The sequence below is a fragment of the Stenella coeruleoalba genome (assembly GCF_951394435.1).
Source record: "Stenella coeruleoalba genome assembly, chromosome: 6".
In the NCBI taxonomy this organism is placed as follows: Eukaryota; Metazoa; Chordata; class Mammalia; order Artiodactyla; family Delphinidae; genus Stenella; species Stenella coeruleoalba.
In genome coordinates this window covers 94,962,652-95,206,444 of record NC_137151.1, presented here as the reverse complement: position 1 = coordinate 95,206,444, position 243,793 = coordinate 94,962,652, and the positions used below count along the sequence as shown (strand labels likewise).

The window sequence follows — 243,793 nt, the reverse complement described above, 5'->3', positions numbered from 1 at the left end:
CATTTTTTAATTAATTTTTATTGGTGTAGAGTTGATTTACACCCCCCAAATTCTTCTGTTGATATAAATTCTGTAACAATTGTTGCTATTGTTGAGTTTCACTAATGAAAGCTTCAAATTAGCATATTTGTATCACTTATGCTTCAATAAACATTTTATTTTACATAAAAGTTAATTTGGGCACTAAAGGAACTGCATTTTCAGAGAGACACATCAAGAGGGTTTGAAAATGGGCACTCCAAGGGAATTCATGACAGTACACATGTGGGAATCCACCAAATATTTGCTCAAATATTTGAGAGGTGATTGGTTCAAGATGGTGGAGCAGAAGGATATACTCTCACTGTCTCTTGCGAGAACACCAGAATCACAACTAACTGCTGAACAATCATCTACAGGAAGACACTGGAACTCACAAAAAAGATACCCCACATAGTGAGATGGTAGGAGGGGTGCAATCACAATAAAATCAAATCCCATAACTGCTGGGTGGATGACTCACAAACTGGAGAACACTTATACCGCAGAAGTCCACCCACTGGACTGAAGGTTCTGAGCCCCACGTCAGGCTTCCCAATCTGGGGGTCCAGCAACAGGAGGAGGAATTCCTAGAGAATCAGACTTTGAAGGTTAACAGGATTTGATGGCAGGACTTTGACAAGACTGGGGGAAACAGAGACTCCACTTCTGGAGGGCACACACAAACTGGTGTGCACATCAGGACCCAGGGGAAGCAACAGTGACCACATAGGAGACTGAAACAGACCTACCTGCTAGTTTGGGAGGGTCTCCTGCAGAGGCAGGGTGTGGCTGTGTCTCACCCTGAGGACAAGGACACTGGCAGCAGAAGTTCTGGGAAGTACTCCTTGGCATGAGCCCTCCCAGAGTCTGCCATTAGCCCCACCAAGGAGCCCGGGTAGGCTCCAGTGTTGGGTTGCCTCAGGCCAAACAACCAACAGGGAAGGAACCCAGCCCCACCCATCAGCAGACAAGCAGATTAAAGTTATACTGAGCTCTGCCCACCAAAGAAACAGCCAGCTCTACCCACCACCAGTCCCTCCCATCATGAAAGTTGCACAAGCCTCTTAGATAGCCTCATCCACCAGAGATGAGACAGCAGAAGCAAGAAGAACTACAATCCTGCAGCCTGTGGAACAAAAACCACATTCACAGAAATGAAAACGCAGAGGGCTATGTACCAGATGAAGGAGCAAGATAAAACCTCAGAAAAACAACAAATTGAAGTAGAGATAGGCAATCTTCCAGAAAAAGAATTCAGAATAATGATAGTGAAGATGATCCAGGACCTTGGAAAAAGAATGGAGGCAAAGATCAAGAAGATGCAAGAAATGTTTAACAAAGATCTAGAAGAATTAAAGAACAAACAAACACAGATGAACAATATAATAACTGAAATAAAAAATACAGTAGAAGGCTGCCCTGGTGGCACAGTGGTTGGGAGTCTGCCTGCCGATGCAGGGGACACGGGTTCATGTCCCGGTCTGGGAAGATCCCACATGTCGTGGAGCGGCTGGGCCCGTGAGCCATGGCCGCTGAGCCTGTGCGTCCAGAGCCTGTGCTCCACAGTGGGAGAGGCCACAACAGTGATGTGACCACATACCGCAAAAAAAAAAAAAAAAAAAAAAAATACAGTAGAAGGAATCAAGAGAATAACTGAGGCAGAAGAATGGATAAGTGACCTGAAAGACAGAATGGTGGAATAAACTGCTGAGGAACAGAATAAAGAAAAAGAATGAAAAGAAATGAAGACAACCTAAGAGACCTCTGGGATAACATTAAACACGAAAACAGTCGCATTACAGGGGTCCCAGAAGGAGAAGAGAGAGAGAAATCACCCAAGAAAGTATCTGAAGAGATTATAGTCAAAAACTTCCCTAACATGGGAAAGGAAATAGTCACCCAAGTCCAGGAAGTGCAGAGAGTCCCATACCGGATAAACCCAAGGAGAAACATGCTGAGACACATAGTAATCAAATTGGCAAAAATTAAAGACAAAGAAAAATTATTGAAAGCAGCAATGGAAAAATGACAAATAATATACAAGGGAGCTCCCATAAGGTTAACAGCTGATTTCTCATCAGAAACTCTACAAGCCAGAAGGGAGTGGCATGATATACTTAAAGTGATGAAAGGGAAGACCCTACAACCAGGATTACTCTACCCGCAAGGATCTCACTCAGATTCGATGTAGAAATCAAAAGCTTTACGGACAAGCAAAAGCTAAGAGAATTCAGCACCACCACACCAGCTCTATGACAAGTGCTAAAGGAACTTCTCTAAGTGGGGAACACAAGAGAAGAAAAGGACCTACAAAAACAAACCCAAAACAATTAAGAAAGTGGTCACAGGAACAAATATATTGATAATTACCTTAAACGTGAATGGATTAAATGTTCCAACCAAAAGACACAGGCTTGCTGAATGGATACAAAAACAAGACCCATATATATGCTGTCTACAAGAGACCTACTTCAGACCTAGGGACACATACAGACTGAAAGCAAGGGGATGGAAAAAGATATTCCATTCAAATGGAAATCAAAAGAAAGCTGGAGTAGCAATTCTCACATCAGATAAAGTAGACTGTAAAAGAAAGAATGTAACAAGAAACAAGGAAGGACACTACATAATGATCAAGGGATTAATCCAAGAAAAAGATATAACAAATATAAATATATATGCACCCAACATAGGAGCACCTCAATACATAAGGCAACTGCTACCAGTTATAAAAGAGGAAATTGACAGTAACACAATAATAGTGGGGGACTTTAACACCTCACTTAAACCAATGGACAGATCATCCAGACAGAAAATTAATGAGGAAACACAAGCTTTAAATGACACAATAGGCCAGATAGATTTAATTGATATTTATAGGACATTCCATCCCAAAACAGCAGATTACACTTTCTTCTCAAGTGCGCACAGAATATTCTCCAGGATAGACCACATCATGGGTCACAAATCAAGCCTCAGTAAACTTAATAAAATTGAAATCATATCAAGCATCTTTTCTGACCACAATGCTATGAGATTAGAAATGAATTACAGGGGAAAAAACGTAAAAACCACAAACACATGGAGGCTAAACAATACGTTACTAAATAACCAAGAGATCACTGAAGAAATCAAAGGAGAAATAAAAAAATACCTAGAGACAAATGACAATGAAGACACGATCATCCAAAACCTATGGGATGCAGCAAAAATAGTTCAAAGAGGGAAGTTTATAGCTATACAAGCCTACCTCAAGAAACAAGAAAAATCACAAATAAACAATCTAACATTACAGGTAAAGGAACTAGAGGAAGAAGAACAAACAAAACCCAAAATTAACAGAAGGAAAGAAATCGTAAAGATCAGCACAGAAATAAATGATATAGAAACAAAGAAAAACGATAGCAAAGATCAATAAATCTAAAAGCTAGTTCTTTGAGAAGGTAAACAAAATTGATGTATCATTAGCCTCATCAAGAAAAAGAGGGAGAGGACTCAAATCAATAAAATTAGAAATGAAAAAGAAGTTACAACAGACACCACAGAAATACAAAGCATCCTAAGAGACTACTACAAGCAACTCTATGCCAATAAAATGGACAACCTGGAAGAATTGGACAAATTCTTAGAAAGGTATAACCTTCCAAGACCGAACCAGGAAGAAATAGAAAATATGAATCACAAGTAATGAAATTGAAACTGTCATTAAAAATCTTTCAACAGACAAAAGTCCAGGACCAGATGGCTTCACAGGTGAATTCTATCAAACATTTAGAGAAGAGCTAACACCCATCCTTCTCAAACTCTTCCAAAAAATTGCAGAGGAAGGAACACACCCAAACTCATTCTATGAGGCCACTATCACCCTGATACCAAAACCAGACAAAGATACTACAAGAAAAAAGAAAATTACAGACCAATATCACGGATGAACACAGATGCAGAAATCCTCAACAAAATACTAGCAAACAGAAACCAACAACGCATTAAAAGGATCATACAACATGATCAAGTGGGATTTATCCCAGGGATGCAAGGATTCTTCAATATACGCAAATCAATCAATGTGATACACCATATTAACAAATTGAAGAGTAAAAACCATATGATCATCTCAACAGATGCAGAAAAAGCTTCTGACAACATACAACACCGGTTTATGAAAAAAACTCTCTAGAAAGTAGGCATAGAGGGAACCTACCTCAACATAATAAAGGCCATCTACGACAAATCCACAGCAAACATCATTCTCAATGATGAAAAACTGAAAACATTTCCTCTAAGATCAGGAACAAAACAAGGATGTCCACTCTCACCACTGTTATTCAGCATACTTTTGGAAGTCCTAGCCATGGCAATTAGAGAAGAAAAAGAAATAAAAGGAATACAAACTGGAAAAGAAGAAATAAAACTGTCACTGTTTGTAGATGACATACTATACATAGAGAATCCTAAGATGCCACTAGAAAACTACTAGAGCTAATCAATGAATTTGGTAAAGTTGCAGAATACAAAATTAATGCACAGAAGTCTCTTGCATTCCTATACACTAATGATGAAAAATCTGAAAGAGAAATTAAGGAAACACTCCCATTTACCATTGCAACAAAAAGAATAAAATACCTAGGAATAAAACTACCTAGGGAGACAAGAGACCTGTATGCAGAAAACTGTAAGACACTGTTGAAAGAAACTAAAGATGATACCAACAGACGGAGAGATATACCATGTTCTTGGATTGGAAGAATCAATATTGTGCAAATGACTCTACTACACAAAGCAATCTACAGATTCAATGCAATCCCTATCAAATTACCAACGGCATTTTTTACGGAACTAGAAAAAAAATCTTAAAATTTGTATGGAGACGCAAAAGACCGCGAATACCCAAAGCAGTCTTGAGGGAAAAAAACGGAGCTGGAGGAATCAGACTCCCTAACTTCAGACTACACTACGAAGCTACAATAATCAAGACAATATGGTACTGGCACAAAAACAGAAATATAGATCAATGAAACAGGATAGAAAGCCCAGAGATAAACCCATGCACCTATGGTCAACTAATGTATGACAAAGGAGGCCAGGATACACAAAGGAGAAAAGAAAGTCTCTTCAATAAGTGGTGCTGGGAAAACTGGACAGCTACATGTAAAGGAATGAAATTAGAACACTCCCTGACACCATACACAAAAATAAACTCAAAATGGATTAGAGACCTAAATTAAGACTGGAAACTATGAAACTCTTAGAGGAAAACATAGGAAGAACACTCTTTGACATAAACCACAGTAAGATCTTTTTTGATCCACCTCTTAGAGTAATGGAAATAAAAACAAAAATAAACAAATGGGACCTAATGAAACTTAAAAGCTTTTGAGGGGCTTCCCTGGTGGCGCAATGGTTGCGAGTCCGCCTGCCAATGCAGGGGACACAGGTTTGTGCCCTGGTCCAGGAGGATCCCACATGCCGTGGAGTGGCTTGGCCTGTGAGCCATGGCTGCTGGGCTTGCGCGTCTGGAGCCTGTGCTCCGCAATGGGAGAGGCCGCAACAGTGAGAGGCCCGCGTACCACAAAAAAAAAAAAAAGAAAAAGAAATAAATAAATAAAAAAGCTTTTGAAAGCAAAGGAAACTACAAACAAGACAAAAAGACAACCCTCAGAATGGGAGAAAATATTTGCAAACGAATCAGCAGAGAAAGGATTAATCTCCCAAATATATAAACAGCTCATGCAGCTCAATATTAAAACAACAAACAACCCAATCAAAAAATGAGCAGAAGACCTAAGTAGACATTTCTCCAAAGAGGACATACAGATGGCCAAAAAGCACATGAAAAGCTACTCAACATCACTAATTATTAGAGAAATGCAAATCAAAACTACGAGGTATCACCTCACACTGGTTAGAATGGGCATCATCAGAAAATCTACAAACAACAAATGCTGGAGAGGTCGTGGCGAAAAGGGAACCCTCTTGCACTGTTGGTGGGAAAGTAAATTGATATAGTCACTATGGAGAACAGTATGGAGGTTCCTTAAAAAACTAAAGATAGAACTACCATACGACCCAGCAATCCCACTCCTGGGCATATACCCAGAGAAAACCATAATTCAAAAAGACACATGTACCCCAATGTTCATTGCAGCGCTATTTACAATAGTCAGGACATGGAACAACCTAAATGCCCATCGACAGACGAATGAATAAAGAAGATGTGGTACATATATACAATGGAATATTACTCAGCCATAAAAAGGAACAAAAGTGTGTCATTTGTAGAGATGTGGATGGATCTAGAGACTGTCATACAGAGTGAAGTAAGTCAGAAAAACAAATATCATATATTAATGCATATATGTGGAACCTAGAAAAATGGTACAGATGAACCGGTTTGCAGGGTAGAAATTGAGACACAGATGTAGAGAACAAACGTATGGACCCCAAGCGGGGAAAGCAGTGGCGGGTGGGGGTGGTGGTAGGACGTATTGGGAGATTGGGATTGACATATATACACTGATGTGTATAAAACTGATGACTAATAAGAACCTGCTGCATAAGAAAATAAATAAAATTAAATTTAAAAAAAAGTTAATTTGAAGAAATCCCAGTTAGACATGCTGACTCAGCTACACACAGGAATTTCAAGAGTAAGTTTACAATGGTTTAGAATTATTCTACTCATTTTGGGAGCAGTTCATATCTCAGACCCCTGTAGTACTACATATTCTTGAATTTAAACAGTAGATTCAAAATAAATGATAGCACGTGATTGTAGAGGTTAAGATACAGAATGATTTCTATTCTCTCACTCTACGTGATCATTTAAAGTTTTGTTTCTGTTTATAATTTAAAATGGTGAAACAGAGTGCACACTGCGAGATGTAACACTTTTATCTGGTTACTGCATAGTTTAGTTCATACATGAAATAACCTACTGAATTTGAATAATACCTTTGAAATTGAAATTCTTTAAAATTGTTATTTTTGTTATTTAATAAGCTAAAATATCATTATTCATCAATCGACTAATATATAGGCATAAGCTTTTTTCAACTTTTCAACAAACACATTAATGTAAATAAAAAGTATCAATTACTTCTTTCCTTTTTTGTACTGTATTTCATCACTTATTTATTCCTGTCATGAGTGTATAGATAGATAGGTAGATAGAAAGTTCAATGAAACAAAATTTTTGCCCTCAGATTTCTTTTCTGGCCACTGTTGTTGTTCATTTCATTTCATGATTCTTATTTAAAATAAATTAGTTGTATAGAGGAGGGGAGCTAAAAAATGATCTGCTCCACATTTCAAATATATTGGATATGATGATGGTAGGTATCAAACAATATTTGTAGAATGTGTGAATTAGTCAATTTGAAAAGTCACTAATATGTAAAAAGATTTAATCTCTTTCCAAAATAACCAGCCTAACTTTACTAAAGACACTGACAATTTTATTTCCACCTGGTAAAAACTATTTACTTACAGAAGATACAAGATCAGACAAGTCAAAACATACCTACCCAGATATGACAATGAAGTCGAGGTTTGACCTAGACCATAGTCACAAAGCAACAATTTTTAAATGACCCATAAATTCTGTGAAGTAAGACACCCATTTTGGAAATGCAGACTCCTGAGTTCACCTGACAAAGGTGTATAATTGGTGAGTATAGAGAGGAGCACTGAATCTCCTGCAGTTAAGTTCCCTGGGAAAAGGTGGGAAGAGGGTCCCCTCCACTTCCCCCAGGAGAAAAGAGTTGGCAGCCTACTCAAACCACCACTTCCTTTACCTTTTGTACCCTGCTGTGTTTCTAGGACAGTAAGTTCCCTATGTTTTGCCACTTCTAACTTCTGGGTAACAACGTAAGGGAAATGGTTTTTCAATTGCTCTAGGGATCAAAGGGGTTCTGGGCTTTGAGCTTCATGAATTCCAGTCACTGATCCTGTTTTCTCAGTTTTAATTTGTCTGTCTCTCTGTGTCTCTGAAACACACACAGACACACACACACACACACATGCGTGTGTGTTATTAGGAAATAACGTTCTCTAATCCCAGCTACAAAGGAGCTTTGGGTGTTGGCTCTCACCTTTGAGATGTCAGTGCTGCCAAGGGTAGAGCTTATCTGAAAACTTCAAGGAACTGTTTGAATTAAAGGGAAGTTCTTGCTTTGTTTTAGTTAAAATATAATCTTAAAAAAATAAAGAGTAAGAGTTGAAACCAATTTAATTATTTTGAAACTTATAAAGGTAGAGAGATTAAAAAGTATATTTACTTCTTCCGTTTTTTAATTGAGGAATTAATTTCCTTTCTATTTGCCCACTATTTGGGGAGGAGCTTATTTACTTAGGCTAGAGGATAGCAGAAATGAAGCCCTTTAAATTTCGCTTTTGGGGGACTTTCCTGATGGTCCAGTGGGTAAGACTCCGTGCTCCCAATGCAGGAGGCCCGGATTTGATCGCTGATTGGGGAACTAGATCATGCATTCTGCAACTAAGAGTCCGCGTGTGACAACCAAGATCCCACGTGCTGCAACTAAGACCCAGCACAGCCTAAATAAATATTAAAAAAAAAAAAGTTTTGCTTTGGGTAGAGACTTATTAAGAAAGATGTAGGAAAGAGCAGCATAGAATAACATGACACAAAGACATACTGTTACTTTCTATAAAATTAACAGCTCTTATATTGCTTCAGTTTGCAGATAGTTTTCTTCTCACCCTCTCAAATTATACAAGTGCATGTTAATTCACACGATAAATGTGTTACTGAAAAGACTATTTGTACCAGAGGAGAGCCTATTAAAAAAAAAATGTATTGGTGAATCCTTGAATCTTTTTAATTGAAGAATCACTTTCTATTCTACAAAGGCAGGTTTTCAGGTAGCAGATTTGCTTTTTAAAGAGAGGCACACCTGTATGCTGTATAATAAAACATACTCCTTTTGAATTCTAGCCTAAACTTCACTCAACTTTTGGTCTAGAAAAGCCAGTTCAGCAGGATTAGTAGCATCAATAACCTTCCCCAAGATGAAATTTTAAGTTATCCATTGAATGTTAAAGTTGAAGGTACTAAAGGTCTGATTTGGGCCACACAATTTAGGTGAAAACAAATCAGAGAAAGGTTATCAATAAATGAGGAGAGCCTTTCAAAATAAGACACATGAGAGAGAGACTTACAGGAAAGTGGAAGGGGATTTTAGAAGAAAAAACTATGGAAGAGATTTTATGTTAACTTTGAAATCTGTTTAAAAGCACATCACCAATTGTTTTCTTTGACATGAGCAACTGAAAGAATAAATATCCCAGAGTTAAAACCAGAAGAACTTTAGGTGAGAATCAGTACCAATAGGTCTTGACTTATGAAGGTGAAGGATACGGAGGCAAGTTTCTGAGGTCAGTAACACCACTCTGTACTTCTCTGGTTCAGTTTGCCGTGAAGCAGGGGATGACTTGGAGAAAATGATTTCTAAACACCTCTTCCCTCTGGTCCTCTCATTCTAAAAGGATGAAGTGAAACTTGTCTTACCTTTTCTTTCTCAAGAGTGGCATTTCTTGTCTACTTTTCCTGACCATCTCTCCTACCAAGTCAAAAAAATAAAGAAAAGCATTAAGAAAGAGAAGCCATTATAAAAACAACCAAGCAGGGTTCAAGTGATTTCTGATTATCCCATTTTGCTCAGAGATGAATGTTTGTTTTGGATTTAAAGGAAGATAATTTGGGTTAGGATAACACAGCTTTAAAAAATATTTTTTAAAAGTAGTCCTCTATGCCATGAGTGAGGATTGGACACTTGTTCAGGTTTCAATGGGAGATGAAGGAAGAATGGAGACATAAGATTAACAGTGGACCTCCTATGGAAGAAGAGTGCTCACCAGTGGAGACAGCACACAAGCTGCCTTGCTTCACAGTTTTAGCTGGGGCTGCTTCTCCTCTCAAGTTTATCCCAGTATGCCAAGCATTTCCTCTAGGTCCTTATTTCCATGTTATGCCTGGGATGGAAATTCCTGGAACAGGGAGCAGGAATCAAGGTTACAAAGATTAGGAAGGGGACATAAATGGGTAATATTAGGTAGAAGACAATTAGGAATTACTGGTTTGGGGAAGAGTCCAGGTCCCACCTAAAAGGCATTTAAATGAAAACACATTTTGAATATTATGCAGGCCAAAGAAACAGAGCTGGCTGGCTGGCTGAGTTCAGCTCTTCACTCATCCTGCTTTTACTCCTTTCTTAGAGAATAAGGGTTAAGGTAATTTCCTCTTGTATGTCAGATATGGAAATGATACAGAAAATCAAAACTAATTAAGAGGAAGGTCTAGATAGAGTGTAATTTATTGAACTTCTGCATACCCTAGGAGAGGTTATTTCTAGAATTTTAGTCACACTGAATTTAAAGCAATCCTAGTTCTGGTTTCTTACTTTAATTCTTCAAATCAGCTTTGGGCTGGGCAATATAAAATATTTTTGTGCAAATCTCTTTGTGTCACAACAGAAACAGCCCTCAAATCTCTTTGAAAGGATGGAACTTCCCCTCCTCTACCCAAATTGCTCAAAAGTCAATTACTGCCCTTTTTGGTTCTTGCCTACACAGTCTACGTGAGGATATCATTCTTTTACTTTTTAAAATTTATTTATTTATTATTATTTTTTTGCGGTACACGGGCCTCTCACTGTTGTGGCCTCTCCCGTTGTGGAGCACAGGTTCCGGACGCGCAGGCTCAGCGGCCATGGCTCACGGGCCCAGCTGCTCCACGGCATGTGGGATCCTCCTGGACTGGGGCACGAACCTGTGTCCCCTGCATCGGCAGGTGGACTCTCAACCACTGCGCCACCAGGGAAGCCCTTAAATTTATTTTTTAATTGAAGTATAGTTGATTTACAATGTTGTTAGTTTCTGGTGTATAGCAAAGTGATTCAGTTATACATATGTATACATCCTATTTTATATTCTTGTCCATTATGGTTTATTGCAGGATATGGAACATAGTTCCCTGTGCTATACAGTTGGACCTTGTTGTTTATCCATTCTATATACAGTAGTTTGCATCTGCTAACCCCGAACTCCCAATCCATCCCTACACAACCCCTTCTCTCCTTTGGTAACCACAAGTCTGTTCTCTATGTTTGTGAGTCTCTGTTTTGTAGATAGGTTCATTTGTATCAAATTTAGAATCCACCTATAAGTGATATCATATGGTATTTGTCTTTCTATTTCTGACTTACTTCACTTAGTATGATAATCTCTAAGTCCATCCATGTTGCTGCAAATGGCATTATTTCATTCTTTTTTTACTGCTGCGTAGTACTGCATTGTATATATATACCACATCTTCTTTGTCTATTCATTTGTCAATGGACATTTAGGTTGTTTCCATGTCTTGGCTACTGTGAATAGTGCTGCTAGGAACATAGGGTTGCATGTATCTTTTTGAATTATAGTCTCATCCAGATATATGCTCAGGATTGGCATTGCTATTTTTAGTTTTCTGAGGAACCTCTATACTGTTTTCCATAGTGGCTGCACAAACTTACATTGTGAGTCTATCAGTCTTGATGTTGCTAAAAATGTTCGTGTTGAAAGATGTCTTGTTTGAAAACACATGAAGTATTGAACTGTGTCACAACAGAAACAGCCCTCAAATCCAAAAAGATTTGGAAGACTGGGAAAATAATTTCTCTTTTGAGAACATGAGAAAATAGTACCTCAGATTTAGATAAAAGACAAAATAATATTAAAATTTATCCAACATTTCTGAAATAGGTAACCTGAACTCACATTTGAGTCAGGTATGATCTATTCTAGCTCAACACCCCCTGATCATTTGGGGTATTTCCATTTATCAGGATAGAGGTAGTAATGTCTCATTCTTCCCTATTTCATTTTCACATTTAGTAAAGGAGATACCAGTAGCTTCATTTACCACCTAAAATTTCGAAATAAGTTAGTTTTTAAAAAATTTGTTTATTTTATTTATATTTATTTTTGGCTGCATTGGGTCTTCGTTGCTGCACGCGGGCTTTCTCTAGTTGCGGCGAGTGGGGGCTACTCTTCGTTGCGGCAGACAGGCTTCTCATTGCAGTGGCTTCTCTTGGTGCAGAGCACGGGTTCTAGGTGCATGGGCTTCAGTAGCTGTGGTTCGTGGGCTCTAGAGCGCAAGCTCAGTAGTTGTGGTGCATGGGCTTTGTTGCTCCACAGCATGTGGGATCTTCCCAGACCAGGGCTCAAACCCGCGTCCCCTGCATGGGCAGGTGGATTCTTAATCACTGCACCACCAGGGAAGCCCCCAAATAAGTTCTTATAATTGGGGAACTTCCTGTCAGTTTACACATCTGAAGGCATCTTAAGTAAAAAAAAAAACTGGACCTGTTTTCCCTTCTTATGATACCATACAGAGTAATACCGAAGGCTGCTCAACAATTCTGAATATTGATATGACTGAAATTTTAAGGTAGATAATAATCAGAGAAGAGAAAATATAAGGAGGAAAAATAATCAGAAATTGTGTCCTTGAAAAAAATATCAAGAAAGCCAAAGTAAAAATGGTTTTAAAAAAACTAAAACCTAACTTTGCTTATAAAATGCCTTTATAGAACTCTGCTAAACTTTGATCGAATTCTGGCAAATGCCATTGTTCCATGAAAACGTTCGAACAACTAAGGATTAGTCACCTCTTCCAATGTTTCAGGAACTGTACACTATGTTTCACTGCAGGACTACAGTGAAGTCATAAGAAGGTCATGTTTGTCAAGTCCTGGCTCTGGTATTTGTTTCTTCTGGAGAGAAGGGAACCTGTAGATTTTCTGCCTAATAGCCCAAACATTCTTAGTCAACGAAATGCACTGGACTCTTCTAATGTAAATAGTGTTCACAGAGCCTGTCCTGCTTATTATTCATAATCAATAAGAAAACATTATGAACCAAATTTGAGACATCTAGTCTTTGAAAAGAATGGAGAGGCCTCCAGTTCTTAGAACATGAAATAAGAGAGCCTCCTGGTGGTCAAAGTGGTGCACAGACTTGCTGTTGGGTACCTGAGGAACAGTGATTTTACTGTTTTTTTTAACATGACCAAAAAAGTAAAGAGAAAAAGACACTATAGTAAAAAACAAAAAAGATAAAAGCATTTAACTGAAGGACCTATTTCCCAAACCCACTTACTCTAGCTCACTTTTTCTAAAACCATGCCTCCTGAATGTAGTTTATAGGTAATAATGGTATTCATTTATTTAAAGCTCTCTGCATTTATATATATAAAGCACACCCACACATTCCTTCAGTGCTTATCATTTTGGTCAATTTTAACCCTAAAGATGTGCCACGAATATCACAAAATAACTTACTGAATGACCTTAAGATAAATTACTTTCAAGCACCCAGAGAACTCAGATGGACTAAGAAGCCTGATTAAGAGAAGTCAGGTGAGAATCTAAAATATTTTAAAAACTATTTTGGTATCAGCATATCAATCAAGTTTGGTATTTCAGAGACAGAAAACACTGATAAGACTCCCTCCCTGAAGCAAAAAGCTGACAATCCAGTAAGGAGATAAACAGCAAGTAGCTGTAAACTAGAGTCGAGTGGCAGAAGGTAATGCTAGAAAGGGAGTGGCTGATGCACAGTAGACAACTTAGAATTTCAGGTCGAGGAGCATGAACCATTGGCAACTTGATAAGGGTATTGACAAGATGATTGGCAGCAGAGTATAAAATTGCCTGGAGTAGGGAGAAAACAACAAAAAAAGGAAGACTAAAAGCCTATCGAAACAGTTATCTAATTTGAACCTTCCCTGCTTGAATTCTTCCAGTGGCTTCCAGACAGGTCCAAACTCCTAGCATAGTATGCTAGCCCTTCTGTGTTACAGTCTTGTCTGTGTCATCTGGGTTCCTCTGGATCATCTCTCTCCATACCATCACTTAGAACCCCAAACTCTACTCCCATCTAACATCCTCCCACCCCCCCAGTAAAAGCTCCACCCTCTCCGGCCTCCAGGGCTTTGTGGGTGCTGCAGCTTCTGCTTAGAGGGCCATTGCTCATTTCTAAACTAATTCTTACTTATATTTTAAGACAGTCAGGAAAGTTATCTCAAAAGGAGAAATTGCCTCTGACTCAGTAAGACTGGATTAGGTATCCTTGCCATGTACATCCATAATACCCCTAGTTTTCACTCGATCACAATACTTATAATCTGTACTGTAATTTTCTCCAATTAAAATTTTCTCCAAATCTACTGTGAGCACCTTGAGGGTGGGCTGTGTCTTTTATCTCCCACTACAGTGCTTGCTACACAATAGGTGTTCAAAAAAGTTTTTTGATGCTCCTTCAAAAGAGGAACTTACTGGTCACAACTGAAATTGCATTTTGTTTGCAGTTCCTCTCCTGCCCCCAGTAGAGTCACTTTCCTTTTTAATCTATCCTGCCCATCTGTCAGTCCAAACTTCTTCAAATTACTTCTATCAAGGTCTTTCCTTCCTAAGAAACTTTGGCCTCCCTATTGTCTATGACAGCAAGTCCAAAACCTGGTTTTCAAAAGTCTTAATGTCTGTTTGGTTCTACATGTTCTGCTTTATTTCCAGTCTCTATTCTCCTTTATTTCTGGTCACTTCAGATATTCTGCCTTCACTTTTCCTACTGAAATCCCAGCTGTCCTTTCAAGACCCAGCTCAATAATCATTTCCTCATTGAAGTCTTCCCTGGCTCTTCAAACACATATTGAACATATAGTTTACCACTTATTTGGGCACTTACACGTCATCTTGATTGGATGTAACCTCTTCCTGGGTGGGCCTTCTCTCCTCCACAAGATGGCTTAAGTTCCTGGGGGCAGGAATCGTATCATAATCAGTACAGCAGTAATGATTCAATTTCAAGGAAGTGAATAATAACACATTATACCAATAAAATGAAAGCTGCCCAAATATGGAATTTGGACTTTAATTTGAAAAACACCAAGAATAAAGAGGTAGATTAGTTACTATCTAAGTTTGTCCTTTGCTGAGAGGTATATAAACTGGGAAGACGGATCACATAGGTGTAGGTGTAAATGAGAATTTTACTTGTGGTAAGTCATTATTAAAAGGTTCAGCAGGTCATTACTATACATTTCCTCCAGGTCATCATATTTTCTCTAAGGACATTTAGTTATCATCTTGAACATTACACAGTGGGTTCTGTAGAGGACTGCAATGTTACTCTGTAACATCATACATATAGTAAGGTTGGGAATGTGAGTCAAAAGGAAAAAGGTAATCCAAACCTATTATCCCTACAATATTATGTAAGGTGACAACAGAGCCTATGGGAGTAGACCATGCTTTTCCTCAAGCAAAAGTTCCCTTGGCATACATGGTTGTCCTGTGGATCCTGCTCCAGGGCACTTAATACACTGAATTAATCTAGAGTCAAAAACAATATGTTGCCTTCACAAGCTCGTATTTCATTTTAACAAGGCCTTCTAAAAATACAAAAGTCTTGATGAATTGGGCAATTGGGATTGACATGTATACATTGATGTGTACAAAACTGATGACTAATAAGAACCTGCTGTATAAAAAAATAAAATAAAATTCAAAAATTAAAAAAAAAATACAAAGGTCTAACTGAAAAGATTATTTGATCATGTGAAGCACAAATGCAGTGTCAGGCCAACAGAGGTAGTTGTTTTGGTACCTGGTAACTTTTCAGTAATCTCAAATTGTTTCATGTATGTTCCTGGCTACTCTATTTAGCCACTGGGTCATTTCCATTTTTATTTTTGAGTTTCTCTTCCTACAATTAGAAACTGAAAACTGTAGTTCAAAGCAAAATGGAAAATACATTAGAATCTCATCTTTACCAGTTCTGTGGTTTTGGGCAAGGTGTCTGACTTCTCTGAGCCCAGTTTTTTAATTTATAAAATGGGAATAATAATATACATTTTGTAGAACTGCTGTCAGAATTATCAACATATGTAAAATAACTAACACCATACCTGGCATATAGTGAGTGTGCAACTATTATTCTAATGTTAGTTGATTTTTTTTTTTGAGGTATCATACTGAGTAATGAAAGTCATATTAGATGGAACATTTACTCTTCTGGTGCAAAATACCTAAAATAACACACTAACAATCAATTTCTGATGACCTCATAAAATCAAAAGATACAATCACTGTTGTCATTAATATGATCTTTAATAAATGGAATAATGCACCATTTTACAGCAAGCCATTTTTAAACCTAAAGAACTTTCTTAAAATCTTCTTCTCCAATGTCTCTGTATCAATACAATCTTTTTATTTAGGTTTATATATATCAAAGCATTTACTTACAGTTATTCATAGAAAACTCTTTAGTGGCTTAATGTCAGCTTTCATAGTGGCATCAATAGATAATACAAAAGAAAAGTGATTTGCTTTATTTCATACTCACACCGATCCATCAAACACAACTTATACAGCATAGCAAGGTCTCAGACGGCTTATACAAAAGCAAAATAACTGAAAGCAATTATTCATAAAATTCATATATGATATTCTATTGGTAATGTAAGAGCAAAACACACCAACAAAAGATACCCGTTAACAAGAAAGAGGGTTCTGAGGAATTGCCAATATTTTTCAGCCTTTCTTATACCAGAAAAGCATCCTCAGAAATGAATACTCTGTAGCTTATGTTTCTCCTGTCCATTCAGAAAAAGCATGACAGCTACACATTTCCATATTTCAGCTACTACAACACCCTAAGAGTTAGTGTATTTTACAATTATCCACTTATCTTCATTTGAAAAATTATCAACAGAAAATTAAGGATGATTCCAGCTTATACAAACACTTATACAATATAATCTCCATGGAAACATGACAAGGCATACAAAAACTGTTTAAATAAATAAATGTGACCAGAAAAAGAAAAGCCACAGAAGCCAAGCAATTCAATATTAAACCAGGACCTATCTTTGAAGCTCATCTTTTATTAATTCAGTGTTCTTACTGTTAAGCTTCTTTAAAAATATGTTTTCCCTATCACACTTAAGAGGATTGGTAATAAGGTGGAGAGCCTGAGACAAGAGACCGGTTACAAATAACTTCACTGCAAGAATTTTAAGTATACATATACAGCTTACCAATTTGGAGCTTAAACTTGTCTGAAAGAAACATTCTATTTGGATCTGACAATGTGATAAATAGGTTACCATAGATTACCTTCTCGAAACCATCCAAGCTACTACGAAAGCTATAAACTCACTAGTTCACTTTTAGAAGACAGTTTAATAATGTTAAATTACCTCTGAAAAATTTTATCTCAGAGGAACTTTATCAAGTTCTCCAATTAAAAACACAAAAACAAAATGAAACAATTTGTCCCATCATGTATAACCATTTAACCAAAGAACAGAAATGGTTTGAAGACTGTGCTTCAACTCTAAGGCCTAAATATGCTGCAACATCTAGACAGTTAGTTGAGTCATTTCCCTCTATCCAGTAATTATAAAACTGGGCAAGTTTTTATGATTAATGAAAGCTGATATTATATTTATGTAAATGAAGTCAAATCATAAGATGAAACATTAAATGAACTGTGTGTGCAACAAATTCAACTGTATCTAACTACTTGTTTGCTATCAATTGAAGTTTTTCAGTGTGCAAAGGGATGAAAAGGGCCCTGAGTTTTTAAGTAATATTATGTCTATAGAGCGAGTCTAAAACAGGAAGATGGTTCTGAAATCTAAAGGTACAAATAAAATGTAAAAAACCCACATGTTGTCTTTTAAAACATTAAAAACAAAAACAAGTTGCAGTTTAAAATACAGTAATTTGCTTAAAAGTTCAATCATAAACTGGACGCCCTAATGATGTGATAAGATTCCTTGTCTCTTACCCAGATTTTAAAATCTGGGTCTCAAATCAAGTTTAAAAAATGAATGTTACAACATTTAATAGTAACACTATGAATATCACAGTAATAAAGGAATTAGAATTTTCAAGATATAATATTTATTTTAGGCATGATTTTAGTAAACAGCATAAATTCTTCTGAAGTATTTACTTTTCAAATGTTATCAGCCATGAGATAAAATCCTAAATTTTTCCTTATATGCACAAATACTCAATTTTAACCAGCCACTTAAAAGTTAAATGAAACTTGTTAGAGTCCAGTCTATGTTGCAAAACTATGATGAGTATTTCAAAAGTGGTCTGCAAAAATGTTCGTAGATAATACCTGATTATTGTAGGGTTTGCTTTTGAAAGTTAATATTGTATTTTGTGTTTAATATTTGATACAAAGAAATATGTAAAATGTTGTGGCTCAATCATAATGAATGCTAAGCGTGCTGCAATAAAGGTTAAAAAAGAATAGCAAAATGATATACAATTTTGTATGCACGGCTTTTTACTTATAAACTAATGAGAGTATAAAATCATAAAACTCCACAATAGAAAATGTTAGATAATATAAACTTAAGTGCTGATTTGCTGACAATCTGATGGTTGGATCCACTGTCAAATGGTAACATCTTAATTCTCAATTCTATCCTATTTAACTATTACTTAACTGGAGTAATGAATTTGAATATAACAAAATATAATTTTAGGTGTTCTTAAATATAAGTAGGTATTAAAATAAAACTGAGGAGAAAATACTAAAGGAACCAAAGCAATTCTGTCTGAAGAACTGAGACTTAGGTGTTGAGAAGCCTGAAGTACACTGAAGAGTAACGGATATAAAATGAATCAGGAGGGAAGCAGAATAGATATGAAGAAAACTTTCCTGACACAGAAGATTGCAAGTCAGATAACCAAGGGACAGAGTAAGTGAAGACAGAAACTAAGCGGTGAATGAAGGAAAGTAACAGGGAGGTGCATCAGAGTGCCCTGGGATTTTTTCTTTTCTTGTATGTTAGTTTAATCTGGGAACCTGTAGAAAATCCTTCTTTTGATAATATTTGTGTAAACTAGTTTAAACAGTGATTTGCCAGATTTACTTAATCAAGGATTATATTTAGGAATGGATCACTCAAGGTAGTTTTGGCTAAAGTTTACATAGTTCAGAATCTAAAAGTTAAAATGCACTCTTATTTGCTGAAGAGCAAACTGACAGTAAAAGGTATGAATATTTAGAAACTTCCTAGTCTGAAAAAGACTCCTGGGGTGTCTGTGGAACTGTTATACAATTTCTAGGATAACTGGTCTAGATAATCAACTAACATGTATGTCCAGATTTTAAGTTTAAGAAGTTAGCTTGGAAGATAGAGTAATATATAAAGCAATCTGTGAATAGTTATGTAATAACCTGCATATAACTGGTAGTAAGTTTAACATAAATATATAAAATGTTGTATAGAAATAGAATGTAATCTCACATTCTAAGAACTAATTACCTCCAATGAAATATTCATTTTTATAAGTAAGAAAAAAAAACCCAAAAAGTTTGTTGAAAGTTTTTTCCATTTTAAATGACTTTGAAGAGAGAGGTTTATAGAATGAAAAATTCAGTAAATAGCTGCAGCCTATCAGGTGTTTCATTTGGCTTTAGAAGCAAAATTAGAAAATATTTTAAATAAAAATACTTGCCGAATTTTACGATAACTCCCACTGAAACACATACTTACTTGAGTGTTCCTACCTTTCTTTAATTATTTTCACATTCAGAACCAACACACATTTTCCGGAACAAGTGGATACCTGAAAGGAAGCTATACAAGTTGCTATATAAAAAGGACATTATCCTTCTATCCTTCCTACATCCTCTTCAATTAGTTCTCTGGATTAGTAAAATTTTCTAAAGTCACTTTTAAAAGCAGAAATTTTCAAAATGAAGTGAAAGGATTGATGAGACAAAGTGAACATTAAATTAATTCCGTGAAATCAAATATGGAATCAATTTAGGAAAAGGTCTTTGTTCCCATAAGCCTTCGCTTTTCCCTTAAAATTTACTTTACCTTTAGTTCTGCAATATAAGAATGTCAGGAGTGAAGAGAAATGAAATGATTTTAAGATTCATGATGGCAGATGTGGGATTGAATCTTGTCTTGAATTAGTAATTTTTTCTCAAGCAACAATCACTACAGACATGTCTGTACATCTCCTTTTGTTTGCCTAATTTCTAAAGTCATTAAGGTATCTGGTTTGGTTTATATACAAGCCACAATTGTGTTGGGGTATAATGACTAAATTTCTTACAAAATGTCAGTCCATTATGCATACTGTCATACAGTGTATAGGCAGTGTGGTGTCAATGAAAGAGATATGAAGAGAGCAAGCCTAGGTTAAAAATCACAGATTTGTCAAATACTAGATGTGGACCTCGGGCAAATTACTTAGCTTCTCTTAGCTTCAGTTTCCCCATCTGTAAAATGGGAATATTAACTATAATCCTCATACGGTTGCTATGAGGAGTAAAAGAGATTATGTGTATATATATATATATATATATATATATATATATATATATATATATCCCAGCATTCAGTATATAATAAATGGCCAATTAGTATTAGTATCTACTCCTTTGCCTTCCAATAACTTTTTACACCAATATTTTTTTCCAATTATGCATTTAAAAAGAGGGAACGGAAAAAAAAAAAAAAGAGGGAACGTTTTAGGAATTATAATTAAATCATTTTGTCTAAACTGAATTCAAATCAAGTTCTTTCAATGACTTAGTTCTGGTATACAATTAGGATAGTTAAGGGAATTAATATTAGACTTTGATTACCTATTATGATGCTTTTAGGGTTATAATACTTTTAAGGTTGAATTTTAGTATTTTTTCATTAAATGAATAGCCTTTAATTCAAAGGGACCCAAATGCTTTTCTACATGCAAAATTCTGTGATGGAAGTTAAATATTAGATTTAATATACATTATTATTACATGAATAAAGGTTGCAAATGAGTATTTTAAATAATCTTGCTTGCTTGTAACAGCAAACAGATTCTAAAAAAAAATGAGTCTGATGTACAATTTAATTTAAAATTTATTAAAATGATCTACACTATTTCTCCTACTTTTCCAAGAGCCTACTAATAAAAACATGGGGAAAGGAAATTATTTGTTTTAAACATGCTCGCATAAAAATGGGAAACTATAAGGAGTTCTTTAATTTGGTATACCAATTTTTGAAAGCATTTTACTATTAAACATCAAAAAATGCTGAAAACCTTACAATTAACTGGCCAAAACACAGTGTAGTAGAATGTAAGACAACTCTTCTGTCAGGAAAAATCAGTTAGACCTCAAATGGTCATTTACCTTCGATGCTTCCAATTGGAGAAGGAATATAATTTATTTGGACTCAGAGATGTTCTAGAAATACTTAAAAGTAATATCCTGGAATGCAGTTGAAAGCCGTTGAAAATCAAGAGAACCAAGTGAAAATTCATTGGAAAAAATATAAATAATTCATTACATAGATAAAAAAATAAGAAAATGAAAAATTTTTATGCTAGATGACTGAAAAATATGTTAAGGATCTGAATCAAGAGAAAGGCCAATAAAATACAAAGGGTGGAAATCCTGGGTACTAGCAAAATAATGTTAATTCTAAATTCAAAACCACATTCAGCAATCTAGCTAAACATCTCACTTCATAAGATCACAGTAGATGGCAAACAAAAGAAGGCTTATATGCACAAGTCATAAATATTTTGGATAGCAAATTTGGAAATTTAGGCTGTCTTTAGCTAAATGATGTGGATAGAGGAATATGAGTGAGAAAATTTTGTTCACGAGATAAAAACCTCAATCAGGAATTTGGGATTTGTGTTTTCCTCTCAGCTTTTTTATCTCCCAGAGAAATCTTAGAACTTAATTAATGTCTATTAAGTACTTGAGAATCTGGAAAAAAAAAAAGTGAGATCTTCACTGTTTGCAAATTGATAGAAAACGATTTGTGCTCATAAAAAAAGTCCCTTATTTGACATAAAGTGCTTTATTTAAAAAAACATGCAGAGATTGTTTTAGAGATGATTATCAGTAATGAAAGAAGCAAAGGAAGCTTTAAAAAAACAACATGATTTGAATATACATAATGTTATCACTAAAAGGTACATTCTAATATAATGTAAATAATAAATGCTCACATATCAAAGATGATATGAAAAACTGGCAAATGGAAAAATTATGAAAATAGGATTAGTGAAGAAACAGTTTTGAAAAGAGAGAGGTTAAGTCTCAGGCTGCTCAAAAATGATAGGTTTGGCAGCAATCCTTCCTTCCACAGGGATTTGGCATGCCAGTTGAATGATTTTTCCACACAGTGTTTTAGGTCATGGGAAGAGGAATAATTTTCAGATAAAGTTACCAGGCTTTGCTTGGGAAAAGAAAAAAAAAGATACTACAGGTTCAAAACTATGAATTACTTTTGAAGTTATTTTAAACAGGATGTAATTTTATTTGAGTCAAACATGGCCTATTCAGAGAATGAAGGCTATAATACTATATTGTGTTAACCATCTATCTACTTTAAAATTCCATATAGGTATAGCTCTATAAGTTTTCTGATAAAAATGTGCTACTTAAATGAATATGGAACATGAACATACATATAAAAAATAAAATAAAATGGAAAACAGCTAATATTTGACTTGCTCATTGTTCTACGCTCTTACGAACTTCCAAAACCAGAACCAAATATGTTTATTAAAATGCCTGGAAGGAAATGTTTAGGATTTGGAAGGATAAAAGAAATGGCATTTCAAATTAGGTTTTGGTAGTTCCTTCTTTAGAGCCCTTTGAGACAATGTTTTTGCATTCTCCATAAGGAGAGAGAAAGCAAGAAATCAGGTAGCTGCTTTCTCTTGTGCAAAAATTCACTGTCAAAGAACTGACCTGCTGAAAGTATGGAGGATGGGGGAGGAAAATGTTCATATCTTGGAAGAATGCGTATTCTGTTAGGAAGAGAACTTATGAGAAAGCTACTTGTGGCCTATAGACTATTGCACATTCAAACAAAACACAAGAGAAAAGAAAGTCCAACAGATAATGTGTTCAGGAACATATCAACATATAAACTAGCTTGTGCCCAGAAATAAAACATGGATACTAGACACCACTGCAGTCAAACCTGTATTAATTTGTTTCTGATTTAATGACCTTTAGAAACTGGTCCAAACTGATTATCAGCAATACATTGTTTTTGCTTTTTTTTCTTAAAAAAATATTTTGAGACCACTTTTGATACACACACATATAATTCTGTGGTCATAACAGACAAATATAACTTTAGCGAGACTAAACAAAAGTGCAAAACTTAAAAAAAACAAAATTAAAAAATATGGAAGCATAAGCTAAATTTTTCTGCATAGCTGAAATCTATTTAAAGCAAGTCCTTGTTGCAGGGGTGGGAGGGGGTACTGACAGGAGAATAAAGCAGTTTTTTTTTAAATGTCTTCTGCATGTTTAAATGATGCAAAAAATAATTTCACTCCATAGGCTTGGAAACATTTCACAGACAGTTCATTCCTATATCTTTTGACACCATGGTTGTGGCAGTGCCTCCTTCTGCAAGGTAAACAGCGGTGCTGGATTTGGAATGAAATGCCCTGTCTTTGCCATTGTTGTTGACCTCACAGTCCAGTGGTTCAGTGGAGATGACCCAGGTGGATGGGCGCCACCGTTTAAGAGAATAGGGAGTTTTCACACGTTTCTTGATTTTTTCACCAGATCCTGATTTGCCATCTTGTGTTGACTCACCTACTGAAAATAAAAGTGCAGAAAAATGAACTATATATAAAGAAACTATTAAAAAGTAATGTTAGGGTTGTAACTGGAAAAGAGATCAAACTAATGTCTACAGGAGGAGCTAATGGACATTTCTTGAAATTTATGATGCTAAACAATATTTTTCTAGGCAAACCTTAACCAACTTATTTTTGATACTCTGTAAGCCCAACGTTTTTATAACTGGTTGAATTATTCCACAGGGCAAGGAAGAAAATATAGAAAAACCACAAAAAGCAAAAACAGGAGAAAATTCCAAGTTCTCAATTGTATTCTCAAATCCTTTGGTTATTGGTAGCAAGCCTAACTTGGCAAAATGCATTTAATCATTCTACTTCATGATCAAAGTAGGCACCTGGAATATAATACTTTTCAGAAGAGTGACATAAACACTACAGTACAAATTTTCTAGTAATTTCCCATCTCAAACCTGACAAGACATTTTACTGATATGGAACCTTGCCATAAGGTATGTCAACTTTTCTATAATACAAGCCACTCAAGCAAGGGGCTAGATTCTACTGATTTTGGACAGCTGAATCCCTTTAGCCCATTTCTTAGTTCTTGACAACAACCATAAAACATGACTTAGTTGTTTTTTTTTTTAATAAGTGCTATCGGTCTAAAAGAGAAATCATTTTGTACAATGATGACTGTTAAAGATTTTGGTGAGCTCTCCTGTCTTGTGTTACAGTCCCTCTAGGACCATAAACCAAGTATCAAGTTATTTGTTTAAGTTGCTAGAGGTCCCATAGTACAATGCTACAGGCATGTGGGAGACTCAACACACAACTCCTGAAAAAACTGACATTAAAAACCAAGAACAATTTTATAGTTTCTTTATAGTGACTTTTCTGAATTTTCTCTGGACTTTTAAGATTTATTAAGATTAGTCAGATAAAATCTAAATGTGTATATAATAGGTATAATATGCTCAACAAACTGTTTCAAAAGTTATACTGGTATCATTTTACTTGGATCTTTTAAACTGGTGAATACTTTATCTCAACTATTCACAGAAAGTATGTGAGTTGCATTATAAACCAGCAGCTACATAAGGCACATACTAAATTGGTAATTATTCTGATTATTGTGACACTGACTTTTTAATTATCAACAAAAAATTACTTTTTTCTTTACAATAGTCTAATTACTTTTGAAGTCCAATCAAATGCGGAAAAGTAAATACTGCTGTTGAAACACAATCTGTTTCTATCTAAGTAGTTACTTAAATGGTCCCAAAAGACAAGGAGAGATTATACAATCCCTCCACTTACACTGCAAACTGCTGTCATCAAGGACATTTGTGGCTGAAAGATCCAGAGAATTAGGCCTCTGTGCTCTTCTAGGCTTTGATGGTCCAGGGTCTGCTATTGTGCTTGGAACACCCTGTGTAAGAACATCTTGCTCTGAACATGGATTGCTGTTGTTGTTATTGGAATTAGTTCGGCCGCCTTCCAGTGGCCGTTCCCTTCTGTCCACAAGACGATCCAGAATACCTTCATCGTGGCCAGCCTGTTGCTCTCGTCTCAGTAAAGGTTCATGCTCATCAGGACTGGAATTAATATTCAGCCGGGTGTCCTCACCAATGAACTGATTCTGCAGCATTTCTTGGGCTCTATGTGCCACTGTGTTGGCTGTCTGGCCAGATGGTACTACCCCATTGGCATACTGGGTAGTGGCAGCATGGGAGTTAACGTTGTGGTTTCTACCTGCCACACCATTCATGGTGACTGTCACCACATGAGGTTCTGCAGCATTGATTGTATTCATCTTGGCAACTCCAGTTTCTACTTGTTTCAAGTTTGATTTGTGCTTGCTGCCAAATTTCAGCCGGGGCTCCTTTGTTGAATTTTTGGTGTTTAAAGGCAAACTAGTAGGTCTCTTAGGAAGGTTCTGTTGCTTGGGGAGAGGATAGATCTGAGCAGGTGGGACATCAGGAATTAAACATGCTTGGCCATTTGCAGCCTGTGTGAAGTCCTGCTGCCCAGTCACTTCCACCGCAAGCTTTATGAGGGGGTAAAGCAAGCTAGAACTGGTACTGCTCAGGGGGTCTGGCGCACTGAACTGTTTAAGAGAATGCTCCATGAGATTCTCATCAGAACTTTCCTTGAGGTTTTTATCAACTTCTTTTGGGTCCAGCTTGTTGGTCTCCAAGTCTTCTTCTGTCAGTTGTAAGCAGACAGGGGTTGGCCCGATTGTCTGTGAAACATTTGTAGCATGCAGATTTGTTTCATCTGGGTATGGCATCTCAGATATAGTGGTCATGCCGGTGCTTGGAGTGAGGCCAGTGGTGTTTGTGGTTGTAGTGTTGGTAGACAGGCTGGTGACGCTTGTTTCAGGGCTGGGGATTCGAGCTTGTGCTTGCTGCCGTTCATAGTTAATCGAGTTTCGGTTCTTTTCCCCTATAGTCAAAGGAGTGCTGGACATCGAATGCTCAGAGGAAATATTCTTCACAATGCTGTCAGTGTGATGGATAGAGTCTTCAATGTATGAGGAAGAAGAATAATCTGGATAAGGGCCAATCTTTGGCACACGCCTATTGTGTGACAGGTTGCTTAAAGAAAGAAAAAAAGTGCCATGTTGAGAATACATTTATGACAAACTGACTCTCCAAGTTTAACACCTCTGATTTTAAAGTATGAACTGCTTTTTATTTTATTTCTAACCCACAGTATTCTAGAGATTATTTAAGAAAAAAACTATAATCAAATATTAATCAAGTATCAACTAATAACTTGCTAAAGGCTAGTTTTATACTACTTAACCCTACCAAAAAACCTATGTCAATCTAGATATGATTTTTATAGATGTTCATTATTTTGGTTTATAAGAGTTATTATTTTTAAAGATCTCCCCTATAGTTTTGTAATATTAGCAAATATATCTTTATAAATTGTATATTTGCACGAGACATGAAGTTCTGTGAGAGGAGGAACCAAGGCATGTGTCTTTTGCGTTTCCACCATTCTAGATACACAGTGGCTACTCAACAAATATATTACCAAATAAGTTCCAAATAGTAAAAAGAACACAAGCTTTTAGGTTATTCCAAAGTGTTCCATTAAATGGCATAGTCTAGCAAAGAAACATATCTTCCTAGGTAGACTGAGCCATATCAATGAAGGTCTTAGATATGGGTCTTAGAGCCTAGAGTACAAGACAGAATGTGACACATATTAAAAAAAAAAAAAAAATCAAAGATTCAGGACTTCCCTGGTGGCGCAGTGGTTAAGAATCTGCCTGCCAATGCAGGGGACACGGATTTGAGCCCTGGTCCAGGAAGATCCCACATGCCGTGGAGCAATTAAGCCCACGCGTCGCAACTACTGAGCCTGCGCTCTAGAGCCCACGAGCCACAACTGAGCCCGTATGCCACAACGACTGAAGCCTGCGCACCTAGAGCCCATGCTCCGCAACAAGAGAAGCCACTGCAATGAGAAGCCCACGTACCACAAAGAGTAGCCCCTGCTGGCCGCAACTAGAGAAAGCCAGCACGCAGCAACGAAGACCCAAATATAAATAAATAAATAAATAAATAAATAATCAAAGATTCAGAACGGCTCTCCAGTTACCAAGGGCTTTTCACTGTCACTATCACACCTTGGGAGTGATGGTTCTTGAGCATCACACTATAATATATTTATGTTTTAAAAATAAAAGCCAGGCCAAGATATGGAAGCAACCCAAGTGCCTATTGATAGGTGAACAGATATACTATATGATTTCACTTTTACACTGAATCTAAAAAACAAAACAAATGAACAAACAAAACTAAACAGAAACAGAGGTACCGATACAGAGAAGAAACAGGTAGTTGCCAGAGAAGAGGGGGTTGGAGGGAGGAAAGAAATAGGTGAGGGAGATGAAGAGGTATAAAATTCTAGTTGCATTATAAATGAGTCATGGGTATGAAATGCACACTGTGGGGGAATATAGTAAATAACTATGTAATAACTTTGTATGGTGATATACTGTAACTGGACGTATCTTGGTGATCATTTTGAAATATACAGAAATACCAAATCACTATGTTGTGTAACAGGAACTAACATAGTGTTGTAGGTTGATTATATTTCAAAAACAAACTCATAGAAAAAGAGATCAGACTTGTGGCTACTAGAGGCAAAGGGTGGGGGTAGGCGGAACTGGATGAAGGCAGTCAAAAGGTCCAAACTTCCAGTTATAAGATAAATAAGTACTAGGGATGTAATGTACATGATAAATATAATTAGCACTGCTGTATGTTATGTATGAAAGTTGTTAAGAGAGTAAATCCGAAGAGATCTCATCACAAAGGGAAAAAATTGTTTTTTTCCCTATTTCCTTAATTTTTTATTTATATGAGATGATGAATATTCACTAAATTTATTGTGATAATCATTTAATGATGTATGTGAGTCAAATCATTATGCTATTTATGTTAAACTTATATGGTGCTATATATCAATTATACCTCAATAAAACTGGAAGGAAAAATGAAATGAAACGAAATGAAATGAAATAAAATAAAATAAAAGTGAGGTAGAGTTTTAACTAAAACAATCAAGTATAAACATTGGGAACATTAATAGATACAAGTGTTATAGCAGAAAAGCAGCAACTAAAGGAGAAGTGCTATGAAGAAAGACTGATGAAGTTATTATGAGGGGAATGACAGGAAGGGGAGGAAGAAAAAAGCTTTTGTACTGCACAAGACAAGGAAGTTACGGAGGGATGTAGGGTAAGATTCAATACAATGAAACCTAGAGTGGAATGAGTGTGGGATGAACCATGATTTGGAGGAAACTATTTAGAAGACATGAAAAGAAGCATGTAAAGGGTAGAGCTGAATAACATAGGAGGCAAAAATGGCCAAAGAAAGGAGGAGCATCAAAGTTTCTTCTTACCAGTCAAGAAAAGTTAAAAAACACTTAAAGTAAAAGTAGCTGACTCTTAAGAGAGATGCAAATAGCATACTAAAGCACGTAGAAAATACAGAGATAAAGGGAGATGGAAGAGTAAGACTATCTTCAGGTGTGTGTAAAATGAGGAAATTTATATTTAGAATTGCTAGTCTCTACCTTCCTTGACTTCCTGATATAATGGGAATAAAGGTTTATATGCTGAAGGTAATTCAGTCTAAATGTAAGTAGTGTAAACCCAATTTTGGGCCTATAGTTCATAACACAAACCGTTCTCAGAAATTAGAACAACAGAAAATAGCAAAGAAAATGATTCAAGAATTGAGTTGTTTTTATCTCAATTTTCTCTGGTTACTCTTTCCTGGATGCCCTTCTGAAAACTTTTAACATAACATTTTAGATAAAATGACAAATTTTGGGGAAGACTTTATCCCCTAAACATGGAACAAAGAAACACAGATTACACAGTCTGAAAGTTCCAAGTTTTAGGAATTTTTTAAGCCCTTTTATTTAGAACCAAAAATCATAGTTCTAATAGTTCTAAGAAATATCTCATGAAATAATGCTCATAATGGGATGAAAAGACCTTACAAATTGCTTTCTTGTAAATGTAGTAGCATTCTATAAAGAAAGAACATTGGATAGGAAGGCTGGAAACTTTAGTTTCCAGTGAAGCAGTGGTTAGATACATAGGCAAATTCATAGAGGTAAACAAACAAACAAACAAAATGCAGGGGAAAGAGAAATAATACCAACAAAGTATAATCAAGACAATATAGTATGTAGAAGTGCTTATAAACTTTTGGAACTATGAAAATGTTTTTCCTTCATTACTGTAGGGAACTTGCAGCGTTAACAGAGAAAGACTGATCTTTTACTATATCGTCAGATATACAAAAACACAGATTTCACCTTGCACTTATACCAAACAAAAACTTCAGTAAAATACTGAAAGAAAAATTATGACATTAGATTGTACAAGTTAATCACTGCACTTTTAGTCTGGTTTAATAGTATTTATTTCCTGTTCTCTGTTTGGTATCAGTTTTAAATACTGACAGAGGGATTCCAAACCTTCAGGGTCTTACCGCTCATTCTGCATAGCAGTAGACATTGGATTGACTGTTGGGCTCACAGATTTGTTTCTTTCCCATATCATCATAAGTTCAGCCATCCTCTCCTCAGCACACTGTGCGGTAAGCCGAGCCTCTGCATCCTGGTCCCAACAGTCTTCGATTGTCTCCTTGAGTGACCTCACTGCCTGTAATAAAGTACGTGGTCAAACAGTGTACCTTATCAAAAAATACTGAGATTTTTAGTGACATGAAGTGAAAGAAATCAGTTTTATTTAACCAATATTTTATATAACTATAATAAAATATCTTAGACTTCAGAGATTTGTAAAGGGGCATATTTCTCAAAAGGTGAGGAGCAAGTATGTAAGCAAACTTTAACTGGATTCATTGAAGAATTATCCACAATAGTAAGCAGTTGTAGTAAGTTACATGTTTCTTCAAGGCCACACATTTATGTCATTGTTGATCCACAGCACTGTTATTTCAATCGATAGCCACTAATTCCACTTCAAAAATGAGTTCTGAGTTTTATGAAATTTTGGCACTAGTCTGTCTTCAATCTCTAGGTGAACTTTTTCTCCTTTTCTCCTAGTAAGAGTGCTTCATTCAAACCGTAAATATTAAAGGCCTGGCATTTTCTTTGTATTTAAAAACTAGTTTCATTAGTAGTATCAAAAGCAGTCCATTCTGTAGCATTCATATATATAAGCAATGAACAATAGTGTCCCATTTGGGGAAAGTTGGTATAAACTCCCTTTTAAAAAACAGATTTTAGGGACTTCCCTGGTGCTCCAGTGGTAAAGAATCCACCTTCCAATGCAGGGCACTCGGGTTCGATCCCTGGTCAGGGAACTAAGATCCCATATGGCGCGGGGCAACTAAGCCCACCTGCCGCAGCTACTGAGCTCGCACCCCTCAATGAGAAAGCCCAAGTGCCACAAACTACAGAACCCACGTGGCGTGGAGCCTGTGTGGCACAACTAGAGAGAAAAAACCCACACGCCACAACTAGAGAGAAGCCTGCACACCACAACTAAGACCCTGTATACTGCAACTAAGACCCGACGCAGCCAAAAAAACCAGATTTTATGTACTTAAAGATACCTTTTAAAATATATATTATCACTTTATTAACATTGCACTCATGGTCAACAGCACTATACCTCATGCCCTAATGAAGCTCATCTACCACATGTTTTTCCTTCTTCATAAGGAATATCACAGCCTTCTTGTGCATAGGAACACTAGACAGTAGTTCAGCATTACACTTAAGGGCCATTTTAAACTGTGAAATCACCAACAAAATGCACAAAAATGTGAAAAATAAGGCACTAAATACATAGCAAAAAGGACACATGTTTACAGTACAAGAGATGAAGCAAGAAGGCCTTGTTAGACCTTCAGCTGGGAACATTACATCTGAACTCAAGTTTTTCACTGCTCTACACATATCTACAAATGACTGGGACAGTGTTCTGAGTGTTGATTTCAGGACTACAAATACACTTTAGCAAGTAGTTGAATTCCAAATATGAAATTCATGAATAATGAGGAAAGACTGTATAATGGATTTAAAATGGACTTGGATTTGAAGATAATAAAAGAAACTCAAGAATCAATTATAACTAACTTTTTGTGACAAATATACCTCTATAAACTAGTTATACATTTACCTTAGTGGATTTTAATATTGGTTTGAAAAAACGAACTGGTCCCAAGTTATGAAAAGAGGAATTTTTCTTTTTATTTTGAAATAATTTCAAACTTACTTTTCTTGTCCTTCATGATCTTGGCATTTTTGAAGATTATAGGCCAGTTACTTTTTAAAATGTTCCTCAACTTATCTGATGTTTCCTCATGATCAAAGTTTGCATCTTTGGCAGAAAATCACAGAAGAGATGCTGTGTTCTTCTCATTGAATCCTATCACGTGGTACACATTTTTGATTTGTCCCATTACTAGAGAAGTTAAGCTTGATCACATGACTGAGTTGGTGTCTGCCAGGTTTCTTCACTGTAAAGTTCCATTTTCCCTTTAATAATCAATCACCGTTTGGGGGGGAAGTACTCAAAGCCCTGTAAATATCCTGCCCTGCATTAAACTTTTCACCCACTAGTTTTATCATCTTTTGATGTTTCCTGGCTGAATCAATTATTTCTATGATGCTTGCCAGTAAGAAGACACTTAAAAAAATGATAGTAAATCCATAATAGGAATATAGACAAAGTGCACATAAACAAGAAGTGCAAATACCTTAAAAATATGCTAGGGCTTCCCTGGTGGTGCAGTGGTTGGGAGTCCACCTGCCAATGCAGGGGACGCAGGTTCGAGCCCTGGTCCGAGAGGATCCTGCGTGCCGCAGAGCAGCTGGGCCCGTGCGCCACAGCTACTGGGCCTGCACTCTGGAGCCCGTGACACAACTCCTGAAGCCCTCGTACCTGGACCCCGTGCTCTACGGCGGGAGAGGCCGCCGCAGTGGGGGGCCCCGCACACCGCACCGAAGAGTGGCCCCCGCTCGCCGCAACTAAAGGGGGCCCGCGTGCAGCAGCGAAGACCCAACATGGTCAAAAATAAAATTAATTAATTAATTTAAAAAATATATATGCTAGGGCTTCCCTGGTGGCGCAGTGGTTGAGAGTCTGCCTGCCGATGCAGGGGACACGGGTTCGCGCCCCGGTCCCGGAAGATCCCACAGGTTGCGGAGCGGCTGGGCCCGTGAGCCATGGCCGCTGAGCCTGCGCGTCCGGAGCCTGTGCTCCGCAACAGGAGAGGCCACAACAGTGAGAGGCCCACGTACCTCAAAAATATATATATATATATATATATATATATATATACACTAAAATGCTCAACATGCTCAATTATTCACCATGTTGAGGTAGTACATACAATGTAGTGGTTAAGAATATTAGTTCCAGCTTTGTAGTATCAGTACCAGCTCAATTAAGATGCTGGCTTCAAATTGTGGCTCTACTATTTACTAGTTACAAATCAAAACAAGATCCATTTTTACCTACCACATTAACAACGATAAATAAAATTTTGTAACACAAAGTGTTAGTGATGGGAAAACAGGCTCCCAATATATATTATTATTGGGAGTGCCATCAGTTTGGAGGGTAATCTGGCAATAACAAACTTCAAATGTATTTATCCTTTGATCCAGCAATACTACTTCCAGGAATTTATTCCTCAACTACACTTTTACATTTGCAGAAAAATCCATGTATAAGATGTTCACTGCAGTTGTCATTTATAACTGCAAAAGCTGGAAACTACTTACATGTCCTCTAACAGCAATCTGCTAAAAATTTATGGTATAATGGATACTATGCAGCATTAAAAGAATTAGGAAGATGTATATGTTCCCAATTGCTAAGGAAAATAGGTTAAGTGGGTATAGTAATTCCCATTAGTATGTTAGAAAAGGATATAAAAACATATAGTCTTGTAATAAACAGACATTTCTGGAAGTCTACAGAAGGAATTTAACAGTGGTTGCTTCTCCGGAGGGGTTTTTGGATGTCTGAGGTGAGTGTAAGAGTTTTCACTGCATATTTTTTGTATTGCTAAAAATAACTTTTTAAAAAATATATATTTATTTATTTGACCGTGGCTGGTCTTAGTTGCAGCACACGGGATGGCATCTTTGTTGCCTCGTTCGGGATCTTCGTTGTGGCATGCGGGATCTTTAGTTGCAGCATGTGGGATCTTTTTCAGTTGTGGCATGAGGCATCTTTAGTTCTGGCATGTGGGCTCTTAGTTGCAGCATGTGGGATCTAGTTTCCTGACCAGGGATTGAACCTGGGCCCCCTGCACTGGGAGCGTGGAGTCTTAACTGCTGGGCCACAAGGGAAGTCCCTACGTGGGCCTCTCACTGTTGTGGCCTCTCCTGTTGCGGAGCACAGGCTCCGGATGTGCAGGCCCAGTGGTCATGGCTCACGGGCCTAGCCGCTCCGCGGCATGTGGGATCTTCCCAGGCCGGGGCACGAACCCGTGTCCCCTGCATCGGAAGGCAAACTCTCAACCACTGCGCCACCAGGGAAGCCCCTAAATGACTTTTTTTAAATGGGTAATGTATGTATTGATAATATGTCACTAAATTCAAAAGGTCAAAAAGGGAATACAATCTCCCTCCCATCCCTATCCACCAACCACACATTTTCCCTCTTTACAGGCAACAAATATCACCCATTTCTTGAGTATTCTTCCAGAGAAACTCTTGTTTTTATTCAAGCACATATACACCACATACCCCCACATACAAATTTATAGCTTCATCCATGTTCTTAATTACTAAACATAAAGTGCAACACTGAAGCATACACAATGAAATCTTTCTAAAGCAAAGATCTGGACACCTTTACACACAAAACTAAAAGTGACCCTTTCCTTTTCAAAAATAAAGCACTATCTATTTCACAGAGCCCCATTCACCAACTGCTTGCTGGCCCAGAAAAGCTCAGAAACACCGATATCCAAGTAGTTAGAAATTATACACTGAGTTTTCTATACCTTGAGGAAACAGAGACATTGAAGATGGATAAAATTTGTTATTTTTCATTATACAGTTGGGAAATAATTTGATAAAATTCTTTTTAAAAAAATGAGACCAAAAAAGGACAGTCATCAAGGCATTGTGTTGGATGATGAATAAGATCAGGTAAACAGAAGCACTGCTCCCTACCTCTAAGAAGTTTCCTTTTTTTTTTTTTGCGGTACGCGGGCCTCTCACTGTTGTGGCCTCTCCCGTTGCGGAGCACAGGCTCCGGACGCACAGGCTCAGTGGCCGTGGCTCACGGGCCCAGCCGCTCCGCGGCATGTGGGATCCTCCCAGACCGGGGCACGAACCCGTGTCCCCTGCATCAGCAGGTGGACTCTCAACCACTGCGCCACCAGGAAGCCCAGAAGTTTCCATTTTTAACACAGAGTCATTGTTGATAAATAATAGTAGTAAATAATTGATGAGTTCTAACTTTGTACTAGATTGTTTTAACTCATATAATTTTTATATGAAGTAAATACTATTATCACCTCCATTTTTCAGGTGCAAGAAAAGAGGCCCAGAGGAGAAATTAGGACACATGGCAAAGTTAAGATCAAAGGCCAGGCAGCATAGCTCCACAATTTATACATTATCCTATGCTGACTGACTCTAACCTATGCTGGTACAGGAAAGTTCCCAGTGGATAAATGGGTTCGGCTACAAAATTTGCAAGTTGATTTTTTTGAAGAAAATCTATTACAAGTTCCAAACAACGTTAAAATCATAGTTGGTAAGTCATTAACACAAGTAAAGACTTAGAAGTTACTAATAAGAAATTGGGAAAAGGAAAAATTAGAAAAATAACTGAGAATTCAAAGAGGGTGACTATAAGGAGGACTTTGAGGGTCTAAAAAACAATAATTTGGTTGGATAAAACTTCCAGAAATAGAGTAAAGCAATATTGAATATGCCAGAATAAGGGGAAAAGTCATTGAGAGAAGACTAATGAAATAAACAGTATTAAGTCACCAATGGGAAGTTAGGTCTTCAAACAAATACTGAGAACAGACTTGACAATTTAGATGAAATTTAGATGAAACAGAGAGATTCCTTCCAAGACACAAACTGCCATCAACTATACTCCAATAAAAAATTAAAAGAAGAAAAAATAAGACTGCCAAAGCTCACTCAAGAAGGGATAGATTACCTGAATATTTCCTATATCTATTAAGGAAGGTAAATTTGTATTTTAAAACTTTCCCACCAAGAAACACCAGGCCTGGATGGCTTTCTGAATGAATTCTACTAAACATGTAAGAAAAAATTAATGCCAAGTCTACACAAGTCTTCCAGAAAATCAAATAGGGGAGGATATTACCTAGTTCATTCTATGAGGACCTCAGTCAAAATGGCAGACGAAGGAACTTTGGGGGGTTTTCCTCCCAAGAAGCACCAATAACTTGGCAAATATTATCAAACTCAACTTTACTGAAACTCTGGAAGTTAGTCAAATATTACAGCAACCAACTAAAAATATAACTGGAAAAAGAAAGGCCACTGAAACGGTAGGAGAACTCTGTGGTGAGGAGAACTCTCCCCTGCCCTGGATTGCTGGCAGATATGAACACGGCTGTGCATGTTCCCAAGGTGGGTACCTGGTCCCAGAGGGAGAAGAATGATCTTGTTTCAAAGGAATTATGCTGTTTTGACATGTCTATGAGTTCCCTGAAGGACTGATTCAAGAGGTCTATCTTTGTTCTGCCTAACTCAGAATTCTCTCAGGACAGGGAAGTAGCTATGACTAAGTGGAGAACATTCCCTGAAAACACTGAAAGCCAAATGAACAAGTACTATAGCCTGGGGCAAAATATAATAGTTGAGGCACACAACAAAAATGCTGAAGGTCAGGGAGTAAAAGCTGGGTGGAGAAACTTTGGGGAATAAGGGCATTGAAAAGCTTCCAAATATACTGGGGAATCTAGAAAACCACACACAGGTCCAGGGCAGGATGCATGCTCAGAGAAGACTATAAGGTTTCATAACTGGCTGGCTCAGCCAGTAGGAAGTATTTAGGCTCAGCACTAGCAGGAAGTGAAGGCTAAGGCAGAATTGTAAAAGGCCTGGATAAGTGTTAACAGAGGGCCCTAACACAGAGCTAATCTCCAAAGACTTGGAGAATATTTTTCTTTTGTTTCCTTTTTGACCATAATGATATCCAAAACATACAATTTTAAACAAAAAATTACAAAGCATGGGAAGAAACAAGAAAGTATGCCCCATTCACAGGACAGAAGAAATGAACAGAAACTGTCCTCAGGAAATACAGACATTGGAGTTACTAGCAAAGACTTTAAATATGCTCAAAGAACTAAGGAAACCGTGGACAAAGAATTATAGGAAACCAGGAAAACAATGTCTCAACAAATGGAGAAGAGCAATAAAGAGATAGAAATTATAAAAAGGAATTAAAAAGACACTTGTGAGCTCAAAAGTACAAAAACGGAAATGAAAAATTCACCAGAGTGGTTTACAGCAGATCTGAGCAGAGAGAAAAAAGAATTACTAAACTTCAAGATAGGATACAAAAATTATGCAATCTGAGAAGCAGAAACAGAAAAAGAATGAAGAAAATGAACACAGCCTATAAAACTTGTGAGGCACCGTTAATCGCACCAAAATACACATTATGAGAGCCCCAGAAGAAGAGAAATTGGAGAAAGAATATTTGAAGAAATAATCATCAATAACTTCCCAAATTTAATAAAAGAAATGAGTCTACACATCCAAGAAACTCAAGGAACTCAAAGCGGAGTTCCATACTGAGACACATTATAATCAAATTATAAAAAGCCAAAGATAAAGAGAGACTCATGAAGCAGCAAGAGAAGCAACTTGAAATGTATAAGGGATCCTCAAAAAAGGTAACAGTTAATCTCTCGTTAGAAACCATGGAAGTCAGAAGGCAATGGTATGACATTGTTTAAAGTGCTGAAAGAAAACAAGTGTTTTCTGTAGAATTCCCAAGAATTCTATATCAGGGAAAACTATCCTTCAATAGTGAAAGAGAAATTAGAATCCGCCTGCCAATGCAGGGGACAAGGGTTTGAGCCCTGGTATGGGAAGATCCCACATGCCATGTAGCAACTAAGCCCGAGTGCCACAACTACTGAGCCTGCATGCTACAACTACTGAAGCCAACTCACCTACAGCCTGTGCTCCGCAACAAGAGAAGCCACTGTGATGAGAAGCCTGTGCAAGGAAGAGTAGCCCCTGCTCGCTGAAACTAGAGAAAGCCTGCACACAGCAATGAACACACAATGCAGCCAAAAATAAATAAATTTTTAAAAAAAGAAAGAAAGAAATGCTAAAGGGAGTCATTCAGGCTCAAGTGAAAGGACACTAGACAATAACTTGAAGCCATATAAAGAACTAAAGAACACTGGTAAAGTAACTATATAGGGGACTTCCCTGGTGGCACAGTGGTTAAGAATCCACCTGCCAATGGAGGGGACACGGGCTCAATCCCTGGTCAGGGAAGATCCCACATGCCATGGAGCAACGAAGTCCAGGCACCACAACTACTGAGCCTGCGCTCTAGAGCCCATGAGCCAAAACTACTTAAGCCCACGTGCCAGAACTACTGAAGCCCACGCATCTAGAGCCCACACTCAACAACAAGAGAAGTCACCACAATGAGAAGCACGAGCACCACAATGAAGAGTAGCCCCTGCTCGCCGCAACTAGAGAAAAGCCCATGCACAGCAATGAAGACGCAGCGCAGCCAAAATAAATAAAACAAATCAATTAATAAAAAAAAATTTTTTTTAAGTAACTACAGGTCTTCCCTGGTGGCGCAGTGGTTGAGAGTCTGCCTGCTGATGCAGGGGACACAGGTTTGTGCCCCGGCCTGTGAAGATCCCACATACCGCACAGTGGCTAGGCCCGTGAGCCAAGGCCGCTGAGCCTGCACGACCGGAGCCTGTGCTCCGCAACGGGAGAGGCCACAACAGTGAGAGGCCCGTGTACCGCAAAAAAAAAAAAAAGGGGGGGGGGGGTATATTTCTCATTTTATAAAACTATGTATTTGCTATCTAACTCTAGTACTGGATTCTCATTGCATAGAAGCAACAGTTCTATTGACTGTAGCACATTAGATTTTAAATGGATTAATTGGAAGTGAACCAAATACTACTTATTTCTTACTCAGCAACCTCATCTAAATTGAAAGTAAAAAGTTTTCAGAAAAATATGCATATCCCGCAACGGTAGGATTACTAAGAGATACTTCAGAAAAAGGAGTCCAATTTCACTGATGAAATAAAACAATTTAAGGCAGATGAAGTTGTATTTTACTAGATAAAATTTCACAATGAGACTTTTCTTTGAAGTGTACTGTACTATGAGGCTGGCACATCTAATGAATCCTGATAAAGGATTCAGCCTCTCACCTATCGTCAGGGACCTCTTAAAAATCTGTCCCAGTTCCCACAGCAGGGACTACAGATTGGTGGCAATCTTGAGCATATGAGCTTGGGAATAGGTCTTCAACTGTCTCATACCTGAAGATTTCAATCTCATTTGAAGCAGAAGCCTACCTTGTAGGTAATCTACTAACAAAGATGACCAATGGAAAAAATACTCAATCTAAATCTACCTGGAAACATATAAAATCTCTCTAGCTTTTGTCCAACATGCCACGACCCCTGGATCCAGAATGAAAATATACTAATCCTATCAAGACAACCTACAATTAAAATGTGAAAATATGTAGTAAAATGATGTATATTGCTTAATGAAAACTCCTCATTTTTGTTCTTTAACTATAATCAAGAAATTACTTATACAGATTGTAACCAAGATGGTGGAGTAGAAGGACGTGCTCTCACTCCCTCTTGCGAGAACACCAGAATCACAACTAGCTGCTGGACAATCATTGACAGGAAGACACTGGAACTCACCACAAAAGATACCCCACAGCCAAAGACAAAGGAGAAGCCACAATGAGACAGTATGAGGGGTGCAATCACAGTAAAATCAAATCCCATAGCTGATGGGTGGCTGACTCACAGACGGGAGAACACTTATACCACAGAAGTCCACCCACTGGAGTGAAAGTCCTGAGCCCCCTGTCAGGCTTTCCAACCTGGGGTTCCGGCAACAGAAGGAGGAATTCCTAGAGAATCAGACTTTGAAGGCTACAGGGATTTGATTGCAGGACTTCGACAGAACTGCAGGAAACAGAGACTCCACTCTTGGAGAGCACACACAAAGTAGTGTGCGCATCGGGACTCAGGGGAAGGAGCAGTGACCCCAGGGGAGACTGAACCACACCTACCTGCTAGTGTTGGAGGGTCTCCTGCAGAGGTGGGGGGTGGCTGTGGTTCACTGTGCAGACAAGGAAACTGGCAGCAGAAGTTGTGTGAAGTACTGCTTGGTGTAAGCCCTCCCAGAGTCCGCCATTAGCCCCACCAAAGAGCCCGGGTAGGCTCCAGTGTTGTGTTGCCTCAGGCCAAACAACCAACAGAGAGGGAACCCAGCCCCACCCATCAGCAGTCAAGCAGATTAAAGTTATACTGAGCTCTGCCCACCAGAGCTACAGCCATCTCTACCCACCACCAGTCCCTCCCATCAGGAAACTTGCATAAGCCTCTTAAGTAGCCTCATCCACCAGAGGGCAGACAGCACAATCCAGAAGAACTACAATCCTGCAGCCTGTGGAACAAAAACCACATTCACAGAAAGACAGACAAGATGAAAAGGCAGAGGGCTATGTACCAGATGAAGGAACAACATAAAACCCCAGAAAAAAACCTAAATGAAGTGCAGATAGGCAACGTTCCAGAAAAAGAATTCAGAATAATGATAGTAAAGTTGATCCAGGACCTCGGAAAAACAATGGAGGCAAAAACAGAGAAGATGCAAGAAAGGTTTAATAAAGCCATAGAAAAATTAAAGAACAAACAAACAGAGATGAACAATACAATAACTAAAATGAAAAATACACTAGAAGGAATCAAGAGCAGAATAACTGAGGCAGAAGAACGGATAAGTGACCTGAAAGACAGAATGGTGGAATAAACTGCTGCGGAACAGAATAAAGAAAAAGAATGAAAAGAAATGAAGACAGCCTAAGAGACCTCTGGGACAACATTAAATGCACCAACATTCGCATTATATGGGTCCCAGAAGGAGAAGAGAGAGAGAAAGCACCCGAGAGAGTATCTGAAGAGATTAGAGTTGAAAACTTCCCCAACATGGGAAAGGAAATAGCCACCCAAGTCCAGGAGAGTCCCATACAGGATAAACCCAAGGAAAAACATGCTGAGACACATAGTAATAAAATTGGCAAAAATTAAATACAAAGAAAAATTATTGAAAGCAGCAAGGGAAAAATGACAAATAATATACAAGGGAGCTCCCATAAGGTTAACAGCTAATTTCTCAGCAGAAACTCTACAAGCCAGAAGGGAGTGGCATGATATACTTAAAGTGATGAAAGGGAAGACCCTACAAACAAGATTACTCTACCCGGCAAGGATCTCATTCAGATACGATGGAGAAATCAAAAGCTTTACACACAAGCAAAAGCTAAGAGAAAGCAGCACCACCAAACCAGCTCCAGAACAAATGCTAAAAGACCTTCTCTAAGTGGGACGCACAAGAGAAGAAAAGGACCTCCAAAAACAAACCCAAAACAATTAAGAAAATGGTCATAGGAACATACATATCGATAATTACCTTAAACGTGAATGGATTAAATGCTCCAACCAAAAGACACAGGCTTGTTGAATGGATACAAAAACAAGACCCATATATATGCTGTCTACAAGAGACCCACTTCACACTTAGGGACACATTCAGACTGAAAGTGAGGGGATCAAAAAAGATAATCCATGCAAATGGAAATCAAAAGAAAGCTGGAGTAGCAATACTAATATCAGATAAAATAGACTTTAGAATAAAGAATGTTACAAGAGACAAGGAAAGACACTACATAATGATCAAGGGATCAATCCAGGAAGAAGATATAACAAATATAAATATATATGCACCCAACATATGAGCACCTTAACACATAAGGCAAATGTCAACAGCTATAAAAGAGGAAATCGACGGTAACACAATAATAATGGGGGACTTTAATACCTCACTTATACCAATGGACAGATCATCCAAAACGAAAATAAATAAGGGAACAGAAGCTTTAAATGACACAATAGACCAGGTCGATTTAATTGATAATTATAGGACATTCCATCCAAAAGCAGTAGATTACACTCTCTTCTCAAGTGCGCATGGAACATTCTCCAGGATAGATCACATCTTGGGTCACAAATCAAGCCTCAGTAAGTTTAAGAAAATTGAAATCATATCAAGCATCTTTTCTGACCACAATGCTATGAGATTAGAAATGAATTCAACAGAAAAAAAATGTAAAAACACAAACACATGGAGGCTAAACAATATGATACTAAATAACCACGAGATCACTGAAGAAATCAAAGAGGAATTAAAAAATACCTGGAGACAAATTACAATGAAAACATGAAGATCCAAAACCTATGGGATGCAGCGAAAGCAGTTCTAAGAGGGAAGTTTATAGCTATACAAGCCTACCTCAAGAAACAAGAAAAATCTCAAATAAACAATCTAACCTTACATCTAAAGGAACTAGAGAAAGAACAAACAAAACCCAAAGTTAGCAGAAGGAAAGAAATCATAACGATCTGAGCAGAAATAAATGAAATAGAAACAAAGAAAACAGTAGCAAAGATCAATAAAACTAAAGGCTAGTTCTTTGAGAAGATAAACAAAATTGATAAACCATTAGCCAGACTCATCAAGAAAAAGAGGGAGAGGACTTAAAACTAGAAATGAAAAAGGAGAAGTTACAACAGACACCGCAGAAATACAAAGCATCCAAGGAGACTACTATAAGCAACTCTATGCCAATAAAATGGACAACCTGGAAGAAATGGACAAATCCTTAGAAAGGTATAACCTTCCAACACTGAATGAGGAAGAAATAGAAAATATAAACAGACCAATCACAAGTAATGAAATTGAAACTGTGATTTAAAATCTTCCAACAAACAAAAGCCCAGGACAAGATGGCTTCACAGGTGAATTCTATCAAACATTTAGAGAAGAGCTAACACCCATCCTTCATAAACTCTTCCAAAAAACTGCACAGGAAGGAACACTCCCAAACTCAATCTATGAGGCCACCATCACCCTGATACCAAAACCAGACAAAATACTACAAAAAAGAAAATTATAGAGCAATATCACTGATGAATATAAATGCAAAAATCCTCAACAAAATACTAGCAAACAGAATCTAACACCACATTAAAAGGATCATACACCATGATCAAGTGGGATTTATCCCAGGGATGCGAGGATTGTTCAATATATGCAAATCAGTCAATGTGATACACTGTGATACACCATATTAACAAATTGATACATCAGTCAATGTGATACACCATATTAACAAATTGAAGAATAAAACAATATGATCATCTCAATAGATGCAGAAAAATCTTTTGACAAAATTCAACATCATTTATGATAAAAACTCTCCAGAAAGTGGGCATAGAGGGAAACTACCTCAACATAATAAAAGCCATATATGACAAACCCACAGCAAACATCATTCTCAATGGTGAAAAACTGAAAGTATTTCCTCTAACATCAGGAAGAAGACAAGGATGTCCCCTCTCACCACTATTATTCAACATAGTTATGGAAGTCCTAGCCACGGGAATCAGAGAAGAAAAAGAAATGAAAGGAAAACAAACTGGAAAAGAAGAAGTAAAACTGTCAGTGTTTGCAGATGACATGATACTGTACATAGAGAATCCTAAAGATGCCACCAGAAAACTACTAGAGCTAATCAATGAATTTGGTAAAGTTGTAGGATACAAAATTAATGAACAGAAATCTCTTGCATTCTTATACACTAATGATGAAAAATGTGAAAGAGAAATTAAGGAAACACTCCCATTTACCACTGCAACAAAAAGAATAAAATACCTAGGAATAAACCTACCCAGGGAGACAAAAGACCTGTATGCAGAAAACTATAAGACATTGTTGAGGGCTTCCCTGGTGGCGCAGTGGTTGAGAGTCTGCCTGCCGATGCAGGGGACACGGGTTCGTGCCCTGGTCTGGGATGATCCCACATGCCGCGGAGCGGCTGGGCCCGTGAGCCATGGCCGCTGAGGCTGCGAGTCCGGAGCCTGTGCTCCACAACAGGAGAGGCCACAACAGTGAGAGGCCCACGTACAGCAAAAAAAAAAAAAAAAAAAAAAAAAGACACTGTTGAAGGAAATTAAAGATGATACCAACAAATGGCGAGATATACCATCCTCTTGGATTGGAAGAATCTCTATTGTGAAAATGACTATACTACCCAAAGCAATCTACAGATTCAATGAAAGAGCCATCAAATTACCAATGGCATTTTTAACAGAACTAGAACAAAAAATCTTAAAATTTGTATGGAGACACAAAAGACCCCAAACAGCCAAAACAGTCTTGAGGAGAAAAAAATGGAGCTGGAGGAATTAGACTCCCTAACTTCAGAATATACTACAAAGCTACAGTAATCAAGACAATATGGTACTGGCAGAAAAACAGAAATATAGAGCAATGAAACAGGATAGAAAGCCCAGAGATAAACCCACGCACCTATGGTCAATTAATCTATGACAAAGGAGGCAAGGATATACAATGGAGAAAGGACAGTCTCTTCATTAAGTGGTGCTGGAAAAACTGGACAGCCACGTGTAAAAGAATGAAATTAGAACACTCCCTAACACCATACACAAAAAAAAACCTCAAAATGGATTAGAGACCTAAAAGTAAGACTGGACACTATAAAACTCTTAGAGGAAAACATAGGAAGAACACTCTTTGACATAAATCACAGGAAGATCTTTTTTGATCCACCTCCTAGAATAATGGAAATAAAAACAAAACTAAACAAATGGGACCTGATGAAACTTAAAAGCTTTTGCACAGCAAGGGAAACCATAAACAAGACAAAAAGGCAACCCTTAGAATGGGAGAAAATATTTGCAAACGAATCAACAGACAAAGGATTAATCTCCCAAATATATAAACAGCTCATGCAGCTCAATATTAAAACAACAAACAACCCAATCCAAAAATGGGCAGAAGACCTATATAGACATTTCTCCAAAGAAGACATACAGATGGCCAAGAAGCACATGAAAAGCTGCTAAACATCACTAATTATTAGAGAAGTGCAAATCAAAACTACAGTGATGTATCACCTCATACCAGTTAGAATGGGCATCATCAGAAAATCTACAAACAAATGTTGGAGAGGGTGTGGAGAAAAGGGAACCCTCTTGCACTGTTGGTGGGAATGTAAATTGATAACAGCCAATATGGAGAACAGTATGGAGGTTCCTTAAAAAACTAAAAATAGAATTACCATATGACCCAGCAATCCCACTACTGGGCATATACCTAGAGAAAACCATAATTAAAAAAGACACATGCACCCCAATGTTTATTGCTGCACTATTTACAATAGCCAGGTCGTGGAAGCAACCTAAATGCCCATTGACAGACGAATGGATAAAGAAGATGTGGTACATATATACAATGAAATATTACTTAGCCATAAATAGGAACGCAACTGGGTCATTTGTAGAGACATGGATAGATCTAGACACTGTCATACAGAGTGAAGTAAGTCAGAAAGAGAAAAACAAATATCATATATTAACGCATGTATATGGAAACTAGAAAAATGGTACGGATGAACCGGTTTGCAGGGCAGAAATTGAGTGACGGATGTAGAGAACAAACGTATGGACATCAAGGGGGGAAAGTGGTGGTGGTGGTGGTAGTGGGGTGGTGTGATGAATTGGGAGATTGGGATTGACATGTATACACTAATATGTATAAAATGGATAACTAATAAGAAACTGTTGTATACAAAAATAAATAAAATTAAATTAAAAAAATAGTTGTTTAAAATAAGAAATACAAGGTACTGTCATTAATAAGAGGGCAATTCAATAATTATGACATATAATGGAATGCTGATCAAATGGACAGAAAGCGATACATCTATATATGTACTGGCATGAAAAACTAAGTGAAAAAATAAGTTTCAGAAATGATAGTGGATGATCCTACTCATGTTAAAAAAAATGAGAAAGTGTGAGAGTGTGTGGATGTATGTCTTGTATGCAAATGTCTGTAAGATGTTTCTAGTGTTGTAGCAACAATTTACTGAAATGGCAGGAGCCTCTGAAAATATTTCAGCGTTGTGAACTGCATTTTTAATAAGCAGAATTTATATGTGGTACCTTGCTTTCTTTTTGGTGCAGTTTAAATTTCTATTAGTCCTTGAATATGTAAGTCTGCACTAATGAACATTTTTGGTACCACTATCAAGAGGATAAATGGAATGGAATTTCAATAATATTTAAAATATTACCCTGTTAATTATTCTAGCTGTTACCCAATGTAGCAAACTTCAGACACAACAGTTAGTGCCTCTTTGAAAATATATAATAGCATACAAATCAAGTAAGTTGTATTTCTGGCAGTAGACAACTCTAAAAACCATTACCATTATTAGCAATCTATTTTTTCTTCAAGCAACATTTGAACATCTTCATCGTAAGTCCTCTTTTTCAATAATTTAGTTTTTCCTTACCAGGCTATTTTCTTTCCAAGCTTCTGGGAACTTGGGTCTCTGTTTTTCCCTAGACACCAGAACCTGCATATCTTCAAAAGTGGGATGGTTTCCAACCTCTGTCTGAAAAGCCATCTGGTATTCTGGTACAGATTCACCTGTGTATTTTTTTTTAAAAAAAGATAAGAGTAAAATTTATAATTATAAAGAGACCCTGTTGTGGGTTTTATGCACTATTAGTAAAAGCTCTATTTAGAATAGTCTTTGTTTGATAAATTAAATGTTTGTTATAAATTAGATGGTAGTTACAATAATGGGCAGCTATTTTTAAATGGTTTCTAGTATTAGTGAATTTGGGGGTGGGGGTAGACATTATTATATACATGAGGTTTAACACTTAAAACTGAATTCTTATCCCATACTGGGATTGAGGGTGGTGAATATGAGGAGAAAGTCCAAGATCTAGTACAACAAACATGTCTGCAGAACTAAATATAAATGAGTGGGTGGTACAGTCATGTCTCATTACATCATTGACTCTATTATAGTCTAGCCAGATTTTTCATATGTCAAAAAAATTTTTATGATAATGACCATTTGACAAAAAGTCAATAAACTGATTTTTCCCCTTAATAAGTAGTACCTAGATCAAGGATTTTAAAATATCATTAACTATTCTACCACTGTTTAATAACCCTATTCATCACCAATATGCACAATCAGCAGCTTGTGATAAAAGACATGATTTTTACAAAATGTTGTCAAATTAAACTTAATTAACATATTGAGCCACAAAGAAGACCTCTGGGACCAACATTTAGAAAACCAATCGTTTAGTCAAAATCTTGGCAAAGAACACAAGAGAAATAGACTCTTCCTGTCTCCTTGTCCCTCCCCCAATACCATTAAAATGACAAGATAAATTAGAAGAAAGAATACCAGGAAGGAGGTAAGGCATTTAGGTTCTAATCTTGGCTTCATCTCTACCTAGGAAAAGCCGTTTATCTATTCTGTGTTTCAGTTTTCCTGTCAGCAAAATGGAAATGTCTGCCTTCCTTATCTCACTCACGTGGAGACAATACAAAATTTGTAACGACCCAGATAGAAAGTACATTACAAAGCATGTAATTGAAGTTTTATGCTTCAATTTGAATATTTTAAAAAAAATCTATACACTTGCCCTCCACCAATATTAAAAAAGATTTACAAAGAGTAATTCTATAATTTATGTAGCATAGCCCAAAGTTTTTGGAATATTGAACTATCTATAAATACAAATGGTATTTTCACATATTCTACAAAGATTTAAGCAGATACTTATTTCTGATCAATAACTATCAACAATGAACTTGAAAGACAAAACTAAAGTATTTCATCCTGCCAGTTAGTGTATCACTTTCTTTCATGAAATCTCATATGATAAACCCTCAACCCATACCATCTGTGAACTGTAAGATACTTACTAATATATCTCTTTTGTCTTTCTGAGACATATACACAACACACATACACACCTTCCAAGTGTTATTTTTTCCTCAAATGCTCTTCAATAGAATAAATATTTAATACAATTTTACTTATCTGTTTTAATCGGGTGTAAATTATAATTAGAAAACTTGCTAAATAAAACTGATGCACAATCTTGTTTTGGAAATGGAATGACATTAAGAATTATAAATTTCTACTAAATCTTCATGGTTCTCATCTGTTTCTTGTTAATTATGTCTCTAAGCAGTTAGGAACATTTTAATCCCCTTCTTAAATTATGCTTGTTCTCTTCCTCCTTTTTCTTTCTCTTGCCTTCTGTTTTTCTTCCTTCTTTCCTGCTCTTCCTTTGTAATATAGATCCTAATTCATTTATATTGTTAATATTTTACAGAGAGAGGTAGCCTTTATAACAAACTGCTTCCATTCAATAAAATGTAATAATAATAAAAGCATGTCTTGCATTTGGAGTTCTATCATAGAAGTTTAAAAAATATTTTATAAGAATTTTTCCACTAATATATGCTATTCTTTAGGCTTATTCTTATGTTTGTGGAAAACTTTTTTTCAACTTACACCCCATTTCACTGTTAAAAATTTTAGAAGTACCCTGTATCCTCTGCCTGTGCTTTTTTAGCACTCTTTTCCTCCTACACCCTGTAATATTTCTGTCTTCCCTATTCCACAGAAACTCCTCTAAGAATACCAATGACCTCCTCCTATTCAAATTCCAAGATCATTCCTCAGTTCCACTTCCTTTTGACCTTTCAATTCCATGTTTCTACTAATATTGGTTCTTAATACTTTCTAACACTGACTCCCAAGATAGTAAGATTTCTCAGTTTCCTCACTATTTTTCTGTCCATTTGTCTTCTATGTCCATTTGTTTTCCTATGATGGGAGAGGGGGAGGTCACCTAATATTCAGTATTTACTCACCAATGTTTCTCTCTCTTCATTTATTCTTTTAGGGGACTGCATCCACTTATAAATTCTCAATTACCATCTCTATGTAGCTAATTCCCAAATATCATTTTAATCTTAAATTCTTCATTCTTTTAAGCTCTTCAATTAAATTTTTTTTAGTTGTCTATCAATACCCCAACCAAAAGTCCCCACAATTAACTCATCTTTCCAATGTAAACCAGTACTCTTTCCTAAGCTCCTGGCTGCCACCTTATTTCTCAGACCTCTCAGTATTTCTCAACTCCCTAGACTGTCTTCCAATGGCTAACCAGAACCACAGCTTCCTTTCCTACATTTTCTCTCACATATGCCTCTTCCTCCCCATTTCCATACCGAAGATTACAGGGTATCTTATTGCAACTCTCTTCTTTTTCCTTTATTTTTATTTCAAATTTTGGTTAAATGTACATAACATAAAATTTACCATTTTAACCATTTCTGAGTGTACAGTTCTGTGGCACTAGGTGCGTTCACAATGTTGTGCATCCATCTCCAGAACTTTTTCCATCTTCCTAAACTGAAATTCTGTATACATTTAAAAGTAACCCCCAATTTCTTTTTCCTTTTTAAATACTTTCTAGTACTATTTCAATTCATCCTATATTTCTATTATAATAATATTCTTCAAACAAGATTTAATTGTCTTATTTTTCAAACATCTGATATTGCATTTTATTATTTATCAGTCCAAAAGCAACAGATATTCTTTGAATCAGTAACTGTTCAAAAAATGTTGCTGATAGCAACGTACTAACTAAAGCTGATACAAAAATCATTTTAGTCAGACATGCTTCGAAAACCCAGAAATAATGGATTAGGATTTTTTAAAAATGTGGCCAAAGTTCCAATAATAGAAATTAAAAGTTCCATGGTTCCAATAATATGTGATACTACTGCAATCACTGCTATTTCCAGAAAAACACTTTGAGTACTCCGTACTTCCAATTAACTGGAAAATATACTTCTAAGTAATAACTAATTGATGTGTAGGTAATCTAAATAATTATTAATTTATTTCATTATATTTTAAAATTAAACTATTTTTAAATGCTTACTGTTTTTAAAGCAAAAAAATTCAACCCCACTACTAATCTGTTTTTATTAAATAGTTCCATTTCATAAATTTGTCCAATGCTGGTTTAACTGACTTTATATCCTTTTCTTATGCTTTTAATGTGGTTTTTCCTATAAGATAAAGACCATTTATGTCAAATGATTTTGCAGTGCCCATATTGGTAATTACTTTAAATTTTTATATCACAATGACAGTGATGTAATCTTAACAAAAGGAGAAAAAATATACAATTATTTGGCTATTTCAAGTAAGCCTCAAATAAGCATTCACATTAAATGAGTGTTCTTTCATGAAAGGAAGGAAGGTAGGCAGGAAGGCATGATGACAAGGGAGAAGTTTTTTAAAAAGGAAGAAAAGGAGGGGCTTCCCTGGTGGCGCAGTGGTTGAGAGTCCGCCTGCGGATGCAGGGGACAGGGGTTTGTACCCCTGTCTGGGAAGATCCCACGTGCCACGGAGCGGCTGGGCCTGTGAGCCATGGCTGCTGAGCCTGCGCTCCACAACGGGAGAGGCCACAACAGTGAGAGGCCCATGTACTGAAAAAAAAAAAAAAAAGAAAAAAAAAACGAAAAGAAAGAAAAGGAGAATGAAAAAAAGACAGGAAGAAAAAAGTGTTCCAATGGATAATTCATTACTTCTAATTCCTTACTGGGTCAATTCAGGAAACATTGTTAAGTGCAGATTCTCAAATGCTCAGAGGTTGTGTAAGGAAAACAATGACTGCTAAAGTAATGAGAAACCAACCTGAACACAGATAAGCTATTATGAGCAATTAATTAAATTATACTCAGATGCAAACCTGGAGTCCTTTCTAAAAAGTTTTCCCTGATTCACATCCTTCTGCTAGTAATGTTTCTGAACACTAGATGGCAATGAGCTAAAGGTTTAAATGAAAGTACAAACACATCAAAGTTGACTTATTTAATATAGGTAGAAAAAAATATAACTGCTTCACTTCAAAACATACACCAATTTTTGACAGCATTTCTCTTACCTGGGAAGAGGTCTGTACATCTCATAAATATCTCCCAATAAATTAGTCCAAGTGCATACATATCTACTTGTTTCAAAGCTGATTCACAGTCCCTCAAGTTCACGGCTCCTTCTAGAACTTCTGGTGCCATATATCTGATTGTGCCAACCTGATAAATTAGAGTGATGTATTTCAGAAAAAGAATGTAGCATATTCTGAAGGGCATACATTAGACCAGAAGTAATACATAAATTTCAGGTCAATAATATGTCAATGTTATTTGAACCTAAGCATGTCACTGAGCCTTTCTATACCAAATTTTTAATAAATAAAATACCCATTTTAGGACATCTTGGTTGCTCTCAGTTTTTGGCTATTATGGATAAAGCTGCTAAAACGTTTACGTACAGGTTTCTGTGTGACTATAAGTTGTCAGCTCAATTGGGTAAATTGCTGGAAGACTATGTCTTCCAAAGTGGCTATACCCTTTTGCATTCCCACCAACAATGAATGAGTTGCTGTTGCTCCACATCTTCACCAGCATTTGATATTATTGTTTTGTTTTTTTTTAACCATTTGAATGTAATGGAATCTTGTTTGGATTTGCAGTTCTCTAATGAGGAATGATGTTGAGTAACTTTTATATGCTTATTTGCCATCTGTATATCTTCTCCAGTAAGGTGTCTGTTCAGATCTTCTATTTTTTAATTGGCTTGTTTGTCTTCTTTACTGTTGAGTTTTAAGAGATCTTTCATATTCTGGATACAAGTCCTTTGTCAGATATGTGTTTTTCAAATATTTTCTCCCAGTCTATGGCTTGTTTTTTTCATTCTCTTAACACTGTCTTTGGCAGAGCAGAAGTTTTTAATTTTAATAAAATTCAACTTAGCAATTTTTTCTTTCAAAAAAAAATAACCTTTTAAAATAATTAAACTGTGATATATTCATCCTATTCAATAGCATTCCTACTAATATTGACAAAAATGAGTTGGAATGGCAGTGATTTCCACAATGAATTGATGAACTTCATGCAATGTCTTCTGTATATCTTAATTTTGTAATTCCTAATATGCTACACTTGGATAAGGATAACTGTCCTGAGTAGTTAGTGGATTTTTAAATGCAATTTATTATGTTTTGAAAATATGTCAATGTGATACCTTTTGTATACACTCACCTCACTTATGGCTGCATTATCTTCCTCCCCTGGGCGCACCAGTCTATTTCCAGTCAGCTTCATGGACAACCCAAAGTCACTAATAACACAGGTTCCATCATTTTTCACCAGAACATTTCTGCTATTTAAATCTCGATGGGAAATTGCAGGTTTATAGTGATCTGTTTGAATAATTTTCAAACATTTATTAATGCTTAAATAGCACTACTGGACATGAAATGAGCATGAAGGTAATAGGGGCTATATAAATATAGAAGATAGTGTTATTTTTCTGCCCATTAATTTTCCAATAGCAAAAAAGGACATAAGAAATCAAAATTTCAACTCACAATCCCCACCATTTTCGATATATTTCACAAGATAACTCCTGTTGGAACTATGAGTAATTAAGCTCTGAACATTCAGCTGCATAAACATTCAGCTGCAATTAATAGCCAAGAGGCTGTTGCTTCTAATTTTAACATGTACCTTTTTCTTTCCTTTTCATTTCTAGAGTAGCAAAAGGAGGCAAAAGAGAAAGGAATATCTTGCATAAAAAACGATAAAAAGTCAACTGATCTAAAACAATTATCACTGAAAAACTGACATGGCTCCAAAATTGGTATGTGTATTTTATAGTATTATCTTACAGATTAACAAATCAAACCTATGACAGAAAATTCCAGTTTTGTCCTGAGGCTTAGCCATGTATCTAAGCCCACCACAGTTCTTCAAATTAAACTAGAAACAGTTTTGCAATGGACTGGTAGCTGTTTTCTGATTTTACAAAGAAACAAAACACTATTATACTCATTCTATTACTTGTTAATCAGAAGACTATATATTCCATGTAGGCAGAGAGAGAACATGTTTTGCCTGAATTCAAAAGGCATGGCACATAGTAAATGCTTGCTGAGTGAAAGAATATATCCAACCTAAGCCCCTAAGTAAAATCATAATTATTTTCCTCTTTATAAGAAAACCTTGGGGGAAGGGGGGGAGGGGGAGGAACGGATTGAGAGTTTGGGATTAGCAGATGTAAACTATTATATATAGGATGGAAAAACAACACAGTCCTACTGTACAGCACAAGGAACTATATTCAATATCTGTGATAAACCATAATGGAAAAGAATATGAAAAAGAATATATATATGTATAGCTGAGTCACTTTGTTGTACAGGAAAAGTTAACACAACATTGTAAATCAACTATACTCCAATAAAATTTTTAAAAAAGAAAACCTTATACAAATCTTATATTGAAATAAAACCGTAGCTCTTGAAAAGAAAAAAATTCTAAAGTACCATTCCCAAAATTTAAAATAACTCCTCAGGTATAGAAAGAAATACAGCAAAATCAGAACAAAGTCAACCAGTGTTATATTCAGGCACAAAAAGACTCAGTATTTACATTTATTACTCTCATTAACATGTATTAGACTTCAATTTCACCAAAAATGAAACTAAAGACAGAAGATAATGATTGCTTTGATATTGGGGGAAGGGGGTGGGGGGAGGCAATAGCACAACTAGAAGAAAAATAGCAGTTACCAGGTTTCTTATTCTAAAAATTGACTTCTTTCTCATTTGCTCCTCTTCCCAGTCCAGCCTTCCAAAGTATGTACTAACATGGCTCATTCAACCCCTAACAGAGCTACATTTCTTACTCTGGATAAAACCACAACATAAGTATATGTGGTATAATGTCGAGCTGATATTTATATAATAAAATTTATAGAGACACTGGAAAATGTTTGTACACTAACACCAAAGCAATACTTAAACTAAAATATCTCACACATAAGGGAAACCAGGTTAATAATGTGAATGTGCAATGAGTCAGTCAGTCAGCCAGCCAGAGGGGAAAACAAGGTAATACTTTCTGCTACTATTAAAAAAGGAAACAAAAGAAATGAAAAGAAAAGAGGAGAGGGAGGAAGCAAAGGAGGAAGGAAGTGAGGGAGGAAATAAGGAAAAAGAAAAAAAGAAAAAGGAAGAAACAAGAGAGGATTCATGACCAATGCTGAGGGTGGAACTATAGACCACCTTTTTGAGACTTCTTTTCCCCTTAAAGTTCCCCTCAATATTCATTTTAACCTTTTTTTATTGGGGAAGGGGCTGTGGTTTGTAGAAAGGGGGAGCCGAGCATGTAATGGTTTTGCCCTGGGCAGTAGCACACTTGGCAAATTTCTTAAAGCAAAGTGGGACACAATATTATTTTAATTATGTTAAAAAATAAAACCTGAACACAAAATAGTCTCTCTGTGGATATTTACATAAACATAAACACACACACACACACACAGAGCAAAGGATCTGGAAAGATGTACATAAACTAGTTAATAGTAATTTTCTGGTTATAGATTTAAGTGATCTATATATGTTCCTTCTTTGCTAGACTTTTTTCCATGATAATGTTACACTGACATTACCATTAGGAAAAAAATTCATAGGGAGAACCAATTACAAATAAACAGGTTCAACTACTACTTCTCCTGAAGCAAAAAATAGCTGAATAAATAATAATAGTATTATTCCTTACTACAAAATTGTATGCCAAATAGCAAAGTTATATCTGAAGATACCGGGAAGAATAAAGTTCTCTGAAAAAAAGTGAAATGTCACTTTAAATGTTTTGAAATAGTACAGTATAGTTGGAATATTTATTTATTATTGAAATATAGTCATTTACAATGTCATGTTAGTTTCACGTGTACAGCAGTGGTTTAGTTATACATATACATGCATACACACACACATACACACACACACACACACACACACACATTCTTTTTCAGATAATTTTCCCTTATAGGTTATTATGAAATATTGAGTATAGCTCCCTGTGCTATACAGTACGTCCTTGTTGGTTATCTATTTTACATATAGTAGTGTGTATATGTTAATTCCATCCTCCAGATTTATCCCTCTCCCCCTTCCCCTTTGGTAACTATATGTTTGTTTTCTATGTCTGTGGGTCTATTTCTGTTTTGTAAATAAGTTCATTTGTATCTTTTTTTTTTTTTTTGCAAATTCTATATATAAGTGATATATGATATTTGTCTTTCTCTGGCTTACTTCACTTAGTATGATAATCTCTAACTCCATCCATGTTGCTGTAAATGGCATTATATTATGGTTGAGTAATATTCCCTTTATATATATACACCACATCTTTATCCATTGATCTGTCAATGGACATATGTTGCTTGGCTATTGTAAATAGTGCTGCAATGAACATTGGGGTGCATGTATCTTTTCAAATTATATTTTCTCCGGGTATGTGCCCAGGAGTGAGATTGCTGGATCATATGGTACCTCTATTTTTAGTCTTTTAAGGAACCTACATACTGTTCTCCATACTGGCTATACCAATTTACATTCCTACCAGCAGTGTAGGAGGGTTCCTTTTTCTTCACACCCTCTCCAGCATTTATTACTTGCAGACTTTTTGATGAGGGCCATTCTGACTGCTGTGAGGTATGGAATATTTTTTAAATAATTAGGTAAAACCAAAAATTCAAATAGCTATTATACTTATGTTTTTTCACAAATAGATACACATTTTTTAAAATGGTAACTATTTAGTGATAATATTAGGTAATGTTTTAGAATAAAATCTGTGTTTAAATAAAACTCATATTTGATGGCAATCACTCTTTTCAGCCAATGTTTGACTAGAAACCTTATTGAATCATGCAAGCCTTGAAAATGGGGATTAGGATGGTATTTTAAGTTCTGTGCTAAGTCAGCTCTTTAAAGGAGTTATGATATTTAAGAATAAGGAAACACAGTACAAATGGTTAATGAGCTAAAGCACTAAAGTAAGTGCATCAAGTTGCTGACACAGGCAATAACATTGGTCAATTCTGTATTCAGGAAAAGCAAGATGTCAAGATAAATGAACTGATAAATTATTCAGGAGAAATTATTTATATATGAAGCAGCAGATAGAAAAGATGATCCATGCTATCATACAATGGAACAAAGATCTAAGAAATTGTTACATTAAATATTCTCTTCATTATAGCAGTCAGAGAAACTGAAAAAACAATGCATGACAAGAAAATTGCTGTAAAGAATGAAAATGCAAAGACGGATTTTCACAGCAAAGCTAATTTAGAGGTGCCTGTGATGTGAGATGTATATTGAAACAAAGTGAAGAAGCAAATATATTAAAAAGATGCTTTGAAAAACTAGCAAAAATGTACATAAAGGCTGAATATAAACTGTAGTTATGGCAAGGAACATAACCACACGGTACTGACACACTGGTGAAGCCTTACTCCTCACCATGAGTTCTCCTCTTCCTATTTAGGAACAGAACCGAGTGTTATTTGAGGCAGCAATGCACCCAGCTAAACAAAAACAAAAACAAGCTATATTCAAAAGCATCCCTTGCAGCTAAGTGTGGTAGGAAAGCATGGACTAAGTTCTGGGAAACAAAACATAAGCACAAGAGTGGGACTTCTCGAGGCAAAAGGAGGCAATTCCTTCTACTTTCCTTTTCTCTGCTGATTAGCATATAGCATGATGGACAATGAGGTGACCTTGAAAACAAGCCACATATAAAGACTAATGGAGAAGAAACAGAGGAGCCTGGGGCCCTGATAATATTACGGTGCTGCCAAAAAACTTTAGACTGTCTCTCTTCAGATTCTTACATGAGAAAGAAAAAAAACTGTCATCTTCATTGAAACCTGTTACTTTTTTCTCCCTGATAAATGTGAACAAGCCTAATTCTAGCTAAGAGAAGCACTGATTTATCAAAAGATACATTTGGGTTTTACACTAAAGACCAACCAACCTATGGAATTCATGTGTAAAGAAGTGATAACGCATTTGTAGTTCATTTAAATAAGCAAAATAAATACAAGGAAAATACAACACCGTCTAGCTAAGAGGTTCTTAACCTAGGTCCATAGATGAACTTCAAAGGATCTGAGAACCCCTACAATCAAAACAGTACTTTTTAAAGTATGCCTATATGTCTATCCTTACAGGGGGAGTGTTCAGAGCTTTAATCAAAATCGCAATGGAATCCATGACCCCTCTAGAGAATTGAAATTCTTTTTCTTATTCTTCTTGTTAAATTTCAAATATATTTCCTCACGTTAGATCTTGTAAACAGCTGGCTCATAATACATCTGCTATAATATAAAATATACTTTTACTTTAAAGATATGAATAAAATTTCCCTTTGTGAATTCTGGCCCCACATGGTTGTGATGCATCTTCTATTCATTGTCTTACCTCCTCGTGGTAATTCTGTATGAAGATAAGCCAGTCCTCTAGTCACAGAATGAGCCAGACGGCAAGAGCTTACCCAGTCACTTGTATGGAGACTTAAATACTTGCATAGAGATCCCTGTATGGAGGGAAAAAGTAAAAAGGGGAAAAAAGTAGAATTACTTTACTTGAACATGAGGAGGTTAAGTTAGCAGCTGTAAAAAGCATTTGCATGTTCGGATTCAAAGGAGATCTAATGAATTATAACACTTCAGAATCTCGAAGTAAGAAAAGACATTTCTATAGGTAGAGGAGGAGAGGATGGAAAAGAGAATTTAGACATTATCAATTTTTATTTCTCAAATATTAAACATTATGAATGGTTATTTCATTTTAAATGCTTTTTTTTTTTTTTTTTGTGGTACGTGGGCCTCTCACTGTTGTGGCCTCTCCCGTTGCAGAGCACAGGCTCCGGACGCACAGGCTCAGCGGCCATGGCTTATGGGCCCAGCTGCCATGGCTTATGGGCCCAGCTGCTCCGCGGCATGTGGGATCTTCCCGGACCGGGGCATGAACCCATGTCCCCTGCATCATCAGGCGGACTCTCAACCACTGCGCCATCAGGGAAGCCCCAAATGCATCTTTTATTTATCAACTTAAGGCAGAAAAAAAAGTATTTTCAACTCTTTCACTGCTTCCTTCATCAAGAAAGTCTTGCTGAGAGAGAGAGAGACAGACAGAGACAGAGACAGTGTGATGTAAGTACGTAGGGACTAAACAGTTTCATTCACATTCTGGAGTAAAATTGTTATGTCATTGTAGACCATTAATAACCAGTTTGCAAACCAGCAACACTCTACATAACAGGGGTCCTCCTACAAATCTGACTGACATAAATGTCAGTGTATTTTTTATGAAGAACTTACATTGGGATAATACTCCATCACAAGCAAATACTCCATGCGTCCATCTGCAGTGACTCTCTCATCTCCAACTATAAAGCGAGCAATGTTGTCATGTTCCATCAAAGGCACTCTGTAAATGTTCTTCTCATTGATAAAATTCTGACGGTTTGCAAAGGAAAACACTTTTACAGCAACTGGACGTTCATCTAAGGAACCTTTATATACGGCTCCATATCGACCCCGGCCAATCAGCTGTAAATTTGTTTTGAAGAAAGCAAGATATTATTTCATCACAACTTAACAATCAAATTTACTAAATAATAAAGTATAAATCCATATGTATGCAACCAGATCTCTATTGCTTAGTTTGAGTAACTCCATTGTCAAGAAAATAATAAATTTGGCATCTTATATGGCTCAGAAACTCCTACCAGACCCAGCCCTCCCTCAGATGACAACTATAAACTCTGAACAATATTTTTTTTTTTTTTTTTGGCGGTACGCGGGCCTCTCACTGCTGTGGCCCCTCCCGTTGCGGAGCACAGGCTCCGGACGCACAGGCTCAGCGGCCATGGCTCACGGGCCCAGCCGCTCCGTGGCATGTGGGATATTCCCAGACCCGGGCACGATCCCGTGTCCCCTGCATCGGCAGGCGGATTCTCAACCACGCGCCACCAGGGAAGCCCCTGAACAATATTTTTAAAAAGAAATCTAAAAATGCTGGAGAATGAACAAAAGTAGATAGGTTCTGAGGGGAGTCAACACTTGGAAGAAAGGAATGGCATAGGGTGAGCTACTTATTTTTATAGCTTTAAGCCTGTGAGCAGGCTGAAATCTGCACTGCATAGTGGAGCAGAAACTGTGATAGAAAATCTTTCTGGCCTCAGGAAGCAGGGGACAGAATTTGGGGCAACCACAGCATGGAAAATTAAGGGAGAATCCCAAAAAGGAGAGTCAGAGAGTTGGAAACCCAATTAATGCATGGGACAGACTCCAGCTAAAGATAAAAAGTAACTAAACTTCAGCTCAGGAGATGAGTTTGCAATATGTCCAACCAAGTTAATCACCTACTAAAATAAACAACGAAATGAACACACTTTAGAAGAACCTAACAGAATACAGGGTCTCCACAATATGACATTCACAATATCTAGTACAATACAGTACAATAAAAAATAACACAAAAACCCCCCAGCAAGATGCAACTGTTCTCTTCATTTTTGGCTTCTGGGATTTCTCTGACTTTTTACTGAAAAAAAGGTTAGGGATTTACCATTTAAGGATATTTGTTATATTTCATTCACTATTTCTAATTTAAATTTTAACAAACAGACTGCCCTTTAGAAAGGCTGTATCAATATAAAGTTAAATCAGCAATGTTTGGGAGTGTTTCTTTTACTCAGTCCAGGATAAAATCCTAATGGTTTTAATTAGTATTTTTTCCAGTTTAGTAAATTGGACATCTTATTATACATTTACTAGGCATACTTACTTCTCCTGTGAATTGATAATTCATCTCTTTTGTCTATTTTTGATGGACTGTTTATTTAATGTTGATTTCTACCATCTCTTTATCAATTGTTTATGTGTTGAAATACCTTTTTCAAATTTTGCTTTTAACTTTTATTATATTTTTCTCCCAAATGGAAGGTTCTTAAAATGTTTTATATAACCAAATCTATCAGATCTATTATTTAGCAGTCTCTGGTTTAGTTAATTTATCCTAATAAAGATCATAAAAACATTCATCATGGTAAGACTTTTAACACAGGTTCTGAGATATTACCAAATGAAAATTTAATTCTATACAAAACATAATATTCATATATACCTATACAATATACAATATATACACAGACAAGGAATATTTATTCATCATCTACTGTGAATTGCTTGTCTAGCACATTTTTCTCAGAATCTGATGTCTTTATTCCCATACTCTTGTTCAAGTCTGTATTCAATGATCATCTCCTTTCTAAATATATTTTCTTTAATAACTCCTTTTCCATAACTTTCTTATCTCATTTGCTTTTTTTTTCTCCATAGCACTTACTACTACTTGAAATATACAGTTGACCTCTGAACAATGTGAGGGTTAGGGACACCAACCCCTCCACATAGTCCAAAATCCACATATAGCTTATAGTTGACCCTTCATATATACATGGTTCCTCTGTGTCCATGGTTCTACATCCATAGATTCAACCAACTGTGGATGGTGTAGTACTATAGTATCTACTATTGAAAAAAATCTGTGTATGAGTGGACCCATTCGGTTCAAAACCATGTTGTTCAAGGGTCAACTGTACTTTCATTTATTTAACCTCTTGTAGCCTCTCTCTCACTAGAATATAAGCCTCATGTATCTGTATTGTTCACCAACATTCTCAGTGCCTAGAATAGGCCTTGGCACAAAATTGATAATGCTTGTTGAATAAATGAATGAGTTAATGAAATCACTGTCTCAGATATACTATTATTTTTTATTTTTAATTTTTTTTGCAGTATGCGGGCCTCTCACTGTTGTGGCCTCTCCCGTTGTGGAGCACAGGCTCTGGATGCGCAGGCTCAGCGGCCATGGCTCACGGGCCCAGCCGCTCCGCGGCATGTGGGATCTTCCCGGACCAGGGCACGAGCCCGTGTACCCTGCAACAGCAGGCGGACTCTCAACCACTGCGCCACCAGGGAAGCCCCATCTCAGATATACTATGAGAGCAGAAAAAACCGTCCGTAATCTGAAAGCAATCTTACCTCCAACAGTTTCAGATTATCTAGGTCAAGAGAGGGCTCTGATGCTGCTGCCTCCATCATGTTCATACTGTGAAGACCTTGTTTACGGTCTCCTAGAGGAATAGGAAAAAGAACCTGCTAATGTGTGGTTCTCTTAAAAAGAAAATCTTTATTACACTTTTTAATATATGACAGTTAAAAAAAGACCTACAGAAGGACAGACAGCAAGACTTATGCCTAACGTCAATGGGAATAAAACTATTTACTAAACTAGGAATCATCCATAAATGAAGATGAAAAATGAATAACACAAAAGCTGAATTCTGGGAGATTGTTCTAGTAACACACCCAGTATAAAACCCTAAGAAATATGCAGAAACATTAAAGAAGGTTTTATTAAAGTTATTTGAATGAATGAATGGGTGCTGATTTCCTAAAAAGCTTGTCAAATCTAAAGTTTATGAGAACCAACTAGACAGTTGATGATATTTAGGAATTACTGTTATTTTTAGATATAAAAATGGTATTGTGGTTATATATATTTTAAGTCTTTATATTTCAGAGATAATACTAAAATATTTACAGATAAGTTATACCTTCAATTTATTTCAAAATAATCCAGTGGAATGGAAGCATGTGGTGAGTGGGGCTATAGGTGATATACAGATGTGATACTCATTGAAGCTGGGTAATAGGTATTTTGTATATGTTTGAAACCTTTCATAAAAACTAGGACAAAAAGTTTAAGAGAGAAGGATGACTCTGGGGTTACCACAGCACAGAGATGTTTTTTACCATGATGAATTTTTATAAAATAAAATCAATTCTGATTAAATGACATGTTTAATAAATAACAAAACAAAAAATTATAATTTTACCTGTCAGCATCCTGTATCCAAAGCATAAGGCAACTATCAAAACAGCTAATACAGAGACTGATGCCAAAGCAATGATTATTGTCTCATCTCGGTTAAATGAGTGAGGTGGACCTAAAAGAAAACAAAGTTTTAAATATAGTCACCCTTTCTTTTTGGTATTTTGCTAAATACTGACAGAAAGGCTATATCAATATATAGTCAAATCAGCAGTGTTTTTGCATCAAATGAAATGAAAGAAAAATTAATAATAAATTTGTAATAACTGTAAATTGTATATTTTTAATCATATGTATTATTTTATATAGACCTAGAACACTGAAACACCTGGTAGTTGTGCTCTTAATTACTGAAATATCAACTATATCATGGAACAGCATAGACAGAACAGTATAATATTTAAAAGAACAATCTTTGGAATCACATTTGGTTTTCAATCTTGACTACACTAGTCTCTCAGTGGCCTTTAGAAAATTATTAGAATTTTCTGATCTTCAATTCTCTCATTTGTAAAAATAGTAATCTCTACCTCACAAGTCTTCTGTGAGGCTTAAGTGGGAGTCTAAGTACTTAGTACAGTGTTGAGTATATTCTACCTGTGCAATAAATGTTATTATGTTTATCAATATTGGTATTATGATTATTAAGGAAAAGAGTATAGCTTTGCAGACAGTTAAACCTGAACTGGACTTCTTCCACATATTCTATGACCTTGGGAATATATCTTTACCTGTCTGCGCCTAAGCTTATTCACTTGCAGAAAGGGAACACACATATCTAAATCACAGGCCTATCATGAGCATGCAAACCATCTTATGTGTTAGTTCCATTCTTTGGATCAGATAATATCTAGAGAAATACCCTTTAGAATGGATGACTACAAACTAGAGCACATCCAGAAGAGAGCAAGTACAACAGTGAAGGTATAAGAACTCTGAAATGTGATGGGTAGAAAGAATTAGAAGTGTCAGATATAGAAAAGGAGAAAACTTGAGGGGATATGGTAGCTGTCTTCATGTGAAAAAATGGACCTGTAGCTAGAGAGAATAACAAGATCCAATTAGTATCTGTTCAAGGACAGCAGTTATTAACCTAGCATACAGAAGAACTTAAGTTTATAAACAGAGCTGTCTAAAATGGAATGAATGGGACTTCCCTGGTGGTGCAGTGGTTAAGAATCCATCTGCCAATGCAGGGGACACAGGTTCGAACCCTGGTCCAGGAAGATCCCACATGCCACGGAGCAACTAAGCCCGTGCGCCACAACTACTGAGCCTGCGCTATACAGCCCGCAAGCCACAACTACTGAGCCCGCGTACCACAACTACTGAAGCTGGCACGCCTACAGCCCGTGCTCCACAACAAACAGAAACCACTGTCACGAGAAGCCCGCGGACCAAAACAAAGAGTAGCCCCCATATCCGCAACCAAAGAAAGCCTGCGCAGCAACGAAGACCCAACGCAGCCAAAAATAAAATTAAAAAAGAAAAAGAAAGGAATGAATTATCTTATGAGATAGCTGTTCATATTCATTTAACTGGAGGTATTCACGCAGTATTTGATAATAATGACCAGATACTCGGCTTAACGACTGCTAATATCTTTATTTAATCATTCTTTGCACTCTGTCAAAATCAAGCATATTGTGTTTTAAATCTTTTTCACTTTGGACATTATGTATTCTATCAAACTAGAAGGCTCTATGGCAAACTCAAAAGCCAGCATGGCAAAGAGTTCCTCTGATGGGCATTCCTGTTCTAAATGAATGTATCTGTCTCAAATTAAGCACAATTAAATATTAAAATGTCAAAACAATATTTCTATAGAAGGATCTGTTGAAGCACTATAGTACTCTCTTAATCTGCAGGACATTTATTGTATTTTAATAGACTAACATATTAATAATTGCACATAAATTTAACATATAGAGTAAGTTATAGGAGGAAACCTCATTTTACCGTGAGACATCACTTCATACATACACTAGGATGGCTATAATTTAAAAAAAGACAAAAGTGTTGGCAAGAATGGGGAGAGAAATTAGAACTCTTGTACATTATTGTTGGAATGTAAATGGTGCAACTACAGTAGAAAATATTTTGGAAGTCCCTCAAAAAGTTAAACCTAGCATTACCATAAAATCCAGCAATCCGACTCCTAGTCATATACCAAAAAGAATTAAAATTAACTGTTCAGGGCTTCCCTGGTGGCGCAGTGGTTGAGAGTCTGCCTGCCGATTCAGGGGACACGGGTTCGTGCCCCGGTCCGGGGGGATTCCACGTGCCGCGGAGCGGCTGGGTCTGTGAGCCGTGGCCGCTCGGCCTGCGCGTCCGGAGCCTGTGCTCCGCAGCGGGAGAGGCCACAACAGTGAGAGGCCCGCGTACCGCAAAAAAAAAAAAAAATTAACTGTTCAAAAACTTCTACAGAAATGTTCATGGCATCACTAATCACAATAGCCAAAAGTAGAAACAACACAAATGTTCATAAACTAATGATTGAATAAACAAAATGTGGTCTATCCATATAATGGATACATACAAAAGGTCACATATTCTATGATTCCATTTATTTATTATTTATTTATTTTGCAGTACACGGGCCTCTCACTGTTGTGGCCTCTCCCGTTGCGGAGCACAGGTTCCGGACGCGCAGGCTCAGCGGCCATGGCTCACGGGTCCAGCTGCTCCGCGGTATGCGGGATCTTCCCGGACCGGGGCACGAACCCGTATCCCCTGCATCGGCAGGCGGACTCTCAACCACTGCGCCACCAGGGAAGCCCTAAGATTCCATTTAAATGAAATACCCAGAATAGACAAATCCACAGAAACAGAAAGCAGATTAGTAGTTTCCAGTGACTCAGGTGAGGGGGAAATCTGCAGTGACTCATCAGGTACAGAATTCCGTTTTGGATTGATGAAAATGTTTTGGAACTAGATAGAGGTCGCACAACACTGTAAATACACTAAATGGCACACTTTAACATGGTTATTTCTACGTTATATGAATTTTACCTTTAAAAAAAACCTGACTTTAGAATATGCCCAACCCAAAAGAAATACTATTTTCAACACACAAAAAACAGATACAGGCACACACAAACTAAATAATAATCTATAGATTTTTTACAATAAGATATACACAAATTATTTTATGTGCTTATTGATCTTCCCTTTATTGACTGTCAGATCATTACTGACTTTCAGATACTTTGTATTTTTTTAAGGTAACTGAAGCTTTAAACTATAGTATAAGACAATCAGATTACAGATTCATTATTATGGAAGCTCACATTTTATTTTTATGGTCCACTGAAGTCAAAGAGAGAGAAAAGGTAGGAGGTGAAAAGTGGAGGACCAAACAAGAAACAAGGATATGGTGGAAAATAGTGACATTTAAAGTAAGGTAGAGAGTTTCAAGGAAGGCAGAAAAAGGAAAAGAAAGACCAAAAGGTGGAACATGGTGAATGCTGACTTGACATGGCTTGTTCTTGTCATATTTAGCATTCTATTGGGCAGTGAATATCAAAGGAAATGTCATCTGTTTTTAAATCTCTCTGAAATTGAAATTCATAATCTTTAGCCTTGTTATTATTTTTAATAGACTTTATTATTTAGAGATGTTTAGGTTTACAGAAAAACTATGCAGAAAGTTCTGACACTTCTCATATACCACCCCCCAACACATGATTTCTCTTATTAATAGCTTCCATTAGTGTATGCTATGCACTGAACTGTGTTCCCTTAAAAGTCATATGATGAAGCATTAACTACCAATGTGATGACTTTTGGACATGGGTTCTTTTGAAGACAGGTTTAGATGAGGCCATGAGAATGGGCTCACAGTGGGTGGGATTAGTGTGCTTATAAGAAGAAACAAGAGAGTGTTTGCTTTCTCTTTCTCTGCCCTGTGAAAAACCAGTGAGAAGGAGGCCATCTGCAATCCCAGAAGAGTCCTCAGTAGAACCCAATCACGCTGGAACCCTAACCTCCAACTTCTAGCCTTCAGGACGGTAAGAAAATAAATTTGTGTTGTTCAAGCCACTTGTTATGTTATTTTATTATGGCTGGGAAGGGGAATAGAATATGGCACCCCAAAATATGCCCCTTTGGCATAAGGATTTTCTTGAGTTGGTTATTTTTAAGAAACAGCAGACACTGGAGAAGCTCTGAAAACCTAATAGAAGTTATCCTTTTATAAGGGATATTTACATTTCTAAGGGAAATATCCATTTGTAAAGGTATCTCTCTCTCTCTGTACCAGGAAGAGGAAGAATAAAACTTACTATAGAAAGCTTATACTTAAATCTGCATAACAACTATACCCTTGTTTATTTTGCTTTGCCTCGTAAATTCCCATAAGTGGTCTCCATCTCACCTCTACCCCAATCTTCTTTGCTCTTTAGCTGGGGATGGCATATAAAAGATGATAGCTTGGGCAATTTTGGAGAGTCACTCATTTTTCTCTTGGGTATCTCCCATGTATGTAGGAGGTATATACATGTTTGTTTTTCTCCTGTCATTCTGTCTTGGTCTCAGCCAAGAACCTAGAAGGGTGGAGGGAAAATGATTTTTTCTCCCCTACAGCTGCTGGAGCAGGCGAAGACAGTATGGAAACATTTATTACAAATTATGAACCAATATTGATACATTATTATTAAAGGCCATAGTTTCATTAAGTTTCAAGATTTGTGTTGTATAGTTCTACAGGTTTTAACAGATACATAATGTCATGTATCCATCATGACAGTATCATACAGAATAGCTTTGCTATCCTAAAAGTTCCCTGTGCTCCACCTACTCATATTTCACTCCAACTCCCACTCTGGCACTCATTGATTTTTACCTTTTCCATAATGTCATATAGTTGGAATACAGTATGTAGCCTTTTCAGACTGGCTTCTTTCACTTAGCAATATGCATACAAGATTCCTCCATGTCTTTTTGTGGCTACACAGTTTATTTTTAACAGTGAATAATATTCCATGGTACCCCAGTTTATCCATTCACCTATTGAAAGACATCTTGGATCCTTCTGGTTTTTGACAGCTTTGAATAAAGTTGCTATAAACATTTATGTACAGGTTTCTGTGTGGACAGAAGCTTTCAGCTCACCTGGATATTGAGTAGCATGACTGTTACATGGTACGGTAAGCCTTTGTTTAGCTTTGTAAAAAAACTGTCAAACTCTCTTCAAAGTGGCTGTCCTCTTTTGCATTCCTACCAGCAATGAATAGTTCCTGTTGTTCTACATCCTTGTCAGCATTAGGTGTAGTCAGTGTTTTGGATTTTAGCCATTCTAATAGATTTTTTCAAACTGGTATCTCATTGTTGTCTTGACTTGCAATTCCCTCATGACATAGGATGTTGAGCATATGCTTATTTGCCATCTGTCTATCTTCTATGGTGAGCTGTCCATTTAGATCTTCTCTCTACTTTTTAATTGGGCTGTTTGTTTTCTTATTGTTAGGTTTTAACAGTTCTTTGCATATTTCAGATACAAATCCTCTATCAGATATGTGTTTTGCAAATATTTTATCTTAGTGTGGATTGTCTTTTCACTGTCAAGGTATCACGGTAATGCTGGCCTCACAGAATGAAATAGGAAGTGTTCTCTAAGCTCCTATTTTCTGGAAGAAATTATAGAGAACTTGTATCCTTTCTTCTTTAAATGTTCTCTAGAATTCAACAATAAAACCATCTCAGCTTGATGCTTTTGGTATTAGAAAGTATTAATTATTGATTCAATTTCTTTAATAGATAAACACCTGTTCAGATTATATATTTCTCCCTGTGTGAGTTTTGGTAGATTGTGTCTTTCAAGGAATTGGTCCAATACATCTAAGTTATCAAATCTGTTAACATACAGTTGTTCATAATATTCCTTTACTATCCATGGGATCTGTAGTCATGACATTTCTTTCATTTATGCTTATTAGAAATTTATTTCTTTTTTCATTTTGTTCTTGGAAGCCTGGCTAGAGGTGTATCAATTTTATTGATCTTTTTAAAGAACCAGCTTTTGGTTTTGTTGCCTTTTCTCTATTAATTTCCTGTTTTCAATTCAACTGATCTCTGATCTAACTTTTACTCCTTCTTTCTTTCTGCTTATTTTGGATTTAATTTGCTCCTCTTTTTCTAGTTTCCTAAGGTAAAAACTTAGGAAATCACTAGAATTTATTATTGAAGGGAAAAAAAAGGGCATACAAAATTAAATCCAATTCATCTAGTTAACATTAAAATAAAATATCTGCCCCAATTTTAGCACCCATGTGAAACCAACCAGGCCCTGTGGGACTCCTGGGCACAAAACCCTTTCTGTGTCCCTCGTTTCTTGTTTGTAGGAAATAAGCTTCATTCAGCCTCCATGACCTTCCCTGAGTTCCAAAGGGCAGGTTCAAACAGTTCCTAATCGAGGAAGGGAGGGGATGCAGAGACAGGGAGGAGTAGTACAAAAACAACAGTGCAGCTTTGGAGCAGGGTACTGGTTCCTCCTCAAGGAATATACATATCAGTATTTTTGAGCTCCTCTGAAGTACGAAAACCCCCACCAAATGGAAGATGTTAACTGCTTGATGAAGCATTCTTCATTCCAGAGAGGTCACAGTTCGATAACCTCGAGAACCACAGAATCCTATCATGAGACCACCTGACACCAGATGATCTCTACACTGAAGGAATGCAGGTCCTGCAGGCACCCAGATCCTTATAAGCAACCCCTCCCCTTGAGTATAAGACTCCTCACAAACCGCCCCCCCCCACACTGAGACACAGTTTTTGTTTTTTTTTTTAATAGTTTACTGTATGTATGTATGTATGTATGTCTGTCTGTATGTATGTATGTATGTATGTATGTATTTATTTATTTATGGGTGCTTTGGGTCTTCGTTGCTGTGTGCGGGCTTTTCTCTAGTTGCGGCGAGCAGGGGCTACTCTTCGTTGTGGTGTGCAGGCTTCTTGCTGTGGTGGCTTCTCTTGTTGCAGAGCACAGGATCCAGGCACCCGGGCTTCAGTAGCTGCAGCACGCAGGCTCAGCTGTTGTGGCTTGTGGGCTCTAGAGCGCAGGCTCAGTAGTTGTGGCGCACGGGCTTAGTTGCTCCATGGCATGTGGGATCTTACCGGACCAGGGTTTGAACCCTTGTCCCCTGCATTGGCAGGCAGATTCTTAACCACTGTGCCACTAGGGAAGTCCCTGGGACACAGTTTTGAGGGCATTAGCCTGCTCTGGCCCCCTTTGCCTGGCAAAGCAATAAAGCTATTCTCTTCTACTTCATCCAAACTCTTTCTCTGAAATTCAAACTGGGGCTGGTGTACAGAGGCTGATTTTCAGTATCAAATGTGACAGACAAAATTTATTTTTCATAGAATGAAGTTGTTCTTTAACTGCATTAATACGAATTCACAAATCTAGTGTGAAACAAAGGTTTGCTATTTCCAAATTAGAAAGGCGAATTATTTAAATGGATATTTATTTCCTTATGTAATTCAAACACATATGAATTAATAAAGTAATGTCTTGAAAACATTACAAATGCCAACTATATGGTACTTACATTTTTTTTTATTTCAGAGGAAAAAATGAGATAAAAATTACACTGCTTAAAGCATAACTCAAGCTATGACTTGTCACCTAGATTTTTATTTTTTGAATTGGACATCTATGTTCTGTTTTTTCATACATCTCTTTTTAAAAAAATCTAGATATAACTGATGTACAACAATATTATTTTCAGGTGTAAAACATAATGATTCAACATACATTTCTCTCCTATGTGCCATTAAATCATCATTGAGAAAGTAACATAGCATTTCTTAAAAGAGTGCTATTCACTATCATCTTGAAAAGGGAACCCTCATACACTGTTGGTAGGAAAGTAAACTGGTACAGCCATTATGAAAACAGTACGGAGATTCCTTAAAAACTTCAAAATATAGTTACCATATGATCCAGCAATTCCATTCCAGGCCATATATACGGAAAAAACAAAAACTCTAATTTAAAAAGATACATGCTCCCCTATATTCATAGCAGCACTATGTTAAAACAACAAGACATGGAAGAAACCTAAATGCCCAGTGACAGATGAATGGATAAGGCAGATGTGGTATACAGATATAGATATATAGATAAAATATGATATTACTCAGCCATAAAAAAAAAAGAATGAAATAATGTCATTTGAAGAAACATGGATGGACCTAGAGATTATCATACTAAATAAAGTAAGTCAGACAGACAAAGACAAATATATCACTTATATGTGGAATCTAAAGAAAAAATTGGTACAAATGAACTTATTTACCGAAGAGAAACCGACTCACAAACATAGAAAACAAACTTACGATTACCAAAGAGGAAAGGAGGAGCAGGAGAAATAAATTAGGAATTTGGGATTAACAGGTACAAACTACCATAAAAAAATAAACAACAAGGACCTACTGTATAGCACAGGACACTGTAACTATATTCCATATCTTGTAATGACCTATAATGAAAAAGAATCTGAAAAACAATACACACACACACACACACACACATATACATATATATTTTGCTATACACCTAAAACACTGTAAATCAACTATACTTCAATCTAAACAAAAAACAAAAAAGCAACTTTATCACCCCGAAGATAAACTCTGTAACCATTAACCATTAACTCCTTATTCTCCCCTTCTCCAACAATCTGGTAAACTCCAGTCTACTTTCTTTCTCTATGAATATGCCTACGATTGATATTTCATGTAAATGGAATCATACAATATTTGCTCTTTTCTGTCTGGCTTATTTCACTTAGCATAATGTTTTCAAGGTTCCTCCATGTTGCAGTAGATAGGTTATCTTTTCCCCTTCTTAATATGTCCACTGAAGTACAAAAATTTTAAATTTTGATGAAGTCTAATTTATCTATTTTTTCCTTTGTTGCCTATGGTTTGGTGTCATATGTAAGAATTCACTGCTAAAGCCTAGGTCATGAAGATGTACTCCTATATTTTCCTCTAAAGTTCTATGGTTTTAGCTTTTATATTGAGGTTGTTGAACCATTTTGAGTTAATTTTTGTATATGGTGTGAAGTAGGGGGTCAACTTCATTCTTTTGCATATGGATGCTAGAGTGTTTTTAACTCAATCCAAACAATCTTTGTCTCTTAACTGGAATATTTAATCTATTTACATGTAAGATACTTAGTGACACATTTGTGTTTATATCTACTATTTTATTTTAGACTATTGGACCATGCCAACTAGTTTTCCAGGCAGTAGAAAGACCTTAGAATATGGTAACAGTTATTACACTCTCCATGATTAATTACTGATGTCATATTTTCGTCCCTTTTTTAAAACTCCATGAACAATTATTATGAGCAAAAGTGCTACAATAAGAACTTTCATATGCTTCTTGCTTGTAGTGCAAATAGGTACAGCTTTTTTAATTTTTGAATTTTATTTATTTTTTTATACAGCAGGTTCTCATTAGTCATCAATTTTATACACACCAGTGTATACATGTCAATCCCATTCACCCAATTCAGCACACGACCATCCCCACCCCACCACGGTTTTCCCCCCTTGGTGTCCATACTTTTGTTCTCTACATCTGTGTCTCAGTTTCTGCCCTGCAAACCGGTTCATCTGTACCATTTTTCTAGGTTCCACTTACATGTGTTAATATACGATATTTGTTTTTCTCTTTCCGACTTCCTTAACTCTGTATGACAGTCTCTAGATCCAGCCACGTCTCAACAAATGACTCAATTTAGTTCATTTTTACGGCTGAGTAATACTCCATTTTATATATGTACCACATCTTCTTTACCCATTCACCTGTCGATGGGCATTTAGGTTGCTTCCATGACCTGGCTATTGTAAATAGTGCTGCAATGAACATTGGGGTGCATGTGTCTTTTTCAATTATGGTTTTCTGTGGGTATATACCCAGTAGTGGGATTGCTGGATCATATGGTAATTCTATTTTTAATTTTTAAAGGAACCTCCATACTGTTCTCCATAGTGGCTGTATCAGTTTACAATCCCACCAACAGTGCAAGAGGGTTCCCTTTTCTCCACACCCTCTCCGATATTTGTTGTTTGTAGATTTTCTCATGATGCCCATTCTAACCGGTGTGAGGTGATACCTCGTAGTTTCCGTTTGCATTTCTCTAATAATTAGTGATGTTGAGCAGCTTTTCATGTGCTTCTTGGCCATCTGTATGTATTCTTTGGAGATATGTCTATTTAGGTCTTTTGCCCATTTTTGGATTTGGTTGTTGGTTTTTTGAATATTGAGATGCATGAGCTATTTATATATTTTGGAGATTAATCCTTTGTCCGCTGATTTGTTTGCAAATATTTTCTCCCCTTCTGAGGGTTGCCTTTTGGTTTTGGTTATGGTTTCCTTTGCTGTGAAAAAGGTTTTAAGTTTCATTAGGTCCCATTTGTTTATTTTTGTTTTTATTTCCATTACTCTAGGAGGTGGATCAAAAAAGATCTTGCTGTGATTTATGTCAAAGAGTGTTCTTCCTATGTTTTCCTGTAAGAGTTTTATAGTGTCCAGTCTTACATTTAGATCTTGAATCCGTTTTGAGTTTATTTTTGTGTATGGTGTTAGGGAGTGTTCTAATTTCATTCTTTTTACAAGTAGCTGTCCAGTTTACCCACCACCACTTATTGAAGAGACTGTCTTTTCTCCATTGTATATCCTTACCTCCTTTGTCATAGATTAGTTGACCATAGGTGCATGGGTTTTTCTCTGGGCTTTCTATCTTGTTCCATGGTCTATGTTTCTGTTTTTGTGCCAGTACCATATTGTCTTGATTACTGTAGCTTTCTACTATAGTCTGAAGTCAGGGAGCCTGATTCCTCCAGCTCTGTTTTTTTCCCTCAAGACTCCTTTGGCTATTCAGGGTCTTTTGTGTATCCATACAAATTTTAAGATTTTTTTGTTCTAGTTCCGCAAAAAATGCCATTGGTAATTTGATAGGGAGTACATTGCATCTGTACATTGCTTTAGGTAGTATAGTCATTTGCATAATATTGATTCTTCCAGTCCAAGAACATGGTATATCTCTCCATCTATTGGTATCATCTTTAATTTCTTTCATCAGTGTCTTGTATTTTTCTGCATACAGGTCTTCTGTCTCTCTAGGTAAGTTTAGTCCTAGGTATTTTATTCTTTTTGTTAAAATTGAAATGGGAGTATTTCCTTAATTTCTCTTTCAGATTTTTCATCATTAGTGGATAGGAATGCAAGAGATTTCTGTGCATTAATTTTGTATCCTGGAACGTTACCAAATTCATTGATTAGCTCTAGTAGTTCTCTGGTGGCATTCTTAGGATTCTCTATGTATAGTATCATGTCATCTGCAGTGACAGTTTTACTTCTTCTTTTCCAATTTGGATTCCTTTTATTTCTTTTTCTTCTCTGATTGCCATGGCTAGGACTTCCAAAACTGTGTTGAATAACAGTGGTGAGAGCGCACATCCTTGTCTTCTTCCTGATCTTAGAGGAAATGCTTTCAGTTTTTCACCATTGAGAATGATGTTTGCTGTGGGTTTGTCGTAGATGGCCTTTATTATGTTGAGGTAGGTTCCCTCTATGCCCACTTTCTGGAGAGTTTTTATCATAAATGGGTGTTGAATTTTGTCAAAAGCTTTTTCTGCATCTATTGAGATGATCATATGCTTTTTATTCTTCAATTTGTTAATATGGTGTATCACACTGACTGACTTGCATATATTGAAGAATCCTTGTATCCCTTGGATAAATCCCACTTGATCATGGTGTATGATCCTTTTAATGTACTGTTGGATTCTGTTTGCTAGTATTTTGTTGAGGATTTCTGCATTTATATTAATCAATGATACTGGTGTGTAATTTTCTTTTTCTGTAGTATCTTTGTCTGGTTTTGGTATCGGGGTGATGGTGGCCTCATAGAATGAGATGGGAGTGTTCCTTCCTTGTAATTTTTTGAAAGAGTTTGAGAAGGATGGGTGTTAGTTCTTCTCTAAATGTTTGATAGAATTCACCTGTGAAGCCATCTGGTCCTGGACTTTTGTTTTTGGAAGATTTTTAATGACAGTTTCAATTTCAGTGCTTGTGATTGGTCTGTTCCTATTTTCTATTTCTTCCAGGTTCAGTCTTGGAAGGTTATACCTTTCTAAGAATTTGTCCAATTCTTCCAGGTTGTCCATTTTATTGGCATAGAGTTGCTTGTAGTAGTCTCTTGGGATGCTTTGTATTTCTGCGGTAACTGTTGTAACTTCTCTGTTTTCATTTCTAATTTTATTGATTTGAGTCCTCTCCCTCTTTTTCTTGAGGAGTCTGGCTAATGACTTATCAATTTTGTTTATCTTATCAAAGAACCAGCTTTTAGTTTTATTGATCTTTCCTGTTGTTTTCTTTATTTCTATTTCATTTATTTCTGCTCTGATTTTTATGATTTCTTTCCTTCTGCTAACTTTGGGTTTTGTTTGTTCTTCTTTCTCTAGTTCCTTTAGGTGTAAGGTTACATTGTTTATTTGAGATTTTTCTTGTTTCTTGAGGTAGGCTTGTATAGCTATAAACTTCCCTCTTAGAAGTGCTTTTGCTGCATCCCATAGGTTTTGGATCGTCATGTTTTCATTGTCATTTCTCTCCACGTATTGTTGGATTTCCTCTTTGATTTCTTCAGTGATCTCGTGGTTATTTAGTAACGTATTGTTTAGCCTCCGTGTGTTAGTGTTTTTTATGTTTTTTCCCCTGTAATTCATTTCTAACCTCATAGCGTTATGGTCAGAAGATTCTTGATATGATTTCAATTTTCTTAAATTTACTGAGGCTTGATTTGTGACCCAAGATGTGATCTATCCAGGAGAATGTTCCGAGCGCACTTGAGAAGAAAGTGTAATCTGCTGTTTTTGGATGGAATGTCCTATAAACATCAATAAATCTATCTGGTATATTGTGTCATTTAAAGCTTCTGTTCCCTTACTTATTTTCATTTTGGATGATCTGTCCATTGGTGTAAGTGAGGTGTTCAAGTCCTCCACTATTATTGTGTTACTGTCGTTTTCCTCTTTTATAGCTGTTAGCAGTTCCCTTATGTATTGAGGTGCTCTATGTTGGGTGCATATATATTTATAATTTTTATATCTTCTTCTTGGATTGATCCCGTGATCATTATATAGTGTCCTTCCTTGTCTCTTGTAACGTTCTTTAACGTCTATTTTATCTGATATGAGTATTGCTACTCCAGCTTTCTTTTGATTTCCATTTGCATGGAATATCTTTTTTGATCCCCTCACTTTCAGTCTGAATGCGTCCCTAGGTCTGAAGTTGGTCTCCTGGAGACAGCATATATAGATGGGTCTTGTTTTTGTATCCATTCAGCAAGGCTGTGTCTTTTGGATGGAGCATTTAATGCATTCACGTTTAAGGTAATTATCGATATGTATGTTCCTATGACCATTTTCTTGATTGTTTTGGGTTTGTTTTAGTAGGTCGTTTTCTTCTCTTGTGTTTCCCACTTAGAGAAATTCCTTTAGCATTTGTTGTAGAGCTGCTTTGGTGGTGCTGAATTCTCTTAGCTTCTGCTTGTCTGTAATGCTTTTGATTTCTCCATCGAATCTGAATGAGATCCTTGCCGCGTAGAGTAATCTTGGTTGTAGGGTCTTCCCTTTCATCACTTTAAGAATATCATGCCACTCCCTTCTGGCTTGTAGAGTTTCTGCTGAGAAATCAGCTGTTAACCTTATGGGAGTTCCCCTGTATGTTATTTGTCCTTTTTCCCTTTCTGCTTTCAATGATTTTTCTTTGTCTTTAATTTTTGTCAATATGATTACTATGTTTCTTGGCGTGTTTCTCCTTGGGTTTATCCTGTATGGGACTCTGTGCACTTCCTGGACTTGGGTGGTTATTTCCTTTCCCATGTTAGGGAAGTTTTTGACTATAATCTCTTCAGATATTTTCTCTGGTCCTTTCTCTCTCTTTTCTCCTTCTGGCACCCCTATAATGCAAATGTTCGTGTGTTTAATGTTGTCCCAGAGGTTTCTTAGGCTGTCTTCATTTCTTTTCATTGTTTTTTCTTCATTCTGTTCCACAGCAGTGAATTCCACCATTCTGTCTTCCAGGTCCCTTATCCGTTCTTCTGCCTCAGTTTTTCTGCTGTTGATTCCTTCTAGTGTAGTTTTCATTTCAGTTATTGTATTGTTCATCTCTGTTTGTTTGTTCTTTAATTCGTCTAGGTGTTTTTTATACATTTCTTGCATCTTTTTGTTCTTTGCCTCCATTCTTTTTCCGAGGTCCTGGATCATCTTCACTGTCATTATTCTGAATTCTTTTTCTGGAAGGTTGCCTATCTCCACTTCATTTAGTTGTTTTTCTGGGGTTTTATCTTGTTCCTTCATCTGGCACATAGCCCTCTGCCTTTTCATCTTGTCTATCTTTCTGTGAATTTTTTTTCCCCCCCACAGGGTGCATGATTGTAGTTCTTCTTGCTTTTGCTGTCTGCCCTCTGGTACAACTTCTTTGGCAACAGTTTAGCTCTATCTCCTATGATTAAGCAATTCTACTCTTAGGTATAGACTTTGGAGAAACACATGCACATGTGTACCAGGACATACATTCATGAATGTTCACAGTTGAAGTATTCTCAATATACAAAAATTAGAAACAACCCAAATGTCTATCATCAAGAGAATGGACAAGTAATTGTTGTATATCTATACAATGGAATACTATGCAGCAGTGTGGAAATGACTTGCATTCATTATATTAAAAACAAACAAACAAATATGCCAGAAGAATTACAGCTTTGTCAGTAACACAAACAAATCTGAAAACATCTTGTTGGGTGAAGGAAGCAAGACACAAAAGAAAAGGCTCTGAGTTAATTAATATAAAGTTTAAAAACTGGAAGAATTTAACTATATTAAACTCTTGGGCATATATCAAAAGATAGACAAACTAAAGAAAGATTACAGAAAAAATTATGGAAATCAAGGAAATGATTATCATAAGAGTCATAATAACAGCTATCCTGAAAAGGGGGAAAAATGAGTTGTGATTAGGAAGAGACAAAACACAGGGGTCATCTGGGATGTTTTTCTGGATTTGGGTTTGATGATGCTTTATGTTGAACTGTATATATTTTATATCATATGTTCTACTATAAAATACTTAAGCCCAGAAAAAAAGACTAGAAGGAAATGCACTGAAATGTTAGCAAAGATTTTGAGCAATTTTTATATATGTATTTTCTAAATATTCTACAATAAATATGGATTATTTTCTATTTTAAGCAGGAGAAAACCCAACAACCATCATTTTAAAAGAACTCACTGCTTGTTCTCTAGGAGTTCACAATGTAGTACCAGTTTTCATGTATGAGCTTCCCTCTTTATTGGCTGTGTACAAAATGTTCCTGCTTTACTATCATAAGGAATTATCCTCTAACATCTGACTTTTGGTATCCCAGTTTCTCTGAATGTCTGAGTTTAGAAATGCTAGTATCTGATACTTAAGATTTACTGCACAAACAAAAATTCTCCTTAACCCCTACTATTAACCACCATTATTAACTGCCACGATTGTATAGTGCCAAACTATATAATAAAATGATAGTTTTCAACTTATTTTCCTTTGTCTACAAAATATAAACATACCACAGGCATCTTACCAATTTCACACTGTCACCGTTAAATCCTACTTTATATGAAATGGCCAGTAGGTTTACAAAAAAAAAACCAAAAACAGCTATTATCCTCTGCTCTCCTTATTCCCAAATATTAAAAGATAAGATTAATAAAATAGGCACATAATAAATCAAATACACGGGGCTATCTACATCTTAGAAGAATCATCAACATAGGATAGTCAAAGGATGTCTTTACAATGAACTATAGAATAAAGGGAGGGGAACAAAACCATTTAAAAGATGTTCTTAAGTACAGTTAAACTGTTCTGCGTAACTGTGAGCTGTTGAAGAATCATTGAGGCAGACAGATCAGCCTGATATGAAACCAAAAGTTCTGGGATGATGTTCACGAGGAGAAGCTTGGCATTCATTATGAAGCCAAGAATACTGCAAAAAACAGATTCGATAAGGAATAAATGCAGTTGTAAATCAAAGAATGTTCCTCACAACTGTATGTCTGTTCAAACAGCACCCTGTGCAGCATTATCTATAAGTAAATGACATTTCCAGATTACAAAGCAATAGCTAGCATCAAAAACATACAATCAGGTAGGTTTTCTTCTGCAAAAGATCCACATTTTATTTAGCAAAATTAATAAACATGGCAGTATCTTTATAATAAATAATGGAATCAAATGCTTTATGGATGGCACTGATAAAAACAGAGGAACCAACAAGCTAAATAAAAAGCCATCTTATTCTGCAGTGGAATTCAACAGATTTTGTAGTCATTATATGTTCTTTTACTACCAAAAGAAAACCTGAAATAGCTGAGAAGATGAGAAGAGCTATACCCAGTCTTAAAAATGGTAGTTGATGGGCTTCCTGGCAGCGCACTAGTTAAGTATCTGCCTGCCATGCAGGGGACACAAGTTCGAGCCCTGGACTGGGAGGATCCCACATGCCGTGGAGCAACTAAGCCCGTGTGCCACACTACTGAGCCTACGCTCTACAGCCCATAGGCCAAAACTACTGAGCCTACATGCCGCAACTGCTGAAGCCCGCACACCTAGAGACTGTGCTCTGCAACAAGAGAAGCCACTGCAATGAGAAGCCCACGTACCGCAATGAAGAGTAGTCCCTGCTCCCCGCAACTAGAGAAAGCCTGCAGGCAGCAATGAAGACCCAACACAACCAAAAATAAATTAAAAAAAAAAAAAACAAAAAAAAGGTAGTTGAGCCATTGACAGAAGTTGTAGGGGGTGTAATTTAAACATGCTTCAAAAGAACATAAGTGCTGGTTTTACCTGTAATAAAGGGCAACTGATATCTTCTGTGCATGCCAGATATAGAAATACCATGAGAAAAACTACAAGGATAGTAATATGAGGTACTACATTTCATATTTGGCCTAAATGAAGACATTCTTAAATAGGAAACTCGTGCCAGGCAGGGTCAAATTTGGATTCTCTAAACGTATGTTGAGGAGCTAGAACTTACAAGCTTTGAATAATCTTTAAGATGTAACATAAGGAAAGAGGTCTCTGCCCTTGACCTGTCGCAACTATTTAGCTGTGTAGGAATAATCATGTGTATGTGCCAGGAAAATCTCCTTGATTAGGAAATACAGCAGCTGGTTTCTGGAATATGTGGAATAACTGCATCAATCAACTAATGTGGGGGGGGGGGCCTTCAAGATGGCAGAGGAGTAAGACGTGGAGATCACCTTCCTCCCAACAAATACATCAAAACTATATCTACATGTGGAACAACAACTACAGAACACCTACTAAATGCTGGCAGAAGATCTCAGACTTCCTGAGAGGCAAGAAACTCCCCACGTACCTGGGTAGGGCAAAAGAAAAAACGAAAAACAGACACAAAAGAATAGGGAGAGGACCTCCACCTCGGGAGGGAGGTGTGAAGGAGGAAAGGTTTCCACACACTAGGAAGCTCCTTCACTGGTTGAGACAGGGGCTGTGTGGGGGTTGGTGGTGGGAAGCTTCAGGACCACAGAGGAGCGCCCAACGACAGGGGTGCAGAGGGCAAAGCGGGGAGATTTCCGCACAGAGAATCGCTGCCAATCACCTGCCGGGGCGGATGGGAGCTGGGAGCTGAGGCTTGGGCTTCGGAGGTCGGATCCCAGGGAGAGGACTGGGGTTGGCCGCGTGAACACTGCTTGAAGGGGGCTAGTGCGGCACAGCTAGCCGGGAGGGAGTCCGGGAAAAACTCTGGAACTGCCTAAGAGGCAAGAGACCATTGTTTCCGGGTGCGTGAGGAGAGGGGATTCAGAGCACTGCCTAAACGAACTCCAGAGATGGGCATGAGGCACGGCTATCAGCACGGACCCCAGGGACGGGCATGAAACGCTAAGGTTGCTACTGCAGCCACCAAGAAGCCTGTATGCAAGCACAGGTCACTATCCATACCTCCCCTCCCGGGAGTCTGTGCAGCCAACCACTGCCAGAGTGCCGTGATCCAGGGACAACTCCCCTGGGAGAACACATGGCGCGCCTCAGGCTGTTGCAATGTCATGTTGGTCTCTGCCGCCGCAGGCTCGCCCCACATTCCGTTCCCTCCCTCCCTCCCCACCCCGGACCTGAGTGAGCCAGAGCCCCCTAATCAGCTGCTACTTTAAGCCTGTCTTGTCTGAGTGAAGAAGAGATGCCCACAGGCAACCTACACGCAGAGGCGAGGCCAAACCCAAAGCTGAAACCCAGGAGCTGTGTGAACAAGGAAAAGAAAGGAAAATCTCTCCCAGAGCCTCAGGAGCAGTGGATTAAATCTCAACAATCAACTTGATGTAGAATGCATCTTCGGAATACCTGAATAGACAATGAATCATCCCAAAATTGAGGGGGTGGACTTTGGGAGCAACTGTAGACTTGGGGTTTGCTTTCTGCATCTAATTTGTTTCTGGTTTTATGTTTAACTTAGTTTAGTGTTCAAAGATTATTATCATTGGTAGATTTGTTTATTGATTTGGTTTCTCTCTTCCTTTTGTTTTAAATTATAGTTGTATATATTATTTTCCTTTTTCTCATTTTGTGAGTGTGTAAGTGTATGCTGCTTTGTGTGATTTTGCCTGTATAGCTTTGCTTTTGCCATTTCTCCTAGGGTTCTGACTGTCCTTTTTTTTTTTTAGTATAGTTTTTAGCACTTGTTATCATTGGTGGATTTAGTTTTTGGTTTGGTTGCTCCCTTCTTTCTTTCTCATTTTTTTTATTACTTTTTTTTTTTTTCTTTTCAGTACACGGGCCTCTCACTGTTGTGGTCCCTCCCGCTGCAGAGTAGAGGGTCCGGACGTGCTGGCTCAGCGGCCATGGCTCACAGGCCCAGCCGCTCTGTGGCACGTGGGATCTTCCCAGACAGGGGTACGAACCCGTGTCCCCTGCATCGGCAGGTGGAATCCTCACCCACTGTGCGACCAGGGAAGCCCTTAATACTTTTTAAGTTTTTCATTCTTTTTTTTTTGCGGTACATGGGCCTCTCACTGTTGTGGCCTCTCCCGTTGCAGAGCACAGGCTCCGGAAGCACAGGCTCAGCGGCCATGGCTCACGGGCCCAGCAGCCGCTCTGTGGCATGTGGGCTCTTCCCAGACCGGGGCACGAACCCGTGTCCCCTGCATCGGCAGGCAGACTCTCAACCACTGCGCCACCAGGGAAGCCCACATTTTTAATTCTTAACAATTGTTTTCTATTTCAACAACTTTATTTTATTTATTTATTTTTATTTCTTTCCTTCCTCCTTTTTCTGCCTTTTCTTCTGAGCTGTGTGGCTGACAGGGTCTTGGTGCTCTATCCGGGTGTCAAGCCTTAGCCTCTGAGGTGGGTGAGCCAAGTTCAGGACGTTGGTCCACCAGAGACCTCCCGGGCCCACATTATATCAAATGGCAAAACCTCTTCCAGAGATCTCCATCTCAACACTAAAACCCAGCTCCACTCAACGACCAGCAAGCTACAGTGCTGGACACCCTATGCCAAACAACTAACAAGACAGGAACAGAAGCCCCACCATTAGCAGAGAGGCTGCCTAAAATCATAATAAGTCCACAGACACCCCAAAACACACCAACGGACGAGGTCCTGCCCACAAGAAAGACAAGATCCAGCCTGATCCACCAAAACACAGGCACCAGTCCTCTCCACCAGGAAGCATACACAACCCACTGAAACAACCTTACCCACTGGAAGCAGACACCAAAAGCAACAGGAACTACGAACGTGCAGCCTGCGAAATGGAGACCTGAAACACAGTAACTTAAGCAAAATGAGAAAACAGAGAAATACACAGCAGATGAAGGAGGAAGGTAAAAACCCACCAGACCAAACAAATGGAGAGGAAATAGGCAGTCTACCTGAAAGAGAATTCAGAGTAATGATAGTAAAGATGACCCAAAATCTTGGAACTAAAATGGACAAAATACAAGAAATGTTTAACAAGGACACAGAAGACTAAAGAGCAAACAAACAATGATGAACAACACAATAAGTGAAATTAAAAATTCTCTAGAAGGAATCAATAGCAGAATAACTGAGGCAGAAGAACGGATAAGTGACCTGGAAGATAGAATAGTGGAAATAACTACCACAGAGCAGAATAAAGAAAAAAGAATGAAAAGAATTGAGTACAATCTCAGAGACTTCTGGGACAACATTAAACACACCAACATTCAAATTATAGGGGTCCCAGAAGAAGAAGAGGAAAAGAAACGGAGAGAGAAAATATTTGACGAGATTACAGTTGAAAACTTCCCTAATATGTATAAAGAAATAGTCAATCAAGTCCAGGAAGCACAAAGTCCCAGGTAGGATAAACCTAAGGAGAAACAAGCCAAGACACATATTAATCAAACTGTCAAAAATTAAATACAAGGAAAAAATATCAAAAGCAGCAAGGGAAAAACAACAAACAACATAGAAGGGAATCCCCATAAGGTTAACAGCTGATGTTTCAGCAGAAACTCTGCAAGCCAAAAGGGAGTGGCAGGACATATTTAAAGTGATGAAAGGGAAAAACATAAAACCAAGATTACTACACCAGGAAGGATCTCATTCCAATTTGACAGAGAAATTAAAACCTTTACAGACAAGCAAAACCTAACAGAATTCAGCACCACCAATCCAGCTCTACAACAAATGCTAAAGGAACTTTTCTAGGCAGAAAACACAGGAGAAGGAAAAGACCTACAGTAACAAACCCAAAACAAGTAAGAAAATGGTAATAGGAACATACATATCGATAACTGTCTTAAATGTAAATGGATTAAATGCTCCAAACAAAAGACACAGACTGGATGAATGGATACAAAAACAAGACCCATATATATGCTGTCTACAAGAGACCAACTTCAGACCTACGGACACACACAGACTGAAAGTGAGGGGATGGAAAAAGTTATTCCATGCAAATGGAAATCAAAATAAAGCTGGAGTAGCAATTCTCATATCAAACAAACAGACGTTAAATAAAGACTACTGCAAGAGACAAAGAAGGACACTACATAATGATCAAGGGATCAATCCAGGAAGAAGATATAACAATTGAAAATATTTATGCACCCAACACAGGAGCAGCTCAATACATAACGTGAATGCTAACAGCTATAAAAAGAGAAATTGACAATCATAGTAGGGGACTTTAACACCTCACTTTTACCAATGGACAGATCATCCAAAAGGAAAATAAATAAGGAAACAGAAGCTGTAAATGATGCATTGAACAACATGGACTTAATTGATTTTTATAGGACATTCCATACAAGAACAGCAGATTACACTTTCTTCTGAAGTGCTCATGAAACATTCTCCAGGATCGATCATATCTTGGGTCACAAATTAAGCCTTGGTAAATTTAAGAAAATTGAGATCGTATCAAGTATCTTTTCCGACCACAACGCTATTACTAGATATCAATTACGGGAAAATATCTGTAAAAACTACAACACATGGAGGCTAAACAATACACTACTCAATAACCAAGAGATCACTGAAGAAATCAAAGAGGAAATCAAAAAATATCTAGAAACAAATGACAATGAAACACGATGACCCAAAACCTATGGGATGCAGCAAAAGCAGTTCTAAGAGGGAAGTTTATAGTACTACAACACTACCTCAAAAAACAAGAAATATCTCAAATAAAGAACCTAACATCACACCTATAGCAATTAGAGAAAGAAGAACAAAAAATCCCCCAAAGGAAGCAGAAGGAAAGAAATCATAAAGACCAGATCAGAAATAAATGAAAAATAAATGAAGGAAATGACAGCAAAAATAAATAAAACTAAAAGCTGGATCTTTGAGAAGATAAACAAAACTGATAAACCATTAGCCAGACGCATCAAGAAAAAAAAGAAAAGACTCAAATCAATAGAATTAGAAATGAAAAAGGAGAAGTAACAACTGACACTGCAGAAATACAAAGGATCATGAGAGATTACTACAAACAACTATATGCCAATAAAATGGACAACCTGGAAGAAATGGACAAACTCTTAGAAAAGCACAACCTTCTGAGAGTGAACCAGGAAGAAATAGAAAATATAAGCAGACCAAGCACAAGCACTGAAATTGAGACTGTGATTAAAAATCTTACAACAAACAAAAGCCCAGGACCAGATAGCTTCATAGGCGAATTCTATCAAACATTTAGAGAAGAGCTAACACCTATCCTTCTCAAACTCTTCCAAAATATAGCAGAGGGAGGAATACTCCCCAACTCATTCTATGAGTACACCATCATGCTGACACCAAAACCAGACAAAAATGTCACAAAAAAAGAAAACTACAGGCCAATATCACTGATGAACATAGATGCAAAAATCCTCAACAAAATACTAGCAAGTAGAATCCAAAAGCACACTAAAAGGATCATACCCCATGATAAAGTTGGGTTTATCCAAGTAATGCAAGGATTCTTCAAGACACACAAATCAATCAATGTGATAAACCATATTAACAAATTGAAGGAGAAAAACCATATGATCATTTCAATAGATGCAGAAAAAGCTTTCAACAAAATTCAACACCCATTTTTGATAAAAACCCTCCAGAAAGTAGGCATAGGGGGAACTTACCTCAACATAATAAAGGGCATATATGACAAACCCACAGCCAATATCGCTCTCAATGGCGAAAAACTGAGACCATTTTCTCTAAGATCAGGAACAAGACAAGGTTGTCCACTCTCACTACTATTATTCAACAAAGTTTTGGAAGTTTCAGCCACAGCAATCAGAGAGGAAAAAGAAATAAAAGGAATCCAAAACAGAGAAGAAAAAGTAAAACTGTCACTGTTTGCAGATGACATGATACTATACATAGAGAATCCTAAAGATGCTACCAGAAAACTACTAGAGCTAATCACTGAATTTGATAGAGTAGCAGGATACAAAATTAATGCAAAGAAATCTCTTGCATTCCTATACACTAATGCTGAAAAATCTGAAAGACAAATTAAGGAAACACTCCCATATACCACTGCAATAACAACAAAAAAACACCTAGGAATAAACCAACCTAAGGGGACAAAAGACCTGTATGCAGACAACTATAAGACACTGAGGAGAGAAATTTAAAGATGATACAAACAGATGGAGAGATATACCATGTTCTTGGATTGGAAGAATCAACATTGTGAAAATGACTCTACTACCCAAAGCAATCTACAAATTCAGTGCAATCCCTATCAAACTACCACTGGCATTTTTCACAGAACTAGAACAAAAAATTTCACAATTTGTATGGAAGCACAAAAGACCGTGAATAGCCAAAGCAACCTTGAGAAAGAAAAATGGAGCTGAAGGAATCAGGCTTCCTGACTTCAGACTATATTACAAAGCTACAGTTATCAAGACAGCATGGTACTGGCACAAAAACAGAAATATAGATCAATGGAACAGGACAGAAAGCTCAGAGATAAACCCATGCACATATGGTCACCTTATGTTTGATAAGCAGGCAAGAATACACAATGGAGAAAAGACAGCCTCTTCAATAAGTGGTGCTGGGAAAACTGGACAGCTACATGTATAAGAATGAAATTAGAACAATCCCTAACACCATACACAAAAATAAACTCAAAATGGATTAAGGACCTAAATGTAAGGGGAGATACTATAAAACTCTTAGAGGAAAACATAGGCAGAACATTCCATGACATAAATCACAGCAAGATCCTTTTTGACCCACCTCCTAGAGAAATGGAAATAAAAACAAAAATAAACAAATGGGACCTAATGAAACTTAAAAGCTTTTGCACAGCAAAGGGAAACATAAAACCAAGACGAAAAGATAACCCTCAGGGGCTTCCCTGATGGTGCAGTGGTTGAGAGTCCACCTGCCGATGCAGGGGACATGGGTTCGTGCCCCGGTCCGGGAAGATCCCACATGCCGCAGAGCAGCTGGGCCCGTGAGCCATGGCCACTGAGCCTGCGCGTCTGGAGCCTGTGCTCCGTAACGGGAGAGGCCACAACAGTGAGAGGCCCGTATACCGCAAAAAAAAAAAGACAACCCTCAGAAGGGGAGAAAATATTTGCAAATGGAGCAACTAACAAAGGATTAATCTGCAAAATATACAAGCAGCTCATGCAGCTCAATATCAGAAAAACAAGCAACCCAATCCAAAAATGGGCAGAAGACCTAAACAGACATTTCTCCAAAGAAGACATACAGACTGCCAAGAAACACATGAAAGGATGCTCAACATCAGTAATCATTAGAGAAATGCAAATCAAAACTACAACAAGGTAGCACCTCACACTGGTCATAATGGCCAACATCAAAAAATCTACAAACAATAACTGTTGGAGAGGGTGTGAAGAGAAGGGAACCCTCTTGCACTGTTGGTGAGAACAATATGGAGGTTCCTCAAGAAACTAAAAATATGACTATCATACGACCCAGCAATTCCACTACTGGGCATATACTCTGAGAAAACCAGAATTCAAAAAGAGTCATGTACCAATATGTTCACTGCAGCTCTATTTACAATAGCCAGGACATGGAGGCAACCTAAGTGTCCATCGACAGATGAATGGATAAAGAAATGTGGCACATATATACAATGGAATATTACTCAGCCATAAAAAGAAACGAAATTCAGTTTTTGTAGTGAGGTGGATGGACCTAGAGTCTGTCATACCGAGTGAAGTAAGTCAGAAAGAGAAAAACCAATACCGTATGCTAACACACATATATGGAATGTGAAAAAGAAAAAAAAAAGGTTCTGAAGAACCTAGGGGCAGGACAGGAATAAAGATGTAGACATAGAGAATGGACTTGAGGACACGGGGAGGGGGAAGGGTAAGCTGGGACAAAGTGAGAGAATGGCATGGACATATACACACTACCAAATGTAAAATAGATAGCTAGTGGGAAGCAGCTGCATAGCACAGGGAGATCAGCTTGGTGCTTTGTGTCCACCTAGAGGGGTGGGATAGGGAGGGTGGGAGGGAGACACAAGAGGGAGGAGATATGGGGATGTATGTATATGTATAGCTGATTCACTTTGTTATACAGCAGAAACTAACACACCATTGTAAAGCAATTATAGTCCAACAAAGATATTTAAAATAAATATCATTGCAAAAACATTTATGTACCTATAGTTTCTTAAATATACTTTATATTCCTAATTGAATATTTTAGAGATATCTGAACAACATATTCAAAACTAAGCTCCTTATTACCACCTATTGCAAAAAAGGGGCTATTTCCCTTGCCTATTAGTGCAACTGAGAAATGATAGTAAAGAAGAGCAAAAGATGCTGGATAAAAGCTAATGAGTATCACAATTAAATACTTTTTTAACTTAAAGCATTTTATATAAAATGCTGTTTAAAGTACAATGTGTATTTTTTCTGCCTTCTTAACCTAAATATACTGGAGCAAATATCTACATGACTGTGGTCATAATTTTGGATATCAATTAGCCTATGGTGATATTCTCTGGGGCTATTAAGGTTTCTCAGACCATTGAGTTTTTCTACATTATTGCAACTGATTTCCAATCTTTCCATCTCATCCTTTGCAATCTCTTCTTTATGTTTTCAATGTGCTTGCCTTAACGTTTTTATAATCTAGTTTGGGTTTTAAAAACAGCCTAACTTGTTATAAATCAATGTAAATTTTAAGAAAACAAACTTTTAAAAGAAGACTAAGGGACTTCTATAAAAATAGAAAAATTTTAATAGGAAAATTTTGTAGCATCTATCTCAGCTGCTTATAGTGAAGACACTTCATCATTACAGAGCCGGTACTGCAGCAGTCCATAAAATTAGACGTTATTACGAGTTGACTAAAATTCTAATTCCCAAACTTCCCTGTCAGTATTTGGTGTGAGAAATTGCTCAGGAAGTCAAAACAAATCTGCACTTCCATAGTGCAGGAAGGGAATGAATCCTGTCTGGCTGGCCTTTTTCTTTTAATTTTAATTTTTTGTTTATTTACTTTTGGCTGAGTTCCGTCTTCGTTTCTGCACACGGGCTTTCTCTAGTTGCGGCGAGCGGGGGCTTCTCTTCATTGTGGTGCACAGGCTTCTCATTGCAGTGGCTTCTCTTGTTGCAGAGCACGGACTCTAGGCACACGGGCTTCAGTGGTTGTGGCTCGTGGGCTCTAGAGCGCAGGCTCAGTAGTTGTGGCACACGGGCTTAGCTGCTCCACGGCATATGGGTTCTTCCCAGACCCGGGATCGAACCCGCATCCCCTGTAATGACTGGTGGGTTATTAACCACTGTGCCACCAGGGGAGTCCTGGTTGGCCTTTATTGAAGACAGCAACCTGTGTGCTATCCATGCCAAATGTGTAACTGTTATGCCAAGAGACAGTCAACTAGCATGCTACATGTGTGGAGAATGTACTTAAGAATCCAGTATGACAGGAAACATTTCATTCTCAAAAAATAATTTTTTTCTTTCCTTCCTGTTAATAGTTCTGAATGTTAGACCTCCTCCCCCCAACCCACCACGGGGTCAAAAGGTATGATTTGGAGTGGAAAAATAGGGGACAGAAATTAGGTATTGGCAATTTTTCTATTTTCATTTGTATATCAATTTTTAATATAAACAAGGACACAGAAAGTATAAATGCAAGTCTAAGTGTTTCAGTGAACAAGTTTCAGCAGTTCAACTTCATAACAACTATAAATAAACCTGTTAAATGTTTCTGAACAATGCCAGCATTTGGACTTTTTCAAAAACAAGTAAATTTCTTACTGACAGCAACTAAATGGTGTTTGTAACATTTTTATTATACAGTAGATTCCACCCATTCACTATACTTTTCCGAGTTGTCACACATACAGTAACATGTTTTTAATGTTGTCTGTCTGCTGTGCTGTTCCTATATGTTTGCTATTAAAATTAAACTATTAGAAAAAAAGAGGTTATACTAGGTAACTTCTAAAGTCCTTCTAATTCCAAAATTCTATTGAACTCTTCTAGTGTTTCCTGAAGGCTCAGCATTCTCTTTGCTTTTATTCTCAAATTCACAAAAGAAAATTCAACATAAAGTTTACATAAAAGTATACATTAACCCAAAATCTGAAATAGAAATTATTAATTCATATAATAGGGAAGAAAAAAAGTGTTAAAATATTTTTAATCATTAAAAATCATGCTAATGGTTAAATATTTTAAGTGAAAAAGTTTTCAGTATATGTCACATTGTCTAAAAATATGAAATCTCTGAAAAACTGCCAAGAAAAATATTTCAGTATGCATATTCACATGTGTGCAATAAAAGAGGCCTTTAACCAAAAAACTCCAAACTTTTGTTTTTTGTATCTTTTTTTAAAAAACATATATGCTATATATAGGCTATCCCTGAAATTGTTGTATTCTGCTAGTTCTAATAAACCCTCCTCTTCCTCCCTATCAGCTTTCTCAGTTAAATACTCAGCCAAATGTAAACACTGCTATGTATGCCTGTGTGCAATGTCTGGGCTTGTACAAGCAAGCACTTCCTGAATGCAGAACTGACAGGGAAGCGCTGTCTGCCTCATTGGAGCCTGGGATGTTTCTGTTTACAAATCCTGGAGCCAGGCAGGGGCCACTACTGGAGGCGAGCTGTCTGCTTCCTTGCTACACTCGGCCTTTGTCTGGGTCTGTGTCAGAGAAAGAACAACATTGTTGCATGTGCTGCAAACAACAAAGGAAATCTTAAACATAACACACACTGGTTATATTGGCTCCTTAATCTTTTAAAACTCTGTGTGAAAAGGCAAATTAGGGATTAAGTTAAAAAAAATTTTTTTAAGAGTTTGCTTTTCATAAAAGCAGAGAAAAACACTTAAATCAAACAATTAATGTAGTCGGAGTTAAATGAATTCCATAGCAAAATAATTCAGATTGTTAAATACGATTTCAGTAATGATGATATATTATGCAGCATAATGTTTTGAACAAATATTTTTACAAAGAGTAAACAATGTTGACTTATTTTAATTATTATGTTTGGAATGGTAACTATACAGTAATCATAATCAGATTAATGTTTATGTTTAATGTCCCAAAAACAAATTGAGAGGAGGCAGTAGGAGGCAGTTTGTTTTTTTTCCTCCAAGATGGTATTTAATACTGAACATTTAAGACTATTTTAAATTTAACTTTCCTTGTTAATCACTGTAAACAGACCTAGTCTGTAAGAAACAAACACAACAAATAACAACAATAAACAAAAATATTTCATATTCTGCTGAGTCCAGCCCTTTTATGACTGAATTATAAAAGGAATAGCAGAAAACTAAAGGGAAAGAAAGAGAGAAAGAGAAACAAACTGCGTTAAACCCCCTTCCCCAAAATAAGTTTGAGAAGAAAACACAGGAAAGATAATCAGTGCCTATCAATCTTAACTTCTATGTATTTAAAATTTTAATGTCTTTAAAACAGCTGCTTTGTGATTAAGAAGACTGAAGTTCAGCATTTTGTTTCTCTTATCAAAGAATGAATTAAAAATAGTTATATTTCACTGGAATAAAGTCATTAAATAAGAAGCTTAAAAATAGAATGTAAGTAAATAGGTTAAGAATTTTTAGTAAATAGAAGAAAATACAAGATAAAGATTAATCTGCAGACTATGCTACCTTTAAAAAATAACATAAAAGTATAAAGAAAACATCATTAGATATGTTCTCAAAATATTTTTGGTATAATTCTACCAGGCCTTAATTGTCGCTATTTTGCTGAGATTTTATTTTTTACCTTTATATATAGATATGATAAAACAAAAGTGTTGTTACTGCATGCAACAGCTTTTGAAAATAATTATTTCGTACTCCTTACAAATCAACAATAACCTAACTAAGAAAAGTCAATTTTAGCCTAAGTTAACATTAGGAAAACAGAAATCTAATCACTGCAATATTCATTACGTAAAACAAAACAAATTAAAACTCTCACAATACAGAATCATACAAAAGAGTCAGATTGACTAAAATATACTTAGTCAATTCTTCTAACTGGTATATAAATGATACTTCTAAATCCAGAATTCATACTAAAGACCCCTCAGAAAATGACCGTGAAATAATTTAACTATAAAAGTGGAAGTTACATCTTCCAGTCTTTGCCGACTAGACAGCAAAATATAAATTGCATTGTACGGATAAATCCCGCCCGCTCTGATGTTCTCTTCATTATGATAGTAACTTGTGCCCACTCGAATAAGGAAAGCAAGATAAACAGGTAGAGAAAAATTATCTTTTTTCTATTAAATTTGTTTGCCTGTTTTCTAGTTTTTCCCATAATTGTCTTATTTTAAACCACTTTTTATTACAAAACATAACCCAATACACAAAAGTGTTTATAATACAAATGCAGTGTTCCGTAAATTATTATGAAGTAAACACTCATGTAGCTACCACCTAGGCCAAGAAACAGAACATCTAGGTTCCCCAAACCCCTACCTGCTCCTTCTGGGTAATAACCGCCTTTCTTTTCATCAAAAAAAGACAGTATCCTAACTTTTGTGGTAATCATTTCCTTGTTTTTCTTAATAGTATTACATTCTCTACCTGATTGGTTTTGCCCATTTCTGAATTTTATATAAATAGAATTTTTGTGCCTTGGATCTGTTATTCAATAATGTTTTCAAGATTTAACCATGCCATTATGAGCAGATAAAATTCATTCAGGGCTGCTGTTCTATACAACAAGTTATTTTTCTTTGTAATGAGTGCGGAACTTATTATAATAATAATTAAAAGACCACTGTAGGTAATCCCTATTAAGCATCATAGAAACATTACACATCCTGGGACTTCCCTGGTGGTCCAGTGGTTAAGAATCTGCCTCCCAATGCAGGGTGGCTGGGTTCGACCCCTTGTTGGGGAACTAAGATCTCACATGCTGAGGGAAAACTAAGGCTGCGTGCCACAACTACTGAGCACACACACTCTCTGGAGCCCGCATGCCACAACTACAGAGCCCATGCACCGCAATGAAGATCCGATGCAGCCAAAAAAACAAAGAAGAAAAACAAAGAAAAGAAACATTTCACATCTATATACATTTAGTCTTCCAGTTTTATTTAGTACTTTTTTTTTTAAAGAGCTGGGCTGTTTTTTGGAATTTCATTTATTTATTTATTTCATTTACTTATTTTTGGCTGCGTTGGGTCTTCGTTGCTGCGCGCAGGCTTTCTCTAGTTGCAACGAGCAGGGGCTACTCTTTGTTGAGGTGTGCAGGCTTCTCATTGTGGTGGCTTCTCTTGTTGCAGAGCACAGGCTCTAGGCACGTGGGCTTCAGTAGTTGTGGCATGTGGGTTCAGTAGTTGTGGCTCACGGGCTCTAGAGCGCAGGCTCAGTAGTTGTGGTGCACGGGCTTAGTTGCTCCGCAGCATGTGGGATCCTCCTGGGCCAGGGCTCGAACCCGTGTCCCCTGCATTGGCAGGTGGACTCAACCACTGCGCCACCAGGGAAGCCCTAGTACTTTTAAAGTATCCAATTTTGTTGGCAAGAGAAAAATATTAAACAAAGCAGACAAATGAAAGGGCTGCATATTCTCTCACCGTTTCTAATGTTTTGGCAGCAGAGGCAGTAGTAGCAACCACAAAGGCCAGAATTAATAAAAGATACACTAGGGAAGAACAGAGCAGAAAAAAAAGCTTGGAGATTAAGAGATAGGATAGAGGAAAACATGTCTTACTGGACAGGGCTTTATATAATTAGCACCATTCAGAAAACCATCCTTAATAAACCATTGAAATCCTTAACTTACCTATTCCATAGTTCTCAGACTATTTCCTCATCCCCTACCCTCAAAGCACCTACCTTATCGTACTTGACAATTCTTTTTTTTTTTTTTTGGTAGGTGTTAGGGACTTCAGTAAGCTACCCCTGCCTCTGAAAATGATCATCTGACCTACCTGCCCCCAGCTCGCAACAATACCCGGAAGTTGGCTAGCCTCACTGGTGTGGAGGGCGGCCACTCACTGGAGAGTAGCCTCTCCATCTTGCATACCTTCTATGCGCTGGGTGTGCGCTACGTGACACTCACCCACACCTGCAACACGCCCTGGTTAGCACAGTGCAGATGGTAAGGACCCAGTGAGGCAGGGATCTGCCCAAGATCACGCTGGGGCCCAAAGCAAGTTTACCCCTGTGATCCGACCCTGAACCTGGGGTGGGGAGGGGAATGGAGGTTTGCAGAACAAGACTGAATCCCCAGAAGGGCCCTTCTACTGCCAGGCACAGCCCAGTTTGGGTCCCTCCTCTTGCACCGGGGAGTTGCAGGTGTAGACGGTTCGACAGAACCTCTTTCTAGGCTCTTGTAGCCAAGCCATGGCCACCAGTCAGACTGCCTCCTGGCCATCCTGCAGGGCACAGAGCTCAGCAAAGGGTATCCACCCATTCTACAGCAATGTCAGTCGGCTGACCGGCTTTGGCGAGGTAAGCACCCAGGTTCCATACCCTGCCCCACATAAATGTACAGCCCCGCCTGTTCCCTACAGATAAATGCACACAAGATAAATGCAGCCCTGATGCCCTCTCCCCATCCTGTCCCTGCAGAAGGTGGTGGCAGAAATGAACTGCCTGGGCATGATGGTGGACTTGTCCCATGTCTCGGATGCTGTGGCACGGCGAGCCCTAGAAGTGTCACAGGCACCTGCCATCTTCTCCCACTCAGCTGCCCGGGGGGTGTGCAAGAACACTCGAAATGTTCCTGATGATATCCTGCAGATTCTGGTGAGAGACTGCCCTGGCCCTCATACCTAAAGCAAAAGGTTAAAACCAGGAACCCTTGAACCTGAGCTTCTTCTCCCTCAATTTCCTCAAACCCCAGGTTAAATATCTTCTGCCTCCAAAACCCACAGTCCACAGCCCCTGAACTCTTGAGCCCTAGGTGGTAAGATACTCCTCCAAACCTGGAAACCCAGGGCCAAGACACCACCCAGATCAGGGCTGCGGCTCCTCCATTCACACAAATCCAGAGAGGAGACGACTCTGACCTCAAAGCCAGGGCTGAACACCTTCCTCACAGGGGCCAAGAGAGTGAACAGGCAGGTGGCTGTGCTGGGGGCCAAGCTGACTGTCCACCGGTCCATCCCTCTGGCCAAGGGAATGGACAGCTCCTTAGGTCTCTGGGGTCTTCATCAGTTGTACTCTTGTTCCTCTCTCATCCTCCACACCCGGGGAAAGGAGCCCCCACAGGTTCTCAAGGAGACTGGGAGGCAGGGTGAATCTTGGGTGGGAAATGACCCAAACGGGGTGCTCTGGGGTCCACTCCAAATCTGAAGTCCAGTCTAGAGCCAGCTGGGATCACTTCAGATCAACCTCAGGGCTCTCTAGTTGGTACTCTCGGTGCCAGGCCATGAAGGAACTGGCCTGTTTGGCCTACAGGTTGCAAAAAAGGGAATCAACAGAGGCCAGTCATCACCCCCACCCCTACCCTGGAAGCCCCACACTGCTGACTTTCCATCCTTCAGATCACTTCGACCACATCAAGGCAGTCATTGGATGCAAGTTCATCGGGATTGGCAGAGATTATGACGGGGCTGGCCCGTGGGTGCTTCCCCGTGGCTTGTCTCGGGCTGGCTGGGCAGCAGTGGGGCTTTCAGAGCCACCGTGCCCACCACACTGTGGTCCTCATGGCCTTGACCATAGCCTCAGGTGTGCTGGCCCAAATGGTATCTCCCCTCTCCCAGGGTCTGCTTCCTGGCGTCTCCTGTCTGTTTGGCCCTACTCTAGGTCATCATATTTGTCTAAAACACCACACAGAGCTCATTTGCCCAGCATCTGCGCCCATCCAGTGCCAGCAGACCCAGGGCCTCTGAGCAGACTCTTAGCAAGGTCTGTGCTGGGTTGACCATCTTCTCTGCCTGCAGTTGGGTCTGTGCATGCAGGGGGGTCAACCCAGTTCTTAAAAAGCTTTTCTTCTCTTTATAAATGCAGGCAAAAATTACATTCAGTGAAAGGCATAGATCTTAACAATAGAATTCAATGACTTTTGATGAATAGTCGGGGCACTTTTGGGGACTTCCTCGGAAGGATGAAGAGCAGGAGTGAATCATTCACTCTCTCCAAATCTCCATTTTCCATATCTGACCAGGGCTGCGGTTCAGTGGACGCTGGATACATAGGGCTTTGGTTCTGACTCAGGACCAGGGAACAGGTCTGAGGCCCAATAGCTGGCTGGCTGGTGGCCACACAGGTTCCTACAGGGGCTGGAGGATGTGTTCATACACCTGGTACTGACAGAGGAGTTGCTGGGGCGTGGCTGGAGTGAGGAAGAGCTCTGGGGTGTGCTTTGAGGAAACGTGCGGCGGGTCTTCAGACAGGTGGAACAGGTATGCTGGGCTGGGCAGAAAAGTAGCTCTGAGCAGGTGGTCTGAGCAGGTGTACGCAGGGGTGCTGTGAGAGGTGCTGCCCGCTGACTGCCGCCTCCAGGTACGGGAGGAGAACGAGGGACAAAGTCCCTTGGAGGATGAGTTCCCAGATGAGCAGCTGGGCAGCTCTTGCCGCTCCGTCCTCCCACGTCTGCATCAGAGAGAGGATCTGGCTCCAGACCAGAAACTAACCAGAGCTGCGGTTCATGGGAATCCCATTTTGTCACCTAAGTGCTCATTCTCAAAATCTTGCCCCCACATGGGCCCAGGTCTCACAGTTATTGCTGCCTTCCCAGTCCTCATTGTTGGGTCTGGTGATCCAGTTAATCCTGCCAGATGTCACTTTGGCAGCCACAGATACCCCACAAAGTTTCCTTGCACACGAGCACAAACATTTCCTATGTATTATTCTTTTCTGATCATTCTTTCAGTGTATCCCTTCTGGCTTTGTGCAAAGCGGTTCTTTGTTTTGTACCTCGCCCCTGCTGAGCTCCACAGATCCCACTCCTTCCACACAGTTTGCCAATTGCCTTGACAATTCTTTAAAACAGACCTTCAAACATGCACATCTGGTCTTCCATGAAAAGATCATCAGATCATCCATCATTGATTATTCTCACTCAAAACTGTTCATAAATATTTCCTCAGTTCCTACAAACCCCACTCCTCAGACAGTGAGAGAACGGTGGTAAAGTGACACAATATCTAGCGCATTGATGAAGCCAAGGGGAGTTTAGAATAACTGTTGCTGCTACTGAATCATTCTCCAACACAGACACTTCTCTTTCTCACCTCCTCACCTCTTCTTTTTTCCAATTCTTCTTTTTACCTTTCCTTCTCTTTTATGTTCCTTTCTTTCTCCTTGTACATTTTTTTTTTTTTTTTTTTTTTTGCGGTACGCGGGCCTCTCACTCTTGTGGCCTCTCCTGTTGCGGTGCACAGGCTCCGGACACGCAGGCTCAGTGGCCATGGCTCACGGGCCCAGCCGCTCCACGGCATGTGGGATCTTCCTGGACTGGGGCACGAACCCACGTCCCCTGCATCGGCAGGCGGACTCTCAACCACTGCGGCACCAGGGAAGCCCCTCCTTGTACATATTTTTGTCTACAAACTTGTCTTAGAGGCACCTACATGTCCTGCTTAGAAGCACTAATGAAATGCTAGGCAGTGTAAGAAGTTACAGTTTTAGTACAACTCCATCTTGGTTTTCAAACAAAAACAAACAAACAAACAAATAGTTATCATATGATCTATGAGATAAAAGCAATTTATGTTTTTAAAAAATAGCATAGTATTACATCAAATTGCAAAACAAAACACATTAATCTTTCTAATTGAGTGATTGTTCAGTAGCTCCAATGATTTGATGGATCCAACACTTCAAAAATCATCAACTAAAAATACCAACTGGACTTCCCTGGTGGCACAGTCGTTAAGAATCTGCCTGCCAATGCAAGGGACACAGGTTCAAGCTCTGGTCTGGAAAGATCCCACATGCCGCAGAGCAACTAAGCCCATGTACCACAACTACTGAACCTGCACTCTAGAGCCCACGAGCCACAACTACTGAACCTGTGTGCCACAACTACTGAAGCCCGCACGTCTAGAGCCTGTGTTCTGCAATGAGAAGCCCCTGCAATGAGAAGCCCACACACCATAACGAAGAGTGGCCCCCACTTGCCGCAACTAGAGAAAGCCCACGCGCAGCAATGAAGACCCAACGCAGCCAAAAATAAATAAGTAAATTTATTTTAAAAATTAAAAATTAAGGGCTTCCCTGGTGGCGCAGTGGCTGAGAGTCCGCCTGCCGATGCAGGGGACACGGGTTCGTACCCCGGTCTGGGAGGATCCCACATGCCGCGGAGGGGCTGGGCCCGTGACCCATGGTCGCTGAGCCTGCACATCCGGAGCCTGTGCTCTGCAACGGGGGAGGCCGCGGCAGTGAGAGACCCGCATACCACAAAAATTAATTAATTAATTAATTAAATAAAAATAAAAAATAAGACATCGATGTTTAAAGTGATTATTGATATAGCTGGATTAATATCTACCATATAAAAAAATACCAACCTAATAAAAAAGAAAAAGTATTGATCTTTACAGTAACTGACAGGCTATTTAAAAGAATGGAGAAAATTACCTAACTAAAACATCTGTATTAAAAGCTAGCAGAGTAAAAATAATTTTGATTTATACCATTTGTGTGTACATTTTAGATGTCCAATCTTATATACAACAAATTTTATTTTAAAAGGAGTGAGGAATTTATAACATACAGAAAAGAGTTGGTACTAAATATATAGGTGCTAAAAGAAATCTGCCTTTTAAGTTTAGAAATCAATTCTGTTTACTTCCTAAAATTCTCACTTTTCTGTAACAGAAATAGATCCACATTCTTGCTATGGCCTCCTATGGAGGTAGATGGACTGTAGCTCCCCACCCCTTGCCAATAAATCTAGCCATGTGACTTACTCAGCCAACAGGAAGTTGGCAAATATAAAACTAACAGAGATCTAAAATATGCTTGGGTGGTTTTGTTCGAACTCTCTGTGATCAACTAATCCACTATGAGAAGAACTATTCTGAGTAGAATGCTGCCCCTTTATCCTGAGCCCCAGAGAAGACCTGAAATGACCCTGCAGCCTGGAGCTCAGTCCAGCCTGTATCAGGAAAACTCCAGCAGATCTGCAAGACCACTGATTATGAGAATAAATGGTTGTTGTTAAAGCCACTGAACTTAGAGGTGGCTTACTGATGAGTATTATTGGCAATAGCTAACAAATAAATGAGTATACCTCCTACTGCTCACGTAACATCTTACAGAGATGTGTGCAAATATATACAACTTTCAAGTTATCTAAAAATCAGACATTTAGGAATAGTTTAGAATAAAAATTTTTTCTAGTTTTACCCATGTTTTTCTCACAATTATAGACATATTAACGTCCAAACAAAAAAGTCTATATAAGAAATGCCTATAACCCCGCTACTAACTACAGAATGAACTTTTAACATTGGAAAAATAAATGATATTTGTTTATTTAAAACAAAGCGCTTTGGTTGTATTGTGGGGTAAGAAATGTAATACTCCCCAAAGATGAACATTATATTTAACTTTTGTGAGCTTCAGATTTGCAAGATGAGACTGGAGACTAGAGACTTGTTGCATAACAATGTGAATGTACTTAACACTACTGAACTGTACACTTAAAAATGGTTAAGATGGTAAATTTTATGTTATGCGTATTTTACCACAATTAAAAAAACTCTAAGAATGGTTCTCACCTTTTTCAAAGATAACTTTTTATTTTTAAGATATCAAGGATATATACATACACATAAAGACCAGAACTCAGTAACAATTTCCAGTATTTATAAAATGATTTACAGATACTATTAGCACTTATTTCAGTGTATTTTTAGTCTTTGATAAAGGAAATAACCTTTTCCTTCACTTCAAAACACCGACCTCTGGTCAGCAGCTTTGGCAACTAGAAATACCATGTTGACTTGCTAGGTGGCTTGGCACTGAGATGTGTCTGACTGAATTTTTTAAAGGGAAAAGAAGTGATCTTTTACTAAATAAAATACACTGTGGTAGACAAAATCATCCCCAAAATGGCACGGAGAGACTCAGGACAGGTAGAAAAAAAGCAGTCTCTGTAGTGAAATAATTGTAAACTACTGTTTTAAATATAAGCATAAATTTCTATTGGGAAAAGAATTCTGTAAAAACCTCTTTTAAAATCGCATATAAGGGACTTCCCTGGTGGCACAGTAGTTAAGAATCTGCCTGCCAATGCAGGGGACATGGGTTCGAGTCCTGGTCCGGGAAGATCCCACATGCCATGGAGCAAATAAGCCCGTGCGCCACAACTACTGAGCCTGTGCTCTAGAGCCTGCGAGTCACAACTACTGAGCTCGCGGGCCACAACTACGGAAGCCCATGCAACTAGAGCCCGTGCTCCGCAACAAGAGAAGCCGCTGCAATGAGAAGCCCGTGTATCGCAACGAAGAGTAGCCCCCGCTTGCCGCCACTAGAGAAAGCCCATGCGCAGCAATGAAGACCCAACGCAGCCAAAAGTAAAATAAAAAAATTTATAAAATATAAAAATAAAATCGCATATAAAAATGAGTAGGGAAAATTCTATTTCATGGCAACAACAACAAAAACCCAAAAAACAATAACAAAAAAACAAAGGCAGAAAAACATACTCCATAAATTCTAAAATAGAAAGCCTGAATTAAACATCAGGCTTTTAATCTCTGTGCCAATATTAATAGAAACTGAAATTAAAGAATGCCATTTCTAAAAAAAAAAAAAAAAAGAATGCCATTTGCAGCAACATGGAAGGAGCTAGCGATGATCATACTAAGTGAACTAAGTCACAAAGACAAATATTATATCACTTGTGTGTGGAATCTAAAAAATAATACAAATGAACTTATTTACAAAACAGAAACAGACTCAGACGTAGAAAACAAATTTATGGTTACCAAAGGGAAAGGGGGGTAATAAATTAGGAGTATGTGATTAACAGATACACACTGCTATATATAAAACAGATAAACAACAAGGATTTACTGTACGGCACAGGGAACTATATTCAATATCTTGTAATAACCTATAATGGAAAAGAATCTGATAGAGTATATAAATATGACCGAATATAAATATATAATTGAATAACTTTGCTATACACCTGAAACTAACACAGAATTGTAAATCAACTCTAGTTCAATTAAAAGAAAAAAAAGAATGCCATTTCTTTTTTTCATTTTAAAACAGAATTGAAGTCAATAGGAGTTTCTCTTCTTAATACATAACCCTTCAAACATTGCTTTCTCGTAACATTAAACCAATAGATCTTGTTGGGTAAGCCATTTTCACGAAGCTATGTCAGTCATTCTATCAATTAATCTTTAATTAATTTAACAAATTACTGAACATCTTGGAAATGCAGAGGAAATGAGTAGAAAATATAGGGATATGTAATGGAATAGGCTGAGGTCTTGTGGATGTATCCTAGGATTGAAAGGTAATCAAAGTAACTGGCAAGACTATGAAAAAAAATTTTTAGTTTTAAAAAAGTACTTAAGACATTATAGTACTTAGTAAATGATTGCGGGAATAAAGGGAAAGTGAAATCGACAGCCAAAAAATGGTCCAATGACAGACATACTAGGGTGGCTACATCTCCCTGCTACTTTAATAAATGCCATAGTAGACTTGAGGATAGGGAAATGAATTGGGAGTAGAACTGTAAAGCTAACAAGAATATCTGGAAAATAGTTCTCTCCTCCCCCTTTTGCCCCCACTTCCTACATTCATCTATTAACACCAAAGTCTCCGATTTTCTCCTTCCACCAACATTTAACACTACTGAACTGTACACTTATAAACAGTTAAGATGGCAAATTCTGTTATATGTATTTTACCAAAACTAAATTTTTAAAAATGTATTTCTTATAAATGGTATATACTCAATGTGTAGCTATTTTGGTTAAAGACAATAAGCTACAGTAAAGACAAAAATAATTAGGAACAAATTTAGCAAAAGGAAGTGTTAAGACTTGTACACTAAAACTACAAAACATCGTTGAAAGAAATTAAAGAAGTCCTAAATGGGAGGAGTTCCCTTGTGGTCTAGTGGTTAGGATTCAGTGCTTTCACTGCCATGGCCTGGGTTCAATCCCTGGTCGGGGAACTGAGATCCTGCAAGCCACGTGGTGTGGCCAAAACAAAAAAGTCCTACATGAACGGAAAGACATCTCATGCTTATGGGTTAAAGAACTTAATATTATTAAGATGGTAATATTCCTCAAATTTACCTACAGATTCAATACAGTACCTATCAAAATCCCTGTTGCCTTTTTCTGTAGACATGGACAACATTGTTGTTGGTGATGTAAAATGGTTCATCCACTTTGGAGAACAGTTTGGCAGTTCATCAAAAGTTAAGTATATAGATTTACCGATAAAACCCAATAATTCCACTCTTAGGTATATACAGAACTGAAAACATACGTCCACAAAAAAACTTGTACATTAATGTTCATAGCAGTATTACTGATAGCCAACACTGGAAACAACCCAACTGTCCATCAACTGATGAATGAATAAACAAAATGCGATATATTCATACAGTGGAATATAGTCGTCCCTCGGTATCTGAGGGGAATCGGTTCCAGGAACCTCATGGATAACCAAGTCCACAGATGCTTAAGACAATTATAAAAATGGCAGAGTACAGTTGGCCCTCCATATCCATGGAATGGGGGACCAACTATGTTATTTATTGCTAAAAAGGAATGAATTACTGATACATGCTACAACATGGATGAATCTTGAAAATATTATCCTAAGTGAAAAAAGTCAGACACAAAAGACCACATATTCTATGATTCCATTTATATGAAATGTCCAAAATAGGCAAATCCACTGAGACAGTAAGTAGATTAGGGTTGCCAAGACCTGGAGGGAGAGGGGTAATGGAGAGTGACTGCTAATGGGTTTAGGGTTTCTATGTTGAGGTAATGAAAATGATCTGCAATTAGTGGTGATGGTTGTACAGTACTGTGAATATACTAAAAAACACCAACTTTTACACATTAAATATATACATTAAAAGGATGAATGTGGGGCTTCCCTGGCAGCAGTGGTTGAGAGTCCGCCTGCCGATGCAGGGGACACAGGTTCGTGCCCTGGTCCGGGAAGATCCCACATGCCGCAGAGCGGCTCGGCCCGAGAGCCATGGCCGCTGAGCCTGCGCATCCGGAGCCTGTGCTCCACAACGGGAGAAGCCACAACAGTGAGAGGCCCGCGTACCGCCAAAAAAAAAAAAAAAAAAAAGGGGGTGAATATTATGATGTTAACTGTATCTCAATAAAGGTGTTACTTTTTTAAAAAGGACAGAGAACCAGCTTAAAAGCACTCTTCTAGCCAAATTCATGGTTATTTTAGCATTAAAAAAAACCCCACAAGTTCATAGTAATACTCAAAAACGAACTTTTTGTTCATTTCTTTTTTTTCTTTTTTTAACACAAGAATGCCAGCTATTATTAATAGAATAAATAATATAATAAGAAAATCACCATTTTATAACCCTAAAATAATAACAAGTTTGGGAAAGGATTACCAATGCATGAAGTGAAAAGGTTGTTGAATAACAAAAAGGTTGTTTGCACGGTGCCACAGTAACTACCTGCAGATTACTTACTAACTGCAAAGGAAAAAATGTATGTTTCCAATAGAGAGTCATCATTTTAAATGATACTGTGCTTGATATGATACAATAAGAAGTATACAATATCACCCATGAAGTATTCTTGCCAAAATGTTTAACTCCAATGAAATCAACCTTCTAGACTTAACTTCCAATTTAGAAATTTCAAGGGATTAAAAATACAATAACAGGGGCTTCCCTGGTGGCGCAGTGGTTGAGGGTCCGCCTGCCAATGTAGGGGACACGGGTTCGTGCCCTGGTCCGGGAGGATCCCACATGCCGCGGAGCGGCTGGGCCCGTGAGCCATGGCCGCTGAGCCTGCGCGTCCGGAGCCTGTGCTCCGCAACAGGAGAGGTCACAACAGTGAGAGGCCCGCGTACCGCAAAAAAAAAAAAAAAAAAAAAAAAAAAAAATACAATAACAATTTAACAAACCCAGAATGTAGGGACAACTAGCCTAAACTCTCTAGAAGTCTATTTCATGTATAGTAAAACTACAGGGGTAGGGGAAGACTGTATTAGATTAACAGAAACTAAAGAGACAAAACAATCAAATGCAATGTATCATCAACCTTAACTGGATTCTGTTTTGAGAAAAAGTTATAAAAGTCATTATGGGGAAGTCTGTGGTTGGACTAAGATACTGCATGATATTATGGAATTTATTGTTAATTTTCTTGGATTTGAGAATGATGTCTTGTATTTCTAAGAGATGTATGTGATATTTGTAGCTTACTTTCAAATAGTTCAACAACAGCAACAATAAGAAAACAGGTATCTATCTGTCCATCCATCTATAAAGAAAGGAGGTGGGCAAGAAAGCAAATTTTGAATATGTTAATAATTACTGAATCTACACAGAAATATAGGATATTAATTGTAATACTCAAACTTTTTCCTCTATATAAAGCAATCTTCATATGAAAAAGGAATAAAAAAGAAGGAATCATGGTCACTATTATCAAAAAATTAGAACTGAAAATAATAATTGAACATTGGGTAGAAAGAATAAAAGCCACCGAAAGTCAAAACACAGCACAGCTTTTTATTGCCTGCTCCATCTCAACTATTGTGTTTAGAGGTCTTAATATGTAACTATATGGATTTAACTATACACACATTGATTACTTATTGTTGCGTAACAAATTACCCTAAAATTTAATGACTTAAAACAATACACCTTTATTTTTTCATTTTCTGTTTGTCAGAATCCAGGTACTGCTTAACTGAGTGCTCTGCTTCAGGACCTTTCACAAGGCTGCAATTAAGGTTTAGGGCACTGCCATAGTTATCTCAAGGTTTAAGTGGTGAAGTAACTGCTTCTGAACTTACTAAGTGGTTGTTGGTAGGATTCAGTTCCTTATGGGCTGTTGGCAGTTCCTTGCTGGCTGTTGGCAGGAGGCTAACCTCAGTTCTTTGCCAGGCAGCCCTCTTCATCAGAACTGGCACAGAAGAAGAGCCAGAGAGAGTATACCAGCAAGACAGAAGTCACAGTCTTTGCAAAACCTAACTACAAAAGTCATATCCTATCACTTTTGCCATATTCTATTTGTTAGAATCAAGTCACCAGGTCCCACCCACATTCAGAGAGCCAGGATTACCCAGAGGTGAGAATACCAGGAGACAGGGATCACTGAGAGCCATGTCAGAGGTTGCCTACCACAGTATATATACAGATGGCCCCCGCTTTATGATGATTTGATTTAGGATTTTTAAAATTTATGATAGTATGAAAATGATATGTGTTCTGTAGAAACCATATTTCAAATTTTGAGTTTTGAGCTTTTCCTGGGCTAGCCATGAGGTACCATACTCTCTTGTGATGCTGGGCAACAGCAGTGAGCTCCAGCTCCCAGTAAGCCACAAGAAAACGAGAGTAAACAACCAATACACTTATAACCATTCTGTACCCACACCAGTTGTGTTTAACTTTCAGTATTAGACAGATTATCTGAGCTAGTCAACATTTTATTATAAAGTAGGCTTTGTGTTAGATGATTCTGCCCAACTATAGGCTAAGTGTTTTGAGAATGTGTAAGTAGATTAGGCTAAGTTATGATGTTTGTTAGATTGGGAGTATTAAATGAATTTTCTGCTTACAATATTACGATGGATTTATCAGGCTGTAACCCCATCGTAAGTTGAGGAGCATCTGTACATTTGATTCTCGTTAACTGTGGTAGTCATGTTCTATAAAATTATTGCAAACACTTTATTAGCAAATACTGAATCATTGTTCCTATGGGAAATACAGGGTCAGGTGAGCCTCTAGTCAAAACATTTTTGTCAATCCACCAATATATAACCTTCTTTTGTATGTGTTTCTGTTCAAAGTCATTTACTGTATAGCACAGGGAACTCTACTCAATGCTCTGTGGTGACCTAAATAAATGGGAAGGAAATACAAAAAAGAGGGGATATATGTATATGCATAGCTGATTCGCTTTGCTGCACAGCAGAAACTTTAATGCAACACTGTAAAATATACTCAAATAAAAATTAATTTTAAAAAAGAAAAAAGTCATTTAATATACTGTATATTATTGTGTCATTAGAATTGAACTCATGACCAACAGAACTATAACATGCCTGAAAGAAGTTTACCTAACACATGTATTTTCTCTGTAAGGCACATCAAGACTTCTTGCACTTAGGAACACTAAACAGCACTTCAGCACTACAACTGAGGGTCATTTTAAACCAAAACAATCACCAACAAAAATGCAAAACGCATGGCACAAAATAGACTACGAAGAGGACACCTGTTTACAGTATGAGAGCTCAAGGAAGAAGGCAGCGCATTGCCTTGATTGACCTTAGCTGCTAACACGCACATTAGATGACTCAAATTTTTTATTATTCTGCTCATGTCTGTGAATGACTGAGAAAGCACTGTGAGTATTGATTCTGGGGTTAAAAATACATTTTAGCAAGTAAGGAGTCACAAATATGGAATCCTGAAGATCAACTGTGTTTTATTCATTTTTCAAAACCTTGAGAAGTTTACACTTGGGAAAAATTAAGCAGAATATCCATTTTTTCAAAAATAATTTTTAAAATTTTATTGAAGTATAGTTGATTTACAATGTTGTGTTAATGTCTTCTGTACAGTAAAGTGACTCAGTTATATATATATATTCTTTTTCATATTCTTTTCCATTATGATTTGTCACAGAATATTGAATATAGTTCCCTATGCTATATAGTAGGACCCTGTTGTTTATCCATCCTGTATATGACAGTTTGCCTCTGCTAATCCCAAACTCGCACAGGAATAACTTCTTATAGTTTTTGTTGTGGGGGGATGAAAGATGCAGGAAATACTATCTTCTATTTCTCACCTAGAAGGACATAGGAACCTGAATACATTTAATGAGAAACCCAGTAACAATCTTTCCTGCAAATAAAAAAAGATCACAGAAAACCAACTATACACCAATAAAAATTAATTTTAAAAGAGATCACAGAATATAGGCCTCATATAATAAAGTAAAACTAGCAGAAAAGTATCCTTCATAGTAAAAAAAAAAAAAAAAGAATTAAATAAGGGAGGATGTTTGTAATAGGTGGCTTAGACAGTTCCCTCCTAATCATAGCCATTATTTATTGAATGCTTACTACATGCTAGGCACTTTACATGCATTATCTTGTTTAATCTATACAACCACCATATAAATTAGATACTATTATTTTGCATATGAGGTAACTGATACATAGAGAGGCTAAGTAACCTGCTCAAGGTTATGTTTAGCAAGTAAAACAGCAAGGTTTAACCCAGGCACTGAGATTGAGAGCCAATGCTCTTCATCATTATGCTATACAACCACCCAAAGAATCAAGTGATTATTTTGGAAATCTAGTATTTTCCTTCCCTCAGATGATCCTTTTTATTTTTTTAGCAGATGATTAGGCTAACTTCATATTTGGCTAGAATAAAATGTACTTTTTTAAAGAGACACTTTGAGAAGTACTTAAAACAGTGTTTTGAAGCCATCAGTGCATTCCCAGCCAACGATGTGTCTGTTCACCTACTATTAAACATTATTTATCAAAAAGACAAGAAATAACAAGTGCTGGTGAAGTGTGGAGAAAAGAAACCCCTTGCGCACTGTTTGTGGGAATGAAAATTGGTGCAGCCACTGCGGAAAACAGTATGGAGTTTCCTCAAAAAATTAAAATAGAACTAACATATGATACAACAATTCCACTTCTGGGTCCTTATCTGAAGAATGAAAACACCAACTCAAAAAGGTATATTCACCCCGTGTTAACTGCAGCATTATTTATAATAGCCATGATATGGAAACAACCTAAGTGTCTATTGATAAATGAATGGATAAAGAAAATATGGTATATGTATATAAGTACATATATATACATATACACATGCATTCACACAATGGAATATCATTCAGCCATAAAAGGAAGGAAATCTTTCTATTTGCAACAACATGGATGAACCCTGAAGGAACTGTGCTAAGTAAAATAAATCAGACAGAGAAAGACAAATACCATATGTGGAATATTTATACAAATACTTTCATGTGGAATATTAAAAAAAAAACTTAGGTTATAGATACAGAGTATGAGGAGATTATTATACAGATTATGTTGAACATCTGAAACTAAATATATTCATATGTCAATTACACCTCAATTTAAAAAACCAACATATTATTTTAAAGACAGCTGCTATTCAAACCACAGCTAGTTTTGAGACAGGCTAGAACCTGGGACCTGGGACCTTTTACTGCAATGCTTGCACCTGGACCTGGAGCAACAAAATACAAAGAAATGATAAGGGACTAAAAATAACTGCGTGCATTCACAGTTGGGGCAAATTATGAACAAGACACAAAAAGACAAAAACCCAACTGCCACTTCTCGAGGAGTCAGGAGGGAAAGCAGGGTACTACACATGCCCCTTGCACATAGCTCCACCAAGGGGGTGGGCAAACCACCCAAGTCACCCCTCTGGCTCAAAGCCAGGACCGGCCCCTACCCTACCCCATATAAGGGACCAGCTCTCACCATCCCCAACCCCAGGGAGCAGGCAAGGGAATCTGTTACTTATTTTCACTCCCTTCTGCTGCAGCAGGAGTCCCAACAAAGCCTTGCCTGAATTTCTTGCCTGGTCTCTTATCAATTTCTATTGATTAAGGAGTCCAAGAACCCTGGTTAGTAACAGTTTCATCTTGGTTTTGAATGTATTTGAAGTGTTTTCATGTATCTATGACTTTACTTCTTATGATATGTTGGCATCTGAAACCACTAAATATTTATGGATTTAAGAATAACCAGTTTTTCCATATGAAAAGATGCAGAAAATTCTCAGTAATCAGAGAGATACTACATGGAAATGAAGCACAGTTAAGGCAGGCAGACAGACAGAGAGGAACACAAATGGAACTGGAAATCATAAAAGACAAGAAAAATTATATATACTGAAATAAAGACATGGAAATTATTTCTTGATCAATATACACATTTGTATCTCAGGAGACATTTATTTTTAAATGCCAGTCAATTCTACCATATACACTTGGGACTTGGATTTTACAGACCCAAAACTTCCACTGAGTTTATCAGTAAAGCCAGATTAGCCAACAGGTTTTGCTTTGTTCTTCAAGACAATCAAGTAATATAAAGTTTAAAAACACCAAAAGGAAGAGTGATTTTTTTTTGAGAGAATAGGAGCAAAGTAGGTAGCTATGGAATGGGATAGACTTTCAATAGGACAGAGCTAACAAAACTTCAGAATGAAAACTGTCTGACCAACAACACATAACATGTGTAAATAGAATCTTATTACTACCACATTAAAGAATTAATATTTTCTAAAGGATACACTCCTCTATTTCTCTTGTGCCACTCTTTCTCCACTAATATTTTTAATAAGTATAAAAAGGAATGACATATTTTGTTTTGCTTCTTGCTAAAATGCTTCATGAAGTATTAAGCAAAGACTTTTAAAACATTCTTATTTCCCATTTTCTGTCTACTCAATCACTTTAATGCTGTCACAGAAGCAGTAAAAACTGAAAAAAATTAGTATAAATTCACAATAGCTAAAAACCTACCTGTGGCCCTATGCCAATGTCAGCTTCTCTGAATGTAGGCTTTCTTTTCTAGCTTAGTGTGAGATAAAGACATTTGCTGCCAGACTCTGAAATTAGAATTTCTAATCTTAACAGCACAGCATAAATTAGAATTTCTTATACCTAGCTTTAGATGCAGTTTGATCTTTATTTCTCATCAACTCGATCCAACCATCAACTTAATGAATAATGTACATAAAAGAAAAGAAAAGGATTCTACATTTTTATACTGACTTTCATCTAAGAACTTCCCACTAAATGAGTTAGGTTTATTTAATTTTTTTTAAATGACAAATTTTTGCTGGCTTTTCTACCAACTTGATTATCTTGTTTATAGTTAGGGAGGTTAATTATACCAATTCCAGAAGTCTTATCAAGAAAATTTTCTAAAATAACTGTGAACCTTGCAATAATTATATACTTCTTTCAAACTCTTGGAATTTACAAGCACATTAAGGATGAATTAAGGGTATAAGAAAGTAAAAGAATATACTGTAGGTATAAATTCACTTATTTAAAGAATGGCTTTCTTTTATTTTTTTAATTTAATTTTTTTATTATTTGGCTGCGTTGAGTCTTAGTTGTGGCATGTGGGATCTTCATTGAGGCATGTGGGATCTTTCCTTGCAGTGCACGGGCTCTTCGTTGCGGTGCGCGGGCTTCTCTAATTGCGGTGTGCGGGCTTCTCTCTAGTTGTGGTGCACAGGCTCCAGAGAGCGAAGGCTTAGTTGCCCTGCAGCACATAGGATCTTAATTCCCTGACCAGGGATCAAACCCGCATGCCCTGCATTGGAAGGTGGATTCTTAACCACTGGACCCCCCAGGGAAGTCCCAAGAATGGCTTTCTTTTTAAACAGTAATCTGTGCCACAAAGTCTCTCATGGTTGGAAGAGACTCAGAATAATATAGTTCACTTTCCTAAAGTGTCAGACTTCTGGTTTTAGGAGTACATTGACATGTTATTACTGAAAGTTAGTTTTCTTTCTTTTGTCTAATTACTAAAGAAGAAAATCTCAACTTGGTGACAATGTAATTCTATTTCCTAACAAACATTTGCTAGTCTCCTCTTTTAACACAGAGAAAGCAAGCTTCAAGTTTCAGACAATTTGATAAGCAACAATATCTAGCTAATTAATAATATGATTTTACTTTCACCTTATTTACAATTAAATAAATAATTTTTAAAGTTACCTTCTACTTACAATACTGGCTTTCCATTTATAATAGTGATGGGAAATTTCCCTTTAAAATACATATAAGTTGTGTTTTTTTTAAATGAGGTTATATGAAGAAAAATAGAAGTGGTCCTTGAATTTTAGGAAATGTGATAAACATTTTCAAAAAAATCTTTTCAATCTCTCTCCCAAATGAATGAACAAACAAATATTAACAGGTCCCCTGTTTGAGTGTAGAGTAATGGTTAATGACAATTGAATATATAGAGTAACGGTTAAAACTAATAGAAAGTAATGTTTGGTAACACATACTCTGGAGCCAAAACACCTAGGTTTGAATTTTGGCTCTACCATTCATTGGTTGTGTGACCTGGTACACTGCATATCTGTGTCTCAGTGTTCTCCATGGAAAATAAGAATATAACAGTAACCATTTCATATGTTTCTGTAAGGGTTAAATGTAAAGGTTTAGTGCGTATAGAGGCCTTAGTGAGTACTCAAAAATGTTATTTAGCTAGTTTCAATTTCTCTATATACTAAATGCCTGAATGCCCTTTATATGTTTACTGAAAAGAGACTGCTCTAACAACTCTATAATCCTGATAAAGTGAATTGAAATTTCTCTACAAGATTTATCCCATCTGGAAAAACATTCTCTAAGAATCTTAAGTTTACTGCCAAGTATTTTAAGAAGCAACACTCATTAAATAAATATCTAACACTAATGTCTTAAGGCCAGAGGAAAACAAGATTAAGAACAGCATATGCTGAAGGGGGATGGAGGGAAAGTGCCTAAAAATGTTAACATATCATACTGAGCACAACAGAGGGAGGGTTTCCTAACAGAAAGGAAAGGGCCTCAGAAAATAAGATCTCAAGGGAAGAAAAGTATCTAATCTTCCTTAATTCCATAACTGTGTCTAGAGCCAGGTCTACGTATAATTAAGTACTAAACAGGTACAGAACTACTGGCTAGTATTTATTAAGGTTCTCATATTTTCTCATTTTTAAAGTTCAAACAGTCAAATATGGTACCTATCCCCTTAAAAAGAGATAAACAACTGAAACAGACTCACTAGTAGAACAGAAAAATCTTTGAAAAAGTAATGATTGTAGTACAAAGACCTAGAATATGAGTTATTAATCCATAAATCTCCTCACCACTAGCCAGTTTTGTTTTGGAGAATTATCTCACAATGTGTTTCTGTTTGAACACATGCTATAAGCCTCTGTTGCCAACAACCTCAGATCAGGGATTACAGCAAAATAATTGACACACATTTCTAAATATCAGAACCTCTTTTTCCTTTCTTTTTCTTTCTTTTTTAATGGTAATAATTCTTCTTAATGGAGAAACACAACATGTAAACTATACTTCAGATGCTATGACTGGAGGAAAAAGGTTTTGAGAACAGAGAGTTAGTGTCCTAACTAGCCAGAAATCATTGGTGATCTACAGTCCAAATAGAACCTAATTTTTATGGCACATAACAATGTTCACATAACTTTTTCCAACATTAATAATTAACTGCTGGTGTTTAATTATTTTAAAGCAGACATTTCACTTATGTCTCAATAAAAGCATCAGTGGACTTCCCATTCTGCTACAATTTTCAGGAACCAGTCACACTTGAATTATAGCTTATCTTCCTTTAACTTTTTGCCTATAATTATACTGGTAGACAATAAATGCCTTATGTTAATATTTTGGGCCCCCAACAAAAAATTTTTTAACTTTTAAATTTGAGATTATTTCAAACTTATAAAAACTCCCATATGTATGTTACCCAGATTCACCTGAGTGAACAGGTTGCAGAGGTTTCATTTATTTGTGCCCTATCTTGTTGCCTCTAAAAAACTATGTAGGGCAGTTTTATAAGACTACACAAAATCTGTAATTAAAACAAATTTAAGAACTACAGGTAAGTAGAATACCTTCCTCCAATCCTATAACTATCAAAGTAATCCTTGAATTATTATAATGCGACACTCTGTGGCTCGGCAGAATTACAGATAGTTGCTTATGGTCCTGTGGTTAGTCCATCACCTTTTCCCCTAACAACTCCCCCCACATTATTCTTAAAGATCCACTACTATCATATGCTTTAGCTTCTATCACTCAGTACCTCATTGTCTTGAGCTTCAACGAAGATTGGGGAAAAAAACCAAGCTTCTTTTGAAAGAGAGCTACACCTTGTTATTCTCAATCATCCGTACATTCCTTTACTGCTGCTGGATCTAACCCTACTCAATGTACAAGGGATAGCAAGTAAGAAGGCAAGTAAATGTGGTTGTGGATGTTGTACAGAAGCATACTTGATGAGAAAGATATAATTACAGTAACAGCAACGAATGGTTTGATGTCAAGAAGCAAACTGTTCAGTTGAAAACAATCTAGAAAGAAATGAGTAGGATTCAGAGAACATTAAGTACCCTCTGTTGTTCCCTGGAGCTTAACCTCACCATGTGGTCTTTTAAACAGCCATAATCTATTGATACTTGTGCATTGTTTTCTTTCCCAGTATTAAAATACACTACAATTGTACTTTGAGAGTAATCTCTGAAAATGAGATCGTATAACAGAATCTTAGGAAAAGTTTTTTATATTCTTCTATTACCTTAAAAATTAAAGGCTGATGTTTCACTTTTTGGAAAGGGAAAGGAGAGGGGAATGATCGTGGCTTTTCTGTACTTATACCATGGTGAATCTCAAACAGGAGAGTTAATTTGTTTTGTCTGCGTTTGCTATCCCACTTAACTATTTCACTACATTTGTCCTTTTAACTGAAAGTAGCAACCAGCTTTCAATAAACACCAGTCCAGGGACTTCCCTGGTGGTGCAGTGGTTAAGAATCTGCCTGCCAATGCAGGGGACATGGGTTTGAGTCCTGGTCCAGAAAGATCCCACATGCCGCAGAGCAACTAAGCCCATGTGCCACAACTACTAAGCCTGCGCTCTAGAGCCCGCGAGCCACAACAACTGAGCCCACATGCCACAATGACTGAAGCCCGCATGCACCTAGAGCCCATGCTCCGGCAACAAGAGAAGCCACTGCAATGAGAAGCCCACTCACTGTAACGAAGAGCAGCCCCTGCTCACTGCAGCTAGAGAAAGAAGGCCCGCGCGCAGCAACAAAGACCTAATGCAGCCATAAATAAATACATTTAAAAATAAATTTTAAAAATAAACACCTGTCCATTAGTTAGTGAATCCATTAAATTCATTTTTTTGCCAGATTAAAAAAAGGCAAATCCTATTCCTTCCAAGGATTTAACAATATTTCAAAATTTACACATTAGCACATATTCGTTTATTAAATTATTCATTCAACAAACATTTACTGTACTCCCACTATGTACCTGATACTGCACCAGTCACTGTGGAGACAAAGGGGCATTAAAACAAAGTCCCTATCACCAAAGACTTTAGAATCTAGAAGAGACAGAGTGACAACTGCAAAATACATAAAAATTTAGGTATGATGCCTGCAACTTATTTGCAAAAGGTTAAAAAAAATAGTGATCTACATATATATAGAGAGAGAGAATGATAAGGCAAATACAGCAAAATGTTGACAATTAGTGAATCTGAGTAAGGCTACATGGCAGTTTTTATAAGTTTGAAATAATTTCAAAAGTTGAAAAGAATTTTTTTGGTTGGGGGCCCAAAATATTAACATTGACTTTTATTGTGTACCAATACAATAGACAAAAAGTTAAAGGAAGATAAGCTATAAGTCAAATCTGCTAGAGAAAGACTACCACTTCAATCCACTCCTCCTGAGTAGCATGGTTACTCATTAAAATACAGGGTTTATTTTTGACTGAACTACCTACACATTAAGGAGACATCTTTAAGGAGTTTATAGATGTGAGAGCACTTCGAAAGTATAAAATACTATGCAAATAGAAGGCTTTAATGCCATCACGAAAACATCATGTGAGGGATGGAGATACTGTTTCTGTGAACACTGTTCTCAGAAGAATGAGTAATAAGCATTTTAATACCTTTATTAAGGTCTAATTTACACACTATAAAATGAGCACTGAACTTTTATTGAAAGATATTAAGGGTATTTCCTTAGGAAGAGCCAAGGTTCAAAGATTTTTAACAATCATTTTTCTCAAAACTAGTCAGCTTCATTATTGAGAAATAATATTAAAAATGGACAATGAATATAAAAATATTCAAAAAACAAAAAACAAGTGAACCTCATTAGTAAAAACAATGTAAATCCATTTTCAAAATGACCTCATTAAAGTTTTATTTTAATACTAGTGCTCATTAACATATGATGAGATATGCACTTTAGCATATCACTGATGGGAATGTGAACTGTTTCAACCATTGAAAAAGCAATTTGACAATGTATGAGGAACTTTAATACTGTTACTAGTGGATACAGGAATTACAATTCTGGGAATTATAATTTAATATAATGGTATATATACAAACATGTGCATTGTAGCAAAAAACTAGAAACAGCCTAAATGTCCAAAACCAGAGGAATGGATAAGAAAAATATCTAGTTGGTAAAATATTATACAACCATTAAAACTGATGATTATGAAACATGTAATACCTGGAAAATATTATATTATGTTTAAAAAGCAGGATCTAAAATTTATATCACTAATACAACTATACAAAAATTAAAGAGAAAAGACTAGAAAGAAATATTCAAAATATTAACAATGGTTGTATATGGGTGTAGGGATTTTTAAAGATTATTATTCTCCTCTCCATTTATCTCATTTTTCTATTTTTCTGAATAAATAGGCATGTATTCCTTTAATACTTCCTTAAATAAGTAATATACAAATATATTCTTATGTTAAAGATTCAAACAATACAAAAGTATAATAATAATAGGCAACCTCCCATAAAGAGCCACCCTGAACTATCCCTCCTTCTCTACCTTTGATGAGTTTGCACCATATTTCTAGTAATTTTTAAATACATGTCTTTATTTGGCCAATGTCTATGTTAAATAGTCAATAAATGGCATTTTTATAATGAAAAATTACAGAAAAAAAATCACTACCACCAAACTTTCTACTGATGTAATATTCAATATACGTCAAGGAACAAAAAGTTCTGCTTCTTAATTTTATATTTTAATTAATTCCTTTAAACTTCAACACTTAAAACTATTTTTATTTTGGTCAAGCACCTAAGCATTTACAGACTAAATGTCTGACATTCTATATAGTAGTGGTTATTTTTCTTTCTTTCTTTTTTTTTTTTGGTACGCGGGCCTCTCACTGCTGTGGCCTCTCCCGTTGTGGAGCACAGGCTCCGGACACGCAGGCTCAGCAGCCGTGGCTCACAGGCCCAGCCGCTCCGCGGCATGTGGGATCTTCCCGGACCGGGGCACGAACCCGTGTCCCCTGCATCGGCAGTAGGACTCTCTACCACTGCGCCACCAGGGAAGCACTAGTTTTCTTGAAATTAATATAAAAGTAAATATTCATTTTGTTTACTAACAATGAATTTACTTGATTGTTTTGTTTGAAGAACAAAATACATTAATTGGGTTAACACTCTCAAATTAGAACACTTAAAACACTTTCCCTTTTTATCAGGATAACATTACTGATTTATAGTGGCAATCATTCCCTGCTTTTGATTCAAGAGATTACAGTAGACCAAGTTCTAGGTAACAATCTGAAATGTAGTTGTAAAGATCTTTGAGGTGAATTTATGGACAAATTCACTTTTCTTTCATCTAGCTAGATGTGAAAATTAGAGACCTTGCTTTGTTTGTTTTTTTGTGGAAAATAAATATAGCCAATTCAGTATAATTTCACAATAAAAGCTAATTGCCTTGAGTAGATAGAAACTACATGAAAAAACTCCTTATTGCTTTCAGTTTAGTGTTTCATCAATAAATCAAAGGAAATAGGGACCTCCCTTGTGGTTCAGTGGTTAAGAATCCACCTTCCAATGCAGGGGACGTGGGTTCCATCTCTGGTTGGGGAACTATGATCCCACATGCCGCAGGACAACTAAGCCCGCACACCCCAACTACTGTGCCCGCATACTCTGGAGCCTATGCGCCACAACTAGAGAGAAGCCCACGTGCTGCAACTAGAGAAGCCTGCACGCCACAGCGAAAGATCCCACATGCTGCAACAAAGATTCCGTGGGCCACAACTAAGACCTGATACAGGCAAATAAATTAATTAAAATAAAATAAAATAATAAATTTAAAAAACACTTTAAAAAATAAAATAAAAAAATAAATAAATAAATAATCAAAGGAAATAATCCAAAACTGAAGATCTTAGAGTATGGGCTGATAAAATTTCTTGACAGAGAAAAGAATTCTTGAAAAGTGCTACATTTCAATTTTTAAAAATTATTTAAAAAAATTAAAACTTTTTATTTGGAAATAATTATAACAGTTGCAAGAATAACAATAGTACAAAGAATACCCATATGCCTTTATCCAAATTCACTTTTCTTACCATTATACCCCATTTGCTTCATCATTCAAGGAAGGTTAGATACACGCATCATGGCCCTTTACTTCTAAACACTTCTCAGTATTTCCTAAGAATATGGATATTCTCTTATATAACCACACTATTCTTATCAGCTTCAGTAAATTTAACATTGAAAAAAATCTTTAATTATCTATTTTGCCAATTGGATTAACAACAACCTTTATCACATTTTGCACATCCAGTATAGGAGAGTTAGGTATCGCTTAGTTGTCAACTTTCTTAGCCTCCTTTAATATAGAATCTTTCTCACAGTCTCTTTTTCTTATATGATATTGACATTTTTGAGGAAAACAAACTCCCTTTTTGTAACAGAACATTCTTAATTTATGATTTGCCTGATGTTCCTTTGTGATTAGATTCATTCTTGATTGAAATACAGTACTAAATTAGTTACACTGTGTCCTCAGAGTATCACGGACGTCCATCTGCCCTTCATTAATGATATTACCTGGTTAAGCTATTGTCTGATTTCCTCACTTTATAATTACTAATTTTTCCCTCGCAATATGTTGGACAAACTCTAAAAGAATGCAAATATCCTCAGTCCTTATTGAACCTGCCCCCTAGATTTAGGATCTTAGGATGATTCTTGCCTGATCCAATCCTTGCCATGATGGCTGCATAATGATAATTTTCCAACACCTACAGTTACAACTTGGCACTTGGCATTCTACTATACACAAGTGCCCTCTCTTCTCCCTTCTCTGTTATCAGCATAGACTCAATTCATTTTCCCTCCAATGATTTATAACTTATTACTAAATGATCTTAAATGATCTTAAGATCACTAAAATGATCTTAAATGTAGCTCGTGGGAGGTTCCTTCAAACTGGCTACTGTGACAAGTCTCCATCCTTTTGGGGGGTACTTCTTTCCTTATCTTCTAGTGTTATAAGATGTTGCACGTTTATCTTGCACCTATCCTGCTCCAGTTCTAGAATAAGTCATTTTTCCAAGGACCCCAAGTTCCACTGACTGTGGAGTCGTAGTAGAAACTAAACCTGGGCATTATGTACACTCATAGCTATAGGGGTGCTTTTGCTTCTTATTTTTTTCAACAGAGATAAGAAATATATGTAGGCATGTATGTATACACACACACATATAAATACATACTCATACAAATACATATATACATGGCTGCATATACATGCATGTAACACATACATATGGATATTTTTTAAGTCATAAGTCCATAATAATACCTTGAACTACAATCTATTCACATAGGATTCTCTTTTCTTCCCCCATCTATAACTGTTTCCTTATTCCTTCAGTGAGAACACTGGTTCCCAAGAATATCAACACTAATACTCATTTTCTTAATCCTATAATACAAATATATCTACAATTGTTTCAGAATTGCTTTGTACACACTACTAAAAATGAAACCTTCTAAAAAGAGTTCAGTTATTTGTTTGCAATTCTCCCCCCAATCTCTTATATATTGCCTAAAAGAGTATATACAGTCAAATACTGTTTTTGTAAAATGCTTAGATTAGTTCTTTCTTTTTCCCTTAAGTGTGATTATGATGTTTATGTAAAATACAACTAGGCTCATTTGCTTTCAGTTTGGGATTTTGCCCCCTTCCCGTCCTTAATGATTTAATTATACTTTTTGCACACACAGATTAGTAACATAATTCCAAAAGTCAAAACTACATGCATAAAGCTATATTCAGAGGACTTTTCCTCCTTCTTGTATCCTTTCTGTTCCATTCCCTCCAACCCTTGTAAGTAACCAACTTCATTATTTTCTGGTTTATCCTTTCTTTGCTTCTTTTTGTAAAGATAAGCTTTCTATTTTACACAAAAGACAGCATACTATATAAGCTTTTTATTCACCTAATGTTACCTCTAGAAATCACTCCATATCAGTTCACAGAGATCTTACCCATTTTTTTCTTATAGCTGTATATTTGGTACTCCATTACACATGTATGTACCATAGTGGATTTGAATCAATCTCCTATTCTTAGGCATTTAGGTAGTTTCCAATACTATACAGTTACAGACAATACTACAATAGGTAACTTTATGCATATGTATTTTCATACTTTCGGAGGTATGTCTTCAAAGATAAACTCCTACAAATGGGAGTGCTGGGTGAAAGAGTAAGGACATATGTTGTGTTCTTAATATTACCAAACTCCTCTTCATGTGAGTTGGAAAGTACAATATTTTGATTCAAACTTATTTGATAATATACCAATACCTTGGAAATCCTGGTGTATCTCTTCTCGATTTTAGGTGTTAGCTAGATGTAGTCTCATGATGCTGGAACTCTCCCTCTCACTCTGGCCCAACCTGAATATTTTCATATATTTTTAAATTCTGAAAATCTTTGGAGAAAGGAATTACAAGGAAACGTACGTTACTTTAACTACTTACTGAGTGGTGTTGTGTCTGGAAGTGGAAAATTCTCAGTAAAGTTGACATTACACAAGTCTGTGCTACAACAGCAGAAACGGTATGTTCCATTCTGAATTGAGGGTGGAGTGGTAGTTACTACACATTCTTCGTAGTGACACTCCTGGGGATCTCCAATGTGAGACCAACATCCTACAAATTGATGTTAATGTAAACAAGTTAGGTTTACATATGTCATAATGTAAATAAGTTATAACTCTTGCAAACCAATAGGAAACCACATTTTTTTAATAACAGATAATGGCAAAGTATAAACAAGCATTTCATAGAAGGAAAAAGCCACTAATAAAATGTTTGACTTCACAGTTAATCTAAGAATTATTAAAACATCAATAAGATTACATTTTTGTCTATATCTATTGAATTCTTCTGGGTTTTAAAATAATTATATATAACAATAACAAGGATTTAGTAACACACAGTGCTGGAGGGAATGTAAATGTATATAACATTTCTAGAAAGTCACATGGCAATTTTTATGAAGAGCCTTTTCATGTTTTATAATCTAAAAATTTTACTTCCAGAAGTCTATTCCAGGAAAATTATGAGATACAATCAAAGAATTATGTTCAAAGATGTTCACTGAAGCATTAGGTATTACAATGAAAACCAGAAAACAATATAATGTCCAACAGCAGAGTAATGTGTAAGTAAACTGAGATACATGTATACAATGAAAAATTGTATAGATTTTGAAAGTGTTTTCAAAGTATATTTAAAGACATAGGAAAATATTCATGATATAATTTAAATGGGAAAAACTGTATATGAAATTATTTATATAGTATTACCATAATTTTGAAAAAAAACAGTACACACACATATAAACATAGAAGTACAAAGAAAACACGCCTGAAGGGAATAAACCAATATAGTTTTTAAAAAAACCTTTTTAAAGTATGGAATTGTAGACATTTGTTTCTCTTATAGTTTTCTTTATTTTCTAAACTTCATAAAATGGCATTATATTATTAAAATTGTAATAAGATATTATGAAAATAAGCTAAAAACAATTACCCTTTGCAAATGTGGAGCTTGTGTGTGAATACAGACATGAATACACACTTTTAAACTTACTGTTCTCCTGCAGAGGGTTTTACAATCTACTTCCATGCCCTTCTTAGATAAACTTCAATTGTATGAAAGAGTTATTTCAGGTAAAAAAAGTATTACTTGCCTTGTTTTACCAGATTTATGTCCCCTTTTGATTTCTCCCAAAGGCCGTAGCAGGTGCTACCTTTTGAGCATAATATTGTTCCGTTTTCATGAGAGATTCGACTCTCACCTATCCCAAGGTCTTGTTGATATGGATCTTTAAATGCACAAAGACGTTCTTGACTCTGAGAAGCTAAAATAAAGGAAAAAAAGACAAATTCACTTTATGATAATCTTTGCAAAACATTATTATATAAAATCTTAGAGCCTTTTTGAAAGGCACTGTAAATTTCCCTACTAAATCCCTAACAAGGCTTGAATAAATGTGCAATTTTGTATTTATTCAATAACTTCTTTCTTTTCATTAATTAATTTGTAACTTCCAAACAAGAAGCAAACTTAAAAACTCATTTCCCAAAAGGAATACCCTCTTACATAAATTATTCTCACCACTCTTTCTCCTATTAAATAATATTGGTGTCTGAATAAAGAAATATCATCACAAAAATGTCCATGCTCTAAATTATTAAAAATTCAAAACAAATTAACAAACCTAGAGGGCTGAATAATTTTTGGAAATTCTACAGTACTCACTTCTACCATATTTTATACTCAGTTGTAAAATGTTAAACATAACATTAGGCATGTTAAGCTAAGGATGAGGAGAGACTACAAGTGGATAGTACATGGTTTCTATCTGGGGAGATAGAAATGTTCCAAAATTAGATTGTGGCAATGTTTGCACAGCTTTGTAAATGTACAAAAAAATAATTGTTCACTAAAAATGCGTGAATTTCATGCTATGTAAATTATACCTTAATAAACCTGTTTTTAAAAATTAAGGCTATTAGTGCTCAAAAAGAAAATGATTTTCCATCATTAAAAATATCAATATAATAGAAGAAATGCTCAACAATCCCTCATACCGAAGGTCAACCCAATGTATTTTCAATGCCAGTCAGTCTTTCTCCATGTACATAATCTGATTTAACTAATCTCAGTAGAACATTTGCCACATAATTTATCAGCTAACAAACATTTACCAACACTGCTGAGAATACCAAAGAAGTAAATGGTTATCAAAAGCAACAGCTGATCTTTGGTTTCTTAAAGCAGACTTTCCTACTGTGTTTGACTTGCCAGAATAACAATCTAACACACTTTGCCACTATATTCCTCATGGGCTTCTGATTTATTTCTTGATTTTGCTGTGTATCTTATTTAGTATGGCTTAATTCATTAGCACCTTAGCACTGGAAATGATTTATTAAAATAATGTTTCTGAAACTACAAAACTAAGGACAAAACCCTGGAGAAGAAATGAAAGCACCAACAACTGCGTGCCCAAGTCTATTTAGAAACACAGACCTGCCATATTTATTACAACAGAAAGCACCTTCAAAGTATTGAGCTAAAGAAATAGGGGACTCACAAACAGATAATATAGAGTTCTACCCGTCAAGCATCTTATAGTCTGCTTGGAGAGAGAGTAATTACTCAAAAAAATAAACGTGACTTCCACATTTCCACAATTTAGAACTTCAGGCAGTCTTCTAGAAGGTATTTACTAATATCATATAAATGGCCAGAAAATGTAGTATAGCCTTTTTTAAAAAAAAGATTTTTTATTTACTTATTTATTTTGGCTGCGTCAGGTCTTAGTTGTGGCACGCAAGATCTTTCATTGCGGTGTGCAGGCTTCTCTCTAGTTGCAGTGCACAGGATCCAGAGCATACAGGCTCCGTAGTTGCAGCCTGCAGGCTTAGTAGCGCCCCAGCATGTGGGATCTTAGTTCCCTGACCAGGGATCAAACCCAAGTCCTCTGCATTGAAAGGCAGATTCTTAACCACTGGACCACCAGGGAAGTCCCTAGCTTTTTATAAAAACTACTTCCAGGGCATTAGCCAGATTATATCACATTTTTACCACATGTAGTCACATATTCAAAATCCTTTAATGACAAATATTTATATTATCTTGCACATTTAACAGTATTTCCTTAGATATACCCTAATTTGCAAACTTTACAAAATTATTATAAAGATTAAAATCAAATATATCTCTACATATAAAGTACACACAGCACAAAGATTGATACTTAAAAGACTCAAACTAAAAACAAAACTCTGTAATGTAGATCTAAAAAAGCATGCCTATTTATGAGACATAATTCCTTATCCCCATTTCTTCACTCAGGTTAAGTGCTACTACCACTTGCTGAAATCATGTAACCCACTCTGTTTCCCTTTTTGTTTTGATCGTTAGAAAGATCAGAATGAATTTATGAACTCATTATCTCTACTTTTCCACAACCAAGATATTCTATTTTTTCCCCTCCTCTTCTGTTGTTATCCATTTTGACTAGAATTTTGTATTGAGTACTGAGTTAATGAATAGGGATCTAACCGTACCTGGAGGTAGATGGATCATAAATAAATAAGTGCCTCATTTAATTTAAAAATAAAAATATATCCTTGTGAAAGAATAAATACAAAGTGAAAATTTTTCCTCTGCCTGGATTTCTTTTACAACTGTAAAGTAGCTAAAGGGGGCTATCTTGGTGGCGCAGTGGTTGAGAGTCTGCCTGCTGATGCAGGGGACACGGGTTCGTGCCCCGGTCTGGGAAGATCCCACATGCCGCGGAGCAGCTGAGCCCGTGAGCCATGGCTGCTAAGCCTGCGCGTCTGAAGCCTATGCTCCGCAACGGGAGAGGCCACAAACAGAGGACCGCGTACCGGGGGAAAAAAAAAAAAAAAGTAGCTAAAGGAATGAACATGCATAAAATTTTTAGTTCCATTATTAAATAATTTGCTGACTGAAACCTAAAATTCTCCTTATATAAAAAGACAACAAACAAACAAATCCAATCTCCTCTATGTCTCCCTGTTGCTTCATCCCAAGATCAAGGCAATAAAGGTACAACTGTAGGACACTGAATCATACCTTTAATATCCCTCAGTTTTCACTAAATAACTTTTTCTTAAAATTACTTCAGCCTACTTCATAGGAATTATTTTATGACAGTGTCATTAGTATAGGAAAATTATACTTGGCTATTTTGAGAGTAACTCTTTCAAATTATGATTCAGCAAATTTCTATATAAAATAAAGGTGTTTAAGCAAGAATTCTAACTAAACCGTCCTTTGGTCAAAAGAAAGAAAAACTCCATTTCGTAAAACAGTGCTTGCATGTTTTTAAATGCTATTTGTTATAATGTCTCAGCAATATCTCTGTATAAAGTTTTGGATTCTTCATAAATAATGCAGGAAAAGTAGGCATGAAATAAAGACTACTGTGAGAAACAGTATAGCCTAGTATTATATTCTCACAAAAAGAGACCTGATCATTTACATGTGGTTTTCTGAATTTGTCAACAGCTAATAAACAAATCTTGATCAATCAAGTATGGTCAATTAGTTCTTTCAAGGGACATCCATAATCAAATACAGTGATTAGATAGGAGTCTTTCAAAAACTGCTCTCCTCATTTTATTTATTTTTAAAAAATTCTTTTCCAGCTTTATTGGGATATAATTGGCATATATTACTGTGTAAGTTTAAGGTGTACAACATGATTTGATACATATATATATTGCAAACTGATTACCACAATAGGGTTAGTTAACAGCTCCAGCACCTCACATAATTACCATTTTGTGTATGTATGTGTATGGTGAAACTATTTAAATCTATTCTCTTAGGGACTTTCAAACATATAATGCAGTATTTGTTTTTTCTTGCCTCTTTCTAACAGAACACAATTTTTTTTATTTTTTATTTTTTTTGCGGTACGCGGGCCTCTCACTGTTGTGGCCTCTCCCGTTGCGGAGCACAGGCTCTGGACTCACGCACAGGCCATGGCTCACGCGCCCAGCCACTCTGCAGCACGTGGGATATTCCCGGACCAGGGCACGAACCCGTGTCCCCTGCATCGGCAGGCGGACTCTCAACCACTGCGCCACCAGGGAAGCCCCACATTTTTTTTATACAGCAGGTTCTTATTAGTCATCAATTTTATACACATCAGTGTACACATGTCAATCCCAATCTCCCAATTCATCACACCACCACCACCACCCCTCGCGGATTCCCCCCTTCGTATCCATACGTTTGTTCTCTACATCTGTTGTCTCAATTTCTGCCCTGAAAACCAGTTCATCTGTACCGTTTTTCTAGGTTCGACATATATGCGTTAATATAAAATATTTGTTTTTCTCTTTCTGACTTCACTCTGTATGACAGTTTTTAGATCCAGCCACGTCTCTACCAATGACCCAATTCTGTTCCATTTTATGGCAGAGTAACATTCCATTGTATATATGTACCACATCTTCTTTATCCATTCGTCTGTCGTTGGGCATTTAGGTTGCTTCCACAACCTGGCTATCGTAAATAGCGCTGCAATGAACATTGGGGTGCATGTGTCTTTTTGAATTGTGGTTTTCTCTGGGTATACACCCAGTAGTGGGATTGCTGGATCATATGGTAATTATATTTTTAGTTTTTTAAGGAACCTCCATACTGTTCCCCACAGTGCCTGTATCAGTTTACATTCCCACAAACAGTGCAAGAGGGTTCCCTTTACTCCACACCCCCTCCAGCATTTGTTGTTTGTAGATTTTCTGATGAAGCCCATTCTAACTGGTGTAAGGTGATACCTCATTGTACTTTTGATTTGCATTTCTCTAATAATTAGTGCTGTTGAGCAGCTTTTCATGTGCTTCATGGCCATCTGTATGCCTTCGTTAGAGAAATGTCTATTTAGGTCTTCTGCCCATGTTTGGATTGGGTTGTTTGTTTTTTTAATATCGAGCTGCATGAGCTGTTTATATATTTTGGAGATTAATCCTTTGTCCGCTGATTCATTTGCAAATATTTTCTCCCATTCTGAGGGTTGTCTTTTCGTCTTCTTTATGGTTTCCTTTGCTGTGCAAAAGCTTTTAAGTTTCATTAGGTCCCATTTGTTTATCTTTGTTTTTATTTCCATTACTCTAGGAGGTGGATCAAAAAAGATCTTGCTGTGATTTACGTCAAAGAGTGTTCTTCCTTTGTTTTCCTCTAAGAGTTTTATACTGTCCAGTCTTACATTTAGGTCTCCAATCCATTTTGAGTTTGTTTTTGGGTATGGTGTTAGGGAGTGTTCTAATTTCATTCGTTTACATGTAGCTGTTCAGTTTTCCCAGCACCACTTATTGAAGAGACTGCCTTTTTTCCATTGTATATCCTTGTCTCCTTTGTCATAGATTAGTTGACCATAGGTGCGTGGGTTTACCTCTGGGCTTTGTACCTTGTTCCACTGATCTCTGTTTCTGTTTTTGTGCCAGTACCGTATTGTCTTGATTACTGTAGCTTTGTAGTATAGTCTGAAGTCAGGGAGTCTGATTCCTCCAGCTCCATTTTTTTCCCTCAAGACGGCTTTGGCTATTCAGGGTCTTTTGTGTCTCCATACAAATTTTAAGATTTTTTGTTCTAGTTCTGTAAAAAATGCCATTGGTAATTTGATGGGGATTGCACTGAATCTGTAGATTGCTTTGGGTAGTAGTCATTTGCACAATATTGATTCTTCCAATCCAAGAACATGGTATATCCCTCCATCTGTTGATATCATCTTTAATTTCTTTCATCAGTGTCTTATAGTTTTCTGCATATACGTCTTTTGTCTCCTTAGGTAGGTTTATTTCTAGGTATTTTATTCTTTTGTTACAATGGTAAATGGGAGTGCTGCCTTAATTTCTCTTTCAGATATTTCATTGTTAGTGTATAGGAATGCAAGAGATTTCTGTGCATTAATTTTGTATCCTGCAACTTTATCAAATTCATTGATTAGCTCTAGTAGTTTTCTGGTGGCATCTTTAGGATTCTCTATGTATAGTATCATGTCATCTGCAAACAGTGAGTTTTAATTCTTCATTTCCAATTTGGATTCCTTTTATTTCTTTTTCTTCTCTGATTGCCGTGGCTAGGATTTCCAAAACTGTGTTGAATAATAGCAGTGAGAGTGTACATTCTTGTCTTGTTCCTGATCTTAGAGGAAATGCTTTCAGTTTTTCACCATTGAGTATGATGTTTGCTGTGGGTTTGTCCTATATGGCCTTTATTATGTTGAGGTAGGTTCACTCTATGCCCACTTTCTGGAGAGGTTTTATCATAAATGGGTGTTGAATTTTGTTGAAAGCTTTCTCTGCATCTGTTGAGATGATCATATGGTTTTTCTCCTTCTATTTGTTAATATGGTATGTCACATTGATTGATTTGGGTACACTGAAGCATCCTTGCATTTCTGGAATAAACCCCACTTGATCATGGTGTATGATACTTTTAATGTGCTGTTGGATTTTGTTTGCTAGTATTTTGTTGAGGACTTTTGCATCTATATCATCAGTGATTTTGGTTTGTAATTTTCTTTTTTTGTAGTAGCTTTGTCTGGTTTTGGTATCAGGGTGATGGTGGCCTCATAGAATGAGTTTGGGAGTGTTCTTTCCTCTGCAATTTTTTGGAAGAGTTTGAGAACCACAGGTGTTAGCTCTTCTCTAGATGTTTGATAGAATTCACCTGTGAAGCCATCTGGTCCTGGACCTTTGTTTGTTGGAAGATTTTTAATGACAGTTTCAATTTCAGTGATTGTGATTGGTCTGTTCATATTTTCTATTTCTTCCAGGTTCAGTCTTGGAAGGTTATACCTTTCTAAAAATTTGTCCATTTCTTCCAGGTTTCCATTTTATTCGCATAGAGTTGTTTGTAGTAGTCTCTTAGGATGCTTTGTATTTTTGCGGTGTCTGTTGTAACTTCTCCTTTTTCATTTCTAATTTCATTGATTTGAGTCCTCTAACTCTTTTTCTTGATGAGTCTGGCTAATTATATACAAATTTTGTTTTTCTTCTCAAAGAACCAGCTTTTAGTTTTATTGATCTTTGCTACTGTTTTGTTTCTATTTCATTTATTTCTGCTCTGATCTTTATGATTTCTTTCCTTCTGCTAACTTTGGGTTTTATTTGTTCTTCTTTCTCTAGTTCCTTTAGGTGTAAGGTTAGATTGTTTATTTGAGATTTTTCTTATTTCTTGAGGTAGGCTTGTATAGCTATAAACTTCCCTTTTAGAAGTGCTTTTGCTGCATCCCATAGGTTTTGGATGGTCGTGTTTTCATTGTCATTTGTCTCTAGGTATTTTTTGATTTCCTCTGTGATTTCTTCAGTGATCTCCTGGTTATTTAGTATCATATTGTTTAGCCTCCATGTGTTTGTGTTTTTTATGTTTTTTTCCCTGTAATTCAGTTTTGATCTCATAGCGTTGTGGTCAGAAAAGATGCTTGATATGATTTCAGTTTTCTTAAATTTACTGAGGCTTGATTTGTGACCCAAGATGTGATCTATCCTGGAGAACGTTCTGTGTGCACTTGAGAAGAAAGTGTAATCTGCTGTTTTTGGATGGAATGTCCTATAATTATCAATTAAATCGATCTGGTCTCTTGTGTTATTTAAAGCTTCTGTTTCCTTATTTATTTTCATTTTAGATGATCTGTCCATTGGTGTAAGTGAGGTGTTAAAGTCCCCCACTATTATTGTGTTACTGTCGATTTCTCTTTTATAGCTGTTAGCATATGCCTTATGTATTGAGGTGCTCCTATGCTGGGTGCATATACATTTATAATCGTTATATCTTCTTCTTGGATTAATCCCTTAATTATTATGTAGTGTCCTTCCTTGTCTCTTGTAACATTCTTTACTTTAAAGTCTATTTTATCTGATATGAGTATTGCTACTCCAGCTTTCTTTTGATTTCCATTTGCACGGAATATCTTTTTTCATCCCCTCACTTTCAGTCTGAATATGTCCCTAGGTCTGAGGTGGGTCTCTTGGAGACAGCATATGCATGGGTCTTGTTTTTGTATCCATTCAGCAACCCTGTGTCTTTTGGTTGGAGCATTTAATCCATTCACGTTTAAGGCAATTATCCATAGGTACATTCCTATGACCATTTTCTTAATTGTTTTGCGTTTGTTTATGTAGGTCCTTTTCTTCTCTTGTGTTTCCCACTTAGAGAAGTTCCTTTAGCATTTGTTGTAGAGCTGCTTTGGTGGTGCTGAATTCTCTTAGCTTTTGCTTGTCTGTAAAGCTGTTGATTTCTCCATCAAATCTGAATGAGATCCTTGCCGTGTAGAGTAATCTTGGTTGTAGGTTCTTCCCTTTCAACACTGTAAGCATATCATGCCACTCCCTTCTGGCCTGTAGAGTTTCTGCTGAGAAATCAGCTGCTAACCTTATGGGAGTTGCCTTGTATGTTATTTGTCATTTTCCCCTTGCTGCTTTCAATAATTTTTCTTTGCCTTTAATTTTTGCCAATTTGATTACTATGTGTCTTGGCATGTTTCTCCTTGGGTTTATCCTGTATGGGACTTGCTGTGCTTCCTGGACTTGGGTGGCTATTTCCTCTCCCATGTTAGCGAAGTTTTTGACTATAATCTCTTCAAATATTTTCTTGGGTCCTTTCTCTCTCTCTTCTCCTTCTGGGGCCCCTATGATGTGAATGTTGTTGCGGTTAATGTTGTCCCAGAGGTCTCTTAGGCTGTCTTCCTTTCTTTTCATTCTTTTTTCTTTATCCTTTTCTGCAGCAATAAATTCCACCATTCTGTCTTCCAGGTCACTTATCCGTTCTTCTGCCTCCATTATTCTGCTATTGATTCTTTCTAGTGTAGTTTTCATTTCAGTTATTGTGTTGTTCAACTCTGTTTGTTCTTAATTCTTCCAGGTGTTCGTTAAACATTTCTTGCATCTTCTCGATCTTTGCCTCCATTGTTTTTCTGAGGTCCTGGATCATCTTCACTATCATTATTCTGAATTCTTTTCCTGGAAGGTTGCCTATCTCCACTTCATTTAGTTGTTTTTCTGGGGTTTTATCTTGTTCCTTCATGTGGTACATAGCCCTCTGCCTTTTCATCTTGTCTATCTTTCTGTGAATGTGGTTTTTGTTCCACTGGCTGCAGGATTGTAGTTCTCCTTGCTTCTGCTGTGTGTCCTCTCTCTCCTCTTTTTAAACAGGTGATATTTGGTTGTAATAAGCACTAAAGCAATTTTGATTAACATAACTACATTAAACTGCAAATAGTCTCATCCAAACTGCTGACAGAGGTACCTTCATAAAAGAGTTGATCATGCTTAAAATCTGTTAGCTCCCTGAAGTTCCTAGAATTAAATTCAAGCTCTTCAGTTGGCATTTAATGTCCTTCATAAGCCAACCCAAAAGAACCATGATCACTTTGGTGGGCCCTAGGAACTTTTGATTTCATGGGCCCTTTCTTCCAATAAAAAATATTAAAAATTATACTTTGGAATTCCCTGGTGGCGCAGTGGTTAAGAATCCACCTACCAATGCAGGGGACATGGGTTCGAGCCCTGGTCCGGGAAGATCCCACATGCCATGGAGCAACTCAGCCCATGTTCCACAACTACTGAGCCTGCGCTCTAGAGCCTGCGTGCCACAACTACTGAAGCCCGTGCGCCTAGAGCCCGTGCTCCATAACAAGAGAAGCCACTGCAGTGAGAAGTCCATGCACTGCAACAAAGAGTAGCCCCCACTCACCACAACTAGAGAAAGCCCAGGTGCAGCAACAAAGACCCAACATGGCCAAAAATAAAATAAATAAAGAAATTTATTTTTTTTTAAAATTATACTTTACTATTGCATTGGGATAAAAACAATATGTTAACCCTAGGTATTAGAACATTTTCTTCAACATGAAAAGTTCCTTTTTTCCTTCTGCTTTTAAAACAAATTAAAACATTTTCTTGGACCTCCAGAAATACTGTGGGCCCTGTACCTCCTAATGGGTAAGTCAGCCCCAGGACTCAAGTTACCTCTTGCCATTCACCCCACTCCTCCATTCCTCAGTTTCCACCACACTAATATGCCAAGATCTTTCCTGACCTTTATACATAATGTACCCAGTATCTAGAATGCCATTTTTCGTGCTCTTCAGTTTGCTCTGCAGTTAAATGATATGTTCTACACTCTCAAATCTCTTAACTCTGTTTTAGCATTGCATGGCGTTATATTTTATCTGTTTACATGCATATCTCCGGCACCAAGTAGGAGGCTGATTTCACTTGTTCCTAGAGGAAAACTAGGTGTATATAACTCACTTTGTATACCACGAATACCCAACAGTGTTACAGGCAGACAGCTTTCATATCTACATATATTGTACTCAATATCATATTCCCATTCAAAGATTATAAAATCTAGGCAATAATCATCTAGTCCTTTGACCACTCTACTATACACGAAGTTGTGAAAATAGTATCCGTATACATGCAATATTATATTATTTTCATATATATACACACACACACACACACACACACACACACACACATACATATCTCCAAGTTACTGAGAATAAACTAATCATTTTCTGTTTACATATGCTTTCTGGATCAGCATTTGCTAATCATGTGCAGCATTTAATTCCCAGGAACATATGTGGCATGTCTGGAATACTCAGCTGTCTTACATTTCCAATTCTGCAATATAACACTATCAAGAATGTAGAGTATAAAGGTATGGCATAGTTTTATCATGTCTGCATCAGTTAACTGTCATTACAGACATAAATCAGCATCATTATGCATACACTGAAAAATACTATCTATTTGTTTTTATGGGGGAGGAAAGAAAGGAAAAAATGGCTATACTAAAAGTATTAACTATTTGCCCTTTTCCCTTTTTTACCAAATACTTTTATACTATTTGAATTTTCATGAAAATATATTCACGTATTACATATTTCAAAAATAAAAGGTTTTTGTACTTGAATTATTTTTACATTTTTTTTAAATTTTGTAATGATTATATATTCACAGGTAGCTGGAAAGAAATATAAGGAGAAGGTGATTTGTGAACTAGGTTCCTGCTTCTCCATTCTTTGGCCACTGAATAAAGCTTGTGCTGTCCCAGTCTCAAAGAGGGAGGGAGGGAGGGAGGGAGGAAGGAAGGAAGGGATATAGGGACAAGTGCAGTACCTCTCTCTCCAATGCAAACATCCCAGACAATCACTGTGCAGTATCAAAGACAAGAAATCTACATTAGCACAATCCATAGAGCTTAATCAGATATTACCAGTTATACATGCACTCAACTGTGTGAGTACGAATTTATGCAATTCAGTCACATACCATCACAATCAAAATATTTAACTGTACTATCACAAGATACCCTCATGTTAACCCTTTATAATTACGATCCCTTTGTCCCCATTCCTAACCAACAGCTACCAGTAATCTGTTCTCCAACTCAATGATTATATTTCACAATTACTATATAAATGGAATCATGTAGTACATATGCTTTAGAGATTGACTTTTTTCACTTAGCAAAAATTCCTTGAGGTTCACCCAATTTGTTGCATGTATCAATAGTTCATTACTTTTTATGGAGTAGTATTCCATGGTATGGATGAAATACACAATCTGTTTAACTTTTCACCTTTTGAAGCTCATTGGGGTAGTTTTCAGTTTTTGGGTGTTAGAAATAAAACTGCTATGAACATTTGTGTATATGTTCAATTTTATTAGGAATTTTATTTAAAGTAAAATAAGAATAATATCCTAGAAAAATAAAGTACGATGTCAGTAAAAAGAAACCTGACACTAAGACCATGTGCTCTACCAACAAAATACATTGTGCCGCATCATATACATCTGTCCATTAAAAGTTTATTGAGGGCTTCCCTGGTGGCGCAGTGGTTGAGAGTCCGCCTGCCAATGCAGGGGACACGGGTTCGTGCCCCGGTCCGGGAAGATCCCACATGCCGCGGAGCGTCTGGGCCCGTGAGCCTTGGCCGCTGAGCCTGTGCGTCCGGAGCCTGTGCTCCGCAACGGGAGAGGCCACAACGGTGAGAGGCCCGCGTACCGCAAAAAAAAAAAAAAAAAAAAAAGTTTATTGAAAAATATTTGAACTCTCTTAATTCCTCTAACCAAGTAGTTCTAGTATGGGGAGAAACTGGATTGTGCTATGGGATCATGGTTTAAAGAACCATTCATGTAGTATCCTTTACATATAAAAAAAGTAAAATGTTACAAAATACAAGCTAATTATGGCACTAAATATCTGAGATAAGAGATTCCAGTTTGGGGATGTCTGTTGTTTAAACAAAGACTAGTCCTTTGTAACAAGGTCCAACAGGCAAAGCGGCACTCTTTCCCTTCTGATGCCTGGATACCCAGAGCACTTTACCGTGGAAACCTCTGCTGGCTGGCTTTTCCTAGAAGCGTAACAAGAACAAGATTGATCCATCCATCTTTCTTTTCCCTACATTGAAAATAGACACATGGCAAATAAAATTTCACATTATAAATGTGAATTTCAGGGACTTCCCTGATGGTGCAGTGGTTGGGAGTCCGCCTGCCAATGCAGGGGACACGGGTTCGAGCCATGGTCTGGGAGGATCCCACATGCCGCGGAGCAACTAGGCCCGTGTGCCACAGCTGCTGAGCCTGCGCTCTAGAGCCCACAAGCCACAACTAGAGAAGGCCCATGTGCAGCAACGAAGACCCAACACAGACAAAAATAAATAATTTTTAAAATGTGAATTTCACATGAAAATACAAATTAAAAATACAATGAATGTGACAAAATTCAACATCCATTTATGATACAAATTCTCAACAAAGAGAATTTGATATAGAGGGAACATACCTCAACATAATAAAGTCCATGTATGACAAACCACATCTAACATCATACTCACTGGTGAAAAGCTGAAAACTTTTCCTCTAAGATCAGGAACTAAGACAAGGATGCCTACTTGACACTTTTATTCAACACAGTATTCACAGTCCTAATCACACCAATTAGGCAAGAAAATGAAATAGAAGGTATCGAAAATGTAAAGAAAGAAGTAAAATTGTCACTATTTGAGGATGACATATTATATATAGAAATCCCTAAAGATTCTACCCCCTCCAAAAAAAACTATTATAATAAATGAATTCAGTAAAGTTGCAGAATATGAAATTAATATGTAGACATCTGCAGCACTTTTATACACTGAGAACAAACAATCAAAAAGAAAAATGAAGAAAACAATCCCATTTACAATTGCATCAAAAAGAATAAAATACCTAGGAATAAATTTAACCAAGGAAGTGAAAGACTTGTACTCAGAAAACTGTAGGACACTGAAGAAAGAAATTGAAGATGATGCAAATAAATGGAAAAATATCCATTTATCAGTGCTCATGGATTAGAAGAATTAATATTATCAAAATGACCGTACTACCAAGCAACCTACAGATTCAATGCAATTCCTATCAAAACACCAATGGCATTTTTCACAGAACTAGAACAAATAATTCTAAAATCTCTATAAAAACACAAAATGCCCCAATAGCCAAAGCAATCTTGAGAAAGAACAAAGCTGGAGGTGACACATGCCCTGATTTCACACGATACTACAAAGCTATAATAATCTAAACAGTATGATACTGGCACAAAAACAGACACACTGATCAATGGAACAGAATATTCTGTGAGCCCAGAAATAAACCTACGCTTATATGATCAATTAATCTACAACATAGGAGGCAAGAATATTCAATGGATGAAAAGAGTCACTTCAATAAATGGTGCTGGGAAAACTGGACAATTAGATGCAAAAGAATGAAACTGGACCACTTTCTTACATCATATACAAAAATAAACTCAAAATGGATTATAGACTTAAATATAAGACTAAAACTATAAAACTTCCAGAAGAAATCGTAGGTAGTAACCTCTTTGACATCAATCTTAACAATATTTTTTGGCTATGTCTCCGCAGGCAAGGGAAACAAAAGCAGAAATAATCAAATGAGGTGATATCAAACTAAAAAGTTTTTGCATAGTGAAGGAAACCATCAACAAAATAAAAAGTCAACCTACTTAACGGGACAAGATATTTGCAATCCCTATAAGGAGTTGATGTTCAAAATATATAATGAACTCATACAACTCAATATCAAAAAATAAACCCAAACAACCCAAATAAAAAATGGGCATTAGACCTGAATAGATATTTTTTCAAAGACATACAGGTGGCAAACAGGCACATGAAAAGATGCTCAACATCAGTAATCATCAGAAAAATGCAAATCAAGACCACAATGAGATACCACCTCATACCTGTCAGAATGGCTATCCTCAAAAAAGCAACAAATAACAAGTGTTGGTGAAGATGTGGAGAAAAGGGAGGGAACCCTTGTATACTGATGGTGGGAATGTAAATTCGTGCAGCCATTACAGAAAACAGTATGGAGGTTTCTCAAAATTAAAAACAGAACTACCATACAACCCAGCAATTCCATTTCCATTTCTATTTACCTGAAGAAAATGAAAACACTAATTTGAAAAGATATATGTACCTTTATGTTCATTGTGGCATTATTTACAATAGCTAATATATGGAAGCAATCTAAGTACCCATCACTAGATGAACGGATAAATAAGATGTGGTGTGTGTGTGTGTATGTACATACACACACGCACACACACACACAATGGAATATTACTCAGACATAAAAAAGAATGAAATTTTGCCATTTGCTATAACATGCATGGATTTAGAGGGTATCACACTAAGTGGAGTAAGTCAGACAGAGAAAGACAAATACCATGTGACTCCACTTTTCACATGTGGAATCTAAAAAGCAAAAGAGATGAACAAACAGAACAAAGCAGAAACGGACTCATGGATAAAGAGAACAAACTGGTGGTTTCCAGAAAGAAGGAGGGTGAGGGGATGGGAAAAATAGGTAAAGGAGATTAAGAGGTGCAAACTTCCAGTTTTAAAATAAATAAGTCATGGAGCTGTAACATACAGTATAGGGATTATACCTAATAATATTGTAATAACTTTGTATGGTGACAGATGGTAACTAGATTTATCATGGTGATCATTTTACAATGTATAAAAATACTTGAATCACTATGTTGTACACCTGAAACTAATATTATATTGTATGTCAATTATAATTCAATATTTTTTAAAAAATGAAATGAATGAAAAAAATTTTTAACTACAATGAGATATTACTACACACCTATTAGAATGATTACAATTTAAAAACAAAACAAAAAATTCTTGACAACATCAAGTACTGATCAGGATGCTGACACAGGGGAATATAACTGCTGATGAAAATGCAAACTGGTACAACTACTGTGAGAAATAGTTTGGTAGTCTCTTATAAGTTAAATATATACACACCATTTAACTTAGTAATCCCATTCCCTAATACTTACGGGTATTGACCTAAATGTAATGAAAATTTATGTTCACAAAAAAACCTTACAGTCACTACATGCTTATAGTGGCTTTATTTACAGTCGCACAAAACTGTTTATAACCCAAATGTCCCTCAACTGAACAATGGATAAACACGTATTACTCAGCAATAAAAAGGAATGGACTGGACTTCCCTGGCTGCACAGTGGGTAAGAATGTGCTGCCAATGCAGGGGACACGGGTTCGAGCCCTGGTCTGGGAAGATCCCACATGCCGCGGAGCAACTAAGCCTGTGTGCCACAACCACTGAGCCTGTGCTCTAGAGCCCGTGAGCCACAACAACTGAGCCCATGTGCTGCAACTACTGAAGCCCGCATGCCTAGAGCCAGTGCTCCACAACAAGAGAAGCCTGCACACTGCAACGAAGAGTAGCCCCCGCTTGACACACCAAGAGAAAACCCACGTGTAGCAACGAAGACCTAATGCAGCCATAAATAAATAAATTTTTTTAAAAGAAAAGGACTATTGACATAAGAAACATGAATGAATTTCAAATATATTATGCCAAATGAAAGAACCCAGACTCAAAAAGCTATATACTATATGATTCATTATATGACATTCTAAAAGGTAAAACTACAGGAATGGAGAATAGATCACTGGTTGCCAGAGACCTGATTTGGGGCAGCGGGGGTGGGGGCGGGGGGTGTGGTAGGATGGAGTAGTTGATTATAAAGTGGTACCAAAAGAGAATTTCTGAGGGGTAGAAATGTTCTGTACCTTAATTGGGATGGCAGTTACATGACTATGTATTTCTCAAAACTCAAAGAACTGTATACCAAAAAGAGAAAATTTCACTTGTGTAAATTTAAAACTAACCTTAAAAATAATTTGGTAGAGATAATTTTTGAATATGTATTAGTAGATTAGTATATCAATTCCTTCTATATGTATTTGAATTTTAAAAAGGGACATCACCACCTTAGGAAACTACAAAAAGAAAGGTAAATTAAACCCAAACTCTTTTCAATTCTATGAAGGCCAAGAGAGGTGAGGAACCTGCAGAAGAAGAGTCTGAAGTGAGCAGAAGTTGGTTCACTGAGATTTAAGGAAAGAAACCATTGTCATAACACAGAAGTGCAAAGTGAAGCCACAAGTACTGATGTAGGAGCTGCAGCAAGTTATCCAGGAGATCTAGCTAAGATAAATGACGAAGGTGACTACACTAAATAACAGATAGTTTCAGTGTAGAAGAAACAGCCTTGTGTTGAAGGAAGATGCCATCTAGAACTTTAAGGGCTAGAGAGAAGTCAATGCCTGGCTTCAAAGCTTCGAAGGACAGGCTGACTCTCTTGTTAGGGGCTAATGCAGCTGGTGACTTGAACTTGCGGCTGATGCTCACTTACCATTCCAAAAATCCTGGGGCTCTTAAGAATTATGCCAAATCTACTCTGCCTGTGCTCTATAAATGGAACAACAAAGCCTGAATGACAGTACATCTGTTTACAGCATGGCTTACTGAATATCTTAAGCCCACTGTTTGGACCTACTGCTCAGAAAAAAGATTCCTTTCAAAATATTACTATTCAATGACAGTGCACCTGGTCACCCAAGAGCTCTTATGGGGATGTACAAAAAGATTAATGCTGTTTTCATGCCTGCCATTCTGCAGCCCAAAGATCAAAGCGTCATTTCGACTTTCAAGTCTTATTTAAGACTTGAAATAATAAGAAACAATAAGACTTTCAAGTCTTATTTAAGAAATACAGTTTGTAATGCTATAGCTGGCATAGACAGTGATTCCTCTGATGGATATGGGCAAAGTCAGTTGAAAACCTTCTGGAAACCATTCTGGATGCCATTAAGAACATTTGTGATTCATGGAAAGAGGTCAAAATGTCAACATTAACAGGAGTTTGGAAAAAAGGGTTCAGAATATTACATAAACTTAGTGGATAAACCAGCAGCAGGGTTTCAAGGGATTGGCTCCACTTTTGAAAGAAGTTCTATTGTGGGTAAAACGTTTCCCTGGTGGCGCAGTGGTTGAGGGTCCGCCTGCCGATGCAGGGGACGCGGGTTCGTACCCCGGTCTGGGAGGATCCCGCGTGCCGCGGAGCGGCTGGGTCCGTGAGGCATGGCCGCTGGGCCTAAGCGTCCGGAGCCTCTGCTCCGCGGCAGGAGAAGCCGCCGCAGTGAGAGGCCCACATACCGCAAAAAAAAAAAACAAAAAAACAAAGAGCACAACATGCACCTGGGAAGTTGTTTATGAAAGGAAGAGTCACTTGATGCAGCAAACTTCATTACTGCGTTTTTTTCTTTTTTAATTTATTTTTGGCTGCACTGGCAGGCCTTTTTTGCTGCGCGCGGGCTTTCTCTAGTTGCGGCGAGCAGGGCCTATTCTTCATTATGGTGCGCAGGCTTCTCGTTGTGGTGGCTTCTCTTGTTGCGGAGCACGAGCTCTAGGCTCGTGGGCTTCAGTAGTTGTTGCTCACAGGCTCTGGAGCACAGGCTCAGTAGTTGTGGCGCGTGGGCTTAGTTGTTCCGTGGCATGTGGGATGTTCCCGGACCAGGGCTCGAAACCCTGTCCCCTGCATTGGCAGGCGAATTCTTAACCACTGAGCCACCAGGGAAATCCCCATTACTGTCTTTCTTTAAAAATTACCCCAGCCACCTACTTCAGTAATCACTACCCTGATCAGTCAGCAGTCACCAACAGGGAGGAAAGACCCTACAACAGCAAAAAGACTGACTCCCTAGAAGCTCAGATGATGGGTACCATTTTGAGCAATAAGGTATTTTTAAATTAAGGTATGTACATTGTTTTTTTAGACATAACTTTTATATGCACTGGGAAACCAAAAAATTCACAAAAGTCACTTTTTTGGTGGTATTTGCTTTATTGTGGTGGTCTAGAACCAAGCTCACAATGTCTCCAAAGTTCGCCTGTATATAACGTTAAATAACCGAAGGTAATACTCTTGGTTGTTTATGGATGCATACATTACGTATAAAAACTATAGGTACATGGATTCATTGCAACCCAGGAAAGCATTAGTTTTGGAAAGTTGGAAAGGGAATGAAATTAGAGAGTGGAGTTTCAACTAATCTGATCCATGCACACATACATTTTTAAAACAAATATAGTGGAATAATGACAAAATGTAACACTTATTAAATCTTGGTCTTTGGTATTTGTCTCTGAGTGTTAGTGTGTTTGAAATATTTCACAACAAAATTTAGTTTTTAATTTTAAATGCTGGGCTTTTGGGCAATGACAGCTTAAACACTCTAGACATGATTCACAGAACTAGAGCACTAAGAAGAACTTCACTGTTAATAGTTCAATCTCTTCATTTTATAAATGAAGAAACTGTGGTAAGCTACAACAATGCATAAAAATAGAATACCTTGGGCTTCCCTCGTGGCACAGTGGTTGAGGGTCCGCCTGCCAATGCAGGGGACACGGGTTCGTGCCCTGGTCTGGGAGGATCCCACATGCCGCGGAGCGAATGGGCCCGTGAGCCATGGCCGCTGAACCTGCGCGTCCGGAGCCTGTGCTCCTCAACGGGAGAGGCCACAGCAGTGAGAGGCCCGCGTACCGCAAAAAAAAAAAAAAAAAAAAAAAAAAATAGAACACCTTGACAGAGTTTTGAACATAGAATGGCTAAGACTAAAAAATCACAAGGCCTATCTATAGTTGAACATCTGGGGAAAAAATTTTTATTGGGGGGATATATCCCAGGTATGCAAGGCTGGTTTAAAATTCAAAAACTGACTGGTATACTCTATCACATCAACAGAGGAAAGAAGAAAACTCACATGACCATATCAACAGATGAAGGAAAAGTGTTTAACAAAATCAACACCCAGGGGCTTCCCTGGTGGCACAGTGGTTAAGGATCCACCTACTAATTCAGGGGACACGAGTTCAAGCCCTGGTCCGGGAAGATCCCACATGCCGCAGAGCAACTAAACCTGTGCACCACAACAACGAAGCCTGTGCACAGCAATGAAGACCCAACACAGCCAAAAATAAATAAATTAAAAAAAAAAAATCAACACCCATTCATAATAAAAATACAGGGGAACTTCTTCATCTTGATTTTGACAGTGGAGGAGTCTGAGTAGGTGGGTATATGGGAACTCTATACTTACCAGGCAATTTTGCTGCAAACCTGAAAGCACTCTAAAAACTAGTCTCATTTCTTTTTCATTTATTCCTGATCTGATCTTTATGATTTCTTTCCTTCTGCTAACTTGGGGTTTGTTTTGTTCTTCCTTCTCTAATTGCTTTAGGTGCAAGATTAGGTTGTTTATTTGAGACGTTTCCTTTTCTTAAGGTAAGACTGTATCGCTATAAACTTCCCTCTTAGAACTGCTTTTGCTGCATCCCACAGCTTTTGGGTCATCGTGTCTCCATTGTCATTTGTTTCTAGGTATTTTTTGATTTCCTCTTTGATTTCTTCAGTGATCACTTCGTTATTAAGTAGCGTATTGTTTAGCCTCCATGTGTTTGTATTTTTTACAGATCTTTTCCTGTACTTGATATCTAGTCTCATAGCGTTGTGGCTGGAAAAGATACTTGATACGATTTCAATTTTACCAAGGCTTCATTTGTAACCCAAGATATGATCTATCCTGGAGAATGTTCCATAAGCACTTGAGAAAAATGTGTGTTCTGTTGTTTTTGGATGGAATGTCCTATAAATATCCATTAAGTCAACAGCAAAGATCAATAAAACTAAAAGCTGGTTCTTTGAGAAGACAAATAAAATTGATAAACCATAAGCCAGACTCATAAAGAAAAAAAGGGAGAAGACTCAAATCGATAGAATTAGAAATGAAAAAGGAGAAGTAACAACTGACACTGCAGAAATACAAAGAATCATGAGAGATTACTACAAGCAACTATATGCCAATAAAATGGACAACCTGGAAGAAATGGACAAATTCTTAGAAACGCACAATGTGCCGAGCTGAACCAGGAGGAAAAAAAATATGAACAGACCAATCACAAGCACTGAAATTGAAACTGTCATTAAAAATCTTCCAACAAACAAAAGCCCAGGACCAGATGGCTTCACAGGCGAATTCTATCAAACATTTAGAGAAGAGCTAACACCTATCCTTCTCAACCTCTTCCAAAATATAGCAGAGGGAGGAACACTCCCAAACTCATTTGATGAAGCCACCATCACCCTGATACCAAAACCAGACAAAGATGTTACAAAGAAAGAAAACTACAGGCCAATACGACTGGTAAACATAGATGCAAAAATCCTCAACAAAATACTAGCAAACAGAATCCAACAGCACATTAAAAGGATCATACACCATGATCAAGTGGGGTTTATTCCAGGAATGCAAGGCTTCAATATATGCAAATCAATCAACGTGATACACCATATTAACAAACTGAAGGAGAAAAACCATATGATCATCTCAATAGATGCAGAGAAAGCTTTCGACAAAATTCAACACCCATTTATAATAAAAACCCTGCAGAAAGTAGGCATACAGGGAACTTTCCTCAACATAATTAAGGCCATGTATGACAAACCCACAGCCAACATCGTCCTCAATGGTGAAAAACTGAAAACATTCCCACTAAGATCAGGAAGAAGACAAGGTTGCCCACTCACACCACTCTTATTCAACATAGTTTTGGAAGTTTTAGCCACAGTAATCAGAGAAGAAAAGGAAATAAAAGGAATCCAAATTGGAAAAGAAGAAGTAAAGCTGTCACTGTTTGCAGATGACATGATACTATACATAGAGAATCCTAAAGATGCTACCAGAAAACTACTAGAGCTAATCAATGAATTTGGTAAAGTAGCAGGATGCAAAATTAATGCACAGAAATCTCTGGCATTCCTACATACTAATGATGAAAAATCTGAAAGTGAAAACAAGAAAACACTCCCATTTACCATTGCAACAAAAAGAATACAATATCTAGGAATAAACCTACCTAAGGAGACAAAAGACCTGCATGCAGAAAATTATAAGACACTGATGAAAGAAATTAAAGATGATACAAATAGATGGAGAGATATACCATGTTCTTGGATTGGAAGAAACAACATTGTGAAAATGACTCTACTACCCAAAGCAATCTACAGATTCAATGCAATCCCTATCAAACTACCACTGGCATTTTTCACAGAACTAGAACAAAAAATTTCACAATTTGTATGGAAACACAAAAGACCCCGAATAACCAAAGCAATCTTGAGAAAGAAAAATGGAGCTGGAGGACAAGACAGTATGGTACTGGCACAAAAACAGAAAGATAGATCAATGGAACAGGATAGAAAGCCCAGAGATAAACCCATGCACATATGGTCACCTTATCTTTGATAAAGGAGGCAAGAATATACAGTGGAGAAAAGATAGCCTCTTCAATAAGTGGTGCTGGGAAAACTGGACAGGTACATGTTAAAGTATGAGATTAGATCACTCCGTAACACCATACACAAAAATAAGCCCAAACTGGATTAAAGACCTAAATGTAAGCCCAGAAACTATCAAACTCTTAGAGGAAAACATAGGCAGAACACTCTATGACATAAATCACAGCAAGATCCTTTTTGACCCATCTCCTAGAGAAGTGGAAATAAAATCAAAAATAAACAAATGGGACCTAATGAAACTTCAAAGCTTTTGCACAACAAAGGAAACCATAAACAAGACAAAAAGACAACCCTTAGAATGGGAAAAAATATTTGCAAATGAAGCAACTGACAAAGGATTAATCTCCAAAATTTACAAGCAGCTCATGAAGCTCAATAACAGAAAAACAAACAACCCAATCCAAAAATGGGCAGAAGATCTAAATAGACACTTCTCCAAAGAAGATATACAGACTGCCAACAAACACATGAAAGAATGCTCAACATCATTAATCATTAGAGAAATGCAAATCAAAACTACAATGAGATATCATTTCACACCAGTCAGAATGGCCATCATCAAAAAATCTAGAAACAATAAATGCTGGAGAGGGTGTGGAGAAAAGGGAACCCTCTTGCACTGTTGGTGTGAATGTAAATTGATGTGGCCACTATGGAGAACAGTATGGAGGTTCCTTAAAAAACTACAAATATAACTACCATACCACCCAGCAATTCCACTACTGGGCATATACCCTGAGCAAACCATAATTCAAAAAGAGTCATGTACCAATATGTTTATTGCAGCTCTATTTACAATAAGCCAGGACATGGAAGCAACCTAAGTGTTCTTCAGCAGATAAATGGATAAAGAAGATGTGGCACATATATACAATGGAATATTACTCAGCCATAAAAAGAAACGAAATTGAGTTATTTGTAGTGAGGTGGATGGACCTAGAGTCTGTCATACAGAGTGAAGTAAGTCAGAAAGAGAAAAACAAATACCGTATGCTAACACATATATATGGAATCTAAGAAAAGGAAAAAAAAATAAAAAGGTCATGAAGAACCTAGGGGTTAAGATGGGAATAAAGACACAGACCTACTAGAGAATGGACTTGAGGATATGGGGAGGGGAAGGGTAAGCTGTGACAAAGTGAGAGAGTGGCATGGACATATATACACTACCAAACATAAAATAGATAGCTAGTGAGAAGCAGCCTCATAGCACAGGGAGATCAGCTCGGTGCTTTGTGACCACCTAGAGGGGTGGGATAGGGAGGATGGGAGGGAGGGAGATGCAAGAGGGAAGAGATAGGGGAACATATGTATATGTATAACTGATTCACTTTGTTATAAAGCAGAAAATGGTCAAGCAATTATACTCCAATAAAGATGTTAAAAATAAATAAAATAAAATAAGAAAGTCTCTTCCCTGGTCTGGGAAGATCCCACATGCTGTGGAGCAACTAAGCCAGTGTGCCACAACTACTGAACCTGCGCTCTAGAGCCTGTGTGACGCAACTACTGAGCCCGCATGCTGCAACTACTGAAGCTTGCGTGCCTAGAGCCTGTGCGCAGCAACAAGAGAAGCCACCGCAATGAGAAGCCCGCGCACCGCAACGAAGAGTAGCCCCCGCTCACCAAAACTAGAGTAAGTCTGCGTGCAGCAACGAAGACCCAACGCAGCCAAATAAATAAATATTAATTAATTAATTAATTTTTAAAAAGTATGGGACGGGGGAATGGAGAGGCATGATGAAAAATTGGGTAAAAGATAGAATTACTGTAATAGCTACATTTTTTAAAAGATTTAGATAGCCACTAAATGCATTTTGATTGGTAGGTGTTGGTTAACACTCCGAGTACAAATCAATACATGAACAGCAGTTCCTAAATTGGGCAGGATGGCCTGTGGTGGGAGGGTAGTGACTTGGAGACGTGTGAAAGAGGTATTTTTTTGTTTGTTTTGTTTCGGGTGTCAAAATGGCTGAGGGGGTTTCACTGGCTTTAATGCCAGTGGCCAGGGGTACTAAATATTCTGCAATATGCAAAGCAGCTCCACAGGTAAAAAAGTCATCTCTTCCAAAATGCAACCCCACCGTCATAATAGGGAGGTTCAAAGGAAATTTATGGTATGATTCCTGACATTTAGGAAGATAAGAAAATATAATACACATAATTAATCCAAATTATGTGAATATGTTTGCCAAATAACAGAGAGTACGTAAAAGGAATCTGACTTCTTCTTTTCTTTACCATTAAGTAGTCAACTGCAGTCAATTCTTATTCTCAAATGAATGGTTGCTTCTGATTTAAAACTCTCATATTTTCTTGCTTCCCCTGAATCCTGGAATCATCATTTTTATGTCAAAACTGTAACACAGCTCATAGTGAACATTAGATTTTCAGAGGTGAAGCTTGATTTTAGTTCCTTTTCACCACACTAGGAAGTTGGTGGACTAATTATAAATGCTTCTTCTTTCTTTTTAATTCAAAGTATTGTTCTCTTTTTAATTATACATTTATTGATACTCAGATAAGCCTTTCAATATAAAAAATTGTCTTTTTGGGGCTTCCCTGGTGGCGCAGTGGTTGGGGGTTCGCCTGCCGATGCAGGGGACACGGTTTCGTGCCCCGGTCCGGGAAAATCCCACATGCCGCGAAGCGGCCGGACCCGTGAGCCATGGCCGCTGAGCCTGCACTTCCGGAGCCTGTGCTCCGCAACGGGAGAGGCCACAACAGTGAGAGGCCTGCGTACCACAAAAAAAAAAAAAAAATTGTCTTTTTTCAGGTCAGAAAAATAATACTAATTATGTTTTGATAACTGTTTTAATTTCTTTTCCTTGTTTTGAAAATGACAGCTATATTATGAATCCATGGTGTCCAAAATCAGTACATTCTATTTCAGCATTTCCATCTTTTGCTCTGCTTCTATGAGAGCTTCTCATGGTATCCTTCCAGGCCTCTTACTCAGTTTTGTGGTACCACATCTATTCTTTACTTCCTTTAATACTGATTTAATTTTTCCTATTAAATTGTTTTATTATAAAAATTTCAAATCACAGAAAAGTATAACATAAACCATAGTACTCACCATCCAGATTTAACAAATGTTAATACTTTCCTATATTAGCTTTGATCTATTTTAAATGATATATCTACTCTTGGAAACTTATTTGACTCTTCCCTGATCCTAGTTCCTGAGGAGTAACAACATTCATGAAATTTGTGTTTAACCCTTAAATGTATCTTTTTATATTTTTACTACATATATATGAATATATGGATCCACAACGGATCCACAATGTTTGGCAATCTTTGAGGGTGTTTATAAATTTGCATAAAAGGTAGTGCCTAGGATCATGAAACTTGCTTTTTTTAATTTAAAACATTATGCTTTTGAAATTCATCAAAATTTACTGAATTTTCAGTTACATCCCTTAAAATATAAGTACAAGGATGTTCTTCCTCCCTACTTTCAAATATTCTTATGATTTTCTTTTTCTTAATAACAGTTACTCTAATGCCAAATGCCAAACAATTTAAACATTTGGGGGTTTTAATTCCATCTAATTTTCAGAAGTAGAATCAACCTCTAAGAATTCTAAATAATCTTCTATTTTTCATAGTACGAGTTTTTTTCATTTTATTCAACAAAACTGAGTAGAGCTCTACTGATAAATCATGTTTACCAAATAACTAAAAGTGGGTAAAAGAAGGAGTATGAGGATTCTGAAGTGAGTAGCCAGGTGGTAGCCAACAAAAGTTTCATAAACAAGTATCAAAAAAACCAGACCTTTAGGAAAGCAAAGGAAAAGAGTTCGCTTAAAGGGGAAGGCTTAAAGAAAAAAAGAATTCTAGCAGAGACATGAAAACAACAGTATATTTGGCAGCAGGACATCTTACTTTCTCAGTCCAACATTTTGAGAACAGCCTACACTTTTTCTATCTTTACGATACAGCATGAAAGCTAGGTCTATAAATGTAAAACTCTAGAAATTGTACACCGATATAGAGAACAGATTTTTTCAAATTAACTCCACAATAGCGTTTTTGAACCTACTGATAACCAATTTATACCCTGAGGAGATTTGACAGACATGAAAATTATAGTTATAATAGCTTACATACAGGTAGATATATACTGGAGAACAAAATAAATAAGAAAATTAGTTTAAAGAATGTAAAAAATTCACATCTCAAATCAAAAGGAAGGCAACTTTTAAAAATAAAATGAAGGAAAATGTGACATGAAAGAAATCTTTACCATTTGGTTGGCATCTACTTTGAATATCTGTTAAACTCAGAGATACAGAAAGAATAAAAAGAAGAGTTTGAAAGAACAGAGCAGAGGCCAAATTCTAACAAAGGGTATTAACAAAGACAGAAAACAAGAGTATTAAGCATTCAGATTTTTTTAAAAATCAATTTTATAGATGTGGCAAATTAACGCTTTCAGCAGAAAGTATCATTACACAGAATTGGCCATGTGTTATCATACCATTTAAGTAGAAGGTGTCCAATTATTTACTTTAAAAAAGTGAAATTTTGTAACCTATGTTTTGTCCTTGAAGTAGAAATGTTCCCATTTTATTGTTTGACACTAGAAAGAAAAAGATAAAAAAAGGAACTTTGACAAAGAAGAATGAGCATATGCTTCCAAATACCTCAATGGCTTACCTAAACTTAAAAAATATATAAAACCAAAGCTTGCTAAAAATAAAATGATGTATCTTTTTATTTGTATTATTTTCTTGTCTTCTAAAACAATTATTAAAGATATACATTGCTGTTAAAAAAAAAAGATATACATTGCTGAAGAAATCACCAAAAACATGATTGTCATGAGAAACAGTTATCTCATAGGCATGTAAATGAGTTATACTAATAGAAATTCACTATAATAGAGCTAAGATCAAGTTCTATTAAGAGGGACTTTATTATAAAATTTTATTATGTTGATGGTTTTACATAAGAAATGGTTAAAATTTTTCACATATTATCTGTTACTATAAAGTCAGATCTCCACTTATGATATATATTGAAGTGCATGTCTCAGTATAGTACATATAGGGAATACACATTAATAAACAAGTACTGATTTGGAGGCAATATGTATTAATACACAGTAGGCTAGATGTCATATGAGATTTTAAAGTATTTATAAGACAATTGTCATGGTCTGAAAGTTTGTTCAACAAATAATTATAGAGCACCTTCATTGTGAACAAAAATTGTGTCAGATACTGGGGATGAAGCAATGAAAAAAAAAAAAACCATCATCTGAAGCAATAAATAACTGAAACAGGATGTGCCCATCATGATATACAAAACCCAAACGTATTAAGGCTATTATTCTAGCTCAGAATCTCACAACATGAAGCTTAATCTCATTCATTATTTTGGATCAGATGCTAATAATACTAGTGTCCATAGATAGACAGACAGATGATAAATCTGTTTTGATAATAGGAGCAATTTGGCAGACACTACAGTACAGACACACAGTACGGTGTACTGGAAAGGTATATTCTCCCTCTAAAAATTAAAATTGATATTTGACACTTTAAAAAAAGGAGGGAAGTGAGGGAGGGACAGAAGAATATAGGTCAATTTATATATTTATTGTTATTAGAAAGGAGCATTTACACTACTCTGAGCCTTTTAAGAGATACCCACATGTGAAACTATGTATATTGTATAGTTCATGCAATCTCCAAACTGAGGTTCACCATGGTTTGCAGAGATATATGAAAGGGCTTTGAAAAGTATTATACATATAGAAATGACCTTTCTGATGAGATCTGAAACAAGTAATTAGCAATACTACTTTAAAGTAAAAATTATACAAAATAACACACCATGATAATAATATAGCAAATAGCAGCTTAAAAAAATCAACTTTAAAATGAAACTAACCATTGCTTCCAAACAAAACTCTCTACTTTTTAAAAGGGTTCATTATAATGGATATTTATTGAAGAAAGCAAACCAAATTGGAAGCAATCACAGCCTTGCCTCTTACTCAAAATAGGACTAACCTCGTTTATATGATACATAGGCTATTGAAAGGCTTCCAAATGCTGCCTGTATCTGTACTATCCAATATAATTTTCCGCAATGATGGAAATATTCTATAATCTATACTGTCCAATACAGTAGCCACTATTAAGCACCTGAAATATGGCTAATGTGACAAAAAAATGAACTGATTTTTATTTTGTTTTAACTTTAATTAAACGTAAATTTAAATAGCCACTGCTATGGACTGAATTGTGTCCCCTCAAAATTCATATGTTAAAGCCCTAACCTCCAAAGTAGTTGTATTTAGAGAGGGGGCCTTTTAGAAGTAATTAGGTTTGGTTGAGGTCATGAGGGAGGGACCGTCATGGTGGGATTACTGCCTTTATTAAGAAGAGAAACCAGACAGCCTACTTCCTCTCTCTGCCACTCACCCCTGCCATGTGAGGAAGGTGGCTGTGTGCAAACCAAACAGCACCTTGAATTTGGACTTCCTAGCCTCCAGAATTCTGAGAAATAAATTCTTTTGATTTAAGTCACTCAATCTATGGTATTTTATATGGCAGTTCGAGTTGACTAATAAAGCTAACTATGTGGATAGTGACATAATTAGATAGTGCAGCTCTAGTAGTTTATATAAATATACCAGACGCTAGATATAAACAAAACTAGTTTGAGATTATGCTCACTTTTTGCTTTTATTCTTTAAAGCCCAATTGTAAACTGTTATGACAACCCTGCTCCTCCAAAATAAGACTTCCTCTTCCTAGCCTCAGAGCAAGTACTATAAAAGAGTGTTCAGTATCTTAACAAGGTACTAGGTTACAAAAGGTCATCAGACTGTCGCCAAGCATTATATATCAGGACTCTTGCCAAACTGTTTTCCTGCAAATAAACTTTTCTTATATATATACATGAAAGTTTTCAACATTAGTATTCCAATCATCTCTTGATAAATTCTACTTAATCAGAAATAAATAAGAAAATTAAATGAGTAGTCGTCTCAATCTTACTCCAATATTCTGCACAACTTCCTAATAGCATTCCTTACCAAAACATTTGATTAACAGTATTCTTTACTAAAACTTATGGTTAAAAGTAATCAACAGAGGGGCTTCCCTGGGGGCCCAGTGGTTGAGAGTCCACCTGCTGATGCAGGGGACACGGGTTTGTGCCCCGGTCCGGGAAGATCCCACATGCCGCAGAGCAGCTAGGTCCGTGAGCCACGGTCGCTGAGCCTGCACGTCCGGAGCCTGTGCTCCACAATGGGAGAGGCCACAACAGTGAGAGGCCCACGTACCGCAAAAACAAAAAAAAAAAAAAAAAGTAATCAACAGGGCTTCCCTGGTGGTGCAGTGGTTAAAAATCAGCCTGCCAATGCAGGGGACACGGGTTTGAGCCCTGGTCCAGGAAGATCCCACATGTGCTGGAGCAACTAAGCCTGTGTGCCACAACTACTGAGCCTGCGCTCTAGAGCCTGGGAGCCACAACTAATGAGCCTGCATGCTGCAACTACTGAAGCCCGTGCACCTAGAGCCCGTGCTCCACAACAAGAGAAGCCACTGCAATAAGAAGCCTGTGCACCGCAACAGAGTAGACCCCGCTGACCGCAACTAGAGAAAGCCTGTGCACAGCAACGAAGACCCACTGCAGCCAAAAATAAATAAATTTTTTTAAAAAGTAATTTAAAAAATAATAATAAATAAATAAATAAGAAAAAAAGGAATCAACAGAATGAAAGATGGCAGGCAGAATTTCTGGAAATAAGGAGATCATAAAGTACTTAACTCAAAAAACTTGACCATAGTATATACTGAGCTGATATACAAAATTTGACCTTATCACTTCCTTGTTTGATTTTCATTTCCAAAATCCTTAAGATGATGTATAAGGACCCGTATGATCTACTAATTGCAAATCTTTCCAGCTTCATCCAGACAGCAACCATAGAGTACCATTCTCCTTCTCACCTTAGAATATTCATGCATTCTATTCCCTTTACCTAGACAGAATACCGCATTTACTCAACCTCTATTCATCTTAACATTTCTTCTTCAAAGAATCTCTCCCTATTCACCCCAGACTGGTAAGGCAGGGAACTCCTATCATATGCTCCACAGCATGTTATACTTTACACAATCTCCACAACTTCCTATTACTTGTATGTACCCGACTTACTCATCAAATTAGAAGCTCTAAATAAGAGCAGGGGCTGAGTTCTTGTTCACCACTGTGTCTTCAGCACATGGCATTATATCGAGCATTCGATATATATGTTTATTGAATATGTGAATGATTAATGTGTTTCCTTCCCCTATTTTTTGCCAAGGACAAGAAGTATTACTACAACAAATTTTTAAAAACTGAATAAAAGTAGGGCACACCAGCAAAATGAAACCCTATGTCCATGCAAAAGCAAGTATAATAACAGCTTTATTTATAATAGCCCCCAAATGGAAACTATCCAAGTGTCCATAAATTGGTGGATGGGTCAACAAAATGTAGTATGTCCACATAAATATTAATGAGCAGTAAAAGGAATAAGCTACTGACACATGCAATAATGTGGATAAATCTCAATATCTTGTGTTGAGTGATAGACACTACACATGACAACATACCATATGATTCCAGTTATATGAAATACTAGAAAATAAAAGAAATCTAAAGTAGATTAGTGGTTGCCTGGTGCTAGGGGCAGAAGAAAAAAAAAAGACTACAAAAGAGAACAAGGAATCTCTGGGAGATGAAAATGTTCTGTGTGCTGCTGATTGTGGTGGAGGGCTTTCATAAGTATATACAATTATAAAAATTCATCAAATTATACAGTTTAAACACATACAGTTTATACCTCAACTAGGTCCATTTTCAAAAAGACAGGTACATAGTATAAAACTGAGCAGGAACAGGACAACATAGTTCAGAACAATTTTTTATGCATGTTGTGAAATGGTATATACAAATGATTTCCTGAGTCACAGGATCTTATGCCTAATCTCGGCATCGCAAGTCCAGCACCGTGGAGGTGAAAGATGTCCAGCTGCATCTAGAACGCCAGTGGAACATGTGGATCCCAGGGTTTGGCTCTGAAGAAATATGACCCTACAAAAAAGCTTGCACCGAGCTTCCCTGGTGGCGCAGTGGTTGAGAGTCTGCCTGCCGATGCAGGGGACACGGGTTCGTGCCCCGGTCCGGGAGGATCCCACATGCCGCGGAGCGGCTGGGCCCGTGAGCCATGGCCGCTGAGCCTGCGCGTCTGGAGCCTGTGCGCCGCTATGGAAGAGGCCACAACAGTGAGAGGCCCGCGTACCACAAAAAAAAAAAAAAAAAAAAGCTTGCACCACAGAAGCTCTTAAAAGCTGGTTCTATGAATGAATATAAATTTGCCCTTAGTTTTGTTGGCAAGAATTTTTTTAAGACCTTCACTGCCTATATCTAAACAATCCAAGAGTCACATAACATCCATTTTTCAGTAGCTGTAATATATTTATCTGTACTGGAAAAGTCTAAACGCCTTATCTTTACCCTGGAACAAAGTTCAGGGACTAGTTCTGGGTATGCTTGTGTGTTTGGCTTCTGTTTATCTAAGTGTCAAAATGAACTATCTAAAATAAACAACACAGGAACCTTGCAGTAATGGGGCAAATAACTGAATAACTGCAACAACAGTATCCTGTTCTTAGAACACAAATTTCTCGGGACAAACATAACTGGGATTTCAGAGTATCGCTACAAAGAGAGAATGTCTTAACCTAACAGAAATGTCCCTAAAAAATTTGGTGTAAACTCAGATTTCTAAATTCAATTATAAAAAATCAAGTAAGAAAGTTTCTTATTTTTCCAATTCTTTCAAAAATTAAATAATTATCTCTTAATTTATATATTTCTTTATCCAGATTACAACAGATTAAACTGTCATTCTGGGGAGCATTCCCATATGTCAAAGAGAGAGCAAAGTGGGAAGAAGATTACAGTCTTCATAAAGTGCCTCTTTAGGATGTTCCTGAATTTGATGCTATGTTGGGAGTCCCTGTAAATACCCTAGGACTCACAGGAGTCAGCACATCATCGTACTCATGGCTATAATTTACTACAGCAAAATAGTACAGAACCAAAATCAGCAAAGGGAAAAGCGATATGAGGTGATGTCCAGAGGAAACCAGGTACAAGCTTCCAAGGGTTTTCTCCCCATGTCAGAGGATGCTCTTAATTCCTCCAGCACTGAATTGTGAGAACACGTGTGAAATGCCTAACCAAGGAAGCTTGTTAGAGATTCAGTATCCAAAGTTTTTGTTGGGGTCACGTAGGCAGCCTCTTTCTAGCACACACAAAAATTCCAGACTTCTAGAAGAAAAGGAGGTGGTCGACATAAACCAAATTGTTTGTATAGTTTAAGCATAGTAAACCACTCTTATCAGTTATGAAATCGTGGGAACACTCCCAGAATCCAATTTTTCTCAGATGCCAGCCAAAGGCCAATCTTATAAGCAGATTTTTCTAAGGATAGCAACATTGTTTTGTTAACTCCTTTTCTGCATAGATGCCAAAGGAGAATGACAACCAAAGGCTGATTAAAATACACACAAACACTTTGAGCACTGGGTTGCAAGGCTGACCAGCTGTCTGAACAGACCAGGGCCTTGGACACCGTGTTGCCAGGTCGACCAGCTGTCCGACTGGACTTGGGCCTGGGTTGCCAGGTCACTAGCTCAAATGATGTCTTGCTTAAACATGGCTGAGGTGAACTATTATATAACTTTAAAGGTAAATCATAGAATATCTCAGATTCTCTCTCTCTCTCTCTCTCTCTCTCTGCCAATCAAAAAACATGCAAGAAATAATAGCTTTATCATTATTGCAATTATTACCACTTTAATTAGCATCATTTATTAATGTTTCAATGTTGTAGCAGTGGTGGTGGCCAAAGGAAAAAAAGAAAACACCCAAGTAAAGTTTCTCCATCCACAAAGGGTGTCCAATTGACTGAGGGGAAGAAAAAAAACCCCAAAAACCACCACATACAAATACACACATACTCAACAACAACAACTGTGGGCTGAACAAAATGTCTCAGGTAGTCCAAGTTCTCCCAAACAGCAGTGAGATACATTGTTCTCCCCGAATTCACAGCAACAGTAAACCACTGACTGACTAGTAATCAGTCATTAAAGAGTCAGTCAAATACTTATTAACCACCTGTTATATGCCAGGCACTGGAGATATGGTAGGAATAAGATACAGTATACTACAAAAGGAATAGACAGTGACTTTACCCTCAAGGTGTGTATATTCTACTGATGGAAATATAAAAGTCATAAAAGTGCAAAACAAATAAATATATAAGAATTTTATAGGATGGCTTTGAATCACTCAGTTTTTCCTCCTATGGTGCATATAGTGGTCATTCTCAGTAGCTACTCTTTTAAGAGTAAATTTTAGAGTATCCTAAAAATATTCTTCAACTACATACTTTGCCACAGCTGTCCACAAGAGCAGCTTGATGTTTTACATAAATATTTTTAATGTGGATGCTCTTAAGCCCCCAAAATCCCTTTCAATTTTTATGCTAAGGAAATAAAGAACCAATATGTAAATATGTATAAGTGAACTTCCTGGAGCATTGTTTATAATAGTAAAAATTGGAAACAATCAGTTCTCTACTGATAAACATTTAGGTTATCAAAATCAGAGTATATACAAAAATAACAAAATAAATTAAAAAATAAATAAATAAATGATAAAATACTACGCAGCCATAAAAAATCGTTTAGACTTCATCTGCTTACGTGGTGGGGGATGATAATATATTTTTTAATGGAAAAGACCATATTAAACATGGTGACTATAAAAAATAAAATAAAAATTCAAAATAAATAAACAAGGGGGCTTCCCTGGTGGCGCAGTGGTTGAGAGTCCGCCTGCCGATGCAGCGGACACGGGTTCGTGCCCCGGTCCGGGAGGATCCCACATGCCGCGGAGCAGCTGGGCCCGTGAGCCATGGCCGCCGAGCCTGCGCGTCCGGAGCCTGTGCTCCGCAATGGGAGAGGCCACAACAGTGAGAGGCCCGCGTACCACAAAAAATAAATAAATAAATAAATAAATAAACAAGGATTATGATTTTACCAATAAACTGTGTCCTTTAAAAAAAAACAGCGGGCTTCCCTGGTGGCGCAGTGGTTGAGAGTCCGTCTTGCGATGCAGGGGACACGGGTTCGTGCCCCGGCCCGGGAAGATCCCACATGCCGCAAAGCAGCTGGGCCCCTGAACCATGGCCGCTGAGCCTGCGCTTCCAGAGCCTGTGCTCCGCAACGGGAGAGGCCACAACAGTGAGAGGCCCCCGTACCGCAAAAAAAAACAAAAAAAACAAAAAAACAGTAAACATAATTCCATTTTTGTAAATTTGTGTGTGTGTGAGAGGAAGAGAGAGAGACTCTGTTTGTGTGTGTGTGTGTGTGCGTGCATGTGTACGTGTGCATGTATGTAAAAAACTTCTGGAAGGATATATTCCAAAATATGGTGGGATTATGACTTAGTATTGGTAACATACTCTTTATTACATTAAACTAACAGGATATCAAAACTGAAGACCTAAAAGGCCCATTATTACGGTTTATAGGGAGACTATCAATTAGCTAAAATACAAACAAATGTAAAAGTTTAAAAAAAATTTTAATGTAAAAATTATTGTGCATATTTAATTATGAATTTTCTCACCAGTATATTAATTTTCAAATTTAAAATTCTTTATAAAAATTATGTTTGTATATTTTAAAGAATACCTATAAAAAAAGGACAGAGAGGGGCTTCCCTGGTGGCTCAGTGGTTACGAATCTGCCTGCCAACACAGGGGACATGGTTTCCATCCCTGGTCCGGGAAGATCCCACATGCCATGGAGCAATTAAGCCTGTGCGCCACAACTACTGAGCCTGCACTTTAGAGCCCGCGAGCCACAACTACTGAGCCCACATGCCATAACTGCTGAAGCCCGCGCACCTAGAAACTGTGCTCCGCAACAAGAGAAGCCACTGCAATGAGAAGCCCACACACCGCAATGAAGAGTAGCCCCACTCGCCACAAGTAGAGAAAGACCTTGCGCAGCAAAGAGGACCCAATGCAGTCAAAAAATAAATTAAAGGAAAAAAAAAAAACAGAGATAGTACCTTAAAGTATATGGTGATGGAATGCACCAAGGATGTCACTTATCTACTACTCTTTTAAAAATATCTAATTCACTAAAAACATTATTTATTTTTGGTTTTTAAAAATTAAAAAGCCTAAGATATACTTCTAAATGGAGAGTTAATTATAGGGGTAAATATGGGTAAATAAAAGAGAACTGTTTGTTCCAAAGTTATATTGATCAAATTTCTACTGCTCTTTAAAACACACACACACACACACACACAAAACAAAACACTGGCAACCTCCATAAAACCATTTCTACGCAAAAGAGTTTCACATATGAACAAACCAAGGTCTTCAAAATCATGACATATATAAACATAAACACACAAAAAAATAACACAGGAAAGAATGCAGAGCAAGTGGAACTCTAATACATTACTGGTGAAATGCAAAACAGTACAGCCACTTTGGAAAAGTTGAGCAGTTTACAGTGCTACACAGCAATTTCCCTCCTAGGTACTCCATGAAAAGAAAACGTACCAGTATTCAAGATGTTCATTCATATCAGCATTATTCACAACAGCTTAAAGAATACTACTCAACAATAAAAAGGAATGAACTACATACACATGTAACAACATCAGTAAATATAAAAAACATATATATATGAAATACTACAGACAAATACAAAAATGTCTAATCACTATTAAAGTCATTCATTTTTAAAGATGAAAAAGCGTAAGACATACTTCTAAATGAACAGTTAATTCTACATTAATTTAGTACACTAATTAATAAATTCATTTCACATATATTAAATACTAAAGATAAAATCAAAGAGACAGAAAACACATCAACAGTAACCTGTAGCAAGAGCTGAGAGCAGGAAGCAATGGTAAACAGTTAAGAGGGAAAATTTTGAGGATGTTGACATGTTACTGATTGTGGTGATGGTCACACAACCATATTCACTTTCCAAAACTTATCAAGCTGGGTACTTAAAAGAGGGAATTTTATTTTATGTAAATTAAACTTCAACAATACTACACACACACACACACACAAACTGACAACTCAGACATAACTTATTATCCACTACTTGCCAAAACAAACCCCACTAAAAACATCTCCAAAGTCTTAAGTAAAATATACATGCTACTGGGGTCAAATGTCATTATAATAAGTATATCTACAATAGCCACATGGATATGTAAGTATATGTATATCCATGCTCCCAGGTATCTAAGGATATAAATTCTTAAAAGCAAGCCCTAAGCTTTTACTGTAACCAGCTCTTCGTTCATATATATTCAATAAATATGAAATATATTCAATATATTTTTCATAATATGATCTATTCCAGAAAGAATAGAACAAACTAAATAGGGCAGAGAGAGTTTATTAGTTCTATAAAACATGGTGTTATGAAGAAAGCACTGAACTGGGAACCAAAAGAACAGGTTTTCCTAATGATATAATGGAACACAGAAGTTTTATTTTGTCAAAAAGGCAAAGAGAGGGACTTCCCTGGTGGCGCAGTGGACAAGACTCTGCGCTCCCAATGCAGGGGGCACGGGTTCGATCCCTGATCAGGGAACTAGATCCCACATGCATGCCACAACTAACGAGCCCACCTGCTGCAACTAAGACCCGGTACAACTAACTAAATAAATAACTAAACAAACAAATAAATAAATATTTTTTTAAAAAGGCAAAGAGGGCTTCCCTCGTGGCACGGTGGTTGAGACTCCGCCTGTCGATGCAGGGGACGCGGGTTCGTGCCCCGGTCTGGGAGGATCCCACATGCCGCGGAGCGGCTGGGCCCCTGAGCCATGGCTGCTGGGCCTGCACATTCGGAGCCTGTGCTCCGCAGCGGGAGAGGCCACAGCAGTGAGAGTCCCGCATACCGCAAAAAAAAAAAAAAAAAAAAGGCAAAGAGGCACAACTTTTACATTGTCAATCTATCAAGATTTTCTTTTCACTTTAATTTTCCATCAACTAAATACAGAAAAAGCCTTTTCCTTCCAGAGATAAGTGTTCAACTTCTTTTTTTTTTAATTTGCTTAAGTTCGTTTTTTTTTTCTTTTAAAGACTTTATTTTTAGGGCAGCTTTAGAGGTTGACAGCAAATTTGAGAGGAAGGTATAGAGATTTCCCATATGTCCTCTGCCCCCACACATGCATAGCCCCCTCATTATCAACATCCTCAAGCAGACTGGTGCATTTGTTACAACTGATGAACCTACAATGACACATCATAATCACCCGTTACCTTAAGGTTCACTCTTGGTGCTATATATTCTATGAGTTTGGACAGATGCATAATGACATGAATCCATCATTATAGTATCATATAGAGTGTTTCTACTGCCCTAAAATGTTGACTTCTATTTTATTCTATTTTCTCATTGCCTCACTTTTCTTACAAAATTATTTTTGTACTGTTTATCACTACAATCCATCTGTCATTTATTTGTACGTATGATATGAAGTAAGACTATGAATTAATTTTTACCCAAAGGCAAACTAATCCTTCCAACCCCATATATTAAATACATTTATCTTCACCAATAAAAAACAAAACAAAACACAAACAGGCAAACCTTCACCCTCTAACCCCAAAGCAACATCACAGGTCTTTCTATCTTATTTCTGTCACCAGTCAGGTTACAATGTTACTTGAAACAAATTACATAATTTCTCTAGGCTGCATTCTAAAAATCAAAAAATATGTTAAATTAAGCCTTTCTTAAGGTCCCATCTAAGTCAACATCTCGGGTTATATAATTCTAAAAATTTCTTCACAAGCCTATGTGCCTAAAATCTTTATTTCAAAAATAAACTTTCCGGGCTTCCCTGGTGACGCAGTGGTTGGCAGTCCACCTGCCGATGCAGGGGACACAGGTTCGTGCCCCGGTCCGGGAAGATCCCATATGCCGCGGAGCGGCTGGGCCCGTGAGCCATGGCCACTGAGCCTGCGTGTCCAGAGCCTGTGCTCCGCAACGGAAGAGACCACAACAGTGAGAGGCCCACATACTGCAAATAAATAAATAAATAAATAAATAAACTTTCTAAGAAAAAAAAAAGACGACATTTTATCCCTATCCTTCAAATTCAAATTCACTGAGGAAAAACTCCCCTGAGAATTAATTAGCAAGATTTTAGGCAATAATCCATTTTTCTTATTTGAAAGATTAAAATTTTGCTGAGCAAAGTTAAATATTCTGAATGACAAAAACAGCAAAATCTAGATTGACAAAGGATATGAACAAAGAAGAATATTTTATTTCTTTTTTAAGGCAGTACAGTTCTCAATCAAGGGCAATTTTACTCCCCAGGGGACTTTTGGCAATGTTGGGAGGCAATTTTAGTTGTCACAACTGCAGGTGATGGTGCCACTGACATCTGCAGTAGAGGACAGGGGTCCCGCTAAAAATTTTACAATGCACATGTACTTCCCCACGCAAAAGAAATCATCCAGCACAAGATGTCAATAGTGCCAAGGCAGAAAAGCCCTGCTCTAAGGATATTACAATGCAATATATCTTCTGAGATAGTGGGCAGAGATATATCAATAATAGAATTATCCCCTATTTGGAAATACAAGTAAACACAAAGGCATATTCTTTCTTGCACCAATCTTAAAAAATCTTTTTATGTGACACATTCAGGGAATTACAATAGCATCCACTAGGATGGCTATAATGAAAACAACAAACAATAAGAAGTGTTGGCAAGGATGCATATAAATTGGAACCCTCATATATTGCTGATGGGACTATAAAATGCTGCAGCTGCTTTGAGAAACAATCTGGCAGAGCCTCAAAAGGTTAATCATAGAGTTGCCGTATGACCAAGGAATTACTCTCCTAGATATGTACCCAAGAGAACTGAAAATATATATCCAGGGGCTTCCCTGGTGGCACAGCGGTTAAGAATCCACCTGCCAATGCAGGGGACACAGGTTCGAGCCCTGGTCCAAGAAGATCGCACATGCTGCGGAGCAACTAAGCTCGTGTGCCACAACTACTGAGCCTGCGAGCCACAATTACTGAGCCCGCATGCCACAACTACTGAAGTCCGTGCGCCTAGAGCCCGTGTTCTGCAACAAGAGAAGCCAGTGCAGTGAGAAGCCCGCACACCGCAATGCAGAGTAGCCCCCGCTCACCTCAACTAGAGAAAGCCTGTGCGCAGCAACGAAGACCCAACACAGCCCCCCCAAAAAAAACATAAAATAAATTAATTTTCAAAAGATATTTTTAAAAAGAAAACATATATCCACATAAAAACTTGTACACAGGGCTTCCCTGGTGGCGCAGTGGTTGGGAGTCCGCCTGCCGATGCTGGGGACGCGGGTTCGTGCCCCGGTCTGGGAGGATCCCACATGCCGCGGAGCGGCTGGGCCCGTGAGCCATGGCCGCTGGGCCTGCGCGTCTGGAGCCTGTGCTCCGCAGCAGGAGAGGCCACAACAGTGAGAGGCCCGTGTACCGCAAAAAAAAAAAAAAAAACTTGTACACAAATATTCATAGCAGCATTAGCCATAGGAAGAAAACTTGGAAACAACCCATATCTTTATCAATTGATGAATGGATAAATAAAATGTGATATAGCCATACGATGGAGTTTTGGATACTTTTTAAAAAATGAAGCAATCATATGCAATCTCAAAGTATCCTGAATACCCAAAACAATCCTGAGAAAGAAAAACAACGCTTGGAAGCCTAATGCCTCCTGATTACAAAAAACTACAAAGCTACAGTAATCAAAACAGTAGGATACCGGCATAAAGACAGACACATAGACCAATAGTACAGAAGATGGCACCCAGAAATAAACCCTTCCAAGACTACACAAAGGGGAGAAGAACAGTCTCTTTAACAAATGGTGCTGGGAAAACTGAATTGCCAAATGCAAAAGAAAGAAGTTGGACCCTTCCTTATCTTACATCACGTACAAAAAGTAACTCAAAATGGATTAAAGACCTAATCCTAAAACCTGAAACTATCCAAGTCCTAGAAGAAAACATAGGAGGAAAAACTCCATGACATTTAATTTGTCAGTGATTTTATGGATATGACACAAAAAGAATAGGCAACAAAAGCAAATATAGACAAATGGGATTCTGTCAAACTTTAAAACTTCTGCCCAGTAAAGGAAACCATGAAGAGTGAAAAGGCAACCTATGGAATGGGAGAAAATATTTGCAAATCATATATCTGATAAGGGATTATTATCCAGAATATGTGAAGAACTCCAACAACTCAATAACAACAAATCAAATAACCCAATTTAAAAATGGGAAAAATCTGAATAGAAATTTCTCCAAAGAAGATATATAAATGGCTAAGAAGAACTTTAAAAGATGCTCAACATCACTAATCATCAGAGAAATGCAAATTAAACCAACAAGATATCACCTCATACCCATTAGAATGCCCACTTAAGAAAAAAGAAAGAAAATAATAAGTGTTGGTATTTCCCCGGTGGTCCAGAGGCTAAGACTCTGCACTCCCAATGCAGGGGGCCCAGGTTCCACCCCTGGTCAGGGAACTAGATCCCACAGGCCTCAACTAAGAGTTTGCATGCCACAACTAAAGGTCCCAAGTGCTGCAACCAAATGTCCCACATGCCGCAACGAAGATCCCACACCGGCAATGAAGGTCCCGCATGCCGTAGCTAGGACCCAGCACAGCCAAATAAATAAATATTTTTTGAAAGCAAAGAAAATAACAAGTGTTACCAAGTATTTGGAGAAATTGGAACTCTTGGGTACGGTTAATGGTAATGTAAAATGGTGCAGCCACTATGGAAAACGGTATGGAGATTCCTCAACAAATTAAAAATAGAACTACCACATATGATCCACCAACCCCACATCTGGATATATATCCAAAAGAATTGAAAACAGAATCTCAGAGATATCTGCACACCAATTATATTAATCAGCTACAGCTGCAGTAACAAAATATTACAGACTGGGTAGCTTAAACAACAGAAACCTCTTTCTCATAGTTTTGAAGGCTGGAAGTACAAGCTGAAAGTGCCAGGTGATTTGGTTCTCTAGTGAAGTGTCTCTTCCTGGCTTGAGACAGCAATCTTCTCAGTACTATGTCTGCACATGGCAGAGAGAGTGGGGTGGGTATAAGAAGGAGGAGGAGTGGGGGCGGGGGCAGTGATAGGGAGGGCAAGCTCTGGTGTCTCCTCCTCTTCATATAAGGGCACCACCCTGTTGGACTATAAGATTAGGACCTAACTTTTATCACCTCCTCACCAGCCCTATCTCCAAATACAGTCATACTGGGAGTTAGGGCTTCAACATATGAATGGGGGGAGGGGGGAGACGGACAATTCAGCCTATACCACGCATGTTCATAACAGCCTAATTCATAATTGTCAAGAGGTAGAAGCAACCTAAATGTTAATTGATAGATGAATGGATAAAGAAAATGTGGTATATACATACAATGGAATATTATTCATCCTTAAAAAAAAGAAGGAAATACTGTCATATACTATCACATGGATGAGCCTTGAGGACATTATGCTAAGAGGAATAGAGCAGACACAAAAAGACAAATGTATAATTACACTCAAATGAGTTATCTAAAGCAGTCAAACTCACAGAAATGGAAAGTAGAATAGTGGTTGTCAGGGGTTAGGAGGAGAGAAGGGGAGGTGTACTGTGGGTTTAGAGTTTCAGTTATGCAGGATAGAGCGGTTCTGGAGACCTGTTGCAAAACAATGTGCATTTGGTTGCACACTTGCAAAACTGGTGTGAGGGTGACTTTTATGTTATGATTTTTGCCACAATAAAAAGGAAAGGAAGGAAGGAGGGGAAAGGAAGGAGGGAGGGAGAAAGAAAAGGAAGAAAGAAAGGGAAAGGAAAGGAAGAAAGAAGTATTGATACATGCTATAAAATGAATGAACCATGAGGTCAGCCACAAAAAAACACAAATTATATAGTTCCATTTATATAAAATGTCCAGAACAGGTGAAGACAGACACAGAAAATAAATTGGTAGTTGCCTACAGCTGGGATAGGGAGGTGTGTGTAGAAGGTAAAAAGAGATTTAACTGCTAACAGGTACAGGGTTTCAGGTTGAGGGGAACCTATAATACATTTGAGCTGTAAAACCATGAATCGTTGAATTTTTAAAAAATTTTTATTTATTTATGGCTGCACTGGGTCTTCGTTGCCCAGCGCAGGCTTTCTCTAGTTGCGGCGAGCAGGGGCTACTCTTTGTTGTGGTGCACGGGCTTCTCACTGCAGTGGCTTCTCTTGTTGTGGAGCACGGGCTTTAGGCATGCAGGCTAAGTAGTTGTGGCTCACGGGCTTTAGGGCGCAGGCTCTGTAGTTGTGGCACATGTGCTTAGCTGCTCCACAGCATGTGGGATCTTCCCGGACCAGGGCTCGAACCCGTGTCCCCTGAATTGGCAGGTGGATTCTTAACCACTGAGCCACCAAGGAAGTCCCAGAATCATTGAAATTTGAAGAGGATAATAATGTTAAGGTTCACTTAGGGTAATTCCCTTTATTTATGAGAAGTTAACCCAGATAAATTATTTGACTTCCTCAAGAAAACATTTCCATTATCCTACTTTCAATATATTTTGTAATTTTTAAATGAACTAAATTAATGACTATTCTATAATCATCAAATAGCGTTTTTAAATTCAAAAAGATACTTATTGTAAATAACTCTCCTGCTGTCATCTCTGCTTTCCCTTCAACACAAAACAGAAAAAATGAAGAGAGAAAAGTTTTGAAAGACTAGTATTATGATTATTTTATCATGTGGAAAAATATATAAATATTACCCAATGCTTATTTAGCATCCTAAGAAATATACGACACCCTTTCATGATTAAAACACTCAACAAACCAGAAATAGAGGGGAACTTTCTTAACCTGATAAAGGGCATCTATGAAAAACCCACAGCTAATGTCATACTTCATGGTGAAAAACTGAAAATTAAGTTTTCCTCTAAGATCAGGAATAAGACAAAGAAGTTGGCTCCCCAACTTCAACACTGTACGGGAGATTCTAGGCAAAAAAGACAAATAAAAAAATAATAAAAGGCATTCAGATTAGAAAGGACAAAGTAAAGCTATCTCTATTTGCAGATGCCACAGTCATATATATGGAAAATCCTAAGTGATCACAAAATACTATTAGAACTAATAAATAAGTGCAGCAAGGTTGCAGAACACAAGACCAATATACAAAAAGCAATTGTATTTCTATATACTAGCAGTGAACAATCCAAAAGTGAAATTAAGAATACGATTCCATTTATGATAGCATCAAAGTCAATTAAAATATTAAGAATAAATTTAACAAAAGAATACATGATCTGTACACTGAAAACTATTACAAAAAGTCATCAAAAGTCACTGATATCCCACGCATGGACTGTAAGGCTTAATACTGTTAAAATGTCAATACTCCCCAAATTGATCTACATATTCAATGTAATCCCTATCAAATAACAGTTTCCTTTCTGCAGAATTGACAAGCTGCTTCTAAAATTCATACGGAAATGCAAAGGACTCAGAATAGCAAAAACAATCTTGAAAAAGAGCAAAGTTGGAGGACTCACATTTCCTGGTTTCAAAACTCACTACCAAAGTGACATTAATCAAGACAGTGTGTTACTGGCATAAAGAGAGACATATATATCGAGGAAATAGAATTGAGAGTTCAGAAATAAATCCTTACGTGTATTGTCAATTGATTTTTAACAGGGGTGCCAAGACAACTCAGTGGGGGTAAAGTTAGCTTTTCCAACAATGAACCGTATGTCCATGCACAACTGCATACCTACATTCAAAACAATGAAGTGGGATCCCCCCACACACCATATACAAAAATTAACTCAAACCACAGACTCCAAATGTAAAAGCTGAAACTATAAAACTCTCGGAAGAAAACATAAGCATATTTCTTTGTGACCTTGGATTAAGCAATAGTTTCTTAGCTATGACACCAAAAAAGCACACTAGCAAAAGGAAAAACAGGTAATTTGAACATCAAAATTTAAACCTTTAATGCTTCAAAGTACGTCATGCAGAAAGTGGAAAAACAATTACAGAATGAGAAAAAAAATTGCAAATTATGTATTTCATAAAAGTCTGGTATCCAGAACATAAAAGAAATGCTTACAACTCAACCAATATGACCCAGCAATTCCACTCCTAACCATATACCCAAAAGATATAAAAACATGTTCACACAGACTTGTACAAAAATATTCATAACCACATTATTCACAATAGTCAAAAAATGTAAACACCCTAAGTGTCAATAGATAAATGGATAAACAAAATATGGTATATCCATAATAGAATGTTAGGCAACAAAAACAAATGAATTACTAATACATGCTACAACATGGATGTACCTTGCAAACAGAATGCTAACTGAAAGAAACCAGACAGAAAAGGTCACATATTTTATCATACCATTTATATGAAATGTCCAGAATAGGCAAATTCTTAAGAGACAGAAAATAGATTAGAGGTTGCCAAGGGCTGGGAGAAGGAGTGAATGAAGAATTACTGTTAACGGGTACAGGACTTTTTTTGGGGGGGGGGGGTGGTAAAAATGCTCTAAAATTGATTAAGATGACAGTTGAACAACTGTGAATATGCTAAAAATCACTGAATTTTGTCCTTTAAATGAGTGAATTATAGATATGTAAATTACTTATCATAAAGCTGTTATAGAAAATATTACATGTGAATAAAAACCACATCTGTAAAACATTATACAACAAGTGAAAATTTATTTGTAACAACTGAAAACAGAAGAAGCAAAGATATAAACAATCAGTTGAAATTCCTGAGAGAGGTAAATTTAAGTATTTTGAGGGAAGCCCCCAGAGAGATGTTAATTTACTAAAAAGAATAATTTTCCATTTGGGTAATATGGGAAGGCATGAAAATAAGAAAAAGCAAGCTGAGTAAAGCACAATTCCTACAGCACGACAAAATATTTTGCAAAGACTTAGTAAAGAACTGTGTAGTCATGTTTCTTGCAAAACTGCCAAATTTGGCAAAACCAATTTGGGCTGAGGTTATTTTCAGTACAACTGGAAAAACTGCACAAAAAGAATATATCATTTTCTAGGAGTAGGACCATAAATAAGTTAGAATCACAAAACATTACTTGGAAAAAATCAAAGAAGTCAAATTTTCCATAAAAAGGCAGAATTTCATCCTATATGTAAGATCTCTGATAGATGATCTACTTGCATGTTTTCAGAGTTTACTAATTCAAAAGATAGGCCATGCACTGTTGCAAATTACAAAGCCAGGAACCAAATGAAATTTCTATATCAAGATAAAGTTTTCATGAAAATGGCCAATTTATTAACACTATTAAAAATGATGTGCCATTTTATAGTTAATTTACAAAAGTGTAAGCAATGTTTTTTTTTGAGTCATATGACCTAGTACACCCATACATACACATGTAAGTTAAACAAAAAATTCATGAAACAATATTTTTCTTACTATGGGCAATATATTAATATCTTTTAATGATAGTCACAGCCCACAGATCAACTCAAAAGCTCAGAAGACAAAACTCTCCAAACCACAATAGAGGTACAGCTCAGAATAAACTATATCCTTTTGAATGAAAACATGTTAATAAAACATGGATTCTTATTGCTACCAACCCACTGGCTGAGTTAAGTGCAACTGATTTTGCACTTATCCTCTTTTGCCAGGTGGCTGTTATTTTTTATCAAATTAAAGTTGACTTCCATCCCTATGCTCATTTTTAAATTAAAGAACTTGGTAGGGCAGGTGAGGGTGTGGTGAGTGATCTTCCATTCCCTATACACATACAATAATGACACATATGCCCATTCATAGAGGATAGATGAATGGATTTTTCCTAGAATTGATACTTCTTTCAATTAATTTGTATGTATCTGCTGTATATGATCATAGTTATAAACTCTCTGTAACCACATTTACAAATGTTCCTGAGAAAACTGAAACCAGTTATCAATTTGGGAAACATAAGTTCACTTGTAAATAATTTCCCTTAAGTTATATTTTTTTCTCTCTATTCGTAACATGTTATCTCTAGTAACATGCTACTCCTCCTCAGAAAATAACAAATTTCAGCCTTTGTTAAAAATTCAATATGCAGTTCTAACAGGAAAAAATATATATATTAATTAAACATCAACAACTGAAAATGTCAAGACATTAATTTAAGGTAGGCCCGGGCCCTAGAATAGAAAACCTTATGACCTAAGCCATGGTCCCAATCAGGAGAATGTTATCACAAAGAGCATCTCTGTTCCTCCCTTCAGGAGTTGCTTACCATCCTCTGCTCTACCACAGCCACTATAATTAGACACTGCCTCTTATGAACTGAGCTTTAGTCTCAACCTCTGTTCCAGGGGTCCTAAATCGAAAGGCTTGGGAATTTTGTAGAGGTGAAAGAATTTCCCATGTTTTTAATGGGAAATGCCCATAGCTTTCATCTTAAAGGAGAAAATCTGGAGGGATGGCAGTCACTATAAACAAAGAAACCTGAATATCTCTTGATCATCTAGCAGAGCTGTCTACTGTCCAGCAACTACATCATTTCTTCAAGGAAAAGAACTAGGGCTTTAATCCAGTTAAAACCACTGCAACTTCCCCAAAGAATATTTATTAGGTAGCGCATATAATACCAACAAAATTCACTATGAAACAAAGAAAACAGCATCAATTCAGGCTACAGAAAGTTAATCTAAATATGAAAATATTGTTTATGATCCAAACCACTACTTGATATATCAGCTGACAGGCAATTTGTCAATTTGTGACTTATGATGCCACAGTTATGAAGAGACCGGATTCTCCCTTGTTGGGAATTCAGGACAGCCAAGAGACACTACTGTATTTCAGCAAGACCTTCAGGCAACTCTATTTAAAAGACTAAATTTTTGAATAATTCAGAGTTACCTTCAATCCTACTGAATTTCTTCAACATCATTGAAGATAATAATGTGGATACTCTATTAGTTTTCTAGGGCTAGTGTAACAAAGTACTACAAACTGAGTGACATAAAACAACAAATATTTATTGTCTCACAGTTCTGGAGGCTAGAAGTCAGCAGGACTGTGCTCCTTCTGAAACCTGTATGGGAGGAGCCTGCCTTGGCTCTTATAACTTCTAACCAGCAATCTTTGGGTGTTCCTTGGCTTTTAGATGGCATTACTCTAATCACTGTCTCCATCATCACACTGCATTCCTCCGAGTGCCTCTGCCTTCACCTCTTCTTAAAAGGACACCAGTTATTACATCGGTTCACATTACCTACTTCTCATAACTTCACATCCACCAGGAATCACCTTCACCATCTAACTGCCAAATTCCAGAGAAAAATTACATTATTAATAGCCCTAAATACCTTGGAGGTCCCATGAAGATAAAATTTAGATGTAGGCCTTACCTGCCTCCAATAAGGCAAACCAACACTCTTGAACATCCTAGACTGCTACTATTTTACCAGCTGGCAGATGGCTATATAATTTTAGCCTCAGTGGGTTATGAAGTAGGGTCAGATCAAACTCAAAAGCAGCAAAGTACTGAACAGTTAAGAATCACTTTATCTTAAAAAAAAAAAAAAAGAATCACTTTATCATTTTAGTTTAAGAAACACGTATCTTCTGCTGCCTTTGGTACGTTTTTAATTAAGGTGAAAACTTTCAAAAACAAATGTCAACACCATATGATAAAATGACTTTAAGATCAGAATCTGAGAAATAGGACAGATGTACACATCTGCTGCAGATCAGATAACACCTAATCTAGGATCGCTTTAGATTTAAAAATTATAAAATCATGAAATGAAGAGACAACATAGACTATAATTACAGAAAGAACGAGAGGCCATGGCTTATACTCAATTCATTATGTTTTATGCTAATACAGGGTTTTTAAATTTCAGAACTACTAGCATTTTGGGCCAGATGATTCTTTGTTATGTGGGATGTCCTTTACACTTTAGACTGTTTGGCAGCATCCCTGGCTTCTATCTAGTAAATGCTAGTAGCATTCCCTAGTTTTTACAACCCAAAATGTCTCCAGACATTGCCAAATATCCCAGATGCAAAATCACCTCTGGTTGAGTACCACTGTGCTAATGGAATGAAACATCATGATATTGAATAACCTCAAATAACTGGTAAGATATAATTCATTATCTGATATTAGATATCACTTTTCTACTTTCTACTTACACATGAATATGGGGAACCTTCGTGATCTGATAATTAACAAAGAGTATTTTAAACTATAAAATGAAAACAAATCCTAAAGGAATTTTCTGACTGCATGAGCAGTAATAAATCTACTAGATTTATTACATCATACTCGTTATTTCATATAATTTATTATCTCTAATGACAAAAACCCTGCAGTGATAAATATATATAATACTTATATATAAATACTTCTGAAACTAGTAACAATGGTTGCCTTGAAATATGATGACAAAGAATAAGAGATCTAGAAGAAAGTCAAAATTAGTAGTTCAGAAGCCCTACTTAGGCATCTATCTGACTTAAATAACACATCAATCTCATTCTATAATGCAATTAAATTAGTTCATTCAACAACTCTTGAAAATCCATATATTCACAGTCCAAGAAATACAAAAAATAGGAAACCACCCCAAGTCTCAAGAAATGTATAATCTAATAGCAAAGACAATCATGTAAACAGTGAATCATAAAATAAAAATAATTCTTTCAACAAATACTGAATCCTGCTATAGACTTAAGTGTATCCCCCACAAAATTCATTGTATCCTCCAAATTCAGTGTAACCCCCAATGTGACTATATTTGGAGATAGGGCTTTTAGGCGGTAATTAATGTTAAATGAGGTCGGGCTTCCCGGGTGGCGCCGTGGTTAAGAATCCACCTGCCAATGCAGGGGACACAGGTTCAAGCCCTGGTCCAGGAAGATCCCACATGCCGAGGAGCAACTAAGCCCATAAGCCACAGCTACTGAGCCCACGTGCCACAGTTACTGAAGCCCATGTGCCTAGAGCCCGTGCTCCTCAACAAGAGAAGCTATCACAATGAGAAGCCCGCGCACCGCAACGGAGAATAGCTCCCGCTTGCCACAACTAGAGAAAGCCCACACAGCAACAAAGACCAAACACAGCCACAAAAAAAAAAGTTAAATCAGGTCATAAGTGTGGGGTCCCAATCCAATAGCCTTGGTGGCCTTATAAGAAGAGGAAGAAAAAGAGATTTCTCTCTCTCCCCCAACATACACATACAAGGAAAGGCCATGGGGGCACAGAGCAAGAAGGTGGCTGTCTGTAAGTCAGAGAGAGAGCCCTCACCAGAATCCAGCCATGCCAGCACACTCTCTTGGACTTATATCCTCCATAACTGCAAGGAAATAAATTTCTGTTGTTTAAGCCACCCAGTCTATGGTATTTTGTTATGGCAGCCCAAGCAGATTAATACAAATATCTACTGTGCCAGACTCATATATACTAGGGACTAGAGTTAAAAAGATAATCTCAAATTCAAGAAAACAATTCTATCCTCAAGGATGCCACTGTCTAATAGGTGAGAGAAGCAGAGTACGATGAGGTAAAATGCTCTACTGGAAGCAAAAAAAGAGGATGCAGACAATCCAAACACTGCCTCATCCCTCTGGGGAAAGTCAAGGAATATTTTTAAATGTCCACATCACAGAACTATAGCTTGAACTGAACTATGATAGAAAAGTAAGGATTCACAAGGCAGACCAGGAAAGAAGGAAATTCCATGCAAGGGGAAAATTCCAAAAGCAAAATCTTGAAGAGAACATGTTAAGTTCCAGTAACCATAAACAGTTCAGTGTTGCTGGAATGCAGACTGGGGAAGGGAGAGTAGTAGGAAATGATGCTGAAAATGTAAGCAGGAACCAGATGATGGATGTGCCATGATAAGGAGTTTGAACTTCATTCTGTGGGCCACAGGGAACAACTGAAGAATTTTAAGCAGGGGAATAAAATGAACAGATTTGTATTTTAAAGAAGCACTCTGGCAGAGTATGAAAAAGAGATTGGGGGAGGGAGAGCAGAGAGGCATTGTACCAGTTAGAAAGCTATTGCATATATTCAATATCCTATAATAAACCATAATGGAAAAGAATATTAAAAAAAAGCTATTGCAATAATCCAGAGAGAAACATGATAAAGGCAGGAACTGAGAGAAATAAAGAGAATGGATTATAGAAATATTTATACGACCAAACAAACCTAGCATAGGCCTTGAAATCACATAAAAATGTTAACATTTAATCCTAGCCTCTTTGAACCTACTTCTCTCACCTGTATAATGGAAATAAGAAAAAATCCCTCAAGGGTTATATTAAGAGGTAAGAAAATTATTTCTGTATGCTGTATATGCTATAGCCATTTCTAGATGATTTTAGTTAATTTTCTTAGAAATGACAGGATTACTTTGGTGTCTAGTAGGATGCTCTGGTGGAAATAGGCATGGAAATTGAGAGAATAATCAAGAACCAAAGATAAAACCTGTATTTGTGGCCTAGGCAATAGGGTAAATAGTGGTGTCAATAACTTAGCCAGGAAATAAAGGAAGAACAGTTTTGGAAGGAAAAATGTTGTGACAGAAGTAAACAGAAAGCTATGGGCACATGTGAAAACTTCTAGCTAGAGGCATGAGGAAAGATGAAGGATTCCTGATGGACCCAAAAAAAGTCAAGTAAGATATCAAGAGGTACAATGGCATTCAAGAACAATATGAGGGGTTTCCCTGGTGGCACAGTAGTTAAGAATCTGCATGCCAATGCAGGAGACACAGGTTCAAACCCTGGTCCGGGAAGATCCCACATACCACAGAGCAACTAAGACCGTCCGTGAGCCACAACTACTGAGTCTGCACTCTAGAGCCCATGAGCCGCAACTACTGAGCCTGCGTGCCACAACTACTGAGCCCGTGTGCCTAGAGCCCATGCTCTGCAACAAGAGAAGCCACCATAATGAGAAGCCCGTGCACTGCAACAAAGAGTAGCCCCCACTCACCACAACTAGAGAAAAGCCCACGCACAGCAACGAAGACCCAACACAACCATAAATAAATAAATAAAAGAACAATATGAACAGAACCAAAGAAACAGGAACTATAAATCGTTAAGTTCTGATGAACTGTGAACTACAGAGAGTGAGTGTATTCAAGAAAGAGAAAGGGGAGAGAGAGGGAGAGGGAGGGAGGTGGGTGGCTGTTAGTGAAGAAATCAAACTACCTCAGAGAAATGATAATATAGAAATGAAAAAGTTTTAAGGCTCAGAAGGTAATGAAATCTTTTTATAGGCCTACTTCTTTTTTACATAACAACTGCCAACTAAAGAATGTCACTTGTCGTCTGGTTCTACAGGAATTAAGTCACTAGCCACTGCAGTCACTGACCTTCAGTGAACACACCCTAAAAGGAGCTATGAAGGAGATCAGGAATGAGGCACTCTGTGCTCTGGGAAAACTAGCAGAACAGGCCTCCAGATTATTTTCAGGAGAAAATTTTATGAACCCAGTTGTTGCATCTTCCCATACTTAGAAAAGCACTAAAATCATTAACTGAGATATGTGTTCCTCGTGACTAGTAGCAACCTTCTACGAAGATGTATGCCTGACTGCATGTATCCTTTTCTCCAAAATCACATATATGCTGACCTCCCCCCTTCCTCTTTGGAACAGTCCCTCAGAGCTATCTGAGAGGCCGTCTTCCAGGCTATAGCCCTCAGTAAGTCCCCAAATAAAACTGAAACTCTCAGCTCTCATGTTGTGTGTTTTTATTTCAGTCAACATAACTTTATTTTGATAATGAAACCTTGTTAAAGGCCTACTTCTTTATTTTTTATTTAATCACTTTATTTTAGACCCACAAATGTATTAATCCTCACTATAAAAATTTCCACTGCAGAAATATATAACATCCAATTAATCACAAAGTGCAATGAACTTTACCTCAAAATATCTCTAGATTCCTTCTATCTGTATTAATCTGTATCCAATGCACCATTCTAGTTTTGACTGTCATCATCTCTTGCCTAACCAACTTTGATAGCCTCCTTACTGGTTCCTCCACATCCTCTCATAATCTGGTCTCTATGTGGTAACCAAAGTAATTTTACTTTTTAATATAATACCTGCACATAGTAATTTAAAGGTATACCAGGACATATACTTAAAAGTCTCCCCTTTATCTTAGTCCTGAAGCCATTTACTTCCTCTTTTATCAGTCAAAATAAACTAGATTATGTGCAGTAATAATCCCAAAATCTCCGTTGCCTTAAACAACAAAGGTTCATTTCTTGGTCTTGCTCCATGTCCTAACTCAGGGCCTAAGTGATATATTACTTCCAACCACAGCACTGAATTGCTAATGTCAGGCTCTCCAGAATTTTTTTTATCTTCTTTCTGGCGTTTCCTTGATTAATCATGCATCTTTTCAGAAGCTTATTAACCATCCAGGTTCCCTATTCTGTGAATTCAAATCCTTTCTCATTTTCCCTTTGAATTGTTTGTTTAAGGTGTTTTTCCTATTTAAGATAATAATCCTTATTTGATTACGTATGTTACAAATATCTTTCTCAACCTGGAGCTACTTTTTTCACTTTGTGATATCTCCTGTTGTACAGAATTTTTTAATTTAATGTAATTACATTTATTAATTTCCTTTTATTACTTGTTTTTTGTACCTTTTTAAAGAAACCCTTTTCTAGACCAAGGTCAAAAAGATATATATTTTCTTCAAGTTTTTCACATATAGATTTTTTTCCCACATATTAAGTGTCACCTTTGGATCATTTCTAATGACCTTCCTCAGTATTAGATTTTTTTCTGCATATGTTTTGAAACTTGAGTTTGCAGTCTCAGACTTTTTGTTTGTTCTCTGTCTCTCTCTCTCTCCCAACTCCCACTCACCATTTCCTCCCCAGGATACTTTCAGGTATTTTGCCCGGATATCTCTCCTGCTTGTAGTCCAAAACTTGGTTCCTATAATATCATCTTGAAACTCCAACCCTGCAAAGATACTGGGGATGCTGCAGATGCCATCACAGATCGGAGGGACCTTGGCTAAGTTCTGGTCATAAGGGTAAGCGTCTTCATTCTCATACTCATTAGGTCCATAGTTAATGAACAAATTTTTAATTTTTTTACCACCAAGAAGGAAGAAGCTGTTGTTGTTGTTTTTTGGGGGGATTTTTGGCCTCGTTTCAAGGAGAAAGAACACCTGGGTTCAAGGCAGGAAGCCTGGTTCCGATCTTGTCACATGGTCACTTTTGGACCCTATAGGAACCTAGATCGTACTCATCATTGCCAACTTCCAGTCCCAGAACTTGGCTAGGCACAAGACTTTGCTCTTCTACTCCAAGGAGATGTTAAAATTGTTTTTGAGCTTATTTAATATTATACCTCTCAATGCTGTTATTGGAATAGAAGTCACGTGTCAAACCATGAAGTTAGATACATTTTCACTAAAAGTCCTTGAGTCGTCATCTGGTCTTCATATCTTTGTTGCTACTTTCCTGCTAATATCTAGCTCCTTATATTTATTACTTTATAACAATATATAAACTTCATTGATGATCAGATACTAGAAATGGCAACTTGAAGAACTCTGTATAGGATACTTCAAATTAGCTACAGGATAAGATAAAAAGCAGCTGTCATTCACAAGTTTCTTTGAAAGCATTTTCTGCTTTTTTAAGTGAGCTTAAAAGAAACATTTAATGAACTTTAAAATGACAGTACATGTTATTTACTGTACACTCACTTTTCAATTCTTGAGTTCCCTTCCTCATCCCACTCCACATGCAAAAAATCAACAGTTTCTCCCATTGCTGCTTTCCCAATATCTATGAATCTTAGTGGAATCGTCTTTTTTCTTGGGGAGAGTGGCAAAAAGGGGAAGTTTCTTATCTGTGGCTGAACTCTAGTACTACTCACCTCCTTGCCTCTAAATTTCTAAAATTCCCCTCCTCTAAGCAACTCTCAGTATTAAAAACATTTAAAAACTTGTTTAAAGGGATAGCTTTACTACCAAATACGATCGAAAGCGCTAAGAGTAATAATTATACAGACTTAAGATTCTGGGAGAAAAATCCTTCAGTGATAGGTAACTACACCTGCAAATATATCACTGCCTGGTTTTAAAAGAAAAACACAGCTTTTCTTTCTTTCTTTTTTTTTTTTTAAATGAAACTTGGTAATATTTTTTTTCTTCTAAACTGGATCTCACATACAAAAAGACAATTGCTAAACATTGCCTTTAAAACTCTTCACCCTTTTACAAATGTTTTCATATTCCAGGCAGGATGTAGGGTTACAAATGCATATTCAGTAATGCCAGCAGGCCCCATCCTCCAACTTAAACCCAGAAGACTTAATTGGAAGCAGTATTTGAAAGGAGCCTGGATATGTAAGCCTAATCAATAAAATTCACTAAGTTTCTGTGTATAAATTAATTTCATTAATTGTGCTATACTATTTAGTAAAAACAAACCCTGTAAGCTTAATTTTGCAATTGCTCAATATTTCTTTGGATATGTGTACTTTATTTTATTTTATTTTTTATTTTTTTTTGGCGGTACGCGGGCCTCTCACTGTTGTGGCCTCTCCCGTTGTGGAGCATAGGCTCCGGACGCGCAGGCTCAGCGGCCATGGCTCACGGGCCCAGACGCTCCGCAGCATGTGGGATCTTCCCGGGCCGGGTCACAAACCCGTGTCCCCTGCATCGGCAGGCGGACTCTCAACCACCACGCCACCAGGGAAGCCCTGGATATGTGTATTTTAAATGGATGTTAGACCTTTCAATTATTGTCAAGGGTTAGTCTTTTATTTTTTCTTAGTGTCTTATTTTTATTTTTTGTTACATACATTCTAATTCCTCTGTTTATGGTAAGCAATAAGCAGCAGTAGGCAATTAATTAACCAATTCTACCTCTAGGAGAAAAACGGAAGGGATAAGTAAGCACTGTTAATAGAAATCTTCTGATTCCTTTTGGAGGAAATGTGCATCATTCCCTTCTTTTATTTATATAGTAAATTTTTTTTCTAATTTCTCACTGTGCTTTTTGGAAGACAAATAGTAGTGAAAAGCTTAAGAATCAACAAGATACTGTCTTCTTCTGGAGACATTAGATATACTAAACATATGAGACCTTACTTAGGGAAACTGAAACTCTGCAGTTTCACATTTCCCAGTCACGGCTGTACTTTAAACATAAAACACACACAAAAAAATCAATAAAAACTAACTAGAAAAAGTTATCCTACTTAGCACATGTCATTTTAAATAAACCAGTCACTGAAGAAAAAGGTATTTAAATTTTTAAAGCAAAAAAGTACATGATGCCGAATTTTACCCTAAAATCAAGGCAACTGAATTTTCAAATAGAAAGATGGATGTGAGGGGAAAACTTACTATTCCTGCAATCTAACTGAATGCCAAGATATACTTACATGTTTTATATGATATTTCTTAGGCAAAGCAGATAGTGTAATCTAAAAAGAATAGACTTTGAAAAAAAAAAAAAAAAAAAAAGAATAGACTTTGGAGCCTGACCATGAATTTTGGCTACTATATTAATTGTGTCTACCTTATTTTCGTCATTCATAAGAGTATGGATGCTTTTGTAGGATTAGATGAGAATGGGATATATATAACACATACATAATTAATAATATACAATATATGTAGTATCATTAATAATATGTTTAATATATAATACGGAACATAGATAGGTATCATATACATATTTACATACATACATACACACACAGCTGATTCTTGTATGTTCTATAAAGTTGCTGCAAACACTGAATTAACAAATAATGAACATCTAGGAGAAGTACAGGGTTAGATTCCTACAGCCTCTGGTCACAACATTTTCATCAACCAAACAATATATAACATTGTTTTATGTGTGTGTCTCTGCTTAAAGAAACCTAATTTAATATATATTGTTGATACGTTAACACTGAACTCATGGCCAACAGCACTACAACTGATGCCTGAATGAAGCTTATCTAATATAAGTATTTTCTCCACAAAAGCCTTCTTGTATTCAGGAACACCAGTCAAGTCAACACCTCAGTTCTACATTTGTGGGCTATTTTAAGCAGTGAAATCACCAAGAAAAGCATAAAAAATGTGGGTTTCTCTGGTGGCACAGTGGTTGAGAGTTCGCCTGCTGATGCAGGGAACACGGGTTCATGCCCTGGTCCGGGAAGATCCGACATGCTGCAGAGCGGCTGGGCCCGTGAGCCATGGCCGCTGAGCCTGCGTGTCCAGAACCTGTGCTCTGCAATGGGAGAGGCCACAACAGTGAGAGGCCCGCGTACCGCAAAAAAAAAAAAAAAAGAGAAAATGCGGCACTAAATAGACCATGGAAAGGACACTTGTTTATAGTATAAGAACTGAAACAGGAAGGCAGTGCACTGCCTTGTTTGACCTCACTGGGAACATTCATATCAGATGACTCAAATTTTTCACAGCTCTGCATATGTCCACAAGTGATCACAAAAGTGCCACAAGTATTGATTTTGGGGTTACAAATTTTAGTGAGTAGGTGAATTTGCAAATAAAGCATCTACAAATAATGAGGATCAACTGTATGTATACTTACACATGTAGGCAAATGGTATACAATACACATGTAAAAAATAGTTTTCCCAGCTTCTGTGGTGGCCCAGTGGTTAAGAACCCGCCTGCCAATGCAGGGGACATGGGTTCAAGCCTTGGTCTGGGAAGATCCCACATGCCACAGAGCAACCACGCCCATGTGCCACAACTACTGAGCCTGCACTCTACAGCCTACATGCCACAACTACTGAGCCCACGAGCCACAATTACTAAAGCCCGCGTGCCTAGAGCCCATATTCCGCAACAAGAGAAGCCACTGCAATGAGAAGCCCATGCAACGAAGAGTAGCCCCTGCTCACAGCAACTAGAGAAAGCCCACACACAGCAACAAAGACCCAACGCAGCCAAAAATAAATAAATAATTTAAAATAAAAATAATAAAATGAAACTGAAAAAAAAATAGTTTTCCTCTTCCTGCTTCAATTACATAATCTTAGAACCACCAATGAAATAGTAATTACTGAAGACACTGGACCCAGCACAGGTATAAACATAGAAAAATAAGTTTGAGGAAAAAAAATTTTTTTTAAATAGTGTGGTTAGTGATTATATAAACTCTAGTTTTCCTACAAGATTTATTATCTCCTGATTATAAAATTTACAAAACTAACACTTCTTGCCTGTATTTTTTATTGAGAATTATTGATGCCAAATATAAGTTATACCTTAAAATTATGACAAAACATACCTTAATAAGTGATGACAGATTGGACTACTATTCCCACCATAGAAAAAGTACTGATATTACCTCTAGCAAATGAGGAAATATACATGAGAACACTTTGAATACTATAAACTACTACTAAAATTCAAAGTGATAATCTTTGATCTTAGCAAAGTTCCCCAGGACGTAGTGGATATTTTCTTTATATGACTTCAAATAAAATAGTAAAAACTCAAGACATACTTTCCAGGCTAAAGGGCAGAAAACTCATTCCATCTGTCACAAAGCCAATAGGATAGTAGCACTGTTACAAATTAGCCATTTCAAAATGAGGTTAGTAAGTAATAGGTGAGCCTGAAGTATTCTGTAGTTCATTTCCACAGACACTTAAATAACATTTTAGCAAGTAAAATATGTTGGCCCACTATGGAGAATATTCAGAAAACTATCACTTGTATATCTGGGCAGGCTCCAACAAAATTCATCTCTTTAAAGCTGAAGCCAAAGATATTAGACAGAAAGGTACCAACATAGGACAATTTCAGTACATATAACATTAAATTAGTAATACATAAATTACAGAATAATAGCTATACTCTAATGACCTATCTTTGGACATGTACTCTAATGTGAAGAGTAGAGTTCTAAGTTCTTGACCATAAATAGTATTTGTAATATTGGTGGGGTTCAAAACACACCACTGTTAAAAAAAAGAAAGAATTACAAAAAAAAACCCCATTCTAAAATATAGCACCTTTGCATATTGACTATATTAAGCTGAAGGAATCTGAGACACAGCAGGTGCAAGAAGGACTTTCTGACCTCCTCCATCACCCATGAAGCAGATCATAAAACCTCTATGTGAGAGATGCCATCCCTATACCTGGAGAAAAAAAGCATCCTTATCTTCAAAGACAGAGGGACACCAAGAGGAATCCAAAGGAACAGGTCTTGCTATGTTTCCCCCAGTTTACTACCTTTAGCTCATATACTTTTGTTCTATCACATTTTCTCACAATTTTCCACTCTTCATCAAACCTAGTATAAAAATGTTCAGGCTTATCTGCTTCTTTGGGTCTTCATTTCCTTATGAAGGTTCCTATATCATTTAAAACTTATATCAAATAAATTTGTATGCTTTTGTTTGTAATCTGTTTTTTTGTTACAGAGCCCGTCGAGAACACAGAAGGGTAGAGGAAAAGACTTTTTCTTCCCTACAATATTATTCTGTTTGCAACATGTGACAGTCTGAGCCTCAATCTAAGACTTCAAGTCAAACTGAAAACAAGCCTATGTAAACAAGGATAAAAATGGAAAATGAAGTAAACTGAGAATTCAATATCTATAATGATTCTTACACCAAACAGTGTTAGAAACTGTTAAATCAATAACATATTGGAGGGATACCAAGATTTATGAGAATCAGCACCAAAAGGCATCTTTTAATATCTTTTTTTAACATCTTTATTGGGGTATAATTGCTTTACAATGGTGTGTTAGTTTCTGCTTTATAACAAAGTGAATCAGTTATACATATACATATGTTCCCATATCTCTTCCCTCTTGCATCTCCCTCCCTCCCACCCTCCCTATCCCACCCCTCCAGGCGGTCACAAAGCACCAAGCCGATATCCCTGTGCCATGCGGCTGCTTCCCACTAGCTATCTACCTTATGTTTGGTAGTGTATATATGTCCATGCCTCTCTCTCGTTTTGTCACAGCTCACCCTTCCCCCTCCCCATATCCGCAAGTCCGTTCTCTAGTAGGCCTGTGTCTTTATTCCTGTCTTACCCCTAGGTTCTTCATGACATTTTTTTTTCCTTAAATTCCATATATATGTGTTAGCATACGGTATTTGTCTTTCTCTTTCTGACTTTATATTGAGAAGATTACTCTCCTGCTGTGCAGATACAATACCAAAGCACAAAGTTTTTCTAAAGCTTTAATTTTAGCCATCCTAAAATGATACAGAAGTAGCACAGAACCACCTATAATCAGGATTCCTTGGTGGTACAGTGGTTAAGAATCCTCCTGCGAATGCAGGGGACAAGGGTTTGAGCCCTGATCCAGGATGATCCCACATGCCACGGAACAACTAAGCCTGTGCGCCACAACTACTGAGCCTGCGCTCTAGAGCTTGCGAGCCACAACAACTGAGCTCACGTGCCACAACTGCTGAAGCCTGCATGCCTAGAACCTGTGCTCCACAACAAGAGAAGCCACCACAATGAGAAGCCTGCACATCGCAACGAAGAGTAGCCCCCGCTCGCCACAAGTAGAGAAAGCCCTTGCACGAAGACCCGACGCAGCCAAAAATAAATAAATAAAATTTTAAAAAGAAAAACACCTATAATCATCTTCAAGTACAGATACAACAGAAGCCATCTATAAAGTATGACATGTTCACCCAGGTAGAGTTTTATTATGTCTAATTTACTGATTTAATTCTTTTTATGTTTTCCGATTAAACTTGAGGGCTGAAAAAGGATTTCAGGATTCACTAGAACAGAGTCTATTCAAGCTTAAAAGTCAAAACTTCCATTTCAAAAACTCTGACACCGACAATTCCCCTAGAAATTTCTTGACTAACCTCTGTGATATTCAGAAAATACAGAAATGTATATTCAGCTTCTCTAAGCTGAACCTTTCTATCTTGATAAACACATCCCCCAGAAGTTCCCTCTAGCTTGCTCTCTCCTCTTTCTCTTATTTTAAAACTTTCCTAACAGCTTAAACTGACTGTCTAACCATCTTGCAATCTACACCAATAAGTTAGACTCCCAATTTTTCCCCACAAAGTCATTCTATAGGATTAGCCAAAAAGTTCATTTGGGTTTTTCTGCACAATGTTACGGAAAACCCGAACGAACTTTTTGGCCAACCCAATACCTATAGAGCCCGCTCAGTAATCTCATCCCTTTCGCTTACAGGGCTCAAACATCCAGACATTCTTCTCAACCATTTGTGATCTGTACTCAAATACAGCACCACTCCTCTCCAACTTGAAAATACCCTCATCCTCAATGATTTTGGACAGAGGCTTTGGTTTTGGTTTTTGACTCGTGTAAGTGCTCAATCTAACGCTGGATTTAGCTTTGTTTTCTTATGTCTGAGACTTTTCTCAGGTCAGGGAGTTTCTTGTTTTACATTCAAAGATTTTATTTCCTAATTCTTATGGGGCAGACATTCTTAAGATCATGATTATATGAACAAAATACTTAGGCAGAGGAAAGGACACCTTTTGTGACTTTTTAAAACTATTTATTTAGTTAGTTAGTTAGTTAGTTAGTTAGTTGGCTGTGTCGGGTCTTAGTTCTGGCACACAGGATCTTTGCTGCAGCATGTGGGGTCTTTAGCTGCAGCATGCGAACTCTTAGTTGCAGCATGTGGGATCTAGTTCCCTGACCAGATATTGAACCCGGGCCCCCTGCATTGGGAGTGCAGAGTCTTAGCCACTGGACCACCAGGGAAGTCCTTCATGACAATTTTAAAGTAAAAATCGTCAAGGATGAATGAATCTGCCTAAAGAATTAACTGAAATTTAGTCACAAGTTTTGGTGACTTCATCATTTTATTACCTCAAGAACTCCTTTTATCACCTTAAATATTTTTAGAATTATAAGACACACACCTACCTTTTCAACAGTTAGAAAATACTTTAAATTTACAGAAAATCTGCAAAAAATAGTACAGTCTTTATATAACCTTACCCTAGCTTTCCTTAATATTACCATCTTACACAACCACAGTACAATTATGGAAACCAGGATATTAACACTGATAAAACACAATTAACTAAGCTACTGACCTTTTTCAGGTTTCATCAATTTTCCCACTAATATTCTTTTTCTGGTCCAGGATTTATCCAGAATCCCACAAACTGTCATGTTTCCTTAGTCTCCTCTAATATGTGATAGTTCCTCAGTTTTTTGTTTATCATGACCCTGAGACTTTTTTTAAGAAATGATAAGTCATTTTATAGAATGTTCCTCAATTTGGGTTTGTTGTTTTCTCATGATTACATTGAGATTAAGCTTCTCTGGCAAGAATACCACAGAGGTGATGCTGTGTCCTCAGTGCATCTTATCAAGGAAGCCTGAAATGTTAATGTGTCACTTGGTTAGGTGGTGTCTCCAGGATTCTTCCACTGTAAATAAGGTTCCCTTTGTAATTAAAAAATATCTTGTTGGAAAGATACTTTGAGACTATACAAACATCCTGTTTCTCACTATGCTTTCACTCATTAATGTTAGTATCCACTGACTGATTCTTGCCTGAAACAAGAACCTATGCAGTATCTGCCTAATGATTTTTTTATTTCCGTCATTCATTCTCCATTTATCAACTGGAATTCTGTAAAAAAGAGCTGTCCCTCAATGTTGCTGTGAACTAAAACTTCTCTAAAATATAAAGTTCATTAATTAAAGAAATAAAATATAAAAAAGAGCTGTCCCTTCTCCTTTGTTAATGTTAGTATAGACTCACAGATATTTATTTTACTCTAGGGATTGTGATCCAATACTATCATTGCTTATTTCGTCCCAGGTTTGGCCAGTGGAAGTACCTTCAAACTAGCTGTATCCTTCCAACATACCCTCATCATTTTTTGAGCATTTCCTTACTTTCTGGTACCATTAAATGTTCCAGTTCATCTTGATTTCCCTGTCCCAGCCCTGGAATCAATCATTTTTCTCCAGGGTTCCTTTTACTGGAGAATGTTATGTAGAAACCAAGATCTGGGCAGCAGTGTATTTCACTGCTACAGTGGTGTCATAACTTCTAGGTCTTCTCAGTGGAGAGAGTTAAGAACCTAACTCTCAATATCCATAATATTTTTACTTATTTGTTCAATACAAGTATATATTTAAAGTAGAATTGCTAATAGCAATTTAGAAATGCTAATCCATACCTCTATGAGAAAAACATCTAGAGTGTAATATTTGGGTATAACATTTTTTTTTGTCTTTAGCTTTATCATTTTTCAAAGTAACTTAGGCTAGTTCTTTTCCTCTCCACCTCCCTCAGTGTGATTATATATTACTCATTTATAATACAATTAGGTTATTATTTACATATCTTTTTGAGTTCTTTCCACATCCTGTTTGATCTGAATAATTTGGTTTTTGAGTCACATACCAGTTTTAATGAACATATAAGAAGAATACTTTGCTTCTTTGACTAATGAATGGGAAATGAAAGAAAACTTATCTCCTTGACAAAGAAACACAATGTTCCTGATATTAATGAATCAATTAAAGACATTCCAGGCATGTCCAGACACAGGACACTCCATCCCTAGTATCCTAAAATAAAAATATAATACAAAGTAGATAAAGAGATAGTTAAAAAGAAAAAACAAAAACCCATATATAACCATTGTTTGATGCTTTACCCTGTGTTTCCAAGATAGTTCAAGTGGAATGTGAAATAAAAACATGGGTAGACTTCCTGTTTCCTTGTAGGTCCTACGCCCTATTTCCTGCTTCATTCAAATCTCAAAGATAGAAGACTGATTAGAGTTCCTAATATAATTAATACTAATGCTTACAAGAATCTAAATTTTTATTTATTTTAAAAACACTTGTTGCTCACATCCTCTGTGCCAGGCACAGTGCTAAGTGCTTTACATACATTTATCTAACTAAATGAGAGCTCTGGGGAAGACCCATTAACTCTCCTATGATTCACACAGATTAGTTTCTTCCCTAGATTTCATATACTATTGTGCCAGTACAATTAACATCTAGTGCTAATGAAAAGCTAACAACAAGGCTTCCCTGGTGGCACAGTGGTTGAGAATCTGCCTGCTAATGCAGGGGACACGGGTTCGAGCCCTGGTCTGGGAGAATCCCACATGTCGCGGAGCGACTAAGCCTGTGCGCCACAACTACTGAGCCTGCATGTCTGGAGCCTGTGCTCCACAACAAGAGAGGCCGTGATAGTGAGAGGCCCGCGCACCGTGATGAAGAGTGGCCCCTGCTCGCCACAACTAGAGAAAGCCCTTGCACAGAAACGAAGCTGCAACACAGCAAAAATAAATAAATTAATAAACTCCTACCCCCAACATCTTCTTTAAAAAAAAAAAAAAAAGCTAACAACAAAAATTTGTTAAGACCAATCTTTTATGAGAAGCAATTTAACCTACCAGTGCAGATGGGTGGATATTGATATTTAGACCTAAGAAGCAACCACAGATATATATGGTTTCTATGAGAAAATGAACATATGGAATTATTTTGCCACCTAAATTTACAAAGCTTTTAAAAAACACTTTATAGGGCTTCCCTGGTGGCACAGCGGTTGAGAGTCCGCCTGCCGAGGCAGGGGACACGGGTTTGTGTCCCGGTCTGGGAGGATCCCACATGCCGCGGAGTGGCTGGGCCCGTGAGCCATGGCCGCTGAGCCTGCACGTCCAGAACCTGTGCTCTGCAATGGGAGAGGCCACAACAGTGAGAGGCCCGCATACAACAAAAAAACAAAAACACTTTATAGAAAGTATTTTATATAAGACAATACACAAACTTTTGGATACCAAGACCTGGCTATTACATCTTTTAGCACTTTACTCAACATTCCAGAAAATTATAGTCAAGAGTTACACTTTTTTTTTTTTGGCCACACAGCACAGTTTGCAGGATCTCAGTTCCCTTACCAGGGACTGAACCCGGGGCATGGCAGTGAAAGCCTGAATCCTAACCAGTAGGCCACCAGAGAACTCCCTTGAAGAGATTTTTTAAACATGGTATTTCGTAAAGAAAACAGAGGATTCACTGAGAAAAACTAAATCTATTTTATAAAAATAATGTATAACTCTTGGATTTACCTGGTGGTCCAGTGGTTAAGACTCCACGCTCCCAATGCAGGGGGCCCGGGTAAGATCCCACACGCCAAAAACAAAAACAAAAACAAACTCTCCAAAAAAAAAAACCATTAGTGGTGTAACTCCCGGGTATAATATTTATGCAGAATATAATGTGAATACAGTATTATTAAGAAGTACCTGAACTAGATGGATCACACCAATATTTACAATAACAAGGTGCCACAGATGGACAGAACAAATATAAGCATGGAGAAAGATGCCTGAACAGGACTGCTCAGCTATACTACCCCAGACCTAAGGCACTACTAATATCAGTTACAGCATCACCACAGCTTTAAGTTTATTAGAACATTCTTGCTGTCCCTGCGTAGCAGTCAGGGTACACTGGTGATAAAGTAAAACAGTTGAATTACCAAGTCACAACCTCTAACATGTGCCTAACTCCAAGCTTATATGACACCATGACCCAAAATGTCTCCCAATCTCTGGCACAGAGATTTATTTACTCATTAATGCTCAACTTCATATGGTTTCCCTTAAAACCAGGGTCAGGGCTTCCCTGGTGGCGCAGCAGTTGAGAGTCTGCCTGCCAATGCAGCGGACACTGGTTCGAGCCCTGGTCCGGGAAGATCCCACATGCCGCGGAGCAACTGGGCCCGTGAGCCACAACTACTGAGCCTGCGCGTCTGGAGCCTGTGCTCCGCAGCAAGAGAGGCCGTGACAGTGAGAGGCCCGCGCACCGCGATGAAGAGTGGCCCCCGCTTGCCACAACTAGAGAAAGCCCTTGCACAGAAACAAAGACCCAACACAGCCAAAAATAAATAAATGAATGAATTTATTTTAAAAAAAAATCATTAAAAAAAACCAAAAAGACCGAAAACCGGGGTCAAACCATAATGTACCTTAGAGAGCAATTAACTGTACCTTAGAGAGCAATTTTAATTTGCTAAAAATATTCCTCATTCATGAAACTATGTTCATGTCCCAGAAAACAGAACAGTAAGACTCCTGTTGTGGTTCTTGGATTCCTATTAAACAATTTAATTCTATGCAAATGGTTAATATCAATTTCCTTATCTCATTGGTTACATCCTCGGGTCCTTCTGACAATGATCTGCAAAAGGACTAGCAAGGATCCTCAGAAAAATAACAGTTTCTTCCGCAGCCACAGAGTACAAATAATATTATATCAACTCTAATCTGGAGAAGAGAGTGCTCACAGCTCCAAGAGGCCACAATTTGCTTAGAACACAAAAGGCAATGGTGTTCTATGAAACATGAACAACCAAGGAACCCTATCATATCCTTTCTTACTCCTATTACTTGCCAGTTTTAGGCAACCACTTATGCAGCATATGATGACATAGAAGGAAAGGTAAAGACAGGGCAAGCCATAATTCCTTTTTTCTCTCAGGCCTTCCTTATTCATCAGTAAGCCAAACGTACAATGTTGGTAGAATACTCATGTATTGAGAAGTAAAATAAAAACAGCTGAGTTAGTTTCCTAAGTGTTTCTACTGTTCTGATAAAAACTACACACGCAAGTACAAGTTATAAAATATAACTTTAATTTCAGTGATCCCACAAATCAGTTAAATATTCTTATATTTGCATTTTAAATGAGCATCACAATATAAAAATGAATGCTAAAATACATGATAATGATTTAAGTTTTTAATTCTTATTTACTTAAAATGACATTAAATGACAAATTTTAAAACCCTGTAAGTCAGTGAGACATGGAAGAAAAGAAAAAGGTATATATTTTACTATCTTTTCATGCTTTTTGAACAAAGGGGTCCACATTTTCATTTTGCCCTAGGTCCCACAAATTGTGTAGTACCCTGCAAACACTCAACTTTTCCATGTCTGGACTTCTAATGAATGAATAAAAACGTGATAGCAGAGGAAACGACAGAACAGTTAAACAGTACTAACTACTCTATCTGATTTTCTCTTCAGGCTTCAGGAACACAAGACTTCAGTAGTGTCCAATTTATGGTACAACAAGAAAAAGCTGGAACCAATGCTCTAAATGGATAGATATAGTCTGACATGATAAAAGGTAGAGAGGGAGGGCAGGTAACAGCCCTTGAATCATAATAGTCTCCTTCTATTCTATTAGTACTATTTAAAGTAAAAATTTTAACCAGAAGTCAAGTTCTACAAAATATATTCCTACAAGCAACTCTATGAAATATATGCCTAACTATACAATAACAGAAACATTAAAACACATCAGGTCAATTTAAAGTTAAAATACTATCCAGGACTTCCCTGGTGGCGCAGTGGTTAAGAATCCGCTTGCCAATGCAGGGGACATGGGTTGAAGCCCTTGTCCGAGGAGATCCCACATGCTGCAGAGCAACTAAGCCCGTGCACCACAACTACTGAGCCTGCGCTCTAGAGCCCGCAAGCCACAACTACTGAGCCCATGTGCCACAACTACTGAAGCCCACGCGCCTAGAGCCCTTGCTCTGAAACAAGAAGCCACCACAATGAGAAGCCCACACACCACATTGAGGAGTAGCCCCCGCTCACCGCAACTAGAGAAAGCCCACGCGCAGCAACAAAGACCCAACGCAGCCAAAAAAATAATAATAAATTTATTAAAAACAAAAATACTATCCAAATTCATCAAGTCAGATAGGAGTCAGTATCGTTTAGAGTTAGAAAGGGCTCAAGTTCAAGTTCAACTTCTCATTTTAAAAGAATAAAATTGAGGTCTAGAAAAGTTAAATGACTTACAAAGTTCATATAGTAAGAATTCAAATCTAGACCTTTTGGCTCCAGTGTCCTTCTCTGCCCAATACACCATAGTGAATTAACTGAAAACAGTTTGCTAAACTAAACTGAATCACTATTTTATATTCCACCTTTAATTTTCCATAAGCAGAAAGAAGTTTTAAATTTTCTGATATTGAAAATGTGTCGATTAAGTACAATATAAGATATCCTAAAGCTAGAGCATGGTTCCCTATGGAAACTACTCTGGCCAGTATTCAAAAGGTGCTATGAAACTACAACCCAGCCCAGGAAGTCTGTATTAATTTGCTAGGGCTACTGAAACAAAAGTACCACAAACTGGGTGGCTTAAACAACAGAAATGTATTATCTCTCAGTTCTGGAAGTTAGAATTCTGAAATCAAGATGTCAGCAGAGTTGGTTCCTTCTGAGGACTATTTGGGAAAATCTGCTCCACACCTCTCTTAGCTTCTGGTAATTTCCTGGCAATCTTTAGTATTCCTTGAGTTACAGATCTCTACCTTCATCTTCATGTGGTGCTCCCCCATGTGCATGTCTGTGTCCAAATTTCCCCTTTTTATAAGGACAGTAGTGATATCGGATTACAGCTTGGCCTTACCCTAATATGACCTCATCTTAACTAATTACACCTGCATTAGCCGTATTTCCAAAAAAGGTCACATTCTTAGATAAAGGGGGTTAGGACTTCAACGTATAAATTTGTGTGGGACAAAATTTAACCCATAACAGAGTTTTAACTAGAAATCCATGAATATGCTCCAGGAGACCAATCAAGAACTCTTAAATTGTTTACAACTTTGAGTGAGCGTGTGCTTATGTGACCCTGTGAGTGTGTGAGTACATATATGTGGGTCATGGTGTGTTCAGACAGAGTACACAGATTTCATCAGATTCTTACAGGAATACATGACTTTCAATGCAAAGGAAAGAATCATTGGCCTAAGCGAAAGATCATTGGATTGAGGGTTTATAATGTTCTAGGACTCCCATCATCTTTAACTGGTGAGATAAGAGCATTCATTACCTTTTAGAAGAACTGGATCCAAGTACATATCATCACACTTTGGTAAGCAGCAGAAATACTTGTGCTTCCCATTTTGCCACACAAAACATTAAAAAGACAATTAGAAAAACAATTTAAAATTCCTTTATTCAAAGGACTAGATTTAATAAAATTAATTTTTATTGCTTCAACTAAGAGATATTACGTGAAACTGAGTAGGTTTTTTTTGTTTGTTTTGGGATTTTTTAACTGCAAGTTCTCAGTGAAGATTACAATGATAACTAGTACAGTTTGGTGCCACCACCTTGAGTTGTGCTAAGGAGCCAGCACTTTTACCCAGAATTGCTTTTACACAATCAGTGCAAATATCAACATAGTGAAAAAAGCAAATAACATCCTAGAATTACGAAGAAAATATGTTTGACCTTGCAGATCCTCTGAAAGGGTCTTAAGGACTCTCCAGGGGTCCTTATTTGAGGTTTTAAAGACTTAAATTAATTCTAAAATTCTGCTAAACCCATCTGACACAATAAATACATAAATTACTGTGTAAAAGTCTCTTCTACCTCCCATTCCCACCTCATTCCCTTTCCCACTCGCTCCTCTTGAGTCTCAGAGAAGGCTGGGGTCTCAACCAACTAAATGTCTGGCTGTAATCCAACATTAGCTTAATGAAGTCCTGGCAACTTTTAGGCATTACAGACTTGCCCTAAAAGAGAGGAACCACAGGCAAAATTGTGCTAACAACAGAGCTCTTTATAAAAAAGCACTGTTGAATCCTTTCTGCTGTATGTTCATTTTAAGCAACCACTCTAATTTCTAACATTTTACTGCATCGTAATTACTAACAATCCTAAAAGAAAAATGTAGTCTTGAAATCATTCAGCAACAAAAACTAAATTATATTTATTCGTTAAGAAGCTGGGTTAATTAATATGTTGAGACTCGCTGGTTGCTGCTACATGATTCCTTAATCTGGCACTTCAACAAATTTTTGTACCACTATATGTGTTAAAGATTAACATTTGGCTTACCTTTTTGCTTTAAAAATAAAACTCTTAAAATACTGCTCATCAACTTAAAATGTTACATAATGAAGATTTATCATCTTATTGACTTACACCAAAGAAAACACTGACTAAATACATATATATTTTAAGGATTAGCAACCTATATAGAAGATGAAGCCATTTTCGCTGGCATGCAACACTTGAAGTAAAAACTTGAAGTGGTCTTACTGAAAGATATCTCTAAAATTCATTAACAAAACAAAATCACTTCTATCTACTCTCATTTCAGAATAACTTTCCCTTGAAATGCTTCTACAAAATTCTTAGTACACTGTAACTGAATCAGCTACCAGGAAAATTTGTACCCACTATAGTAAAAAAAAACATCTACAACTGATAAAAACAAAACTCTCTAATTCACTTTTAGAACCATGTTCCAATCATAAAGTTGAATGCCACCACATGCCATCCAACTTTATGATTACCTAACGGGGGAGATGAGATGTGAGGTACTGTTGGCAGTCTTCACTAGTTCCCCTTCACTCACTACTTCGAGTGGGTGGCAAGCGAACAAAAGACATCTGCATACTCGACAGGCTGAGTGACATGTAACTGAAAGAAAGCTACCAACCTTTGCCTGGCTTAGATAATAAGAATGTTATAAAATGTTCATTTCATTGTATGCCCTTTCATATAACTTCCAATTTTTTGGTTATGGCATGTATTATTTTCAACTAGTTTTACTTTTTTAAGTTACTAGTTTAAAACTATTTTATCTAAATCAAGCATAATTTAGGAGAGTTGAAAATTCAATATTAGAATTAGAGATTATAGAAGTCGAATTAATTTAAATTAAAAAGTTTGAATTGATTTACATGAATAATAGAACACAAAAAACTAATCAAAAATAAGTTTCACGAATAGTAGCTAAATTAATAATTAAGAGAATTTCTAGTGATAAAGCTAAAGACTTTTAAAACTATGCACTATTCAGCTAATTTGAGACCTGAACATAAGCACCGTTTGTTAGAAAAACAAACTTTAAAATTCTCGTTACATACAGTATAACCATTATGTTCATAAACCATGGAAAGACAGCGAAGTATGTTATTATTATTATATTCTACTAAAATGTAAGACCACTTCCTGTTAGTACTCTAAAAAGAACTCACTTTTCAGTCAAGGAACAGTTAAAATCTGTCTTTATATCATTTAATAGGAATCTAATTCTGCAGTCATAGAACACTACATTAAACATTAGCTAAAGTCACTGGGCAGTTGAGGAACGGCAGGATATTCTATATTCTATAGCTGCATGAAGTATCGTTTCAACCTGCCTAAGTAGGGAGAGAGTAGAAAGAACATTAGGAATACCTTAGGAAAAGCAGCCAGCTCAGCAGTTAAGAATGAAAAAAACTCACAAGGGAATCTGATCTCCCTAACTGTATATAAAATAGCACGAGAAAATACCTGATAGCAAAGAAAGTGCTGGGTTTTCTCCTCATTCTTTGCTCTTTATGCAAATGCTGATAGGACTATTCTAACCGTGTGATAGTCATGGTTACTAAACACTATTGTAACTATCAGCATCAATTTTTCCAACTAAATTAGTTGGTAATTTCAAAGTATACTCACAAATAAATAGAACCTCTATAGTATTATATATAGGTCCTCAAGCCTTTGTATGAAATATTTAAAGCCAAATGTGCTTTAAATTCTGAATTTTTCCAGGTTTTACAAAGTACCATGTGCATATGCCATGTTTTGGGGGGGGGGGGTTGTTGGGGGTTTTTTTGCGGTATGAGGGCCTCTCACTGTTGGAGCCTCTCCCGTTGTGGAGCACAGGCTCTGGACGCGCAGGTCCAACGGCCATGGCTCACAGGCCCAGCCGCTCCGCGGCACGTGGGATCTTCCCAGACTGGGGCACGAACCCGTGTCCCCTGCATCAGCAGGCGGACTCTCAACCACTGCGCCACCAGGGAAGCCCTGGGGTTTTTTTAAATAAATATATTTATTTAATTTTGCCTGCGTTGGGTCTTCGTTGCTGCGCCTGGGCTCTCTCTAGTTGCGGCGAGCACGAGCTACTCTTTGTTGTGGTGTGCAGGCTTCTCATTGCGGTGGCTTCTCTTCTTGTTAAGCATGGGCTCTAGGTGCGCGGGCTTCAGTAGTTGTGGCTCGCGGGCTCTAGAGTGCAGGCTCAGTAGTTGTGACTCACAGGCTCTAGAGTGCAGGCTGCGTAGCTGTGGCGCACAGGCTTAGTTGCTCCACGGAATGTGGGCTCTTCCCAGACCAGGGTTCGAACCCATGTCCCCTGCACTGGCAGGAGGATTCTCAACCACTGCACCACCAGGGAAGCCCTATGCCATGTTTTACACAACATTCCCTGCAGAGTCTGTGGAAGCTCCCAGTAATTAAATCTATCAGTATTTCTTCAGCAAAAAGTATGAAAATTTACACTTAGATAAAATTGTAAATATTTTTATAGCTAGTCAAATTTGTTTTGCCACCAAATGAGTATGCTGCAAGCTAACAAAAGTTTTGATACTCAGTTTTTATTTTCAAAATTTCATACGAGATTGTAAACCTATAATAACTAACATTCAACTAGCATTTTCACATCTTTAACTGAATTAAATTATAACACCTTAGGAACTGAGGCTTAACACAGTTAAGAGAACATCACACACATTTAATAAGAACCTAAAAAGCAGGTCTCCTTCATCACTCCAGAAATGCATAACTAAATCCACTGACTAAAATGAAAACCCACCAGTCCACATTGACATAAACAAATGAATAAAATAAATAAGGAGAAAGGAAAGTTCTTCCTTATGGTAGAATGACAATAAATGTAGAAGAAATACTAGGTTTAGAAAAAAATCACTTTCTCAAGAATCATCAATAAATGCTGAAACTAGTCTGTTGAGGAAAAAGGCTATTCACATAGTCTCAAATGTCTCTTCACAAGTTGCTTTTTAATTACGAAGGGGATTACAAAAGGGAAAATAGTAACTTTCTCTGGCAGATATCACCTTAACCAAGTGATAAAATTTAACATAACAGTAATGAGGCAGGGACTTCCCTGGTGGCGAAGTGGTTAAGAATTCGCCTGACAATGCAGGGGACACGGGTCGAGCTCTGGTCTGGGAAGATCCCACATGCCGCAGAGCAACTAAGCTGTGCGCCTAGAGCCCGTGCTCCACAAAAGAAGCCACTGCAATGAGAAGCCCACGCACCACAGGAAAGAGTAGCCCCCGCTCGTTGCAACTAGAGAAAGCCCGCGCCCAGCAACTAAGACCCAATGCAGCCATAAATAAATAAATAAATAAAATTTATTAAAAAAGGAAAAAAAACAGTAATGAGGCAAATTGACATCATGTGTCCCCAATAGGATGGGCTAGGATAGCACAACCCAAATTACTTCTGTAGCATTTCTGCTAAAAAATGATTACCCAACTCTAGTCATGAAGAAAACACCAGATAAATTCAAAATGAGGGATATTCTACAAAATAACTGACCTGTACTCTTCAAAAATGTCAAGGTCATAAAAGACAAAGACTGAGGAACTGTCAGAGATTAAAGGAGTATAAAATACACAAAACAACTAAATGTAATGCATGATCCTGGATTTGTCTCCTGGACCAGAAAAATTTTCTCTTTGGCAATAATGGACATTATTAAAACAATTAATGATATTTTAAGGCCTCTGGATTAGGAAGAGGTATTGTACCAATGTTAATTTCCTGATTTTGATAACTGTGTTGTGGTTATACAAGAAAATATCTTCATTTTTTAGGAAATACACTGACATATTTTGGGGATCATCATGTCTACAATTTACTCTCAAGTGTTTCAGAACAAGACAATACGAACATATAGAGAAAACAATAAAGCAAATGTAGTAAAATATTAACATTTGGGGAAGCTAGGAATTCTTCCCCATACATACAGGAATCCTTTGTATCATTCCTACAACTTTTTATAAGTCTTAAATAATTTCAAAATAAAAAGCTTAAAAAAATTGTTATTGGGCTTCCCTGGTGGCGCAGTGGTTGGGAGTTCGCCTGCCAATGCAGGGGGCGCGGGTTCGTACCCCGGTCCGGGAGGATCCCGCGTGCCGTGGAGCGGCTGGGCCCATGAGCCGTGGCCACTGGGCCTGTGCATCCGGAGCCTGTGCTCCACGGCGGGAGAGGCCACAGCAGTGAAAGGCTCGCGTACCGCAAAAAAAAAAAAAACTTATTGCCAACGTCACTAATAGCTAGACCTAAAAGAGCAGTCCCCTCCACTAGTGCAGTGAGGGTCATTAGTCCCGAAACGCTTCATGTCAGCAGAATATCCAAGGAATCAGTGCACGGTAGGCTAAAGAAAAAATGCATATCAGAGAGTATTACTATTACGAGACCAGGATACCTATGGATACTTTCAAGCCAACACTTCAAACTGCAGTAGTTAACTGATTCTGGGAACTATGAGCAAAATAAAAAGGACTGGCTTGATGGCAACTGAAAATGCAATAGCTTTCACTGAACACAGAAGTTTAGCTGGACAAACAGCAAGTTGCAAAAGACAGTTCAAAATAGCAGTGATATGGCAAATGATTATAGCTGAAATCCTTTTTGTTTAGAACTTCGAAGGAGTCTGCTATCTTCTATTGAACTCTGCCGCTCTCTTCATCTAGGTACTGAGCATACAGTGAGCATGGTGTATGATATTGTCTTCAAACTTGAAGTCAAGTCAAAAGTCAAACTTATCAGGCTTCCCTGACGGCGCAGTGGTTGAGAGTCCGCCTGCCGATGCAGGGGACATGGGTTCGTGCCCCGTTCCGGGAAGATCCCACATGCCGCGGAGCGGCTGGGCCCGTGAGCCATGGCCACTAAGCCTGTGCAGCAGCCTGTGCTCCTTAATGGGAGAGGCCACAACAGTGAGAGGCCTGCGTACCACAAAAAAAAAAAAGTCAAACTTATCAAACCGTGGGAACATCTCACCACTAGTAATTACTGAACCAAATAGGCATCAGGCCAAGTCCCTAAATGGAGCGTCTGTGCCCCCCTGAAGGAAGACACAAATAAACTACTACTCTTCTGGAATATGTGGAAGGCAGATGGCAAATAAGACTAAGAATTCTGAGGTTTATATATTACTTTCAGTATCAAAAAAATTACTAAACACCTTAAAAAGGAAGAAAATTCTAATATATGCTACAACATGGATGATCCTTGAGAATATTAGGCTAAGTGAAATAAACCAGTCACAAAAAGACACATACTGTATGATTCCACTTGTATACGGGACCTAGAGTAGTCAAAATCATAGAGAGAGAGTGAAATCGTGGTTGCCAGAGACTAGGGAGAGGGGAGTTACTGTTTAATGGGCATAGAGTACAGCTGGTTTCAGTTTTACTGGATGAAAGGAGTTATGGAGATGAATGGTGGTGATAGCTGCACAACATTCTGAATATATTTAATACACCTGAACTGTACACTTTGAAATGGTTAAGATGGTAACTTTTATGTTATGTGTATTTTACCACAATAAAAAGAATTGGTGGGCTTCCCTGGTGGTGCAGTGGTTAAGAATCCGCCTGCCAATGCAAGGAACATGGGTTCGATCCCTGATTGGGGAATTGGGATTCCCACAAGCTGCGCAGCATGGCCAAAAATATAAATAAATAAACAATTCATTTTGGTCCTCTTAAATTTGATTTTGACTTTAAAATGTGTGTTTAAAATAATAATAATAAAATGTGTGTGTTTGTGTGGCTTTTTTTTTTTTTTTTTTGAGAGACCATTTCAGATCTAAAGGATAGAAATTATCTCAGAGGGACTTCTCTGGTGATCCAGCGATAAAGAATCCATCTTCCAATGCAGGAGACGCGAGTCTGATACCTGGTCGGGGAACTAAGATCCCACATGTCGTGGGGCAACTAAGCCGGCGCACCCCAACTACTGACCTCGGGCGCCTCAACTAGAGAGCCCGCACGTGCAAACTACAGAGCCTACGCGCTCTGAAACCCACGCCACAACTACAGAAGAGAAAACCGGCACACCACAACTACAGAGAAGCCCGCGTGCCGCAACAAAAAGCCCACATGCCGCAACAAAGACCCGACACAGCCAAATAAATAAATATTTTTTTAAATATGCAAAACAATATTTAAAAAAAAGAAATTATCTCAGAGACCAATTAGCTTATGTCTAATCAAACTGTCCTAACAATACCTCATGTTAATTGTAGAAGCTGTCTATTCGTGTATCCATACCTGTCAGAAATAAACTAAGAAAGAGATTTTTCTTTTTCAAAGTACTTTTTTCTGAACATTTTCTTTTTAAATACTGTAATGCTAACAGCCTAACTCCAGAAAAGATTACTGTTTCATTTAGAAAGTATCAAAAGAAAAGAAGAAAGTTAATGCTAACTAAAGAGCTGACATAGGGACTTCCCTGGTGGCGCAGTGGTTAAGAATCCGCCTGCCAATGCAGGGGACACAGGTTCGAGCCCTGGTCTGGGAAGATCCCACATGCCGCGGAGCAGCTAAGCCTGTGCGCCACAACTACTGAGCCTGTGCTCTAGAGCCTGTGAGCCACAACTACTGAGCCTGTGTGCCTAGAGCCCGTGCTCCACAACAAGAGAAGCCATTGCAGTGAGAAGCCCACACACCGCAGGGAAGAGGAGGCCCCGCTCGCCGCAACTAGAGAAAGCCCACGCACAGCAATGAAGAACCAATGCAGCCATAAATAAATAAATTAATAATAATTTTAAAAAGAAAAAGATCTGACATAGTACTAATTTTGTAGGAAATTAACATAAAAACTAAAGAGAATAAACAAATCATTCTTTCTATTTATTTATTATCTCTGAAACAGTTAACTAACTCTTACATAAGACTCACTTTGTATCAAACAAATAAAATAATACTTGAACTAAAATACCTTTTAAGTTTCAGATGCACTACTGCGGAAACAAACAAATTAGATACCCAATTTATCTGACATGCCAAAGAAAATCATGAAATCTGCGAAACACATCTTTTGTATTATAATTGTGTGTGTAATTTTCCTTCAAATATCAACGTTTCTTAATATATCAATGCTTAATATCAACTAATCCTAAAAATGAGTATATCAAATCTAGTAATGACTTTTAATTTTTGCTATTATAGAAGACAATAATTAAGATAAACTCCTCAAATCTGAGTCTTACTACATATTCAGCAGCTAAAATATTGTGTACTAACAAAAATATGGCCTGTGGCCTAGAAAATCTAAAAATTTTACAAGCTGGGATAAATGTTTTTTACTCAACTATTCCATTTTTTCTATGATAAGCAATATCATTATAGACTTTCAAAGATATTGTAGGAAAACCTAGGCATTCTAAATCACTTATTTCCTTTTTAACCAAAGAACTGGGACAATCAACTAACAGAGAGAAAAACACTATGAGAAAAACATACGTAAATTAAGCATATCCCATAAATCATCCTCAGTAATTTTTAAATTGCTGAATTTTTTTTTTTTTTTTCTTTTTGCAGTACACGGGCCTCTCACTGTTGTGGCCTCTCCCGCTGCAGAGCACAGGCTCCAGACGCGCAGGCTCAGCGGCCATGGCTCACGGGCCCAGCTGCTCCGCGGCATGTGGGATATTCCCGGAGCCGGGCATGAACCCGTGTCCCCTGCATCAGCAGGCGGACTCTCAACCACTGCGCCACCAGAGAAGCCCCCTAAATTTTTAACTATATAATTTTGAAAACATACAGAAGTAGAGTCACTTTAGAGAAAGCGCCTTGAAGTATTTCTTATAAGTCCATATTTAGGCAATTTTAATATCTGAAAATGAAACAATCTTTACTCCCTTTTCAAAAAAGAAACTTTAAAAATTAAAACCACTACAATCCAAGCCTGAGTCTCATTTATGAAGTGAATGTTTCAGTAAAAAAATTAGTTACAGGCTTCCCTGGTGGCACAGTGGTTAAGAATCCGCCTGCAAATGCAGCGGACCAGGGTTTGAACCCTGGTCCGGGAAGATCCCACATGCCACGGAGCAACTAAGCCTGTGTGCCACAACTACTGAGCCTGTGCTCTAGAGCCTGCGAGCCACAACTACTGCAGCCCACACACCTAGAGCCTGTGCTCCACAACAGGAGAAGCCATCACAGTGAGAAGCCCGCACACCGCAACAACTAGAGAAAGCCCGCCCGCAGCAATGAAGACCCAATGCAGCCAAAAATAAAATAAATTAAAAAAAAATTAGTTACATTTCCTTTCAAAGAAGCAAGGATGTGTTTCTCTGAGTTATTTCATATACTTTATTAATTCTTGGCAGTTTGGATACCAACTTTTCATTTTTAAATTATCCTGGGCATTATAAATGCATTTTTAAAAAAATCTGTATGTGACCCTGCTATTCTCCAGAAAACAGACCCAATTCATTTATTTCCTTTCTTTGACAGGCATTTTCCTGCAAGAAAGGCAAAATTATTATTGCCAGGTCTTGAGCATAAGACAGTACTATTGAGCCATCAGAACCAAGTACTGGTTCCTTCAACTTAAGATTCTTAGACCTTTGATAAGAGCAACCAAAGAAACAAGAAGAGTTACATGCTGTCAATGACAGGATGAGCTCAGAAATTACAGACTACCTGAATTCAAATCCCAGTACTACCACTAGCTAAATTACCATGGAGATTTACTTAACTTTTCTAAGCCTGTGGTATGTATGTATGTATGTATAAATAAATAAATAAACAAACAGGGTCAACAAACTCTGTACTTCATAGGGGTTGAAAAGATTTAAAAACATAAAATTGGCACAATGCCTCACACACATTAAGTACTCAAAAAATGATAGCTAATATGTTATTTTCTAGAATCTAATATTTAATTCTAATTTATAACATATGTAGCAGAAAAAAGCTTTTTCCCTTTTGGATGGTTAATTTTAATTAAAGCGAGTAGAAAAATCTAAAGAAGAAAAGGAGAAAGTGAAAACTGATGGCATGGCGCAATACTGCAAACTTCTTACACTAATCCGGCAAAGATGGTTTATCAAATTCAGTTGGTTACTGAATTTAAAATCCACATCTATTACAAAAATAACTTCACTGCTGGTGGGAATGTGAACTGGTACAGCCACTATGGAGAACAGTATGGAAGTTCCTTAAAAAACTACAAATAGAACTACCATATGACCCAGCAATCCCACTACTGGGCATATACCCTGAGAAAACCATAATTCAAAGAGTCATGTACCAAAATGTTCATTGCAGCTCTATTTACAATAGCCTGGAGATGGAAACAACCTAAGTGCCCATCATCGGATGAATGGATAAAGAAGATGTGGCACATATATACAATGGAATATTACTCAGCCATAAAAAGAAACAAAATTGAGCTATTTGTAATGAGATGGATAGACCTAGAGAGTCTGTCATACAGAGTGAAGTAAGTCAGAAAGAGAAAGACAAATACCGTATGCTAACACATATATATGGAATTTAAGGAAAAAAAAATGTCATGAAGAACCTAGGGGTAAGACAGGAATAAAGACTCAGGCCTACTAGAGAACGGACTTGCGGATATGGGGAGGGGGAAGGGTGAGCTGTGACAAAACGAGAGAGAGGCATGGACATATATACACTACCAAACGTAAGGTAGATAGCTAGTGAGAAGCAGCTGCATAGCACAGGGAGATCAGCTCGGTGCTTTGTGACTGCCTGGAGGGGTGGGATAGGGAAGGTGGGAGAGAGGGAGACGCAAGAGGGAAGAGATATGGGAACATATGTATATGTATAACTGATTCACTTTGTTATAAAGCAGAAACTAACATACCATTGTAAAGCAATTATACCCCAATAAAGATGTTAAAAATAAATAAATAAATAACTTAAAATTCAAAGATACATAGGACTTCCCTAGTGGTCCAGTGGTTAAGACTCCGTGCTTCCAAAGCAGGGGGTGCAGGTTCGATCCCTGGTCAGGGAACTAAGATCCCACATGCCACATGGTGGAGCCAAAGAAAAAAAAAAATTCCAAAATACATAGGTTCGTGTTATTTTAAATGATACACACCTACTACTCATCAAAAATCTTCTTTTAATTTTAAGTGTTTTAAGTGATGGCTATTTCCTCTAATATTACTCTGGTAAAAATAAATTTTAAATATTCAAGATCAACCCTGATAAAGATTAACTTTATATCACTTTAACTGTCTTCCCCATCTTAGTTGTAAATATTATATATTAAGGTTATGTATAAGAATATACTTTTGCAGATAATTGAAATTAAATCCTATCTTTTAGGACTTCCCTGGTGGCTCAATGGTTAAGAATCTGCCTGCCCAGGGCTTCCCCAGTGGCGCAGTGGTTAAGAATCCACCTGCCAATGCAGGGGACATGGGTTCGATCCCCAGACTGGGAAAATCCCACATGACACAGAGCAGCTAAGCCCGTGCACCACAACTACTGAGCCTGCGCTCCAGAGCCCGTGAGCCACAACTACTGAGCCCGCACACCACAACTACTGAAGCCTGTGCGCCTAGAGCCTCTGCTCCACAATAAGAGAAGCCACCGCAATGAGACGACTGCACATCACAACGAAGAGTAGCCCCTACTCACCCCAACTAGAGAAATCCCGCACACACCAATAAAGATCTAACACAGCCAAAAAAAAAAAAAACTGCCGTGGAGCAACTGAGCCTGTGCACCACAACTACTGAGCCTGCACTCTAGAGCCAGCGAGCCACAAGTACTGAGCCTGCGCGCCACAACTACTGAAGCCTGCGTGCCTAGAGCCTGTGTTCCTCAACAAGAGAAGCCACCACAGAGAGAAACCCGCACACTGCAACGAAGAGTAGCCCCCACTCAACGCAACTAGAGAAAGCCCACATGCAGCAACAAAGACACAACACAGCCAAAAAAATAAATAAAAATCCCATCTTTAACATAAATACTATTATTGTAATACAAATAGGTTCAAAAGAGAAAAGTTCATAGAGACTGGACAAGCCAAAACAATCTTGAGAAAGAAGAACAGAGCTGAGGGAATCATGATCCCTGATTTCAGACTATACTACAAAGCTACAATAATCAAAACAGTATGATACTGACACAAACAGACACAGAGATCAATGGAACAGGATAGAGAGCCCAGAAATAAACCCATGCACTTATGGCCAATTAATCTACAACAAAGGAGGTAAAAATATACAAGGGGGGGCTTCCCTGGTGGCGCAGTGGTTGAGAGTCCGCCTGCCGATGCAAGGCACACAGGTTCGTGCCCCGGTCCGGGAAGATCCCACATGCCGCAGAGCGGCTGGGCCCGTGAGCCATGGCCGCTGAGCCTGCGCGTCCGGAGCATGTGCTCCACAATGGGAGAGGCCACAACAGTGAGAGGCCCGCGTACCACTAAAAAATATATATATATATACACAATGGGAAAAAGACAGTCTCTTCAATAAATGGTGCTGGGAAAAATGGACAGCTACATGTAAAAGAATGAAATTAGAACAGTCTTTAACACCATTTACAAAAATAAACTCAAAATGTATTAAAGACCTAAATGTAAGACAGGAAACCATAAAACTCTGAGAAAAAAAATTGGCAAAACACTGTTTGATGTAAATCATAACAATACTGTTTTAGATCTGTCTCCTAAAGCAAAGAAAATAAAAGCAAAATTCAACAAATGGTACCTAATTAAACTTAAAAGCTTTTTCACAGCAAAGGAAACCACTGACAAAACAAAAAGAACCTACTGAATGGGAGAAAATATTTGCAAATAATATGACTAATATGAGGTTAATATCCAAAATATATAAACAGCTCATACAACTCAGTACCAAAAAAAAAAAAGACCCTCTGTCATTAAAAAATGGGCAGAGGGCTTCCCTGGTGGTACAGTGGTTGAGAATCCTCCTGCCAATGCAGGGGACACGGGTTCGAGCCCTGGCCCAGGAAGATCCCACATGCCGCGGAGCAACTAAGCCCGTGCGCCACAACTACTGAGCTTGTGCTCTAGAGACCGCAAGCCACAACTACTGAAGCCCGCATGCCTAGAGCCCGTACTCCACAACAAGAGAAGCCACCACAATGAAAAGCCCACGCACCGCAACAAAGAGTAGCCCCCGTTCGCCGCAACTAGAGAAAGCCCACGCACAACAACAAAGACCCAACACAGCCAAAAAAAAAAGAAAAAGGGCAGAAAATGTGAACAGACATGTTTCCCAGAAGGAAATAGAGATGGCCAAAAGGTACATGAAAAGATGCTCAAAATCGCTAATCATCGGGGAAATGCAAATCAAGACTACAATGAGGTATCACCTCACACCTGTCAGAATGAACACAAACAACAAATGTTAGGGAGGATGTGGAGAAAAGGGAACCCTCGTACACTACTGTTGGGAATGTAAATTGGTACAGCCGCTGTGGAAAACAGTATGGAGGTTTCTCAAAACACTAAAAATAGAACTATCACATGATCCAGCAATTCCATTCCTCAGTATATATCTGAAAAAAACAAAAACACTAATTCAAAAAGACACATGAACCCCAATATCATAGCATTATTTACAATTGCCAAGACACAGAAGCAACCTAAGAGTCCATCAACAGATAAATGGATAAAGAAGATATAGTACATATATACAATGAAATACTTCCCAGATATTGTATTTTAATATCTACAAATTAAAATAGTTAACTGTAAAACTTCTGCTGCTGAAGTATCAGATTAGGAAAATAGACTCTGCCAGTTATATCAGGTCTTCTGGCAGTTAGCTGTAAAATCTTTACCCCATTTAAATTCTACCCTAATTCTGCCCCCCATTATTATGTTGCCTTATGGAGTTTTCACTCTACTACAAAAAAAAAAAATCATTGGTCAAACTCTGTTATTGCTCATAATTTAAGGTCAGTTTAGGAAAAAACTGATGAGACATTAGAGACTGCAGTCATGTCAACTTTATTCTGGAGTCCAAGTATGAAAACTAGCAGCCTCTAATATTATTTGAAAGTAACCAAGAATGAAAAACAGTTACCCTGGCCAAAAACGATTCGGGATATATGAATAAGCATTTCCTTGTGATAATGGGGGGGAAAGAAGAATATCAACAAAAAACAACAAAAATCTCAAAGTGAAATACTGAATATGTGCCTATGTGGGAAAAGAAAGATTACATGTACGTTAAATGAGAATACAAATGAGATATGACCCAAGTCTTCAAACATTGCAATAATCTTTTTAAGAACAGGACAAACAGGAAAGTCCTGATCTACAAGGGCTGTATGACCAGGAATTATTCTTATAGTCTGTATTCTCTGCATCATGAAGGGAGTCCAGGGAGATGGACTCTAGCCCTATTCTTTGAATTATTTTGAGGCAAAATACTTCCCATGTTTACATTTTTTTCCAATAAATGAAAAATACAGATAATACTAATACATATTTGTAGCGCTTACTGAAAATATTAAATAACAGATCTCTAAAATAAACATTTGAAGGAAACAGATTTTTAAAACTAATTCAACTGTACATTCTAAACCCAAGAAATAGTCCTTGCTATTTAAAAAACAGTATATCACAGAAGGAGGTGTGTAATGATACCAAAATGTTATTTGACAGTACCAGGGAGAAAAATCCAACCTGCCACCTCCCTTGTCCATCTTGACTACCACAACTGCCTAACCAGGCTTCCTATTTCTCCTTGGCTCCTCTCTAATCCTTCTCCACATACAAGCCAAAGTCACCACTGAAAAATGAAAATTAGATAATGAATTTACTCCGTTTAAAATCTTTCAACAGCATTCCCCATTTTCCTAAACTAAAATTTAAACTCTTCATCTTTCTACCATGGCCTAAAAGGCCCCACAAGATTTGACTCCTGCTTGCCTATCTAACCCCGTCATGCATCTCTCTCCCTAAGTTACTATAGGCCACACCAGTCTCCTTTTTGATCCTGTAAAATACCAAGCTCTTTCCCACCTTCCAGCCTTTGTGCTTTCTGTTCCTCTTCCTGCAATTATTCACAAATCTGCCTCATTTTAATTCTTCAGATGTCACCTTGTAAGGAAGGCTCCACTGACCACCTTAACCCTCTAACACCTTAACCCCGTGACATTTATCATAATCTCTATCTTGTGCATTTATGTATTTACTTCTTATTTATGATCTGTCTTCTCAACAAGTAAGTGCCATTAGAGGCAGAAATCCAGATGCCTTGTTCATGGTTACAAGATACTATATTCTCTTAACCTAACCTAATCTTCATAAATACAACATGTATAAGCTAGATTACAGAATGCAAGGTCTCCTGCATATTTTGCTCAACATCTCCTTTCAACACTACTAAACAGTGTTCAAATGCCAGAAGACATGAGAAAACCATAAGAATATTCAAAAATCAGCAGGTGAATATTTTATCTTGGCTCATTTCAGGAGTGTTACAAACTTGCCTTCTCCTTAAACTTATGTCTTTAAACTTATTTTAACAGTTGACCTATAGAAAAGCACTAGGCTGAGTTGCCTCCCTGGATGGCTAAATGGCCTCCCTGCCTCATTCATTAAGTGTACTTGGCAACATAAGAGGCATTACAGCATATAATTTGCTTCACATATAGCCCTTTTATTTTAGTAGCCAGGTTTTTTTCACACGTAATTAGAAAAGAGCTGAATGAATCATTTCCCCAAAAACAATGTAAAGAAAATCTCTGAAGATGCAATATGAATTCTGAATTTAAATTATCGATACTTTTCTCTCTAGAAATGTCATCATAAAACATTAAAACCAGAGAATCATTTTCTCTTTACTACTGTAATCTGCTTAAACAAAATTATAGATCAAATGTTCTTAGGTTTAGTGAAACAGTATTTTTTTAGGGCACATGTTACTCATTAACACTCCCACACTTAGTATACTAAAGATTTAAAGTATCAATAAAACTTTCTTGCTCAAGAAAACTATAAGGCACTCCTATCAAGGAAATATATTGAATCTATTAAAAAGCAAAACAAAATCAAGCATACAATACCTCTGATGAATCACTGAATATATATCATATAATACATTACCTAAGGGTTAAAATGGGGCTTCTTTTCCTATATCTCTTTTTTTTTTAAATAAATTTATTTATTTTATTTATTTTTAGCTGCATTGGGTCTTAGTTGCTGCGCAAGGGCTTTCTCTAGTTGCAGTGAGCGTAGGCTACTCTTCGTTGCAGTGCGCGGGCTTCTCATTGCGGTGGCTTCTCTTGTTGCGGAGCACAGGCTCTAGGCACACGGGCTTCAGTAGTTCTGGCTCGTGGGCTCTAGAGCGCAGGCTCAGTAATTGTGGCACACGAGTTTACTTACTCCGTGGCATGTGGGATCTTCCCAGACCAGGGCTCAAACCTGTGTCCCCTGCACTGGGAGGTGGACCCTCAAGCACTGTGCCACCAGGGAAGCCCCCTATATCTCTTTATGACAGCCTCTGCTTTCTTTTACTACTTGCTTTTCATTTTAAATGTTTCCTCTTACCTGATTTAAATTTCGTCGTCAAACAAAGCAAACGTAGCTAGACACCCCAAAAACTCCAACTGTCAAGAATGAAAGTAGGGCTTCCCTGGTGACACAGCGGTTAAGAATCTGCCTGCCAATGCTGGGGACATGGGTTCGAGCCCTGGCCCGGGAAGATCCCACATGCCACGGAGCAACTAAGCCTGTGCGCTGCAACTACTGAAGCCCGCACACCTAGAGCCTGTGCTCCGCAACAAGAGGAGCCACTGCAATGAGAAGCCCATGCACCACAATGAAGGTTAGCCCCCACTTGCCGCAACTAGAGGAAGCCCGCATGCAGCAACAAAGACCCAACACAGCCAAAAATTAATTAATTAATTTTTTAAAAGAATGAAAGTAGTAGGAGTAATGTGGCTGGGAAATGCAACCCTAAACAGTATCAGTGAGCTCTTACATGTGTCTCTCTCTTCTGGATTGCTACTTTGATCGCTACCTCCTTAATCATCTATACTCCCCTCACAACACTTTCCCCACAAAGGATTATAAACCATTATTAGCCAGATCTCAAGTCTTCAGAGCTCAGTACAGCACTTAAGCCAATCTTAAATAAGACAGAATATATATGCCCCAAATAACCTCAGCCTTCACCTCCACCCCACCACCATGGGCTCAGTAGGATGACCGTCAACCAAATATAAAATTCAGTGGCCACAGGAATGAGAGAGGACTACTCAGGCTGCTGAATCTTCCCCTCCTCTTTTTTGTACAGTGTAGCCCACTTGACTGGGCCTCTCAGCCTCTGTCCCTGCTCCTTACAGTTGGCTCACACCTATGTTTACCACACATTTGGTCACTGTGCCTTGGCCACCTGGCTGCTCTTCTAAAGAGTACCACCATTATAAGACGAATTCCCTTAGCCCAACCACAAAGGAATTGTGAGCTCTATGCCATGCCTTTCCAGCCACAATGACTTATCCACTGCCCAAATTATTACTATCCTTCTTGTTACTGCCTACATGCATTCTGTATACCTTACTTCAAATATGGATTTTTTTAACCCAGCCAGTAGTTGAGCATACACCATTGTATTTATGCTCTTCTCCTATAATAGGGTAAGTCTGTCAATACTGGGACAGTGATCCATACTTCTTCCATACCCTAACACAGTTGGCGTATTCATATTCAATGAATACCTTTTATTACACAACTAGTGTGAAGATAATCTATCCTAATTTTATTATTTTACGGAGAACAATCCACAGAATTTCAAAGTTGAAAGGCAGCTCAGTGTGATCAATTCTCTCTTAAAAATGAAAAAGTCTTGAGAGGAAATATGGTTAAGAGCAGAGACTTTCAGAAATCATGAAAACCTTGGCTTGAATTCCAGTTCTGCCATTTTCTAAGTGGAAGGCTTTGGGTGATATCTTTAACCTCTGTGCAACTGTTTCCTTATCTATGAAAAAAATATCTATTTCAGCAAAGCTGATACAAGGATTCTATGAAATAAAGGATAAGGATTCTGTGAAATAAAGTTAAAAACTTAGCATGCCTGTCATATAGAGGTATTCAGTAAATAACTCAATAAGTAATAAGTGGGCTTCCCTGGTGGCGCAGCAGTTGGGAATCCGCCTGCCAATGCAGGGGACACGGGTTCGGGCTCTGGTCCAGGAAGATCCCATATGCCGCGGAGCAACTACTGAGACTTTGCTCTAGACCCCGCGAGCCACAACTACTGAAGCCTGCGCACCTAGAGCCCGTGCTCTGCAACGGGAGAAGCCACCGCAATGAAGAGTAGCCCCCGCTCGCCACAACTAGAGAAAGACCGCGCACAGCAACAAAGACCCAACACAGCCATAAATAAATAAATAAATAAATTTATTTTTAAAAAAGTAGTAAGTTATTATTAGGAGTATATACCATCAAACAAAGCACTTAATCTCTGTTTATCTGCTTCCTTAATCCTAAAGTAGGAAAAATATCTACCTATTTTGATAGAGAAAAACATGTTAAAAACACTCTGCATTGTACTTGACACACAATTGGCACTCATAAAGAGGGACAATATGGTTATTAAACAATAGCTATTTTACGTTGTTACTCTCAGTAGCATCTACTATAATTCTTTGTATCTAAGTATTACTTTTTTTTTCCTTTTTGGCCGTGCCTCGTGGCATGTTAGTTCCCCAAACAGGGTTCGAACCAGCGCCCCCTGCAGTGGGAGCACAGAGTCCCAACCACTGGACCACCAGGGAGGTCCCAAGTATTACTTTATTAATGTCACATTTTTTTTGGTAAATCTTTTATACAACAGGTTCTTTTAAACAATAATGAAATATTCATTAGCTACAGAAGTTCACTTCTTCTCCAACACAATTCTCAAGATAATTACTGAGGACATGACTCAGTTGAATCTCACAGGAATCTCTCTCCAAACACCTTAACTAGATGTTATCTTTTAAACAACAAATTCTATAATAAGTGACCTAAATAAGTAAAATGGGCTGAAAAGATTTCAGGACTCAGTTCACTTAAGTGACAGGATGATAAATGCAACCCACAGTAATTTTAGTACTTCTGACTGTATTAACTTCCTTCTGATATTGTCATTTAATTGTTCAGAGTTTTCTTTTCACATATAATTCTTTGCTTTAAGTAATAGCTCCCAAACTTTCCAGTATCAAAGCTAAATTAAATTAAAAATGTCTGAATTCACAAACCTAGAAGAGCTTACACAAAGAATGGTATGCTGCTTTCTAGCATACACCAATACAGAGATAAAAGGCAAGGGCAATAAGGCCAGACCAAGCTGCAGCGGTTTGGGTGGAGAACACAGACAATAAAAGAGGAAATTAAGTAAATTACTTTTTCTCTCTTCTCCCTCAGACTACCCCCAACTCTGTCCCTTTACCTTTTGCTACCACTATTCTTTCCTACATCTGTACTACTCCTATGAAATATGACCACTAGAATGGAAAACTAGGATGACAAAAGTATTTCACTTAGTGCTATGTATTTCCACACACCAGCTGCAAAGAAAAGAACAGGTTCTCACTCAAACTTGTTCTGAATACATTAAATGAATATAAATGCTCAGGCATTTTAAGCCATTGATATTAGTCATATTATTTATTTATTTGATGCTCCCTCAACTTTTATAAGTTAGAAACCCAAACAACCAGGGTTCTTAGAAACTTTTAAATTAAAATAATAGGTTAAGACTCTAAATGAGAGCTAAAATGTCTGGGTCCCAATGCTCAGGCATTTTAAGCAATTGATATTAGTCACCTATTTACCATAACAAGCAAAAAGTCTATTATGACAAGTTAGCAGAAGTACATTTTATATATTCCAAATTAACTGCCCCTAAATGATGCTTTTCACTACCCAAACAGGACACTTTCTCTACTTGGAATTTAGTGATTAAAAGACAATTTGCCTATATAAGAAGCAGTAGAGTGCAGCAGTTTAGAGCATGAGCTGCCTGTGTCTATATTCCCCCTCTATCACTTATTAGCTATGTTGCCATGGGCAAGTTTCTTAATTTTTCTGTGCCTAAAACTCCTCATCTGTAAATGGGGATAATACATAAGAGAATCTACCTTCTTATTATTATTGAGTTAATATATGTACAACACAAAGAATAGTTCCAGGTGGTTTAAATTATCTATACGTTAAAAAAAAAAACCTATAGACTCATCTACTGTAAGACAGAATAAAGGCTTTTCTAAGGTAACACAAAACCCAGACGTCAAAAAGGAAAAGATAAACAATTCTAATTGCATAAAATCATTTTTTTATATTAATATCACCTTCAAACCAATAAGAAAAAGAAACAAATCACAGGGCTTCCCTGGTGGTTCAGTGGTTGAGAGTCCGCGTGCCGATGCAGGGGACACAGGTTCGTGCCCCGGTCCGGGAAGATCCCACATACCGCGGAGCGGCTAGGCCCGCGAGCCATGGCCACTGAGCCTGCGCGTCCGGAGCCTGTGCTCCGCAACGGGAGAGACCACAACAGTGAGAGGCCCGCGTACCGCAAAAAAAAAAAAAAAAGAAGAAACAAATCATTAGGAAAATTAATCTGATACCTGAACAGGTAATTGAGAGAAATGCAAGTGGCCAGTAAGCATACAAAAAGAAGCTTGGCTTCACTAATAATTAAAGCACTGCAAACTGAAACAAAATACAATGCTTTTGCTTTGGCAAAAATTGAAAACATTGATATTATACAATATTTGGAAAAGGTATAAGAAAATGGAAATTCTGATATACTACTGGTGGAAATGAAAACTAGTACCATCTTTTGTGGGGAAATTTGAAAATTCATATCAAAATTTTAAAATGTGCAAACTTTCAACAAATGATTTTACTTCCAGAACTATCCTGCATGAATAATCACAAAAATCTGTGTATTACATAGTACGTAATGATTCTACCTTGTCTAAAAAAACAAACTCTAGTTATACCCAGATGTTTATTTATCGTACATACAAAAAGAAAGTATGAAAGATTAAACACCAAACTACTAACAATGGTTACATCTAGGGAATGGGATTATAGAAAAAGTAAAGAGGGAATGGGTCTTTTTATTTTCTGTACTTCATTATCACCTAAAATTTTTTTTAATGATTCTGTGTTACAACTTTAGGATTCTAAAAAAACAAAGATTCTTGTAAAGAAATAAAGTCTAGAAGCAAAAACAAGTCTTAAAATACAAAGCAAAGTCAATACAAGTTTATCTTACTACTTCCTACAGTCACTATTGGTGCTGTTTCCCAAATTCCTTTTGCAGATACTTGGAAAGATCACATTTCCTAGAGGCTGGGAGAGACCATGAGACTAAATAGTGAGTCTTCTACTTATACTACTTATTAGTAGTAGAAGTAGAAGTAGAAGCAGCCTATTAGCCGCTTAGTGTACAAATCTGACTTAGTACAAATCCAAGAGTACTGTCTTGCTCTTAAAAGGACTTAGCAAGAATCAGTAAAACTGAATTTCTCGGGCTTCCCTCGTGGCACAGTGGTTGAGAGTCTGCCTGCCGATGCAGGGGACATGGGTTCGTGGCCCGGTCCGGGAAGATCCCACATGCCGCGGAGCGGCTAGGCCCATGAGCCATGGCCGCTGAGCCTGCGGGTCTGGAGCCTGTGCTCCACAACGGGAGAGGCCACACACAGCAGTGAGAGTCCTGTGAACCGCAAAAACAAAACAAAACAAAACAATTTCTCATAAACCTAAGTAAATGGACAAAATAATGATTCCTAGAGAAGTGCTAGATAAATGGAAAAAGTTGGTGATAAAGGCTAAAGTGAATTTAGTTTAACATTCTTGATAACATTTCATCAAGCTAACACACTGGTTTAGCAAAAGGAAAAAATAAATATCCCAGAAAAGTTATCTCCCACAAAAAAAACTCTGTTTCCATAAGTAACATGAATAAATTCATTTTCTGACATTATTTGACTGTTCTTAATCTTGCCTTTCTTGTCACCATGATATGGCCCTTTGGGTAGTAACTAAATATAAAAAGTTACTCTTCACACTAGACTGGCCCCTAGGGGTTCTAATCACTAACAACAGATGGAAACACAAAATTTATCCTCCACTAAGTATGTCATCATCTCTCTTCTGATCTAACTGGTGTTCCTTTCCAAAACTTAAGCTTTGAATCTTCTATGAAAATTTTTACTATCCACCAACATTTGAATGCTATACTCCAAACCAAAACTGAAAATAATCTGCTGTCATTTATAGCAAAATAAGAAATCATAACTAAGAAGTAGTTCAGTCTAGGCAATTATTCCTGAACGATTAAAATGCCAGATTTTCAGATGCTTGAAGTATTCCAAGTATTTTATACGTGCAGGCTAACACTATATATATTACATTAATGCTTTGCTTTGAAGGTATAATGGACTTCATTTACTCATCTGTAAAATAAGGAAAAAATAATAGTAGTGATCAGTCTATTTAGAGGATAATGAGATAACACAGTAAATACGTAAGGCATTTAGTGGATATAGTAAAGGCTTAAGAAATATTCATGTCTCCTCCCTTACTCCCCCAATACAGATTTACTCACTAACTGTAGCCACTATCAAATTATATAAAGTATCTTAAATCTAACCTCTTTTAAAATATTTGATTTTCTGAATTTTTACTTCTTTGTAAAGTTAAAAGCAAATAAAAGTTGAACAAGACAGAGGTCAGCAGATACAGCCATAAGTAGTAGGGGCCAGATTGTGTAGGATATTTTAAATGATTTGTGACTGAGTGAGTTTCTGAGATTCTGATTGTGATTCTGAGTGACATGGAGAGGCATCAGAGAGTTTTAAACAGAAAAAAGTGATGATCTGACTTAAGTCTGAGAAGGGTGACTAAGGATACTATACTGAAAAGTTAATGTAATAAAGCAAAAGTGTTAGAGAAAACAAAAGTTACTGAAAAGCTACAAGTGAGAGAAGATGGCTTTTAGATTAACATGGTAGCAGTGGAGGTGGTAAGTAGTCAGACTAGATATATTTTGAAGGTACAGTCAAGAATTTTTTCTATCAGACTGGATGTGAGTGTGGAAAAAAAAATGAAGAGACAGGATATATTCAATTTTGGGCCTCAACAACTAGAATGACAGAACTGCCATTTGCTGAGTTGGGTAAGACTACAGGAGGAACAGGCCTACAGAAGAAGCTCAGGAGTTCAGTTTTGGATACGCCAAGTTTGAGGTGACTATCAGACATCTAAGTAGAGATGCAGAATACTCACTCAGCTGGCTACACGCAACTTTATTTCAAGGAAAGAAGTTTAGGATGGAAATAAATTTGAAACTTTTCAGCCTCTAGATGTTATTTTTAAAGCCATGAAACTGGATGAGATCACCAAAGGAGTAAGTGTAGACAGAGAAAAGGACCAAGGACTGAGTCCTGGGACAACAAACCATTTAAAGGTGAGGGACATAAGGAAGAACTATCAAAGGAGATAGAGAGGCAGAAGGAAAACCAAGAGTGTGGTATCTTAGAACACAAATGAAGCAAGTGTTTCAAGGAGGAAAAAAAAATGATCAAACTGAGTCATGCTGCTGATAGATCAAGATGAGAATACAGAAATAAACCAAAACACAAGAAGGACATATGCACAAAATATTCAATATGGTACTCTTTATCAAGAGAAGAAAACCAAGACAAGCTAAACATCTCCTAACAGGAATCAAGTAAATACTAACAAATACACTCAATGGAATATTACACAGTTACTGTTTGTGACATATTATTCCATGCTTAAAAGTTTGAAATGTAGAGACTTCCCTGGTGGTCCAATGGTTAAGACTCCATACTCCCAATGCAGGGGGCACGGATTCGATCCCTGGTTGGGGAACTAAGACCCCACATGCCACATGGCATGGCCCAAAAAACAGTCTGAAATATAATTAATAAATTATACAATCACACCAACACAAAAATATACACAACTTTATTTAAAAGTTAGAAGTAAATACACCAAAATAAAATACAGTGTTGGAGTTATGGGATTAACAGTATTTTCTCTTTACTTTTCAAAGAAAAACAAAAATACAAAAACAAAGCTTTCCCTAAAAGGTTGGCCTAGAGTGTCTATTACAATTATATAGCTTGGTTCATAGACTATTCTTGTCTACAAAGGCAAAGACTGAAGAAAGATCAATAATGTTGGGAAAAGTCAACTATTTCCTCATTTAAATGAAAGAACTAGGGGTTTGGATTATTGGATACATACACATATATACATATATGCAAATGACACACTATGTCCTTTGTTCAGTCATGTTTTGCTCTAAATCACGCTATTTTGCACTTAAATTGCTGGGACAGAATGAAGGTATATTATTAAGTATATTTTTGACACTGAAATTTTAAAGGGAACACTGTCTTGAAAGATAAACGAGAAGACCTTCTGGCGTTAACAAACTGAAATTTCTCATTGCCATCTGCATCTAGCCTTCCAGATACAGATGAGGAATTGCCAGAAAGAGATATGTGTGCATACGATCCTTCTATTCCCCCAAACATCCAGCTCCATCTAAAACTATTATGGCCAATACCTCTGGCACAATACTTTATCATGTTCCATAATTCTTCCATCAAGTCCACAGTCAACACTTTTTTTTTTTCACAGTCAACACTTTTAAGGTGAGAATGATTACACTAATTTTGTATTATAGCTTGATAATATGTGTAATGAAGTTTAAGTGTTACTTAATATGCTCAAGGCAAGGTTGATGGACAGTGTTGGACACTGGGACTCTAGGTATGTATGTAAACTTTTACATTAGCTCTTCTGGTAATAATTCCCCTAACATCTTATTGCTATGTAACTTGACATATCATACAGACTCTTAAAGGCACGCCATAGTAGAAAACTTGTACCTTACATCTACCAGTTCCTTACAAAGAATTTCTTTAAAGAGAATTTATTTGAGGGGACTTCCCTGGTGGCGCAGTGGTTAAGATCCGCCTGCCAATGCAGAGGACACGGGTTTGAACCCTGGTCCAGGAAGATCCCACATGCCGTGGAGCAACTAAGCCCGTGCACCACAACTACTGAGCCTGTGCTCTAGAACCTGCGAGCCACAACTACTGAGCCCACATGCCACAACTACTGAAGCCCATGCATCTAGAGCCTGTGCTTCGCAACAAAGAGAAGCCACCGCAATGAGAAGCCTGCACACTGCAACGAAGAGTAGCCCCCCCCCCCAGCTCGCCGCAGCTAGAGAGAAAACCCACACGCAGCAACAAAGACCCAACGCAGCCAAAAATAAATAAATAAATTTATTTTTTAAAAAAAGAATGAAATAACACCACTTGCAGCAACTTGGATAGACCTAGAGGTTATCATACTAACTGAAGTAAGTCAGAAAGAGAAAGACAAATATATGATAACACTTACACGTGGAATATGAAATAGGATGCAAATGAACTTTGTTACAAAACAGAAACAGACTCATAGAAAACTTATGGTTACCAAAGAGGAAAGGCAGTGGGGGAGGGATAAATTAGGAGTTTGGGATTAGCAGACACAAATTACTATATATAAAATAGATAAACAACAAGGTCCTACTGTATAGCACAGGAACTATATTCAATATTCTGTAATAAACCATAATGGAAAAGAATATGAAAAAGAATGCATATATGTATAACTGAATCACTTTGCTGTACGACAAAAACTAACACAACATTGTAAATTAACTATACTTCAGTTAAAAAAAAAAGTGATATGGCCAGTTATAAAATTAACTGATTTATACTGACTTTACTCTGTACCTTTTATAGTTAGAATTTACCCACCAGAGACCAATATTCAACTTCTTCTCCTTCACTGTTAAAGAAAGTTGGCCTTTAATGAAGGAAAGCTAGAATAAACATCTCTCCCCACATTTCACACACACACTAATACCAATACCACCACTACAGCAACCCACATGTCACGATAGCTTTTGTAGACAATCTGTGTGTTCCTGAAGAGATGTATGTAAAACTGAAATCCAGTCAAGTGAATTATTTCAAATGCAGAAAGAATCAACTGACATTGACTAGGTAGAATCAGCTGACATGGGTGACAACTGAGCCATGGACACATGTGAGCCAGCCAAGGAGAAAAACGTTTATGACATGATGCAGGACGCTGAATTCCTTCAGTGTCCTGGAGAAGCTTCCAGGTAGGGATCCCAATGAGACCATTCGAAATACCATGGGCTCCCTGGCCTCCCAGGCCAAGAAGGATGCCAAGAAGGACAAGAAGGATGAACACAAGAACTAAGACTGGAGGGAAAAGAGTAGCTAAGTCTGCTCATTGGGCAGCACATGGTGGGGCAGGATATAGGATTAGATATGTTATCTGTAACCACTACAATCTAAATAAAAAGCTTGGCAACCTTTTTTTTTCAAAAAAAAATTTTTTTAAACAGAAACTGACCTTTAAATTAAGTATTACATTATATTGTATCCTTTTATTAAAATTAAGAATTCATGGGACTTCCCTGGTGGTCCAGTGGGTAAGACTCCCTGCTCCCAATGCAAGGGGCCCAGGTTCGATGCCTGGTCTGGGAACTAGATCCCGCATGCCACAGTGAAGATCTCACGTGCTGCAACTAAGACCCAGCGCAGCCTAAATAAATAAATAAATATTAAAAAAAAAAAAAAAGAACAAGTTCAGCTTCATGCCCCTGTTCCAGACCATAAAAAAAAAGAAAAAAAAGAAATCATTTATAAACCAAACAAGCACATATTTTTTATAAATTCTAATTTTTGCATACTAACTGTTCTTAGAATTAAGGAATCCAAGAACTAAATAGAGTAAGTGGGAAAGAGGGACTCAAAAGATATAGAGGATTATCCACGACCCCATAGAGAGATGTGATATCAGTCTTCCAGTATTATTTTCCCGTTCAGCTGTACCATTTGCACATGTCTAGTTATATCACTGCATCTATATAACCCAAATTCACACAATCCCTCTCTAGCCACCTTGCACTTAATGAAACTGCTCTAGCCACTCCAATATTAGGCAAAGTCTTACACATTTAGAACCATGACATTTGCGCGACCAGTGCTGTACCAAGATCCTGTCAAGGGTCCTTGCTTCTTTTCAAAGGCTAATCTGGTGAAGACACTAACTCTCTCATGTTCCCAATTAGAGTGAGAAGTTGTTGTCATCATTAATGTGATAGGTAAGGGAACAGACTGTAATTCTAGCGCCACAATTTACTGACTGTGTGGTGAGTTATCTAAACTCTCTATACTTCACTCACTCTATAAAAGGAGCATAACTGAACCTGGAGTAAAGAACTGTCATGAGAATCAAATGAGAAAATACATGTAAAGCTATTAGGACAGTTGCTGGCGCAGAGCAAGCACTCAATAAATACTATTATTATTATTGTTACAGCTCTGAAATCCAATTTCACAAATTTTGGCACCTGGTGCTATGTAACAGTAAAGAAAAAGATGGCTAAAATCACTTTTAAACAGTGATTACTTTAATCCATCCCTTTTAAGGGCCATTATTCTAATATTTTATTTACCAAATAGATATCAAGTTTATTTTTAAGTCAATTGTTCTTTCTCTTATTTTATCAGTTCTGATCACAAAATGATAAGCCTGTCAACAATAAATGAGAATCTATGTTCTAAAAAGGTCAAGAATAACAAAGAACACTAACAAGTCTAATTCTGAGATTTCTCCTCTTAGAATGACTGCTTGAACTTAACGCCTTTTACTCTCTTCATATACAGGGACCACATGGCTTACTACTAGAGAACTTAGATAGCTAAAAGAATATAAAGAACTCCAGAGAAAAATCATTCACTTTTACCCCAAAATGAATTGTGATGATTAAGAATATTAAAATATCAGTGTCAAAATACATTCAATTCAGAAGTTCAAATTATGTTAACACAACTATCACAAACATAATAGACATTAATCAACAATATCTAAAGCACAAAAGAAAGTTCAAAAACTGTTTCAGTATCTTCCCAATGCAGACTTTTTAAATGGAAATAAACACTGTCCGTGTCTAACATTGCAATGAAAAATTTACTGAAAGTGAATATTACACTTATGAAGAAAAAATAACTGGAAAGGTGTTATGTTGCCCTTTATTCATTTTTCGATGTATAATCTATTTGGCCATCCTAAACGAAATTTAAGAATTATATGTATGATTCACTCCCCAAAATTTCTAAAAGCAAATCACCAAAAGACTGCTTGAAAAGCAACTGCAAATGAAACGAGGTTTTTCCTAAGGTGTCTGAGAACTAAAATCAAAATATTCTAAGGAAAGGATGACTACCATTTCCCTTTAAGCTTCAGTAAAATGTCAAAAGAACTTTCAGGACTCAAATCTCCTAGAAGTCTGATGTGAGGTCAAAGTTGTCTCAATGACAGGAAAGTCAATAGATGCCAGATGACTAAGTGAAAAGCTACCAAAAATACTTCTAAGCCCAGCAGTAATTCCAAAAGCATATAAAATACGACTGTCCAGATTGAAAAGATGAAAATATTATTACTAACATACTTCGGAACAAAATAATACTAACGATAATAACAATTAACAATATTATACAGCATACTAAGCATCTCACAGTTCTGCCTTCCTCAACATTTATTTATTCAATTCATTCGGGAACATTTTGGAATAATGAAAGTAATATGGATTCTCAAAGAGTGATCTACATCTAAAAATAAGGTTCAAGTATACGTTCTACAGTTGATGTTCTTTTTACTGTAAGCCAAATCCGCTTCTTTATATTAGAAAAAAAATCTACAGGTCTGTTTCCAAAGATCTCATAATAGACAGTGTTCACTGGTGATTAAAATGTTATTTTTAATCCTTGCATTACCTCACAGCTAAAAATGTTAAGATACCACACCCAATGTGTCTCCCCCCCAACCCCGGCGCGGGTGGGATGAAGTGGTGGGGAATACGAGGTGCGGGGATTCGAAACTACACGTCAACGTGAAAGGTTAGTTCCCTGGAAGGACTGGGAAAGGCGCGCAGGTACCGGGCGATCGGCGGCCGCGTTGCGACAGGCGAGCGCAGGCCTCGGCCTCTGCAGGCTCCCTCCCCCGCCAACCACAGAAGTGGCCCGGACGCGCCACCCTGGGCTACTCACCGGCCGCAGCGCTGACCAGCAGGACGGTCCACAGCAGCGAGGGCACCCGCCGGGGCCGCCGCAGCGACGAAGTCATCCCTGGGCCAGCCAAGAAGCAGGAGAGCAGAGAAAAGAAATACGGAAAGTGAACGAGGGCGGAGAAACGCGGCCGGGAGGCTAGTCCTCGCTCTCGTCGGTCTTATCCGGCCCGTATTACAATGCAGTTTGAAAGGACAAATGGCAGATGAGAGGACCGAGCTGCAGAGCTTTCATTCCGCTGCCGAAATTTCCTTCATTTCTCTCCCTTGCGGCTGCGGGTGTTCATTCGCCCAGGACAGGGTGCCTCGGCCCCCCAAAGTGAAGGCATGTCTGTGGGGAGAAGCACGGAGACAAGAAGAAAGCCCCGCAGTTATTTCCCTCGTAGTTTCACGATATCAAAAAAATATCCAGGTCTGGTAGAAAACATATCCAGGGTGCCGAGGGGTGGGGAGCGGGGATTCGAAGGGCGCCGAGGATCAGCACAAGTTCCCGACTGCCGGGAAGGGCGAAACCGGGCGGGGGGCGGCGGCGACCGGCGGCCCGAGGCGCATCGCCTGTGCTCCGGCAGGGCAAGATTCCTTTTAAGTTTCGCTTCGGTGCTTCCCTTACTCCAATTTCGAGCAAAGCAAATCCTCTTCCTCAACTGGATCGAAAAAGGTGCTGGCCTCCATGGACAAACCCACGGCCTTCACGCCTTCGCGGAACAATCCTACGAGGGTCCGGCAGGTCCCGGCGGGAGGGCTGAGGGGCGGTGGGAAGCGGGGGAGGGGAGGGGTCCTCAGGCTGGGCCCCGAGCTCCCCGAGACAGCGGGCGGAGGGGAGGTGCCGGGAGGCTGCCCCTTCTAGCCCTCCCGGGTGCGCTCCTCTCTCTCGTTTTTATTGCTGCCGCTCCATCTTGCCTGAGGTAAATTCCACTGTGAAAGCCTTGTCTTCTCCCGTCAATGGCTCCTCTGAGCGAATCACAACCCCCCCCTCCCGAGGAAGCCGCCGCCGCCGCCGCCGCCGCCGCCGCCACCGCCGCCTCCTAGCTTTCCCGCAGCTCTAGGCTCCGGGCGGAGCTCGGGCGTCGCGGGCCGAGGGTGGGGGGCGGCGGGAGGGCGGATGTAGGTGGCTGGGGAGGGGGTGGGCAGCAAGGCGGCAGACACCCCGCGCCCCTCCGGGAAGCACTTCCAGCGGCTCCGGGCAGACCAGACACAAAGGGGGGAGTCGCCGCAGCTGCCAGTCTGCGGCGCTCCCGGTCACCGGAGTCGCCCCGCCTCCGCCTCCTCCTCAGTCTCCGGCTCTTCCCGGCCCAGTCTGTCTCGGGCCCGTGGTGCAGCGCGGGCGTCGGCCGCAGCGGCGGCGGCGGCGGCGGCGGCGGCTGCAGCGGCGCGACGAAGCCGCACTGCGCCTGCGCGCTCGCGGCCCCGCCCGGCCCCGCCCCTCACTCCAGGGCTAACTGAGGCGGACTCCGCGGCCCTAGCGCAGCCGCTGAGGGCAGAGCACGGCGGGGCCGGCAGCCCGCAATGGACAGCACTGGCCTTTCTTCTTCACACCCACACACACCTACCAGACGTCCACGCTTGGGATTTGCGTGCTTAAGAGAGGGCGGCCGCATGTATTGTCCAGCCTTTGGCAAACTCTTCCGAGCTCTGTGATTTAGCCTCTGACTCCTCTGGGACTCGAGTAAAGCCTCGAAGGACAGAACAACCCCCTTTGTTTCTTGGGGCCCGCGCCTGCCTGTCCGTAGCCCAAAGAATTGGGAAGGACCCACCTTTCGCAGAACCGGAGACCTTGGCCTCCTTGGGCTACCCTCACTGACTCAAACAAAAGCCGGAATTTGGAAAGACCACCCCCCTATATTGATATTTTTGCGCTAATCGGTGTCCTGCTTCCCTCAAGCACCCATTACCGTAACCCTCCTTAGCTAAAGGAGTACTGAACATTTGAAAGGATGCAAAGCCAGAAAGAACTCATTCTTTTACAATTGTATTCGCTGTCCCGCTGCCTGTGCATATCTGTCTATGCAGCGCTGTTTCCACTTCGAGGGTGGGCCTTTATTCACAAAGGCTGGGGGCCTTAGGGGCTTTTTAGGGCATTTGAAAGGAAATTTGCGGTGAGGAGTCGCCGCGTCAAGGTAAAGAGTGGGGTTGGGTCTACGCATCCGAGGAAAAGAGCAGGTCTTGCTGGTACAGAAGCTTCCTTTGAATCTGGAGAGGATCTGTTTAGTAGGGGTTTTTTTGAATTGCAAAACCCCAAGCAACCACGATTGGGGAAGGGAATCCTTCCCACCTCCCCCACCCCCGCCCTGAAGCTCTTACACACTCCTGAGGGATCTGGTCGACTTGGGTGGGATTTTGCTGGGGGAAGAGGGAGAAGGTGACGTGCTTGGCGCCATGATCATCGGAAGTCTGGGTTTAATTCTTAGCTGCGAGGTGGAAAATCTGCGTGGGAGGGCGATCTTAGAGGTGAAGTCTAGCCTTCCCTTCTCCTTCTAAGCAGAAGGGTTATTCTGAAGACTGGTTTCGCTGGTCTTTCATTGTGGCTAAGGGCAGTTCAAAGATACCTTCAAATATACAGTCCTGAAGTCATACTCTTTGCTTGCTTATTCAAGTCCCCTTTTATCTCTTTATCTGAACTTGATGTAAATAAATCTTCACATTCCTTACACTAGTTGCTGTTATCATACTAAATATCTTATAGGGGTTGTGGTAATACCAGCTCAGAATTCTCAGACTCTTTTTAGTGGAAATATTTTTATACTGTTTACCCTTCAGGCAGAGAGAAGTTTTTCTTTGTAGTAAAATCCCTTAAAAAGAAAAAAAAAAAGCATATACTTTGATTCACTAGCTTTATTACTATATATATGTATATATATATTTTAATTTAATTTTATTTTTTTGCCCAAAAGGCCCAAAATAAGGAACTGGTATTGTTTTACCATTTGACTTTCAAGAAATAAGAGCTAGCACTCAGAGCAATAGGATTTAAGTATGTTAGAGGTGTAGAAAGTTTATTAATTGGTAGTATACTGTTTTTCTTTCTCAAATTAAGTACTTGATTACTCATTTTTTATTTGCATAAAAATTTTCCTAAGAAGTACCCTTAGACATATAAATGTATAAGTTATATAGAAAAGAAGAAAGGGTCCTAGGAAATTCATATGAAAAAAATTATGCCACCAACTTAGTATGAATAATTAGTAGACAACTAGATATACAACCCTCTTCCCTCTTCTGTTGTTCCTTGTGTCAACTTAAAAAAATGCACAACGTGAGAGTTGCCAGTTAAGTTTTATTTGGGGCAAAATGAGAACTGCAGCCCGGGAGATAGCATCCCAGATAGCTCTGAGAAACTGCTCCAAAGAGGCAGGGAGAAAGGTCAGTATATATGTGATTTTGGTGAAGGGGGCATACATGTAATCAAGCCCATATTTTTTTTTTAAGCCCATATTTTTTTTACAGAAGGTTTCTGCTATTCACAAGGAGCAGTCGTCACCATGAAGGATTTTAGTGTTTTTCTAGATATGACTAGATATAAGAATTGGGCTCATAAAATCGTCTCCTGAAAATAACAATCTGAAGACCCATTCTGCCAGTTTTTCCCAGAGCACAGAGAACCTCATTTCTGCTCTCCACCCTGAACTCCTTTCAGGGGGTGTTGAAAATCAGCAGCTGCAGAAGCACCTGATTTAATCCTTGTAGAGGTAGATGGCAAGTGCCAATGGCGAGTGCCAGTTTGTAGTTGACACTTGTAATAGCTCATCTGGGACATGGCTGTTCACTCACTATGAGAAAGAACATCAGAGAAAAACTAGAACTTAGCAATCAATCTGTCCAATAAGACAAGACAGACAATAAAAGTGAAACTCTGGTGAGAACAAAGGATTGGCAGGGCAGGCAAGTTTGTTACCTGTACTAGTTAGGATAAACTGGGTTGTAACAAACTTCTCAGCAGCTTATTGCAACAAAGGTTTAGTTCTCACGTTGTATGTTTGATACAAGTCATTAGGAAGCCCATCACAAATGGGGTTCACTGGAAAACAGACCCTGAAACAGATTTGCATCTAGGAGGTTTTGGGGTAGTGCTCTCAAGAACAATCTCTGGAGACTGTGGGTCACAAGATTGAGCAGAGGGAGAAGTTGAACTGCAGCACAGTTACAAAATTGAGGCTTCAGCCAGTTCTGCAGGGAGCTCTGGCATTAGGATGGCCATTCAACATTGTCTTAAATTGAGTCAGGGGCTAGGTCTTTATACCCTTACGTCAACCCATCATTGGACGTGGGCTGCATCCAGGGAAGGGAGGTGCTCCTTGGGTGAGAGGGCTCTCTTTAGCCAAGAGCAACCCCTCCAGAAAGGGACCCAGTTGAGAGCTGTCAGCCACCAATATTTCCAGCAGTTGGGAGATGTGGTGTTTCAGTCCTAAAGAGTGGATCTTGGAACTCAATACAACATCCACTACATGGACTCTGCTCATTGTAGTCACTGAAGTCCCCAGACTGTTGGAGGCTTCACTGAGATACATGCTTTCAAGATTGCCACAATAGGGATCATAAATTTTAATTGCTAGTCTACAGTGTCTTGCTCTAGCCATTAAAATGCTTCCACCCACACTTTATTGGCCAAAGAAGTGACATGGCTAAACCTGACCTCAAGAGAAAAGGGAAATGTAATTCTATCCCACGTGACTAGAAGTAGGAGGACATGAAAATTTGTGAACAACTTTAATAACTACCATGGTGCCCAAAGGAAAGTCAATCCCCAGTACTCTAATCACCAAAAGCCCAACAAGTAGTATAGGAGGGTTTTCTAACATACGAGAAAAACTTTGGTGTAAGAAACTGGGAAATGGGGGGAGCAACACAGAAATCCTGGTGAACAGACCAAGAGCATCTCGAAGATTGATGGATCTTCACTAGGTGGTATGGCTCCTCATGGATTATATCTTTCCTCTGAGGTGGAAGACTTGCAAAAGCAAAGTAAGGCCCTGATTTTAGGAGGGAACTGGCAGTAGATTATTAGAACAAGGATTGGAATACGGACCAAGTCAGAAACCCTATTATGTCCTCTGAGGACTAATAGGAGTTGCCTGGCCTCAGAGATAATGAATACATTTAAGAACAAAAGCCTATCATCATAAAGCGGCGGTGTCGAAGAAAAATTCTTAACTCTAGAATAAAAACAATACAGATGCCCAAAAGTTAGCACTGGAACACCCTTCAGGGTCCAGTAACAGAAGGCAACCTAAAGCTGCTTAGGGGCTTCCCTGGTGGCACCGTGGTTGAGAGTCCGCCTGCCGATGCAGGGGACACAGGTTCGTGCCCCGGTCCGGGAAGATCTCACATGCCGCGGAGCGGCTGGGCCCGTGAGCCATGGCCGCTGAGCCTGCGCGTCCGGAGCCTGTGCTCCGCAACGGGAGAGGCCACAACAGTGAGAGGCCCGCGTACCGCAAAAAAAAAAAAAAAAAAAATCTGCTTAGAAACTTTAGGATTTAACCTTTAGGATTTAACTGAGTTATGGGACATGGCATTACCTCCTTTTGTAAGATTAAGTTGTAGTTGTAGGGAGAGGGGAAAACCCTGATGTGAAGTATAAGGAAAGTTAAATTGGAGACTGACACCACCCCCCTCATCCTCTGGACCTAAAAGCAAACTTAAGTCTCTCTCTTTCTGAAATAAGCAAAGTTTTTAAACAAAACAAAATAAACAAACAAAAACCTTTGCTTTTGGAACCTAGATCTTTGTCCCATCTCCTTCCTTCTCTTTTTATATAACTTTTGAAATTTTAGTTAGCCTAGCTTCTGGGGTAACCCTTCCCTTTAAGAACAAAATAGAATCATCTGAACCTCCCATCCTGAATGACTCACAGCAGGAGAACACAGCCTTTCCCTAAGCATGTGAAAGATCCCAATCCTAGAGGAGGAGGACCTACATTTTCCACAGATTTACCTGATTTGGTCTGGACTTCTCTACTGACACATTGTAAGAGCTTTTCCTTGCAAATGCAAGACGCTGAGCTCTGCTTTCCTCCAAAGAGTAGCAACAGGACCCCTCCTTTATTCTCTAAGCTACACTAAAATATGGTTAAAATTTTTGCTAAGGCTTAGAATTTCTTTAAAAAATAAGTTTCACATAATAAAAGAAATCTTAAAACAGGATATCAGCTCTCCTGGCTCCCTGTAGTCCTTGAACCACATCAATACCTGCCCAGTGGATTCACTTCTCCCTTTGAAAGGAGTATTCCTTAGCCTATAGCCACTAGCCATGTTTCTAGGATCCAGTCCTGTCCTCTCCCTGCATCCAGCTGAAGTTCATCCACTCATCCCCCCATCCATCCTTTCATTCTTTCATTTATATAATCAATAAATGTTTATTATTTATTGAACTATGTGCCATTCACTAGTCTAGATACAATGATATAGAAAGGAACAAGGGAGCCAAGTTCCTTCCTCTCATGCTTTCATGGCACTTACCTGTGTTTGTTTTCTATTGCTGTTTAAAAAGTTAACACAAACCTAGCAATTCAAAATCACACATATTTGTTATCTCACAGTTTCCATGGATCAAGAGTCCAGGCACGACTTAGCTGGGTCCTCTGCTCAGAATCTCTCGAGGTTGCAATCAAGGTGTCAGCCAAGCTGTGTTCTCATCCAAAGGCTTCTCTGGGGAAGAATCTCCTTTTAAGCTCATTCAGATGTTGACTGTCTGCCAGGGGCTGCTCTCAGCTCCTAGAGGCCTCTACAGTTTCTCGCCATGTGGCCTTCTCCATAACTGTTCTCACAACATAGTAGCGTATTCATTTGAGCCAACAGGGAGAGTCTCTCTTGCTCCAATCGGCTAAGACTGAGTTGTGTATAACATAACATAATCATGGGGGGTGGCATCCCATCACCTTTGCCTTATTCTATTGATTAGAAGCAAGTCATAGTTTCCATCATTCTCCAAGGGAAGGGATTTTACAAGGATGTGAATGATTGGGGGGTCACCTTAGATTACGTTTACCACATTACCTTTTAGCAAGGAGAGACAATATGAGAGGGAGAGCTATTCTACCTTAAAAGAACTTACCAGGGAAGGCTTGTTTGAGGAAGTATCACTTGACCTGGGATTTGAATGATGAAAAGGATTCTATCAGAATGATCTCTGCAAGGCAGAGATCTGGTAGAAGAGCCTTTTTGGCTTAGGAAACAAGCAAAAGCCCTGAACTAGTTAAGACAATCTTGGTATGTCTGATGAATGAAAAGGGGGACTGTTTATTGGAGCATAGGAGACATAGTTAGAGAGGTAGGCATGCCCCACATCATACAAGGTTAATAGGCCATAGTAAAGGTGTAGATAATTTGCCTATTTGTTCTCAGTTCCACTCCCTTCCCTTCTCTTCTTTGCTCAGAGACTGACTCCTACAAACGAAATTTCCAAGACTCCCTTGCCTACTGGCTTCCAGTTAGGTTCAGCCAATGGGAAGTACAAAACTAAGTCCAAGCTCCTCTCATTCATTCCTTTGTTCAGCAAGTATTTATTGTCTACTGTGCTCCAGGCTCTGTACTGTGCTACTTTGGATACATTAAGCAAAGCGGTCAAAGCCTCTGCTCTCAGGAGCTCTATGCTACCAAAGAATTTACAGTTCCTCAAACACACCTTTATGCCTTTACACTTGAACTTATATCTGCCAAGAATGCCCTTTCTCCCCGATTGTCTTATTAATTTTTGCCCACCATACAACATCCAGGTCAGACAGTACTACCTCTAAGAGGATTCCCCTGACCCCAAATCCCAAACAGAAATAATTATTCCCTCTTTGTGTTACCTCTATACCTTTTATAAGCTTCTAATGTTGCACTTGTCAGGCTGCGTTCTGCTTACTTGCTTTCATTTTCTCCCCTACTAGATTGTAAGCAGCATAAAAAGAGGGATGATCTCTTATTTATCACTCTATCCCCAGCAACAAGTACAGTAACTAGCACAGAATAGGTTCTCAATAAAGATTGTTGAAAAAACAAACAAAAAGAAAAAAGAAGATCGTTGGAAAAAAAAGAACAGCTATGAAATTCTAGGACTCTTCCCTAAGGATATAGTCAGAAAGGCAGACAAAGACATCTATCACATTTTTTTTTTTTTTTTGGCTATACTGCATGGCTTGTGGGATTTTAGTTCCCTGACCAGGGATGGAACACTGGTCCTCGGCAGTGAGAGCACGGAGTCCTAACCACTGGACGGCCAGGGAACTCCCTGTCATGTTATTTATAGTAGTAACAAGTTGAAAATAATTCAAATATCCAACAATAAAGGAACAGTTGGGTAAATTATGACATAAAAGGAATGGAATACTATAGAGCTATTAAAATGGTACTTACAAAAAATAATTAATGGCATGAGGACATGACCATGATACAGTGTTAAATTGGGAAATCAGAATGTTAAATGTAAATAATATATTATCTCAACCATATGTATATAAGATTCTCTGTATAATTCTCTGTATAAATACATAATATTGGGACTTCCCTGGTGGCGCAGTGGTTAAGAATCTGCCTGTCAATTCAGGGGACACAGGTTCGAGCCCTGGTCCGGGAAGATCCCACATGCCACAGAGCAACTAAGCCCATGTACCACAACTACTGAGCCTGTGCTCTAAAGCCCACGAGCCACAACTACTGAGCCTGCGTGCCACAACTACTGAAGCCCACGCCCCTAGAGCCCGTGCTCCGCAGTAAGAGAAGCCACCACAATGAGAAGCCCGCACATCGCAAGGAAGAGTAGCCCCTGTTTCCCGCGACTAGAGAAAGCCCCGCGCGCAGCAACGAAGACCCAGCACAGCCAAAACTTAATTAATTTAAAAAATAATACACACACACAGAAGAGCTATTAAAAAAATACATACTATCTATTGAAGAATAGACATCAAAACAAAATTGTTGTCTCTGTATGAATATTTTTTTCCTTTTTTATACTTTTAAATATTTTCAATAATAAACATGCAAGGGACTTCCCTTGTGGTCCAGTGGTTAAGACTCTGCGCTCCCAATGCAGGGGTCCCAGGTTTGATCCCTGGTCAGGGAACTAGATCCCACATGCATGCCACAACAAATATCCCGAGTGCTGCAACTAAGACCGGGCACAGCCAAATAAATAAATAAAAATAAATATTAAAAAATAATAATAATAAACATGCAAGGCCTTTAAAATCAGAAAAATGGTTTGCTATATTTAAAACAACTGTTTTGGGGACTTTGCTGGTGGTCCAGTGGTTAAGACTCCACGCTCCCAATGCAGCGGGCCCAAGTTCAATCCCTGGTCAGGGAACTAGATTCCACATGCATGCTGCACTAAGAGTCCACATACCACAGTGAAGATCCTGCACTCTGCAATGAAGATCCCACGTGCAGAAACTAAGAAACTAAGACCTGGTGCAGCCAAATAAATAAAAATAAATATTAAAAAATACAGTTATGAACGATGTCTATACGGTGCCTGAATTCCAAAATTTTTGTTTTTTCAATAGAGGCATTTTCCTTTATTAAATTTTAGGTACCTCCACCTACCCCATATTAATCTCATAATCATGTATACCTTTGGTATGAGTTAGTTGATAACATAATTTCTTTCTAACAGTTAATCTAGAAAACATCTTTCGGAGGAAAAAGAATATGAGGATATTGATTGTTTGGGTTTGCGAGTTGTCCAAAAGGAAACCAGATATTGAAAAGAAAGAGGAAGGAAGCTTAGAGACACGATTACTATGTAAATTTGTCTGGGTTGGCCATGTCTATGGCTAAGGTATTATACATGATCCTTATTTTATTTTCACACACACTTCCAAAAAAGCAATTACTCAAATGTATATACAAAAGAGGAGCAAACACTGAACTCATATCTCCCAACTCAGTCCAGGGTTCATACCCTTAATCTTGTTTTTTTTTCTTTAGTTTTAAAAAATTATTTATTTATTTGGCTGAGCTGGGTCTTAGTGGTGGCACGTGGTATCTTTGTTGCGGTATGAGGGATCTTTAGTTGCAGCAGGCATGCAGGATCCAGTTCCCTGACCAGGGATGGACCCTGGGTGCCCTGCCTTGGGAGCGAGGAGTCCCAACCACAGGACCACCATGGAAGTCCCCGTACCCTTAATCTTGTTCTCTCCTTTTATTCAACTTTATTATTAATCAACTTTTTTTTTTTTTTTTTTTTTGGCTGCAGTGCGAGGCATGTGGGATCTTTGTTCCCGGACCAGGGATCTAACCCATGCCCCCTGCATTGGAAGCACAGAGTCTTAACCACTGCACCACCAGGGAAGTCCCATATTAATCAACTCCTGATTGTCAGAATTACAAGTCTGTTACTTGCAAATCTGTACTAAAAGTGTTATCTACTCATTTATTCAACTAATATGTATTAAGCACCTATTATGTGCCCATCAGTGAATAAAACACAAAGATCTCTGTCTTCTTGACACTTCATTCTAGCAGAGGGAGGCAGGCAGTAAATAAAAGACATGAAAAATAAGTAAAGTATCTAGTATGTAGAAGGTGCCAAGTACTGTGGAAAAAGAAAATGAAGACAAGTTAATAGTGATTGAATTTGGAGTAGGGAGGTCAATCAGGTAATAGTATAAAATATGATAGGGTAAGATTTGTTGAGAAAGTAAAATTTGAGCAAAGATGGGAAGACACTGGCTTTTTTGGAAGATCTAAACAACCTGTGTGACCAGTTCTTGAGAGCTTAGAGGACACTGGCAAAAGAGATAGGTGATGGACTGTGTTAAGCATTTGGTCTTTATCCTACCAGTGCTGGGCAACCATTAAAGGGTGTTAAACAGAGGAGTGGCATGATCAAACATGCATCTTGCACAAATCATTCAGACTGCTAGATGGAGACTGGTTTAGAATGAGCGGATCGGAGTTCATTTAGAAGGCTACCTAGCTCAGCAGGAGAGAAGACCTTTATGTTAAGAATCCTTTATACCAAAAGGGCTATGTAACCCGAAGTTAATAATAGAACTAATAGTTCATTGTCGTAGCTAATTATTAAAAACCAGCCACATTTTCAGAGATACTTCAACTCTACTTTAGACTAGTTCAATCTCAAAGTTACCAAATCTCAAAATTACCAGTTAAAATAGGAACTCAGGGGAATTCCCTGGTGGTCCAGTGGGTAAGACTCCACGCTCCCAATGCAGGGGACCTAGGTTCAATCCCTGGTCAGGGAACTAGACCCCACATGCATGCTGCAACTAAAGATCCCATGTGCTGCAACTAAGACCCGGCACAGCCAAAATAAATGAATAAATAAATAAATAATAAAATAAAATAAATAAATGACAAAGTACTACTGTATAGCACAGGGAACTATATTCAATATCTTGTAATAACGTATAATGAAAAAGAATATGAAAAGGAATATATATATATGTGTTTTTTTGTTTTTTTTTTAATTTTTTTGCAGTACGCGGGCCTCTCACCGTTGTGGCCTCTCCTGTTGCGGAGCACAGGCTCTGGACGCGCAGGCTCAGCGGCCATGGCTCACGGGCCCAGCCGCTCCGCGGCATGTGGGATCTTCCCAGACCGGGGCACGAACCCGCATCCCCTGCATTGGCAGGCGGACTCTCAACCACTGCGCCACCAGGGAAGCCCCAGGAATATACATATATGTATAACTGAATCACTTTGCTGTACAACAGAAGCTAACACAACATTGTAAATCATCTATACTTCAATTAAAAAAAATTACTTCCTTTAAAAAAAAAATAGGAACTCAGGTACAAGGAATAAAATAGGGATGAAACAGGGCACAAGGTGGGCTGCTATACTTTCAGAAAGAGACAGAAACTTAAAACCGGGGTGAGTTTTAACCCAAAGTTTAAAATCCTAAGCCTCAGAACTATCATTGCAGAATCTCTTCCTGTCTGTGATCACGGGAAAAGGTGAGATGAGGCTTGTAGCTGGAATTCAGGTAAACCGTGGGGAGAAGGATGCAGAGTATGGGCAACAGGCAGCTGTCCTACAGGAAGTGTGGCTACTTTGGCATGAGTGGCAGAGACACTGGTGCTCCATAAACATATCATCTGCTCCCAAATTTTTCCAGCTCCTTCATGAAGCTGTAGTAGAAGTAATGTGTGTCATTTCCGACCAAAGCACAGAAGAGCTGGTGTTACACTCCAGCTATTTCCTTCTCACAACAGTCAAGAAGGCCAAGTACTCCAGCTAGTACAACTACAAGATGGTGCAGACTCCATTAGCTTGGGTCCCTGATAACTGAGTGGAACCCCACATTAACCTACACTGGACACTTATCTTGAGTGAAAAATATACTTTTATATTAAGGTACAGAGATTACAGAATAGTTATTGAGCATATTCTAGTATAACATGTGTTACCTTCGACAGATAAAGTAACCAAATGAGAGGTAACATCAGTGTAAGACTATTATTAAGTCAGCACATTTTTACAAAACTGGGCTGTGATTCACAAATGAGAATTATGAAGGAGAATAGCTAATATCTTTTAAAATTAGTGAAACAAACTACTGGATATCTCATTAAAAAATACAAAGATTAAAAAAAAATAATAGGGCTTCCCTGGTGGCGCAGGGGTTGAGAGTCCGCCTGCCAATGCAGGGGATGTGGGTTCGTGCCCCGGTCCGGGAAGATCCCACATGCCGCGGAGCGGCTAGGCCCGTGAGCCATGGCCGCTGAACCTGCACGTCCGGGGCCTGTGCTCCGCAACGGGAGAGGACACAACAGCGAGAGGCCCGCGTAACGCAAAAAAAAAAAAAAAAAAAAAAGAACCATATCAAGTTATCAAGTTACTGGATCAATTCAAGCAGTACCTTTTTTTTTTTTTTAACCAAGCAGAATGGCAAAATTCAGCATCCATAGAGTACCTCCTTACCTCAGGAAACTATCTAAATCTCTCCCATTTGTAATTAAAGGAAACAATTAGATGTAGTGGGGAAAAAACATTAAACCAAAGCTTTAGGAACAGCTCTATTGATTCTGTGACCTTGAGCAAATCATTTCACGTCTCTAGGCTTCAATTCCTCAGCTGTAAAATAAGTTTGGAGTATCTATCCCTGTTTCCCTTCAACTTTAAACTTATTATTTATTTACATCACTGACTTTCCTATATTAAAAAAATTATACATGACAGGTTACATTTTTACCCTAAGCTGAAAACAGCAATATTTGAGCAAAAGCTTTTCTACAGTAATTACTTTATATTAGTGAAAAATGTAGTGATTCTTTTTTAAAAATTATTTCATGAACTAGTTAGACCTATTTGTATAATGTTGAGTCCTGAGTTATATGATTTTACAGAAAAGAAATCATTGTTTTCACATTTTTCTTCTTAAGAAATCGTGATTCCTGCTGTTCATAGCCAAAATTTAGAAGCAAGAGATTTGCCCACTTACATACTAATATGTGATCAGAGTATATAATTTGCCCTTCATGATGCCCAGAAAGGTCTGAATCATACCTTACAACTTATTCAGAAATACTATGACTAGGGAATTCCCTGGCAGTCCAATGGTTAGGGCTCTGCACTACCATTGCAGTGGGCACAGGTTCAATCCCTGGTCGGGGAACTAAGACCCCGCAAACGGCATGGCCAAAATAAATAAATAAATAAATTTATCAGTAAGCATTTGTTGAACCCCTTTTGGGTGTATAACTTTACACAAATGCTATAACAACTAAATTTTATTTATTTTTAATTTTTTTTTTAGTACAACTAAATTTTAAAAGCTCTCTATTTCAGTATGATGAGCATAACACAGTTAATGTTGTCAAAGAAGCATTAAAAGCATATTTCTAATTATTTCATGTACAATTATTTGATGTGTGAAAATCTTATTTCCCCAGAAAGACATAATATTGGAGAGTAGTGGCTAAATCATATGCCACTACATACCCAGAAAATGTTCAATAAATAGTAACTGAAGTGAAAAGCCAATTGAGGACACAAAACAAGGCAAAAATATTTGATCCTGAATAGGCTTATTTGTATCTTGAGGATTAGAAAAAAATCATAATTAACATTTATTTCTTAATGCACATTTTCCAATGTTTAATACTTTTTCTATACTTTTTCCAGTTACTAAGCATGTCAACAGTTTCTCACTTAGATGCTGAGGCTGTTGCATAAGCTTTTGAAATGCACTGAAGTTAGAAAACAAGACTGTTTTATGGCCTTACACTCTAGTTTTTCTGGCTTTTGATAAATATTTATCTGGCCTTTCATAATGACCTCCAAAAAACTGCACTGGATTATCTGCTTGCAGAAATTACGCAAATAATTTCAAGAGCAGCTGAAGCTACTGTAATACTCATCTTCACGACCTTCACCCTGTGCCAAACAAGTACATATTCATCCTTTTTAGATGCCCCTGAAACACAAAAATATCTACATCAAAACTTACTTTTTCCTTTCTTAATCTTGAATTTCCCTAGTAAAAATTGATTAGATATTTAGAGCTAAAATGTGATGTTTTTATTTTCCAAACATAAAACAAATCCCACTTTAAAATTTGAACCTCTTCCACTTGAATGTGTTCCTTTTCCCTTCAACTAAAAGACTATATTTTTTAACTGTACAATTCAGTGGAGTTTATTATTTTATTAATGTATAGCTGATGTACTATATTATATAAGTTACAGATATGTAAAAGACCATTTTTAAAACCTCCTTTGCAGTAGGAAATCAAGTCCTACAACAAATTTAGGATAAAATCTTTGTTTAAATTTGGTCTCAAAAATGTTCAAAAAGCAAGGTGACTACCTACTCTTTTTTATGGAGAGAAATCCAATTTTCAGTTATAAAAATAGCAATTTAAAAGCAGGCTGATCATGGGCTGCTCTCAAGGCACAACCCCATTTCACTCAGCATGAGGCTTACAGTATCTCTGGCATCTTTAATATACTTTTGCTTCAAAACCATCATTGCCTTCTACTGGCTAACTCTGCTCTTGGGGTGATTGTTTGCCCATGTATAGTTCTCAAATTAATCAATTTTTTCAGAATATCTGCTACCATACAGAAATGGGCTCTATACGTTTATTCTTCTTAAAGCACAGAATTAAAAAATGGAACCACCAGACTTGGGGATTATTTTTCTCTTCTAAATATTACAGAATTGTCTTCCCATATACCAAAAATAAACGCCTTTAGGAAAATTCACTAAACACAAACTATTACTAGAATGGTTTCAAAGCTAAGGATTACTCATATGCATTCTGTTTGCCAAGTTTTTATGTAGAACATCTGTAAGAAATCTTATTTGCCATTGTCTTGCCTTCCTACATCTCCCTATAAGGACTTTTTTTTCTCTTGGTCACAAAGCTTCAGTAATAGAAAAATGGGAAAGGAGGGGGAAATCTGATGGGGTGATTAAGCTAAGTAACAATTTTCTAGTTAAAAGACTAATGATGAACATCACATTTCCGGGTGTCCATTACCACACTTATCTCAGTATAACTAAGGACAATTCTGTAGCTTTATGAACAAAGGTCCTCACAATATTTCCACTTTTATCCCCCTTTTTTATCCCCTAGAGTCCAGAAGTCTAGACACACAGAACCTCTTACAGTTTGCTAAACAATCCAGGCCCTTTCCCAAATTTTACTTTCTTTATAACTTACAAAAAAATTTTTTTTAATTTAAAAAGGCCGGGGGAGTTCTATAATTTTCTAAAGATTATTTCTTTCACCTGCAAAGCTGTTTGCTGCCCCTTCTCCAGGCAATCTTCTATTCTCTTTTAAAACCCAGCCCTAATTGTTACCTCCCAGGTCAGCATTACCTGCCTTGTCTTCTGTGTTCCCAAAAAGCTTTGTCCACCCTCTGGAGCAGTGTAACATTCCTATTCTATTTTTATTGCTCCTGATTTTGATTTGGGAAGGGAGGGGACTATGGGTAATTTTATTTTCTTCTTTATACTTTTCTATACTTTTTTGACTTCCTACAATATATTATATTTTTTAATTAGAAAAATATAAATATTATCTCAAAATAGTAGTTCAGGACAAAGAAAATAAAAAGCAAGTAACTTTTGGTATCCAGAACAAAAATTATACTCAAGGTAAGGAAATGCAAAAAAGTTAAGCAAACTCTCTGCATTTTATCAAAAAACAAATTACCTCACAGATGACACTTTTATCATCGGTACCATGTCCTAATATATATTTAAATCTTCTGGATATGTTAACATTCTGTTTAGTACTCTGGTTTATTACCTGTTACAGGTGTGACTTTTTAAATTTTTTCTATTTTATTGTATTATACCGTTCATGTATTATATTGTGTCATTCCTCAAGTCCGTGGTGGAATAGAAAGGGTGTAAATAAGTCATTTGGGACCTAGAATTTTAACTGTTGCTGGCAGGTTCCACCAGATCCACATATTTAGGTGGAATGGGAATGCTTCTGCAGAACAAGGCATCATGAAGACAGCAAAACAGCTAAACACGTGGCTAAAATCCATAGTTTAAAAGGGCTCCCAGGCTTCCCTGGTGGTGCAGTGGTTGGGAATCTGCCTGCCAAAGCAGGGGACATGGGTTCAATCCCTGGTCTGGGAAGATCCCACATGCCACGGAGCAACTAAGCCTGAGCATCACAACTACAGAGGCTGAGCTCTAGAGCCCACGAGCCACAAATATGGAGCCCGAATGCCACAACTGCTGAAGCCCAAGTGCCTAGAGCCCGTGCTCCCCAACAAGAGGAGCCACCACGATGAGAAGCCTGCACACCGCAGCGAAGAGTAGCCTCCGCTCTCCACAACTAGAGAAAGCCCGCACGCAGGAATGAAGACCCAACACAGCCAAAAATAAATAAATAAAAATAAATAAATTTATTTTTTAAAAAAAGTGCTCCCGTACACAGTCAACATAAGCATGTCTATATGCAACAAGCCATAAATGATATGTAGATGATTCTGATGGTTATTTCCATCTCCTCTTCATTATAGAACCGGTAAAAACCCTTCATTGCAAATGGCTGAGTCGTGTTTTCTGTTTGAATTTGTTTTCTTGTGTAGTCCAATGCTGATTTTCTTCTATGTGTTCTGTTTTTGCACCATGCAGGTCTGGCTGGGATGCAAGATGGCTTCTGAGATCAATGACTTTATTATTTGCAATTAACCTGTAATTGCTGAATGATCACTTCAGAGACTCTCTCCAGACTCTCTTTTTTTTGGCCATGCTATGCGGCATGCAGGATCTTAGTTCCCCGACCATAGGGACTCTATGAATTGTATTGGCCAGGAGGCTAGGCCAGTGCTCTGCCCAGAAAACTCTGCTTTATGCCAGGGTCTCACTCAGCTGTTTCCATGCTTGATGTGACCAGTGTTTTCTGTAACTGTATTGACTGAGGAGAGGTATGATTTGTATATTTTGACTTTCTCCACCTTGAGCAAAAATGTTGGCTCCATTATATTTTTTTGTAACATTATTTCAAACATCCATGTCGACACCCCTGCAAGGATTTTACTGTAGAGCCATTTTAATTTCCCACCGTGAGGTCCACAATAGCATTTACAGTATTGTATTGCAAATTATCTCCTTAGGAAGCCAGGAGTTATGAATTCCTTAAGGAATGGGATTTTAGCCTCAGGATTTAGCATAAATCTGACACTATTAGGTCCTCAAAAATGCAACACTTATTTTGAATAAATAAATGAACAAACATAAAGCATACATTTTAAGAAGCAGAGAAGCATCAGGAGAAATTTTCAAATTAGTTTAAGATATAAAATGAATTTCCTGAACTAAAAGTGAGCCAATTTTAAAATGGGCAAAGGATCTATATAGACATTTCTCCAAAGAAGATATACAAATGACCATTAAAAACATGAAAAGATCAGGAATTCCCTGGCAGTCCAGTGGTTAGGACTCCACACTCCCACTGCTGGGGGCCTGGGTTTGATCCCTGGTCCAGGAACTAAGATTCCACGCCAAAAAAAAAAAAAAAAAAAAAACCATGAAAAGATGTCAACATCATTAGCATTAGGGAAATGCAAATCAACACCAGAGACACCACTTCACACTCACTAAGGTGGCTAAAATTAAAAAGACAGATAAAAGTGTTAGCAAGGATGTGGAGAAAATGGTATCCTGACACATTATGGGTGGGAATGTAAAATGGTATAGCTGCTTTGGAAAGCAGTTTGACAATTCTTCAAAAATTAAGCAGAGATACCATACAACACAGCAATTTCATTCCTAGGTATATACTCAATGAGAACATGTCTACACAAATGTTCATAGCAGCACTATTCATAGTAACCATAAAGAAGAAATATAATAACTCAAATGTCCATGTGTTATATTCATTCAATGGAATGCTATTTAACTATAAAAAGGAATGAAGTACAGATACATTCTTCAACAATATGTTGAAGAAGCCAGTCACAAATGACCACAAAGTATATGATTCCAATTATATGAAATGTCCAGAATAGGCAAATCTAGAAACAGAAAGTAGATTAATGCTTGCCCAGGGTTAGAAGGAGAGGGGAGTTGGGAATAAATGGGGAGTGACTGGTACTGGGTAAGGAGTTTCTTTTTAGGATGATGAAATGTTCTAAAATTGATTGCGGTGACGGTTGCACAGCTTTATGAATACAATAAAAACTATTGAATTGTCCACTTTAAATGGGTGATTGTATTCTATGTGAATTGTATCTCAATAAAGCTGTTTAAAAGAAAAAGGGAACTGAAAGGCATTTTGCCAGTAACAATTACATTGCTAATCCTCAAACTTTCATTTCTTTTGCAGGGTATTTTTAAATAACACAAAGATACTTGAGAAATGCAGCAGATTCTTAAAGGAAAAATCTCTTATTCTTTATACAAACCTTAGGAGCAGGATAAAATCAGGGTGACGAAATTGGATCACTTCTTCCCCATGGGTCTTTACCTGATATTATCAGCATATTTATAAACAATTTGATTTGTTGAAAACAATACCTGAAATCTTAAAGCTGTTTTTGGATATACAAAGGGGAGAGAAATCCTTAACCTGTAAACTTTAGTCCTTAGAGTAAACATCAGAATTTGTAAGCTTTGTTTAAGTTACTAGTGGCCTTTCTACTTCCTTCAAAACTCTTATATAAGTAAATGTTATATTAAGAAACAGAGCTGTGATAAGAGGAGAATTTCTTATAATAACAGTGCACCTGCACCCCTGATGAGATATTATCTATTTGGTGAGATTTGTTTTAAGTTTTCTCAAAGAACAGCCAACCAGTAATACTCTCATTCAATCCCATGCAACAATTACAGCAACCAAGATGATGAAACTGATAACCAATAGTATGAATCCATTATAGTGCCAATGCTGGTCCCTACATCACAGAGGATTTCACTACTAGCACCAGAGGAAAAAAAAATTAGTGAGGTCAGAATGGAAAACAAATGACAAGAGAACAGCGAGTGAAGTCACTAGCTCTCTAAGAAATACTTAGAATCAGATGAAGTCTGTAATCATTTTTGCAAATAACATCACAACAGGAGGAGGAAGGTGCTTGCCTTCTAGAATGGTTCCAGGAGGATGGATTTATATGATTTGTTTTAATGATTAGTAAAGTGACATTTACTTAACTTTTACAGATTACAAAGCACTTTCACATCTATTTCTGCATTTGAGCCTCTCTCCGGAGAGGTAGCTAGAGCAGGTATTACTTGTCTCATCATCCACTAGCATAAGAAATGACCTATATTGAGTTCTTCTAACATGGGCAAATGGGATATTTTGACCCCACCACGTTAACCCAATGAATGTTTTGACTGGGTCATAGGGAAAAATAAAATTTCAAGGAAGTAATAGAATAATAGCTACAAAAGAAAGTTTACCATTGAAGTAGTTAAAATTAACAGAGTTTGACGAGGATAAAAACCAGATGACGGAAACAAATCTCACTGTAAAATATACATGGAAGAAGTTGATCCTGAGCATAATCATTTCGGTATAATAAAAATGAGAATAGAAAGAAGTTGGAAATAGTTTCACTGTTACTGCACAGGAATCTGATCAAGAATTAAATTGGTTATAATTATAGTTTAAATGGATATATTCATAAAAACAGGGTTCAAAATGGCAGATTAAAATCATGCACCTGATTCAAGTGGCAGGGATAAAAAAAACAAGGAGGAGAAAGTGGCAAGATCAAATTCGGCATTATTGGCTTGATTTTTAGAACACTGCCTTGCCTTCTTACCTTCTGTAACATGACTATGCAATGTTAAATAAGTCTCACTATCGCTTTATCTGTAAAATATGAAGCACAATGATAGGAACTACCTCATCATGTTATGGATTAAATGAAATAATGCATATAAAATGGTTAGCATAGTAGTGGCACAAGAAAGGGTATTTTAACCCTGCCTTTTCTAAGAATTTATTGTATCCTTTCAGTGTGCCAGGCCAGGATCTGTAAAAATAGGACTCCTTGTTACTAAACTACATTACTTCATCTGTAAGTACATTTCTTGTACTTGACGAAATACCCAAAGCAGATCTCTGATGAAACTACGACAGAGCTTTACCTCTATCTATCTATATAGATCTTAAAACAGAAATTTTAATTTTGAAAACACTTTCCCAACCAACCACTGGGGTGTAGAGTAAACTACACCAACACTCCAGATTGTTAGGAAAGTACAAAATAATAAAAATACCTGTGTTTTTTAAAAAATGATGCATAAATATTTATTTTAGTTTGCCTTATCCACCCCAAATTGCTTTGTCTCTTTTCAAGAAAAAATAATTGGCCAATGAAGTAATGGCATTCTTATTTTCACTAACAGTAGTGAGGTATGGAATACTAGGAAATCATTCAGCCTGTCAGTCTTCTCATATGGAAAATAGACAGGATAAAATACACCCACTTCAGAGTTGTCGTGAGAACTAATTAATGTCTTTAAACTGCTTTGAAATTTCCATATGAAACACATCTAATCTGATCTTTATCTAAGAGAGATGTGTAAGACCTATATGGGAAGACACTATTCATGTAGAAGATAAAATTGGCTCTTACTTGTATAACTTGAATTTCTACTTGGCAAGAATGTAATTTAGGGCTTCCCTGGTGGCACAGTGGTTAAGAATCCCAATGCAGGGGACACAGGTTCAAGCCCTGGTCCAGGAATATCCCACATGCCACGGAGTGACTAAGCCTGTGTGCCACAACTACTGAGCCTGCACTCTAGAGCCCACGAGCCACAATTACTGAAGCCTGTGCGCCTAGAGCCCATGCTCTGCAACAAGAGAAGCCACCACAATGAGAAGCCCGTGCACCACAACAAAGAGTAGTCCCCATTCACCACAATTAAAGAAAGCCCGCGCGCAGCAATGAAGATCCAACGCAGCCAAAAATAAATAAATAAATTAATAAATTAAAAAAAAATAATGTAGTTTAGCAGAGGGATGCTGTCATATATATATATTTTCTTCTCTGGTACGCGGGCCTCTCACTGTTGTGGCCTCTCCCGTTGTGGAGCACAGGCTTTGGACGCGCAGGCTCAGCGGCCATGGCTCACGGGCCTAGCCGCTCCGCAGCATGTGGGATCTTCCTGGACCGGGGCACGAACCCGTGTCCCCTGCATCGGCAGGCGGACTCTCAACCACTGCGACACCAGGGAAGCCCTGTCATATAACTTTTTTAATGCCTGTCTCAAAAGTATATAATACTCATTCATTTTTTCATTATTCACATAGTAGCTATATGATAATCAACCACAGATACACAAAATGCTCAATTCACAATTCAGACATATATAGCACATAGAACTCTTTTGTGTGGTTATACTATTATTTTTAAAAATCTTTCTTGCCTTTTCTATAACCAAAAATATGCAACTGTTGTTTTCTAACACAGATTTCAGAAACATATGACTAAGCAAGTGAGACAAGGGCTTACTTTCCAAAATATATTCAATACAGATAGCTCATACAACTCAATATCTAAAAAACAAACAACCCAATCAAAAAATGGGCAGAAGAACTAAACAGACATTTCTCCAAAGAAGACATGCAGATGGCCAACAGGCACATGAAAAGATGCTCAACATCACTAATTATTAGAGAAATGCAAATCAAAACTACAATGAGGTATCACCTCATACTAGTCAGAATGGCCATCATTAAAAACTCTACAAACAACAAATGCTGGAGAGGGTGTGGAGAAAAGGGAACCCACCTACACGGTTGGTGGGAATGAAAATTGGTGCAGCCACTATGGAAAACAGTTTGGAGGTTCCTCAAAAAACTAAAAATAGAGTTGCCATGTGATCCAGCAATCCCACTCTTGGGCATATATCCAGAGAAAACTATAATTTGAAAAGATACATGCACCCCAATGTCCATTGCAGCACTATTTACAATAGCCAAGACATGAAAACAATCTACATATCCATCGACAGATGAATGGATAAAGAAGGTGTGGTACATATACACAATGGAATACTACTCAACCATAAAAAGAATGAAATAATGTCATTTGCAGCAACATGGATGGACCTAGAGATTATCATACTAAGTGAAGTAAGTCAGAAAGAGAAAGACAAATACCATATGATATCACTTATATGTGGAATCTAAAGTATGCCACAAATGAACCTATCTACAAAAAAGAAGCAGACCGACAGACACAGAAACAGACCTCTGGGGACTTTCCTGGCAGTCCAGTGGTTAAGACACTGCGCTTCCATTGCAGGGGACACGGGTTCGATCCCTGGTCTGGGAACTAAGATCCTGCATGCCACACAGCACGTCCAAAAAAAAAAGGAGAGAGAGAGAGAACAAACTTGTGGTTGCCTAGGGGAGGGGAGGGGAGGGATGGATTGGGAGTTTGGGATTGGTAGATGCAAGCTATTACGTATATATAATGGATAAACAAGAGGTCCTACTGTATAGCACAGGGAATTATATTCAATATCCTGTGATAAACCACAGTGGAAAAGAATATGAAAAAAGAACATGTATATATATGTATAACTGAATCACTTTGCTGTACAGTAGAAATTAACACAACTTTGTAAATCAACTATACTTCAATAAAATAAATAAATTAATAAAAAAAAGAAGTATATGACTGATAAAATCCCTCATAATCCCATGCCCCAGAAAACCACTGCTAGTAGTTTGGTATATATTCCTCCCTTTTTTTTTCCTTTAACTAACACACACACACAAACCACAAACATAATAACTAATATACATTATATAACTAATGGGTATATGTGTATATATTGCATATACAGTTAACCCTTGAACAACACGGGTTTGAACTGCACAAGTCCACTTACATGTGGATTTTTTTTTCAATAAATATGGTACCTGTGTTTTTGTTTTACAGATCTTTAAATTAACTAAGTGTGGGGGAAAAGTCTGTGTTTGATTAGAGATCACAATAGGTGGAATGAAAACAACTAGGGTTTGAGTCCTGATTCTATCCAAACTGTTTCAACTTCCTGCCCTTGAGTGAGTCATTTACCAATTCCTTTGTTTTTGAGGCAAGATAACAGTACTTGGATTTTTCAACTGCACAGGGAGTTGGCGCCACTAACCACCCCTTCCCAGTTGTTCGATAGTCAACTGTGTGCGTGTGTGTGTGTGTGTGTGTGTGTGTGTGTGTGTATGTATATCCTAGGAAAAGCTTGTACCAATTTACACAGACATATACATATGTATATATCATTATTTAACGATACAGGATTATATTATGTGTACTATACTGCAGGGCTGAGGCTGAAATGAGGCGAGAGAGAGAGAGAGAGAGAGAGAGAGAGAGAGAGAGCGAGCGAGAGAGACTTAAATGTAGAATTCAAGGAGGCATGACTCAGGGACCAACCCTGCACTCCTGTTGTGCTAACAGTGAGTGCCTCCTTAGGTATTGTGCCCAGGCCTAGGTCTTGCCTCAACTAGTCGCAGTCCCTCCTCCATCTTGCTTTTTATTTTTCACGCTTATGTTATCTTGAATATCTTTCTTTCTTAGAACTCCTTTCTTATGTTATCTTGAATATCTTTCTTTCTTAGAACTCCTTTCAGGGACTCGGTCGGGGAACTAGAGCCTGCATGCCACAACTAAGAGTTCTCATGCCACAACTAAGGAGCTGGTGAGCCACAACTAAGGAGCTGGCGAGCTGCAAGTAAGACCTGGTGCAACCAAATAAATAAATAAACACTAAAAAAAAAAAGTCCTTTCAGTGGTTGAATAATCTTACGTTTATAAATAGATTGTAACTCATTTATCCAATCACCTTTTGAAGGACATTTGTTTCTAATTTACACTCTTATCAAATATGCCTGTTCCCTAACTAACACCGGACACTATGAATTTTTTAAAGCTTTGGCTGTTGGATAGATAAAAGTAATACTTTGTTTTGATTTCAGCTTGTATTTCTTTAAATGATGTTGGGCATTTCTTCCTCTTTATTAACCATTTGTATGATTTCTTCTTTTTTTGGTTTTATTTTATTTTATTATTATTATTATTTAATATCTTTATTGGAGTATAATTGCGTTACAATGGTGTGTTAGTTTCTGCTTATAACAAAGTGAATCAGCTATACATATACATATATCCCCATATCTCCTCCCTCTTGCGTCTCCCTCCCATCCTCCCTATCCCACCCCTCTGTATGACTTCTTTGGAGAATTGCCTCTTCTTGCTCTTTGGCATTTTCCCAAATTGTTTTTTCCTGAAATTTTATGACATCTTTGTATATTAGGGATCTTAGGCTTTTTTCTAAATATATTTTGAAAATACTTTTCCACAGATGGTCTTGTGTCATTTTTGTCTTTTGATGTTGTTCATTGTTTTTATTTTTTTCTTAATTTATTTATTTTATTTATTTTTGGCTGTGTTTGGTCTTTGTTGCTGAGTGCAGGCTTTCTCTAGTTGCGGTGCGCGGGCTTCTCATTGCGGTGGCTTCTCTTGTCGCAGAGCACCCTCTAGGCATGCAGGCTTCAGTAGTTGTGGCGCACAGGCTTAGTTGCTCTGCGGCACGTGGGATCTTTCCGGACCAGGGCTTGAACACATGTCCCCTGCATTGGCAGGTGGATTCTTAACCACTGTGCCACCAGGGAAGCCCTCAATCATTGTCTTTATTTTTTTTATTTCATTTTTTGTTTTGGTTTGTTTTGTCTTATTTTTTTGGAGTTCTATTATTTTTATGGAGTCCACACATTAGTCTTTTCTTTTATGGCTTCTGGGTTGCATTACATGTTCAGAGAGCCCTTTCTCATTCAAAACAATTTTTGTAACAGCTTGAGATATAATTCATATACCATAAAATTCATGCTCTTAAAGTACACAGTTCAGTGGTTTTTAGTATAATCCTGAGTTGTGCAACCATTCCCACTATCTAATTTAGAACATTTCATTACTGCAAAAAGAAACCCATACCCCTTAGCAATCACTCTCCATTGCCCACTCCTTCCATTCTCTAACAATGACTAACCTAGTTCTGCTTCTATAGTTTGCCCTTTTCTGGACATTTCAAATAAACGGAATCATACAATATGTGGCCTTCTGTGCTTGGCTTACTTCACTTAGCATAACGTTTTCAAGTTTCATTCACATTGTGGCATGTATCTGTTTTTAATTCCTTTACGTGGCTGAATAATATTGTTTACAGATATACAATTGATGAACATTTGAGTTGTTTCCACTTTTTGGCTATTATGAATAATGCTGTGAGAATTCCCTGGCAGTCCAGTGGTTAGGACTCCACACTCTCACTGCGGAGGGCCCAGGTTTGTTTTGGTTTTTTATTTATTTTTGGCTGCATTGGGTCTTTGTTGCTCTACGAGGGCTTTCTCTAGTTGCAGTGAGTGGGGGCTACTCTATTGCGGTGTGCTGGGCTTATTGCAGTGGCTTCTCTTATTGCAGAGCACAGGCTCTAGGCACACAAGCTTCAGTAGTTGCAGCACTCCAGATCAGTAGTTGTGGTGCACAGGCTTAGTTGTTCCGTGGCATGTAGGATCTTCCCAAACCAGGGCTTGAACCCATGTTCCCTGCATTAGCAGGCTGATTCTTAACCACTGCATCAACAGTGAAGTCCCCTAAGGAGGGCCCAGGTTTGACCTCTGGTCAGGGAACTAAGATCCCATAAGCTCCATGGCTAAAACCAAAAATCTGCTATAAACATTAGTGTAGGGACTTACCTGGTGGTGCAGTGGTTAAGAATCTGCCTGCCAATGCAGGGGACACGGGTTCAATCCCTGGTCAGGGAAGATCCCACATGCCACGGAGCACCTAAGCCCGTATGGGCCAGAACTACTGAGCCTGCACTCTAGAGCCCCAGAGCCACAACTACTGAGTCCGCGCACCACATCTACTGAAGTCTGCGTGCCTAGAGCCCGTGCTCCGCAACAAGAGAAGCTACCGCAGTGAGAAGCCCACGCACTGCAAGAAAGAGTAGCCCCCGCTCGCTGCAACTAGAAAAAGCCCATGCGCAGCAACGAAGACCCAAAGCAGCCAAAAAAAACCCCAAACATTAGTGTACACATTTTTTGTTTGAACACCTGTTTTCAGTGATTTTGAGTAGATACCTGGAAGTAGAATTGCTGGGTTATCTGGTAACTCTATGTTTGACGTTTTGAGGAACTTTCAGTCTTCCTAAGCAACTGTAGCATTTAACGATCCCACCAGTAATGTTTCCAATTTCTCTACACTCTTGTCAATACTTTTTTTTTTCCTTTTTTGGTTGCGCGGCTTGGGGAATCTTAGTTCCCCGACCAGAGAGTGAACCTGGGCCACAGCAGTGAGAGCACCGAGTCCTAACCACTGGACTACCAGGGAACTCCCGTCAATACTTGTTATTATCTGCTATTTGTATTTTAGTCATTCTAGTAGGTGTGAAGTCGTCTCTCATTGTGGTTATGATTTACATTTCCACAAGGATAATAATGTTGAGTATCTTTTCATGTGCTCATTTGTTTAGTTTCTTTGGAGAAATGTCTAGTGAGATCCTTTGTTCATTTGTTAATTGGAGTTGTTGCTGGATTGCATTCTTTATATATCCTGGATACCAGAGCCTAATTAGATACATAATTTTGCAAGTATTTTTTTCCCATTATGTGGGCTGTCTTTCTCTTTCTTGGTAGTGTTGTTTGAAGTATAATGTTTTTGAATTTTGATAAAATCCAATTTATCTATGTTTTTTTTTTGCTTGTGCTTTTGGTGTCATATCTATGAAACTATTATCTCATCCAAGATCATAAATATTTATTCCTATGTTTTCTCCTACGAGTTGTACAGTTTTAGCTCTTAGTTTTAAGTCTTTGGCCCATTTTGAGTTAATTTTTGTGTATTGTGTGAGGTAGAGGTCCAACTTCATTCTTTTGCATGTGAGTACCCATTGGTCCCAGCACCACTGGTTGAAAAAATGATTCTTTTTTAAAATTTTTTGACCACGAAGCATGCAGGATCTTAGTTCCCCGACTGGGGATGGAACCCATGCCCTCTGCAGTGGAAGTACGGAGTCTTAACCACTGGACCGCCAGGGAAGTCCCCAGAAAAGACAATTCTTTTCCCTTTGAGCTGTTTTGGCATCATTATAAAAAAATTAGTTGATCCTAGAAAGTCCCTGGCAGTCCAGTGGTTAAGACTCCTCACTTCCCAACTTAAAGGT

At 37.8% G+C, this 243,793-nt stretch overlaps 1 protein-coding gene across 1 annotated transcript; it reads right to left on the bottom strand.

Annotated features, from left to right (window-relative positions):
* Window positions 1-16,169: 16,169 nt before the first annotated feature.
* On the bottom strand, window positions 16,170-217,655 carry BMPR2 (bone morphogenetic protein receptor type 2). Its single transcript, XM_079925207.1, has 13 exons — window positions 216,178-217,655; window positions 119,316-119,486; window positions 118,100-118,270; window positions 61,269-61,379; window positions 60,412-60,503; window positions 57,682-57,912; window positions 56,780-56,894; window positions 51,546-51,706; window positions 50,390-50,537; window positions 45,895-46,031; window positions 29,714-29,886; window positions 24,999-26,278; window positions 16,170-23,697 (listed from the first exon to the last, which is right to left on the bottom strand). Exons 1-13 carry the CDS (start codon window positions 216,251-216,253, stop codon window positions 23,447-23,449), a joined length of 3,117 nt encoding a protein of 1,038 aa, XP_079781333.1. The 5' UTR covers window positions 216,254-217,655; the 3' UTR covers window positions 16,170-23,446.
* Between the last annotated feature and the right edge of the window lie 26,138 nt (window positions 217,656-243,793).

What these genes read in the sequence shown, in the direction of transcription:
- BMPR2 (XM_079925207.1), bottom strand. Translation starts at nt 216,253, where the DNA reads ATGACTTCGTCGCTGCGGCGGCCCCGGCGGGTGCCCTCGCTGCTGTGG. An exon ending in ATAATCTGAAACTGTTGGAG is followed by an intron (nt 57,913 to 60,411) that starts GTAAGATTGCTT and finishes ACAAATTTACAG; the next exon opens with CTGATTGGCCGGGGTCGATA. An exon ending in TGATGACAGCAGTTTGCAGT is followed by an intron (nt 23,698 to 24,998) that starts GTAAGTGGAGGG and finishes TTTTATTTTCAG; the next exon opens with TAGGTGAGTCAACACAAGAT.